This window comes from Homo sapiens, chromosome 4 (genome assembly GCF_000001405.40).
Source record: "Homo sapiens chromosome 4, GRCh38.p14 Primary Assembly".
Lineage (NCBI taxonomy): Eukaryota > Metazoa > Chordata > Mammalia > Primates > Hominidae > Homo > Homo sapiens.
Window position 1 is genome coordinate 77,423,144 of NC_000004.12, and position 288,358 is coordinate 77,711,501.

The following is a 288,358-nucleotide window of genomic DNA, read 5'->3' on the forward strand; positions in this document are numbered from 1 at the left end:
GGCTCCTAGGATAGGCAGTAGCAATGGCTAACTAGAGAAGCAGAAATATTTTATTGCAACTGCGATCTGGCTGAGCAACCTAAAGTCGTCTCTTTGCCTCTAGGGCCTTCTGTTGACTATGCTAGCACTAGACCCAGAGTGGGGAGGAGAGAACATGCTTAACTTCACCCCCCACCCCAGGCAAGTTCTTATGGCTAAACTCCTTCCCACATGTTTACTTCAAACATGACCTGAGGGCTCCAGTTTCAAATCGAATTGCATAGTCAGGTCACTTTCAGTTATTAATATTACAAAGTTATAGAATCATCTAGGGAAAGATTTGACCAAATGATTGAGGTTAGGGAATAGAGAAGAGTAGCAACCTTGTATTTTTTACTCTAAAGTTCAGAACAGTTCAGTAAAGTGGTTATGAATCACTTATTTTTTTCTTTACTAACCTCAGCAATCGCTGTCAACTTTCTCCAATTGCCATGTCCCTTGCTCGACTTCCATGCCCATTCTCCCCCACTTGACTCCTGACATCTACTTTTCGTTATCTCAGGATATCTTGTGTTGAAGGCCAAGTTTTCCCGTGTACTCAACACCAACACCTACCACTTGACTCTACCAGTTATGCCTCCTTAGGTTTTCAAGCTGTTCCCCTTGCTTCTCCTGCCTCTTTGTCAGCCCATAATTAAGTCGGTGTTTTAGTCCATTTGTGCTTTTATAATAATACTACATATAGACTGGGTAACTTAAAAACAAATTTATTTTCTCACAGTTGTTGAGGGTGTGAAGTTCAAGATCAAGGTGCTGACTAGTGAGGGATCTGCTCTCTGTTTCCAAAATGGCTCCTTGTTGCTGATCTTCTGGAGGGAGGAATGCTCTGTCCTCCCATGGTGGAAGGGCAAAAAGCCTAATGCTCCAAGGAAGCCCCTTTATAACAGCCTTAACTCCATTCATGAGGCAGGAGCTCTCATGGCTTATTCATCTCTCAAATGCCCTACCATTTGAGAGATGAATCATTTACCATTGGTAAACGATTACACTGGCCATTAAGTTTCAGCATGTGAATTTCGGAGGGAACATACTCAAACTGTAGTATTCTACCCCTGGTCCCCAAAAGTTATGTCCCCTCCCTACATACAAAATACATTCATTTATCTCAATGGCCCCCAAAGTCTTAACTCTTGCTAGTATCATCTGTAAAGTCTAGAATTTCATCTAGATATCACGTAAATCAGATATGATAAGACTCAAAGGTGTGTTTCATCCTGAGAAAAATTCCAGCTATAAATCTGTGAAACAAAGTTATTACATGCTTCTAAAACACAATGGGAAATATCCAGGACAGATATTTCTATTCTAAAAGGGAGAAATAGGTAAGAAAGGGTTTTTAACAGGTCCCAAGTAAGTCTAAAACTCAACAAGTAAGAACGGAACATCAACAGGACATAAAATCTTTTTTTTTTTGAGGTCACAGTCATTCATTTATTTCACATTTATTCTCATCACACTGGGTGAGGAGAGGAAGGAGTCATGTACCAACACACACAGATTGTGCTATTTTTCATCTTTCTGATAGAGTCAGGATCCAGATTCTAATTGTATTCAAGATCTGGATTAGTCAGCAGAGATGGACCACTGTGGTGGGGGGCCCAGGGCTGCTGAAAGGCAGGATACACATATGGAACTGACCATGGCGGGTTCATGTTCCAGGGCTCCCATCTGGATACCTGAGGATTTTCCACATAGATCACAGGTATTGGGGTCCACTTTGGCTCCTGAAAGGCTATAGGAATGCCACAGGCCTTAGGCTGGTGCTGGGGAGGTGTGAGGTCAGCCACATCTGCACAGGGAGGACCAGAGAAGATGCTGATCTTCCATCTGTATCCCAGAATCCTGTGCAGAGCCTCTGAAGGAGATCAGTCAGGGTGGTGGGAAAAGTTGTAAGTTATAGGGAAAGACACAAACCTTCTTGACAGGTCAGGAGGTTTTGCAAAGCTTTGGGAGAGAATAAAAGCTGAAGGCAGCTAATTCTCTTACTCTGAGGCAGAGGGCAAGAAGTAGGTGCAAGGGAATGTAGGGAAGTTTATCTAGATAAGTTTATTCATGTTGTCGGGAAACCAACCTTTGGTCATCCATGCGCAAGACTGCTCCCTGCAAGGGGGGAACGACAATGTTAATTATCCACAGGTTGTGTTGGCTCCAGGCCTTTGTCATTAAATCTGTACTGAATAAATACAAGCTTCTCCAGCTTATCCACACTGCTAACTCTTTGGCCCCTAGTGCCGGCAGTCCCCTAGCCCACTCTTTCACTGGATACTTGTGTCTGAGTACTCCTTTCAGCTGTTGCTCGGCCAGAGTCCGCAGGATGGGCCCGGCAGCCCTCTCCATGAGGACATGGCAAGGGTTGGCACCTTGGCCTCTGGTTGGCCTCATGAATAGTGAAGTATAAGTCCTGCAAGCTTATCAGCATCTGGAGACATTCCTGCTAGCTCTTCTTCATACCCCTCTGCTTGAGACGCCGGGTAATTGTTTTTGATACTATGTGATACCCTGTATACTTCATGCTCAAGAAATTCCCATTCTTGCAGGAAACTCTGGATTTCCTGGTCATTCCATGGTTTAATTAACTGAACTGAGGGCTTTTCTGGTCCCTGGGCTGCTTTCTTCTCCTTCATTCTGGATGTTTCTGGTAGTTTCAGTCTGAAGTGTCACTTTCTCCATTTTTATTCCTGAGTTTTCTCCTGGGATTCTTCTCACTGCACCTGCAGGGCCTGTTCCTGGGTTGGCAGAACACTGGCACTTATTCTGCTCTGATGGAACCTAGGAGAGTCGGGAAGAACCCAAGTGTGGAAATGTGTGTGCTTCTCTCTGCTTCTGGAGGTCTTTCAGGACATAAAATCCTAAACGTTTTTTATGGAATACCTTAATAACCCTTGTTGACTTTGCCATAGTCTTTTTCTTTCTCTGACTCTTATGTCATGACTTCCAGACACACTGGATATGGAGTGGGGACGATGGCCCCATGGCTTTTCTGGGTTCAGCCCATGCAGCAGCTCCCTGGTTAAAGTCAAGTGCCTGCAGGTCTCCCAGGCTGTAGTTGCATACAGAGTGTGCAGTTCTGGGGTCTCTGGGACTGCCTCACCCCCGTGACTCCAGTAGGCACTCTCCTAGTTAGGGTGTTCTGTAATAACCTTGGAGATCCTTAAAGGTGGGACCACTGCCAAGAGTCCCCATGGCTCCACTAAGCATTGTTCTCATGAGGACACTTGGTGGTGGTCCCACCTTCGAGGTTTTTTTGAGGCATCCTTGGAAATCCAGGTGGAGGTAGCTATGCCTCCACAGCTCCTACACTCCATATAGAGTTAGCACCACATGGATACTGCCAAATTTCACTGCTTGTGCTACAGCTGAAATGGTCAAGGAGCACTGCCCTGGAATACAGGGGGCAGACTTGACACAGCCCTGGACAACGAGCTCTGAGGTCTCACAGGTCCTCTGGGTACCTCTCTTAACCATTCTGCCCTCAAGGCCCTGGTACCCTGGGAGCCTGTGATGGGCATGGCAGCACAAATCTCCAAAATGCCTTCGGGGTCATTCTCCCATTATCTTGATGAACAGCACGTAGTTTTTATCCATACTAATCTCCTTATCAAACAATTGCTTGGCCCCACCCTTTTTTTCTCTCCTAACCAGTCTCTAAATATTTCACATGGCCAGGATGAAACTTTCCTAATCTTTATTTTCTGCTTTCTTTTAAATCATGAATTCCATCTTTCTAGATTTCTCCATAAGCAGGTAAGAGAAGCCATGCAGCACCTTCAAGACTTTACTGCTTAGAGTTCTTCCATCAAATACTTTAGTTTATTGCTCTAATTTCTGCCTTCCACAAAGTCTTGGGGCATGGACAAAATTCAGCCAACTTCCTGGCTACATGATATAACAAGGATGAGCTTTCCTCCAGTTTCCAGTACTTTCTCATTTGAGACATCAAAATAGTAATCACTATCCATATTTCTACCAACATTCCATTCATAACCACTTAGATCACCTCTGAGATGAAAGCTGTCTTCTTTCCTGTGAGCTGCCACCAGAATCTCCCCTTACTTCTCTGTTCATGGCAATGCAGGCCTTTTCCAGCACTCAAGCTGTTTCAGCTGCTACCCATTACCCAGTTCCAAAGCTGTGTCTGTATTTTTAAGTGTTTGTTATAACATGCTACTTGTCTGGTATCAATTTTGGACTATTCAGAATGCTATAACAATATCACAGACTGAGTAATTTATGAAGAACATAGGTAACCTATAAAGAACAAACAGTGGTTTATGCCTGTAATCTTAGTAGTTTGGGAGGCTGAGGTGGGAGAATTGCTTAAAATTGGGAGTTCAAGACCAGCCTGGGCAACAAAGACCCCAGCGCTACAAAAAAAAGAAATATCCAGGTGCAGTGGTATGTGCTACTTGGGAGGCTGAAGCTGGAGGATCGCTAGAGCCCAGGAGGTAAAGGCCATGTACCATGATCACCCCACTACATTTTAGCCTGGGCAAAAACAAGATGCCATCTCAATTTTTTTCCTTAGTTCTGGAGGCTGGGAAGTCAAAGATAGAGGCACCAGCAGATTTGGTGTCTAGGGAGGAGGAAGGCAGTGTCTCTCCTTCCAACGTGGCACCTTTTTGCTACATCTTCTGAAGGGGAGGAATGTTGTAGCCTCACATGGCAGAAGGTAGAGGGGAAAGGAGGTACTAGATGCTAAGTAAAGCCTCCTTTAGAGGTGCCTTTATTCCATTCGTGAAGGAGAAGCCTTTGTGATCTAGTCACTTCTTAAAGTCCCCACCCCTTAGTATCACATTGGTCATGAAGTTTCAACATGTGAACTTTGGAGGAGACATACTCAAGCCATAGTAGCCTGTCTCCCATCTTAGAAGCACCACCCTTGATCTCATGCTGCCCTCTAGCCACTGCCCTTTTCCTCTTCTCTGACTCAAACCCTAAAGTGGTTTCTCTACTTCTCTACTTTTCTACTTCTCATCCTCTACTACCCGGCTCCACACCAAACTATGGACCTTCAATATGTGCAATGATAAATGGATGCATTTCATTCAGTAGTATTCTATAGTATTGGAAAAAGTGATTACCCTGACTTGTATGATGGTATTTGATGTATTAGTGTGTCTAGGCTGTAGTTTCCAGTCAATTTGTGTTGCTGTAAAAGTAATTTGTAGATGTGATTAAAGCCTATAATCAGTTGACTTTAAGTTAGGGAGATTATCCTGTACAATATGCTGGGCCTGGGTCAACTAGATGGAAGGCCTTAAGAGCTGAGCAGAGGCTTCCCTACTGAAGAGATTCTGGCTGATGACAGCAGGTTAATCTGCAAATGAGTTCAAGCCTGCGCTTCCTGAAAGCCTGCCCTACAGACTTCAAACTTGTCTAACCAGCCCCCAGAATTGCAATGTAGCACCATTTGATAACCTATAGATAAAGTTATTTATCTGCTACCTTAGAACCTTTTAAACAAAATAAGTGCAGTGGGATTGGCTGAATGCTTATAACAGCCTTGGAGAAAGTTGGGAAAGAAAAGGCTGAGCTTAAGCCTTCAAATTCTAAGCTTAATCTCTGTATAAATAACCTGAACTTTCATATCTGTCCTGAAATGACCCTTTATCTGCTATAGCTGCAGGGTCAAGATTTCCAAAAGTCAAACCCAGAGTATCACATCCAGTGAGTGATTGAATTCCGATGTGAATTGGATTCCCAGCCTCATCAGATGACTTCTGTTTAAGTGAGAGCATTGATTGAAAAGAAATAGGATTCTGAATAGAGAAATTTGGGCAGATTCCAATGAAGCTGGGGACATCAGATTCCTAAATTCTGTGGATTTTCCTTGGCTGGTAAAAACAGCACTTCTACCCCTGCCCAGGGTGGTTAGCTCTCCATTGTCTGAGGTTGTTGCTTTGCAAGGCACCACTGATTCTCCTTAGGGTATATTCCTGGCATCTGTTTCCAGACTTAGACTCATGTTCCAAAAGCTCCTAAAGGGTGAAGTACAAAGTATGACCCATGAGGAGATGCACAATCTCAAAATAGCTGCATGACTTTTCCTTATTTTTATACAGAAATACAGGGAATATGTAGGAATGAATCTTCAGAGAGGGGTCATGATGAAAAGAATATAAAGTTGGATCAAGCTAAATTTATTCATGTGTCCATTAAGCACAGATTCTAGGTTTATTTTAGCTTTAGGGGTTATAAAGTGTTCTGTCTGTTTAAAATGTGGACCCAAAGGTGGCCTACACTAAATGAAGTTGAAATGCTAGACATGTGTGGGCCTCCTCTAGAGGAAGGGTATCAGAAGGCTTAGGGAGGTAGGAATCCTGTAATGGATTTGTCACATAAGACCCTTTTACCTACCCCAGGAGGGTCTAGAGGACCTGCTTTTTATTACTTTGAGAAATTTGAGTGTCCCAGCACCCTTCTAAGAGCTTGGTTGTCATTCTCTGTAGGTCAGAAATTACACTGGGAACTGCTACCATGAAACTGCCACCCTTAAATACAATAGGGATAATGGAATCTTAGGGTAGGAGAAGCTAGGTGGTAGTACTTAAACACCAGAGACAGGCAGGAATAATTAGTGTAAAACCAAAGCAGTAATCAGAATAGACTGACTCGGAGACCCATGCTATTCACTGATTGAACACGATATCCCTAGAAAAGTAATAGAAAAGTAAATTCTTGAACAGCATAAGTAAGAGTTCTAGTAAATGGTCTAACTTGAATCAGCAAAAGTCACAGCCCCTCAATCAATTCCCAAACATCAACTAGTTCAGACCAAGAATCGTTTGAAGGGGAGACTTGGTCTCTTTGAGGAATGATATTGCTGTATGACTAAAAGTTCATACTGTTAATATTTTTTCCAGCCTTCCCCAAAAGGGCTTATCAGTGTGACGATGCACTAGGGAAAGGAAGATAATCAGGCTTCTCAGGGATAACTAGACACTATGAACTGACAGTAACTCCTGTAAACCCAAAATATCACTGCAGTACAGAAGGGAGAGGCTTATGAAGGTCAGGTCATAGAATTTTAGCTAAGGGTCAATTCACAGTGTGGGTCAAGTGGGTCCCCAAACTCATCCTGTGGTTATTCCCCCAGTCTGGAATGTATATTTATAACAGACATACCCAGCAACTAATAGAATCCCCTTGTGTGTTCCCTGACCTGTAGAATGAAGACTTTTTGGTAGCAAAGGCTAAGTGGAAGTCATTAGTACTACCTCTACCTACAAAAACAGTGAACCAAAAGCAGTACCATATTCTAGAGAACAGTGCCAATATCAAGGACTTGAAAGTTGCAGGGATACTGCTTCTTGCCACATTCTTAACTTGCCTATTTGGCTTATGCAGAAGACAGATTCTGGAGAATGACAGTTCAGGATTGTCAAACTTAGTCAAGTGGTGACTCTAGTTACTGTTGAAGATGTGATTTGTTATTCGAGAAAATTAATACAACCTTTTGGTACCTGGTATGCAGCTATTGATTTGGCAAATACATTTTCTATACCTGTTAGTAAAAACCATCAAAAGCAATTTGCTTTCAGCTAGCATGACAATATGTTTTCACGATTCTACCTTAGGGTATCAACTCTATCCCTATGTCATAGTCCACAGATCTTGATTACATTTCCTTTCCATAATATATGCTGGTTAATCATATTAATGATATGCTGATTGGGCCTTGTGATCAGGAAGTAGTAACTAATCTAGACATAGGATTAAGACATTTGCATGACACTAGAAAATAAATGCCACCGAAAATCAAAGGGCATTCACTTAAGTGAAATTTCCAAAGGCCCAGTGGTATGGGGCACCTTAGGTACATCTAAGGCAAAAGTTTATTGCAAATGGCTCCTCCTACTGCCCAAAGAGGCACAATGCCTAATTGGCCTTCTCGGATCTTCGCAGAAACATATCTTACTGAGGTATGCTACTCCAGCTCACTTACCAAGTTACTCAAAGCTATAAGCTTTGAATAGGTCCCAGAACAAGAGAAGGCTCTGCTACCATTCAAGGTGCTTTGCCACTGGCCATATGGCTTAGCAGATCCTGTGGCGATGAAAGTATCAGTGGCAGATAGGGATGCTGTTTGAAGCCTTGAGGAGACCTCCCATAGATAAATCACTGAGTCAGGATTTTAAGCAAGCCCTGCTATTGCCTGTGGATAACTTATTTTTAGAAACAACTTTTCGCTTGCTACAGGACCTTGTAGAGACTGAATGCTTAATCGTGTGTCACCAAGTTGTTGTGTGACCTGAGATGCCCATGAGGAACTGGGTAGTGTATGCCCCACAGTTACAAAGTTGGATATACACAGCAGCACTTCATTAATAAATGGGAGCAGTATATTTGAGATTGTGTCTTCAAGGTCTGCACAAGCCCAATTTGCATGAGGAATTGATCCAAATGTTCAGAGCTTCTGTTCCCATCCTACATTACCTTCTCCCAGCTCATAACTATGGGCTCATGAAGATTTTTATATGAGCAGTTGACTGTAGAAGAGAGAACTCCGGCTCAGTTTACAAATGACTCTCCATGATATACAGGCATCACAAGTAGACAGCTGCAGCACTACAGCCTATTTCTGGGACATCCTTAAAGAATGCTGATGAAGGAAAATCCTTTCTGCAGCCAGAACTTTGAACAGTAAACCTGATTGTTCATTTTGCCTGGAAGGGGAAAGGGCCTGAGGTAAGAATCTGTAATAGTTCCTAAGCTGTGGCCAATGTTTTGGCTGAATGGTCAGGGGTGTAGAAGGAATACAAGTGTAGAAGGAATAAAATTAGAAAACTGGATACAATAAGGTATCAGGGAGAGGTATGTGGACTGGCCTGAAAGGTGGAAATGGCCTTTTGAAAACTAAATTACGGCGTCAGCTATTGGCAATACCTTGCAGGGCTCAAGCTAAGGCTTCTAGGATTCTATGTAGTCTTTAAATCACTGTCCAATATAACTGTTTCTCCCATAACCAGGTTTCAAGGGTGTAAGAATTAAGGGGTGAAAATACAAATAACTTTACTATTATCCCCTAGTGATCTACTAAATTGTTTTATTCCCAAGGAGTTTGGAACTAAGACCCCTAGACAGCAGAGCCTAAGGGAGGAATGACTCTACCAGGAGACAAAATAATGACTCTGTTAAAGTTGAGATGGCCGGCTGCCTCATACCTCTGATTCAAAAGTAAAGGAGTTGCTGTACTGGTTAGGGCGATTGTTCCTGACAACCAAGGGGAAACTGGACTGCTACACAAGGAGGTAAGGTCTAATATGCCTGGAATACCCAAGATCCCTTAGGGTGTCTCTTGGCACCACCATGTCTTGTGATCAGTCAAGTGAATACCATACCCACTCCATTCAGAAGGGATTGCTAATGGTCCACACCTTTCAGGAATGAAAGGTTGGGTTACCCAATACGGCAAAGAACCACAGCCTGCTGAAGTACTTACTGGAGGTAAAGGAAATATGGAAGGGGGGGTTGGCAGAAGGTGGTTATAAATACTAGCTCTGACCATCTGACTAGTTGTAGAAACAAAGACACTGACAGTTACAAATATTTGTTAGGAATGTTTGCATATAGAGTAACTATTTGTGTCTCATCTTCTTACAGTCTAATATAAATGTTAATACTAGTTGACCTAGTATTTGTTATGGTAGTATTCAAGCTATCACATATTAAAGAAGAGTAAACTGTACCCAAGTAAACTTGCGCCCTCTTTTGGGGAAAGGGTTACTGTGTTTTCAGTTGTACACGGGACAGCTGTATTATATTAGGCAGAATTGACTATCTATTTGGAGATTAACTGTGTCTTAATGTGAGGCCTAAGGGTGCCAAGTTGATAAGGGTAGACTGTAATGATTTTTTGATATGCCTACGTTGCCAGACCACTGTCCCCAGTTCTAAAAACACTAATGTAGGTGTTGCTTTAGAAGTGTCATGTAGGTATGATTAAACTTCACAATTAGTTGACTTGAAGTGTAAGGGATATTCTCCCAGAAAAGTTTATGGGCCTAATCCAATCATTTGAAAGGACTGAACAGAGCTGAGGCTTCCCTAATGAAGACATTCTGCTGTGGTCAGAAGTTTCAGCAGCCCCTGAGTTCCTGCCTGTTCCTCCTGAAAGCCTTCCCTATCTGTGGATAATGGGCTTGCCTTGCCAACTTCCACAATTGCATAAAACAAGTCCTTGCAATGAATCTCAACATGTATTAATATGTATCTCCTGGTTCTGTTTCTCTGGTTAAACCTTGCATGATACACCCTCTTAATATCTGATACCACTTCTAAGGTTCAAGAATGCCAAGAGCAGCAGTTCCAGCCTTGCAGAGGAAAATGAAAGTGACTTCTGTAAGTCTGAGCCTTTAGTGTCAGCTGTCCCATAATTTATCCACCTTTGCCCTCTTCTGGTGATACAAGGAAATTCACAGTGATGTCGGCTAAAGAAACGCCCCTCATGATTCTCAGGCAATTCTGCTGAGGTCTCATGGAAAAATAGGCATTATGCCAAGGGTACAACCAGATAAATCATAGTTTTCTATTTTTCCATTATTTGGAGTTGACTTCCTAGCTGAAAATAACTTTAGAATGTGAACATTCATGGCAGCCATCAGAATGTTTGTTGCTTTTTAAAAGTTTAGAAATAGAAAAGCAGTTTTTTGGTAGAAAGTCTTACATATTCCTCTTGAGATTCAAAGTCCTTTTCTCACTACCCACCTCTCCATCCCACTTGCTTGTTAAAAGATTACTTAAAAATACTTTAAGTAGAAGAACAAGCTTTCACAAAAGTGCTGATAACTTATGTTTTTATGCAATTTCCTATCTATACTTGATGTATCTTGGCAATTTATCAATAAAGATCCACTCATTCCTAATATGTGCACAGTATTCTATAGTATGAATGAACTGGAACTTAGTGTTTGCCTTACGGACAGACATTTAGGTTGTCCATCTCCTTGGCAATTAAAAATGATGCAGTGAAGAAACATAACATACCCTTGCTTCTCTGTGCTCCTATTTCTGTAGGGTAGATTCTTAGGCAAAACCCCTTTGATACTCATGCTGGGTAACACATCCAAGAACAGAGGTAACAAATCTAGCATAGGATTGTCCTTCCATATTGTTTGTTATTATCCCTATGTACCTTTCAATTCGTGCAGTCACTAAAGATGTGGCCATAGAAAATGCTACATGGATCTCCCTTCATAGAAAAACTTCTTATTCAGCTATTATGAGCGCAGATGGTGGAAAGCCTCCAGCTGTCCTTCCGGATCCACTTGGGCTTTCAAGCCAAGGTCATGGTCTTCGTGGGCAGCTTCCAGCCAACGACTGAGTCTGGTAGTTATAATTAGAGACTATTTCTGCCAAAATACATGACTCTGCTGATTTTTAACTGGTGGAGACTTTGTCAGATCGGCCTCAGAACTGAAGTCTCTATGCCTAGTCCTCCTCCCCACTTTAGATCTGCACAGCCACCTGAAGGCTTTCCTCACTATGATGGGTGGAATAATGCCCCCAAAATGTTCATTCCAATCCCATGAACTTGCGAGTATTCTATACATGGTAAAAGGAACTGTCATCTGTGATTAAGTTGAAGACTTTCAGATGAGATTATTCTGGATTATCTGGGTGGGTCTAATGGCATCACAGGGGTACTTGAAAAGGAGAGGAGATAGGATAATCAGTCAGAATGAGAGGAAGCAGAGGTTAGAATGATTCAAGGTCACAAACCAAGGGGTACAGGCAGCCCCTAGAAGCTGGAAAGTGAGTAGGTGGATTTTCCCCTAGAACTTTCAGGAGGAACGCAGGCTGCCGCCAAGACCTTGACTTTTTAAGCTCAGAGAAACCTGTTTATTTCGGACATCCAGAACCATAAGATGATAAACTAGTGTCTTAAGCCAGTAAGTGTGGTAACTTGCTATGGCAGCAAGAGGAAACTAATGCACTGGCTTGACCTTGTGTTCACCCTTCACTGTTCACAGGCAGTACCCCCAGGAAACCTCTCACTCCAAAACCTTTCTCCCAGCCTCTGCTTTTCAGAGAACCTGACAAATTGGAAAGGATTGAATGTTACCAACTTCTGACCAACACCTTGCTGCAGCAAAATTCATGAGAGCCTGCTGATCATTGTCATGACTCAAGTTTAAGAGCTGCATTAAAATGATGAAAGGAAAATCTTGGGAGAAGGATGTAGAACAATCACAAATGACAACCAGCTTCTCAGAAACATCTTGGTTCTCAGAATCAACTTATCTAGCGGCTTCTAAAGCAGGGAATTGAACCAGGATGACAGGATTCACTTGTCAGCAGCCTCTGTGGCTGGTGTTCAGAACCATGTGACCCCTCTATCATTGCTCACGATTGCAGTACCTTCATTTTGGGGTACTATTTCACTAAATTAGGAGGCACAGCTTGGGAATTCCATGTAACAGGAGACATAGATGACAAAACATTCTATAAAGAGGCCAAACATATGTATACTATGTACCATGTATATAAGCTCATTTACTCTTCACGAAAATCCAATGAAGTAGACGTCATCTCACCATATAGAAACAGGCTACCATCTCAATGCCATCACAGGTTGGAATAAACTGAGACTCAGATGGATGTCAAGTGCATGTAGGGGAGAGCAGTTAGTAGGATTAGCTCTACCTCTTACTGCTGCACTTGGTCCTGAGGCCATACATGGCTTTCTTCTTTCTCTACTGCCTACTCAGGATTATCCTCACCCTTGCCTTAGTACTTCTCCTGGGCTAGAGAGCTTGCCTGGTGTCCCAGACCTTTATCTATGGGAAGTCTGAGTCCTTGACTCCTAGGGAAGGCCATAGCCCATGTGGATATACATGAGCCTAGCCCTGGTCTGCAGAGGAGAGCCAACGCTGGCCCTGAAACAAGATCATATTGCAACAGATAGAACTTCTGAGTGGTACTGGTGCCCCATGCTCAGTGCATTCCTGCAGGCCTTGGTGACATAGGCCTTTACTGGGAAGTGCTAGCACTTACTAGGGAAGAGTAAGCCGCCTCTGTAAACTGAGGGTTCAGGGGGTCTGTAGAGCCAAGACTCTCAGGCATCCATCCAGATGTCCCCATCCCCCAGTTTTCCCCATCAAGGTCCTGACCTGAACATAACAGACACGAGCTGGCTGGGCACATTCATTTCCCACCGAAGCTCTGTTTTTCTCACTTCTTTGTTGAGCTGTGTTTACTCTTTTATTGTAGGAGATGAGGGCCTCTTGATAAGCTGCCAAAGAGGCCCTCTGGTTCTTACACTTAAGGATTTTTAATTTTTGCTTTACAAGTTTTTAGATTTATTTTTAATCGAAAATATGTTTATGGGTTGCAATGTGATGTTTTATACCTGTATACTTTGTACAATGGCTAAATCAATCTAAAATATCTATTATCTCTCTTTTTTGTGGTAAGGATATTTAAAATTAGCAATTTTGAAATATACAATATATTAACTATAGTTGCCATGCTATGCAATAGATCTCTTGAACTTACCCTTCCTGTCTAGCTGAAACTTCTTACCTTTGACTAGCATATATTTGGTAATCCCCACCTCAGCCCCTAGTAACCACTATTCTACTCTCTGCTTCTGAGTTCAACTCTTTAAGTTTCCACATATGAGATCACATGGTATTTATCTTTCTGTGTCTGGCTTATTTCACTTAGTGTTTTCCAGGTTCATCCACATTGTTGTATATAATACAATTTCCTTCTTTTTGTAAGGCTGAATAATATTGCATTGTGTATACTTACTACATTTTCTTTATTCATTCATTAATGGACACTTAGGTTGATTCCATATCTTAGTTACTATGAATAATGCTGCAAGGAACCTGGGAGTGTAGATATCGCTTCAACATACTGATTTTCTGTGGATAAATACTCAATAGTGGGATGGCTGGATCATATGGTAGTTCTACTTTTAACTTTTTTAGGATCCTCCATACCTTTTTCCATTGTGACGGTTAATATGAGATGTCAACTTGACTGGATTGAGGGATGCCTAGATGGCAGGTAGAGTATTTTGGGGTGTGTCTGTAAGGGTGTTGCCATCAGAGATTGACATCTGAGTCAGTGAACTGAGAGGAAGACCCACCCTTAGTGTGGGGGGTGGGGCACCATCCAATCCGCTGCCAGGGCAGCCAGAACAAAGCAGGCGGAAAAGGGACAAGCAGCTTGTTGGATCTTCTGGCTTTTTTTGTGCTGGACACTTGCCTTCTCTCATCTTGCCCTTGGACATCAGACTGCAGGTTTTTCGGCCTCTGGACTTGCACCAGCTGCCTCCTGGGGGCTCTTGGGCCTTTGGCCTCAGACTGAGGGTTGCATTGTTGGTTTCCCTGGTTCTGAGGCTTTCGGATTTGGACTGAGCCATACTACTGGCTTCTGTTTCCCCAGCTTTCATGCCTTCTCTCTTCCCCAGCCTGTCATGGGATTTGCCATGTAATCGAGCCAATTCTCCCCAGTAAACCCCCTCATATGTATACACATGCGTGTATCCTACCAGTTCTGTCTCTTTGGAGAACATGAGTATTAATTTATCCATAATGGCTGTACTACAGCCATTTTGCAGTTTACAATCCCCACTAGCAGTACACAAAGATTCCCTTTTCTCCACATCTTTCCCCATACTTATGTTCTGTCTTTTTGATAATAGTCATTCTAATACAAGCATGAAGTGACATCTCATTGTGGTTTTAATTTGTATTTCCCTGATAATTAGTGATGTTGATTTTTTAAATATATATGTATCTGCTGGCTATTTGTATGTCATCTTTTAAAATGTCTGTTCAGGTCCTTTGCCCATGTTGTAACCTGGTGGTTTTCTTACTACTGAGTTTAAGTTCTTTATATACTTTGTATGTTAACCCCTTATCAGATATACAATTTACAAATATTTTCTCCCATTCCATTCGGAGAAAAAAGGCAGAGGAAAGGTGAATTATTTCTCTTTCACACACACACACACACACACACACACACACGCTCTCGTTCACACTCACATGCTCTCATTCACACTCTCTTTCACACTCTTGTTCACACACTCTCTCTTGTTCACACACTCTTTCTCTCACTCTTTCACACATTCTTTCACACTCTTTTTTTTTTTTTTTTGAGGTGGGGTCTTACTCTGTCACCCAGGCTGGAATGCAGTGGCATGATCTAGGCTCACTGCAACCTCTGCCTCCCGTGTTCAAGTGCTTCTCCTGCCTCAGCCTCGCAGGTAGCTGGGATTACAGGCGCCCACCACTACACCTGGCTAATTTTTGCATTTTTAGTACAGACAGGGTTTCGCCACATTGACCAGACTGGTCTCAAACTCCTGACCTCAAGTGATCCGCCCACCTCGGCCTCCCAACGTGCTGGGGTTACAGGTGTAAGCCACCATGCCTGGCCTCTTTGACAGTCTTTGACACTCCCTCTCACACTCCCTCACACTCGCTCTCACACTCGCTCTCACACTCGCTCTCACACTCCCTCACACTCTCACTCTGTCTCACACTCTTTCACACACACACTCTGTCTTTCACACACTATCTCTTTCACATTCACACACGCACTGTTTCACGCGTGCACTCTTTCACTCTGTCTTTCACACACTGTCTTTCACACACATTGTCTTTCACTCGCTCTCACACACTCGCTCTCTCACATACTCGCTTTCTCATACACTCTGCCTTTCACACTGTCTTTCACACACTGTCTTTCACACACTCTGTCTTTCACACACTCTCTGTCTTTCACACACACTTTCTCAGCTGGGACACCCTATTTCTGTTCCTAGATGTCAGAACTCCAGGCACTCTGCCATTTGGACTCTGGGACTTAGACCAATGGCCCTACAAGTTCTTGGGTCTCCAATTTCAAACTGAGAATGACACCATTTTCCCTGGTTCTGAGGCTTTTTGACTTGGATCAAGCAGCACTACCAGCATCCCAGGGTCTCCACCTTGCAGATGGCCTGTTATGGGACTTCTCCGCTTCCATAATCGTGTGAACTGATAAATCTTATGTACGGTTATGTGCCACCTGACAATTTTTTGGTCGATGATGGACCACGTATATGGTGGTGGTCCCATAAAACTATACTATATTTTTACTGTAACTTTTCTATGTTTAAACGTTTAAATATATAATTACTATCATGTTATAATTGCTTACAGTATTCAGTACAGTAACAAGTGATACAGGTTTGTAACCTAGGAGCAATAGATGATACCATATACCCTACTTAGATTTTTGGAGGCAGCACATTCCTCATTCATTGTATTAAAATTGCCCATCTACCAAGTGACCTGAAAAGCTGCTCATTTTGTGTGGAGCCCAGAACAGCAAAAGACTCTACAGCAGGTTCAAGCTGCTCTGCCATTTGGCATATGATCCAAAAAATTGAATGGTACTCAAGGTGTCAGTGGCAGATAGTGATGCTGTTTGGAGCTGTTGTAAGGCCCCTGTAAGTGAATCATAGCAGAGGCCCTTAGGCTTTTAGAGCATGGCCCTACTGTCATCCACAGATAACCACTTTCCTTTGGAGAAAACTCTTGGCCTGCCATTGGGCCTTAGTAGGAATTGAACAATTGACCAAAGGCCACTAATGTCCTTTGTCTATTTCTTAACCATGCAAACTGAATTGGGTGTTACTTGACCCACTAAACCATAAAGTTGGGTATGTGCAGCAGCACTCAATAAAATAGTGGTGTAAATGTGGTCAGGCCTGAGTAGGTCCTGAAGGCACAAGTAAGTTACTTGAATTGGCCCAAACGTCCATTGCTTCTACTCTTGCTACACTGCCTTCTCTCCCCCAACCTATACCTGTGCCTCATGAGGAGTACCCTATGATCAGTTGACAGAGGAAGGGACGACTGGAGCCTGATTTACAGATGGTTCTGCACAATATGCAGGCACTATCCACAAGTGGACAGCTTCAGCATGATAGCCCTTTCTGGGACATTCCTGTAGATAACGGGGAAAGAAAATCTGAATAGGCAGAATTTCAGAGAGTATACTGGTCATGCATTTTGCTTGCAAGGAAAAATGGCAATATTTGATGAAACATTATTATGTGGTACACGATTGTATAAACAGTGGACCACATATATAACCATGAACCCATAAGACTGTAATGAAGCTGAAAAATTCCTGTCGCCTGGTGATATCATAGCCATCATAGAACACTGCATTACTCGCATGCTTGTGATGCTGGTGTAAACACACCTACTGTACTGCCAGTCAAGTGAAAGTATTGCACATAAAGTTACGTACAGTACATAATACCTGATAATAACTGTTACTGGTTTATATATTTACTGTATCATTTTAGTGTATTCCTTCTTAAAATTGTAAAACAGCTTCAGGTAGGTCTTTCAGGAGGTATTACAGGAGAAGGCATTGTTATCATAGATGACAGCTCCATGCACATTACTGTCTGTGATGACCTTCCAGTGGGGCAAGATGTGGAGGTGGAAGACAGTGATATTGATGATCCTGACCCTGTGTAGGCTTAGGTTAATGTGTGTGCTTGTGTCCAAAAAGTTTAAAAGTAAAACACTTAATAGAAAAAAGCTTAAGAATATAAAGAAAATGTTTGTGCAGATAAAATGTTTTAAACAAAGTGTTATAAGAGTCAGACTTAAAAAACTTACATTTATAAAGTAAAAATTATGAGCAAAGGTTAATTAAAGGAAAAATATTTTTTATAAACTTAGCCTAAGTGTACAGTGTTTATAAAGCCTACAGTAGTATGTAGTATGTAGTAATGTCCTAGGCCTTCACATTTACTTACCACTCACTAATTCACCCAGAGCAACTTCTAGTCCTATAAGCTCCATTCATGGTAAGTACCCATTACAAGCATACCATTTTTTCTGTTTTACCATATTTTTACTATACCTTTTCTATGTTTGGTATGTTGAAATACCACAAATACATACCATTGTGTTACAATTGCCTATAGTATTCAGTATAGTAACATGCTGTACAGGTTTGTAGCTTAGGAGCAATGGGCTATACCCTCTAGGTTTGTGAAAGTATACTCTGCGGTCGTACAAAACAAAATTGCCTAAAGCACTTATCAGAAGGTATACCTGTTAAGTGATGCATGACTATACTGACATGGGCTGTGGCCAGTGATTTAGCTGGATGGTCAGGGACTTAGAAGGAACATGACTGGAAAACTGAAAAATTTGGGAATAGGTACATGGATAGATCTGAGTGGGCAAAGGATGAGAAGATAGTTACATCCCATGTGCATGTTCAAAGAGTAAGCAGAGGAGGATCTTAAGTAGATAGGATGACATGTTTTTTGGATTCTAATCAGCCTCTTTCCAGCCACCCTTGTCATCACCCAATGGGCTCATGAACAAAGTGACCATGGTGGCAGGGATGGAGGTTATGCATGGATTCAGCAACATGGACTCTGAGTCACTAAGGCTGACCTAGCTATGGCCACCACTGAGTGCCCAATCTGTCAGCAGTACAGACCAACACATATCCCGCACCTGGCAAAATTCCTGGGGTGATCAGCTACCTGATGACAGGTTGATTGCATTGAAACACTTGCATCATGGAAGGGGTGGAGTTTTGTCCTTACTGGAATAGATATTTACTCTTGATCTGTCTTCCTGTATACAATATTTCTGCCAAAACTACCATCCATAGACATACTGAATGCCTTATCCTTCCACAGAGCATCGCTTCTGACTAAGGCACTCATTTCACAGCCAAAGAAATAGAGCAATGGACTCATGCTCATGGAATTCACTGGTCTTACCATGTTTGCCATCATTCAGTGACATCTGGCTTGATAAAATGGTGGAATAGCCTTTTGAAGTCAGTTGTGGTACCAACTAGGTAACAGTACTTTGCAGGGCTGGGGAAGGGTCTTCCAGAAGGCTGTATATGCTCTGAATCAGCATCCAGTGTGTGGTACTGTTTCTCCTATAGCCAGAACTCACAGGCCCAGGGATCAAGGGGTAGAAACGGGAGTGACATTTGCACCATCACCCCTAATGACCCATTAGCAAAATGTTTGCTTTTTGTTCTTATGACTTAAGCTCTGCTGGCTTAGAGGTCATGGTTCCAGAGGCAGGAATGGTCCACCAGGAGACACAATGACTCAATTGAGCTGGAAGTTAAGACTGCCACCTGGTCACACTGGACTCCTCATGCCTCTGACTTAGCAGGCTGAGAGGGGAGTAATGGTGTTGGCTGGGGTGATATATGTAGACGGCTACTCTGCAGTTGAGGTAAGGAAGAATAGTTCTGGAATACAGGATATCTCTTAGAAAGTCATAGTATTACCATGCCCTATGATTAAGTTCAATGGGAAATTACAACAACCCTAGCCAGGCAGGACTAGGAATGGCTCAGAACTTTCAGGAATGAAGATTTGGGTCACCTTACCAGGTAAAGAACCATAATCAGATGAAATACTTGCTGAAGGCAAGGGGAATATAGAATGTGTCCTGGAAAGATCATTAAAAATACCACCTATGACCACATGACCAGTTATATAGCGGTAGACTGTCATGAGTATTTCTAAAGAATGTATATACCCATTAATATATTAAGCAAATTTTTATTTTCATTCTTATTCCTTTATTATGTAATACAGGACTTACTGATTTATTTTGAGATGGAATCTCTCTCTGTTGCCCAGGCTGGAGTGCAGTGGCATGATCTCAGCTCACTGCAACCTCTGCCTCCCAGGTTCAAGCAATTCTTCTGCCTCAGCCTCTTGAGTAGTGGGGACTACAGGTGCGTGCCACTGCACCCAGCTAATTTTTGTATTTTTAGTAAAGACGGGATTTCACCATGTTGGCCAGGCTGGTCTTGAACTGCTGACCTCAGGTGATCCAACCGCCTTGGCCTCCCAAAGTGCTGGGATTACAGGCACGAGCCACCACGCCAAGCCAGACTTACTCATTTTATATGAGTATTTTACTGCGTAGTATTTAAGTTGTGGACTATCAGTGGAAGAGTAAAGCTCACCCAAGGACTTTACATTTTCTGCCGAAGAAATTAAGGTGTTTTATTTGTAGGATAGTTGCATTATGCTAGGTAAGGAGATGCAAATGGGTGCCAAGTTGACAAGAAGTGGACTTGTGATGGCTAATTTTAGATGTCAGCTTGACTTGATTAAGGAACACCTGGAGAGCTGGTAAAGCATTATTTCTGTGTGTGGGTGAGGTGTTTCCAGAGGAGACTGTCATGTAGGTTGGTGGACTGAGTGAGTGAGTGGGGAAGATCCACCCTCAAGGTGGGTAGGTACCAATCAATTGGCTAGGGACCCAGATAGAACAAAAAGGCAGAGGAAAAAAGTCTCTCTCCCAGAGTTGGGACATCCTCCTCCTCCACCTCCTGCTCTTAGATGTCAGAACTTCAAGTGCTCTGGTGTTTGGACCAGGGACATACACCAGTGACCACCCCCACCCCACCCCCAGTTCTCAGGCCTTTAGCCTCAGACTGAGAGTCACACCCTTAGCTTCCCTGGTTCTGAGGCTTTTGGACTTGAACAGAGCAGTGTTCCCAGCATCCCAAGTTCTCCAGTTTGCAGATAGCCTGATATGGGACTTTTCAGCCTCCATTAACACATGAGTCAGTACCCCTAGTTAATCCCCTTCCATATATTTGTTTCCTATTGTTTCTGTCTCTGGAGGACCCTGACAAATCCAACATCCCTCAGTTCACTATGCTCCTGCAGAGCATCGGTAAAACTTAGTACAAATAAGGAGGTGGCTCTAAAGGGTGCCTAGTAATCATTGTGTTCTTCACCTCCATGACCTTGCAGTAAAATTAAAATTTGAAAAGCCAGAGAATGTCCATGATGGAGCAGTTAAAATTAATTTTATTGCATCTTTTAAGTACATGTCTGATGTTCTGCATGATGAAATGGGAAGTACACATAAAGCTCTTTGCTTATGAAAGTATGATGGCTGTCTTAAAGCCAAGAACTTGTGCAATTGTCATTCTTCCAAGTAGAAATGGTATTCCATGAAGAATGTAGTTCAGCTCACTACTCAAATTACTGTGGCTCAGACTTGGATTTTGGACCGACATTTTCTTAAATGAATAAAGTGAGCTAGTCACTTCAAGAAAACCAGCTGATGGTATTGGTTAGCACTGGTAAAAATTTGTGTTCAGGTAAAATTTAGATTTTTGGAATCTGCCTCCTTGAGCTTGACAACTTCTGATTAAAGACTTTTGTAATGAGAATAGTCATATTAAGAATGTGAATTTTTGCTATTTTATAATGAAAATACCAACATGTAGAAGGTCTGCATAACTCCACCAACAAACTTTCCAGATGACCAGTGTATGATAGTACAAAATCACATGAGATAAATCCATTTAAAAAATAAATCAATGGACTTGAAGAGAGCATGATGTTCATTGATACAGCTACTAATTCCAAATTGCAACTCATCTTTACCAGTTGAGTTTTGGTATAGCATTAAACAAATATCCACAGTTACCTAAAAAGGCATTAAAAATATTTCCTTGTGAGGTTAGATTTTATTTATAAGCTTCAAAGTAACATTGCAACAGATGGAATACAGAAATAGGTATGGGAATTCAACTGTCTTCTAATCCACCAGGTACTTGCAAATACATAAAACAATGTTGCTATTCTATTTTTTGTTTAAGAAATTTTTTCATAAAATGACATTTTGATGAGATTAACATTTTTAAGTTAAATGTTCTCAAACTTTAAAAAAATCTTAGTATTGTGTATGTCAATAGATAAAATCCACCCAAAAGCTAATTGGGCTTTTCATTTTAATAGCATAAAAGGGTCCCAAGACCAAAAAGTTTGAGAACTGCTCTACAAGTTCTGATCACTTATTTCTGTCATGCTGAGAATAGATCTTGAAGTTGCCAGAGGCCAGTACTTCAGTAGTTTGATCCTTCTGTTTGCCACAGCTTTCAGTTGCCTATTTATCCTTTTCTACCATCGTCTGGTAGTACTTGGAAATATCAAAGAAATATCAGAGAATAAACCACTATCCAAGAAGAGGATAGTTGCAATCTGAAGAGTCATTGGCCTTCAAGGAAAAAATCGACTAGAGAGTACATGTAGTTGGACTGCATATATACCTTGGCAATATTTGTCTTCAGTTCTGTTGGAAGTTAACCTCCTGTGTTATCCTCCTACCTTCCTGGGGGCAATAGCCTACTTCAGGATGTGAGATCCGTAGGTGTAAGAACCTGTCCACGTCACTCATAAGAAATAATTCTTTCAATATAGGTTTAAAGTTTATGTTTTTAAATGTGTTCTTAAGAGGATTTCAATCATAACAGCTACTTGTTAATTCTTTTTATGTCTCTCCCTCACACCAACTTACATCATATATTACAAACTTTGGCTTTGGTGAGTGTTTCCCTAATCATTATTTTGCACAAGTATGTACATACTTGTGTAGATACATGTTTTCATAATGTTCATTTCGATTATATTACATGTTCAGCATGTTTCCATGACCACAGAATAGATCATGAACAGATTTCTAAGGACAAATGGTTCAATATTTTCAAATGTTGCATAGAATTGGATGGTTATGGACTTTGTATAATTTTTAACCCTTCCCATATAGTTTGTTGTACCCAAATTTTAGTTCTTGTAGCTGTTCAAATGAACAGGCATATACATCTATCCTTACACAGTTTTAGAAGTACTTCCATAAGATTCATAGGAGTGCAGTACAATCCTTTTAATTCAAGGAAGTGGGATCCAGAGGGCAAGAAATCTATCTAAGGCCAGATTCAAACCATAACTGTCATCAGGGATCATAAAATTTCCATGATGCCCTGTCAGCTGCTGTTCAGCTTACATGGTTAACAAGGAAGAAAGGGCTCTTCCTTTATTAGTGTGATGGATAGACTACTTGAGTAATGGTTGAAAGCCTAGGCAGTAATTGTCATGTTTTTGTCATTCTTTTTCTAAGTATGGCTCTTAAATGTCAGGGACATTTTTCTTGGCAGAATGAACACAATTTTTGTGTGCAGGGGACAGAGTTGACCTCCTGGGACTGCAGGATTTTTGTTTTGCTCCTCCAAGGTAGTCCATAGATATAATTTGAGTACTCTAGTATAGTAGCCTATGCCATAGGGATAGAAAATAACTCTGAACAAAAGAAGGAAATCAATGCCCTGTGATGGAGAATGGGGTTAAATAGATACAGCTGCAAGAGGCGAATTATCAACTCTACTTGGAGATTCACAGTGAGTGATGCTTAAGTTGAGATTTGAAGGGTGAGTAGACGTTTATCTTGGAGGGCATTCAAATCATAGAGAACAGCACATGCGGGGGCTCGGTGTTCTGAAAGTCACTGATATATTCAGGCAAATATCTTTTTTCCTACCCTGGGATTGGTAGAAGTTGCAATGGGAGGTAAGCAGGATCACATCACAGAAGGCTGATCCCCTGTTATAAATTTGGTCTCTCTGACTTCAATATTCGCTTGAGTTACTGTAATGACCTGGATGAGAAATGAGGGCATGAATGATGGAATAAGACATGATGGATTTGAGAAATTTAAAGACTGAACAGATGCCAGCTGAAACTTATCCAGGGTCCTAGTTCTGTTGAGCCTCAAACTAATTGGGAGACAACTGGCTGCCCAGGGATAGGAAAGTTGGTAGTTATCCAATTTGATTCGAGATTTCCTGAGTTGAGATCCAAGTTCACGTCACTCAGGGGCAATAGAAGGCATTTAGCCACACTGCTAATATTTGATTCTGAACTTCTTTACAAGACAGTGTGAGAGCGGTCAAACTTAACAAACCACAAATCTAAGAATGTAATAGGTTATGAGCACAATTCAAAGCTTTAATGCTGGTCACTCCTAATGTAAAAGGTTGGTGAAACTCCAGTTTTCATACAATTGATGTCCAGTGCCAAGGTCCATACTAGATGATACTTTCTAATTTGATTATACTAATATGGTAATTGAGATGTGCTGAGCTAATAATCTAATGATTGAAAGGCAAATAGTTGCACATTTATACTATTCTCACTCCTAAAATTCTCCCCCATTTGCTTTCCCTGTAACTTCTCTACACTAATGTGGCAGTTTGGACTGCCCATACCGGCAGATCCCTGGCTAATCAGTTTGAAAGAGTTTCAAATGAATGACATTCGATTTTAAAACAAAAAGCCCCCTGGCTCTTGTAAACAGAAATAAATGTAATGAGAGGTGAGAGGATATTGGGTAGCTCATGCAATTATCAGGAACAGGGAATCAAGCTCAGAAAATGTTAGGGGGATAGTTGACAACACAGCCCAAGAATCAACTGAAGGCATCAGTGCTAGGATCTCATGCAGCTGGCAATGCTGTCATCAGTCAGTCTGGCGCAAACAACACCAAGAAACAAAGACACTGGAGACTTGACACTTTCATTAATAGATGCAGCAGCACTCAAAGTCTCATAGGTAAGCATTTGATTAACTCATTCTAGGTCATGCCCAGCTCCCAAGAGGATAAGGGAACGTTGAGACTACATTTGGACTGCTAGGTTTGTAGCAGGAAACAGGCTTTGTCATGTGCAAGATCCATGTAGGAACCCATATAGTAAGGGGTTCTATTGCCACACTAATGTAAAAACACTCCAAAACTTAGTGGCTTAAAACAAACATCTACTATGCTCACAAGATCATAGGTCTGCTTAGTGATTCTTCTGGTCATAGCTGGGCTCACTCTGGTGGTTGGCTGGCTGGTAGCTAATTTAAGATGGCCTTAACTGGGACCACTGGCCCTATTCTATGTGTCTCATCTTCTAACTAGATTCTGGACACAATTCTCATGTCAATCACAGATCTCTAATATCTAGGCCCAGACCTGTCATATTGTCAGTTCTACATTCAATTTGCCAAAGTCAAGATTCAAAGGAAAGGGAAATTGTGGTTCCTTCTAGTCATCAAGAAGTAGAACCTAAGATTGGATGCAATAATAGCTTCAGTTCTCCACCTCTCTTTCATCTGCACTTTTTTTACTCTTACAATGAGGGACAAAGTCTCTTGTCCACCTTTTCACTGGGAAGCTCAGTTGATCTTTCTATTCTTTCAGCTATTAACGGCATCTATAACTAAATATGTCTGATTCGTTCTTGTACAAATTGCATATTTCACACAATTCTGGGTCTTTTTTTTTTTTTTTTTTGGAGAGTCTCACTCTGTCACCCAGGCTGGAGTGCAGTTGCACTATCTCAGCTCACTGTAACCTCTGCCTCCCGGGTTCAGGCAATTCTCCTGCCTCAGCTTCCCAAGTAGCTGGGATTACAGGCATGTGCCACAGTGCCTGGCTAATCTTTGTATTTTTTAGTAGAGAAGGGGTTTCACCATGTTGGCCAGGCTGGTCTTGTAATCCTGACCTCAGGTGATCCACCTACCCTGGCCTCCCAAAGTGCTGAGATTACAGGAATGAGCCTTATTTTCATTTCATCTAACTTAGAGATTATCTCACTTATAGACATGTCAGTAGCATAAATTTCTGGAAGTATAATTACTGGGTTGAAGGATATGTGCATTTTAAAACTCGATAGATATTGACAGCCTATCATGAGAAACAGTACACATATACCACCCCACCCAGAAATCTGTGATTACTTGCTTTTTCACCCCCTTGCCAAAATGACAATGATAAAACCATTTTATAAACACACTTTTTCAAAGGTATCTCAGTGAATTGTTAAAACTCATTTTGAAATTTTAAAATTACAGGAAAGTTACAAGAACAGTAAGGAGCTACTATCTCTCTTTTGCACAGACTCTCCAATTATTGACTTCAGGTATTTGCTCCATCACTCTTTATAAATATCCATTGTCATTTTCTGAACCACTTGAAATCAAGTTGCTAACATGATACTCCTTCACCCCTAAATACTTCAGTGTGTGTTTCTGGAAAACAGGGACTTCTCTTATAAAACTGCAGTGTAATCGTCAAAATCAGGATAAGCATCCCTGAAGGAACCCTGCCATTCAGAAGTGATGCTGTTCTCTTATTAGTGGATCACATCAGGACCTGCCCCACCACTGATGTTAACCTTGATCACCTGCCAAACTTACAGATAGAGAAACCTGCCATTTTCCCCTTTGTAATTGAGAAATATTTTGTGGGAAGTACTCTGATAAATGGGATATTGGCCTAGTCTCAAACTTCCACTCACCAGCCTTAGCATCCATTGACTCCCACTTGAATCATCACTACAGTCGTTGCCAAATGGTGTGTTTATTTCCGTTATTCTACATTTGTTGGCATTCAATTGTGAGGAAAGTAATTTCCTTCTCATGTTTATTACTATATAATCATACAATTTAATTCAGTGGGTTATAATCCATTACTCTCCTCTATTTTGATGCTAAAATTGTCTCAGATTTGGCCAGTAGAAGCCCCTTAAAGCTAGATCCTATGTCCTCTGAGCATTTTGTTTCTGGCATGAGATGTCCCAGACTCATCTTGTGCTTTCCCTGACCTAGCCCAGGAGTCAGCCATTTCTCCAAGGAGCCCTGGTTTCTCCTAGTCAAAGGTCAGCAAACCTTTTCTGGAAAGGGCCTGATAGTAAATATATTAGGCACTGTGGCCCTTGGGCTCAGCATTGACTGCTTAATTCTGCTATTACAGTGCAAAAGCCACAGGTAATATATAAATGGGCATGGCTGTGTTTCAGCAAAAGTGTTCATAAAATCAGGAAGTGGGCTGGATTTGGCCCACAAGCTGTAGATTCCCAAGCCCTCTTTTTAGTGACAAAGCTGTTAAGAAACCAAGATCTGGGCATTTAGTATACTCATTGCTATTGGGATGTCTTATTTCCGGATTCTTGCAAGAAACAGAACTAGAGATATAAGTACACACCTGTATTTATGGTATATAACTTCCACACTGTTGCCTGCAATTTCAGTCCCACATCTCAGGGTTCCTGCTAGCCTTCTTTCTTTCCGTATTTGTAAATTCCTTCTCTGGCTCTCATTATTCCTCAGACTCTGGCTGCAGCAAATCTGACCGTGCTGGACAGCTTCTTGGCTCCATGCTGTGTCTCAAGCCCCGCTGCTGCCACCACCTCATCCCCACCACCTCCAGGGAAAGGAAGGAAAAGAGCTCAGCATAGTTTTAACTTGAATATATCTTATAAGTGAGGGCGACCATCTTTTTTTTCTTTTTTCATTAAAAACAACAACTTAGGGATGGAATCTTGCTCTATCACCAAGGCTGGAATGCAGTGGCACAGCCATAGCACATTGCAGCCTTGAACTTCTGAGCTCTTCTCATATATTTAAGAGTTTTTCCTTTTTTTTTTTTTCTTAGAGACAGATTCTTGCTCTGTCACCCAGGCTGGAGTACAGTGGTGCAATCTTGGTTCGCCACAACCTCCATCTCCCAGAGATGCCACTTTTCATTTTCACCTCATTCCAAAATATTGCTATAGTACAAATGTTAAAATTCATGAATACTAATAACCATATCAGAGCTTAAAGGATGGCCCTAAGAATAAACATTCTTTACTTGATTTCATGAGTGATTCTCCTGCCTCAGCCTCCCGAGTAGCTGGGACTACCAGTGTGCACCACCACACACAGCTAATTTTTGTATTTTTAGTAGAGACGGGGGGTTTCACTATGTTGGCCAGGCTGGTCTCGAACTCCTGACCTCGTGATCTGCTCACCTTGGCCTCCCAAAGTGCTGGGATTACAGGAATGAGCCACTGCACCTGGCCTCCTTTTCTGAATTATATGTTCATTTACTCTTTGCCTAGAATCTTTTTCGTCTTCCACTTCTGTTACCCCGAGATAGCAAGACAAACTTCCCCCTCTTCCTCTTCTTCCTTGTCATCCTACTCAAGGTGAAGACAAGGATGAAGACCTTTATGATGATCTACTTCCACTTAATGAGTAGTAAGTATATTCTCCCTTCGTAAGACTACAGTTATAATACACAGAAAATACACAATATGTTAACTGGCTGTTTATGTTATCGGGTAAGACTTCTGGTTAATAGTAAGCTATTAAGTTATGGGGGGAGTCAAAAGTTAAACATAGATTTTTGAATACATGGGGGTGGGGGGTCAGCAACCCTAACATTGCTCAAGGGTTAACTGTTACATGTATATATATATAAAATAAAAAAACTCATAGGAAACAAAAGGCTGTGGAAAACGCAAAGAAAAATATAAATTATAGGATAACATATTGAGTCATTAACTGCACTGAAAATGGCACTCAAATTTGTAATGATCAAATTCCAAACTCCTAGCTTTCTTGAAATTTTTCACTTTGCAATGAGCTTTCCTCTGTCAACAAAATTCAAATGTGGTAGAGGGTAACAGGTCCTGAGAGGTTAAGTAATTATACCACTCCTTATATGGGGAAATTAGCCCTTCAGAAGTCTATTTTGATGTAATCAAATTTGTAAGCTGAATCTCCTCCTTTTGCCAGCAAGCTAGATGTGTTAGGTGTGCTGTATATTCTCAATACCCATGAAAACCAATTTTACTGGTGTTGATTATGACAAATGGCCTGGCCCTGTAGCCAGGAGTTGCATGACCACTTCACAAGTCAGCAGGCAACATCTGAGTTGCAGCTTTCTGATAATAAAGCAGCTTCCTTGGCTACTCAGTTCTGTGGTGTGGCTCTGGGAGCCATGCCTGGACACATGCTGGAGGCTTTTTCTTCCCTCAGTTCTGTAAACCATTTGACAGGCTTTTAAGTTTCTTCCTACTTTTATGAGCGGGAGTAGACTCTGTGCTGGAACTCTGAATGGATACAGTATTGTTATTGTTATTGTTATTGTTGGACTAAGATGCCACTTTTCATTTTCACCTTACATACTCCAAAATATTGCTATAGTACAAATGTTAAAATTTATGAGTACTAATAACCATATTGGAGCTTAAAGGATGGCCCTAGGAATAAACATTCTTTACTTGATTTCAAGACAAATTGGGACATAGAGGTAGTAGTTGGTGAGCGGGAGATCAAAAGACCCCCCTTTGGTAGTTGATAAATAGGTTGGAAGAAATGTAATTTAGATTGTTCGTCAAAAAGACTTGTGACTAATGCACCCCAAATTAAACTCGGCACACACAGACCTGGACATTGTCAGGCCTCCCTAACAAGGTCCAGCTCCTGAAAAGTTATGCATGGAGTAGAACAACAGATGAGCACACGTGCTCCTCTGCAGAGAGGGGGAGGAGCTGAAGCATCTTCCACCTCCTTCCCTAAAGCTTGCCAATGAGGCCAGACTGTAAGCTGCCTGCCTCCAGTTCTCAGGTTGAAGCTTCCACTTGCAGTAAGTGTTCCCTCCACTTTCCAAAGCGTGTGTCTCAAAACTTCAGTCACCTCATCCTACTAAGATTATTTTCAAGGGCTCTCATCCTTTTTTTTCTCTGATTTATCTTTCTGAAAATGAAAATGATGGCTTATATGAAATATCTTTTATGAAAATTAACTTGGTCTTGATCAATGGATATGTGCAGTGGAGTATACATCCAGAATTAGGCATGAGTGGGACTCATGCAGGCCACACTCAGCAACACAGGTAGTGCTGACTCCAGGTTACTTGTCACTATGTCCTTCCCCCATGTTACACCTAAGGCAGAATCAGGGTCCCTTATGACCAGATGATGGAAAGGATGTCAACCTTAGAGTTCCAGCTAGCCTAAACTGCTCTGGAGGATGGCATGGAAGAGACACCATTCTACCAAAGCAATGAGTAATGTGCAGCCAAGAGGGGCATCAGCATCACTGAGCAGTTCAGTGAGGGCTGCCCTCTGTAGCCAGAGCTGCCGTTACAGGACTGGGACCCCAGTAGCAAATGGGATGGATGACTGGATTCTGAACAGTGGAGGCCTGGTGATCATGCATGACCACCAGAAGCCAAGTGCATAGAATCACTAGAGTCAGCATCAAGGTCTGAGTGGCAGCCATGGCATTGCAACCTGGCTTGAAGAGACCTGAACCATGAGAACATCCTGTGGAATAGACCGTGGGTCCATTAAATAGGTGACATCATAGTAATTTGACCAGATGAACAAGAAGTGGCTAAAATGTTGAAGTCCTTGACAAGGCACATGCATACAGGTGAGGGTAAGAGAAAATGAGGATTCACAGGCCCAAAGCATCAGTACAATTTTTCGACTAATTCACTGGTATCAGGTATTCCAGCAAGCCCACTTTCCTTAGCTTCTCTATTTTCTCTCTGCTCTGGCTGGGCAACTCAAGCTTTTCCACTTCCCTGGATTTTGGACGTCACCTTTTTCAGGCTCCCAATTTCCATCTCAGCAGTGGGTTTATTCCATCCCTGGGGTCCATGCCAGTGTATTAAACCCAGTGTCTTGAGAGCATCGCCAAGCCAGCGAATTCTTAGTTTTGCAGGCTTATCTTTTGGCCTCTCTTGACTGGGCACCCTCAGTCCAAACCCAGGTACTCCCCTGACTCCTGATGGCACATGCTAGCTCATTCTTGTAACAGATGTGTGGTTCCCCTCCCTTATCAGGCCCAGCACATCCCCAGCTGGGTTATGCTAAGATTTAACTCTAGTTATTGTCTAGAAGCCAAGGAAGGCGGGGTTGTACCTATCAGGGAGTGGGGAAGTTATTGTCTAGTGAAGGAGAAATCTCTGCAGCATCTTCAAGCACAAAGTGCTAGCTCTTCCTAGGGAAGGTGGGCCACCTCTGCAAATCCAAAGGATCTTGCAGACTCAACATCTTTAGAGGCATCTATCCAGATGTCTGGATCTAAGTTACAAGGTCTCAGGTCTCCCTAGTAGGGCCTTGAACTTCACATAACAAAATAACTTGGCTGAGCATTTCAATGTTTCTGGAGCTCTGTGGCCAACAGCTTAGGTTTATAAACTGTTTGCCCTTCCACTGCAGGAGGGATGAGCCTCCTTGCAAGCTACCACACAAGCCCTGTGACTCACATTTACCCATTAACTGCTTGATATCTCTCAGCCTGTCATTATTCTGCTGCAGGGCATCAGTATAACTTCCCGTTAAGTAATCAACTCTACTGTCTTCACAGGCTTTGTCCCCCTTGTATTTTTCAAAAGGCTGCATCATTGCACTTGCAGGATTCTGCTTCACAAGGACATTTTTCAGGCTTCCTTTAGTGAAATCTTCATTCATTAAGCCAACATTTTGTCACAGATTCTATTTGTGCCCCTCTACCAAGGATGGGGTCACCTTTGCCCACTGGGCAGGGTGTGAGCCAGTCCCAAATCCCTATATTATAACACTTTTGTCAGACCACTTCTGGTATCACATGATAAACAGGCCAAGACAGACAGCATTAAACATGCAGGAAACTTATTAACTCCCCTGCTTTTCCTGCTAGAGAGTCCAATGTGAAGAACAGCAAGGGTTATTTCTCCTAGATAGTGGAAACAAGATGGCCAGCTCCACTATTGAGTTGGCTTCTGGGAAATTCCAATTCTATGCCCATTTATTTTGAGGGCAAATTAACCTGGTTGTGGAATTCATTAGACAGTATAGGTTGCTTTTAATTACCACTTGACACCTTTAACTCTAGTGACCTATTTGGGACTTAATCAAGTGATAACAAAATGTTGATCAAAATCACATTCCAAGTTATTGTTTTATATCACACAATTTGAGACATCAGAGTGATCCCAGATGAATTTCAGTTGGGCAGCATTCTTATGTTGGATGAACTGGGAATCAAATATACTTTGTAATTGTTTATTTGATCATCAAGTCCTGAGGGTAAGTTAAAGAACATTGTAATTTTCTGGGAAATGTATGGCAAAGCATGAAATAAGGAAGATTGCTGTAAAGGGCAAAGGATATCTAAAATAATGGTGCTACCACAGCTGGCTAGTTTGTAAATAATACTTGTATGATTTTATAGGCCAGTCATCTCCTGGCTGGTTGCCAAAAGCTATATCAGTTACGGCTGCTAAGGAAATATCTCATTGCAAGATATTAAAGTTAGATCTTACTGCAGAACATCTGTAAATTTTATCATAAAGTCACAGGATCTTAATAAAATGCAATCAAATTATATAGATATGAGACATGAGATATATTTGAAAGAATACATTTTGTGGGGGGAAAGTGCCATTAAGACTATGAAGGAAATTGGTACTACTTATGTTAGAATTTATTTACTATGTCAGTATATTACAAGTTATGATCAAAATCAAAGCTATGGGTCACAGTTGGTACAATTATCACTTCTAAATCACATAGCACTTTCATACTGTGATATACTTACCACAGGTAGTATTAGCTTGGATTTACATACAAGTATATTTACAGACTAAAGATTCTTTTGTTGAAACCCTGACCTGTTTCTTGGAGACATTTTTTTTTTACATTTCAGCCACTTCATTTATTTAAATTTTTTAAAAAATTTTAATTATAGTTCTGGGATACATGTGCAGAATATACAGGTTTGTTACATAGGTATACACATGCCATGGTGGTTTGCTGCACCCATCAACCCGTCATCTACATCAGGTATTTCTCCTAATGCTATCCCTCCCCTAGCCCCCGACTCCTGGACAGGCCCCAGTGTGTGGTATTTCCCTCCCTGTGTCCATGTGTTCTCATTGTTCAACTCCCACTTATGAGAACATGTGGTGTTTGGTTTTCTGTACTTGTGTTAGTTTGCTGAGAATGATGGTTTCCAGCTTTATCCATGTCCCTGCAAAGGACATGAATTCATCCTTTTTTATGGCTGAATAGTATTCCACGGTATATATGTGCCACAGTTTCTTTATCCAGCCTATCATTGACGGGCATTTGGGTTGGTTCCAAGTCTTTGTTATTGTGAACAGTGCCACAGTAAATATACATGTGCATGTGTCTTTATAGTAGAATGACTTATAATCCTTTGGATATATACCCAGTAATGGAATTGCTGGGTCAAATGGTATTTCTGGTTCTAGATCCTCGAGGATTCACCACACTGAGGAGACCCCTTCTAGGATAATGACCTGAACATATGAAATGTGAAATGACCCAGGTTTTGGGAAACATACCAACATATCCCATAGGTCCCCCAGTAAGTCTAAGGATTGGGGTAAGACATGAGATACATTTTTGGGCAAGGAGAGTGAGCAGTAGTTTTGATGGTTAGGGTGAACTCCATGTGGTAACAAGAGTGAGAACACACAATCTCCCTTTATTGACAACAACGACATTGTGGAGCCACCTTGTCTTAGTCTGTTCATGTTGCTATAACAAAATACCACAGAATGGATAATTTACAAACAATAGAAATGTATTTCACACAGTTCTGGAGGCTGGGATGTTCAAGATCAGTGTGCTGGGAGATTCAGTGTCTGAGGGCTACTCTTTGCTTCCAAGATAGTGCCATGTTGCTGCAACCTCCAGAGAAGATGAACAACTGTCCCCACATGGCAAAAAGGATGGAAGAGCAAAAGGGACCATGGCACTGCTTTCAACCTCTATTATAAGAGCACTATTTCTTTCATGAGGATGAAGCACTCGTGATTTAACCACTTCCCCAGAGGTCCCACCCCTTAATACTATCACATTGGATATTAGGTTCCAACATAAAAATTTTGGAAAGACTCAATACACTTAAATAATAGCATACCCCTTCCTGAGCAGCTGGGATCTGGGGTGGCAGCCTGTAGCATGGGCTTCAAATTCAAGGGAGCAGGTCTGAGTTCTGGCCCTGCTACACAGGGGCAAGACCAACATGTTGGATGCAGTTATCAGTCTTGCCTTCCTGAATCTGATGGAGATGTCAGTGTGGGTCACCATGAAAGAGCTATGTCCAACAGAGTGACAAGTGATAAGCTCATCAGGATCAGTACCAGAAAGAAACAGCTTACAATAGTCAGGTGAGAAGGTTGAAGCAGAAAAATCTGATAGTCATTCCAGAGTGCATGCGACATGGTACCTTTGTAGATAGCTAGACATCTCTGTTCCATCCCCTACTCTATTTGACAAAAAAAAATCTGCAGGGAATAGGCCAATAATTTGGCCTCTAAAGGAAGTGTAACTTAGTACTCAAGTTAGGACTCCCAATGGATTACCCTGTGTAAGGCCCTAAGTTCAGTAACTTCACAGGCTGGCAGGGAAAGCATCATCCAAAAAAAAAAAAAAAAATCTATTGGTCATTTAGCTCAGAAGCTCCATAAACTGAGATTTCTTTCTGGCCAGCCCTGAGCAGGATATTTGGCCTCATGGATCTGGGGTCTCCTCTCCACTCTAGAAACCAACTCTGTTAGTGCTAGATGAGCCATGTCCCCCAACTGGAGACTGAATCTTTGACCTTTAAATAAGGCTCTAAGTTCCTGTTAGGCAAAGTACCAAGAGAGAGAGTTACTCTAGTCTTATCAACCGAGAAAAAAATTTTGCCTGTTACTCAAGGGATGCAAAGCCTTCCTAGCAGGCCACTTTGTTGGAAATTTTCACGAGAGGCTTTCTAGAGCGAGAGCTGTGGGATGTAGTGGGCAATATCTTCCGCGTTCCTAGAACAAAGAATAATGGATTTCATTAGCCTGTTTTTTCATAGCATCCCTTGATGAAAGCTGAAGGCATAACCCCAAGATATAGCCCAGCAAACGTGATCATGTGTGAGGCCAAGAAAACTTTGTCCTAGTACATGAGGGTCCCATTCAACCTGAGGGTGCAATGTGGAATAACAAGAGTTGGATGTGCTGCCTGACCTCCAATCAATTTTTCATAAACATCACTCCTCTCAATTAGTCTTTTGGAAAGAGGCAGCAGATGATTTGAAATGAATTTCTAGGAAGGGTGTATAAAAGAATTGTTTGTTCAGAGTTGATCCAATCCCTGAAAAAATAAGGATGAAGTCAAGTTATATCCAATATCCAGCAGCTTAACCAAGACCTCTGATTTATGTGAGTCTCCATCCCTCTTTTGTTTGGAGTAGCCTTGGTCCACATAGGCAAAGCTAGAAGTTTTAATATTGCAAGTTTTAATATTGCAAGTCAACTAAATATTTAAGCTATGGAAATTTATTTTCTCACAGTTCTGGAGGCTGAACATCTGAGGTCAAGGTGCCAGCATAGTTAGTTTCTGGTGAGGCCTCTCACTGCTGTGTAGATTGCCACTGCCTTAAGGCCGATCCTCTGTGCATGAGCAGAGAGAGCTCTCTAGTGTCTCTTCCCTCTCTTATTGAGGACATCAGCCCTATTGGATTAGGGCCTCACTCTTAAGACCTCACTTAATGTTAATTGCTTTCCTAAAGGCCCCATCTTTAAATATCACCATATCGGAGGTTAGGGATTCAATATATGTAAGGGGAGTGGTGCACAATGAGTCTATAATCTTTTTGTCCACATCTAGAAATCTACCTCTGGCAATTTCATTGAAATTGTAAAGGCCTAGCCTTGGTTTTAGGGACTATACCTGTCCTCTGGTACCTTAGTATTTTGGGCCAGGGGAAATCCCCTTAGCAATCCTGAGGGAATTCTTTTATATATTTATTTATTATACTTTTAAGTTCTAGGTTACATGTGCACAACATGCAGACTTGTTACATAGGTATACATGTGCCATGCTGGCCTGCTGCACCCATCAACCCGTCATTTACATTAGATATTTCCTCACCCTGCCCCCATGCCATGACAGGCCCCAGTGTATGATGTTCCCCACCCTGTGTCCAAGGGTTCTTATTGTTCAGTTCCCACCTATGAGTGAGAATATGTGTTGTTTGGTTTTCTGTCCTTGTAATAGTTTGCTGAGAATGATGGTTTCCAGCTTCATCCATGTCCCTGCAAAAGACATGAACTCATCCTTTTTTATGGCTGCATAGTATTCCATGGTGTATATCTGCCACAATTTATTAATCCAGTCTATCATTGATGGACATTGGGTTGGTTCCAAATCTTTGTTATTGTGAATAGTGCTGCAATAAACATACGTGTACATGTCTCTTTATAGTAGCATGATTTATAATCCCTTGGGTATATACTCAGTAACGGGATTGCTGGGTCAAATGGTATTTATAGCTCTAGATCCATGAGGAATTGCCACACTGTCCTCCACAATGATTGAACTAGTTTACACTTCCACCAACAGTGTAATAGCATTCCTATTTCTCCACATCCTCTCCAGCACCTGTTGTTTCCTGACTTTTTTAATGATCGCCATTCTAACTGGTGTGAGATGGTATCTCATTGTGGTTTGATTTGCATTTCTCTGATGACCAGTGATGATGAGCATTTTTTCACGTGTCTATTGGCTGCATAAATGTCTTCTTTTGAGAAGTGTCTGTTCATATCCTTTGCCCACTTTTTGATGGGGTTGTTTGATTTTTTTTCTTGTAAATTTGTTTGAGTTCTTTGTAGATTCTGGATATTAGCCCTTTGTCAGATGGGTAGATTGCAAAAATTTTCTCCCACTTTGTAGGTTGCCTGTTCACTCTGATGGTAGTTTCTTTTGCTGTGCAGAAGCTCTTTAGTTTAATTAGATCCCATTTGTCTATTTTGGCTTTTGTTGCCATTGCCTTTGGTGTTTTAGTCATGAAGTTCTTGCCCATGCCTATGTCCTGAATGGTATTGCCTAGGTTTTCTTCTAGGATTTTTATGGTTTTAGGTCTAACATGTAAGTCTTTAATTCATCTTGAATTAATTTTGGTATAAGATGTAAGGAAAGGATCCAGTTTCAACTTTCTATATATGACTAGCCAGTTTTCTCAGCACCATTTATTAAACAGGATATCCTTTCCTTATTTCTTGTTTTTGTCAGGTTTGTCAAAGATCAGATAGTTGTAGATGTGTGGTATCATTTCTGAGGGCTCTGTTCTGTTCCATTGGCCTATATATCTGTTTTGATACCAGTACCATGCTGTTTTGGTTACTGTAGCCTTGTAGTATAGTTTGAAGTCAGGTAACGTGATGCCTCCAGCTTCGTTCTTTTGGCTTAGGAATGTCTTGGCAATTTGGGCTCTTTTTTGGTTCTATATGAACTTTAAAGTAGTTTTTTCCAATTCTGTGAAGAAAGTCATTGGTAGCTTGATGGGGATGGCATTGAATCTATAAATTGCCTTGGGTAGTATGGCCATTTTCACAATATTGATTCTTCCTATCCATGAGCATGGAATGTTCTTCCATTTGTTTGTGTACTATTTTATTTTGTTGAGCAGTGGTTTGTAGTTCTCCTTGAAGAGGTCCTTCACATCCCTTGTAAGTTGGATTCCTAGGTATTTTATTCTCTTTGTAGCAATTGTGAATGGGAGTTCACCCATGATTTGGCTCTCTGTTTGTCTGTTATTGGTGTATAGGAATGCTTGTGATTTTTGCACATTGATTTTGTATCCTGAGACTTTGCTGAAGTTGCTTATCAGCTTAGGGAGATTTTGGGCTGAGACAGTGGGGTTTTCTAAATATACAATCATGTCATTTCCAAACAGGGACAATTTGACTTCCTCTTTTCCCAACTGAATACCCTTTATTTCTTTCTCTTGCCTGATTTCCCTGGCCAGAACTTCCAACACTGTGTTGAATAGGAGAGGTGAGAGAGGGCATCCCTGTCTTGCACCAGTTTTCCAAGGGAATCTTCCAGGTTTTGCCCATTCAGTATGATATTGGCTGTGGGTTTGTCATAAATAGCTCTTATTATTTTGAGATACATTCCATCAATACCTAGTTTATTGAGAGTTTTTAGCATGAAGAGCTCTTGAATTTTGTCGAAGGCCTTTTCTGCATCTATTGAGATAATCATGTGGTTTTTGTCATTGGTTCTGTGTATGTGATGGATTATGTTTATTGATTTTTGTATGTTGAATCAGCCTTGCATCCCAGGGATGAAGCCCAATTGATCATGGTGGATAAGCTTTTTGATGTGCTGCTGGATTTGGGTTGCCAGTATTTTATTGAGGATATTCACATTGATATTCATCAGGGATATTGGTCTAAAATTCTCTTTTTTTGTTGTGTCTCTGCCAGGCTTTGGTATCAGGATGATGCTGGCCTCATAAAATGAGTTAGGGAGGACTCCCTCTTTTTCTATTGTTGGAATAGTTTCAGAAGGAATGGTACCAGCTCCTCTTTGTACCTCTGGTAGAATTCAGCTGTGAATCCATCTGGTCCTGGACTTTTTTTGGTTGGTAGACTATTAATTATTGCCTCAATTTCAGAGCCTATTATTCAGAGATTCAACTTCTTCCTGGTTTAGTCTTGGGAGGGTGTATGTGTCGAGGAATTTATCCATTTCTTCTAGATTTTCTAGTTTATTTGTGTACAGGTGATTATAGTATTCTCTGATGGCAGTTTGTATTTCTGTGGGATCGGTGGTGATATCCCCTTTATCGTTTTTTATTATGTCTATTTGATTCTTGTCTATTTTATCCTTTACTAGTCTTGCTAGTGGTCTATCAATTTTGTTGATCTTTTCAAAAAACCAGCTATTTTTTGAAGGGTTTTTTTTGAGTCTCTGTCTCCTTCAGTTCTGCTCTGATCTTAGTTATTTCTTGCCTTCTGCTAGCTTTTGAATTTGTTTGTTCTTGCTTCTCTAGTTCTTTTAATTGTGATGTTAGGATGTCAATTTTAGATCTTTCAAGCTTTCTCTTGTGGGCATTTAGTGCTATAAATTTCCCTCTACACACTGCTTTAAATGTGTCCCAGATATTCTGGTACATTGTGTGTTTGTTCTCATTAGTTTCAAAGAACATCTTTATTTCTGCCTTCATTTCGTTATTTAACCAGTAGTCATTTAGGAGCAGGTTGTTCAGTTTCCATGTGGTTGTGCAGTTTTGAGTGAGTTTCTTAATCCTGAGTTCTAATTTGATTGCACTTGGTCTGAGAGACAGTTCGTTGTGATTTCGTTCTTTCACATTTGCTGAGGAGTGCTTTACTTCCAAATATGTGGTCAATTTTGGAATAAGCATGATGTGGTACTGAGAAGAATGTATATTCTCGTGATTTGGGGTGGAGAGTTCTGTAGATGTCTATTAAGTCTGCTTGGTGCAGAGCTGAGTTCAAGTCCTGGATAACCTTGTTAACCTTCTGTCTCATTGATCTGTCTAATATTGACCATGGGGTGTTAAAGTCTCCCATTATTATTGTGTGGGAGTCTAAGTCTCTTTGTAGGTCTCATAGGACTTGCTTTATGAATCTGGGTGCTCCTGTATTGGGTGCATATATATTTAGGATAGTTAGATCTTCTTGTTGAATTGATCCCTTTACCATTATGTAATGGCCTTCTTTGTCTCTTTTGCTCTTTTTTTGTTTAAAGTCCGTTTTATCAGAGACTAGGATTGCAACCCCTGCTTTTGTTTCGTTTTGTTTTGTTTTTTTGCTTTCCATTTACTTGGTAGATCTTCCTCCAATCCTTTATTTTGAGCCTCTGTGTGTCTGTGCACATGAGATGGGTCTCCTGAATACAGCACACAGATGGGTCTTGACTCTATCCAATTTACCAGTCTATGTCTTTTAATTGGGGCATTTAGCCCATTTACATTTAAGGTTAATATTGTTATGTGTGAATTTGATCCTCTCATTATGATGTTTGCTGGTTATTTTGCCCATTAGTTGATGCAGTTTCTTCCTAGCATCAATGGTCTTTACAATTTGGCATGTTTTTGCAGTGGCTGGTACCAGTTTTTCCTTTCCATGTTTAGTGCTTCCTTCAGGAGCTCTTGTAAGGCAAGACTGGTGGTGACAAAATCTCTCAGCATTTGCTTGTCTGTAAAGGATTTTATTTCTCCTGTACTTATGAAGCTTACTTTGCTGGATATGAAATTTTGGGTTGAAAATTCTTTTCTTTAAGAATGTTGAATATTGGCCCCCACTCTCTTCTGGCTTGTAGAGTTTCTGCCGAGAGAGCCGCTGTTAGTCATATGGGCTTCCCTTTGTGGATAACCCTTTCTCTCTGGCTGCCCTTAACATTTTTTCCTTCATTTCAAACTTCGTGAATCTGACAATTATGTTTCTTGGGGTTGCTCTTCTGGAGGAGTATCTCTGTGGTGTTCTCTATATTTCCTGAATTTGAATGTTGGCCTGCCTTGCTTGGTTGGGGAAGTTCTCCTGGATAATATCCTGAAGAGTGTTTTCCATCTTGGTTCCATTCTCCCTGTCACTTTCAGGTACACCAATCAGACGTAGATTTGGTCTTTTCACATAGTCCCATATTTCTTGTAGGCTTTGTTCATTTATTTTTACTCTTTTTTCTCTAAACTTCTCTTCTAACTTTATTTCATTAATTTGATCTTCAATCACTAATACCCTTACTTCCACTTCATCGAATTGGCTATTGAAGCTTGTGCATGTGTCATGTAGTTTGCGTGCCATGGTTTTAAGCTCCATCAGGTCATTTAAGGTCTTTTCTACACTGTTTACTGTAGTTAGCAATTCATGTAATCTTTTTTCAAGGTTTTTAGCTTCCTTGCCATGGGTTCGAACATCCTCGTTTAGCTCGGAGAAGTTTGTTATTACCAACCTTCTGAGGCCTACTTCTGTCAGCTCATCAAAGTCATTCTCTGTCCAGCTTTGTTCCATTGCTGGTGAGGAGGAGTGATCCTTTGGAGGAGAAGAGGCACTCTGGTTTTTAGAATTTTCAGCTTTTCTGCTCTGGTTTCTCCCCATCTTTGTGGTTTTATCTTCCTTTGGTCTTTGATGTTGGTGACCTACAGAAGGGGTTTTGATGTGGATGTCTTTTTTGTTGATGTTGATGCTATTTCTTTCTGTTTGTTAGTTTTCCTTCTAACAGTCAGGTCCCTCAGCTGCAGGTCTGTTGGAGTTTGCTGGAGGTCCACTCCAGACCCTGTTTGCCTGGGTATCACCAGCAGAGGCTGCAGAACAGCAAATATTGCTGCCTGGTCCTTTCTCTGGAAGCTTTGTCCCAGAGGGGCACCCATCTGTATGAGGTGTCAGAAGGCCCCTACTAGGAAGTGTCTCCCAGTTAGGCTACATGGGGGTCAGGGACCCACTTAAGGAGGCAGTCTGTCCGTTTTCAGAGCTCAAACACCTTGTTGGGAGAACCACTGTTCTCTTCAGAGCTGTCAGACAGGGACATTTAATTCTGCAGAAGTTTCTACTGCCTTTTGTTCAGCTATGCCCTGCCCCTAGAGGTGGAATCTACAGAGGCAACTGGCCTTTCTGAGCTGTAGTGGGCTCCGCCCAGTTCAAGCTTCCCTGGCCTGCTTTGTTTACCTACTCAAGGCTCAGCAATGGCAGATGCCCCTCCCCCCACCAGGCTGCTGCAATGCAGGTTGATCTCAGACTGCTGCACTAGCAGTGAGCAAGGGTCCGTTAGTGTGGGACCTGCCAAGCCAGGCATGGGATATAATCTCCTGGTGTGCCATTTGCTAAGACCATTGGAAAAGTGCAGTATTTGGGTGGGAGTGTCCCAATTTTCCAGGTACTGTCTGTCACAGCTTCCCTTGGCTAGGAAAGGGAAATCCCCCAACCCCTTGTGCTTCCTGAGTGAGACGATGCCCCGCCCTGTTTTGGCTCACCCTCTGTGGGCTGCATCCACTTTCCAACCAGTCCCAATGAGGTGAACCAGGTACCTCAGTTGGAAATGCAGAAATCCCATCTTCTGCATCAATCACACTGGGAGCTGCGGACCGGAGCTCTTCCTATTCAGCCATCTTGGAATGGAATCCCTCGCCTAAGGAAATTCTTAAAGTAGAGTTGGTATTCTACAGATCCTGGCAAATGTTGCTGGCAAGAGCCAGCTCCATTCATGAGCCATTAAGGTCTGGGAATGAAGAATAGGAGAGGATAACATCTAAAGGGTCAGCTGGCTTAGAACTTAGACTAGAATGGATAGTTAGCATGTTTGGTCTCTGCTGCTTAGCCTTGGTAGAAACATTGAATATGTCATTTGGGAAGGGAGGCTTTATGTATGCTGGAGTTCATCGACCAAATGGATTAGCAACTCAACAGAAGACTGTTTTTTACTCATGCAGTCATCCACTAGAAATTGAATTCCAAAGCTACTGTGTAGAAACCCAAGTTAATCCTGGTTACCAGGAGAGACTGTTGCTTAGAAGCCCAGTGAAGACAAGCACCCAAAATTAAGGCAGTACTTTTTAAATATCCCTTTCAGGTGATTTATTTGACCAGCTATGCTGAAGACAAAATGAGATCTAGGATTCCAGAGCTGATTTTCCTTTATGAGGGAGGTGTTTGGATTCTGAGGGAGGTGTGTTCTTTAGATGGGCCAACAGGACAATACTATCAGCTAATTCTCTAAATTCTTCTGTGCCTTATGAGCTGTGGGTAGTCATGAACATCTCTCTAATCCTAGCTGGCAGAGTGGATGGGGACAGCACATAATTAAAACCAAGGTCAAGCTGTGGGGCCAGACCCACTGGGCCCAAGTTCAGTGCTTTGGCCAGGAGATGGCAGCGTGTAATCATACAGTAGAACCCTGAGCTTTGCGGCAGCTTGGCTTGGATGGAGCCATACTGGGAAGCTTCTGGGAGGGCTTTCTGGGGAGACACAACAGCAGTGACTAAAGAAGTAGTAGAAGGACATCTGGGTTCTACAGATGTTGGTAAACATAGTTATTGAGAGGATAATGGCCAGGCTCAGCTAACTGGCATGATCAGAGACTGATGAGCAGAAATGAATTAGATGGGGAGGAGATGCTGAAAGGTAAAAGAGCAATGACAATCCAGAGGAGAAGCAAGACTTTGACCAACAGGTGCAGGTCTTAGAAGAGAACTAACCTCAAGGAGACCAGAGGAAAGACAAGTTCTGTCAGTGAGGAAATTGTAGAGATTGCCTTTCAGAACACCAGCAGTTATGGCTCTGTTGACCTTCACTACACAATTTATGCTCCAAAAACATGCTGAGATAACAAAGCTGGAAGCAGGTGAGCAATACACAGATGACCCCGACTTGCTTGAGTCTCTGCTTTCTGGTTAAGGCATCTGACCTCTTTAGCTGCCTTGGGAGAGGTGTTCCTGACAGTGGTAAATAGCTCCATGATCCACTGGATGGGTCCCACTTTGGACCCTGCTATCTTGCCAAAAGTATGATGATCCATGGCTTATATGAACTGCTTTGGGGTCCACTAGAATGGAAATGGGAGGAAGGGCTTTTATGAGATAAGATACTGAGAGGTGACAGCATGCTGGCAGCCCTCACAGCCCTTGCTTGGTCTCAGCACCTCCTCGGCCTTGGCGCCCACTCTGGCCATGCTTGAGGAGCCCTTCAGCCCACCACTGCACTGTGGGAGCCCCTTTCTGGGCTGGCCAAGGCCAGAGCCAGCTCCCTCAGCTTGCTGAGAGGTCTGGAGGGAGAGGTGCCGATGGGAACCAGGGCTGCACACGGTGCTTGCGGGCCAGCGCAAGTTCCAGGAGGGTGTGGGCTCGGCAGGCCCCACACTTGGAGTGGCTGGCCAGCCCACAAGCCCCTGGCAGTGAGGGGCTTAGCACCTGGGCCAGCAGCTGCTGTGCTCGATTTCTCACTGGGCCTTAGCTGTCTCCTCGCAGGGCAGGGCTTGGGACCTGCAGCCCACCATGCCTGAGCCTCCCCCTGCCCTGCTGTGGGCTCCTGTGCAGCCGGAGCCTCCCCGAGGAGTGCGGCTCCCTGCTCCATGGTGCCCAGTCCCATGGACCACCCAAGAGCTGAGGAGTGCAGGCAGATGGCATGGGACTGGCAGGCAGCTCCACCTGTGGCCCCGGGCAGGATCCACTGGGTGAAGCCAGCTGGGCTCCTGAGTCTGGTGGGGACTTGGAGAACCTTTATGTCTAGCTAAGGATTGTAAATACACCAATCAGCACTCTGTATCTAGCTCAAGGTTTGTAAACACACCAATCAGCACCCTGTGTCTAGCTCAGGGTTTGTGAATGCACCAATTGGCATTCTGTATCTAGTTAATCCTTTGGGGACTTGGAGAACCTTTATGTCTAGCTAAGGGATTGTGAATGCACCAATCAGCACTCTGTATCTAGCTCAAGGTTTGTAAATGCACCAATCAGCACTCTGTGTCTAGCTCAGGGTTTGTAAATACGCCAATCGACACTCTGTATCTAGCTAATCTAGTGGGGACGTGGAGAACTTTTGTGTCTAGCTCAGGGATTGTAAACGCACCAATCAGCACCCTGTCAAAATGGACCAATCAGCTCTCTGTAAAACAGACCAATTGGCTCTCTGTAAAATGGACCAATCAGCAGGATGTGGGTGGGGCCAGATAAGACAATAAAAGTAGGCTGCCTGAGCCAGCAGTGGCAACCCCCTCGGGTCCCCTTCCACACTGTGGGAGCTTTGTTCTTTCACTTTTTGCAATAAATCTTGCTGCTACTCACTCTTTGGATTCAACACTCACTGCGAAGGTCTGCAGCTTCACTCCTGGAGCCAGTGAGACCACGAACCCACTAGAAGGAAGAAACTCCAAACACATCTGAACATCAGAGGGAACAAACTCCGGACACGCCGCCTTTAAGAACTGTAACACTCACCACGAGGGTCTGCAGCTTCATTCTTGAAGTCAGTGAAACCAAGAACCCACCAATTCTGGACACAATACTATGTGACACAGAAGGAAAACCCGAGTCTGCATTTCCATAGCAACTTTGGTACTATTAATGGCACACACACACAGTGAACTTTGGTGATTTGCATAGAAGTGAAAACATCTAAGAAAATGACTTACTAGATAAGTGGTTTATACTTATTAATAGGTTTTTCTATAATTGCATTTGATAATCAATACCTAATAGGACATGTATCATTGCTGAGCTTCCCTAGAGCATACAAGTAAATTACTTGCCCAAGGTAACTCAGATCTGAGAGTTGGACCAGCTCTGGATTCTAGGAGTACTGATTTAGTCTAGTGAACTTTGTTCAGACACCACCACACAATCAAGTTTATGTAAGCAGAAATTACAACTGCATACTCTTTCAGGTCCTGTAGGCTCACACATTAAGCTATAGGAGTTTTAAAAATAAGTAAATCCTTTCTGGAAGACTCCTTTGTAAGAAGGTACCTGATGGTGATAAGGGCACCAAGGTGAACCAACCTGCCCTGTCACATCCATTCAGAACCTTGTACAGGGTGATGGGACTGAAGAAGGTGGCACTCCATCTCCCCTACTAGCTTGGTTGTTCTGTGTCAAGACCCTTCCAGACACCCAACTGCAGAACATGAATCATTTTTTGTCTATGCAAAATATTGCACTGTCTATTGTGGGCACTGATTTCTCCTAATGTCAAGGTTCAAGGCTAATGTTGGCCTTCTTAGATATCTTTGCTTCCGAGTCAGATGGATAGCAGGAAAACGGAAAAACGTCTAGGAGAGAAGCCAGCACTAAGGAGGGAACCAGATCGTGAGACAAAAGAATTGGAATCCAAGGCCATGAATAACTTTTCAGTTGTCATGGGATTAGTGGCTAACGAGGTCTTTGGGGGCATCCCAGTGGTAACCATGAAAAGTCCTATATATAGACGGGGTGTAGTGGCTCACATCTGTAATTCCAGCTCTGTGGGAGGATTGCTTGAGCCCAGGAGTTCGAGACCAGCCTGGGCAACCTAGTGAGACCTTGTCTCTTAAAAAAAATAAATAAGAAAGCCCTATGTATTCAATGGTGTCTAATGTTTTGCTTTCATAATACCATGTTCTCAGTTATCCCTTGACTCGCTAAACTATTGAACTTCCTCTGAATTTCTTAAGCTGTTGGAGCAGCTCATATCCAGATCAATGTGTTATCCCTTATGTGCACCATTGACCATAGTGTTTTATTTAAAGGCAATGGCTTTAACCCAAAGGAATGACATATTTTGAATACTTAGAGTTTAGGTCAAATTGACCCATTGTATGACCACATTGTATCCCCTCAGCCACCTGTGGCTTCAGCCAGGCCCGTAGTAGACATGTAGACATTTACCTCCCACTTCATCCTTGCAGTGTGCTCCCCAGGCTCACACTGGCTTTTCTGATGGGCTTGACTTTTACCAATCCATGCTCTTTTCTATGTGCAGCCTGGAAGAGCTGAGGAGTTACTATTTGTGAAAAGTCTGAGAAGCATACAGACCCCTCCTCAAGAGTGAAAAGCTGGAGTGCAGATTTCAATAATGTGCCTTACATTGACTCTTTCTCCTTCCCTGTTTCACTTCTTTTTCACTCCTGGTTCCTGGGCACAGGCAGTTTATGTAGGAGGCAATCCCAAATTCTTATCTTAGTCTCTGCTTTTAGGAGGCTGCTATGATCTGAATGTTTGTGTTTCTCCAGAATTTATGTTGAAATCCTAATCCTGAAGGTGATGATATAAGGAGGTGGGGCCTTTAGGAGATGATTAGGTCATGAAAGCAGAGCCCTCACGAATCGGATTAGTGCCCTTATGAAAGAAGCCCGAGGAAGCTCAGGCACCGCTTCCAACATGTGAGAACATGGTGAAAAGACAGCTATGCACCAGGACACAAGCCTTCACCAGACTCTGAGCCTATCAGCACTTTGATCTTAGACTTCCAGCCTCCAAAACTTAGACATAAATTTCTGTTGTCTGTAAACCACCCAGTTTATGGTATTTTGTTGCAGCCTAAACAGACTAAGATAGGGACCCAAACTAAGACACAGGCCCTAGGTTCAGGAGGTTTGAGTTACACAGAAAAAACTCCTATAATTCCAAAAAGTGAGTGAGAGAAAAGTACATAATCTACAAAGCCATAGCAAAGCAGTGTTCAGTTGATGTGGAAAGAGAAGACCAGAGATGAAGATAATTGTTGACTTCAGGAACTTACATCCAGTGTTTTAAGTTTCCTCCACTAGTGAAGGAATAAGAAAATCAATCTCTAACATACCTTGCATTCTTTCTATTTGGGCCTTGTCATGATTCCTCCATTGATGGGGCTTTTTTCTAATCTTTGCGATCTTGTAGGAGACAATCCTGGTGCCTATGCTGTCGTTGCTGCTGTGTGCAACTGCACTTTTCTCATTCTTTTAAAGAGTGGCTTTTGCCTTGGTTGTAAGGAACATATAAGCTGATCTAGAGTTTGTCGGAACTCAGCTCTGATTCAGAGCCTGAGGGAGATTGCCTTAAGAAACTGGCACCCTGAGGCAACCATGGAGATACCTTGCTCAGATTCCCTTTCAAGAAAGGGCTTGCAGTGGAGCTATGAGGAGAGCTGTTGACGGACCTTCTCTCTGTGGTGCCCTGGGCAGCTCCCAGCCAGTGAGGTAGTATGGTTGGGATGCTAGGGCCTGCCTGGCCATTTTGACCAAGTAGGAACTCCTCTGGTGGGTAATCTTTGCTCCAGAGCTTTCTGAGGTTCACCAAGATACTATCAGGTATGTAGCATGGTCCAAAAGCTTTCCAAGCCACCCCATCCTGCTTTCTCCCCCTTTATTTTTTATAGATGTTATCCCCTAACAAGTCTCTTACACTACTAATTTCATCTCAGCATCTGTTTCCTGGAGTACCTGAACAGACATAACTGGTCCTAAGAGTGGTATGAGAAAGCAAGATAGGGTTTAGGGACTGAATTGCTTACTTCCAACCTGGCAATGAAGACCCTATCCTGGTTGTTACGTGATACACAGTAATCTGGGGGTAGGGGCTGTGCAGATGGGGATGGGTTAATAAACTGCAGCCTGAGGAACAGATCTCACCTGCCACCTGTTTTGTTTTAAAGTTTGTGTTAGAAAGGCTTTATTTTCCCTTTAGCTTTTAATTTATTTGAGGCATAATCTTGCTCTGTCACCCAGGCTGGAGTGCAGTGGCGTGATCTCAAATCACTGCAACCTCTGCCTCCCAGGTTCAAGCAATTCTTGTGCCTCAGCCCCCTGAGTAGCTGGGACTATAGGCGCCCGCTGCCATGCCTGGCTAATTTTTGTATTTTTAGTAGGGAAAGATTTCACCATGTTGGCCAGGCTGGTCTTGAACTCCTGACCTCAGGTGATCCATCTGCCTCGGCCTCCCAAAGTGCTGGGATTACAGGCATGAGCCACCATGCCTGGTCCCATTAGCTTTTTAGATGTCTTTATTTTTTAGTAACTTTAAGTTTTCATTTAAATTTAGGAGAAATTCCCTCATTCACCTCTCCTTCCTCAAGATTCCCCTATTGTTAACATCTTGGCTTACTATGGTACACTTGTTGCAATTGATGAGCTAATATTGGTAAAATGTTAATAAAAGTTCAGTTTTTTTCCCTAAGATGGCAGATGAGAGGCTCTTTGTGTGCCTAAATGACTTGGAAGGAGCAAAATAGTGCATAACGATCAACTTGATGAGCTTTAGTTCAAGAAGGAAAATGGGAATTCACCAAAATAGCAAAGGACATCCCAGATCCTGGAGAGAAGAAGGTGGGCAAACAGTGTCCAGCTGATAAAAGTGGGTGCAGCCCCAGTACACAAGAGGGGTAGAGAGCCTCCCTCTGTAACTCACCGATCCACTAGGGATCCATGCAACTCTGGCCAAGGGAGAGCATCTTGTTTCTCCCAAGCTCCAGAGCTAATTTGAGGACAGGCTTGGAGACACTGAGCAGGAAAGACACTAGGAAAAGCTGCAGGCATTTTCCCACACCCAAGACTGAGAAGAGGATGCCATTTTGAACCCAGGCTCATAGAAAGTCAGCCATTCTTCAGCAACCCAGCAGCATGGCCACACAGGCATTTTAGTCTCAGACCAAAGATTGGAGTGCTTTCTATGGAGCTGGGGAAGAGCCCCCACAGCCAGAATTGAGCAGCAGGTGTGGAAAGCACCCCAGCAGTAGGTGCTGGAATTGGGCTCTCCTTCATTGCAGGTCTGGAGTAGGAGAGTTGCTGAAGCTAGTTTCTCCTGGGCAGCAAGACTTGCTGCCAGGGCCAGTTTGCCAACCTGGAACCAGTCTGCGTGTATCATTGCTGGGTGCTCCAGCCTGCTTTTCTGAGATCGTGGTGCAGTGGGGCCCTCTCTACCCTATGCTGAGGCATGTCGCCAAGCACTTGCAATACCTGTTCCCCTGGATTAGCAGCCTGAGCTACCCCATCCTTCCTCTACAGAGATCTTGGTGCAGTGGTGCTCCCTTCACACCATGCATGGGCCTACCTCTAGGTGTTTGGCACACACTCTCACCTGGATTAGCTGCCTGAGCTGACCCCTTTCCTGAAAAGACTTTGTTGCACTCTGTTACTCTGCTCCCTACTGGGGGACATATTTTCAGGCATTCAGCACACGTGCTCACCTGCCTGAGCTTCCCTCCTGTGCAGAGATCTTGGTGCAGTGGCACAGTCCCTGCTCCATGCCTGGACATGTCTCCAGGCCTTTGGCATACCTGCCCCTTTGGAATAGGAGCTTGAGCTTCCATCCCTTTCCCATGCAGTGAACTCGGTGCAGTGACACTTCCTCCACTCCACACCTGGACAGAACTCCAGGCATTTAGCACACTAGGTCTCACAGATTAGGAGCTTGAGCCACCTATCCCTTCCCATGCAAAGATCTTAATGTGGCAGTGATTTCTCTGCTTCTACCCCAGGCATATCATCTGGCATGAGGTACACCTGCTCTCTCGGAGTAGGAGACAGAGCCACCCTTCCCATCCCCTGCAAAGACCTTGTTGCAGCAGTAGTTTCTCCACTCCTTGCTGAGGCATATTTCCAGGCATTTGGCATACCTGCTTGCCTGGATTAGAAGCCTGAGCCACCCCCACCTTCAGGTGTGGAGATTGTGGTGCACTAGCTCACCCTCCTCTCAATGCCCAGACATATCTCTAGACATTCCAAGTACCAATTCATCTAGATTAGGAGTTTACACCTCTCCTCTTCCTTAGGCAGAGAACTTGGGGCAGAGGAAGTTTTCAAACTCCATAACTAGGCACACCTCTGGCCACTTGGTGGCCACCCACTGGGCCCCCCCACCTTGGAGCTAGTGCTCGTGCCTGTTATTGGGGGACCTGTAAGTGGACCTGCCTGGTCAGGCCCCATCCCTCTTAGTCTCCCACTCTGGAGCTGAACAGGAAGCTCAGACCACTGTGCACCCCACAGATTGCCAGAGGCAACAGAGCTTCTCCCAGTAAACAAAGATCAGGTATATGCACATCTGCATTGGCTGCAGCTGGCTTTTACCTGTATAAGATACCTACTGGCCTGGAGGTTGAATGGCACAACACAATAGAAAATCTGCAGACACAAGTGCTCAACAGTGGGGAATGAGAAAAGCTTCCTGAGACCTCTGCCACCCCAGCCACACAGGAGGCAGTGAGTCTGCCCACATGCTACAACCAGCATTTGGAAGAGCCGCTATACAAAGTTACCTATAACCAAGGAATGTATACAGACTCTGCCACCAAAGACACCCAGAACCAGAGAGAGCTAACCCCTGGCATGGTCTTCCCCTAAAGAAGTGGGGAGCACAGCCCACCAAAGCACCCCTCGGGCCAAAGGAAACATGAGTGCAGCACCAGCCCTTGAGACAGTACCACCAAAGCCCAGGGATGGACACGGAGAATGGGTAATCTCTCCCCTCCACACTACTGTGGACTTGGCAGCACCTCTTTCCATAAGAACCCAGGGAACGTGGGCTGAAACAGACCACTTATTAGGCAACTACAGTGGCTCCACCCCCCACTGAAGGTTGAACACTTGCTAGGGAAGGATACTTTTCACTTCTCCCTTGCCCCTGCTCCTACCTGTTGGCTCTTACTTTTCAGCACCACCTTCTGGACAGAAGATTGAATTACACCACCAAACAAAATGACATTGCTACAACAAGCAACACCTGAGAAGACCACCACAGGAACATATTTGCAATCAAGGAACCCAAACAGAGCCTTGGCTCCCTAAAAGCACCCAGAAACAAAGCCAATCTATTATACACAGTATACACTGCAGTCATACCCCCAAGGGAAAAAAGAATAGGAAATCAAGAAGCTCCAAACAATAGCAAATTCAAAAAAAGAAGCATTAATTATCTCACGTTAGAAGGAACCAGCACAAGAACTGTGACAATACAAAAAGCCAGAGTGTCTTGTCACCTCCACAGGATCTCGCTAGCTCCCAAGCAACGGATCCTAATCAGAATGAAATGTCTAGGATGACAGACATTCAATTCACAATATGGATGTCAAAGAAAATGAGATTTAAGAGAAAAAATCCAACATGAACAGAAAAACAATCCAAGATTTAAAAGATAACACAGCTGTATTAAGAAAGAAGCAAACAGAACTTCTGGAACTGAAAAATTCACTACAGGAATTTCAAAATACAATTGGAAGCCTTAACAGACTAGAACAAGCTAAGGAAAAAATTTCAGAGCTTGAAGAATGGTCCTTTGAATCAACCCAGTAGAAAAAGAAAAATTTAAAAATGAATAAAGCCTTTGAGAAATATGGGGCTATCTAAAGTGATCAGATATATGACTTATTGGCATTCTTGAGAGAAGAGAAAGTAAACAACTTGATAAATGTATTTTTGAGGATACAATTCTGGAAAATTTCCCCAATTTTGCTAGAGAGGACAACATGCAGATACAATAAATCTAGAGAAGTCCTACAAGTTACTATACAAGATTACCATCCCCAAAGCACATAGTCATTAGGCTATCCAAGGTCAATGTGAAAGAAAACATCTTAGAGGCAGCTAGAGAAAAGGGTCATGTTACCTATAAAGGGAAACACATCAGACTAATGGACTTCTCAGCAGAAACCTTAACAGTCAGAGATTGGGGCCCATTTTTAGCATTCTTAAAGAGAAATGTCAGCCAAAATTTCATATCTTACCAAACTAAGCTTCATAAACAAAGAAGAAAGTCTTTCCCAGACAAGCAATTGCTAAAGGACTTCATCACCCCAAGACCAGCCCTAAAAGAGATGCTTAAGGGAGGTCTAAACAGGGAAACAAAAGACTGATACTATCATGAAAGCACATAGCCCATGGACCCCATAAAGCAACCACATAATCAAGACAAACTAGCTAATAACACTATGACAGGAATAAAACCTCACATATCAACATTAGCGTTTAATGTAAATGCCCTAAATACCATACTTAAAAGATATAGGGTAGCAAATTTGATAAAAACACAGGACACAAGATCTGTCTGGTCTCTTCAAGAGACCCATCTCACAGGTAATGATAGCCATAGGCTCACAGTAAAGACATGGAAAGAAAGACTGATCATGCAAATGCTAAACAAACAAAAAAAAACAGGGGTTGCTATTCTTGTATAGGATAAAATAGACTTTAAACCAGAAACAATAAAAAAGGGCATTATATAATGATAAAGAGTTCAATTCAAGAAAATTTAACTACTCTAAATATATATGCACCCAACATTGGAGCACCCAGACTTATAAAGCACAGAATTCTATACCTAACAAAAGAAGTTAGCAGCCATACGATAATAGTGTGGGACATCAACACCGCATTGACATCTTCAGACAGATCATTCACACCCAGAAAAACTAAAAAAATTCCAGACTTTAATTCAACATTTAACCAATTGTACCTAATAGACATCTACAGAATACTCCATCCAACAACCACAGAATATACGTTCTTATCTGCAATCTTCTCATCTAAAATTGACCACACGCTCAGTCATAAAGCAAGTCTTAAAATCAAAAATATCAATATTAAGCATCTTCTCACACCACAGTGAAATAAAAATAGAAATTAATATCAAAAGGAACTCTCAAAATGACACAAATATATGGAAACAAAACAACTTCTGAATTACTTTTGGGTACATGATGAAATTAAGGCACAAATAAAATTCTTTAAAACAAATGAAAACAGAGGCATAACATACCATAACCTCTAGGATACAGCAAAAGCAGTGTTAAGAGGAAAGTTTATAGCATTAAACACCTGCATCAAGAAGATAGATACCACATTAAAAACCTAACCTTGCACCTAAAACTAGAAAAACAAGGACAAACCAAACCCAAAGCTAACAGAAGAAAAGAAATAACTAAAATCAGAGCAAAACTAAATGAAATTGAGGCCCCAGAAAATGATACAAAGGGTCAATGAAATTAAAAGGTGGTTCTTTGAAAGGATAAACAAGATTGATAGACCACTAGCTAGAATAATAAAGAGAAAATCTAAGCAAAATCAAAAATAACAAAGGTAATTTCACAACTGAACCCAGAGAAATACAGAAGGATCTCAGAAACGATTATGAACATTTCTATGCACACAGATTAGAAAATCTAGAAGAAAACACACAACTTCCCAAGATTGAGCCAAGGAGGAACAAATCTTGAACAAACCAATACTGAGTTCTGAAATTAGTAATAAAAAAAATCCTGCTGACCAAAAAAAAATCCCCAGACAAGATGGATTTGCAGCTGAATTCTACAAGACATGCAAAGAAGAGCTGATACCAATACTTCTGAAGCTATTTCAAAAAATCAAGGAGGAGGGACTCCTCTCTAACTCAGTCTATGAAAGCAGTAGCATCCTGATACCCAAATTTGGCAAAGATACAACATAAAAAGAAAACTATTGACCAACATCCCTGATAAACATAGATGCAAAAAATCTCAACAAAATACTAACATCAAAAAGGAGCACATCAAAAAGTTAATTCACGATCAAGTGGGCTTTATTCCTGTGATGGAAGGATGGTTCAATATATGCAAATCAACAAATGTGATTCATCATATAAATAGAATTAAAAACAAAAGCCATATGATCATCTCAATAGATGCAGAAAAAGTATTCAATAAAATCCAACACCCCTTCATGATAAAAACCCTCAACAGACTACATCTTAAGGAACATACCTCAAAATAATAAGAGCCATCTATAAGAAATCCACAGCCAACATCATGCTGAACAGGCAAAAGCTGGAAGTATTTTCCTTAAGAACTGGAATAAGACAAGGATGCCCACTCTCACCACTCCTATTCAACATAATACTGCAAATCCTATCCAGAGCAATCAGGCAAAAAGAAAAAAAAAGCATCCACATAGGAAAAGAGGAAGTCAAGTTATTTCTCTTCACTGACAATATAGCTCTACACCTAGAAAACCCTAAAGATTCTGCCAAAAGACTCAGACTTGATAAACAATTTCAGTAAATTCTCAAGATACAAAATCAATGTGCAAAAATCTGTATTTCTATACACCAATAACATTTAAGCTGATAGCCAAATCAAGAACACAATCCCATTTACAACAGCCACACACACACATACAAAATACCTAGAGATACACCTAACCATGCAGGTAAAAGATCTCTAAGGAGGACTACAAAACATTGCTGAAATAATCATAGATGACACAAAGAAATGGAAAACCATTCCACACTCCTGGGTTGGAAGAACCAATATAGTTAAAATGTCCATACTGCCCTAAGCAATCTACAGATCCAATGCGACTCCTATTAAATTACCAACATCATTTTTCATAGAGTTAGGAAAAACTAAAGTTCATATGGAACCATAAAAGAGCCTGAATAGCCAAGGCAACCCTAAGCAAAAGGAAGAAAGCTGCAGGCATCACATTCCCGACTTCAAATTATACTATAAGGCTACAGTCACCAAAACAGCATGGTACTGATGCAAAAATAAACACATAGGCTAATGAAATAGAATAGAGATCCCTGAAGTAAAGCTGCACACCTACAACCAACTGATGTTTGAAAAAATTGAAAAAAAAAAAACAATGGAGAAAGGACTGTATTCAATAAATGGTGCTGGGACAGCTGACTAGGCATATACAGAAGAATAAAGCTGGACCCCTACGTTTCACCATACAAATTTAACTCAACATGGATTAATGACTTAAATGTAAGACTTCAAACTAAAAAAATTCTAGAAGAAAACCTAGGAAATATTCTTCTAGACATTGGCCTAGGCAAATAATTTATGATGAAGACCCCAAAAGCAAATGCAACAAAATAAAAAAGAGATAAGTGAGACTTAATGAAACTAAAGAGCTTCTGCACAGCAAAGGAAACTATCAACAGAGTAAAGAGACAACCTACAGAATGGGAAAAAATATTTGCAAACTATGCATCTGACAAAGGACTAATATCTAGAATCTGTAAGGAACTTAAATGAACCAACAAGGAAAAAACAAACCCATTCAAAAGTGGGCAAAGGACATGAACAGATATTTTTCAAAAAAAGACATATATGTGGGCAAGAAACATATGAAAATATGTTCAGCATCACTAATCATCAGAGAAATGCTAATCAAAACCACAATGAGATACCATCTCACACCAGTCAGGATGGCTATTATTAAAAAGTAAAATAATGGGTAGCTGGCAAGGTTGCAGTGAAGAAGGAATGCTTATACACTGTTTGTGGGAGTGTAAATTAGTTCAACCATTGTGGAAAGCAGTGTGGTGATTCCTTGAAAAACCAAAAGCAGAACTACCATTCCACCCAGCAATCCCATTACTGAGTGTATATCCAAAAGAAAAATCATTTTACCAAGAAGACACATGCAATCGTATGTTCATCATAGCACCATTCGCAATAGCAAAGAGATGGAACCAAGCCAGGTGCTCGTCAATGGTGGATTGGATAAAGCAAGTGTGGTATATATACACCATGGAATACTATGCAGCCATAAAAAAAGAACAAAATCGTGTCCTTTTCAGGACATAGATGCAGCTGGAGGTTGTTATCCTAAGTAAATTAACACAGAAACAGAAAACCAAGTTTCACATGTTCTCACTTATAAGTGGAAGTTAAATTTGGGGTTCACATGGACATACAGATGGGAACCATAGACACTAGGGATTCCAAAAGGAGGGAGTAGGGCAAGGATTGAAAAACTTTCTATTAAATAATATGTTCACTACCATGGTGATAGGTTTAATAGAAGCCTAAACCTCAGCATCACACAATATACCCTTGTAACAAACCCTGCACAGGTACCCCCTGAAACTAAAAGAAAAATGGAAATTAAAAGCCTCATAAGTCCATAGTTTATGGTACATTTTTTTGTGTTGCATTCTATGAGCTTTGACAAATGTATAATATATCCTCTATTATAGTATCATACAGAATAGTTTCACTGCCTTAAAATGAACCTGAGTTCCATCTATTCATCCCTGAATCTATCAGTCACTAGTCTTTTTATTGTCTCCATAGTTTTGTCTTTCCCAGAAGGTCATACGTTTTGAATTATACAACCACTTGTTTTTTAAAAATTGTTGCAACACAGTCATATCCATTCATTTATGTATTGCCTATGGCTGCTTTTGCAGTACAAGGAAGTTGGGTAGTTGCTACAAAGACTGGTCCACAGAGCCAAAAAATACTATCTGGCCTCTGTCAGGAACTTTGCTCACCAGCAAACTTGTGAAAGTGGCAGCCCAATTGCTAAAATGTTCTCTAGGCTGATTTGAGAGAATGTTCTAGTAGAGGGGAACACCCTGGCAAGAACAATCATTTGGCCACTTGAAAAGCAGGTATGGGTTGGTTTGCAGGAAAATGCAGAGGAGGGCAATAGAGTTGGTTGGCTGGCACTAAATTGCATTGACCCACTAGAGAGAGATAATAAAAAAAAGATGAGGTTGTTAACAATTAAAAACTAAGTGTGAAGGCCAGAGGGCTTCTTTAGAAGCTTCCAAAAAGTCCGTATCTCCCAAAGTGAAAGAACAAAAGTGGAAGACCCAAACCTTGATTTAATAGAGTTGTCAAGATGCAAAGCTGATGGAATTCTTAACTGAGGAAGGTCTGTTGTACCAAGGTGAGAACCTCATTGGACAAACCTGGGATGCTTAATATGAGATGGAACTATGTGATTCTCCGTATTCCTCTAAACCCTTAAATACTACAGATGTGGCCCATCCTTCCCTCCCCTATTAGGAAATAGTCACCTCTTATTCCTTGTGATGGTTAATTTTAGGTGTGAACTGAATTAAAGGATACCAAGATAGCTGGTAAAGCATTATTTTTGGGTACATCTGTGAGGGTGTCTCTGAAAGAGATTGGCATTTGAATCAGTGGACTCAGGAAGACCCAGTCTCATCCATTGTGCATAGGCACCATTCAATCAGCTAACAGCCTGGATAGAACAAAAAGGCAGAGGAAAGATGAATTTACCCTCTTTTTTCTGAAGTTGGAACACCCTTCTTCTCCTGCCCTTGTACATCAGAACACTAGATTCTCTAGACTTTGGACTCCAGGTTCCCCAGTTCTCAGGCATTCAGATGTGGACTGAAAGTTACACCATCAGGGCTGGGAGCGGTGGCTCACGCCTGTAATCCCAGCACTTTGGGAGGCCGAGATGGGCAGATCATGAGGTCAGGAGATCGAGACCATCTTGGCTAGCACGGTGAAACCCCATCTCTACTAAAAATACAAAAACATTAGCCAGGCATGGTGGCAGGCACCTGTAGTCCCAGCTACTCAGGAGGCTGAGGCAGGAGAATGGCGTGAACCCAGGAGGCAGAGCTTGCAGTAAGCCAAGATTGTGCCACTGCACTCCAGCCTCCGTGACAGAGCAAGACTCCTTCTCAAAAAAAAAAAAAAAAAAAGAAAAGAAAGTTACACCATCACCATCAGCTTCCCTGGTTCTGAGCTCTTTACACTGGGACTGAGCAACACTACCAGCATCCTAGTATCTCCAGCTTGCAGATGGCCTGAATAGGACTTCCCAGCCACCATAACCATGTGAGCCTATTTTCCCAATAAATCTCCTATTTATCCATTTGTCCATCTATCCATCTACCCATTTATCCTATTGGCCTGTCTCTCTGGAGGACCCTAATACACTTCTGCTTCCCCCCTTCAGTGGCCTCTTCTCCATAAGGTAATAGGGGCTCTACCTCATGATCAGCCCCCTACCTGTTCTACTGATAGCCAGGCTGATAGCTGGTGTGAAGTCATAGCATAATCAGCCATGGACATATTGGGCCTGATCAGGTAAGACAGCTTACTCCCAAATAAACTGCAAGAATTGGTTAGCATGAAATGGCAGAGGCCAGGAGAATAACCATGGATTTGGATTTTGAATGTCTAGATTAAGGGGAGACAGCACATAAGACAAGTGGAGGGAGAGTTTGTTGATTTGAGGGTACCCCTTTAGCATACTGGATTTAACATGCTGGCAAAGACCTCAGGGTTTCAGGCAAACTTACCATTATAAGGGCCCCTAGAAGCCTAGAAAATGCAAGTGCCCATGCTGAACCAAGCTGAAACACCTTTGCAATGACAGGAGGGGAGAAACTAAATAGCCCAAGGATTCGGGCATACCAGATTAAATATATTTTGTGATGACTAAAGACGCACCATAGGATTATGTTCTGTGGGAAACACACAAGACAGCCATCTGCCAAGGCCATTAAGAATGCACTGGCATGCCAGGAATCAGCATCAAGAAGTTCAGCCATCACTCCCCCCAGCAGGCCAGTTACAGATAGTAGTAAGTGCAGTTACAGATCTTGCCGAATTGCTAACAATGTGGTGGTGGGGTCCCTGAAGCCAAAAAGGCAGGGTGGCAGCCCTCAATCACTGGAAGCCAGAGTGTCATGATTATCATAATGCCAGCTAAGGTTGGAATGGCAGCCAACCATCTGGCATACCTGCAGATAGTTATGGAGGGGTATAACAGAACACAGCATTTGTAGAAATGTATGAGAAATTGAGGTTATTGATTAATACTTTAATGAGAAAAAAGAATGTGCAAAAGGGCTGAGAGTAGTTACTCTAATAAAGTAATAATCCCTCACCCTATCTCCAGATTGAGCCAAATGTCTCTGCCAGTTATTGTTTGCTAACCTTTGTCATCTGCCACCCCAGAAATGGCATGTGTTGCATATAAAAAGAAGGACCACAGTGGCAGAGTTGGAGGCGATGCATGGGCCCAACAATGTGGACTCACACTTACCAAGAACAATCTAGTTACTGCTCCTTCTAGATATCCAACCTGTTAGCAACAGAGACCAATACTGAGTCCCTGATATTGTGCTACTTTTCTGAGCCACTTAGAACCAAATTAACTAAAACCCTTCCATTCCAGAAAGACTAGTGACTCATTCTCATAGGAGCAGACATTCCTGTCATGGGTTTGCCTTTTTTTGCCCTTAGCACGTCATTCAGCACCACTATTCAGGGGATTACAAAATGCCTAATTCATACAATACAGCATCTGACCAAGGCCTCTTATTACAGTGAAGGAGGCATGGTCATGGACCCCTGACCATGGGATCCCTTGATCATATCACAAACCACACCATTAAAAGCACTGGTCCCATAGAGCTTTGGAAAGGCCTGCTGAAGGCAGAGCTGAAGCTGAAGCTGCAGCTCATGTGGAGTGTCTTTCCCCCGAATGTACTGCATGAACTGTGGAGAGACCTATCAATGGTACTGTGACTCCAACAGGGAGCACATTTGGACCAAGAAGCAAGGATTGGAAGCAGGAGTGGCTTTACTCATCATCATCTCCAACATCCCACTAAGGGAACACTGTGCTTCTCATCCCCACAAATCTGGGCTCTGCAAGGTTAGAGGTCCTGGTCTCCAAACTAGAAACACTCTTGCTTGGTACTGGTACCACAGGGTCCTAGTGAACTGTAAACTATGATCACCACCAGAGCACAGACTGTCCTTGGAATGATGCTCCAGTTGCTGACAATGGTAGCTGGCTTGATAAAATGCACTTTATTGGCTACTTTGCTTCCCTGTCTCCCTTTCCCAGTCTCCTAACAGAGTTCCCTCTATCTCTCAGGTAAATTACTCGAGTTCTTGCCTTGGGTTCTCAGGGAATCCAAACTAAGGCACAGGTCTGGGAGGCATAAGAGATACAGCAATAATTCTTGTTCCCCTTTGGGAGTAGTTTTTGTCTGACTACAATCATTTCAAATACTAGCAAATCTAACAAATCTATACTCCATGAACCCTGAAACAAGAATTTCCCAGTTCTTTTTTTCTTTTCTTAAAAAATAGATTTAGGAAGTACAACTGCAGTTTTGTTACTTGGATATATTGTGCAGTGGTAAAGTCTGGGCTTTAAGTGCAGTCATCACCCACAGTATACATTGTATTTATTAAGTAGTTTCTCATCCCTTCCCCTGATCTTCCCACCCTTTCAAATATCCAATGTCTATTGTTCCATTCAAAAGTGGACAAATGGGACTTAATTAAAAAGCTGCTGCCTGGCAAAAGAAATAATAGAGTGAACAGAAACCTGAAGAATGGGAGAAAATATTTGCAAACTACACGTCTGACAAAGGACTAATATCGAGAATCTACAAGGAACCCTTGTAACTCCTGGAGCACAATGGCATGACGGTGGAACATTCTTGCAGCTCTGGGAAGTTGTACATTGAAATGCTTTCAAGTATGGTGGGCCTACATCTCCTTACAAGGGTCATAAGCACTCTGCCAAGAACAAGGATGAAAACAAAAATATATAATTATAAAACACAACATCACAATCCTATACCGTGCATATTCTTGGACTGATGAAAGGACTCATGGTCAGGCAGGATCCATCAGGCACCACTTCAGTGTTACCTTAATATGACATCCACATCCTGAGTGGTGACAGACTGTCCTCTCTGGATCTTCTCCAGTAGAATCTGATTGTCCCCTCACAGGTGATGAAACTTTCATCATCTTCTACCCCAGGGGTCCCAAACTCATACCTACCGGATCCCATCAAGTAATGTGAGTAAGTGACATCTCAGTGAGTGAGGCTGTGAGTTATGGGGACCATTGGGAACTGGAAGAAATATACTCCTTGGGGCAGCTGCTGTTTCTCACCATTGAATTTCTGCAATGAGGATTTTTTGAAATAAGTCAGAAAGCCACACTGTCTCTGAAATTTTCAGATTAAAAAAAGAAATTCTCTGTGGGCCAAACCCAACACATCTGTAGACCAGATCTGTCCCACTCATCACTGTTGTACAACCTTTCTGCTCCACAATTTATGAAATACATTTGTATTCTTCACCATTTGCAAAAAGCCCTGGGAGGCCTTTTCATTTTCCAGAATAGGAAATTAAGCCTCTGAATAAGTGGTCTCCTGATCATCACTTAGCTGTGAATGGGACAGCTAGAGCTCAAGCCTATCTTTCTGTCCTAACTGTTGTATAATTGAAGGTCCTTGTACTTTCAATTACACAAGTTTCCTTCCCTTCTACAGGGGTATGGACTATATGAGCCAAGAATAATGTGCTAAAGGTTTGGCACTGCTTTCAGAAAAGGTCTGTTTATCATGAGCAGTTGGTACTACTCCAGTTAGAAATGGCTGAAAGAAGCTGTAGGGCTTCTGTGTGGAGGAGAAAAGAAAGTTCAGATTCTAGTTAATCAGGTCTATAAAAATGGCTCAACATGGTAATTGCCCTGTTCAAGGCCTGATCAAAGTGGCTCTGGAGGTCCTTGGAAAGTGAGGGATGTAGGTCTTTAATTAAAACTCCTTAGTTTTTTCACAAAATGTACAATTATTACATGGAAAAGTCCTGCAACTAAGACATGAGTGCCAGGATTCTGTATCACTTTACAAATGAGCCATCCCAAGTGGGGTTCCAACACCCAGGAGAAAACCACACCCTGACACTCCTCCATTCTTCCTCTTTGGGCAGTTACTCTGTTGGTTCAGGTTCTCTAATGATCAGACACCAGGATGGAATAGACTGCATGGTTTGGGGAGATGCCTTTGAAATATAGAGGAGGAAGGAGCAGTTGCAGGCAGGGAGAGCCTTCAAACCATCATGCTGATCTGACACATGTGAAAGGACAGAGCAAAGGAAGAAGTTTTGGGCATGAAGAGCCTCATATTGCAGTGCAGTTCGACAAAGTCCTGACCAGGCTGATGAGGAGTCCCCGAGGCAAAGCTGCCTGTTGGATGAGACCTGCATCAGGCAGGCAGGATGGGTCTAGCTTTAGCAGTCCTGCTGTGCTCTGTCATTGCCTGGGCTCCCACTGATCAGTGAATGCCATGCTAGATCCAAAGGAGCAGCACTGAGGTTGCTGGTCAGCTATGCTCCCTGCAGCTGGTTTCTGGATGGGACATCTGAGTGGGACATTTCCATGACCACCACATTCTCCTTGCCTGATTACAACCCAGGTGACCTCACAACACAGCTAGAGCTTGCTTTCAAAGTGAGCAAGGAGGTTTGGTGGAACCTCGTAAATAATCATTTTCTTTCTTGCCTGAGTCCTTAAACAATAGAGCCACAGAACAAAAATCAGCAGATGGTGGCTAATATCGCCTCTTTCCTACTGATAAACCAGACATTGGAGAATGTGACTTATATCTGCAGACAAGTGGGCTTCTCAAAACTAAGCCACAGCACTAGACAGGTAGACAGCCAGTCCAGTAACACTAACCACTATAGGACTCTCTAACTCATGCATTGTCTATGGAAAACTGACAGCATGCAGAAATGGGGAAGAATATGTGATTCCTGTGTGCAGCCCCTCTCCTGAAAGCAGAGAGGAACAAGCTGGGCTACACATACCCAGTTTACTCTTTCAGGGAGGAGGGAATGAGTGGGGAGAGAAAAGCCAAGACTATTTTAGTTACTGGAGCTACCTCTACAAGGAAGGGAAAATTAGGAGTGAAAGAAGAACTGCTCTCTTTCTCATTTTCTAGTTTGAGTCCCTTCCAAAAAGTTGGAGTTGTGTGTAGGAGGTTGATATATGGTCCCAGTTGGCACAAGTGAGGGAGTTGGGAGAGTGAGATAGGAAAGTTGTTATAGATTGATTCTAGAAGCAGGTGCTATGCAGACTTTAGGGTGCAAGATGTTTTTTAGGGATTAACATCTGTGAAAGGAAGGAGGAAGAAGGAGGATTGGGCAGTCAAACCATGACATGGCCCTGACAAAACCTTGGCCAATCTGGCAGTGCACCCTGGAGCAAGTATTCCCCATCAGCACCATCCTGCATGGGACCAAAATGACTACACCTTTGTACCCTCATCTCATGTTGTCACCAGATGACGGCTGCCCAGGAAGGGCATTACCTTAGGTAAGGCAACTGTCAGACTCAGGCAGACCCTGAGGGAGCTGACAGCTGGGGCAGCTGGTCACATTCCTCAGATCTGTATGGTGCATCTCCTTGTCTACCATGGAATGAAAGACAATACAGTGCATGTTGAGAAGGATACTGCTGATGGCAACTAAAGTTTAATTCCCACTGGGACTCTCTAAGCATCTGCTGAGGATATCTCTCAGAATTGCCTTACCAAGAGATGGGGAAGCTGGACTCTTTCTCTACTTATTCCCATTCATTACTGGTTGAGGGTTACCTCTGGGTGCATTAAATCCCTGGCTCTTCCAATCTTCTCTGTATACAAATGAAGCAAGCATGTGTAGCACCAGAGGAAATCCTCAAGTGGAGAAGTTCAGATAGATGCTTAAAGTAGGAGGCTACCACTGTAGCTGAAGACCAGCTCAGAGGTGTCTCAGGAGCACATAGGGTAGAAATGACATCATCTCCATGCCCCTAACTATGCCTAGCAGTGTCATATGTCCCAAGATAAAATTAAGTAGAAATTCAGAGATTTTGCTACCTTTTGGGGTTGTTACCAGTGGGCATATGGTTCTGTGACTGGTCCAGTTCTAGAAAATGTGGGCTCTAATACTCATTTAAGAAGTAGAAGAATAGGTTGGGCATGGTGGCTCACTCCTGTAATCCCAACACTTTGGGAGGCCGAGGAGGGTGGATCACCTGAGTCAGGAGTTTGAGACAAGCATGGCCAATGTGGTGAAACCCCATCTCTACTAAAAATATAAAAATTAGCCGGGCATGTTGGCAGGTGTGTATAATCCCAGCTACTCAGGAGGCTGAGGCAGGAGAGTCACTTGAATCTGGGAGGCAGAGGTTGCAGTGAGCCGAGATCGTGCCATTGCACTCCAGCCTGGCCAACAAAAGTAAAACTCTATCTAAAAAAAAAAAAAGGAGGGGAAGAACAGAGTTATAATAATGACTGATAGTACTGTGAGCTATATCGCACATTAATCCCATTGGGGGCAGAAGTCAAGTTACATTTAAAGCAATCTGACTTTTATTATTATTATTATTATTATTATACTTTAAGTTTTAGGGTACATGTGCACAATGTGCAGGTTTGTTACATATGTACACATGTGCCATATTGGTGTGCTGCACCCATTAACTCCTCATTTAGCATTAGGTATATCTCCTAATGCTATCCCTCCCCCCTCCCCCCACCCCACAACAGTCCCCAGAGTGTGATGTTCCCCTTCCTGTGTCCATGTGTTCTCATTGTTCAATTCCCACCTATGAGTGAGAACATGTGGTGTTTGGTTTTTTGTCCTTGTGATAGTTTGCTGAGAATGATGGTTTCCAGTTTCATCCATGTCCCTACAGAGGATGTGAACTCATCATTTTTTATGGCTGCATAGTATTTCATGGTGTATGTGTGCCACATTTTCTTAATCCAGTCTATCGTTTTTGGACATTTGGGTTGGTTCCATGTCTTTGCTATTGTGAATAGTGCCACAATAAACATACGTGTGCATGTGTCTTTATAGCAGCATGATTTATAATCCTTTGGGAATGTACCTAGTAATGGGACGGGCGGGTCAAATGGTATTTCTAGTTCAAGATCCCTAAGGAATCACCATACTGACTTCCACAATGGTTGAACTAGTTTACAGTCCCACCAACAGTGTAAAAGTGTTCCTATTTCTCCACATCCTCTCCAGCACCTGTTGTTTTCTGACTTTTTAGTGATTGCCATTCTAACAGGTGTGAGATGGTATCTCATTGTGGTTTTGATTTGCATTTCTCTGATGGCCAGTGATGATGAGCATTTTTTCATGTGTTTTTTGGCTGCATAAATGTCTTCTTTTGAGAAGTGTCTGTTCATATCCTTTGCCCACTTTTTGATGGTGTTGTTTGTTTTTTTCTTGTAAATTTGTTTGAGTTCATTGTAGATTCTGGATATTAGCCCTTTGTCAGATGAGTAGGTTGCGAAAATTTTTTCCCATTTTGTAGGTTGCCTGTTCACTCCAATGGTAGTTTCTTTTGCTGTGCAGAAGCTCTTTAGTTTAATTAGATCCCATTTGTCAATTTTGGCTTTTGTTGCCATTGCTTTCGGTGTTTTAGACATGAAGTCCTTGCCCATGCCTATGTCCTGAATGGTATTGCCTAGGTTTTCTTCTAGGGTTTTTATGGTTTTAGGTCTAACATGTAAGTCTTTAATCCATCTTGAATTAATTTTTGTATAAGGTGTAAGGAAGGGATCCAGTTTCAGCTTTCTACATATGGCTAGCCAGTTTTCCCAGTACCATTTATTAAATAGGGAATCCTTTCCCCATTTCTTGTTTTTGTCAGGTTTGTCAAAGATCAGATGGTTGTAGATATGCGGCATTATTTCTGAGGGCTCTGTTCTGTTCCATTGATCTATATCTCTCTTTTGGTACCAGTACCATGCTGTTTTGGTTACTGTAGCCTCGTAGTATAGTTTGAAGTCAGGTAGCGTGATGCTTCCAGCTGTGTTCTTTTGGCTTAGGATTGACTTGGTGATGCGGGCTCTTTTTTGGTTCCATATGAACTTTAAAGTAGTTTTTTGAATCTGACTTTCAATAGGCATATAGAGTCTACTCTGTAAGAATAAATGTTTGGCTTTGGGAGATGATTGAGCTTCTTCCAAGTCATGCAGTAGTTCAATGTTAACCATTCTGCACCACACACAGTGAAGACACCTTGGAAAGGGACTATAATTGTACTGCCCTAGCTCACTAGGGGTTGTCCTGCTGAAGCTGACTCCTCTTTCAACCTTGTCATTTTTGATGTGATCTACAGAAATGAAAGTTACACTGTGAATGTCTATAGACAGTTTTCTATGAGCTAAACTACCTGTACGGCTCACAATTCCTAAGTCTAAGCCTTTAGAATTTCTACCCTTGTTTAATATAAGTATTTAGTGATTTCTGGCCTAGAGCTAATGCCAGCAGGACTGCTGTTTTCCCTAGTGTTTCAAAGGGAGCTATTCTTTCCTTGCGTGAAGTCAGGGCAGCATGGGTCCATGGAGTGGGAAGTTCCAAGAGCTGGCTTGGGAGGCAGACTCTGAAATGTTTCTGTGTTTTGTCTAGAAAGCAGTGTCTTCTGGACTGTTCTCAGTGTTCCCCTGCCCTGCAGTGTTAGTAATGCATAAACCATCTGTTCTCTCCCTCAGATAGCCTGTGCTTCCCAGGAAGCTGACCATTTCCTCTCCTGCATGAGGAGAACATGGCTCAATTTGGAATTACTTCTTCCTTTTTAGAATATGCACTTCCAGCAGCCTGTGTGATGTAATTTGGCTAGGAGTAAAGATACTTACAAATTGCAACTGAATGTTTTTGTCTTTAGAAAACCATATATTATATAATAAAATGAACCTGGGAAGGGCAATAGTGTTCTAGCTGTCATACCTAAAATATGAATATGACAGGAACAGAATTAAAATATATTCTGTTTTAAACAAATATAGCTAATTTGTTTTAGCAAATATAGCTTAAACAAAAAGACTGTTTCCAAACTGCTCAATCAAAAGAACATTTCAACTCTGTGAGATGAATGCAAAAATAACAAAAAAGTTCATCAAAAACCTTCTGTCTAGTTTTTATGTGACAGCCTATTTACCCCCACAACTTGTGAAAAGGATTTTATCAGTGTCCACAGAGGTCTTATATCCCACCTACCCAACCTGTCGAAAAGCACCTGGATCCTAGACCTTACAAGGCAGGAAGGATAAAAAATAAAGAAGAAATATTTTATTTGAAATTTGAAGCATGTCTGCATCCCATCCTTTCCATTTCAGAAAATGGCATCATAATTTTCCCTTGGTCCTCATAACCAATTTATTAGCAAGTCCTGTAGCCTCTAACTCAAATGTATCTGGAATTAGCCCATTCCTTTCTCTCACTGTAACCTTTATCACCTAAGCACCCTTATTACTCCCTAACTGTTCTCTTTGAATCCATTACTATTTCTCTCAAATAATTCTTTCAAAGTGGCCATGATAATATTTTCTTAGAAACTTAAATTTATTCATTCAATTTCTCTAATTAGGACACGTCATTGACTTCCCATTGCCTTTAGAATTAAATGCAAACTTATTGTATACTATAAAACCCCACATGATCTGATCCTTACCTGCTTCTCAACTTCCTGTCATTTCATTTCTCCCTCCCTCCCACAATTCCAGCCACGGTGAACCTTGTCTTAGATTGGGTTTCCCTGAAAGCAGACCATGAGACAAGAATTTGGATGCTCTAGTTTATTTTGGAGGTGATGTGGGCAGCAGAGGTTGCAGTGAACCTCTCTGTCTCACAGAGAGAGAGAAGAGAGCAAGACCAAAAAAAGTACTTTAATTAGTGGGTTACTACAATGGGTAAATGGGGCTCCGTCCCCCTGGAGACACTTAAAGGACCATATGGAACACACTGTATTATCGAGGTGCAAGGAAATGAGTATTTATTCATCAACTATGAGTCTTTGTTGGTTGAGTGTTACTCCTGAGAATATTGACTCCCTGATACTTCTAGTCTTCCCCATATTGGAAACAACCTTGCTCCCATGACAATAGAATGAAGGGCCATACCCTGAATTTGCTGTGGAGCCCTCTCTTTCTCTTGTTCCTTCCATGGAATGTAGATTTTTGGATCTCCCAACAAATGAATCAGAGTAATATTCCCAAACGTGGCTTCTTGGAAATCCACAGAGGCCTACCAAGTGCTCTGCATCTTTCTTGGTGGTATGAGGAGAGGATGTGCCAGCATGCTTCAGACCACTGGATCCCTAAAGACTTAATTGATGTGGTAGGGACTTGATCTCTTGTAGAGTTTCTCTCTCACCATCCTAGTTTGCCTGTTTCAGGCTGTCCTGGGTACTTGCCATTCCCTGCTCTTCAAGTCTAATTAACCTGATGTCATCAGTTTAGTGGATCAGTGTGATGTTATGGACTGACCAGATAATCAAGATTTCTTCAGATATATTGTGACAGAGAGTATGGGGCAAGATCATGAATGCACAATTCTTTTCATTCCAAGTGAATTCAAACTACCCTGATCCTCCTTTCTGTTAAGAATTGAAAAGCATGCAGTGAATCAATAAACACACACCTAGTGCCACATACTAGCTGGAACAATTGATCTGTTCTAGTAAGAATATCATATCTGGCACAATAGCTTGGTTAGGTTTACATTAGTCTACCATCATCCACCAGGATATAAATGGTTTTTTCAGGGTGTAAATGGTGATTTGATATAGGAATATGATAGAGACCTAACATACAGGTGGAAGTGGAAGCTCTAGTTGGTGCAGTGACCTGGGCACTTCAGGGGTGTTGGGGAAAGAATGACAAACATTCATTCCACAATAATTATAGCTGCTAAGTGCCACTGACTTATTAAAAAGAAAAGAAAATGACAGACTAGGATGTAATAACCAATGATTTAAAGAAAGATGCAAGAGCCACATGCCCTCTTTGACAACATTTGAACAGACCCATATGTCTGCAGCTGGAGGACAGACATAGCTGAATAGGATTAGAACTAGGCTGAGGCACCTAGGGCACAAAATTTTAGAAGGCACTTAGGCCCAGAGTTATGACAGTGCATGGTCAGTAACGTGTGTGACCGTGAGGATGGGCCCTTCCTTAAACTTTGTACCCTAGGTGGTTCATGTGCTGCATCCTTGTTCTGGACCTACAGCCAAAGATCAGGCACAGGAGTTAACTTGAATAGAAACAGAATTTCAGAGAAGGCTGGATTGCCAGCCTAGCTGAGAATTCTGCACTAAAGTTCTGATAATGGGAATATCTGGGGAGAGGGACTTGAGAACCTTGAATCTCCTGATCCCTCTAGTCCCTTTAAGCTTGCAAAAGTAGCTCACACCCCTTGTTCAAAGACAGAGCTCCCTTTATTCCTTGAAGACTATGCAGAAGCCTCACATGAGACACACATCTTATAAGACACTTCTCTTCCTCAGTGCAAGTGAGGCTAGGTGCACCCACCTCATCTCCTGTCCACCAGACCCATAGTTAGGGTCAAATCTCAGCAGAACCTTCTTAGGGAAGTGCCAGGCCTGTCGAGGCAGGTGAGGATGCCACAGGAGCTACAGAACCTGGCTAACATTCAGGCAGGAGCCAGGAGAGAGGACCTGGAAATGGATCTCAAGGATGCTGGGCCAGCTGGGGGAGGAATATAAATCTGGATGTGGGGGTGTTTGTTAAAATGAGAGCACTCCCCCGGACATAGGATTTAATGCCCTGGAAAAGACCCTAAGTGATAGTGCTGGGATGGCTTTTGGAAGCTTGGAAAAAGTGATATCCCATATTAAATGAAGTAGAGACTCCAGAGCTGCCTAGACAGGCTATTGAGCAGGGGATTGTGCTAATATGGATCTACCGCATACGACCTGAAACCACAACCAACTTTATACGAGCTGATCATGTTCCCCTGCAGGGCCTGGAGGACATTCTTTTTACCAAGGCAATAATGAATGTGCTGGTGACGGGACACCAGCATTGACAACAAGCTGTCCTCTGTGAGCTGGAACTGACAGTAGGAGATGTCATTATGGAATTGTGCTTTCTGAAAGAAATGTGGGTAATGATATCCCAGAAAAGCAGGGACCAAGAACCTTCAGAACAAGGTGGGCATAATGACCACGATGGGGAGTGAGGTCAGGTGACTCAGGGAGGCCTGACCCCTAGCGACTATGGAGATTGCTTAAAAAAAAAAATACGTGGTGTTTCTATGGGCAAGGGAGGACAAACACTGGATGCTCCTTAATATAGATAATAAAGAACAATCAGGAACACATGGGTAAAAATTTGATATCGGCTACCCCAGTAGGAAATCAGGATCTCTTTGCCACTCTTTTCATCATTTAATATTTTGGGGTCACTTGTACCCTGGTTAACTTAGGAGTTGGGTTTGTCTCCCCAAATAATAAGGGTTTTTTCCCTTGTATCAGGAATATGCAGTTGCTCCCAGATGAGCCCTCTTATGTTTCAATGGGTCCACATGCCAACAAGTGGGTCCTTTCCAGGTTGCCTTGGTGCTGCCAATCAACTTTCCTTTGTAGACTTTCCTACTCTATGAAACTAATTCTAATTATCCAATAGGTTAGAGGCACATTTGCTTATCTGCTGTTCTCCATAAGTCTTTGTGCATATAGACAATGCTTAGGGTGAAAATATATGGGGTAGAGACCATGGCTATGGAATATAAATGAAATCTTTAGTATTTAGTGATTTAAGCAAGGTTCCTTGTAGAAACTTTCAGTCTGACTGCATTACATCTGTTTTTTGGTGTTTAACATGTGTTCTTTTTGATGAGGATGTGGCCCCTGTGATTGGGGAAGGGGTGGCAATTATTGACGCACAAGGATGACTGTACAACCAGCAGTTGACAGACCATCATCTGAGCAGACTTGTATAATCCAAAATTTAGGGTCATTCCCTTTGTTTTTCTTACCAGAAAGTGAATTAGGCTTCCTGCTAACTGGTACCTTCAAGAGTCCCATTCCTGCTGGCAGACAGAAGGCATCCAAGGTCTGATTCAGCACATTTGTGGTCAGGACTTTGAATTAAATTAAGAACCTCCTTTTGAAATGGGGGTTAGAGGGGACTTCCAAATGCCTTGAAGTTGCTCAGTCTCCTAAGCTGATTATACTGTCCTCCCAAATATGTAAAAGAGGAACTAGGTTCATGCAAAAAGAGTGGGATTCCCCTTTTGGCTCATTGTGGATTTTTAAGTCTTTATTCTAAACATAATATCCTTTCTTCCCCAATTCTCCTCCTGTCTTAATCCTTCCTGCCTTTTTCCTCTTTTAAAATAAACAATGCAAGATTGCACTTATGGGCCTATCTCTGTCAAATAGTTAGATGACCCAAAACCATCCTGGTGTGGACAGTATCTTTCACTCATGTCCTTACCACTTGGTGTATTAGAAACAAGCTAAGGTGAAGGGTGAGAACATCCTAGAGTCCTGCTAGAAGTGCTCCATAGTCCTACAGAACTTGTTTTTGATAGATACTCTCAAAGAAGACTCTATTTCTGGCCAGTGGACTAGTCAGAAAACCACACTGAGAACCACAGAGAACAGTGCCCTTAGGCACTGTTGGCCTGAGGGCAGTTCAAGCTCTGACTCAACCATCTCCTCTTTTAAACAAGGATTCTGAGATCCTTGACCATAAATATAAAATGAAAGCTTAAGAAACATAGGTACCTTCATCCTGAGAGGGCTCAAAGAGTTTTCCTGAAGAAAGCCGCCTAGCTCCTGGAAAAGCTGAAAACTTGGCAGTAGATTTCCCTCTGCAAAGCTGTCTTGCAGGCTGCAAGCTTGTGTGTACTTGGATCTTCCTGTTGTGGCCCTGCTGACCTCTAGATCAAACAGATGTATGCCCAAACAAAAAGTCCCCAGCCACTCATTTCTAGGACATCATCCTCACCCAGAGGCTTCCGAGCACAACTGATCCAGGACATTGAGTAAGGACTTTTGTACCCTTCCCCAACACCCCTCCCCATGCCAACAAGTCCAATCTTTGGAAGAGAATTCTGTATACCCACACCAACAGGCTGCTCTGTAAGGTCCTTAGACTTTTAACCAAGTTGAGCCCCTATCTATATCACAAATATTTGCAAGTGTTTCTGTCTGGTTTTATGCCTCCAAAATTCCTGCAAAGAGGCCTACTTAATGATTTAGGAAGAGTTTTCTTTTCTTTTCTTTTTTTTGAGACAGAATCTCACTCTGTCGCCCAGCCTGGAGTGCAGTGGCACGATCTCGGTTCACTGCAAGGTCCACCTTCCAGATTCATGCCATTCTCCTGCCTCAGCCTCCCGAGTAGCTGGGACCACAGGCACCCGCCACCACACCTGGCTAGTTTTTTTGTATTTTTAGTAGAGACAGGGTTTCGTCATGTTGGCCAGGATGGTCTCGATCTCCCGACCTCGTGATCTGTCCTCCTTGGCTGCCCGAATTGCTGGGATTACAGGCGTGGGCCACCGCGCCCAGCCCAGGAAGAGCTTTCTCACAAGACAAAGTTTCCAAGCTGACACTTGGCCTGAAGAAGACTGCACGTTCAGTACTCACCGTCCAGTTCTATTCCCCCAGTCCCAAGGCATTCACTTGCTAAAAGAGTGACTATTTGCTAAAGTGAGAGTCTTCCCCTTTGATCTATTATATGAACATTTGTCCTCCAATTTCTGGATAATTACTAACATACATATTGAGCTCAGCTGTTTCCCATCTGCTATTTTTGCCAATTCAATGGATCCTCACAGTCTTGTAAAGTCCAGTCAAAAAAAAATTCTCAATCTCTCTGCAATTAGTTTCCTTATTCATTAAAAAAAGGAGTAAGTGCTTGCTCAAGGTAACAGCTGGAGTGTGCAGCCAGAATTCCAATTCTGGCTTTTCATTTCAATCCAGAATTCTTTCCACTGTTTCATGCTATTCTAACAGATCTGGATAACCAGCTCTTCTAAGGTATTTAATGTTTTAAAATGTAAAGTATTGAGGAAACATCTAAAAGATGGTATTTACAAGAAGATACCTTGAAATTATGAAGTCAGCTAATGGCCACTTCCCAATCACCATTTTCTTCCTGTAGCATATTTTGTGACCCTTGAAGTGAAATCTATACATTCTTTTTCTGCATAGCAGGACCACCTAACTGGAGATCCTTGTTGGAGAAGGAGCCAGTATCCTCTCTGTTCTTGATGTTTGTGTGTGTCTTCCCTTCCTTCCAACCTCTCCCCATCTCTCTCAGACAAACACCTTCTTCTACATGACATATGTGACAAACTCCTGGGAGCTGGCCTTGGCTTTCTATGATCTGCTTCTCCTTCCAGGGAATCCACTAGCAGGATAGGAGGAAATGTGAGATACAGTGTGAGGGTAGGATAAACTCAAGTCTTACTGTTGACCTTGGTTATCACCAGAGATTCCTGAAGACCAGAGTGGTACCAAGTCATCCTACACCAAATCCTTCTGTGTTCAGTGCTGTAATACAAGGGGCCCCAACTCCCAGGCAGCAGACCAGTACCAGTCCATGGCCTGTTAAGAACCAGGCTGCACAGGAGTAGATGAGCAGCAAGACAGTATTACTCCCTGAGCTCCGCCTCCTATCAGATCAGTGGAGGCATTAGATTCTCATAGGAGCTCAAACCCTATTGTGAACTGCACATGTGAGGCTCTAGGTTTTGTGCTCCTTATGAGAATCTAATGCCTGATGATCTGAGGTGAAACAATTTCATCCTGAAACCATTCCCCCATCCCTATCCATGGAAAAATGGTCTTCCATAAAACTGGCCCCTGGTGCCAAAAACGTTGGGGACTGCTGCCATAATATGTATACCTGAGATGTCTGCACAGCTTATAATAATACCATTTTTTCTTGGAACTGTCTTTTCTTCCCATTTTAGGGATGAACCCCTGGAAGCCATACTTATATTACACAATTGTGTGTCTTCCTGGCATTAGTTGAGGCTGGGTAGACCCCACCTAAACCGAAGAGGATCAATTAGATCCTCTACAAGGACTTGGAATTAAGTCAGTATGTTAGTGGATGGCTCAAAATATCTCATGGAAACTTAAGTGTGGGGTGGCTGTATTCCCTCAATAGCCTAGGAGAGCAGAGAAAAATAATCTGAATATGTAAAAACAGGAATGGGACAGCTCTGGCAGTTTACCAGGCTGCAATTCTTGTCACTTTCTGAGGCCCAGCTGCCTTAATCTTAGAGTCTGTTCAACATCTGTCCTCTTTTTAAAAAAATTTAAATTGGTTTACTTGACACTAGAGAGCCATAATTTATAGAGCCAGTTAAATCTAACCATAATCTTCCTCTTTATCTCTGATTTCCCATTCTCTTGAATTCCTGTCATCCTGCCAGCATCTGGAGTAGAAACCTTGCAGGAAATTGATTTTTGCCCATTTGTTCATCCCAGCTTCCTGCCTACCTGTTTCTTGCCCCACCCTCCAAGCCACATCTTTTTTTATATATTGCTCTCTCAACTGCTCCCACTGCCAACTGCAACTCTCATTTTTTCTATAAACATTCCTATATACTTCACAGCAAAATAGACCACTCCTAAACTTTCTTCTTCTGATTGAAAGCTGGAGATGCTAACTTCTTGATCACTCACTTGAAGGATCTGCCCATTCTCCCAGAAGACCTCAAAACTTGAGTGTAACTCAGTATCAATGTCTAGTTCTTCCCTGTCCACTGAGGAGTCATGGATCTTCAGCCATTCTTATAACCTTCCTTAGGTACTTGTTATACCTGTTATCATTGCTATCATCTTATGAAATCTCACCCAAATTCCCAAATGCGCATAGATTTATTGAGGATTTGGGAACCTGGATATGGTCATAGTCTGACTTAACTCCTGTCATTCTAAGCATGTTCACCATCTATGTTGCTCTTCAATCCTCTATTCTAGTTTTGTTTTTGACTTTCTATTCCCATTGCCTTTCCAAATAGCAATACTCCTCTGTGGCCTACACTGTAGGTTGCCTGCCCAGTGGGCATTCACCTCTCACACTGTTTCTTGCCTCAGTAGAAGCCGGCCATACCAGACACTCAGTTACCAGTTTCCCTGGCAGCTAGCTAGTGTTGGCTAAATGACCCAGTTATGGCCATGATTACGTAGAGAAAAATTTGAGAAATGTTTCCTTAACTAGTAAGAGAGATCCAATTATTTTCTGATTTTGGACTTTGTCATGTGAGGATATGATACTAGAGCTACTGCCATCATCTTGTAGCCCTGCGTGATAGCCTAATGCCTGACACCTAAGGATGGATGGCAAAGGGGTAGACATTGTTGAGCTTCTAGACCAACGCTGAAGCCAGTTACCTCTGGATTTCTTGTTTCTTTTTTTGGTTTTATTGCTATTTTAATTGACACATAATAAATGTACATGTTTATGGAGTACCGTGTGATATTTTGATGCATACAACGTGTAATGATCAAATCAGGGTAATTAGCATATCCATCACCTCAAACAGTTATTTCTTTGTGTTGAGGACATTCAAATTCTGCTTTTCTAGTATTTGAAAATACCCAATAAATTGTTGCTAATTATAATCACCCTATAATGTTATGGACACTAGAACTTATTTCTCCTACCTAGCTATACTTTTTCTTTTTTAAGAGACAAAGTCTCACTCCATCACACAGGCTGGAGTACAGTGGCACAATCCTAGCTCACTGCAGCCTCAAACTCATGGGCTCAAGTGATGTTTCTGCTTCAGCCTCCTGAGTAGCTAAGACAATTAGCATGTGCCACCATGCTTGGTAAATGTTTTAAATTTATTTTTTGTGGAGACGGGGTCTCATTATGTTTCCCAGGCTGATCTCAAACTCACGGCCTCAAGTGACCCTCCTACCTTGGCCTCCCAAAGTGCTAGGATTATAGGCATAAATCACTGTGCCCAGCCTATTCTGTTCTTTTGTATCCATTAACCAACCTTTAGCTTGAGAAAAGTACATCCCAACTGAGTGTCACTTTTAGATCAATACTCTGATACTTTTAGCTGAAAGCAATTTGACACAAACACTCTTAATATACCAAGAAGCTTACTGAGAAATAATGGAAAAGTGTGAGTCCCTTTCTGGAGACATTTACTTTAGTGAGGAGGTAGAGAGAGAGATCCCCAGTGACCAATTTCCATTGAATGAAAGTCTGTCTTTTTAGTTGTGATACAATTTTCCAATTGGTAATCAGGCCAGGTTGTAAGCTCATCTTATGAACTTACATGTTAGAAACATGACTATTTCCAGCATAAAACTTTGAATTAAATGAAAAACATTTTTGTGACAATTTCTATAAAATATAAAGCTAAATCATATTAATACCGTATATTCTTGGAGTCCTATATCTTAGCCAGATTTACATGCCAATGATTTCAGCATTTGGTACACCTCATTGCTATATAGTTTTAGTGCTATTTGACTTCACTTATACTAACGTATTAGATAAGTAAAGAAGAACATAAGAATTAGGTATTATTCATGTCAAACACTGAAGCACTATTCTTTTTACCTAAATCTTAGGGAGAAAAAAAATTATGGGGAAGATATCTAAGCTTTTAAAATTATACCCATAAATAGAATTGGAACCTCAAATTCCAATCCAAGTAATAGTTCTCTTCATTCTTCCCTAAACACTACATTTTCCACTGTAGATATAGGATATATGATCTTTAAGCTCAATGTGTCATGGAACACAAGTATGGTACATTTATGTCAGCAGCAATCTGGGAAGAAAAAGAAATAGCACCAAGGACAATGAAGTCTTATAGTAGAATAGACTAGAAATGCAAATATTGAAAAGCTAAGCTTTCAAAGTAATAATTTATGTGATTTATTAGCAAGAAGATATACCAACAGAGGAATATATGGTAACTCAGTAGATCTTTTTACCAGCTATTTGCAAATTGCGAACCGCCATAAAATGGTAGTTAGCTAAGCAAGGTCGGCTAATGAGCTATGACATGGGTACCAGAAGTGTCAGCTACAGGACTTTTTTTCTTTGTTCCAGATATTATACTAGGCCTAAAGAGATCTAGTAACTTATTGGTCTCAGGATTCCTTTACACGTATAAAATTACTGAAAGTTCCAAATAACTTGCTTATGTGGGTTGCATCTATTGATATTTACTGTACTGAAATTAAAACTGTACTTATTCACAAAGCACATACATTTAAGGAAGAAGGGCAAACAAGGTTTTACTTTATTCCATCAAAATTTATCAGCCTCCTACAGGGCATCCCTAGTTGGGGGCTTCTGCTCTTGGTATATAAGAGGAGAAAATCAATACCTACTGTATCTCAAAGAGAAGGCCCCACTTGCCAGCCAGAAAAGAACACCAAGCTTGTTTTCCCTCAAGTTACCACATCAGTTTCAGAATTTGACGTGCACTGCATACAGTGGTGCAATGGATTTAATGAAGATCTAAATACCCCTGGACTGACTTTCCTTTCACTAATACTATGGACTAGCTCTTTATTCCCATCTTGAGGAAATCTAGTGATTAAAAAGTAGATAACTAAAGGGAAAAACACATTGTATTTAGTTCAAAGTTAAAGTGAACACAGAAAGTATAAATGTCTTATCCCTAAAAACAGAATCTGAGGCAAAGCTTACATGTAAACACATTGTTAGAGTTGCAATTTCAGGGCAGCAAGAAAAGAGAAACAAAGGAAGCAGAGAAATAAAGCAAATACAGCCAGCCCCCCATATCCGTAGCTTCTGCATCTATGGATTCAACCAATTGCAATTGAAAATATTTGAGAAAAAAAAACAATAAAAAACAGAATAATTAAAATAATACAAATAAATATATATACCATAACACCTATTTACATAGCATTTACATTGTATTAAATATTACAAGTAATCTAGAGATGATTTTAAGTATATAGGAGACTGTACATACGTTATATGCAAATATTACACCATTTTTATAGAAAGGATTTGAGCATCCCTTGGATATTGGTAATCAAAGGAATTCCAAGAACCAATCCCCTGTGCATACCAAGGGATGATTATATGAGGCGATATATAACTAAGGTCACAGCTTTATTTAAAAAAAAAACAGAAAACAAAAAAACACCAAACGGGTTGCTCTGACACAGGCAACATCTCTTAAAAGGCCATATGTAAGGTGTCATTGGGTCTTGGAAACATCTAGTGGGTGATTAGGAAGAAGGGCATGGAATTAGCTTCCTTTTGTCTTCTGTTCCTCATTGGTCAAGCCTTTCTTATGGAAGAATAACTCACCCACAGGTATTATGTTGCCTGGCCAATCCAGACACCTGCCAGGTAAGCCAGAGCCTCATGGGTTTGGTTGGGTCAAACCTTGGCAATGGGGCTGCTGCAGCTGCTGCTACAAAGGCACCCTAGAATCTGTGCCACAAAAGAGGTTGGGACAAGTGGTGGTATTTGGAACTGAGACCACAATGGCAATGGCTACTGAGCAAAACCGGAAAGATGCACAAAAACGTCACTTGATTCAAAAAAGGTTTTACGCATACATTTGGTATTTAAAGAATGCAGTGGCCACATTTTGTACATTTTATATCTAGGCATTTTCCAGCTATTAGAAAACCACAGGGACCATCAGCCTAGGATGAACCAGTAGCATCATCTTTGCATCCCCCTTTAAAAGCCACCCTGCTTTACTTAATTCCTTAAGAGGAGACTTTGGTTATAAATTCTTGGAAACTTTCTCTTGTTGCCAAATAAGAGAAAAACTCATTATCATTTCCCTTTAGTTTCTTTTCTTGTTTTGGGGGGTCCTGTGATAACTGGTACTATTTGGACCATTGTTCAGTTTTTGAAAAGTTAAACAGAATAAATTCTAGCAACTACAATTAGTGCTCAAGAGACACTTCTCTGATTAGTTGGTGGTCCCTGGGGCATCTTTAGTTTGATGGATGATTCTTAGCAGTGCTGTGTTGTGTAACTTAGAAACAGAATTCAAAAATCCCCAAATGTCACAATACATCAGAATTTCAAGGCTTTTCCCATCTCTACTCCAGAACATGGCCCTTACATGAAACAGTAAGCTTTTAATGGATCTGAGATTCTAGGTGGCTGTGCATTTCCCTCACCTCAGACAGATATCAAACTTAAAAAAAAATAGCTAATCCTTCAAGATACAGTGATGTGCAAAGTTAGAACTCCTTCAAGAATGCCAGTTATCCACTATTCCATTTTTCTTTAGTACAGACCATCTTCAAAGATCTGAATTCTAAATATAGTCTAACCCCACCACTTACCATTCCACATTCCTGAATAGCAAATAAGAGAAGTAAATGCCCATTCCCATGAGGATATTTTTGTCAAAACCTTTGGTGGTGTATGTCATTTATCTTATTCTATATAGCCATTGTCTCCACATTTCCTGTCTGCCTACTGCTTGATCCAATTCTGGCGTCTTTTGGGTGCTTCAGGAAGACTCTTCATCAGGTCAATTGTTCATCATGTGTAGAAGCACATCATCTGGCATGTATGAATGCCTAAACAGCACTCTTTAGCACTTTGCTGGCTCAGAGCCTACTACTCATGCAAAGAGGATGGTCAGCAGGTCCAGAGGCTGCAGAAGGAAGAGCAATCATATGAATACATGAGCACTTGACAGCTCCAAGGCTGGAGGCTCAGGCTGGTGATGATTAACTCGGGTGATTTGTGGTTTCTCAAGGAAAGACCTCCCAGCTACCCTAATTCCACTCCTACAAAATAATATTTCCTGAGTAGGCAGCATTGGTGACTGGTAACCTAACTTCAGGGATGCCTTCTTTTTGAGTTAAGGGATTGCCTTTTTTAAAGTGGAGGTGTTCTGCAGGACAGGGACGGCTATTATTGCCTAGTGGGTTTGTTGGGATTGGAATCTTTCATTTTCTTTTTGAGGTGCAAGGAAATGAAAAACCTAAGTGAGAGAAGAAAGGAGAAAATTGAGAGCAGAGGTCAGTCCTGGTGGAATGAGGAGTAGGGTGAGATTTGTCAGTCACCCATGTTGAGTGATGGGAGAGGAAGACCCATGACCAGTTCCACCTTCACTGCCTTGCCCAGGATTGACCCAAAAAACACGAATTATAAGAGAGGTGAATACAGAACCACTCAAATCTTATCACTTCATTGCCCCATGAAATCCTTTAATGCCTTTCCACCAACCACATCTTAAATACACACTCATGGCCAATGCCATAAGTAATTATGCGATGTTACAAGTAATTTATTAATAGAAATAATTCAAGTCTTCCACATTTACTCTTGCTTGGTAAATAACTTTAATAAGAACTTTAAATGGGATCATGGCCTCCCTTGTTTTAGACACATTAGTGGATAAGAGAGAGAAGGTGAATAATAGCTAGCCTGCCTTATGCATAAACCTCAGCCTTTCTCACCTATTTATGGGATCACACCCAAACTCTATAACAGGACTTACAAGGCTTTTCTGGGTCTAAGCTTTGTGGCCTCTTCAGCATCACTGCTTGCCACATCTCAGCCATACCAAACTGCTGGATATTTTCCCAAATGTGCACTTGCTCTGCCTTTACACTACTTTTCCTCCAGTTCCTATTTTGGGATTTTCACTTAATGGTACTCTGATCAAGCATTATCTTTTTCAGTAAATAAGACTTTCCAAATAAGCTCTCCCCTGTTACATGGTCTTCACTTGTATAGGCCCTTCTTCTGGGATCTACTCACAAGTCAACTTCACTATTAGGTGAAGGCTAGAAACTGTCTTATTTTCTCTGTCCCCAGTGTCTGTGCCTTGGCCCGGCCTACATTAGATGCTTTCTATTTGCTGAATAAGAAGATAATGTATTCTGCCTCAAAATTTGTCGAAGTTGTTCAGCTTTTATCATCAAAATACATATTAAACAACAAATTGTAAATGGCAAAGTGCAAATAATTGCATGCCTAAACTATTCCTACTTTTATTTCTTCCAGTGTCTTTTCTTGGAATGGCAAACTTGGGAATTGATTCCAACCTAGTGAGTTGTTGGGATGTCTATACTCTTCACATCATAGGTACCATTCGGCTTCTCTGTACTTCGTAACTTAACACCAATCTCATTTGTAACAAGTGATGTGATTTGATATAATTATGGTGAGCTTTGTCTATTTTGTGTGTATAAATGAGGCTGTTCAACTTAGTTGGATGCTGTTGCATATCTAACAAGTTTTACATTATTTTTTCTTAGTGCCAAGTGAAGAAGTATTTCTGAGCAGAAAGGGAAATATTTTAGTTAAAAAGAAGTTTGCAAAATACATAATTATTTTATATCAATCAGTAAATGTAACTTTTTTTTTGAGAGAGTGTCTCTCTTGTCACCCAGGCTGGAATGCAGTGACACAGTCTCGGCTCACTGCAACTTCTGCGTCCTGGATTCAAGTGATCCTCCCACCTCAGCCTCCCTAGTAGCTGGGACTACAGGTGCATACCATCACACTGGCTAATTTTTGTATTTTTTATAGAGTTGAGGTCTTGCTATGTTGCCCAGACTAGTCCTGAACTCCTGGGCTCACGGGATCTGCCCACCTCGGCCTCCCAAGGTGCTGGGATTACAGGTGCAAGCCACCATGCCTAGTCAGTAAAAATAACTTTTTAAGAAAATTCAGTGTTTATTAGCCTGTAAAACATCAATAAATACAAGTACTGGCATTAGTCAAGGTTATCTGCTTTCCTTGTTAGGAAATAACTTTCCAATATTCTCTGAAGTGTTCTCATAATGAGTACAAGAAAATGCAAATTAAAATATTTTCAAATCTGTGTTTTTTCCTATGTAAAACTGTAATAGCAGAGCTTAGGTTGTTGTGTTTTTTTTTTAAAGCAATGATTGCTCCCAAAATGCATTGAATTACAGCTCATTTCCCATCTTTATAGGAAGGCTCCTTTTTCACTGTAGTGATTATAATGAATTATTTACATAATTAAGATAAGCAGTGGGATAACTTTTGTTAGAAAAGATTTCTAACCTAGAATTAGATTGATATTTAAGCCACAGGTTTGAAAAAGAAAGGCTATGGCCAAACAACAACCACAAAATAACCTATAAAAGCTATAGATTCACCCTTACAGATATATGAATGGGTGTTGAGTTGCACTCACAGTATGCAAATAGGAAATTATTTGGGTGTCTGTCGTCATAAGATTGAGAAGTCAAACGAGGCAAGTGTGTTAATTATTTGCACACAGTTTCCAGAACTGATGACATAAAGGTCCTTTACATTTTCATTTCCCCAAAGCCCACTTATGGAAATATGTTGAAAATGTCTTCCTCTCACAGCTGTGAAAGTGTTTCATTGATTGATAGCCTATCAAGCTTGACTGGAAGGTACCATCAAGAAATATTTTGAGCCACTAAGGTTTGCTAGTTTACCTGGAGGTGAATTGTTTTTAATATATAAATTCTGCCATGAATACCACTTGGCTGTTTGCTAGTAAATGAGACTGTGCTTTGTTGAGTTTTGCAGGTGAGGCTCGTGTAGTTAATCCACCAGGAAGATATATTGACTAAAAGAGAGCCTTCTTGAGCTGAGGAATAAGGAGAAGGCCAGAGGGGAAGGGGTCAGGTCAGGGTGCTTGGGTGGAAAGGGGAGTCAAGCTTTGTTCTGCATTCCCACCTCCATGGCCAAAGCTGTCATCTTGCAGCTGTTATTTAACCAATCAAATGGTTCCTTTACTTTTTGTTTCATGTTCCTTTGTCTATCTGTATATCTGGTCACTATCATAACTTCAACATCATAGTGTAAACTTAGATTTGGTAAGGAACATCACTGGTTACTGAAATATCAGCAATCCTGTGACATGTGGTAGATTTTAATTAAAAAGGTTTGTCCCCTCCTGATATTGAGATAGGCTGTTTCCTCTATATTTGGATTTAGACTAATTGTTTCCAAGAGTATTTGCTATTTCTCGGGCTACCTGGCCTTAGAAGAATGTGCTGTGGCCAACAGAGAGCCAGAAATATACTGCCGAGGAAACCTCAGCCTGGGTAAGGTATGTGCAGAGTAACTTGATCTAGTGCCAGACTTGGGCATCGTTAGCTCATTGGTTCAGTGAGTGTTTCCTGAAATGAATGATCTGAATATGTGTGACCACCATTCTTTTGTAGACAGGAGAGATTGTATTGAGGTCATTCCTTGGTTCTAAGCAAGTCCAGCTGGTATGATCATCCAAACACAGAAATTAACTTGAACACCTGGAGTGTATTCCAAAGTTTGGATGAAAATATGACACAAGGGTCTTTGAATTACAGGGCATTGTTGGGTAGCAATTGGTCAGACAATGTGATGTGGCTGACTCAAACTAATATTGCCTTGTGATTTTTGTGGGGAATGGGGATGGCTGGAGTAGTTCACAAAATGACAAATGTCAAGTCTTTTGCTTTCAAAAAGGTGTTTTGCTTTGAATCTCCTGACTGACGTAAGTGCCTGAGGTGATAGGTTTGTGATATGGGTAACAGAAAACTCCACCTCATGGTCTCTCAGCTGCTGCTGCCTCTATTTTCCCCTTCCTCTTGGTAATTCCTTGTTCAAATTCCTGAGAAGAGGAACTGGCTTATGACAGAGCTGGGTATGAAAAGATGTCCTGGCATTGGATTGATAGCCCTTTTATCAGGTGCCCAGTCACCTGGCCACGTGATGCCAAACATGATCACCTAGTGCTACCCCTTCAGCATGGGCTGTGGGTAGGCCGGGGACTGACTGACATGTCCAGGAGCAGTGAGCAAACCTGGAAAGTGGCTTGAATTTTTATTCTAATCCTAAGTTTAAAAGTCAAACTTGGAACATGGACTGAATGTTAAAAGCATACTTCTATTTGACTACAAACTATAGCCAAATTAAGCTAGTGGAAGATACCTTCAAATGAGAAAGATAGCATGTTTTAAAATATACCAACCATTATTCAATGAAAGGTGATGCTGGTAATGACCCCTCCCCCAGAATAGTATCAAAATAACTTAGAAGGTTGTAAGGGGGACATCCTTTATTGTTTGAATTCTGAGAAATGTAGAAAATTTTATTGAACTCATGGCACCCACAATACAAAGGGAAATAGGCAAACAGACTTTAGTTTCCCCTATCACAAAACATGCTATTAATGAAGGAAGGAAGGAATATTTTCTAATGCCCTATAATTAGGGCCAAAATTGATGATAAATGTTATCTAAAGTTCATATATCAGCTCCCAGAATCCTATTTACAAATCATAAGATGGGCCGGGTGTGGTTGCTCACACCTGTAATTCCAGCACTTTGGGAGGCTGAGGCAGGCAGATCGCTTGAGCCCAGGAGTTCAAGACCAGCCTGGGCAACATGGCAAAACTTGTCTCTACAAAAAATACAAAAATTAGCTGGGTGTGGTGGCACACACCTGTGATCCCAGCCACTTGGGAGGCAGATGTGGGAGGATAGCTTGAGCATGGGAGGTAGATGTTGCAGTAAGCTAAGATTATGCCACTCCACTCCAGCCTGGGTGACAGAGTGAGACACTGTCTCAAAAAATATATATACATATATATAGTCAAAGCAGAAAGCAGTAGGAAAGAGCAAAATAATATTCTAAAGCAACTGCCTGAACATAAATATGCAAATATATAGCAATGCAAAGCTCTTTTACCTTGAGGGAATAATGTCAGTTCCTAGGCAGAGAATGGGGAAAAGGGAAGACATAAAATTTCTGTTTTGAATTCATTCCAATTCTGCATAAATATTAGGGATCTTTAAGAATACTTTATAAGAGGTCTCTATAGCACTGGGCCTCTGCAACATTAAATCATTAATACTGCTTAGCAAATAATATTTATCTTTACAGTTTTTAGTCTTTCCCATTTTGGATATTTTTCACTTCACATAGCAAATATAGTTTAGCAAAGCTGGCTCTACAACAAATTCCATTTTCTTTTCTATAATAAATGATCCTAGAATGGTCAATCTTCATGTGTGGGTGGGGGAAACCTCCAAAGTTTGAACACAGCCTTTCTTGTGGTAAATGCAGAAATGAAGTGTGGCAGAAGGGACATGATAATCCTGGTAGTTCTTTTCTTCTAAATCAGGATCTTCCTTTAGCTACCTCATTGGTTTTTCTCTTCAGAGGCATTATTTTCCTATGCTATGGCTTCATTAGTCCACAAGTGCAGTGCTGGTAACACTGAGTGGATTCCAACAATAGGATCTTAATTTTCTCCTTCTCTGTTCTCACTATTTACTATCTCCAGGTTGAAACTCACCTGTTACTGCAGAGCCTCTGATTAATCTTTCTGCTGCTGACAGATGATCTAGCATGGCAGATAGGCCTTTTCATGGTGCAGGTCCTGGCACTTCACTATTCTTAGCTTCCCTCCAATTTGCTCCAGCTGCATTAAATGCCTGTAGTTCAAATGTGTCATTCATAGTCCCTCAGTGGCTGTGTCATATTCTTCCTAGATAGTGCTTCTCAATGTTGTCCAAGGACCCCTGTGTATCAGCCAGGGTTCCGGCACAAACAGATGGGAATTTGAGGAGAACGCAATAAAAGTACTCGTTGTGAGGGTGTGGGCAGGTGTAGAGAAGACACAATGGATAAAGCAGTATTGTAGGCCAGGTTTAGTGGCTCATGCCTGTAATCCCAGCACTCTGGGAGGCCAAGAAGGTGGATCACTTGAGTCCAGGAGTTTGAGACCAGCCTGGCCAACATGGTGAGACCCCCCATCTCTAGAAATAATAATGATAAATACATTTGAAATAAATTTTATAAAAACCAGTATTCTGAAGAGGCATTGGTATTGAGGGGGTGAGAGGAGGGAGCAGTTATCAGAACCTCAAGACACAAAGGGCTGTGGAGAGAGCCAGCAGAATGAGCTGTGAACCTCAGAGGAGCAAAGCCGCCACAAGGCGATCTAATGGGCTCTGGTGCTGGGGGTTGAGAGGCTTCTTTCCCTCTCAACCCTCCTCCTTTCCAGTCTCTGCTGATGCTTTCCATTGGTTGAACCCCACCAGAAGCCACTGGTCAAGGGAGTTCATAATGCAGACCAAGCAGGTCAGTCCCAGGGCATGGGCAGGGTAGGGAAAGGCTAGTGTGGCTCAGGCGGGTAAACATAAGGTACCATCATACCTGGCATCAGAGTCCCCTGCAGGAGTTGTGGAAGAAGCAGATTGTTGAGGCCCATCCCACCTGCTAAAAGAATCTCTGTCTCTGCTTGTGATAGAGGCAGTAAGCCACCACTGAAGAGCTTTGCTTCACTTTCATAGAGTAATTGCTGGAAGCTGCTCTACAGCCAGCGCCTACCCTGAATCTAGATGAAGCCATGGGATGAGCTTTGCTCACAGATGTCAGTGGAAGTAAGTATGTCGCTTCTGCACTACAGTCTTAAGAATGGGTGTACCTGATAGGGTTCTCTCCTTCCTACTGCCCATCTGGATGCAGAGAACTCAGAGGCCCTAGGGCACAGCAGAACCACAAGATAAGAGGATCAGGGTCCCTGGAGCATCACAAGGAGGAAAGCATCCCACCAACAAGGGCATCGCACACAAGCAAGAAAGAAACTTTGAAAAAAGTTATTAAAATGTTTAAGTATTAGCAAAATTAAAATAATGAGTCTCATTTACCCATTACCCAGATTCAACAATTACCAAAGATTTTCTCTATTGGCTTAACTGTCCCTTTTGTCTTTTCTTTGTTAAAGTATTTCAAAGTAAACACCAGGCATTGTGTCATTTCATCATTTCGTAATTCAGTATGTGGCCCTTAAAGAATATGTTCTTGACCAGAATGCCAGGTTATACTTAATAAAATCATTAATAATTCTTTGGCATCATCTACAAAGTCCATACATTTACATTGGATTGCTGTGTCTCTTACATGAAGTTGTCCCCTTTCCCAACTTTTTCTCCGGCCATTGTCATCTTACAGTAAATAAGTCAGTTCTGCAGAATGGTCCCCCATTCTGGATTTGTCTGCTTCCTTGTACTGATGTCATTTACTTGTTCTTCTATCCCTGTATCTTCTGTTAATAAAAGCTTGCTCTACAGACTCTAGGTTCAACTGTTCTTGGCAAGAATACTTCACAATATTCACAATATTAAACGCTGGTGTTTTGTTTGGTAAAAATGCAGAATATGAGAATAACACTATCTACTATAGCAAACAACCACAAGTGATCCAAATGGACCCTGCAATTGCAAACAAACTCACATGAAATGTCTTTTTTCCTCTTGTCCAACTTTTATGGCTTGGAACTCATCTCAGGTGCCAGCTTTATGGGAAACTTTTACTAACACCTCCCTTTCCTAGTATAGACTAGTAGTATTTGCTACAAAAGCTTTTGCATGTCTCTATCCTAGCATTCACTTGTCACATTCATGACATATTTGCTTGTATTACAAGATGGGACTCAGCCTTAGTTTTTGCCAAGGACCAAAAAGCAGCCAATCCCACAATCCAAAGTGAGGTGCTATATGCCTAGACAAAACTTGTAGAGAAGAAACAAGCTGGCTCCTGGCCATATCCAGGCCATTTTAGTGATGGTTAAGAATTCAGTCAATAAATTGGAATCTAGGAAAAATAATTTCTTTGGAGAGTGTTATTAGTATGCTGTGGGCCTTTCCTACCACACAGAAGAGAGGTAGAGGGTTCTTTCCCATTCCTCAAGCCTAGCAATCAGGGCTTTGATGAGCTAAGAGAGTCTGATCTATGCCTCTTGCAGTTCAGGGGACAGAGCAGCAAAAACTCCAGAAGGATTTAAGGGCCAGAAACTGTGACAATTAGCCAAAGACAGTAGAGCAAAGAGAGCTCAACCAGCTGCATTGGGAGCCAGCTGCGTTGCCTTGACAGTTCAGTGTTCTAGGTTTCTTTTCGTCTGAGACAGAGAGAGTTGCAGAGAGAGAGACAGAGAGACCATACCAGTTTAGAGCCATTTTAAATTCCACCCAAAAGGACTTTATGGAGGGGCAGTTATTCCAACTGAGAGATGGCCCATTCGACTGCCAGGCTTGGAGGTAGGAGATATAAGCAGCCACTGGAAAGAAAACGCATCACTCATGTCAGAGCAGTTTGCTTTGCATTCCTACGGGGAGCCTTCAAATAACCCACGTGACAGACTGTCAGTCAAACACTTGCCCTGGCCCAAGGGAGCCAACATGAGATTACCTGAAAGCCAGCCAAGCCCTTTCCTGCCTCTTAGAACTCCAGCCCTCACCTTCACCTTGGGCTCCAGCCTTAGAGGAACCAGATGCAGCCGGGTGAGTGGGAGAAGAGGGGCAGAGCTTCAGGACAGGGGCATGGAGAAGCTGTCTGTGCCTCGGGAGCAGGCTTAAGCTAGTAGAAGGGAAATCTTGATCTTTCAATGAAATCTGAAACAAGCCCTGTTGTCTCTGGAAGTGACCAGAAGGCATTATTTGGAATATACCAGAAAGATCACGAGACGTGTCCTAGATTTCTTCCAAAGGTCAGGAAGAACTTTTTTTCCCTTGAATATAAACTTGAAGAGTGAATTAGAACAGGTAATTGGGAATAAGAGGATAACATTTTCTAATCACAGCCTTGAGACCCCTTGTTTAACAATGCCTCATGTGTCCAATTTCTCTACCAGAATGAGCTCTCCTTAAGGTGAAGGACCGTCCTACCCAATTTTATATCCTAAAATATTCTTAGTGTATAGGCATACAATTAAGGTCTGAGAGTTGGAGTACATATAATGGAAATACACTATAGTTTATTTAACCCTTTAGGTCTCAAATGAATTAGCTCCCTACGTTATCAATTCCAAAGGACTGTAAAACAAGTACCTACATGTTGAAGAGAGAAGGTATATGCACGTTGAAGAAAGAAAATAATTTATCAAGAGTAAGTATTGAACATTGCTGGTGAGATTGAGTTACTTTTCATTTATAGTACAGCTTTCTCCAACTATTAATCTATTTATATCTTCCATATGTTCTACTGATAGGATTTTAACTTTTAGCCCAACTTTATAAGATAAGCAATTAATTTTGGAACATCCCTTAAATTTATTTTCCTCTGAGATATTAAACAAGGCCTATCAAGAGAATCCAAAGTTCTGTTCCTAGCATGAGAAATTTTAGACTTGGTATGTCTCTGAGGATTCTTTATCTCTAACTTCAGACTGAGGTAGACTGCTATAAATATTCTGCAGGCACACATGCACATATACATTACCCTGAGCATTTCAGGGTCCCAGTTGTCACCCTTGTAAAATGAGAGGATTGGACAAGTTGACGAAGGTCCCCAGGTCCCACAGATTTAATCTAATCATCTCTGACTACTCTTGGACCATTACATTTATTCAAGGGAGCGAAAGGAGAAGATGTTTGAAAAAACTGACTCTGCTAATGAGGTGAGAGGTTGAATATGTCAACCCTACCAATTCTCCAGTGGCTGGGTAACTTCCAGAGTTAATGTCTATCATTCTTTTTGAACTGGGGCAGCCCTCATCTGGAATTTGTTTCCAAGTTATACTAAGGAATGTGTATGTTCTATTTGTTCTGAGTCTCAAATCAAGGGTTTGGAAGCCCCCAGAATCATTGTTGGAGCACTGTGCCATGGAGCACCTTGAAGATCCACTTCCAGGTAATGGAGAGAGGCCTTGGTTGTATAGTCTGTTCAGAGGACTAACCGTTCAGAACATTTTTCTTTGATCGAAACTTTAAAGCTCATTCGACTTAAACTGTGAATCTGATTTTTACTTCCATATTATTCAATGAGAAACAGGGAAACTAATTAGCCTGCTTGCTGCCTCTTTAATTCTTGTTTTCTCATTAGATTCATCCTGACCATCTCTCAGTTTAGTGTAGTTACAGCATTAAATAAATTTAGTGGCAAAATTTGTAGTTAATTTTATAGAAGTCAGGAAATGCAGAGTATCAAAGAGTAAATTTATGTAATTCTATCATCACATGTTGCTGCTATTACTACTTCTATTAGTTTGCTAGAGCTTCCATAGCACAGTAACACATACTGAGTGGGTTGAATAATAAAGTAATTGTCTATCCATCCTGGAGGCTAGAAATCCAAGATCAGGATGTCAGCATGGTTGGTTTCTTCTGATGCTTCCCTCTTTGGCTTGTAAATGGCTGTCTTCTCCCTTGCTCTTCATAGGGCCTTTTCTCTGTGTGTCTGTGTCCAAATTTTCTCTTCTTATAAGGACACCAGTCATATTGGATTAGGGCCCATCCTGATGATCTCATTTTAACTTAATTGCCTCTTTAAAAACCCTGTCTCCAAATACAGTATTATTCTAAGATACTAGAGGTTAGGACTTGAACAGATGATTTGGGTGGTGGAAGGACACAATTTAACCCAGAACATTACTTTAGTGTATATTTTTTGTTATTGTTATTATTATACTTTAAGTTCTGGGGTACATGTGCACAATGTGCAGGTTTCATACATAGGTATACATGTGCCGTGTTGGTGTGCTGCACCCATTAACTCATCATTTACGTTAGGTATTTCTCCTAATGCTATACCTCACCACTCCCCCAACCCCACGACAGGCCCCAGTTTGTGATGTTCCCCATCCTGTGTCCAAGTGTTCTCATAGTTTAATTCCCACCTATGAGTGAGAACATGTGGTGTTTGGTTTTCTGTCCTCGTGATAGTTTGCTGAGAATGATGGTTTCCACCTTCACCCATGTCCCTGAAAAGGACATGAACTCATCCTTTTTTATGGCTATTCCATATACACCATGGTATTCCATGGTGTATATGTGCCACATTTTCTTAATTCAGTCTATCACTGATGGACATTTGGGTCGGTTCCAAGTCTTTGCTATTGTGAACAGTGCCACAATAAAGCATGTGTCTTTATAGTAGCCTGATTTATAATCCTTTGGGCATATACCCAGTGATGGGATCGCTGGGTCTAATGGTATTTCTAGTTCTAGATTCTTGAGGAATTGCCACACTGTCTTCCACAATGGTTGAACTAATTTACACTCCCACCAACAGTGTAAAAGCATTCCTATTTCTCCACATCCTCTCCAGCATCTGTTGTTTCCTGACTTTTTTTTTTTTTTGAGACGGAGTCTCACTCTATTGCCCAGGCTGGAGTGCAGTGGCACAATCTCAGCCCACTCCAAGCTCCGCCTCCTGGGTTCACAGGATTCTCCTGCCTCAGCCTCCTGAGTAGCTGGGACTACAGGTGCCCACCACCAGGCCAAGCTAATTTTATTGTCTTTTTAGTAGAGTCGGGGTTTTACCATGTTAGCCAGGATGGCCTCCATCTCCTGACCTTGTGATCCACCCAACTCAGCCTCCCAAAATGCTGGGATTACAGGCATGAGCCACCACACCTGGCCTGTTTCCTGACTTTTTAACTATTTCCATTCTAACTGGTGTGAGATGGTATCTCTTTTTTTTTTTTTTTTATACTTTAAGTTTTAGGGTACATGTGCACAATGTGCAGGTTAGTTACATATGTATACATGTGACATACTGGTGTGCTGCAACCACTAACTCGTCATCTAGCATTAGGTATATCTCCCAGTGCTATCGCTCCCCACTACCCCCACCCCACAACAGTCCCCAGAGTGTGATGTTCCCCTTCCTGTGTCCATGTGTTCTCATTGTTCAATTCCCACCTATGAGCGAGAATATGTGGTGTTTGGTTTTTTGTTCTTGCAATAGTTTACTGAGAATGATGATTTCCAATTTCATCCATGTCCCTACAAAGGACATGAACTCATCATTTTTTATGGCTGCATAGTATTCCATGGTGTATATGTGCCACATTTTCTTAATCCAGTCTGTCATTGTTGGACATTTGGGTTGGTTCCAAGTCTTTGCTATTGTGAATAGTGCTGCAATAAACATATGTGTGCATGTGTCTTTATAGCAGCATGATTTATAGTCCTTTGGGTATATACCCAGTAATGGGATGGCTGGGTCAAATGGTATTTCTAGTTCTAGATCCCTGAGGAATCACCACACTGACTTCCACAATGGTTGAACTAGTTTACAGTCCCACCAACAGTGTAAAAGTGTTCCTATTTCTCCACATCCTCTCCAGCACCTGTTGTTTCCTGACTTTTTAATGATTGCCATTCTAACTGGTGTGAGATGATATCTCATTGTGGTTTTGATTTGCATTTCTCTGATGGCCAGTGATGGTGAGCATTTTTTCATGTGTTTTTTGGCTGCATAAATGTCTTCTTTTGAGAAGTGTCTGTTCATGTCCTTCGCCCACTTTTTGATGGGGTTGTTTGTTTTTTTCTTGTAAATTTGTTTGAGTTCATTGTAGATTCTGGATATTAGCCCTTTGTCAGATGAGTAAGTTGCGAAAATTTTCTCCCATTTTGTGGGATGCCTGTTCACTCTGATGGTAGTTTCTTTTGCTGTGCAGAAGCTCTTTAGTTTAATTAGATCCCATTTGTCAATTTTGGCTTTTGTTGCCATTGCTTTTGGTGTTTTAGACATGAAGTCCTTACCCGTGCCTATGTCCTGAATGGTAATGTCTAGGTTTTCTTCTAGGATTTTTATGGTTTTAGGTCTAACGTTTAAGTCTTTAATCCATCTTGAATTGATTTTTGTATAAGGTGTAAGGAAGGGATCCAGTTTCAGCTTTCTACATATGGCTAGCCAGTTTTCCCAGCACCATTTATTAAATAGGGAATCCTTTCCCCATTGCTTGTTTTTGTCAGGTTTGTCAAAGATCAGATGGTTGTAGATATGCGGAGTTATTTCTGAGGGCTCTGTTCTGTTCCATTGATCTATATCTCTGTTTTAGTACCAGTGCCATGCTGTTTTGGTTACTGTAGCCTTGTAGTATAGTTTGAAGTCAGGTAGCGTGATGCCTCCAGCTTTGTTCTTTTGGCTTAGGATTGACATGGCGATGTGGGCTCTTTTTTGGTTCCATATGAACTTTAAAGTAGTTTTTTCCAATTCTGTGAAGAAAGTCATTGGTAGCTTGATGGGGATGGCATTGAATCTATAAATTACCTTGGGCAGTATGGCCATTTTCACGATATTGATTCTTCCTACCCATGAGCATGGAAGGTTCTTTCATTTGTTTGTATCCTCTTTTATTTCATTGAGCAGTGGTTTGTAGTTCTCCTTGAGGAGGTCCTTCACATCCCTTATAAGGTGGATTCCTAGGTATTTTATTCTCTTTGAAGCAATTGTGAATGGGAGTTCACTCATGATTTGGCTCTCTGTTTGTCTGTTATTGGTGTATAAGAATGCTTGTGATTTTTGCACATTGATTTTGTATCCTGAGACTTTGCTGAAGTTGCTTATCAGCTTAAGAAGATTTTGGGCTGAGACATTGGGATTTTCTAGATATACCATCATGTCATCTGCCAACAGGGACAATTTGACTTCCTCTTTTCCTAACTGAATACCCTTTATTTCCTTCTCCTGACTAATTGCCCTGGCCAGAACTTCCAACACTATGTTGAATGGGAGTGGTGAGAGAGGGCATCTCTGTCTTGCACCAGTTTTCAAAGGGAATGCTTCCAGTTTTTGCACATTCAGTATGATATTGACTGTGGGTTTGTCATAGATAGCTCTTATTGTTTTGAGATATGTCCCTTGAGTACCTAATTTATTGAGAGTTTTTAGCGTGAAGTGCTGTTGAATTTTGTCAAAGGCCTTTTCTGCATCTATTGAGATAATCATGTGGTTTTCGTCTTTGGTTCTGTTTATATGCTGGATTACATTTATTGATTTGCATATATCGAACCAGACTTGCATCCCAGAGATGAAGCCCACTTGATCATGGTGGATAAGCTTTTTGATGTGCTGCTGGATTCAGTTTGCCAGTTTTTTATTGAGGATTTTTGCATCAATGTTCATCAAGGATATTGGTCTAAAATTCTCTTTTTTGGTTGTGTCTCTGCCCGGCTTTGGTGTCAGGATGATGCTGGCCTCATAAATGAGTTAGGGAGGATTCCCTCTTTTTCTATTGATTGGAATAGTTTCAGAAGGAATGGTACCAGTTCCTCCTTGTACCTCTGGTAGAATTCGGCTGTGAATCCATCTGGTCCTGGACTCCTTTTAGTGGGTAAGCTATTGATTATTGCCACAATTTCAGCTCCTGTTATTGGTCTATTCAGAGATTCAACTTCTTCCTGGTTTAGTCTTGGGAGAGTGTATGTGTGGAGGAATTTATCCATTTCTTCTAGATTTTCTAGTTTATTTGCATAGAGGTGTTTGTAGTATTCTCTGATGGTAGTTTGTATTTCTGTGGGATCAGTGGTGATATCCCCTTTATCATTTTTTATTGTGTCTATTTGATTCTTCTCTCTTTTTTTTCTTTATTAGTCTAGCTAGTGGTCTATCAATTTTGTTGATCCATTCAAAAAACCAGCTCCTGGATTCATTAATTTTTTGAAGGGTTTTTGTGTCTCTATTTCCTTCAGTTCTGCTCTGATCTTAGTTATTTCTTACCTTCTGCTAGCTTTTGAATGTGTTTGCACTTGCTTTTCTACTTCTTTTAATTTGATGTTAGGGTGTCAATTTTGGATCTTTCCTGCTTTCTCTTGTGGGCATTTAGTGCTATAAATTTCCCTCTACACACTGCTTTGAATGTGTCCCAGAGATTCTGGTATCTTGTGTCTTTGTTCTCGTTGGTTTCAAAGAACATCTTTATTTCTGCCTTCATTTTGTTATGTACCCAGTAGTCATTCAGGAGCAGGTTGTTCATTTTCCATATAGTTGAGTGGTTTTGAGTGAGTTTCTTAATCCTGAGTTCTAGTTTGATTGCACTGTGGTCTGAGAGATAGTTTGTTATAATGTCTGTTCTTTTACATTTGCTGAGGAGAGCTTTACTTCCAACTATGTGGTCAATTTTGGAATAGGTGTGGTGTGGTGCTGAAAAAAATGTATATTCTGTTGATTTGAGGTGGAGAGTTCTGTAGATGTCTGTTAGGTCCACTTGGTGCAGAGCTGAGTTCAATTCCTGGGTATCCTTGTTGACTTTCTGTCTCATTGATCTGTCTAATGTTGACAGTGGGGTGTTAAAGTCTCCCATTATTAATGTGTGGGAGTCTAAGTCTCTTTGTAGGTCACTCAGGGCTTGCTTTATGAATCTGGGTGCTCCTGTATTGGGTGCATATATATTTAGGATAGTTAGTTCTTCTTGTTGAATTGATCCCTTTACCACTATGTAATGGCCTTCTTTGTCTCTTTTGATCTTTGTTGGTTTAAAGTCTGTTTTACCAGAGACTAGGATTGCAGCCCCTGCCTTTTTTTGTTTTCCATTTGCTTGGTAGATCTTCCTCCATCCCTTTATTTTGAGCCTATGTGTGTCTCTGCATGTGAGATGGGTTTCCCGAATACAACACACTGATGGGTCTTGACTCTTTATCCAATTTGCCAGTCTGTGTCTTTTAATTGGAGCATTGAGTCCATTTACATTTAAAGTTAATATTGTTATGTGTGAATTTGAACCAGTCATTATGATGTCAGCTGGTTATTTTGCTCGTCAGTTGATGCAGTTTCTTTTTAGTCTCAATGGTCTTTACATTTTGGCATGATTTTGCAGCGGCTGGTACCGGTTGTTCCTTTCCACGTTTAGTGCTTCCTTCAGGAGCTCTTTAAGGGCAGGCCTGGTGGTGACATTTGCTTGTCTGTAAAGGATTTTATTTCTCCTTCATTTATGAAGCTTAGTTTGGCTGGAGATGAAATTCTGGGTTGAAAATTCTTTTCTTTAAGAATGGTGAATATTGGCCCCCACTCTCTTCTGGCTTGTAGAGTTTCTGCTGAGAGATCCGCTGTTAGTCTGATGGGCTTCCCTTTGTGGGTAACCCGACCTTTCTCTCTGGCTGCCCTTAACATTTTTTCCTTCATTTCAACTTTGGTAAATCTGACAATTCTGTGTCTTGGAGTTGCTGTTCTGGAGGAGTATCTTTGTGGCGTTCTCTGTATTTCCCTAATCTGAATGTTGGCCTGCCTTGCTAGATTGGGGAAGTTCTCCTGGATAATATCCTGCAGAGTGTTTTCCAACTTGGTTCCATTCTCCCTGTCACTTTCAGGTACACCAATGAGATGTAGATTTGGTCTTTTCACATAGTCCCATATTTCTTGGAGGCTTTGTTCATTTCTTTTTATTCTTTTTTCTCTAAACTTCCCTTCTTGCTTCATTTCATTCATTTCATCTTCCATTGCTGATACCCTTTCTTCCAGTTGATCGCATCAGCTCCTGAGGCTTCTGCATTCTTCACGTCGTTCTCGAGCCTTGGCTTTCAGCTTCATCAGCTCCTTTAAGCACTTCTCTATATTGGTTATTCTAGTTATACATTCGTCTAAATTTTTTTCTAAGTTTTTAACTTCTTTGCCTTTGGTTTGAATTTCCTCCTGTAGCTCATAGTTTGATTGTCTGAAGCCTTCTTCTCTCAACTCTTCAAAGTCATTCTCCATCCAGCTTTGTTCCATTGCTGGTGAGGAACTGCGATCCTTTGGAGAAGGAGAGGTGCTCTGCTTTTTAGAGTTTCCAGTGTTTCTGCTCTGTTTTTTCCCCATCTTTGTGGTTTTATCTAGTTTTGGACTTTGATGATGGTGATGTACAGATAGGTTTTTGGTGTGGATGTCCTTTCTGTTTGTTAGTTTTCCTTCTAACAGAGAGGACCCTCAGCTGCAAGTCTGTTGGAGTTTGCTAGAGGTCCACTCCAGATCCTGTTTGCCTGGGTATCAGCAGCGGTGTCTGCAGAGCAGTGGTTTTTTGTGAACCGTGAATGCTGCTGTCTGATCGTTCCTCTGGAAGTTTTGTCTCAGAGGAGTACCTGGCCATGTGAGGTGTCAGTCTGCCCCTACTGGGGGATGCCTCCCAGTTAGGCTGCTCAGGGGTCAGGGGTCAGGGACCCACTTGAGGCAGTCTGCCCGTTCTCAGATCTCCAGCTGCGTGCTGGGAGAACCACTGTTCTCTTCAAAGCTCAGATGGAAATGCAGAAATCACCCGTCTTCTGCGTCACTCACGCTGGGAGCTGTAGACCGGAGCTGTTCCTATTCGGCCATCTTGGCTCCTCCCCCATGAGATGGTATCTCATTGTGGTTTGATGTGCATTTCTCTGATGACCAGTGATGATGAGCATTTTTTCATGTGTCTGTTGGCTGCATAAATGTCCTCTTTTGAGAAGTGTCTGTTCATATCCTTTGCCTACTTTTTGATGGGGTTGTTTTTTTCTCATGAATTTGTTTGAGTTCTTTGTAGATTCTGGATATTAGCCCTTTGTCAGATGGGTCAATTGCAAAAGTTTTCTCCCATTCTGTAGGTTGCCTGTTCACTGTGATGGTAGTTTCTTTTGCTGTGCAGAAGATCTTTAGTTTAATTAGATCTCATTTGTCAATTTTGGCTTTTGTTGTCATTGCTTTTGGTGTTTTAGACATCAAGTCCTTGCCCATGCCTATGTCCTGAATGGTATTGCCTAGGTTTTCTTCTAGGATTTTTATGATTTTAGGTCTAACATTTAAGTCTTTAATCCATCTTGAATTAATTTTCGTATAAGGTGTAAGGAAGGGATCCAGTTTCAGCTTTCTACATATGGCTAGCCAGTTTTCCCAGCACCATTTATTAAATAGGGAATGCTTTCTCCATTTCTTGTTTTTGTCAGGTTTGTCAAAGATCAGATGGTTGTAGATGTGTGGTGTTATTTCTGAGGGCTCTGTTCTGTTCCATTGGTCTATATCTCTGTTTTGGTACCAGTACCATGCTGTTTTGGATACTGTAGCCTTGTAGTATAGTTTGAGGTCAGGTAGCGTGATGCCTCCAGCTTCATTCTTTTGGCTTAGGATTGTCTTGGCAATGCGGGCTCTTTTTTGGTTCCATATGAACTTTAAAGTAGTTTTTTCCAATTCTGTGAAGAAAGTCATTGGTAGCTTGATGGGGATGGCATTGAACCTATAAATTACCTTGGGCAATATGACCATTTTCAAGATATTGATTCTTCCTACCCATGAGCATGGAATGTTCTTCCATTTGTTTGTGTCCTCTTTTATTTCCTTGAGCAGTGGTTTGTAGTTCTCCTTGAAGAGGTCCTTCACATCCCTTGTAAGTTGGATTCCTAGGTACTGTATTCTTTTTGCAGCAATTGTGAATGGGAGTTCACTCATCATTTGGCTCTCTGTTTGTCTGCTATTGGTGTATAGAAATGCTTGTGATTTTTGCACATTGATTTTGTATCCTGAGACTTTGCTGAAGTTGCTTATCAGCTTAAGGAGATTTTGGGCTGAGACAATGGGGTTTTCTAAATATACAATCATATCATCCTCAAACAGGGACAATGTGACTTCCTCTTTTCCTAATTGAATACACTTTATTTCTTTCTCTTGCCTGATTGTCCTGGCCAGAACTTCCAACATTATGTTGAATAGGAGTGGTGAGAGAGGGCATCTCTGTCTTGTGCCAGTTTTCAAAGAGAATGCTTCCAGTTTTTGCCCATTCAGTATGATATTGGTTGTGAGTTTGTCATAAATAGCTCTTATTATTTTGAGATGTGTTCCATCAATATCTAGTTTATTGAGAGTTTTTAAGAAAAAGTGCTGTCGAATTTTCTTGAAGGCCTTTTCTGCATCCATTGAGATAATCATGTGGTTTTTTGTCACTGGTTCTGTGTATGTGATGGATTATGTTTATTGATTTGCGTATGTTGAACCAGCCTTGCATCCCAGGGATGAAGCCAACTTGATCGTGTTGGGTAAGATTTTTGATGTGCTGCTGGATTTGGTTTGCCAGTATTTTATTGAGGATTTTCACACGGGTGTTCATCAGGGATATTGGACTAAAATTCTCTTTTTTTGTTGTGTCTCTGCCAGGCTTTGGTATCAGGATGATGCTGGCCTCATAAATGAGTTAGGGAGGACTCCCTCTTTTTCTATTGATTGTAATGATTCCAGAAGGAATGGTACCAGCTCCTCTTTGTACCTCTGGTAGAATTCAGCTGTGAATCCATCTGGTCCTGGACTTTTTTTGGTTGGTAGGCTATTAATTATTGCCTCAATTTCAGAGACTGTTATTGGTCTATTCAGAGATTCAACTTCTTCCTGGTTTAGTCTTGGGAGGGTGTATGTGTCCAGGAATTTATCCATTTCTTCTAAGTTTTCTGGTTTATTTGTGTAGAGGTGTTTATAGTATTCTCTGATGGTAGTTTGTATTTCTGTGGGATCGGTGGTGATATCCCCTTTATCATTTTTTATTGTGTCTATTTGTTTCTTCTTTCTTTTCTCTTTATTAGTCTTGCTAGTGGTTTCTCAATTTTGTTGATCTTTTAAAAAAAACAGCTCCTGGATTCATTGATTTTTTGAAGGGTATTTTTGTCTCTCTTTCAATTCTTCTCTGATCTTAGTTATTTCTTGCCTTCTGCTAGCTTTTGAATTTGTTTGCTCTTGCTTCTCTAGTTTTTTTAATTGTGATGTTAGGATGTCAATTTTAGATCTTTCCAGCTTTCTCTTGTGGGCATTTAGTGCTATAAATTTTCCTCTACACACTGCTTTAAATGTGTCCCAGAGATTCTGGTACATTTTGTCTTTGTTCTTATGGTTTCAAAGAACATCTTTATTTCTGCCTTCATTTTGTTATTTACCCAGTAGTCATTCAGGAACAGGTTGTTCAGTTTCCATGTAGTTGTGCAGTTTTGAGTGAATTTCTTAATCCTGAGTTCTAATTTGATTGCACTGTGGTCTGAGAGATGGTTTGTTGTGATTTCTGTTCTTTCACATTTGCTGAGGAGTGCTTTACTTCCAACTATGTGGTCAATTTTGGTATAAGGGCAATGTGGTGCTGAGAAGAAAGTGTTTTCTGTTGATTTGGGGTGGAGAGTTCTGTAGATGTCTATTAGGTCTGCTTGGTGCAGAGCCGAGTTCAATTCCTGGATATCTGTCTAATATTGACAGTGGGGTGTTAAAGTCTTCCATCATTATTTTGTGGGAGTCTAAGTCTCTTTGTAGGTCTCTAAGGACTTGCTTTATGAATCTGGGTGCTCCTGTATTGGGTGCATATATATATTTGGGATATTTAGCTCTTCTTGTTGAATTGATCCCTTATCCATTATGTAATGGCCTTCTTTGTCTCTTTTGCTCTTTATTTGTTTAAAGTCTGTTTTATCAGAGACTAGGACTGCAACCCCTGCTTTTTTTTTTTTTTTTTTTTTTTTTTTTTTGCTTTCCATTTGCTTGCTAGATCTTCCTCCAATCCTTTATTTTTGAGCTTATGTGTGTCTCTGCATGTGAGATGGGTCTGCTGAATACAGCACACTAATGGGTCTTGTTTCTTTATCCAATTTATCAGTTTGTGTGTTTTAATTGGGGCATTTAGCCCATTTAGATTTAAGGTTAATATTGTTATGTGTGAATTTGATCCTGTCATTATGATGTTAGCTGGCTATTTTGCCCGTTTATTGATACAATTTCTTCATAGCATCGATGGTCTTTACTATTTGGCATGATTTGCAGTGGCTTCTACCAGTTGTTTCTTTACATGTTTAGTGCTTCCTTCAGGAACTCTTGTAAGGCAGGCCTGGTGGTGACAAAATCTCTCAGCATTTGCTTATCTGTAAAGGATTTTATTTCTCCTTTGCTTATGAATCTTAGTTTGGCTGGATATTAAATTCTAGGTTGAAAATTCTTTTCTTTAAGAATGTTGAATATTGGCCCCCACTCTCTTCTGGCTTGTAGAGTTTCTGCTGAGAGATCAACTGTTAGTCTGATGGGCTTCCCTTTGTGGGTAACCCGACCTTTCTCTCTGGCTGCCCTTAACATTTTTTCCATCATTTCAACCTTGGTGAATCTGACAATTATTTGTCTTGGGGTTGCTTTTCTCAAGGAATATCTTTGTGGTGTTGTCTGTATTTCAGGAATTTGAATGTTGGCCTGCCTTGCTATGTTGGGGAAGTTCTCCTGGATAATATCCTGAAGAGTGTTTTCCAACTTGGTTCCATTCTCCCGATCACTTTCAGGTACACCAATCAAATGTAGATTTGGTCTTTTCATAGAGTCGCATATTTCTTGGAGGCTTCGTTCATTTCTTTTTACTCTTTTTTTCTCTAACCTTGTCTTCTCACTTTATTTCATTAATTTGATCTTCAGTGACTGATACTCTTTCTTCCACTTGATCAAATCAGCTACTGAAGCTTGTGCATGCATCACGAAGTTCTCGTGCCATGGTTTTCAGCTCCATCAGGTCATTTAATGTCTTCTCTACACTGTTTATTCTACTTAGCCATTTGTCTAACTTTTTTCACGGTTTTCAGCTTCCTTGTGATGGGTTAGAACATGCTCCTTTAGCTTGGAGAAGTTTGTTATTACCGATTTCTGAAGCCTACTTCTGTCAACTCATCAAAGTCATTCTCTGTCCAGCTTTGTTCCATTGCTGGCAAGGACCTGCAAACCTTTGGAGGAGAAGAGGTCCTCTGGTTTTTAGAATTTTCAGCTTTTCTGCTCTGGTTTCTCCCCATCTTTGTGGCTTTACCTACCTTGGTCTTTGATGTTGGTGACCTACAGATGGGGTTTTGGTGTAGATGTCCTTTTGTTGATGTTGATGCTATTCCTTTCTGTTTGTTAGTTTTCCTTCTAACAGTCAGGTCCCTCAGCTGCAGATCTGTTGGAGTTTGCTGGAGGTCCACTCCAGACCCTGTTTTCCTGGGTATCTCCAGTGGAGGCTGCAGAACAGCAAATATTGCAGAACAGCAAATATTGCTGCCTGATCCTTCCTCTGGAAGCTTTATCCCAGAGGGGCACCTGCCTATATGAGGTGTCAGTTGGCTCCTACTGGGAGATGTCTCCCAGTTAGGCTACATGGGGTTCAGGGACCCACTTGAGGAGGTAGTCTGTCCATTCTCAGAGCTCAAATGCCATGCTGGGAGAACCCCTTCTCTCTTCAGAGAAGGCAGACCAGGATGTTTAAGTCTGCAGAAGTTTCTGCTGCCTTTTGTTCAGCTATCCCCTGCCTACAGAGGTGGAGTCTATAGAGGCAGTAGGCCTTGCTGAGCTGTGGTGGGCTCCACCCAGGTCGAGCTTCCCAGCCACTTTGTTTACCTACTCAAGCCTCAGCAATGGCAGATGCCCCTCTCCCAGCCAGGCTGCCACCTCACAGTTCGATCTCAGGCTGTTGCACTTTCTCCATGGGCATGGGACCTGCCAAGCCAGGCATGGGAGAGAATCTTCTTGTCTGCCGGTGGCTAAGACCTCGGGAAAAGTTCAGTATTTGGGCTGGAGTGTCCTGTTATTCCAGGTACAGTCTGTTGCAGCTTCCCTTGGCTAGGAAAGGGAAATCCCCTGTCCCCTTGCACTTCCCGGGTGAGGCTATGTCCCACCCTGCTTCAGCTCACCCTCTGTGGGCTGCATCCACTGTCCAACCAGTCCCAGTGAGATGAACCAGGTACCTCAGTTGGAAATGCAGAAGTCCCCTGTCTTCTGCATTGATAGTGCTGGGAGCTGCAGACTGGAGCTGTTCCTATTCAGCCATCTTGGAACAGAGCACCACTTTAGTGTATATTCTTATATACCTCAATCATACACAAATATTTTTACTTTACAAAATTAGACCATGCATCAGATTATGCTATGGTTTGAATGTATATGACAAAATTCACATGTTGGAAGCTTAATCCCCAATGCAACAGTGTTGGGTGGTGAGGCCTAATAAGTGGTGAATGGATTAGTGTAGTTATCACAGGAGTGGGTCAGTTATCTCTAGAGCAGCACTCTCTCCCCCATGTGCTCTCTTCTGCCTTCCATTATAGGATGATGCAGCACAAAGGCTTTTCTCTGATGCTGGCCACATGTTCTTGGACTTCCCAGCCTCCAGAACAGTGAGCTAAATTTCCGTTCATTAAAAATTACTCAGTCTCTCTGTCTCAGAGCACACCGACTGACTGTTGATGTGTGTAACAAAGTGTTTATTTTCTTCAAATAACCAGCTCTATAATAATTCTTTATGTTTCCAGAAGTCTGTTTAGCTTTCTTCAAAGGAAGATTTTTCTCATTTGGGGGGTTTTCTTGATTTTAGGGTGGTAAGATTTCTTTCTTTTTTCCTTTTCTCCTAAAATCAATGCAGGTGAGAGTGGATGGGTAAAGGATTTTGTTTTTAAACAGCATGTTAGGTATACTTGTGTGGGTGGAAGTGTTGTTAGTATTTTTCTATGAATCTTGATTAATACTGTCTATTAGCTCTCATGGCTGGTCAGCAAAATGCGTGAATGTTTAGCTGTAGAACATATGACACAGTTGAGTCTTTTTTTTTTAAGAAAAGTGAACACAGAATTGAAGGAATTAACATGTACATGTTGCCTTTTGTTAGAATGACTAAGTTAAACCTCTTGATTTTTATTTGTCCAAGGCAAACATGACATAAGGATTATGCACTACCAAAATAACACTCATGGTCACAGAAACTATGCTGCAAGCACACCTGGGGTTCTTTTAAATGGTCATGGCCATGATGGTGTGAATTCCATCAATTCAGCAGATGGGTGGGGAAATGAAAATTTTCCTCTAAACTTTTAGGCAAAGGTAGGCTTTTTTTAAATTGTGGGTTTGTTTTTTTTTTATTATTTTTGCCTTCATTTTTAAATCTTAAATGCTACTACTGCAGGCCACAACATGACAAACAATGAGCAGCTAAAGAAACAATGAAAAAGCATTTAAAAAAACTCCTGTGTTAGCTAACAGGTTTCTAGAGGTATCACTGTGGTCCACAGAGAAGACTGCAGAAGGTAGCAGAAAGATGTTGTATTAACTACCACAGCCTTAAAACAAAGTTGGTATATCTTTGGATCATAAAATTGTTCCTAGGCAGCTTATTTTATTTTTTGGTTAATCAAATAAACAAGAGGTTTGTTTCATGGCAAATATTAAATAAACAATATCCTAGTCTCAGGTATTCTGTTATAGTAACAGAAAATAAAAGAGATAACATAAATTAATATATTAAATTTAAAATTTTAAATGTGAAACATTCATCTAATATGCTTAAAGGTTGAATGCCAACTCATTATATAAATAAAACCTTCATACTACAGAGTGCTTCACATTGTAAAATATGATGTATGTCTTAGTTTAATCCCAGGGAGGGTGATAATAACAATACTAGATAATATTAAAAGGCAAATGATGGAAAACACACTCAAAGGGGGAAAAGTCCATGGTAATTTCAAATCTACATGAAGCAACCCTGAAATATACTTCTTAACTCACCAAATCTGAGCATTTATTACATAATTGGCTCTTAGCCCAGGGGCCAGGGCTTCAAGTGAGGAAAGAAACAAGGTCCCTGGCCTCATGGAGCTTCCACACTATGGTGTAAGCAAAGACAGTGACAAGCAAGCAGATAAGTAAAATTGTAGACTAGGCTAAACATGAGGGAAGGGAAAACAGAGCCATCAAAGAGGAACACACAGGACTGGCTTAGGGAGGCCAGGGAGCCTTTCGTGAAGAAGAGGCCTTTGAGCTGAGACCCAAAGCCAAGAAGGGCCAGCCACTTGAACAGCCAAGCAGATTGGTCACAGGGCCACTCTTCTTCCTGGTTAAACAAGAAGAGTTGGACAGGCTCAAGCACTGATAGAAGGCAAGCGGGGCTGGAACATGGTAGGCAATTTGGTTTCCCTTTGTGAAAATCAGGGACTAGAACTTTGGTAAACAAGACCTCAAGTGTGGGTGAGAGAGTGGGAAAATAGACAATGCTCATATTAAACATTTCAAAATATATCACTGACATTTCACCGAAGAAGACCTACAGATGGCAAATAATCACATGAAAAGATGCCCAACACCATTAATCATTCGGAAAGTTCAAAATAAAACCACAAAATGTAGCACTGTACACCGATTGGAACAGCTTAAATTAAAAAATGCTGATGACACTAAGTGCTGTGGGAATGCTGAGAAACTAAACAACTCATACATTACTGATGGGGATGTAAAATGATACAGCCACTCTGGAAAACAGTTTTGCAGTTTCTTAAACATGCAACTGGGCACAGTGACTCATGCCTGTTTCCCAGCATTTTGGGAGGCTGAGGCGGGTGGATTAATTGAGCTCAAGAATTCAAGACCAGCCTGGGCAACATGGTGAAACCCCATCTCTACAGAAAATACAAAAATTAACCATGTGTGTTGGTTTGTGCCTGTGATCCCAGCTACTTGGGAGGCTGAGGTGGGAGGATCACTTAAGCCTGAGAGGTGGAGGTTGCAGTGAACCAAGATCATGCCACTGCTCTCTAGCCTGGGTGACAGAGTGAGACACAGTCTCAGATAAAAAAAAAAGAAAGAAAGAAAAGAAATGATAGACACTTGAATGAATGACATTCAAGTGAACGTGCTTTAGATAACTCCAGCTCCCAGATTTTGTAAAGCCACCTTCAAACTTGCAACAGTTTGGCAGTTTCTTTTTTTATTATTTTTTATTTTATTTTTATACTTTAAGTTTTATGGTAATGTGCATAACGTGCAGGTTAGTTACATATGTATACATGTGCCATGTTGGTGTGTTGTACCCATCAACTCGTCATTTAACATTAGGTATATCTCCTAATGCTATCCCTCCCCTATCCCCCCACCCCACAACAGGCCCTGGTGTGTGATGTTCCCCTTCCTGTGTCCATGTGTTCTCATTGTTCAATTCCCACCTATGAATGAGAACATGCGGTGTTTGGTTTTTTGTCCTTGCGATAGTTTGCTGAGAATGAAGGTTTCCAGCTTCATCCATGTCCCTATAAAGAACATGAACTCATCCTTTTTCATGGCTGCATAGTATTCCATGGTGTATATGTGCCACATTTTCTTAATCCAGTCTATCATTGTTGGACATTTGGTTTGTTCCAAGTCTTTGCTATTGTGAATAGTGCCGCAATAAACATATGTGTGCATGTGTCTTTATAGCAGCATGATTTATAACCCTTGGGTATATATCCAGTAATGGGATTGCTGGGTCAAATGGTATTTCTAGTTCTAGATCCCTGAGGAATCACCACACTGACTTCCACAATGGTTGAACTAGTTTACAATCCCACCAACAGTGTAAAAGTGTTCCTATTTCTCCACATCTTCTCCAGCACCTGTTGTTTCCTGACTTTTTAATGATTGCCATTCTAAGTGGTGTGAGATGGTATCTCATTGTGGTTTTGATTTGCATTTCTCTGATGGCCACTGATGATGAGCATTTTTTCATGTGGCTTTTGGCTGCATAAATGTCTTCTTTTGAGAAGTGTCTGTTCACATCCTTCGCCCACTTTTTGATGGGCCTGTTTGTTTTTTTCTTGTAAATTTGTTGGAGTTCATTGTAGATTCTGGATGTTAGCCCTTTGTCAGATGAGTAGATTGCAAAAATGTTCTCCCATTCTGTAGGTTGCCTGTTCACTCTAATGGTAGTTTCCTTTGCTGTGCAGAAGCTCTTCAGTTTAATTAGATCCCATTTGTCAATTTTGGCTTTTGTTGCCATTGCTTTTGGTGTTTTAGACATGAAGTCCTTGCCCATGCCTATGTCCTAAATGGTATTGCCTAGGTTTTCTTCTAGGGTTTAAATGGTTTCAGGTCTAACATTTAAGTCTTTAATCCATCTTGAATTAATTTTTGTATAAGGTGTAAGGAAGGGATCCAGTTTCAGCTTTCTACATATGGCTAGCCAGTTTTCCCAGCACCATTTATTAAATAGGGAATCCTTTCCTCATTTCTTGTTTTTGTCAGGTTTGTCAAAGATCAGATGGTTGTAGATATGTGGTATTATTTCTGAGGGCTCTGTTCTATTCCATTGGTCTATATCTCTGTTTTGGTAATAGTACCATGCTGTTTTGGTTACTGTAGCCTTGTAGCATAGTTTGAGGTCAGGTAGCGTGATGCCTCCAGCTTTGTTCTTTTGGCTTAGGATTGACTTGGCAATGCAGGCTCTTTTTTGGTTCCATATGAACTTTAAAGTAGATTTTTCTAATTCTGTGAAGAAAGTCATTGGTAGCTTGATGGGGATGGCATTGAATCTATAAATTACCTTGGGCAGAATGGCCATTTTCACAATATTGGTTCTTCCTACCCATGAGCATGGAATATTCTTCCATTTGTTTGTATCCTCTTTTATTTCCTTGAGCAGTGGTTTGTAGTTCTCCTTGAAGAGGTCCTTCACATCCCTTGTAAGTTGGATTGCTAGGTATTTTATTCTCTTTGAAGCAATTGTGAATGGGAGTTCCCTCATGATTTGGCTCTCTGTCTGTTATTGGTGTATAAGAATGCTTGTGATTTTTGCACATTGATTTTGTATCCTGAGACTTTGCTGAAGTTGCCTATCGGCTTAAGGAGATTTTGGGCAGCGACGATGGGGTTTTCTAGATATAGAATCATGTCATCTGCAAACAGGGACAATGTGACTTCCTCTTTTCCTAATTGAATACCCTTTATTTCCTTCTCCTGCCTGATTGCCCTGGCCAGAACTTCCAACACTATGTTGAATAGGAGTGGTGAGAGAGGGCATCCCTGTCTTGTGCCAGTTTTCAAAGGGAATGGTTCTAGTTTTCACCCATTCAGTATGATATTGGTTGTGAGTTTGTCATAAATAGCTCTCATTATTTTGAGATACGCTCCATCAATACCTAATTTATTGAGAGTTTTTAGCATGAAGCGTTGTTGAATTTTGTCAAAGGCCTTTCTTGCATCTATTGAGATAATCATATGGTTTTTGTCATTGGTTCTTTTTATATGCTGGATTACGTTTATTGATTTGCATATGTTGAACCAGCCTTGCATCCCAGGAATGAAGCCCACTTGATCATGGTGGATAAGCTTCTTGATGTGCTTCTGGATTCAGTTTGCCAGTATTTTATTGAGGATTTTTGCATCGATGTTCATCAGGGATATTGGTCTAAAATTCTCTTTTTTTGTTGTGTCTCTGCCAGGCTTTGGTGTCAGGATGATGCTGGCTTCATAAAATGAGTTAAGGAGGATTCCCTCTTTTTCTATTGATTGGAATAGTTTCGGAAGGAATGGTACCAGCTCCTCCTTGTACCTCTGGTAGAACTCGGCTGTGAATCCATCTGGTCCTGGACTTTTTTTGGTTGGTAAGCTATTAATTATTGCATCAATTTCAGAGCCTGTTATTGTCTATTCAGAGATTCAATTTCTTCCTGGTTTAGTCTTGTGAGGGTGTATGTGTTCAGGAATTTATCCATTTCGTCTAGATTTTCTAGTTTATTTCATAGAGGTGTTTATAGTATTCTCTGATGGTAGTTTGTATTTCTGTGGGATTGGTGGTGATATCCCCTTTAACATTTTTTATTGCATCTATTTGATTCTTCTCTCTTTTCTTCTTTATTAGTATTGCTAATGGTCTGTCAGTTTTGTTGATCTTTTCAAAAAACCAGCTCCTGGATTCATTGATTTTTTGAAGGGTTTTTTGTGTCTCTATTTCCTTCAGTTCTGCTCTGATCTTAGTTATTTCTTGCCTTCTGCTAGCTTTTGTATGTGTTTGTTCTTGCTTCTCTAGTTCTTTTAATTGTGATGTTAGGGTGTCAATTTTGGATCTTTCCTGCTTTCTCTTGTGGGCATTTAGTGCTATAAATTTCCCTCTACACACTGCTTTGAATGTGTCCCAGAGATTCTGGTATCTTGTGTCTTTGTTCTCGTTGGTTTCAAAGAACATCCTTATTTCTGCCTTCATTTCGTTATGTACCCAGTAGTCATTCAGGAGCAATTTGTTCAGTTTCCATGTATTTGAGTGTTTTTGAGTGAGTTTCTTTATTATTATTATTATTATTATTATTATTATTATCATTATTATACTTTAAGTTTTAGGGTACATGTGCACAACGTGCTGGTTTGTTACATATGTATACATGTGCCAAGTTGGTGTGCTGCACCCATTAACTCATCTTTTAGCATTAGGTATATCTCCTAATGCTATCCCTCCCCCCTCCCCCCACCCCACTACAGTCCCTGGTGTGTAGTGTTCCCCTTCCTGTGTCCATGTGTTCTCATTGTTCAATTCCTGTGAGTGAGAACATGCGGTGTTTGGTGGGTTCTAGTTTGATTGCACTGTGGTCTGAGAGACAGTTTGTTATAATTTCTGTTCTTCTACATTTGCTGAGGAGTGCTTTACTTCCAACTATATGCTCAATTTTGGAATAGGTGTGGTGTGATGCTGAAAAGAATGTATATTCTGTTGATTTGGGATGGAGAGTTCTGTAGGTGTCTATTAGGTCCACTTGGTGCAGAGCTGAGATCAATTCCTGGATATCCTTGTTAACTTTCTGTCTCATTGATCTGTCTAATGGTGACAGTGGGGTATTAAAGTCTCCCATTATTATTGTGTGGGAGTCTAAGTCTCTTTCTAGGTCTCTAAGGACTTGCTTTGTGAATCTGGGTGCTCCTGTATTGGGTGAATATATATTTAGGATAGTTAGCTCTTCTTGTTGAATTGATCCCTTTACCATTATGTAATGGCCTTCTTTGTCTCTTTTGATCTTTGTTGGTTTAAAGTCTGTTTTACCAGAGACTAGGATTGCAACCCCTGCCTTTTTTGTTTTCCATTTGCTTGGTAGATCTTCCTCCATCCCTTTATTTTGAGCCTATGTGTGTCTCTGGTACGTGAGATGGGTTTCCTGAATACAGCACACTGACGCGTCTTGACTCTTTATCCAATTTGCCAGTCTGTGTCTTTTAATTGGAGCATTTAGCCCATTTACATTTAAGGTTAATATTGTTATGTGTGAATTTGATGCTATCATTATGATGTTAGCTGGTTATTTTGCTTGTTAGTTGATGCAGTTTCTTCCTAGCCTCAATGGTCTTTACAATTTGGCATGTTTTTGCAGTGGCTGGTACCAGTTGTTCCTTTCCATGTTTAGTGCTTCCTTCAGTAGCTCTTTTAGGGCAGGCCTGGTGGTGACAAAATCTCTCAGCATTTGCTTGTCTGTAAAGTATTTTATTTCTCCTTCACTTATGAAGCTTAGTTTGGCTGGAGATGAAATTCTGAGTTGAAAATTCTTTTCTTTAAGAATGTTGAATATTGGCCCCACTCTCTTCTGGCTTATAGAATTTCTGCCGAGAAATCAGCTGTTAGTCTGATGGGCTTCCCTTTGTGGGTAACCTGACCTTTCTCTCTGGCTGCCCTTAACATTTTTTCCTTCATTTCAACTTTGGTGAATCTGACAATTCTGTATCTTGGAGTTGCTGTTCTCGAGGAGTATCTTTGTGGCGTTCTCCGTATTTCCTGAATTTGAATGTTGGCCTGCCTTGCTAGATTGGGGAAATTCTCCTGGATAATATCCTGTAGAGTGTTTTCCAACTTGGTTCCATTCTCCCCGTCACTTTCAGGTACACCAATCAGACGTAGATTTGATCTTTTCACGTAGTCCCATATTTCTTGGATGCTTTGTTCATTTCTTTTTATTCTTTTTTCTCTGAACTTCTCTTTTGGCTTCATTTCACTCATTTCATCTTCCATCACTGATACCCTTTCTTCCAGTCAATCAAGTCGGCTACTGAGGCTTGTGTATTCATCATGTAGTTCTCATGCCTTGGTTTTCAGCTCCTTTAAGGAGTTCTCTGCATTGATTATTCTAGTTTGCCATTCATCTAATTTTTTTTTAGGTTTTTAACTTCTTTGCCATGGGTTTGAACTTCCTCCTTTAGCTCAGAGTAGTTTGATCGTCTGAAGTCTTCTTCTCTCAAATCATCATGGTCATTCTCCATCCAGCTTTGCTCCATTTCTGGTGAGGAGCTGTGTTCCTTTGGAGGAGGAGAGGTGCTCTGATTTTTAGTTTCCAGTTTTTCTGCTCTGTTTTTTCCCCATCTTTGTGGTTTTATCTACCTTTGGTCTTTGATGATGGTGAAGTACAGATGGGGTTTTGGTGTGGATGTCCTTTGTGTTTGTTAGTTTTCCTTCTAACAGTCAGGACCCTCAGCTGCAGGTCTGTTGGAGTTTGCTGGAGGTCTACGCCAGACCCTGTTTGCCTGGGTATCAGCAGCAGAGGCTGCACAACAGCAGATATTGGTGAACAGCAGATGTTGCTGCCTGATCGTTCCTCTGGAAGTTTTGTCTCAGAGGAGTACCCGGCCATGTGAGGTGTCAGTCTGCCCCTACTGGGAGGTGCCTCCCAGTTAGGCTACTCAGGGGTCAGGGACCCACTTGAGGAGGCAGTCTGTCCATTCTCAGATGTCCAGCTCCATGCTGGGAGAACCACTACTGTCTTCAAGGCTATCAGACAGGGACATTTAAGTCTGTAGAGGATTCTGCTGCCTTTTGTTTGGCTGTGCCCTGCCCCCAGAGGTGGAGTCTATAGCGGTAGGCAGGCCTCCTTGAGCTGTGGTGGGCTCCACTCAGTTCGAGCTACCAGGCCGCTTTGTTTACCTACTCAAGCCTCAGCAATGGCGGGCACCCCTCCCCCAGCCTCGCTGCCACCTTGCAGTTTGATCTCAGACTGCTGTGCTAGCCATGAGCAAGGGCCCATGGGCATAGGACCCTCTGAGCCATGCACGGGATATAATCTCCTGGTGTGCCATTTGCTAAGACCTTTGGAAAAGTGCAGTATTAGGGTGAGAGTGACCCAATTTTCCAAGTGCCATCTGTCACCCCTTTCTTTGATTAGGAAAGGGAATTCCCTGACCCCTTGCACTTCCCAGGTGAGGCAATGTGCTGCCCTGCTTTGGCTCATGCTTGGTGCACTGCACCCTCTGTCCTGCACCCACTTTCCGACACTCCCCAGTGAGATGAACCTGGTACCTCAGTTGGAAATGCAGAAATCACCCGTCTTCTGCGTTGCTCATGCTGGGAGCTGTAGACTGGAGTTGTTCCTATTCGACCATCTTGGTTCCACCTGGCAGTTTCTTAAAAACAAAAACAAAAGACATGCAACTACCATATGACCTAGCAATTGCACTCCTGGGCATTCATCCCACATGAACACTATGTTCACACAAAAACCTGCACATGGATGTTTCTAATAGCTTCATTTGTAACAGTACAAACCTGGAAACAATCCAGTTGTTCTTTAACTGATGAATGGCTAAACAATGGCACATCATACATGAAATACTACCCAGAAATAAAACGACCAAATTATTGATATACTCAACAACCTGGATAAATCTCCAGAGAATTATGCTGAGTGAAATAAACAATTTAAACATCTTACATATTGTGTGATTCCACTTATGTGTCATTGGGAGAAACAGTGAAATGCACATGAGATCTCTTAATACTTTCTTAATAATTGTCAGATCTCTTTCTGGGTATTATTTCAGTTGAATATGAATCTACAATGATCTAAAAATAAAGTTTAATTTTAAAATACACCTCTGAGAACAGTGTTTGTGTTGGGATCAATTTCAAACAGGTGATACACAGCAGAAGTCCATTTAGTGCAGGCCTCAGGTGTGCCACTTAATCTCTCATCTCCTGCCTTCACACCTGCAAAATGTTGGGGTTGGACCATAAAGAAGCTTCAGGACCTCCTCTTTGCTTCTACAATTCCATGACCTTACTGAGCTATACACATTTGTGGAACCTTTGTTTTGGCCTTATATTTATCAGAGACCCTCTGAAAATCTTTATGGAAACAGCAGTAACTACCTTTCTGGCATTACAACAAAAGAAGTAAATTCTGCCTTCCACCCTCCTGAAAACTGCTTTGCATGCTACAGCAAGATTACTGGAATTACAAAAGGAGAAACACCAAGCATGGCTTTTTCATGGCTAAAATGATCCCCAAATTCACAGTGTCCTCACAATGTCCTCTTCCACAAAGAAGGAACTTCTTCCAGACACACACAATTTGATCAAGTTAATAGTTTCTTAAAAATATTCAGATCTCTTTTTTAGAAACTGGGGGAAGAACTGGGGGCCTTTAGGAACTCTGTTTTGCATTCAATATTCAATCATTCATTCATTCATTTATACTGTAAGCCCTGGAGGTGCCCTCAGTTGTGACATACTTCTTTCTTGACATTTTTATAAATTCTTCAATGTATTCCTTCCCTTATAGGCGTACCCTTTCCAGTTGAGCCATGCTTGTATATACAAACTTAGTCCTCAAATCTCAATCTTGCGACCCATTGTATTTTCCAAAGATGACTGCAAAATCATTCTCATCCCACATGCTGTTCTTACAATGCAACTTTGACATTCTTACCATGAAGTGATGGAGACTATGTTTCCTCCCCTTGAATCTGAGCAGAGCTAATAGCACATGTTGGAAGTGACATATGCAACTTCCAAAGATAGGGCATAAAAATTCCATGTGCATCCACCTGCTTCTTGGTGATACTCACTATTGGAACCCAGCTGCCATGCTACGAGGAAGCCCAAACTCACCCAATTTACCAAGGTAAGGAGGCTACATGGAGAGGCTAGCCATAGATGTTTTGACCAACCACTCAGCTGAAGTCTCAGCCAACAAATAACTAGATCAGCTGATAGACATTCAAGTGAATGTGCCTTTAGATAACTTCAGCTCCCAGATGTAAAGCCACCTTCAGCATTTGAGTGCCAGATAAGATTCTAAACATTGTAGAGACAAGCCATCCTCACTATGCTGTCTGAATTCCTGTCCCACAAAAGTTGGGTGTGGAATTGATCATAATAAAATTATTATTTTATACCACTAAATTTAGAATACTTTGTTGAGCAGTAATAGATAACTATGATTATACTTGATAGAATAAACACCCTAACCTCACTCCCCTCCCTCTCTCAATCTTCTGCTGGTGCTCCCCATTGGCCAAACCCAACTGGAATCCAGAAAGAAAGGAAGCCCAGTGATGTAACCCATATAAGTCAGCTTTTGGGGGCAGGAAATAGAGTGGAGTGTGGAGCTGGCAAAACTGGCAGATATCCAGTGTAGTTTACACTCTGCCTTATTTCATTGACGATGTAAAGTAGATGGCATGAAAGTTGAAATGCCTAAATTTTGATCATTATGGAATAAATAATAAATACCAATCATTTAATCATCCTTTTCAGATAAATCTGTGAAATGAGGTGTTCCGAAGCATAGTTAACTTTTAACTTCCCTTTTGGGTGTGGCTCCATCATGAAGAAGAAGCAGAGTTTAATCACTAAGAGTATAGGTTCTGGAGCCAGTCTGCCTGGGTTCAAATCCTGGCTCTGCTACCAACCAGCTGTATAAATTTGGGTAGCTCCCTTATCCTCTCTGTGTTTCACTTCCCTCATCTGTAAGGAGGGATAAAAATATTGCCTCCCTTATAAATTTGTTGTGGAGATCAAATTAGTTAATAAAGATAAAACATTTAGCATGGTGCTGGGTAAGAGTAAATACTCCATAAGCATTAGCCATTATTATAACACCTAGAAGAAGATTACAAGGTGCAAAGTGTGGCAAAGAAACAAGAGGAAAAGTGGCAAAATATCTTTCTTTTTGGCTTTATTTTCTTCTGAAAAATAGCAATAGCTGATTCAACTATCTCTGATGCTTAGAAATTCTTTAAAAAGAATGACTTTATCAGGATAGAAAAAGGTTCAAGAGTGAGTACAGTAGGTAAGAAGGAAAAAAAGCTATCTCATTTTTTTATGAACTAGAGGTGTGATCTGTTGAGTTCTCATGAACCAGTGAGACATTATTAGAGCATATTATCTTTGAAGTAGGTCTATTACTTTGGTCTTCTCTTCCCAGCTTCCATTCAAAAAATTAAAATCCAAGACAATGGTTCTATAAACAACCTCTAGATAAATACTATTAGTAGCAATGACATTCAAGGAGAAAATAAAAGACATATTCAAATTGTGTTATGAAGAGTTTATTAAACGGAATATTTATAAAAACATGAGCAAGGCATAAAGAAAGAAACTGCAAGGGATAGTTTATTACTCTGGGACTGGCAGCTATAAGAGTACTACTGCAACCCCTAGACCTGAAGGTACAAGAGTACAGAGTCATTGGCTAAACCTGGAGGGAAAGCTGTATGAACACGACTGCAGAGAGGAGCTGTGTGTGGCATTAGTTGTAGAGATGCAGCTGATTCACATAAGGAGCAAGCCAGGGGAAATCAATATCCCAACCTACCTCTCCATCACACCTCCAGCTTGTTGTCAGAGCTCCCTATTGGGGAAACCTAAAGAAGCCAGAGAGAACAAAAGTGGTTATTGAACTCCATACAGGGTACAGAGCAAAGCAGAGAATAGGTCTGGAGGGGCAATGGAAGATATAGTGAGGAGCATGCTTCAGTAATGTGTTGGATAACAGTCATCCATCCCCATGGGCTTGGTTAGAAGATTCCAAGTATTTAGCTAAGTTCTAAAATGTTTTCTATTACAGAGTGTGTAATGGATAGCAATTTTGTTTGGTTTTGTTTTACTGTGTTCCATGTCCCAGCATCCATTTGAGGTTTTTGTGCATGTGTGATAATAGCACTCCAGTTTTCCTTTGCATAATGACTCTTCCTCCATTCTTAACCCATGCAGTTGTTGTGGGTCTGACTCCACTCTATGGATCCTAGGGTAGACATGTGATTCAATTTGGCCAACCCAAGCATTTTCTCCTCTGTCTAGAGGGATGAACTCTTGATCCAAATCAACCCAGTGAGCTTCAGTCCTGAAGCTATTGCTTCAGAAAAGGGTATCTTTCTTTCTGTTGCAGTTTCTAAGCTTATAGAATCTAAGCCCAAAGTTAGAGCCATCTCTGCCCCCAGAGAGTAAGAATCTGAGAACACAGACAACAGAGAGGGAAGCAGAGATCAGTGATGGAGAAACTGAGTCCCAGAGTCCCAGTGGAATTGATGGAACACCTTGAACCCACTGTGCCTAAAACCAAGATACCTCTGGATATTTTAGTTGTCTTTTTCCTACCTCAGCAATGAGAAGTCTTTGGGTTGCAATGAGAGAGGAGGCAGGAAGGTGCCTCAGTTCATGACTACATAGGCTACTCTGGAAGCTTTCACAAAAAGAGACTGCCTCAGAGCTCTGTTTCTGCTCAGTCTCATGAAAGAGTTGTGGTTTTTTTTTGTTTGTTTTGGTTTGGTTTTTTTTTTAATCAGTGAAGAATGACTCATTATTTATCTTGAGGGTGTAACAATGAATTGTTGTAAGATTTATTCAATGTCTTGTCTTTTTTTTTTTTTTTTTCCTACAGCTGTGGACTCTTCCAGGAAAGAAGAAATCAGAAAACATCACCTTTTCTCCACACCCACCCTCAACTTCCACTTCTGTACTATAGAAGCAAAATTGATTAGGCTGGCTAATTTGAAGAGAAAAAGATGATAGGGGCTTTGTGCTTTAGAGGTAGAAGAGGGTAATAGTCAGGTTCACTCTGACAAAGCCCACTAGAGATGGTAGACCCACTGGTAGAAATGGCTACCTGGATACCCAAGGAGAGCATTAATCATCCCATCTCATATCTGAGCTCAGTACTGGGGGAGGGGATAATCAGGTCTCACCAAACCTGGCAGCCTTCCACTGTACGTGTGGGCAAAGACCAACAGCAGTGGTGTTGGTGGTGGAAGTTATCCAAGTCACATGGCAACAAGATATGTTATCGGCAGCCAATCCATTTGGGTCTGTAGCAACCTCAATTCTTGTCTCCTCAGAGGAATGAATTTGAGGGGCATAAGGCAGAAAGAGCTCTAGGCAAGTTTTAGAACAAGAGTGAAAGTTTATTAAGCTTTAGAGCAGGAATGAAAGTGTACTTGGAAGAGGGCCAAGTGGACAGCTTGAAAGACTAGTGCACAGTTTGACCTAATTTGACCTTTTTTTTTTTTTTTTCCTTTTGAAATGGAGTCTAGCTCTGTCGCCCAGGCTGGAGGGCAGTGGCGTGATCTCAGCTCACTGCAACCTCTGCCTCCTGGCTCAAGCATTTCTCCTGCCTTAGTCTACTGAGTAACTGGGATTACAGGCATGCACCCAGAGTTAGGGTATCCTGGCTCCCAGTGAAGGGACTGGCCAATTAATTTTAGTCATAAAAACTACACACCCAGCTAATTTTTTGTATTTTTAATAGAGACAGGGGTTTGCCACTTTGGCCAGGCTGGTCTCAAACTCCTGACCTCAAGTGATCCGCCCATCTTGGCCTCCCAAAGTGCTGGGATCACAAGCATGAGCCACTGCACCTGGCCCCAGTTTGACCTTTTGACTTGAGGTTTTATACATTAGTGTACTTCCAAGGTCCTGCATCCCTTCTCCTCTAATTCTTCCCTTGGGGTGGGCTGTCCGCATGGCAGTGGCCTGCTAGCACTTGGGAGAATGCACAGTGTGTTTACTGGAGTTGTACACATGCTCACTTGAGGCATTCTTCTTTTACCAGTTGAATGTCCCTGGAAGGTCATATGCCAGTTAAACTCCACCATTTTAATGTGCTTGCTTGAACCCGCTCACCCAATTCCTGAGATCTTTTTGGGAAGCTGCTGATCACCAGTTTCAGGTGTTTATATTTATTAGGGGATTGCCGTTCCCTGGTGCCAGCTGCAACCAATTATTATTTCAGCGAGACAGTTAACAACCGCCTTACCATCACCTGATGGCTGCCTGACATTCCTGGTGTGTGTGGTGGGGGTAGGGGGGGAATCCCTATCCTGCTCAGCTCCTATCTGACTAGCTACCTACTGTAATAGTGGCATCCAAAAGTGACTCAAAACCAAGAGTCTCTATTATTGTCCTTGACCATTGGGTCAGAAGGGCCATAAAAACAGGGAGATGCTGACAGTTGTATCAATCTTGATGAAGGAAGAAATTAACTTCATATAATTATTTTTAGAAAAATAGACACGATATTTTTTATGTTCAGTATTATAGATTGATTATCTCTGTTAACTTTATGTAATTTATATGCCAGATACCTAAGGTATCTAATAATAGTACAAGATAGAAAAAATTTTTATACACTTCATGAGGGTTCTGCAAGACCTAACTGTGGTATTTACAAGAAATATGCCATAAATACATTTTTTAATAATTTCAACTTTTATTTTGGATTCAGAGAGTACATGTGCAGGTTTGTTACCCTGGTATATGGCATGATGTTGAGTTTTGGGGTATGATTGATCCCATCATGCAGGTACTGAGCATAGTACCCAATAGTTAATTTTTCAACTGCTGCCTCCCTGCCTCCTTCCTCCTTCCTCTAGTACTCCCCAATGTCTGTTGTTTCCATCTTTACGTCCATGAGTACCCAGTGTTTAGCTCCCACTTGTAAGAAGTGACAGCATGTGGTATCTGGTTTGCTGTTCCTGTGTTAATCTACTTAGGATAATGGCCTCCAGCTCTATGCATGTTGCTGCAAAGGCCACAATGTCTTTCTTTTTATGGCTGTGTAGTACTCTATGGTGTATATATACCATATTTTCTTCATACATTCTGCCACTGATGGACACCTAGGCTGATTCTATGCCTGCTATTGTGAATAGTTCTGTGATGAACATGCAAGTGCGTGTGGTTTTTTGGTATAAAAATTTATTTTCTTTTGGAAGTAATAGGGTTGCTGGGTCAAACAGTAGTTCCTTTTTAAGTTCTTTGAGAAGTCTCTAAACTGCTTTCCACAGAGGCTGCACTAATTTACATTCCCACCAACAGTGTAGAAGCCTTCCCTTTTCTCCACAGCATCACCATCTGTTAGTTTTTGACTTTTAATAGCAGCCATTCTGACTGGTGTGAGATGGTATCTCAATGTGGTTTTGATTTGCATTTCTCTGATGATGTGATGTTGAACATTTTTTTCATACGTTTGTTGGCTGCTTGTATGTTGTCTTTTGAGAAGTGTCTGTTCGTGTCTTTTGCCCATTCTTAATGGGGTTATTTTCTTTTTGCTTGTTCAATTGTTTAAGTTCCTTATAGATTCTGTATATTAGACCTTTGTTGGATGCACAGTTTGTGAATATTTCTCTCATTCTGTAGGTTGTCTGTTTACTCTGTTGTTAGTTTCTTTTGCTGTGCAGAAGCTCTTTAGTTCATTTAGGTCCCAGTTGTCAATTTTTATTTTTGTTTCAATTGCCTTGGAGGACTTAGTCATAAGTTATTTCCCAAGGCTGATGTCCAGAATGGTGGTTCCTAGGTTTTCTTCCAGGATTCTTAATTTGGGGTCTTACATTTAAATCTTTAATCCATGTTTCTTTCTTATGCATATGGCTAGCCAGCTATCCCAGCACCATTTATTGAATAGGAAGTCCTTTCCACATTGCTTATTTTTGTCGACTTTGTTGAAGATCAGATGGCTGTAGGCGTATGGCTTTATTTCTGGGTTCTATATTCTGTTCCATTGGTCTATGTGTCTGTTTTTGTACCAGTACCATGTTGTTTTGGTTACTGTAGCCTTATTGTGTAGTTTGAAGTCAGGTAGTGTGATGGCTCTGGCTTTTTTCTTTTTGCTTAGGATTGCTTTGGCAATTCAGGCTTTTGTTATTGTTGTTCCAAATGAAGTTTAGAGTAGTTTTTTCTAGTTCTGTGAAAAATTAAATTGGTAGCTTAATATGAATACCATTGAATCTGTACATTGCTTTGTGTGGTATGGCCATTTTAATGATATTGATTCCAATCATGAGCATGGAATGTTTTTCCATTTGTTTATGACATCTATGATTACTTTCAGGCGGTGTTTTCTAGTTCTCCTTGTAGAGATCTTTCACCTACTTGGTTAGATTATTCCTAGGTGGGTTTTTTTGTGGCTATTGTGAATGGGATTGTGTTCTTGATTTGGTTCTCAGCTTGAATACTATTTGTGTATAGAAATGCCACAGATTTCTGTATATTGGCTTTTGTATCCTGAGATTTTACTGAGGTCATTTATCAGCTCCAGGAGCCTTTTGAAGGAGTCTTTAGGATTTTCTAGGTATAGAATCATATCATCAGAGAAGACAGATAGTTTGACTTCTTCTTTTCCTGTTTAGATGGCTTACATTTTTTCTCTTGTCTGATTGCTCTGGCTTAGACTTTTGGAACTATGTTGAATAGGTGTGATGAGAGTAGGTATACTTGTCTTATGCCAGTTCTCAAGGGGAATGCTTCCAGTTTTTGCTTTTTCAGTATAATGTTGGCTACGGGTTTGTCATAGATGACTCTTATTATTTTGAGGTATATTCCTTTGATACCAAGTTTGTTTAAGGTTTCTACTCTGAAGGGATTTTTGGTCTAATTGAGAGTTTTTTCTGTGTCTATTGAAATGAGTGCAAGGTGTCTTAGTCTGTTCTCATATTGCTATAGCAGTACCAAGGGGAAAATCCACTCTCATGATCCAATCACCTTCCACCAGGCCCCATCTCCAATACTGGGGATTACAATTCTACAAGAGATTTGGGTGGGGACACAGATGCAAACAATATCATGTGGTTTTTGCTTTTAATTCTGTTTACGTGGTGAATCACATTTATTGATTTGCATGTGTGGCACAAATCTTGCATCCCAGGAATGAAGCCTACTTGATCATGGTGAACTAACTTTTTTAAGTGCTACTGGATTCAGTTTGCTGGTATTTACTTGAGGATTTTTGCATCCATGTTAATCAGGGATATTGGCCTATAGTTTTCTTTCTTTGTTGTGCCTTTGCCAGGTTTTGGTATCAGGGTGATGCTAGCTTTGTAGAATTAGTTAGGAAGGAATCTCTCCTTAATTTTTTGGGAATAGTTTCAGTGGGATTGGTAGCAGCTTTTCTTTTTAGGTATGGTAGAATTTGGCCATGGACCCATTTGGTCTAGGGCTTTTCTCAGTTGGTAGGTTTTTTATTACTGATTGTATTTTGGAACTCAATATTAGTCTGTTCAGGGTTTCAATTTCTGCCTGATTCAATCTTGGGAGATTGTGTGTTTCTGGGAATTTACACATTTCTTCCATATTTTCTAGTCTGTATGCATAGAGGTGTTCATAATAGTCTCTAAGGGCTTTTTGTATTTCTGTGAGATTGGTTGTAAGGTCACTTTTGTCATTTCTGGTTGTGCTTATTTTTCCTGTTTTTTTCATTTTTTATTAATGTAGTCTAGTGTCTATCAATCTTGTTGATCCTTTCAAAAAAACTGCTTTTGGTTTCATTGATTCTTTGTATGGATTTTTGGATCTCAATCATTCAGTACTGCTCTGAGTTTAGTTCTTTTCTTCTGCTAGCTTTGGGGTTAGCTCATTCTTGTTTTTATTATTCTTATAGTGTGCTGTTAGATAGGTAATTTGAGATCTTTCCAACTTTTTGACATAGGCATTTAGCACTATTAACTTTCCTCTTAACATTGCTTTTGCTGTATCCCAGAGATTTTCATTGTGTCTCTGTCCATCTTTATTTATTTCAGAGAATTTTTGAATTTCTGTCTTACTTTTGTTGTTTACCCAAAAGTCATATAGGAGCAACTTGTTTAATTTTCATGTAATTGTGTGATTTGAAAAGATCATCTTGGTATTTATTTCTATTTTTATTCCAATATGGTCTGAGAAAATGGTTGTTATGATTTCCATTTTTTATTTTATTTTTTAAATTATTATACTTTAATTTCTAGGGCACATGTGCACAATGTGCAGGTTTGTTACATATGTATACATGTGCCATGTTGGTGTGCTGCACCCACTAACTCGTCATTTACATTAGGTATTTCTCCTAATGCTATACCTCACCACTCCCCCAACCCCATGACAGGTCCCGGTGTGTGATGTTCCCCACCCTGTGTCCAAATGTTCTCATTGTTTAATTCCCACCTATGAGTGAGAACATATGGTGTTTGGTTTTCTGTCCTTGCGATATTTTGCGAGAATGATGGTTTCCAGCTTCATCCATGTCCCTACAAAGGACATGAACTCATCCTTTTTTATGGCTGCATAGTATTCCATGGAGTACATGTGCAACATTTTCTTAATCCAGTCTATCATTGATAGACATTTGGGTTGGTTCCAAGTCTTTGCTATTGGGAATAGTGCCGCAATAAACGTATGTGTGCATGTGTCTTTATAGTAGCATGGTTTATAATCCTTTGGGCATATACCAAGTAATGGGATGGCTGGGTCAAATGGTATTTCTAGTTCTAGATTCTTGAGGAATCACCACACTGTCTTCCACAATGGTTGAACTAGTTTAGACTCCCACCAACAGTGTAAAAGTGTTCCTATTTCTCCACATCCTCTCCAGCACCTGCTGTTTCCTGACTTTTTAATGATCACTATTCTAACTGGTGTGAGATGGTATCTCATTGTGGTTTTGATTTGCATTTCTCTGATGACCAGTGATGATGAGCATTTTTTCTGTGTCTGTAGGCTGCATAAATGTGTTCTTCTGAGAAGTGTCTGTTCATATTCTTTGCCCACTTTTTGATGGGGTTGTTTGATTTTTTCTTGTAAATTTGTTTGAGTTCTTTGTAGATTCTGGATATTAGCCCTTTGTCAGATGGGTAGATTGCAAAAATTTTCTCCCATTCTGTAGGTTGCCTGTTCACTCTGATGGTAGTTTCTTTTGCTGTTCAGAAGCTCTTTAGTTTAATTAGATCTCATTTGTCAATTTTGGCTTTTGTTGCCATTGCTTTTGGTATTTTAGTCATGAAGTCCTTGTCCATGCCTATGTCCTGAATGGTATTGCCTAGGTTTTCTTCTAGGGTTTTTATGGTTTTAGGTCTAACATGCAAGTCTTTAATCCATCTTGAATTAATTTTTGTATAAGGGGTAAGGAAGGGATCCAGCTTCAGCTTTCTACATATGGCTAGGCAGTTTTTCCAGCACCATTTATTAAATAGGGAATCCTTTCCCCATTTCTTGTTTTTGTCAGATTTGTCAAAGATCTGATGGTTGTAGATGTGTGGTATTACTTCTGAGGGCTCTCTTCTGTTTCACTGGTCTATATCTCTGTTTTGGTAATAGTACTATGCTGTTTTGGTTACTGTAGCCTTGTAATATAGTTTGAAGTCAGGTAGGGTGATGCCTCCAGCTTTGTTCTTTTGGCTTAGGACTGTCTTGGCAATGCGGGCTCTTTTTTGGTTCCATATGAACTTTAAAGTAGTTTTTTCTAATTCTGTGAAGGAAGTCATTGGTAGCTTGATGGGGATGGCATTGAATCTGTAAATTACCTTGGACAGTATGGCCATTTTCATGATATTGATTCTTCCTACCCATGAGCATGGAATGTTCTTCCATTTGATTGTGTCCTCTTTTATTTCCTTGAGCAGTGGTTTGTAGTTCTCCTTGAAGAGGTCCTTCACATCCCTTATAAGGTGGATTCCTAGGTATTTTATTCTCTTTGAAGCAATTGTGAATGGGAGTTCACTCACGATTTGGCTCTCTGTTTGTCTGCTATTAGTGTATAGGAATGCTTGTGAGTTTTGCACATTGATTTTGTATCCTGAGACTTTGCTGAAGTTGCTTATCAGCTTAAGGAGATTTTGGGCTGAGATGACGGGGTTTTCTAAATATACAATCACATCATCTGCAAACAGAGACAATTTGACTTCCTCTTTTCCTAATTGAATACCCTTTATTTCTTTCTCCTGCCTGATTGCCCTGGCCAGAACTTCCAACACTATGTTGAATAGGAGTGGTGAGAGAGGGCATCCCTGTCTTGTGACAGTTTTCAAAGGGAATGCTTCCAGTTTTTGTCCATTCAGTATGATATTGGCTGTGCATTTGTCATAAATACCTCTTATTATTTTGAGATACATCCCATCAGTACCTAGTTTATTGAGAGTTTTTAGAGCGAAGGGCTGTTGAATTTTGTTGTAGGTCTTTTCTGCCTCTATTGAGATCATGATGTGGTTTTTGTCATTGGTTCTGTTTATATGATGGATTACATTTATTGATTTGCATATGTTAAACCAGCCTTGCATCCCAGGGATGAAGCCAACTTGATCGTGTTGGATAGGCTTTTTGATGTGCTGCTGGATTTGGCTTGCCACTATCTTACTGAGGATTTTTGCATCAATGTTCATCACTGATATTGGTCTAAAATTCTCTTTTTTTGTTGTGTCTCTGCCAGGCTTTGTTATCAGGATGATGCTGGCCTCATAAAATGAGTTAAGGAGGATGCCCTCTTTTTCTATTGATTGGAATAGTTTCAGAAGTAATGGTACCAGCTCTTCTTTGTACCTCTGGTAGAATTCGGCTGTGAATCTGCCTGGTCCTGGACTTTTTTGGTTGGTAGGCTATTAATTATCACCTCAATTTCACAGCCTGTTATTGGTCTATTCAGGGATTCAACTTCTTCCTGGTTTAGTCTTGGGAGGGTGTATGTGTCCAGGAATTTGTCCATTTCTTCCAGATTTTCTAGTTTATTTGTGTAGAGTTGTGTATAGTATTCTCTGATGGTAGTTTGTATTTCTGTGGGATCAGTGGTGATATCCCCTTTATCATTTTTATTGCATCTATTTGATTCTTCTCTATTTTCTTTATTAGTCTTGCTAGCGGTCTATTTTGTTGATCTTTTCAAAAAACCAGCTCCTGGATTCATTGATGTTTTGGAGAGATTTTGTGTCTCTTATCTCCTTCAGTTCTGCTCTGATCTTTGTTATTCCTTGCCTTCTGCTAGCTTTTGAATGTGTTTGCTCTTGCTTCTCTAGTTCTTTTAATTGTGATGTTAGGGTGTTGATTTTAGATCTTTCCTGCTTTCTCTTATGGGCATTTAGTGCTATAAATTTCCCTCTACATACTGCTTTACATGTGTCCCAGAGATTCTGGTGCATTGTGTGTTTGTTCTCATTAGTTTCAAAGAAGATCTTTATTTCTGCCTTCATTTCATTATGTACCCAGTAGTCATTCAGGAGCAGATTGTTCAGTTTCCATGTAGTTGTGCAGTTTTGAGTGAGTTTCTTAATCCCAAGTACTAATTTGATTGCACTGTGGTCTGAGAGACAGTTTGTTGTGATTGCTGTTCTTTTACATTTGCTGAGGAGTGCTTTACTTCCACCTATGTGGTCAATTTTGGTATAAGTGCACTGTGGTGCTGAGAAGAATGTATAATCTGTTGGAGCATTCTGTAGATGTCTGTTAGGTCTGCTTGGTGCAGAGCTGAGTTCAATTCCTGGATATCCTTGTTAATTTTCTGTCTCATTGATCTGTCTAATGTTGACAGTGGGGTGTTTACATATCACATTATTATTGTGTGGGAGTCTAAGTCTCTTTCTAGGTCTCTAAGGACTTGCTTTATGAATCTGGATGCTCCTGTATTGGGTGCATATATATAGTTAGGATAGTTAGCTCTTCTTGTTGAATTGGTCCCTTTACCATTATGTAATGACCTTCTTTGTCTCTTTTGATCTTTGTTGGTTTAAAGTCTGTTTTATCAGAGACTAGGATTGCAACCCCTGCTTTTTTTTTGTTTTCCATTTTCTTGGTAGATCTTCCTCCATCCCTTTATTTTGAGCTTATGTGTGTCTGTGCACTTGAGATGGGTTTCCTGAATACAGCACACTGATGGGTCTTGACTCTTTATCCAATTTGCCAGTCTGTGTGTTTAAATTGGGCATTTAGTCCATTTACATTTAAGATTAATATTATTATGTGTGAATTTGACCCTGTCATTATGATGTTAGCTGGTTATTTTGCTCATCAGTTGATGCAGTTTCTTCCTAGCATTGATGGTCTTTACAATTTGGTATGTTTTTGCAGTGGCTGGTACAGGTTTTTCCTTTCCATGGTTAGTGCTTCCTTCAGGAGCTCTTGTAAGGCAGGCCTGGTGGTGACAAAATTTCTCAGCATTTGCTTGTCTGTACAGGATTTTATATCTCATTTGTTTATGAAGCTTAGTTTGGCTGGATATGAAATTCTGGGTTGAAAAAAAATTTTTTTTAAGGACTAGAATAGTGTTTAATATCAATTTCTGAGAAATCACATTTATATAAAAGAAATAAAACAGGCCAGCAGAAGTCCAAAAAAGATTCAGCTTACATTATTGCACTTGGATGAAATATGCTATTTAGAGTAGCATAATATTCAGGCCAGGCCAGGAGGAGAAAGAGACAAATGGAGAGGACAAACCTCCAGGTAGTATTTATTCTGGATTCCAAACTCTCCTGCGGCCTAAACAGTATTTAGTCTATTGGAAACATTCAGCAAGGTCTTTACAAAAATGACTGCAGTATCTTCAACACATTTGAGTTGCACTCATACTTTGTTCCAGTCATGTGCAAGTTTAATGCACAGCTCTACCTCACAAAATGGGACATCTATGACACCAGAACTTCCCTGTGCCCAAGGTCATGGACAGGAGGGGAAGGCAGTGAATTTCTACTTTATGCATATTTTAGGGAGCAATACTGTGGCTATCATTTACCCTTTTGAGCAATCTTGATTTTGGTCATTTATAATTAGTACATGAGAAAAAGTGACAGTGAATACAAGTGAGTACTAACCGAATTCCTCGGCTGGTACTAGAAAATAATCTTTTCGTTAAGAATGTGGAATATTGGCCCCCATTCTCTTCTGGCTTGTAGAGCTTCTGCTGAGAGATCCACTGTTAATCTGATGGGCTTCCCTTTGTGGGTAACCCGACCTTTCTCTCTGGCTGCCCTTAACATTTTTTCCTTCATTTCAACCTTGGTGAATCTGACAATTATGTGTCTTGGAGTTGCCCTTCTCAAGGAGTATCTTTGTGGTGTTCTCTGTATTTCCTGAATTTGAATGTTAGCCTGCATTGCTAGGTTGGGGAAGGTCTCCTGGGTGATATCCTGAAGAGTGTTTTCCAACTTGGTTCCATTCTCCTCATCACTTTCAGGTATACCAATCAAATGTAGATTTGGTCTTTTCACATAGTCCCATATTTCTTGGATGCTTTGTTCATTTCTTTTTACTCTTTTTTTCTCTAAACTTCTCTTCTCACTTCATTTCATACATTTGATCTTCAATCACTGATATCCTTTCTTCCACTGGATCGAATCAGCTACTGAAGCTTGTGCATGTGTCACGTAGTTCTCGTGCCACGGTTTTCAGCTCCGTCAGGTCATTTAAGGTCTTCTCTATGCTGCTTATCCTAGTTAGCCATTCTTCTAATCTTTTTTCAAGGCCTTTAGCTTCCTTTCAATGAGTTAGAATATGTTCCTTTAGCTCGGAGAAGTTTATTACCAATCTTCTGAAGCCTAGTTCTGTCAACTCATCAAAGTCATCCTCCATCCAGCTTTGTTCCATTGCTGGCAAAGAGCTGCCATCCTTTGGAGGAGAAGAGGTGCTCTGGTTTTTAGAATTTTCAGCTTTTCTGTTCTGGTTTCTCCCCATCTTTGTGGTTTTATCTACCTTTGGTCTTTGATGATGGTGACCTACAGATGGGGTTTTGGTGTGGATGTTCTTTTGTTGATGTTGGTGCTATTCCTTTCTGTTTGTTAGTTTTACTTCTAACAGTCAGGACCCTCAGCTGCAGTTCTTTTGGAGTTTGCTGGAGGTCCACTTGAGCCCCTGTTTGCCTGGGTATCACCAGCAGAGGCTGCAGAACAGCAAATGTTACTGCCTGATCCTTCCTCTGGAAGCTTCATCTCAGAGGGGCACCCAGCTGTATGAGGTGTCAGTCAGTCCCTACTGGGAGATGTCTCCCAGTTAGGCTACTTGGGGGTCAGAAACCCACTTGAGGAGGCAGTCTGTCTGTTCTCAGATCTCAAACTCCATGCTGGGAGAACCACTGCTCTCTTCAAAGCTGTCAGACTGGGACGTTTAAGTCTGCAGAAGTTTCTGTTGCCTTTTATTCAGCTATGCCCTGCCCCCAGAGGTGGAGTCTACAGAGGCAGGCAGACCTCCTTGAGCTGTGGTGGGCTCCACCCAGTTCAAGCTTCCTAGCTGCTTTGTTTACTTAGTCAAGCCTCAGCAATGGCGGACACCCCTCTCCCAGCCTTGCTGCTGCCTCACAGTTCAATCTCAAACTGCTGTGCTAGCAGTGAGCAAGGCTCTGTTGGCATGGGATCTGCTGAGCCAGGCACAGGGTATAATCTCCTAGTGTGCCACTTGCTAAGACCATTGGAAAGGCATGTTATTAGGGCAGGAGTGTCCTGGTTTTCCAGGTATGGTCTGTCATGGCTTTCCTTGGCTAGGAAAGGGAATTCCCCAACCCCTTTTGCTTCTTGGGTGAGATGATGCCCCACCCTGCTTCATCTTACACTCAGTGGGCTGCTCCCACTGTCCAGCCAGTCCCAATGAGACGAACCCAGTATCCCAGTTGGAAATGCAGAAATCATCTGTCTTCTGCATCACTCCTGCTGGGAGCTGTAGACGGGAGCTGTAGACTGGAGCTGTTCCTATTCAGCCATCTGGGAACAATCCCAATTTCCCTTTTTTTAAACTTACTGAGCCTTGTTTTGTGGCCAAGCATGTGGTTGATTTAAGAATATGTTCTATTTGCAGATGAGAAAAATATATAATCTGTAGTTGATGGGAGGAGTATTCTGTAGATGTCCTAGGTCCAATTGATCAAATGTTGAAGTTCACAATTTCTCCGTTAGTTTTCTGCCTTGATGATTTGTCTGATGCTGTCAGTAGGGTGTTAAAATTCCCCAATATTATTGTGTCTATGTCTAAGTCTTTTCATAGGTCTAGAACTACTTGTTTTATGAATCTGGGTGCTCCAATGTTGGGTGTGTATATATTTAGGATAGTTAAGTCTTGTTGAATTGAATCTTTTATCATTATGTCATACCCTTCTTTGTCCTTTTTTACTGTTGTTGTTTTAAAGTGTTTATCTAATATCTAAAGTATTATCTAATATAAGAATAGTAACACTTGCCCTTTTTTGTTCTGTTTACATAACAAATCTTTCTCTGACATTTACTTTGAGCTTTGGGGTTTCCTTATGTGTGAGATAGATCTCTTGAAGACAGCAGACACTTGGGTCCTGTATTTTTATTCAACTTGCCACCCTGTGCCTTTTAAGTGGGGCATTTAGACCATTTACATTCAAAGTTAACATTGATATGTGAAGTTTTCATCCTATCATGAAGTTAGCTCGTTGCTTTGTAGTTTCCATTGTGTGGTTGGTTTATAGGTTCTGTGGGCTATGTACTTTAGTGTGTTTTGTGGCAGCAGGTATCATTATTTTGTTTCCATGTTTAAAATTCCTTTGAGGCTCTCTTGAAGGTTGGTCTAGTGGTAACAAATTCCCTTAATGCTTGCTTGTCTGGAAAAGGATTTTATTTCTCCTTCACTTATGAAGCTTAGTTTGGTGGGATAAGAAATTGTTGGCTGCAATTTCTTTTCTTTAAGAATCCTGAAAATAGGCCACCAATCTCTCCTGGCTTGTAAGGTTTCTGCTGGGAAGTCTGCTGTTAGCCTTTGTACATGATCTGAGCTTTTCCTCTAGCTGCCTTTAAGTCTTTTCTTTAGTATTGACCTTGGACAGTCTGGTGACTACATGCCTTGATGACACTCGTTTTGTATAGTATGTTGCAAGTGTTTTCTAGAATGTCTACCTCTCTAGCAAGATAAGGGAAATGTTCTTGAATTGTTCCCTGAAATACGTTTATTTTCTTTTTTTCCATTTCTCTCAGGAATGTCAATAATTCATAAGCTTGGTTGCTATACATAATCCCATGTTTCTCAAAGACTTTGTTTATTTTTTAAATTCTTTTTTCTGTATTTTTGTCTTACTGAGTTAGTTCAAAAGACTAGTCTTCAAGCTCTGAAATTTTTTCTTCTACTTGGTCCAGTCTATTGCTAAAGCTTTCCATTGTATTTTGAAATTCCTTAAGTGAGTTTTTCAATTCCAGAAGCTCTGGTTGATTTCTTTTTAAAATATTTATCTCTTCCTTCATTTCCTGGATTCCCTTTGAAGTTTCTTTGTGTTGATTTTCAACCTTATCTTGTATCTCATTGAACTTCCTAACAATCTATCCTTTGAATTATTTATCTGTCATTTCTGAGTTTCCATTTTGGTTAGGGTCCTTCGCTGGAGAGGTAGTGTGATACTTTGGTGTCACTACATTCAGATTTTTCATTGTGCCAGAATTCTTGTGTCAGTTCCTTCTTACCTAGAGATGCTAGCACTTCTAATATTTGTAATTATTTTCATGTGGGTAGGATTTTTTGTTTTTCTTTCTTTCCCTATAATAATAACATTTTTTTCCCTTTCCTTTCCCCGACTTCCTAGGGAATGTGACTGTAGAGAATCCTAGGTAGGGTCCTTTGGCTTTGCTTCTATAGTCCTGTGCATTTCTGTCAGCAGGTTTTATTTTACTCTGTGCAGTTCAAACTACAAGCCATAGATGGCACTTATGGGTAAGAGCCAGCTGTGGCCAGTACAGCTGGGTATATGTGTGATCCTTGTTTACTGAGAGAAGCTCTCTGTTGCCTCAGGAAATGGGCTTATTTATGGGGTTCACAGTGGTCTGAGCTCCCTCCTTACCCCTGGAGAGGCAGGGGGCAAGATGTGTGGGGCTGGACCAGGCAGGTCTGGACCTACAGGTCCCCTGATGGCAGACACAAGCACCAGCACTGAGGGGAGAATCCAGTGGCCAGCCACCAAGCCCTCAGAGATATGCCTAGGCATGAAGCTGGGAAGCCTCCTCAACCCCAAGTTCTCTGCATGGGGATGGCGATGGCCTAAACTTCTGATCCAACAGAGTGCATGCTGCAGGTGCCTGGAGATCTGCCTGGGGGTAAAACAGAGAGGGTCCCACTGCACCATAATCTACGTACAGGAAGCATGAGGTGGCTGAGGCTGTTGATCCAGGCCAGGGGGTACTCTGAATACCTAGGGATCTGCATGGGCGTGGAGCAGAGAAGGCCCCGCTGCACCACCATCTATGCCCATGAAGAGTGCGGCTGCTCAGGCTGCTGGTCCAGGCAAGGGGATGGTACTCTGATTGCCTGAATTTTGGCTTGGGGGTGGAGTGGAAAGGGGCCCTACTGCATCACGGTCTTAGGGTAGCAGATTGGTGTACCCAGCAATGACACATACACACCTATTCCAGGTCACCAGCTGGCCCTAGCTGTAAGATTCGTTGTCTGAGAGAAACTATAGCTGTAGCAGCTCTCTTCCTGCTCCAGGTCTGTGATGGGGGAGAGCAAAATTCCAGCACCTACTGCTGAGGTACTTTTCACAGTTCTGGCTGTGGAAGCTTCTACCCAACTCCAGAGCATGTGCTCCAATCTGTGGCCCAGGACTGAAGTTCCTGAGCAGCCATGCTGCTGGGTTGCCAAAGAATGGCAGACTTTGTATGTGCCTGGGTTAAAAATGGTGTCCTGCCCTCAGTTCCAGGTCTGGAAAAATGCTTACAGCTTTTCTCAGTGTCTTTCCCTCATAGCACCTTCAAGCCTTTCCCCAGTATAGCTCCAGGGCCTGGGAAAACAAAGTGCTCTCCCTTGGCCTGAATTGCTTGGATCCCCAGTGGAAAGGTGAGTCACAGAGATAGGCTCTCTGCCTCTCTTGTGTACTGGTGCTTCACTCACTTTAATCAGCCCCATGTCATCACAGGGGCTGTTTGCCCACCCCTTCTCCTCCCTGGGATCTGGGGTTTCCTTTGTGATTCTAGTGGATTCCCATTTTCCTTCTTGAAATGAAGCTCAAAGAGTTGATCTTTGTGTACTACCTCGCTGTTTCCGAGTGGATGAGGCATGCTGAAAGCCTCTAATCCACCATCTTGGAAAAAATAAATTTTTTTTTAAAAAGCAAAATCCAAATATGTAGGATAAACAAATTGAAATATCTAGTGTACAATGTAAGGACTATAGTTAATAGCGTATTGTATTTGGGATTTTGCTAAATGAGTAGACTATGGCTGATGCCACATGGAAGAGGAATAGGTAACTATGTGAGATGATAGAAATGTTCATTTGCTCCACTGTAGTAACCATTTTACAATATATATGTATTTTATAATATCGTGTTGTATACCTTAAATATACACAATAAAATTTATTTTTTTAAAGAAACCAACCAGAACAGTTCCCCAGATTTACTCATGAAGTTATTCTCTTTCTCCACCACCAACCAACAGCATTCCCTCATCAATTGTGTGCTCTATTTTTTTGGCAGCCAATGCATGAGTAGTGAGATTATTATTATATAATAAAATAATATGTTCAAATTTTTAAAAAACAGATAGTTTAAAGAAAAAGGGAAAATTATTATAGCTTGTAAACATTTACCTTAAGAAAACTAGAGTGATGTTTCAGGACAAGAAATAATACTAGAGATAAAGAGAAATGTCTTATGATGATAACAGAGTATTTAATCAAGAATGCCTCATAAATGTGCATGTATCTAATTACAGAGCTTCAAATATACATGAAGCAAAAGCTGACAAAAGAGAAATAAGCCCACAGTAATACTTGGGAATTTCAAATCTCTTCTCTCAGTAGTTGGTAAAACAGAAAACTCAGTAAGAATATAGAAGAATGGAATAGCAGTATCAACCAACTTGATCTAGATATTTACAGAACAACATTTCTAGGATGCTCCATGGAACAACAATAACATATACATTATTTTCAGATGCACATGGAACACTCATCAAGGCAACATATATGCAGGATTATAGTCTAAACAAATTTAAAGCACTAAAACAATATAGACTGTGTCCTCTGACTACAAAAGAATCAATTAGAAATTAATAACAGATATTGAAAAATCCACAAATGTTTGGAGATTAAACATCTCTAATCATGTATTATAGATCATATCACAAAGAATATGAGGATATATTTTTACCTAAATAATAATTAAAATACAATACATCATAATTTGTAGGATACAGCTGAAGCAGTGATTGGGGGAAATTTAGAGCTTTAAATGCTTACATTAGAAAGGAATAAAAGTCTAAAATTAATGATACAAAATTTTACATTAAGAAGCTAAAAAAACAGAAGAACAAATTGAACCCAAAGTAAGTAAGTAGAAGGTAAGAAATAAAAATATGAATAAAATAAATGAAATTTGAAAATATTTAATTAACAGGAAAAAAACCAATGAAACCAAAAGCAGATTCTTTGAAAAATTGTTGTTTCTAATTAGACCAAGAAAAAAAGGATATGAGTTACTAAATTCAGGAATGAAAGAGGAGACATCACTGCAGGCATTAAAAAGATAAAAGTGGACTATTATGAACAAATGCATGCAACAAATTGAATAACTTAGAGGAAATGGGCAAATTTATTGAAAGACATAAGCTACCAAAATTAACATAAAAAGAAACAGGGAAACCTAATAGCACTGTATTTATTAAAGAAATTTAATGTGCCAAAGTAATTAAAAGTAGAAAAGATTTTTCATTAAATAGTGCTTGAACCACTGGATGCCTATGTGAAAAAAGCATGAACTTCAACTCTTACCTCACAGTAAATGCAAGACTAATTATAAATAGAATAGAGACCTAAATGTAAAAATAAAAATTATAAAATGTTTACAACAAAACATAGGAAAATGTCTTCTTAAACCTGGAGCAGACAAAGATTTCTTAGATATCACATAAAATATGAAAGAATAATATTAAACATTCCATATTTCAAAAGTCACCTTTAAAAAATAAAACAAGCCCCAACAGATTTGTTGTTTGTGTTACTTTTATCTGATGAAAGACCTGTATCCAGAATATATAAAGAACATTTACAACTTGATAATGAAGACAACACAGTTTTAAAATTGGGTAAGTCATTTGACATTTTAAAAAGATGAGAATGATCAATATATGCATAGAAAGATGTTCAACATTTTCAGCCATAAAGTTAAAGCCACATTGATATATTTTTACATACCCATAGAATGGCTAAAAATAAAACCAAATAACTGAGAATGTCATGGGTGAGGTTATGGAGCCACTGAAACTCTCTCATATATTGCTGAGACAAATGTAGAATGGTACAACCACTTTAGAAAACAGTTGAACAGTTCCTTACTTATTTACACTGCCATGTATCTGTCAATTCTATTCCTACATATATACCAATGAGAAATAAAAACATACATCCATTCAGAGACTTATACACAAATGCTCATAGTAGCTTTATTCATAATATCCTAAAACTAGAAACAACCCAAATGTCCATAAACAAATGAATGGTTAAACAAATTGTGGTATATCATTACAATAGAAGACTATTTCATAATAAAAGACAACAGACTATTGATATACAGAGTGTGGATCTCAAAAACAATGCTGAGTGAAGGAAGCCAGACACAAAAGAATACATGCTGCATAATTCCTTTTATGTGATATTTTAGAAAAAGGAAAACTAACCCATAGTGACAGAAAATAGGTCAGTAGTTACTTGTGTCTGGTGGTTGGGGGTGGTATTGACAATAAAGAGGCCTAAAAGAACTTTTCAGGATAATGGAAATGTCCTATAGCTTGATCGGGGTGGTAGGTGCACAAATGTATACATGTGTCAAAACTCAAACTGTATATTTAAAATGTACACATTGTATGTATATTAAACCTCATTAAGATTGATTTATATATCATTGTGATAATCTTACAAAATACTAAAATATAAAGTTTAAGAAATGGTTTATATTTTCAAAATATAAAATATGAGAAAAATTCAAAGATGAATCCAGAATATTAGGTCCACAATCCAAGAAAATGGGAAACAAGATTGGGCACAGTGGCTCACACCTGTAATCCCAGCACAAGCCCCTGAAGTCCGGGGTTTATGCCCAGCCTGGGAAACATAGAGGAGCTTGTCCGTACAAAAAAAATTAAAATATCAGCCAGGCGTGGGGGCACACACCTGTATTCCCAGCCACTCAGGAGGCCGAGAGGAAGATCACTTAAGCCCAGGAGTTCGAGGCTGCAGTGATTTATGATCGTGCCACTGCCCTCCAGCCTGGGCTGCAGAGTGAGACCCAAAAGACTGTCTCTAAAAAATAAAAGAGAGAGAGAGAGAGAAAAGAAAAATGGGAAACAAGGAGAGAAAGGAAGAAACAAAACAAACAAAATCCCATTATTTTCCTGAGTATAAAGAAAACAGAAATCTTCAGTTTCAAATGTTGTTGATTTATTCATTGAATTCATTGATTACTTGGTTCTCTTATACTTCCATTGTATTAATAACAGGGCCACAACGATGTTTCAGGTCTCTAAGTACCAATTTTAACTCAGTCTCCTTTCCTTAGTTCACATTTGTTTGTGTAAATGGCCTGTGGAAAGGCTAGGGGAATCATCCCAGTGTACACTTGCAAGGCTGCTGCAGGGGGCCTGGAACCTGGCCTTTTCATCCATCTTTGGCCTCTGGAAACTGGACAATGGATCATGACTATATATTGAAGAAACTGCCGTCAACCTCCCAATCAGGCATCCTTGATTTATTTTACTCATGTAGATGGAATCATACCCTTCTTGGCTGCCCTTCTAGTTTTTCCTCAGGGACACTGTTTTCTATTAATCAGCTCCACAATTCTCTGCAAGTCAGATCCATTCATTACATTTTGTCCTTGCATTAAGATAATTGCCATTACCTGGCTTCTGATGAGTAAGAACCACCACCTGTTTTCTATTGTGTGCATTGAGCGGGGCAGGTCCTGTTATCAGTAAGCCCAGGTCTTTAGTGGCATTTTCTACTGACAGCCTGGCCTGCTGAGGAGTGCTGGCACTGAACTTCTTACTGATGCTGGAGCTTCTCACACCAGGAAAATTCTTATTGCTTCAGTAACACAGATGGCTAGTGGGCTTTCCAGCCTTACACAGCATACTCACCCTGGTATGTGTACTTCTCTGAGCCTTTTATTCTTTTCTACCATCTACCTTGGCAACTCTGGTATTTACCTTACTGAGTGTGAGCTATTGACCTTTCCATGCCTCTAAGAGCCATCTTAGGGGTGTGTTTGCACCATCTCTTTGTGTCCTTGCTAGAATTTCAAGTCGCATACCCTAGAAGAGTCTCCCAAACTGCTAAATTCTCTTTTCAAACAACATGCTCTGACACCTTGATCCAGAACCCTTAGAAACCAATACTATCTATACTCTTCTAGTTCTTGTTTATAAAAAATGGCTAGGTCCTGAAGTTCCTTTATCACTTCTAAGATGCCTCTGGCTGTTTTTGCAGCAACTTAACCCTAGGTATAGGCCCATGGCCAAGTATGTAGGTGGCCCTTGATCCTGAGATGGGCACCTGTTATCTTGAAAAGGAAAAGCTTCTGCATTGCCTTTGAGCAAGGGGAGAGGGCTAACCCTTACTAGGGAGGAGTGAACTACTTCTAATTTTTTTTTTTAAGGAGTCTCCCTGTGTCACCCAGATTGGACTACAGTGGAGCAATCTCAGCTCACTGCAACCTCTGCCTCCCAAATTCAAGCAATTCTCCCACTTCAGCCTCCCAAGTAACTGGGACTACAGGTGTAAGTCACCATACTTGGCTAGTTTTTGTATTTTTAGTAGAGATGAGGTTTCACCATGTTGGCCAGGCTGATTTCAAACTCCTGACCTCAGGTGATCTGCCCGCCTTGGCCTTCCAAAGTGCTGGAATTACAGGAATGCGCCACCGCACTCAGCTGGAGTAAACCACTTCTGTAGGAATCAGAGGAAAATGAAGATTCAAGATATGGGGGGCATCAACTGCAATGTTCCCATACCACGTGTCAGGGTCTTATTTTTACTCAACAAAGGCCCTGACCCTGGCATAGCAGGTCTGCCTATGTTATGAGTTGAACCTCCTTTGGGATTCATTACTCTTATTTTCTGGGCTTGATCCTCAACTTTTTTGGACCTTCTGTGAAGGAAACAAGAGCTTCTTCTTATGCTACTAAGGAGAACTCTGCCTTTCACCCCTAGCTTATCTTTTTATTCAAGGCCTTAATTGAGCTTGGTGAAGCCACCCGATTCTATTGCCTCTCTAGTTAGTATTTTCCTCATTATTTCTCCAATGTCAGATATCAGCATTTTCTTCCACCAGTATACCATCCAACTTCATCAACTGTGATTGTTTTAACAACTAAACAACCATCTCACGCTGGGATTGTATGTCCTCTGCCTACCACCAGCAGTACCTTCTGCCACAGATTGGACTCTCTAGGAAGCAGACTCTAGATAAAGACTATCATATAGAAGGTTTATCAGGAGGTTCCCTTGGCTCCAACACCTGGGGAAGAAAGGGGACTGAGGGGAGAGAGGGGAAAGAAGGAGACTGGGCAGAGGAAGAAATTGAGATATGATGCAGACTAAATAAAGCTTCAGTTGACCCTTTGGCCATTTCTGAAAATGGAATGACCCTTCAGAGATATTCCTAATTGGGGTGAGAAGGCTGAGCCTTTATACTCCCATGTTAAACAGTCATTGGATGTGGACGACCTTGAGAAGGGTGGCTGTCTTCACCTGGAGGCACTCCCAGTAGCTGGGGCAATAGCTTCTTCATTCTGGGGAGAGTTTGAACACATTACAGCTATCGCACAGCAACCATCCACCTCTTTCTTCCATTCAAGGACTAAATATGCCGTGTGTGTGTGTGTGTGTGTGATTGAAAGTAAAGTAAAACCTGACACTCTGGCCAGGCGCAGTGGCTCACACCTGTAATCCCAGTATTTTGGGAGGCCGAGGCAGGCAGATCACGAGGTCAGGAGATCGAGACCACCCTGGCTAACATTGTGAAACCCCGTCTCTACTAAAAATACAAAAAATTAGTCGGGCATGGTGGCGGGTGCCTGTAGTCCCAGCTACTCAGGAGGCTGAGGCAGGAGACTGGCGTGAACCTGGGACACGGAGCTTGCAGTGAGCAGAGATGGCACCAATGCACTCCAGCCTGGGTGAGAGAGCGAGACTCCATCACAAAAAAAAAAAAAAAAAAACCTGACGCTCAATGTGCTTTCCAAATATCTTGGAGCTCCAGTGACCCCTTCACTTCCTAGAACTTCCTAGTCATAAACACTTCTGTGACCACAGCAATGAGGTTGTTTTCTTTCTTTTTCTTTTTTTTGTTGGTCTTTCTTTTTTGTTTTGGATATGTTAATACTTACTATTTATCAAACATTTACTATGAGCCAGGCCCTGTGCAAGGGTATATATATGGATAATCTTTCATGAATGATCTCATTTAATCATCACTTCAATTCTATTTTGTAAACTTGAGTAAGCCTTTAGTAAGAAAATAGAGATTGAGGTTGAATTGTGTTTCCAAGTCACGCTACTAGTTCTTATTGGAATCTGTGTGGAACCCAGATCTGACTCCAAAGTCAATCTTAGTAATGACACTGCAATTGGCCACCTGCTTCTTTATCTCCAACTGCCTCAGCCAAAGGTCAACAGGTACACTGTAGGCCACTGTTCTTGATCAAGCCCTGTTCCCTGCAGCATACATTCCTAAACAATGCCTTTTGAGGTACAACTTATAGAATCATTTTATTAAAGTTCTGATCTTTTTTCTATACATTCCCACTGTGTTCAAACCTAAGACTCAGCTGTCCTCCCAGGCTCAATTGAAGTCTCCTTTCTAGCTGTACTTTTCTTAGGTATTCCAGACCAGAATAGCCTCCCAGTGCCTAACAAAGCTTTCCCACCAGTGAGAAGGATTTAGCCACATTTTTACTGCTTAGTATCTTCATATATGTTTCTGTTCCCTTCAACAGATTGTAAACATCACGCACGGTCTTTCACACCACTACCCTATATAATGTATTGTACATAGGAGACATTTAGAAGCAGATTACATTAATTTTGTATTAATGTCATGAATTACTTAGTGATATGCCCTTGGGCTCTCTTCTGTTTCCTCATTCTCTAATAATGATATAATTTTTATATTTTCTTAGGTTTCCCATGATGCTGAAATCCTTATCTATCCTATATATTTGTCACTCTGCACTTCCTCTCTTGCATAGCTCTGTCCTGGGAACCCCAGGCAGTTAAGTTTATTAGTGATGATTAACACAAGCTGGTTATGTTCCATTTAAGGCTAACAGTTCTCATGGTTATAATTAAACTTTTTCTGTTTTAGGTACAATTAAACCCACAGATTAAACCTTATATTTTCCAGGGAAAATATTGTATGATCTATTGTACCTAGTGACTAAAGTGAAATTTTAGAATGGTTTGAAACCTTGCTGCAAAAAGTGTGGTCCATGGACCAGGAACAGCAGTGTTACCTGGAGGCCTGTTAGAAATGTAGAAAATTGTCCCCCACCCAGATATGCAGGATCAGAATCTGCATTCTAACAAGATCTGCAGGTAATTCCTATCAATATTTAAGTTTGAGAAGTTCTACTTTAAAAAATAATTTAATGGCAGCTCTATATAAAAGTGGTTCTCCATTAGTGCCTACCATGGGCCAGCCACATGTTTGATGCTTCATACAGTTCTAATTATCCCAACAGTCCTGAAGGTGCTATTTCTGTTTACAGATGAAAAACCTGATACTTAGAGGCTAACTTAGCCAAGATCGTTCTGCTTATAATCAGTAGTGCTGATCTTGGAGTGTAGCACCATCTGCTTCGAAGACTATCTTTCAGGCTTTCTGTTGCAGATGCAGCAGATGCTCTCAGAGCCTGCCTATATGTCCCTGCCCCTTAGCATTCCAGAGTGCAGGGGCTGGACTGGTCCTTGCCTCCCCTGCAGCAGTGAGAGGTGATGGTGTGCTGGCAGCCCTTGCAGCCCTTGCCCACTCTCAGCACCTCCTTGGCCTCGGTGCACACTCTGGCAGCACTTGAAGAGCCCTTCAGCCCACCACTGCACTGTGGGAGCCCCTCTCTGGGCTGGCCGAGGCTGGAGCTGGCTCCCTCTGCTTGTGGGGTGATGTGGAGGGAAAGGCGCAGGTGGGAACCTGGGCTGCGCCCAGTGCTTGTGGGCCAGCACAAGTTCTGGGTGGGTGTGGGCTTGGTGGGCCCTGCACTTGGAGCGGCAAGCAGTGAGGAGCTTAGCACCTGGGCCAGCAGCTGCGGAGGGTGCGCCGGGTCCCCCAGCAGTGCTGGCCCACCAGGGCTGCGCTCGAATTCTCGCGGGGCCTCAGCTGCCTCCCTGTGGGGAAGGCCTCAGGACCTGCAGCCCTCCCGGCACAAGCCTTCCCACCCCCTGCCCACCGCTGCCCCCACCCCCCCATCACTGCAGCCCCCCGCCCCGCCTACAGCCACCCCAACCCCCACCCCACCATGGGCTCCTGCGAGGCCTGAGCCTCCCTGACGGGCAACGCCCCCTGCTCTGCTGCGCTGGGTCCCATCGACTGCCCAAGGGCTGAGGAGTGCGGGCACAAGGCACGGGATTGGCAGGAAGCTCCACCTGCACCGGGGTGCAGGATCCACCAGGTGAAGCCAGCTGGGCTCCTGAGTCTAGTGGGGACGTGGAGAACCTTTATGTCTAGCTAAGGGATTGTAGACACACCAATCAGTACTCTGTGTCTAGCTCAAGGTTTGTGAATGCACCAATCAGCATTCTGTATCTGGCTAATCTGGTGGGGACTTGAAGAACTTTTATTTCTAGCTAAGGGATTGTAAATACACCAATCAGCACTCTGTGTCTAGCTCAAGGTTTGTAAACACACCAATCAGCACTCTGTATCTAGCTAATCTGGTGGGGACTTGGAGAACCTTTATGTCTAGCTAAAGGATTGTAAACATACCAATCAGCACCCTGTGTCTAGCTCAAGGTTTGTAAATGCACCAATCAGTGATCCGTGTCTAGCTAATCTAGTGGGGATTTGGAGAACTTTTGTGTCTAGCTCAGGGATTGTAAACGCATCAATCAGCACTCTGTCAAAACGGACCAATCAGCTCTCTGTAAAACACACCAATCAGCTCTCTGTAAAATGGATCAATCAGCAGGATGTGGGTGGGGCCAGATAAGGGAATAAAAGCAGGCTGCCAGAGCCAGCAGTGGCAACCCCCATGGGTCCCCTTCCACACTGTGGAAGCTTTGTTCTTTCACTCTTTTCAATAAATCTTGCTGCTTCTCACTCTTTGGGTCCGCACTGCCTTTATGAGCTGTAACACTCACCACGAAGGTCTGTAGCTTCACTCCTGAGGCCAGTGAGACTAGAAACCCACCAGAAGGAAGAAGCTCCAAACACGTCAGAACATCAGAAGGAACAAACTCCGGACGCCCCTTTAAGAACTGTAACGCTCACCGGGAGGGTCCGCAGCCTCATTCTTGAAGTCAGTGAGACCAAGAACCCACCAATTCCAGACACAGCAGTTCTCAAGCAAAGACCGATGAGAGTTAGTGTCTAAATTCCCTGGCTCCCTTGGCGCTCAGGTGAGATAATTTTGTGCTGTGTTTACACTACAGCTTACAGTTTCCCTGCGAGATTAATGTCCAATGTACTAATCTGGAAGCTGGCTTAATAATGCACCTTTTATTAATCCCACCTCATCTCTACTTCCCTGCATTTCTTAGACACCATAATTAAATCCTTATCTCAGGCTCCACTTCTGGGGAGACCAGCATTAAGATAGCAGAAGAGTAACCTTGGCTGCTATGAGAAATTCCTCATACCACAAGAAAAGAAGCACTGAAAAGTGAACAATTAACTTCTCTTGAATACAATGAGTATAACACTCTCAAGAATAGTGGGATCTTCTTATGAGACTGCTGACAGATGAAAGATGAGATTCTATGACGTTTATTAAAATGAAGAATTACAGGGGAATATACAGAAAAACAGAGTTAACTTCTTCCTCATAGGAATTCTCCTCCTCATTGTTAGAATATATTGTCTTTTTTATATAACTGTCTTCTATGGGAGGAATGAACAGGTGTCTTTGGGACATACATACTTTCTATGCCTCAAATCTTCATGTATAAAAGTGAGGGAAAACTCGTTGTGTAAATGAAGTATCTCATCCTGTCTGTGGCATAAAGTTTTTCCATATGCTGATGTTTGTACTCAGGGCCAGTTTCGAGGGCATGTGACAGACGGCCCTGCACTTGGTTTGATACTCTGCTGTCACTACCTTGAAATTCTTAATAATTGTGAACAAGACACCCCACATTTTTATTTTGCACCAGATCCTGGAAATTATGAACCCGGTCCCATTTGTATTAATTAAAAACTCTTTGAAGTACGAATTTTCATGATACAAGCAAGAGAAGTCAGGTTAAAAGAATGGTAAGAGGAAGAGCAAAGTAGCTTTCAGGAAAACTAGATCCAACAAAAGCTGGAGTTTCTAGAAACTTCTGGCAGTTATGAAAGATTTGCTGCAGAGAGAGTGGGAGGAAAGCCGTGGTATCAGGACGTTCTGTACTACTTCTGAAATGTACATATGCAGAGGAGCAGGCACAGATGGGATGGCTAAGACAGCAAGTTTGACTTGGAGCCAGCAGGGAAAGTTCAAGTGACCCAGGAAATTAGAAGCAAAAAGAATGAGCCACTTGAACTAGCTGTTCTGCATTAGGCAAACAAACAGATTCTGTTCCTGATTGTTCCTGATGATATCCAGCATTTACCAAACATTTACTCTGTACCTGGAACTGTTAAAAAGGGACTTATAGTCATCTCATTTAATCTGACAACAACCCTTTAAGGCATGTGCTATTATTGTTCCTATACCACCAGTGAAGAAAGCTAGGACAAAATAAGATTAAATCATTGCCCAGGGCACCTAGCAAGTGCTGGAGCCTGGACTTTAACCCTGACAGACTGTGGAGCCCAAACTCTTAATTATGACATATAGCTCCCCTACCAAGTAAAATGGCTCTCCACTCTAAAAGGCATGATGGAGCAGATATTGTGCGGAAAGGACCCCAGTGGAGAAGTGAAAAGAGAAAGGCTGTGTCCCTGTGGTGCAATCCTTTGTGGAGCAAAGTTCCCCATTTCTTCAGGGGTAGGGGTTAGGGTGGGGGCAACCAAACATAAACATCCACAGACCTTGGGGAGCCCACACGGGGTTTTCCTGGACCCATTTTGCTTCACAAGCACATTTTCCATGGATTTTCATTAGGCTGTGTCAGAGTGTCAGTGGTCTTCAAACTGTTCTACTGATCCCTTGGTTCAACTTTTGTAGCTCAACTGTCTTCCACAATGAGAGGGAACTGAATGGAGGGGCTCAGGCTCCTGCTTCACTTGCACAGCTTCCCTTTCACTTATTTTCATCTGAATATAGGGATTATGGATAAAAATTTGTTTGCAAAAAGAAGATGAGGTTCTACAGCTAAAAATACACTATAAAAACCATTGCTCTGGGCAGTCACTTCAACTGGGAGAAGACGAATAAGCTGTAGGCAGATCACAGGGCTCTTGCACACACATTCCTCCCTCTCCTCCCCCAAACACAACTCAGATTCAACCTGGGTCAGTGAAGAAAGGCTAATACTGGTATTTGGTGTTTGTAGAATCTTGGGCAGAAAGTATTTGAATCTTCTCTATGCCACAGACTTGTTCACTAACTGTGAGTTTGTTTCTCACTTAAGAACAGTTTTTAAACATACAGTGTTTTCATCAGGAAAATATATATATATATTTGCAGGGTCAATTCAGACGCCTTTACAATAATAGTGGTTCTGACCTTCCTTTCAGGTAGGAGCCAGAATTAATTGTTCTTTCCTCTGCTTTCCTGCAGCAACCAACAATTATTTGAATATCTATCAAGTGTAAAACAGGGTGATCCTGCCCTCAAAGGACTCACCGTCTAGTAGTAAAAGGACCTAAATAATTCCTGTGCCTGTCATGACGATGGTCACTTTCTACCTCATGTTACAGAGGCAATAGGAAGTGCAGACAGCTGAAGGACATGGAAAAAAAAATTGATGGAAGAATGGCAGCCAGGTTTGGCCTTAAAGAAACTGCATTTCCCTAGGTGGATGTGTAATTAGTTTTCCAAGAGAAGATGATATAATAGCTACACAAAGGTAGCAATAGCATAAACAAATCCTACAAACCTTGAAAAGTCACCTTTGAGGATAGGAACCTGGTTTTCTAATATTTCCCTTGAGGCCTCTCTCATCTCACATGCTCTTCAAAATCTGGACCTATGCGTCAAGTTTCATAGACTAATGATTCAGATGATCCTCTGTATAATTCAGTTCAAGTTTGGTGATGAAGGCACACCTTCCTATACATATAATTCTAATAAAAGTATGTGTCAGCAGGAAGTGTTGGTGAACAGACAAATTTCTTCCGTCCCGCTTCAGCAAATGGCCTTATGGGATAAACTAAAGCCTAACTAGAAAATACACATTTAAAATTTTCTAAAACATCCAGGATTAGAAACGTGTGTTCCTACCTCTTGTTTACCAGTTCATTCAGGGGTTAAGAACATAACTGTTACTAAAGCAAACCATTGCACAAAACTTTGACTTGCTAATTGGCAACATTCCTTCAGATTATAGGAACTAGAAAAGAAACAAAGTGTAATTTAAGACATTTCAGCTCTAAAACTGTTGCTATGTTTTTATCTCTTGGACCATACATTTTTTTCTCCTTTTAAAAATTGGATTATAGCAATAAAATTTACATAACATAAACTTTACCATCAAACCTGTTTTAAATTTAAAAAAAAAAATCCTTGAGGTGCAAAATGTGAGTATTGAGGCTCTTGAAATTTCCTTTTCAATTTGTAGCTTTTGTTTCTCTTAGTAAGACATAAAATACTAGGCTATTTCAGAGCCTCCTGTCCCCTCACCCCCTAATATTAGAGTGCATTTCCTTGGCCCTTTTAATCCTAAATTACCCTCTTTATAGCAAGGAGTAAAACTTATTAACCAATCACTACAAAACGTAACAACACAACCTTAAGAATGGTTTTAGATATCCAACCAGTTGTACTTCTTGAGTTAGGTTACAAATTATGTTATTTAAGGTAATTTTGGGTGTCGGGCCTCTGAGCCCAAGCTAAGCCATCATATCCCCTGTGACCTGCACCTATACATCCAGATGGCCTGAAGCAACTGAAGATTCACAAATGAAGTGAAAATAGCCAGTTCCTGCCTTAACTGATGACATCCCACCATTGCGATTTGTTCCTGCCTCACCCTAACTGATCAATTGACTTTGTGACAATACACCCTCTCCACCCTTGAGAAGTTACTTTGTAAAATCCTCCCCACCCAATCAAGAAGGTACTTTGTAATATCCTCCCCACCCTTGAGAATGTACTTTGTAAGATCCACCCCCTGCCCACAAAAAAATTGCTCCTAACTCCACCGCCTATCCCAAACCTATAAGAACTAATGATAATCCCACCACCCTTTGCTGACTCTCTTTTCAGACTCAGCCCACTTGCACCCAGGTGATTAAAAAGTTTTACTGCTCACACAATGCCTATTTGGTGGTCTCTTCACATGGACGCGCACAACATTGGGATTCCAAGACATGTCCCAAATCTTCATTTAAAGTTAAGAGTGGCAACTCTCCACACAAATACTTACTGGCATTGTTCAAAGTCCAGTCAGAGACTTTTCACAAAGGGAAGGAAGATGTTGCCCCTACGTGAGGAACTCTGTTAACAACTAAAGCAGCATGAGGTCAAGACAGGAGTTTGGCAGGCTTGGTTTTACAAGGTACAGGTCAGAAAGAACCCTCTGATAAAACAAGATGCAGTAAAAAAAGCTGGCCAAAACCCACCAAAACCAAGATGGTGGCAAAAGTGACCTCTGGTCATCCTCACTGCTTATCTGCTAATTATAGTATATTACCATGCTAAAAGACACTCCCACCAGCACCATGACAGTGTATAAATGCCATGGGAATGTTCAGAAGCTACTCTGTATGGTCTAAAGAGGGGAGGAACCCTCAGTTCCTGGAATTCCCCACCCCTTTCCCAGAAAACTCATGAAAATCCACCCCTTGTTTAGCATATGTTCAAAAATAACCATAAAAATAGCCAACCAGCAGCCCTCAGGGCTACTCTGCCTATGGAGTAGCCATTCTTTTATTCCTTTACTTTCCTTTACTTTCTTAATAAACTTGTTTTCACTTTACTCTGTCCACTTGCCCTTGGCTCTTGAATTCCTTCCTTCATGAAGCCAATAACCCCAATGGACTCCCAGGCTGAACCCCAATTCTGGAGTTAACCCTGTGACATCATTTCTGGTAACACAAAGGGACAATGGAGACCTCCCCTTGGACTCCAAATTAAGACTGATCAGCACCATTCAGACCTGACAGATGGGCATGTCTCCTTTTGTCCAGATTCAACTCACTATCCTTTTTTATCTTCTATTTTGGCTCCTCTGTCCTTTCCTGTATTCTTTATTTTGGACAGATGGAGAAGTGGCCACGAGACTTCTAGCTTGATAGCCTGTTTGCAGTCTCCCATTGTCTGGGTGCCCCATAGCAGCACACCTGGCCAACCATGTTCTTTATAACCCCCTTTGTCACCTCTTCTCTCCAACCGTTTCTCTTTAGTTTCTAACAACCAGCCATTTTACTTTTCTCCTCTCAGTGCCAAAATGCTTGCTTATGCTCATGTCATTGTGGCATTTATTGTCTTCTTTTGCTATTTGGGCAATTGTTTAAGGAAGGATGCTTTCTTGTGAGAGGTCCCCCATTCTATTGACCCTAGGATGCGAGAGTCATGTTGTTCTGTGGCCCCAGTTGTGTTAGGTCTCGTGCCTCTGGTGTTTGCTGTTGGCCACCCTGGAGATGCTCTAGGGTTTTTGGCATTTGGTGTGAGGATCTTCACTGGCTGATACTTGGGTATTTTGGGCTTTTCGGCATTTGGTTCTGTTTACTGCCCCCGAAATGCTCTGTGGTGTTTGGCATTGGCATTCTCTCTAGGATTGTGGGTTACAGTCCCACCCTAGGGGAATCTTAGTTTTGCCTTTCCTTGTTTTCTACCCTAAAGTTTTCATTTTTCTGTAACAGTATTTTCTTTTCTTATTGTCTCTTTATTTAATGCTTTGCTATAGGAGGTGAAAATTTGCAGGGGAAAATAGCTGGGTTCTTGAAAGACTTAGAAAAACTTCTATATCTAGCAGAGATCCTTGTTAGACATGGGGACAATGGTGAATCCCAAAGGACTTGTCACTAAGGTGCCTTTTAAGCAATTGGAGCAAATTCAAATGAGAAACAAGTTTAGCTAGGTACTGAAGGAACATACCTCAAAATAATGAGACATCTATGACAAACCCACAGCCAACATTATACTGAATGGGTAAAAGCTGGAAGCATTCACCTTGAAAACCTGTACAAGACAAGGATACCTTCTCTCACCACTTCTATTTGACACAGTATTGGAAGTCTTGGCCAGAGCAATCAGGCAAGAGAGAGAAATAAAGGGCATCCAAATAGGAAGAGAGGAAGTCAAACTATCCCTGTTTGCAGATGACATGATCCTATACCTAGAAAACCACATAATCTCAGCCCAAAAGCTTCTTGAGCTGATAAACAACTTCAGGAAAGACACAGGTTACCAAATCAATGTGCAAAAATCACTAGCATTCCTATACTCCAACAACTGTCAAACCAAAAGCCAAATCAGGAATGTAATCCCATTCCCAACTGCCACACACACACATACTACACACACAGTACCTAGGAATACAGCTAACCAGGAAGGTGAAAGATTTCTACAAGGAGACCTACAAGATACTGCTCAGAGAAATCAGAGGTCACACAAACAAATGGAAACACATTTCAGGCTCACGGATAGGAAGAATCAATATCGTTAAAATGGTCATACTGCCCAAAGCAATTGATAGATTCAATGCTATTCCTATTAAACTACCAAGGACATTCTTCACAGAACTAGAAAAAACTTCTAAAATTCATATGGAACCAAAAAAAGAGTCCAAATAGCCAAGGCAATCCTAAACAAAGTGAAAAAACCTGGAGGCATCATGTTACCCAACTTCAAACTATACTACAGGGCTACAGTAACCAAAACAGCATGGTACTGGTACAAAAACAGACACATAGGCCAATGGAACAGAATAGAGAAGCAAGAAATAAGGCAGCATGCCTACAACTATCTGATCTTCAACAAAACTGACAAAAACAAGCAATGGAAAAAGGACTCCCTATTCAATAAATGGTACTGGGATAACTGGTAAGCCATATGCAGAAGACTGAAACTGGACCCCTTCCTTACACCTTATAAAAAAACTAATTCAACATGGATTAAAGACTTCAATGTAAAACTCAAAGCTATAAAAACCTGGAAGAAAATACAAGCAATACCATTCTGGAATGGACAAGGATTTCATGTTGAAGATGCCAAAAGCAATTGCAACAAAAGCAAAAATTGACAAGTGGGATCTAACTAAACTAAAGAGCTTCAGCACAGCAAAAGAAACTATCAACAGAGTAAACAGACAGCCTACATAATGGGAGAAAATTTTTGCAATCTATGCCTCTGACAAAGGTCTAATATCCAGCATCTATAATAAACTTACAAGAAAAAAACCAAACAATCCCACTAAAAAGTGGGCAAAGGGCTAGGCATGGTGGCTCATGCCTGTAATCCCAGTGAGAGGTGACAGCATGCTGGCAGTCCTCAGAGCCCTCACTTGCTCTCGGCGCCTCCTCTGCCTGGGTTCCCACTTTGGCAGCACTTGAGGAGCCCTTCAGCCCACTGCTGCACCGTGGGAGCCCCTTTCTGGGCTGGCCAAGGCCAGAGCCGGCTCCCTCAGTTTGCAGGGAGGTGTGGAGGGAGAGGCGCGAGCAGGAACTGGGGCTGCGCGCAGCGCTTGTGGGCCAGCTGGAGTTCTGGGTGGGCGTGGGCTTGGTGGTCCTATAGTCAGAGCGGTCGGCCGGCCCTGCCGGCCCTGGGCAGTGAGGGGCTTAGCACCCGGGCCAGCAGCTGCAGAGGGTGTACTGGATCCCCAAGCAGTGCCAGCCCACCGGTGCTGCGCTCGATTTCTCACCGGGCCTTAGCTGCCTTCCCATGGGGCAGGCCTCGGGACTGCAGCCCGCCATGCCTGGGCCTTCCTCTGCCTCCGTGGGTTCCTGTGCAGCCCGAGACTCCCTGACGAATGCCGCTCCCTGCTCCACGGTGCCCAGTCCCATCGGCCACCCAAGGCCTGAGGAGTGTGAGCGCATGGCGCGGGACTGGCAGGCAGCTCCATCTGCAGCCCCGGTGTGGGATCCACTGGGTGAAGCCAGCTGGGCTCCTGAGTCTGGTGGGGATGCGGAGAGTCTTTATATCTAGCTCAGGGATTGTAAACACACCAATCAGCACCCTGTGTTTAGCTCAAGATTTGTGAATGCGCCAGTCAACACTCTGTATCTAGCTGCTCTGGTGGGGACATGGAGAGTCTTTATGTCTAGCTCAGGGATTGTAAATACACCAATCAGCACCCTGTGTTTAGCTCAAGGTTTGTGAGTGCACCAATCGACACTCTGTATCTAGCTGCTCTGGTGGGGATGTGGAGAACCTTTATGTCTAGCTCAGGGATTGTAAATACACCAATCGGCACTCTGTATCTAGCTCAAGGTTTGTAAACACACCAATCAGCACCCTGTGTTTAGCTCAAGGTTTGTGAATGCACCAATCGACACTCTGTATCTAGCTGCTCTGGTGGGGCCTTGGAGAACCTGTGTGTCGAAACTGTGTATCTAACTAATCTGATGGGGACGTGGAGAACCTTTGTATCTAGCTCAGGGATTGTAAATGCACCAATCAGTGCCCCGACAAAACAAGCCACTGGGCTCTACCAATCAGCAGGATGTGGGTGGGGCCAGATAAGAGAATAAAAGCAGGCTGCCGGAGCCAGCAGTGGCAACCCGCTCCAGTCCCCTTCCACACTGTGGAAGCTTTGTTCTTTTGCTCTTTGCAATAAATCTTGCTACTGCTTAGTCTTTGGGTCCACGCTGCTTTTATGAGCTGTAACACTCACCGCGAAGATCTGCAGCTTCACTCCTGAGCCCTGCGAGCCCACGAGCCCACCAGGAGGAATGAACAACTCCAGATGTGCTGCCTTAAGAGCTGTAACACTCACTGCGAAGGTCTGCAGCTTCACTCCTGAGCCAGCAAGACCACGAACCCACCAGAAGAAAGAAACTCCGAACACATCTGAACATCAGAAGGGACAGACTCCAGACGCGCCACATTAAGAGCTGTAACACTCACCGCGAGGGTCCGCGGCTTCATTCTTGAAGTCAGTGAGACCAAGAACCCACCAATTCCGGACACACCAGCACTTTGGGAGGCTGAGGTGGGTGGATCACCTGAGGTCAGGAGTTCAAGACCAGTCTGGCCAACAAGGTGAAATTCCATCTCCCCTAAAAATGTAAAAATTAGCCAGGAGTGGTGGCACATGCCTGTAATCCCAGCTACTCAGGAAGCTGAGGCATGAGAAGCATTTGAACCTGGGAGGTGGAGGTTGCAGTGAGCCAAGACTTTGCCACTGCACTCCAGCCTGGGTGACAGAGTGAGACCCTGTCTCAAAAAGAAAAAAAATAGTGGACAAAGGACATGAACAGACACTTTTCAAAAGAAGACATACATGTGGTCAACAATCGTATGAAAAAAAGCTCAACATCACTGATCATTAGAGAACTGCAAATCAAAACCACAATGAGATAGCATCTCACACCAGTCAGAATGGCTATTATTAAGAAGTCAAAAAAAAATAGATGTTCGTGAGGTTGCAAAGAAAAAGGAATGTTTATAAAGTGTTGTTAGGATAAATTAGTTCAACCATTGTGGAAGACAGTGAAGTGATACCTTAAAGACTTAAAAACAGAGATACCATTTGACCCAGCAATTTCATTACTATGTGTATACCAAAGGGAATATAAATTGTTCTATTATAAAGACACATGCACACATATATTCATTGCAGCACTATTCACAATAGCAAAGGTAGGGAATCAACCTAAATGCTCATCAGTGGTAGATTGGATAAAGAAAATGTGGTAAATATACACCATGGAATACTATGCAGCCATAAAAAAGAATGAGAACATGTCCTTTGCAGGAACATGGATGAAGCTGGAGGTCATTATCCTCAGCAAACTAACACAGGAAAAAAAAACTGAATACCACATGTTCTCACTTATAAGTGGGAGCTAAATGATGAGAACACATGGACACGTAGAGGGAAACAACCGACACTAGTGCCTATCAGAGAATGGAGGGTGGGAGAAGGAAGACAATCAGGAAAAATAACTAATGGGTACTAGACTTAATACCTGGATGTTGAAATAATCTGTACAGCAAACCCCTATGACACAAGTTTACCTATGTAACAAACCTGCACATGTACCTCTGAACTTAAAATAAAAGTTAAATTTAAAAAAAAGAAATTTTCTAAGAGAAATAATTTGAATCCACTTATATTTTATGAAATAGTTTGTGTTACTATCTCAAGACTAGAGTTCCAAGAAAAAAAGCTATTGGGTCTTTTGTGTGTGTGTGTGTGTGTGTGTGTGTGTGTGTGTGTGTGTGTGTGTGTATGTCTAAATGTGTTTTATGTGTATTTACATTATGTCATATATTGTATCTACAGAGTGCCAAATTGGCTTATAAATAAGTGTTCCCAAAAATTAAAGAAGTCCAAGCATTTTTCAAGTTCACATGACTTAAGTTCACTAAAATTTAAGGTTACTAAAAATTCATTTGTAATTCTGTATATAAAATATGCCAAAGAAGATATTCTTTTATTTTAAAAAAAATTGGCCAATTCAGATGTTATTTAAAGTATGGTTTAAAATACGGATTTAGGAAAAACAACATGGCACTCACTTCATGCTATAGCTCAGTAGCTAAGGCTTTGCTTTTTCATGATGGTGGCCTGGGTTCAATTCCTGGCTTAGGGAATGAATTCTTTCTGGTTTGATACCTGTGGGACTTTTACAATTTATTTATTCTTTTCCCCTCCATGGATAGCTTCTGATTTCCTGACTTGAATTTTCTTTTCTTTGAGGGACATTAGGGGTGATTCTAGGTCTTGTGAAAACCATGTGCCATCTGTTTAGAGACACCTTGTGCATCCATGGTTAAGTCATAACCTTAAGGCTTATTGGCTTCAATTAGAAAAATATCTTTGAGGAAAACAAAGGGCTTGCTTAAAAGCCAGAGGTGTTGGCTGTTTGTCCTAGCTAGAGTCTGGTAATTAGAGATATAAAAGGATTTTTTTAAGAGGCGTATGGTTAAAAGTCATCTTAAAAATGGATAAAAAGTTTTATGCTTTTTCTCTTCTTGGCTCTTGTTTTTTGTTGTTTGTTTGTTTTTCTTTTCAGTCAACTGGATTATTTCCCCAATCTGTCTTCTTATCACCTTCAATGTCCCATGAGAGGACCTATTATAATTTCTGACAGCCTAGAACTCCTTGGGATAAACAGAGAAGGTGCCACAGACCCCATTTTGGGGAAAACCTGTTTTCTTCATGGAACCACAGTAATTGAAAGTGGACAGGTCTGTCTCAAAATCTACGGCCGTCCTATATTTTGTATCATGTTACCTCACCTTTTTGACTTTTGGGGGTATCAGAAATTACTTTGCATTATGAGACAACTTTTAGCCTTGGTGTGTAATAGCTAGGTAGAACATATACTTTCAGGGATGGCTAATAGCAGTTGCTTACAGTGAGTCATTATTACCACAGGCCAATATTTCTTTCTTCTTTTATTTAAATTTTTAAAAAGGTGCTATTGGGCACCTAAAAGACAGAAAATGGAGATGGGCTGATTATAGAATGAGCTGATTGGCTTTGGGTTGGCCACTAGTCTTGGAGGAACATTCTTGCAATGAAAAATCTGATGGCTACTGGGTTTTCTTCTGCCTGTCTGTGTAGTTAGATATCCGTTGTGTGTGTGATGTCTATAACAAGGAGCTCTAATTAATGGACTTAAAGAAGAATAAGTGCTTGGATCAAATATTTTTTAAAGGGAAGATAAAAGCTGTGGTACCCTTTAAGTTCATGTAACTTTAATCTTTGAGAAATAAAAACAGCCTTAAAGATTATTGGCAATGTAGATGTTGTCAAAATGTAAATATTTACCTAGGGCTAAAGGGTTGTTTTGAATTAGAAAAGATAATGCTGAAAGTTCAAACAAGTTGTGAAAATATTGTAAAAATTAGCTTGCAAAAGAAATTCTGTGTGTGAACATATTAACTAAATTCAAAAGGTTATTGTATAGTTTTCCTGTAAATTAAGCATTGAAATAAAAACACAGGGTACTCTTAAGGCACTAATCAGCTCTTAAGCAAAATTTGTAAAGGGTTATAAAATGTTTTTGCTTTTTTAAAATTTCTGAGTCATCATTTTGGCAAAGTAAATAATTTAAGGAAATCCGGAATTCTATCTAATAACATCAAGTGTTTTAAACCTCCAACTTTTTTATTTTTTTATTATAATACTTTAAGTTCTAGGTTACATGTACACAACATGCAGGTTTGCTACATAGGTATCTATCCCATGTTGATTTGCTGCACCCATCAACTCATCATTTACATTAGGTAGTTCTCCTAACGCTATCCCTCCCCCAGCCCCCTACCCCTCAACAGGCCCTGATGTGTGATGTTCCCCTCCCTGTGTCCATGTGTTCTCATTGTTCAACTCCCAGTTATGAGTGAGAACATGTGGTGTTTGGTTTTCTGTCCATGTGATATTTTGCTGAGAATGATGGTTTCCTGCTTCATCCATGTCCCTGCAAAGGACATGAATGCATCTTTTTTTATGGCTGCATAGTATTCCATGTAAACCTCCAACATTTAACAGGCTTCCCAGAATCAAACTTCAGTTTCAAAATTAGCTTTACTGACACCTAGCTTTTTAATGCTACAGAGGGCCCCTAGAGCATTCAGAAGAGAGGTAAACAGGATTACCTGGCATGTTTAGGTACATGGGATTGCCAAAATGATGTTCAATTTTCTTTAGGTTATATTTTAGTGAAAAATATTAACATATATTCCAAAATTGTATGGGGTTTCTAAAATTCTAATGTCTGAGTATATGCTATTGATCACAATTAAGGTTGTTATGTTAAGTTATTGTAAACCACAGAGATAACCAAATTTCTTTGTCAATTATGTTACTGGCTGTAACTACCCTGGACATTTTGCTACTCACAGAAAATTGTACTGTTTTGATCCTCTGCAAAAGATGGTTTATAATCAGCTACAGAACTTTGACAGGTACTCTCAAATGCAGGTTTCTGATAATTTTGGAGATTATGACGTTGGAATAAAGGAAAAATGTACAGGACTCATGAAGAGCTGAAATGTTTACAAATATCAAGCAAAACTAGAGTTAACTGGATGGACTGAACCAATAGAAAACTGAAGTAATGTTTTTTGCTTTTGCTTGGAACATTGCTGATCCTTGCTTTGTTCTTCAGAGTCAAGGAAACTTATTTTGAGCTATTTATGGCCTTTAATAATTGAGTAAGTTATACTCCTGTGACCAAAATTTGGGGCATATTTGTCTCTCTCTGCCTGGCTTCTCCAGAATTTGGAAACTACTTGCAAGTATTCTTAACTTATGGCAATATAATTGTTTGCATCAGTGCAACAAGAATCCACTTTCTTGCAAAGCTGATAAAAGCCCCTTGGGAAAATTGGCCTCATACCTTGTTTACACCATCCTTGTCCAGGGTTCCTGACCTGTGGTAAGTGAAAAATGTCACTTTCTGACAGGTCCAGGAGCTCCAGGTTTATCTTGGGACCTTAAGAGGAGAGGATTACCCAGCTCATAGGTATTTGATGGCAAAAACCCATGGATGGGCTCAGCTTTAAAAAGTCCTATCTGAGATTCCTTGTGAAACAGAGTTCCATCAAAGTCAATCTAAAAGGCTTATGTAAAAATAATTATTCTTGCTGCACTGTACACAAATAATCAGGCCAAGTATAAGACTTATAAGCCTAAAGTCTATTTTGCAAACAACTCCGTCCTATCATGATTTGTTTTTAGCAGAAATGAGGACTGGAGAGAGAGAAATTATGTTTCCAAACTTATCATACATTTGTCATTAAATTCCAGACTCATTAGTTGTTTTAAAGTTTTTGCCTACATCTTAGACTAACCCTGCTTATTCCCGTGAACAATCCAGTGACCTCTGACTGCAGCTCAGAAGGAACAAAAGCATAGATAGCTTTTATGGGTAATGTAAAAATCTGGATCAATATTCTAATTCTGAGCAATTATCCTGCAAATCTTGCCAGGTGATGGGAAAAAATAGGATGACCATCACCTGGAGGTTTTCTTTTTGGGAGGTAAGAGCAAGGAAGCTAACCAAAGCCAAGCATCATGCACCCAAATCTTAGCAAGCCTCCTTAACCATAGCCACCAGTTATCTGGGTGTGTCACAGGTTGTCCTTTAACCTGCCTTGTTGGAGGAGAACTCAATTCCATAGCTTCACCTTAGCATTTGGATTATAATAAGGAGTTCATCCAACCCCCACCAAGACACATTTTTGGTCCCAAACTCAATTCTAAGCTTTGAGTTGAAGCCCTAAGAAAGAAAACTAGATCTGAGGGGTCCGGAGGCAGACAATAATGGAAGTTAAAAGGCACAGTGCAGGTGAGTGTGACTAATTCCTGCCAATTAAGCCAAGCTTCCCATTTCATGGATAAAGGTCATGCTAGTATCCATGGCATAAATGAGGTCTAGGAAATGCAAATACTATTGACAGCAGTGGAGGTAGGACGTACATGGGTCAGAGTGGATATTCCCACCACCTAGGCCTTTCCATTAATATGAGTGAAAGCCACTTTGATGCCCATGAGTAGCAAGCACCCTGTAATGGTCACTGGGACTCAGGGATATAAGAACAGAAGAAAGAAAGAGGAATATCTCACTTTCTCTCCCTCATGTACCTCGGGTATTTGCTAGGAAGAGAAGGGAACCAGGGAGACCTGCTCCCTTCTTTCTAGATGAGTAGCTATTCACCTTCAGACTTTACCCCTTTCGGATGCATCCTGAACCCCTGGGACTCCTTTGAAAAAACCTCCTTTTTTCCTTCTTCCTCCTCTGTCCTCACTTCACTGATAGGTAATCATGTCTCCATACTATGCGACACTCCCCTCAGATGCATCCTCCAAACTGGGAAAACTCAATTTCCCAAACCTTAAACTGGTTGGCTTAGGATTGGGCCTGGGGAATGGAACCCAGAAGACTGACATCCTGGCAAAAGGGTAAAAGTCCTTTTTTACCAGTCAGGATTTTGGCCTCCCTCTCCCTGTGCAAACTGGTAAAAGGCCTCAGGATTCTTGAGCTGACTTTATCCACCCCCCTTGTTTTATTTTGATATATGTTTCCTAATAACCTGGTTTGTCTATTCTCACCTTTAGACTATCAAACTCCAAACAGTCATGCAACTGGAGCCACAGATGATGGCCCTGTTTGCCAGGGACCCTTAGATAGCCCTCTGAGGGAGCTCTGACTTCTGCCTTCCCAAAACAGCGCCCCCTGTCAGCAGGAAGCAGTTAAGATCAGCCTTCATTCTTATCCTTATCTTTGTTCTAATAGCAGTTAAGTGTACTTCTTTAGGCAGGGAATGATAGATGCAGGAGGCAGATAAGGGGAAGGGTCCCTGGAGAATCTCTGAGCCACCTGTGCACTGGGAGAATGGGGTGGAGCCACGAGAATTTCATGCCTTCTGTAGGGGGAAAGAGTCTGACCTCTTCAGGTCATGTGTGGTGGCCTGGAATCAATCTGTGAGGTGGGGGCCTGTTAGCAGGACACCCTCTCACTGTACTGAGAGTTTTTCTTTTTTCTTTTTCTCTCCTAATAAGTTCAACCCTACCCACCCTTCAATGTGTCCATGTGCCTAATCTTTCCTGGTTGTGTGACAAGAACCCAGTTTTAGCTGAACTAAGGAGCAAAAATTCTGCAACAGCATTCTTATTCTCTGGTCTCTGCAGCATAATCACACCCCCAAATTTTACCTGGTATAGAATCATGTAGAATAAAGCTGATGGTTTCCAACCTCTCCTGCAACTGAATATGGCTTGATAACTACATCTGGCCAGTAAGATGTAAGCAGAAGTGTCGCATAGCAGTTTCTGAGACCGAAGGTGCATTTTGAACTTCCTTCATCATCTTTTCTTTGATCCTGCCCCAGCAAATGAGAACTTGAGGCTGGAACTCCAGCCACTGCAAGGGCTACACTCTGAGGATGGCAGAGCAGTGAGGCCATAGGGCCTTGAGTGCCTGGATTGTGGAGAAGAGCTGCCATCAGCTGTGGATGGTCTCCAAACTGACATTTGTTGGGAAATGCCCCACTGTCTCACTGAAGGCACCCACATTTTGGCCCTCAGCTACTCATCCAATTCTAACTAATGTCAATTTATACAAACAAAATGCTTGCTTTCCCCCCAACCCCCAGAGGCTCTTAAGGAGTCAATCTCTGGGTGGAATTTTGGAAAGCTGAATAAGGACCATTTTCCTGATGAGGAAGTGTTGCTGCTGTTGCTCACCCCACTAAGGATGCAGGCCGTTTGCCTCCCAAAGGTTGTCCTTTAATTCAATTACAGCCTCAACACTTTGTGAAGTGACCCTCTCCAGACTGAATTATATTCTAATTAGAAAGTTAAGGTTTTCTCAATGTATTATGCTATTGGAGTCCCCAGAAGTCTAGTAATCCCTATTAGCTATGTGTCTGACTCATACTGCATATTTTACAGACACTCCTCTACTCTGTGGTTTTACTAAAAATTCCAAAGTTGTGTCTCCCTGGCATGCTGTTAAGGACCTTTTATTTTTTTTAATTCTGATGAGTGCCAAGCCCTAGAAATTAGACCTGCTACCCCTTTAAAAATGATGTACTCAGCTACCTGAAAATGCTCTGCTTCTTTGCAGAGAAGGTTTTAGATCAATCTCTTTAGTACAAGCAAATAACCCCAAATGTGTTAGCGCTAAGCACTCAGGGAGCCTTAGATTATTCTGCTTTTTTGCCTGTTATGAGCAATGCTGGTGACTAGAACCAACGACTTACTCAAGGGTAACATCCTGAAAAATAGCTATGCCAATCCAGGGTGATATTTATCATTCCTAACCACAGGCCAGGCATAGACACAGAGAGTCAGATCAGACCTTGGCTGTGTAAACCACTGATATAGCCAAACTGTACAAACCAGCTGACTATCAGCCAGGTGCAGGTTGATTATTAAAACTAAGGGCTCTTGACTTGGAATGGCAAGAAAGTGGGAAGGGGATGAATGGTGAGAAATTATTTAATGGGTACAATTACATTATTTGAGTGATAGATACACTAAAAGCCCTGACTTGACTGCCATGCAATCTATGCATGTAACAAAATTTCACTTTTAAACCTACAATTTTATACAAATAAATTTTAAAATAAAGAATATAGAATATATATTTTTTAAAAAGACAAGTTTTCTTTCTTTTTTTTTTTTTTTTTTTTTTTTTTTTTTTTTTTTTGAGATGGAGTCTCTCTCTTTCACCAGGCTGGAGTGCAGTGGTGCAATCTTGGCTCACTGCAACCTCTGCCTCCCGGGTTCAAGCAATTCTTCTGCCTCAGCCTCCCAAGTAGCTGGGACTACAGGCACCCACCACCACGCACAGCTAATTTTTGTATTTTTAGTAGAGACGGGGTTTCACCATGTTAGCCTGGATGGTTTCCATCTCTTGACCTCATGATCCGCCTCCATCAGCCCCTCAAAGTGCTGGGATTACAGGTGTGAGCCACCATGCCCAGCCGGGCTCTTATAAAGCCTTCAGGATTTATTTCTGGCTTTTCCTTTCCTTTATTTCTGGAGGATGGTTTTTAGCCTAGACACCCTCTCCTCCCCTCCCCTCCCCTCCCCCTCTCCTCCCCTGTCTTCCCCTCCCCTCCTCTCCCTCCTTCCCCTCTCCTGCCCTCCTCTCCCCTTCTCCTTCCCTCCCCTCTCCCTCTCTTCTCCTCCCCTCCTCCTTTCCCCTCTCCCTTTTCCTCTCCTCTTCTCCTGTGATGAGACCCCCTGGCCTTCCCTTTCACTGAGATTAAAATCCCTCCAAATTTTTCACATTCTCACTTCTTTACTTGAAAACAAAAACAAAAAAAAACCTATCCCCTAAGTGAAATATGCCAGTCACAGAAGACTACATTTTACACAATTTCATTCAAATAAAATACAGAATAAGCAAATGTATAGAGAACGTAGGTTAGTGGTTGCTTGGGGTTGGGGGAGTGAGGAAATAGGGGAGTGATAGCTAAAGAACCCCCAGGTTTCTTTTTGAGGTGATGAAAATTTTTTAAATGCTCTGTGGTGATGGTTACACATATCTGGAAATTTCTAAAAGCAGTTGAATTGTACACTTTAAATGGGTGAATTGTATTTGTAAATTATATATCAATAAAACTGTTAAATGCCATTCAAGCAAGTATGATCTAGAGAAATATGTGCTAAAATACAAGTTACCAAGTGGTTGCCAATTGACTGAATATTGGCTATTTTGTTGGATTAACGTTGTTTAAAACAGTTGTCAAAGTTTAAAAATAAAGAAATCTCCCACAAAAATCCAGCTTTTTGCCATCAGAATCTCTGGTATCAATGGCTCTATATTCCTGCATGGGGAGAAGTGCCTGGCTCAAGGGATCTTGGGATCCCTTCAAATGAGACCTGAGTTCTTCCAGGAACCACCTCTTGCTAAGATTTGACTTAATTATTATACTATTACTCCCCATAAGAGTTAGCATCCTCCAAACTAGATCCTTTTTAATTCAACAAATACGTATTGAGTATGTATTAGGTGCCATGTACCTTCTCTCTTTCCTCCTATCTGAGGACAAAAACCTCCCAAACCTCTACAATCTTTTCCCACTATCCTCTCCCCCATTAGCCTATAGACCTTTTCTGGTCTTTCTTATCATAAAAATTGTCAGCCAATTAAACAATCTTCTGTTGAATCCGCTGCTTTCTGAAGTCAGCTGTCTCATCTCTTGCATTCATTTCAAGCATAATCTATGTTCACTGGCATTTCTTTGCCTCCTACTCGTTGAACTGGTTGCAATTTTGGTTTCTATTACTCTACTGAAACTCTTCTATTAAAGTTCACTAAAGGAGAGTAGTGAGTCATCAAATCCAGTGCCCTTTTCCTCAGTTCTCACTTTCCTCAATGCTTTGCCTTTTTTCGGCCTGGAAAACATAGAAAAAAATGGAAAGAAAAAAAACATCATTCTATTCTCCTAATATAAAAATTTAAAAAGTCGGTGGAAAGTGGATTTTCTCTTGTTTTTCCCAGACAGAGCTCTTCTGATCTTTTGTAGATCTCCCTCAAGGATGAATACCCCCTCCCTCTATACATTGGAGCTGACCCACTCATTCAATAAAGCTGGGCCCTGTGGACAAACAAAGCCTCTGTCCTCATGGAGTCTATAGTCTGGTGGCATATTGGATGAATATATAATTACTAACTGGGCAGCACTCCAAGAGAGACAGTATGATTCTTAAGAGACCATGCAATAACAAAGGAAGGTGACCTAGATCGGGTAGGCAGTGGGATCAGGGGAGACATTCCTGGGGAATTTATGTTTGTCCAGTTCATTTCTACTCATCCTTTGCTTTTCTTCTCATAGAAAGTGAGGAGAGAGAGAGCAAGAGCAAGGGCAAGAGAGTAAATTCCAGGCAGAAAAATAAAACCAGCGTGGGGGAAGCTTGACGTAGGAACTAAGAGAATACAGAAGGGGAGAGTGGTGAAAGATGAGTCTAGATAAATCAGACGGGATCTTGCAGGTCATGGTAAGAGGTTTGTTATCCTAAAGCCAATAGTAAGACATGGAAAGTTAAAAGCAAGGGAGATAACATGATTACTTCAACATATTTTTTAAAAATGCTTCTGCTGCAATATGAAGAATTGGTGCAGGGGGCCAGGGAAGAGACAGGGATTCTAATTAGTAAGTTATTGACAGAGGGTAGGTAAGAGTTGGTGGTTGTTACCAGATTCCAACATATGTAGACAATGAAATCAACAGAAGGAATGTGGACTTTTGGAACACCAACCAAACTCAGAAAATTTCAAGGCTTTCCTCCATTCCCTCCAAATTCAAGAAGAAGGTACTCATAACTAGGTCATGGCTGAAGATGCCATTATAATAGTCATGCTGTTACTGGGGTTGAAGCTTTTAATGTAAGCAACAAAGCCTTGAAATGCTTCCTTCTAGACAAACTGAATAATCTAACTGTGACATGTGCCCTCCTCAGCTCTTCCTTAGGTCAGAGAGCCAAGGAAGAACCACAGTTAGATTAAGGTGGCCATTGGGAAAGCTTCTACTTTAATCCCTGGGCTAGAAATTGCTCTTAGGGCTTATTTTTTGTCCATCTGGACCACTTGAATAAATTTAGGCCCAACCTCTTTCCATGGGAATGAAACAGGGATCAATATAGCCAAGGTATGCAGCTTGGTAGGGATGCAAAATCCCTGAGTGATGCCTTCCATCCTTCATCTCCCAACACAGTTCTCTTCTTGCTCCCTTACTCCTGCCACTCTCATGTTTTGAAAGCCAGACTCAAGCATGACCACTGTGTAAGCCACTGCCTCCAATAGAGAAGGAAAGAAAGGAGAGTAAGGGTTGGAGAACAATTTTCCTGAACATACTCTTCAACCATTTCAGAATGTATCACTCCTTCCTCTTCACTTCCTTCTGCACGTCAATGTGGGCCTTCTTGTGCAGTGCCTTTTGTGCACCTCAGGGTACTGAGTTCTCCTTTCCCTTGATCCCAGAGGCAGCTGCAATAAGAATACAAATGGCTATGGGGCTTTGTTGTCACTTCACCAATGAAACAGCACACAAATTCTTATTTGCATTGACCGGGTCCTCTGACTGGCAGAGAAAGCTCTAGGTGCTTATCTCCATCAAGGTCCTTTCTAGGCCGTTATAAGTGGCACCTGTTAGCAATGAAGGATAACCATCGATCTATAAGGTACTCTTCATGGGCTAGGTGAGTTTGTTATTATTTGCTTTGTTTTCTTTGTTTGTTTTGTTGTTTGTTGCTGTTTGGGATTTCAGTGAGCCCATGCAGGGAACTACATGGGACACTCTTTCCCTCTAAATCCCACTTACTTCCCTTTAAAACTAAGAAAGTGGCAGACAGGCAAGGTAAGACCCAGTGGAAATGGGCTAAGGATGCCACTGAGATTGTTCTCAAAAATGAAGGGGCAACAGGAGTCTATGGTGGAGGTCCATTCCATGCCATTGATTTAGGACATTGCATTCAAGTGTAGGGCCAAAGCACAGACCAATAACATGATTCCATGGCCTAGATAGTCTTTAAATATCATTCCTCAAAGACTATGGTGGCCACAATAGATGGCTATTCAAGATTTGTATCCCAACCACTGATGAGCACGCACCTTCCCAACTCCTCTCACATCACAGTTCTGTTCTTATTGCCTTGGTCTATTCACCATTCCCCCAACATGCCCTAAGTCCATCAGCATGCCTTGTCTTCATTAGACAGTTGATGGGACTCATGTGGGTTGAGAACAGGGAAGAAGATCATTCAGGTAAAATATTTCATTGATGTTGTTCTAATATGCAAAAAATACAAAAAGTAACACTCTTTCCTCAGCTGCTACCAGAAATGAAAATAATCTCAACATTTGACAGAAAGTAAAATTAGATTGTTTCAAAGTCTTCTAAAAATCTGAGTTCTCCTTAGAAGAGACATTTTTAACAGTTTGGAGACACTGGATAGAAGCCATGGCTGAATTTGAGTTTCTAGGGCACAGGAAATGCTGAGGAGTGAGCTGAGTTGGGAGAAGGAGCATGATGATCAGCCCAGAAGATCCAGTGCCTTGACTGTTTGGGAAAGCTGGGGTCAGGAAGAAATTGCCTGGAAAAAAGCTGGAAAGTCCAGTCAAGGGCTTCTGCCCCTCAGGCGAGTGCTGGGAGAAAAGTTGGGAATGCCAATCTGCTTTTTCTCCTCTAGGTTTTTTTCACTAATGGCAAAAGGAAGGAGAAATACTAGGCATCACAATCCAAGAATATAAGATTCAATTACCCCAACCCTAAGGCCACTTTCATGACAAATATGACTTACACTTGTCTAGAGCCCAATATATGCTCTAAAGATTTTTTCTTCTTTAAAGACTTCAAATGAAGTGTGCTCATGGCTGGCTGAGCACATCATGTTGCCATGAGCTCATGACTACTTGCAAGCTTTCCTGAAGTAGAGCTCCAAATCACACACGTCTGGCCACCATCTTACAGCATGACTGCATCCTGGAATCCCATCAGGCCACTGGAAACAGGCTTTATCAAAGCTGTTTTCTGAAACCTGGCTTTAAAAATTGGGAGAAAGGCTTCTTTATTCAATAAAAATCTTGATCTTAGCATTCTGGTTATTTAAAACCTCTCTTCAGGTATGGATGCACAGGAGCAGGGGGACTTGGTTAATGTGAATCAGGAATTTTAATTTAATGAAAAATTATTGCAAACGATGTTTATTTAAATCATGATTAAATCTCAAGGTCTGCAGAGCAGGTTGCGGCTGATGTCATTGGCTGCCATTTACTGTCCAGAAAGCTGCACTACTGATTCCTAAACGTCCTCAGCCACATCGTGTGAGTCTTTCTCATAACATGCACAAAAACGAGAACTAGCAGTCTGGGTAACAAAGCCTTTGACCTGCTGATGGGTGAAAGCTGCCGTTAGCTCTGTGCTTGCTTCAGAGCTGCCACTCCTTTCCTTTCCTACACCAGTCTCAGAGAGACGCTGTGTCACCCAGTGGACACTAAAGTGATGGCTTTTTAAACCTAATCAATGACTAATGATAGGTCACCATAGTCTCTTGAAGAATATTTTCTTAGAACTAGACTTTTGTGGTAAAACACCTGGTTATCTATGCTTTGGGTACTTCAAAATATTTGAGAAGCTATAATAGGCCCCAAAGCAGCTGAGTGATCATCTTTCTGCTTCCATAGGGCACGCGGCAGGCCTCATCATGAGGGATGAAATCTACACTTGCTGGTTCTCCTGTGGACTTGGAATTTACCATCACAAAGATAATTCAGACCTAGCACTTCCCAGAGGTTGAGCCCCAGTACATTGATTGAGGAACTGTCAAAACAGGCTTGCAAAAATATAGTATATTTTGAGTGTTTACATTTAATAAATTAACACTTGTGAAACACTATAAACAATGCAACATAATTGTGTGATGACTTGTAAAAATTAATTCAGGCTGTGCAGTTTTATAATGGGGTAATTGTATAGTTGCATGAGAAAAAAGTCCTTTTCACATTTATCCTGAATCTCAGTGACCATATGCATAACCTCGTTTGAAGTTAAGGTGAAAGTCTAAATTTGACATATTTTGTGAATAAGAGGCCTGGACCAATGCCATCCTAGATAAGCTACTTGTTCTCCCTGTTCTCAAAGGGACACAATGAAATCACATGTAAAAAATATTTTTGAGTAACAAGATAATTGAATTTGGTGAGAGAGTGCTGTTCTTAAAATCGGTATGTTGGCAGGATGGTTCTTTCCATCTTTGCTGAAGTTTGCTATATCTCCGGTCCTAACGTTTTTGAGCAAAGTTTACTGCATATCTCTTGCCAGGTCAGCTGAATATGAACTTAAAGGGACCTAACAAAACAGGCAGTATGCATCGATGATTTAGAATTCCACTGTGCCCACGAGGACAAGTAAGAGCAAGCGCCTTGGGCAAAGGACATGGGTATTACCTCCATAACATGCTGTGCTAGGCTGCATATTCAGGACAGGATCTCTGACAGTGGAGAAATAACGACTTTCTGATGGACTGCTAGGGTGCCAGCATGGATTTTCCTGGCTTCAGTGGAATAACTCATTTTTCCATCTGTAAATAGAGTACTGAGACATTATCTTCATATATGCTTGATGTTAGTCAGGGGCACTTCGGGGTACAATTTTGAAGCTCTAGGGAAATTTTATAGCAAAGGTTAAAGTCCAGAGAGGAAAAGAGTCTAGATAGCAATTGAAAATTGGGCACAAATGAAGTATAGTTTGACCCCCACATCTCCTGCCTACAAACTGCAGACCCAGCTGCAGTAGGTGGTAGTGAAATAAGGGAAGTTCTAGGGGGGACTCCGTCCTCTTCAGCAAGTGACAGATGGTGTGAAACCACACGGTAGCTTGGCAGTATGGGGCGGCTGCTGCTTAGTCACTCCTAACTCAGGAACCTAGTATTGAAACTTGAACAGCCTTCCCTGTCTGGCTATAATGCAGCCCAGACATCCCTTGTCAACAAGTTAGTCAACAGTGCTCTGAACAATATCCGGTAAGTCTGATGTCTTACTTGCCGAACCAGTCAAAACAAGAAAAGTGGGCTCTGTTGGAACATTCCCTTTGGTTAACTGAAGATCTCTAGTTTCATTTCTCCCCACCACCATCCCCTTTGTTCATTCACTTGTGCATTCAGTCAGCAGAGGAGCCAGGGGGATATGACGAACTTTCACTGGTTATATACTATGTGCTGGTTACAGTTTAAGGAATACGAAGCTGTAAGGTTTGCTCTCTTTCTGCAGGAAGCTCACAGTCCAGCTAAGGAGACACGTGCAAAAATAAACAATGGTGATCCTTAGGGGTAGATACAATACTGGAGGTGGTACTTGGTACAATGGTGGCTCATAGGAGGGAGAGACAGAATTGCTTAATTGGATCCTTCACAAAAACTGATATTCATCATGATTCAACTTCCACTGTATGCCAGGTACAGTACCAAATATTTTACCTGTTTTATCTCATTTAATTCTCCATTGACTACCATTTCAAAGATTATTAAAACAAAGCTCCAGGAAAACAAGTAACATACCCAAGGCCATGAAACTAGTAAGAGGAAGAGCCAGGATTCAAGTCGAAGTCAGTCTGTCTTTTCAGTTCTCTGATGCTCCTCACCGAGTAATCCGTTGCAAGGATAACGAGCGTGAAACTGTCTGGTACGTTACCCTGCGAAGCAGGGTCATATAAGGGAATGGCGGCCATGGGGGCTGGCTTGAGCCAGAAACAACTCCTGCTCCTGGCTGCAGAGGGAACTGGATGGGGAGGCAGCCCTCACAAGTGACCAGCACTTGTCACTACCCTGTCCTTGCCTGCTTCTTTCAAGGGATGCAGGTTCCCACCTACTCAGCCTCATCCACACTCTTGAAGGGTGCTGATGTAGGGCACCAGTATCCATGGCCAAGGGGATTTTGATCTGGCTTCCTTTGCATATCTTGAATTTTTTTCTTTTCTGACCCTACAAAGGATTAAAAAAGGAAATGCCTCTTTCATTAAATATTATGACACCTACCTGAATTTTCCTGGAGGGCCATCCCCCCGTTCTCACCATTTAGTCTTCTTAGAAAAAGTTCTAGTGAACAATCAAATGTGATTGAGAATTTGGGTACATACTTTCTACCATTTCTTAACCCCATTACTGCCCCTGAGGCATAAGATAAACTATGACTAGAAAGAGTGGCCACGGTTGGGGTAGGCGGGGAAGTTGATTGGTCCTGACCCCCAGGGATTCAGGTGTGACACCTGTCCACCTTTGAGGATCACTATTCTGGCAGTTCAGTGTCATTGCTGCCTTCATATCTGTGTCAGCTTAGTTGTTCCTCTTTGTAGCACATCACTGACAATGCTTGGAGCCTGCTAAGAGAGCACAGCAGAAGAATTATTTTTAAATATGTAATTTTTTCTTATTTGTCCTTGGCATGTGTATTTGTCAACAGTGGAGCTTCTCTCCACAACTACCTACCTAGCTAATATTCTGTCTTTTGGATACTCAGTTCTCTCTAGCCTGAGACATGAATCTGGCTCTATCTTCATTCTCTTGATCCATCTCACAGATCCTCTTTCTCTGGTTCTTTTCCTGGATTAATTTCTTGGGCTCTGACCACTTCCAACCCTCCCTTCTCAAGCATAGATAAACGAGAACAAAGCTGAACTCTCCCATAGCAATCACTGCTCACTACTATTAAAACCACTACATGTAGTAATGGAGGTGAATCAAACTCAGGAAGACTAGGATAGAAAATTTCCTTTTATGACTACCAGAAATGAAAATTACCCCCATGGTTGAAGCAGTTTCCTCTTAGCCACTTCTATTTTCACTCTGTCTAGATTTCTATTTTAGGCCGATGTGGTTGGAAAGGCTTATAGAACATATACCTTTTGCAATTTATAGAAATGCTTACAAGAGCCTTCCTTTGATATTGGGCAGAGTTGAGGAAATTGTCCAGAGTTACAGTAGTCCACCCTTATCAACAGTTTCGCATTCCGCAGTTTGTTATCCACAGCCAATCACAGTCTGAAATTATTAAAAGGAAAATTACAGAAATAATTCATAAGTTTTAAATTGTGCACTGTTCTAAGTTGTGTGGTAAAATCTCATGCCATCCTGCTTCATCCCATCTGGGACACTAATCATCCCTTTGTCCAGCACATCCACACCATCTATGTATCCAGCCCTTTGTCACTTAGTAGCCTTCTTGGTTATTAGAGCTACTGTCTCGGTATCACAGTGCTTGTGTTCAAGTCACCCTTACTTTACTTAAAAATGGCCATAAAGCTCAAGAGTAGTGATGCTGGCATATTGTTATAATTGTTCTGTTTTGTTACTATTAATCTCTTACCGTGCCTAATTTATACATTAAACTTTATTGTAGGCAGGTATGTATGTATCAGAAAAAAAAAACCTAGTACATATAGGGTTCTGTATTATCCCCAGTTTTAGACATCCATTAGGAGTCTTGGAACATACACCCCACGAATAAGGTGGGGGGACTACTATCTACCAAAGTTCTACTTTCTGACCTCAGGGCTGAACACCAAGTGCTTGACACAGAGTTGGCATTTGTTAAGTGTTTGAGAGATATTATATGCTTTTCTGGAGACATGGACATTGACAGATACTCATGTTTTCAACTGGCCCAAGCTGTCTAGTGCTTCTTTCGCATCAATTAGACAGAGGAAATTAGGAAGAGGTTCATTCCATTCAACAGACAACACACTGAAACACTGCCTGTGTTACCATCAGAATAGTAATTCCACTTTTCTCTCCTTTTTTAATTATCCCAAACACCTACATATACATTCCCCATATTCGCATCTCCCATATGCCGCAAGTACGTGGCCCAGGTAAATGCTCTATAAATATTGATGATTGAAGCCTATTGATCATTTTTATTAACATAGGATTACAGCCTCTTGGAATATGTAGAGGAGTTCCAAGGTAGTCAGAGACGTTTGTACTGCGTGGCTCCGGGAAAAGGTAAGATATATTTTTAATTCAGAAGAGGATAATATCCTAAATTTATATATAAATTGCTAACCACCTACCACACATGTCAGAAATGTCATTTTAGGGAATGTCTCTTCTGTCTTTAGAAACCAGTTTCCATAGGAGGAAAAAGCAGCCTAAGGTAAAAGTCTTTCTCTTCCCAGCAGCGTAATAAGTGAGCCAAGGTCAAAAGTCACCATCCTACTTCAAAGAAGCTGACAGCTGTGGGGGATTCACAGAGGCAGTTTACAGGAAGTTTGATATTCCAGTTCTTTCAGCTAATGCAAGTATTATTTCTTTTTTAAAATAAATGATTTTCAACAGAATTGCATGTGGCATAATTCAGTAAAGTGAAACACAGTATCAAAATATGAATCATAAACTTACCTGGAAAAACGCTCAAGAACAGGTTTTCCATGGACATAAGTCACATGGCCATTCCTTCTTTTTCTGCTCCTGTATAGAAAACCGAATAGTCAACACAATGTCCATTGGCATGACAGTAGCCCATGAATTATTCGCTCTCCTGTGGAGATGTCACACACTCATTCTGTGAGCAGGATTACAATAGTCTTATAAATTCAAATGGGTTTGGCACATGTGTAGTTCTTTGCTCCAGGCCCCAGTACAGGGCCAGTATTTTTATTTTGTGACCAGAATGGGCATGTTAAATGCTATTTTATGCCATGCAAAGTTTATTAATAAGAAATGTTACCTGTCTCATACTATTTATTTGTTTATTTATTGAGATGGAGTCTCACTCTGTCACCCAGTCTGGAATGCAGTAGTGTTACCTTGGCTCACTGCAAGGTCTGCCTCCTGGGTTCAAGTGATTCTTGTGCCTCAGCCTCCTAAGTAGCTGGGATTACAGGCATGCACTCCACACCCAGATAATTTTTGTATTTTTAGTAGAGACAGGGTTTTGCCACGTTGGCTAGGCTGGTCTCAAACTCTAACCTCAAGTGATCTACCCGCCTGGGCGTACCATTTATTACATATACTGTACTATTATATTATACTATCATTATTGTTATACTATTATTATTTAGATATATATACATTCCTACTATATACACATACTAATTATGGCTGGTGTCACCATATTAAAAATGTTTCTCAGCCGGGCGCAGTGGCTCACGCCTGTAATCCCAGCACCTTGGGAGGCCAAGTGGGTGGATCACAAGGTTAGGAGATTGAGACCATCCTGGCTAACAAGGTGAAACCCCGTTTCTACTAAAAAATACAAAAAATTAGCCAGGCGTGGTGGCAGGCACCAGTAGTCCCAGCTACTCGGGAGGCTGAGGCAGGAGAATGGCCTGAACTCGGGAGGCGGAGCTTGCAGTGAGCCAAGATCACGCCACTGCACTCCAGTCTGGATGACAGAGCAAGACTCCATCTCAAAAAAAAAAAAAAAAAAAAAAAGTTTCTCAAATTTTAGCAACTATCATAATCACCTGGGAAGTGAATTAAACAGACACAGCTTCTCTAGTCCAATCCCCAGAAATTTTGATTCTGTAATTTGGACTCTGGAATCCACATGTGTACAAGTGCCCCAAATGACCCTGATCAGCCAACAGGACCCAGGCCACACTTGGCACAGCCCTGCCCCAGCTTCATATCCACGCCATTCACCACTGTGGCCCTGCTGCCAGCAAGTGCCTGTGCACAGTCACTGTGCAACTAACATCCACTGAATGACAGACTTTGGCATCAGGACATCTAGATTTGAGAACTTATTCTTCTTTAACTTCTTTAATTGATCACTTAAACTCTGAGCTCCAAATGTTCTTATCTGTAAAAAGGGAATAATGTCTGTCTACAGAGTTCTAGGTTGTCAGTGACAAAGAAGCAACACCAAAAACATTTCTGGCCACCTTGATCAGAAAAGAAATAATTGGATCATTATCACATGATCCAGCAATCCCACTTCTGGATATTTATCCAAAGGATTTGAAGTCAGTATGTCAAAGAGATATCTGCACCCCCATGTTTATTGTAGTTTTATTCACAATGGCCAAGATATGGAAATAATCTAAGTGTACATCAGCAGATAAATGAATAAAGAATATGTGGTGCTTATACACAATAGAGTACTATTCAGCCTTAAAAAGAAGAAAATCCTATGATTTGCAACAACATGGATACACTTAGTTATGCTAAGTGAAATAAGCCAGGCATAGAAAGACAAATACATGTTCTCACTTACATGTGGAATCTAAGAAAACATTGAAATCACAGAAGTAGAGAGTGGAATGGTGGTTGTCAGGGGTTGGGGGAAGGGGAATGGGGAGATATTGGTGAAAGGGTACAAAGTTTCAGTTTAACAGGAGGACTAAATGGTAAATATTTGACATGATGGATATATTAACTAGCTTGATACAATTATTCCACTATATATATCATAATATCATTGTGTGCCCCATAATTCTATACAATTATAGTTTGTCAATATATAATGAAATTAATTAAATAAATAATTGAAAGGACATTGGACAGCTCATGAAATCCCTGGCAAGGCTGAAGGACTGAGGAAACCAGGGGGAGCTGGGCAGCAAGGAACCATGCCAAGATCATGCCACAGGGGCAATCCAGTGAAGACATAGACTTTCATCACTCAAGATTCAGTTTTGAGTGAGAACACGAAGCTGGCCATCCTGGGTCTTGTGTACTGGCTGCCAGGGGCCTTTTCAGATTTCATAGTGGAAATGGGGCCTCATTGTCCCTCAAGATTTACACAAGATTTCTCCAAAACAGGAAGTTTTGAATGCTGGGCAGCTAAATGTGCATTATGAATTAACTCCAACTTAAGTTGGAAGAAATTCAGAGAGGTTAATAACGTATAAACAAGTGGCAGAGCTGTGGTTTTAACTCATATCTCTTTCCTCTCTTTGTACTTAGAACAGAGCCCTCTTGAAGGTCTGTTCTTTTGGCTTTCCTTTGAATTTCAGTGGTCTCAGGCAATTTTTTTCCCTCATCGATTCTTCCCACACCAACAAGGTAAGAAATGCTTGACCTTACAGAGGCGAGCAGAAAGTAGAAACTGAAAAGCACACTCTGTTTCCCTGATTATGCCTATGATTAATCACTTTCTGACAAAACGAAACTGTTTCTAACCTCAAATTAAACATTTTAAAAGCCAACAAGGCTTGAAAGAACAGAATCACTTCCAATTTATGGTAAGAAGGAGCAGTAATAATCATTGCATCACATCATCTCCCATATGTGCCCTGTATTAGGAATCATACCTAAGTTCGAGAGTCGTCACTGGTGCCATCACGATGAATGAGTGGACATCCCCGTGAGACTTGGCCTTCCAAAGCAAAGCTGGTCAACTCATGTGGCTTTGAGGAAGTCGACTCCAGAATAAAAGTTAATGGAAATGCATAAGCGGAGCAATGATGAGATAGAAAACTACCTTAAATTTGAAAATCATTTCACATTTTATTAAGCACTTTCGCATACCTTAACTTCTTGTAATATCCCTGCATATCCCTTTTTATAGATGAGAACATTTGGAACTCAAAATTTAAATGGTCAGTTTAAGAAGAATGAGCTGTTAAATCTAGGTCTCTTGATTCTGGTGAAAATCTTGGCATGCTTGAAGACAAGGGTGCTCTTGCAGAGAAGAACATATGTCACAGTGGTATCACCAGTTGGGCAAAAAGCTCTGTCATCAACCAGTCGAGGAGAGGTGAGGACGAGTGCTACCCCAGAGGTGGTAGCTTGAAAGTGAAAAGACAGGGGTATTTCTAACAGCTATTAAGGACAGAACACAGAGATTGGGCTGAGTTAGAGGATAAACTGGGGCAGTGCCTCTCTCTGAGCAGCAGCAAAAGGTCAGCATTGCTGCTGGCTGATGTGGAATTTATAATGAAAGCCATGCCGTAGTAGGCAAGGATGTTTTGCTTTAAAAAGTGACATTTGCCTCTTGGTAATACATGCTGCAGGTGTAAGTGTTTGGGGGCTCCACATTCCAGTGTGATGCAAAAAGCACTGGACTTTTAATCAAGGGAGCTGGCTTGAGTCATGCATGTCTATCTCTGGAGGCTGCCAGAGTCAGTCATGCAGAGGACGAGAGGAGTGAGCTCTTAGCCAACTTGCTTCAAGTCCATAGAGGTCCAGTTTCTCCTTCTGCCCTGAAAACCTGGGTCCACAGAGCCATCTTAAGTACCTCAAGCCCAGGGCAAAGGTCCTGGTAGCACCACTTATCTGGAGTACAGATCACTGGAGCCATTTGTCTCCTCTACAAACAGGGACAACAATTAAAATAATGAGACAATAGGCTGGTCAGGAAGTCCCCCAATACTTGCATCAAAATTACCCATTTTAGCAGCTTGTTATTAGAGCTATTGGGCATCAACATAGCTCAAAAGCTTCCCTCTGGCCATAATAAAACATTTCATGTCACAAATCCCAGGCACAGTGGCCTGGGCTCTGTTGACAGGCAGCTGGGCAGGTCCAGGGGCATACTGATGCCAGTGAGGGCCATGGGGCTCATCTTTCCCAGGTCCACATTCAACAACCTCATTTTGGTGGTTTGAAATTGGCCATAATCCACATGGACACTGGGAGGGGAACAACACACACTGTTCAGGCCTGTCGGGGTAGGAGGCTGGGGAAGGGAGAGCACCAGGATAAATAGCTAATGCATGTGAGGCTTAATACCTAGGTGATGGGTTGATAGGGGCAGCAAACCACCACAGCACCTGTTTACCTATGTAACAAACTTGCACGTCCTGCACATGTATCCCAGAACTTAAAATAAAATTTTAAAAAATAATAAAAATTAGAAAATAAAATACAGAAAAATAGAGGGAAAAAAATTGGCCACGGTAAGAGTATGTACATCACAGAAATAGACAAATGCCATGAGTCAGAACTTTATATTTTCCAGAAAGCTGGTTGTAAAGCATTTACCAGCAGCACATCATTTTTGGTTTTAGGTGATTTTTTTTTTTTTTTTTTACCAGTGACACAAAGTCCCTTTGCATATCAGGGAGGCAGCATGGCCCCCTAGTTTCCATTCACTTAATGTACTACGGGCAGCCGCTGTTTTTGAGTTATCTTCTAAGACCTCTTATGCTATAATCAAGAAAACATGTTGTCTTAGAAAATTTCCACCACTCTGAGACACCTTGAGTAAAAGTATCCCTAGTTTGTACTTTTAAACTCAGGGCCAGGATGTATTGAGTTTAGAAACCCAAGTACACACACTAAGGATGCTAAAATTTCGGTACCACAGACCACATCTTTTTTGTACATTGCTTATTGCCTGCAAGATAGTTTGCTCATCTGAAGGCAAGAACAGAGCAATGGCCATGATTTAGTTCACTTTTGGACCCTGAGTAAAATTGAACCATGCGGGAAGATCAAATAAGCCTTTCTTTGTTTGTGACACATAGGAGAGTATGGCATAAAAGTGTGAAAGCCACAGACTTTGAATATAAATGCAGTCATGTAGGTGTTAATACTCCACGTATATAACTTTGTCCTACTTGCCTATAGGGCCTCTGTCCTGCACCCCCAAAGAGCACCCTAATAATGAAACAATACTGTTGGCGATTTTTTGCTCTAGCCTTCTTATCAAAAGCATCACTGCTGTCCTGTGGAGGCTTCCTGTGAGGATGCTGTTCTGTCACCCTGAGCCTTCACAGTCTTGGAGCTATACTGTTGTCTGCAGAGCAGTTAGAGGGAAGGACTCTCTCCCCAGTTTTCTGTCCCACTTCCTAAGACAATGTCCCCTGGGCTCCAAACAAGCATGCTTGCATCCAGAGATGTGATCACATAGAGGCTCCTCAATTTGGCACTCAAACACCTCTCCCATGGGTCCAAACAGTCTTTCAGCTTGGGTACAAATGGGGAATTAACCACTCCCTCTGTTGACCTAATCATACTCAACAAATTGTTACTTTTTGCAAACAAAACAAAGTCCCTTTTCATATTACTGAGGCAGATAGAAGGCAGTATAACAAGAAATACAATGGAATTTTTCCTGTTGTCCCGGAAGGGAGCTAAGATCTAAAGCTGACAAGCAAAAACACTAACAGTGTGTGTCCATTAAGATGATTTTCTAAGTAACCAAAATTGCTAGGTATAGGTTTTGTCTTGAGTAAGACCATCTCTGTATCACCTCCCACTTGTTTGTATGGCTATTATCAAAAAGACAAGAGGTAACTGTTGGCAAGAGTGTAGCGAAAAGGGAACACGTACACTGTTGGTGGGAGTGTAAATTAGTACAGTCATTTTGGAAAATAGTATGGAGGTTACTCCAAAATTAAAAATAGAACTATCATACGCTCCAGCAATCCCTCTTCTGTGTATACACCCAAACAAAATGAAATCAATACCTTGGGCTGGGCACAGTGGCTCATGCCTGTAATCCCAGCACTTTGGGAGACTGAGGTGGGCGAATCACCTGAGGTCAGGAGTTAGAGACCAGCCTGGCCAACATGGTGAAACCCCATCTCTACTAAAAATACAAAAATTAGCTGGGTATGGTGGCGGGTGCCTCTAGTCCCAGCTACTGGGGAGGTTGAGGCAGGAGAATCATTGGAACCCGGGAGGCAGAGGTTGCAGTGAGCTGAGACCGCGCCATTGCACTCTAGCCTGGGCAACAAGAGTGAGACTCTGTCTCAAAAAAAAAAAAAAAAAAGAAAAGAAAAAGAAGAAAAGAAAGAAGTCAATACCCTGAAGAGATATCTGCATCCACACGTTCATTGCAGCATTACTCACGATAGCCAAGACGTGGGAATGACCTAAGTGTCTATTGATGGAAGAACGGGTAAAGAAAAATGTGATCTATACATGCGGTGGAGTATTATTCAGCCTTTAAAAAGATGAAAATGCTGCCATTTGCAAGAACACGAATGAACCTGGAGGACATTACACTAAGTAGTATAAGCCAGACACATAAAGAAGCATATTGCATAATCTCACTTATATGTGAAATCCAAAACAGTCAAACATATAGAAGCAGAGTAGTGGTTATCAAGGGTGAGGAGGTGGGGGAAATAGAGAAACATTTAAAAAATGATAGATTACTTAAAAACATTTTTAATTGATTCAGAGGGAATATTTTACTGATTATTAGATTGAAGCTCTGTAGACTTCCCAGCTAATTGTGTAAATCATATTTTTTTTAATGTATTGATACTTAGGTTTTCCCCTGGGGGCAAAAGGAATGCATTCATTTTGAATAGTATATTTTTTAATCTTTTTGCATAAACTAAAGCAATATGTCATTTTAAAAAAGATTTCCATTCTTTTGGCAAGGAGCTTCTCCATGTGTTGGTTTTGTTGAACCTGGATGTAACATCTGGAATTGATGCAGCCACTTTGTGCCATGAGTGAATCTAGCCTGAGGACAATTTCCTAAGGCAGGAAGGGGCCGCCTTTTACATTATCCCTGTTTTAAGAGCTAAAGTAAAAAAGTTCTTTCCCAGACCCCAATTCCTTAGAAAAGTGAAATTCTCATGGTTGGCTTAAGAAAATAAAGATTTCCCCACCAAGAGTCTTGGAATATGGAAGAAGTTGAATATTCAAATGAATAGGGTCTATTAGAATGGTGGAAGTGCACAAATGGCTCTTGGGTGGGCAACAGGATCTGCTCTGTGGCCACATTCTATGTCCAAAGCACCAGCAGCACCAAGGCTGACCACCCACAGGGACTACCAAGAGGCACCTGCCCACCACCAGCACCTAAGTCAATGAAATGAAAAGACTAGGAGAGGTGAGAGAGCTTTGGGAGACTGCCAGGTGTATAAGAGAATCCCTGCCCTCTCATTTCTCTTCGGAACTTTGGCAAGCCACTAAAGCAGCAGAGTGCTTGATGTCATTGGAGCTTGGAGAAGGGGAGACAGGAAGACAAGAAGCTGAGAAAAGGGAACCATTGAGTCAGCCTGTTTTTCTACTGTCTGGCAAAGCAAGTCTTCTGTGGGTCATGTGGACACTGCGGGAGATGACCAGGCTTGCCTGTCTTGACAGTATACTGCCTCCAAAGGACTGGCATGGAGCAAGGGGATCCCAGCAACAAGGGGCTGTGGAATATGCTCCTGTGGTAGCAGCTGAAGATTTGCGGAAGCCGTTGGTTCAGAATCGAGTCTGCCATATTAGTTTGCACTGTATTAGGGAGACTCTGCAGAGAGATTCAGCCACATCCATAGAGTTAACAGAGAGCAGTGGGGAGTAACAGGGCTGGATAGTGCCTGTCGTCTTGCCATGAAAGATAACCATTCCATCCCCAATCCCTTCGTCCCTTTCAGAGCCTGGAAGAGGGAAGGGGAAGTATAGAACAACCAGACTATGCTTTTCTCACCCACTCCAAGCCTCTATAGTCAAAGTTTTCATCTATGTTAGCTGGAAGAGAGAAGAGCTTTGAATCAAACATTGAAATTTATTCAACAAAGAAATAAGACTATTTGAATAACAAAAAGTGACAAAAAGATGTTATGGAATCTGGAAGATGCCTCATGAGAGATGCTACACCACCAGAAAGGGAGAGGCAATATAGTAGAGTGGCAGGTTATTGCGGAAAACTTTTCTTCGTTATACACTAACACATTGAGACTCCATAGTGAACACATTCTACAGAAGGAAGGTGAGGTGTCGCCCAACTCTAAGCTTTGAAAATATTCATGTCCCATTTTTGGCCTAGCCCCAACACAATGATTTTTTTTTTTCTTTGAGATGGAGTCTCACCCAGGCTGGAGTACAATGGCATGATCTCGGCTCCCTGCAACCTCTGCCTCCCGAGTTCAAGTGATTTTTCCTGCCTTAGCCTCCATAGTAACTGGGATTACAGGCACCTGCCACTATGCCCGACTAATTTTTGTATTTTTAGTAGAGCCAGGGTTTCACCATATTGGCCAGGCTGGTCTTGAACTCCTGACCTCAGGTGATCCACCTGCCTCAGCCTCCCAAAATGCAGAGATTACAGGCATGAGCCACCGCACCCGGCCAGCCCCAACACTATTACTGAAGGTAAATAAAAATGGAGTCTTAGGAGTAGAGCTAGAGGAAAAAAAACATTAACAATATCTAGGTACTGCCAATGAACCTTCCTTGGTATCCGTGAGGATTGGTTGCAAGACTCCCGTGTATACCAGAATCTATAGATGCTCAAGTCTCTGATATAAAATGGGGTAGTATTTGCATATAACCTGTGCACATCCTCCTGTATACTTTAAATCATCTCTAGATTACTTATAATACCTAATACAATGTAAACACTATGTAAATAGTTATATTGTTTAGGGAATAATGACAAGAAAAAAATCTGTACATGTTCAGAACAGACATGGTCCTTTTTAAAATATTTTTGATTCACAGTTGGTTGGATCCACAGATGTGAAACCCTATGGATAAGGAAGGCCGACTGTATTCATTTGGAACGTAAATTGGAGTACTTGGAGAAGATATTCAACCTGTGAACTTCAGGCCCCTAGTGGTGGTCAAAGTGATTGCAAAGAGTCCTCAACCCCATCTGTGAGAACTGGGGTGGACAGCAAAGGGATGAGGCAGCAGAGGAAGTTGGAGAGAGCACCAGGATCCACTAAGGACTTCTCCACACAGGGGATAGTGGGAAGCCTTTGCAGCACAGCAAAGACACAAACAGCTTTGTGTTTTGAGAAGATGGTTCTGGCTGCAGTGTGGAAAGTGGATTGGGATTGGGGATGGGAAAAGAGCAGTTAGCAAGCTATTGAAGTAGTTGGACAATGGTGGCTGGGAATAGTTTCTAGCAGTGAAACGGGAGGAAAGTGGAGAAAGTCAGGCTATTTTAAGATATACAAGTGCCAGCTCTTAGAGACCAAATAGATATGGGGATTAAAGGCGATGAAGGAGTTCAAGATAACTTCCCTGGTTTTTAAGCAAATTTTTGAGCAACTGGGTGAATGATGATACCATTTACTAAGACTTGGAATATTGGAGATAGAGCAGGTTTTGAGGACACTAAGTTCAGTTTGGGGATAATATGATTAGTGAGAAGTATCTAGGAGGCCTCTATGAAGAAATGACCAGTAATTAGGCTATTGAATAGATACCAATGTGAGAGGACTTACATGTAAACTTGAAGGACTGGGAAGAGACACACACCCCTAGGGAGAGAGTACACAGTGAGAGGAGCGGAATAGCTAGTTAGATGAAGAAGAGAAAAGAGCAAAGCAATATGACACTGAGAAGATTACTTGGGGGCACCTGAGGTTTGCAGATTAGCTGATATCAAGGGAACAAAGTGATATGCCAAAAACTTTCAAAATTGCATAAGGGTTCTCTTGCTGGAAAATGAAACTATTGACTTTTATTTATAATGTCCAGGTCTTCATTGATGGTTATAACATAAATATATGCCGAATGAGAAAAGTAGATGATGACTTATTATCTACATGACATATGATTATATATGATGACATATGATTACATTATAGCGTCAGTAGAGGAGAAACAAGATGAGTATTTTGCTAATGCTCACTGCATGCACTATGCTTTAAAAGCAAAAGCACAATTGCTTGATCACTTTGACATTGGTATGTGGTGGCCTCACTGTTCTCAGAAATCTTTCTAATCACAGAAGGTACAAGCCCAGCCACTGCTGAGGCCGAATGTGATCTCATGCCAGAGGACCAATATGCAATCTGATTTTGCAACCTCAGGAATAAGGAGTTGGATTTGGGCAAGAATTTGTTGGACTATTTCAGATTTTTAGGGGTTTTTCTCCCCTCCTTCATGAATATTTCAGCCTAATCAAAAAAATCTCAAACCTCACAATATTTTTAAAGCAATAAGTCAAATCAAATAAATGATTTGAATGTTGAAATAATGCAACACACCCCTTCTGGTCAGCACACAGGCAGGGTCTTCTTTACCTGAGGACAGACCTTTTCCTTCCCGCAAACTGTTTCTGTAAGTAATGCTGCCACCTAGCAGTCTCTTGGGGAATCACCACCCTACAAGGTAATAGCTTTCGGTACACACGTTTTAGGTTTGTGGTGGCTTCCCTGCATTTAAGTTGGGTTTAAACAACACTTGAAATATGAATTTAATTACCTTTGAAAAATGTCTTTTCTGCAGGTATAGGTCTTGAAATCATGGTGTGGCAAAAAATAGGCTGTTGAAAGCAGCTCGCTCAAGATGAAAATGATGGCAAAATGCACAGGATTTGCACTGTCCAAACTCATCCAATTGCAGACACTGAATATGTGCAGTTCTTTTTATATAAATTATTCCTCAATAAAGCTGTTTAAAAAATGGTAAAATAAAAAGAAAATGATGAAAAAAAATAAAACACCCCCTGTGTAAAACTTCAGTACATTTGTATGAAATAACAAACCTCTACAAGTAACTTGTGAGGAGAGTAGGTAAAAACAAAGTGTGGATGATCAGCGTCAAAGAAGAACAGCTCTTTAACCAGAGAACTCTGGAGTCATAATCTCAAAGTATCACCTATGTGCCTACTGGAAACCTAAATGCTGTGACATTTTAATTCACAGCAGGAGCTTCACTTGCAAACTAAGCAAAGTTACTTTTTCATGTACTTCACGTTTTTGTGTTTTCACAAAGGTTAAAAAGAAACAGCTAACAGTTATTGAAGTGTTTGCTATTTGCCCAACACTGAGTAAAACACTTTCCAAGCACTGTTATGTAACCTACACAATCCCCTGAGATGATGTTACTGATACTGGTGGCCTGGGGAAGTTAACAAGGCAAATAAGTGTTGGAGTCGGGATACAAACCGAGCCAGTCTGATTTCAGAGCCTGAGCTCTCACCTCCAAGGTTATAATACTTTTCTATTGTGCTGAAAGTTATGTGGGAGCAAACAGATGTCAGATGTTCAGCAGGTTAAAACATGTGTTAACAGGATACAGTAAGTTTCTGTTTTCTAGTTGAGTGGCATGAAAGAAAATGTTCTCAATTGTATCACAGTGACATTTGTCCTATCTCTTACTACAAACTACTTTATTTAATCACTGTGAAACTCTACCGTTAACTCTCTGTTTAATACCTGTTGACTACCTAGATTGTCAGATACTTTGTCCAATTATGCCATCTCACTGTTTTAGTGACATTTCACTTTTTGATATCTTGAGAGAGAGTTTCCTTCTTGTCACTGCTCTGCATTTAGATGTCAGTGAGTACTGACATCTACAGTGGATGTGTCCTGTCCACTTTTACTAAAATAAGGTATCTATGCATCATTTTCTGAGGAAATGTCTTGTCCAAACATATCTCTGAAGATAATTTGAATGTGCATAATATCTTTATCCAGAAATAGCATGCCACAGCAAACTATGCAGCTTATGTTAGACCAGGCCCATGCATTCAAACCACCTGAGAATCTCGTTGAATGCAGGACCTGAGATTCTACATTTTAAACTAGCTCTCGGGTGAAGTTAATGATGCCAGTCCTTGGATCACAATTTAAGTACCAAGGTTCTAAATTACCCAGTTATGCTTGGGTCTGGAAAGAAAATCTGATTCGATTCCAAAGTGAAGCAAAAAAAAAACTTCCCTATAATTTTCTCATTTTATGTATCTGATGATAAAAATCAGGTTTGATATAAACCAAGTTATGTATTTTTATGTTTCTAAACAAGGGTATCTATAAAATCTATTTTAAAAATAAATTGTTTCCATTTGAGTTTTAAATCTATTTGTTTAAATATTTTTTCTTCTTGTCATCAGAGTTTTTGAAATTTATACCTCTACCATAAGATATCATGTAGTGTTGGACTTGAAACTTCTAGAATCATCTGGCTATCAGAGAGCTGCCCAACCTCCAGCCCCATCTTAGGGCAGACATGAATAAGGCTTCTTTGGTCTAAATAAGCTAAATCCAGAGCTCTGGGCATTAAAGAAACTGAAGTCAGATTTTAGAATTGTTCTGCAATTAGTTCCTTGACCTGGTGGTCCTATTTTTAATAGCAGCCAATTTAGGAGTTTCCTAGGTTTATTCAGAGCTCTCTTTCAGGTAACTTTGTCCCTATACTCTTCCCGTTCTTGTCAGTATCACTCATTTTTTTGCTCTCACAAGAAAATATATAGTACTTAGAGGTAAATGTAAAACTTCTATACTTGGGTCTCAAGATCATATCACAAAAGAGTGAAATGAATTAGACACTGTAAGAAATTGACCATTCAAAAACAGGAATGTTATTGCCTACCAACTCAATATAAGTGACTAGAATAATGTTATTCAGTCTAGGAATCTATTAATAGAAGAATAGTGCTAGGACAAAGGAGGTAATGGGCTTCCTCTAGCTTGTACTGGCAAAGCCATAATTGAGGTAATACAATGTTCAGATGTATGCATTTAAGTGTATGCGTGTCTGTGGCTGTGAGTCAGAGAGTGTGATGGAGAGGCAAAAGGGAAGGTAGTTATAATTTATGAGGAACAATGGAAAAGATCAACAGGTTTCAAAAAGGTAAACCAAGATGGTGAGAGAGTTTCAAACTGTTATCAATTCAAAGAAATAGGAGTATTTACTTTTGAAGTGGGTTTTGGAGTGGAAGTTAGTAAGATCTTTTATGGATGGATGGACAGATGGATGGATGGGGGTGGTGGATGGATTGAAGAGTTAAATCCCTAAACACCTCACTTTGAGAAATGTAGAAGCAATGGAGCAGTTTTTTCCCAAACAGATTAGATAGTCAGACAGACAGGCAGGCTATTTATTGAATACATTCTACATGCCAGTATTTGGCCGAACCCTCTACATATACCAGGTGCTTTCTTCTCCAAACAACCCTTTGGAATTCCTATTATCCTCATGTGGAAAGTGGTAAATATGAGGCATAGAGAAATTAAGTGACCTGTCCAAAGTCATTGCCAGGCTGAGCTCAGACTTTGTGCTGTTAACCTCTAGTTTATAACCCTGAGTGACACTCAAAGGTGGCCTACTCAACTCTCTCTTAAAGAAATAACTTGCTGGCCAGCGGCAAGGAGTGCAGTTAGCTGACAGCCTCTACTGATAACCTCCTCGGGCTCTGCTTCAGCTTTCAACCAGAGACCATGTTGTTTCTGAGGAGGCCCAGCTAAGGACCGAGCACGGTTGGGGTAGAAGAGTCTGAACATTTCTGCCCACCATGGGCCCCTCTAATAAACAGTCTTTCCTCTGGAGCTCCCCACTGAGCTGTTGTAGACTTCACCAGATCAGCATTGCAATCTGAGGCTCCCCCTGCCCAATTCAGCCTCCTTCCTCCTTCTGTCTATCGCAGGAGTTGTTCTGAATAACCTTCTTTTACTCCAATGTCCATCTCAGCATCTGCTTTGCAGAGGACACAACTGGCACACCCTGCCTTCATATATTTGGATTGCCATCATATAGAAGACTGTTTAGAATTGTTTTGTGTTGTGATAAGGGGTTGAATTAGGACAAAATTCAACCCCTTATCACAACACAAGCATAAACAAACTGCTAGGGAAGCAGCTTTCACATATACATAAGGAAGAACATCGTAACAACTAGAAGTGCCAAACAATAGAATAACCTGCCTCAAGATCAATGAGTGCCCTGTCACTGCGTTCAGGCTGACTGGAGAACTGCTTTTGTGTGAAGGTTGTGTGGCATTACCACTCCTCCACTTCTACCCCCATGAATACTGAGGCACCTGGGATGCTAAACATCCACAATGCTAATTGATTAGCAAAAACCAAATTGTTTAGGAAATCGCGCCAGGAAGCCCAAACCTCTGATTTCTTAGCAGATCAGTGGGTCTGGTTTGATACATCATCCTTGTCCACTTCCAGGGCAGTTTAGTGGTACTCTAGGCCAGACTAGCCAGTCTACATACTTTTTTTTTAATCAAAGAGCTTCTAGAAAATGGGATAAGCTGTGGGCTGATTGTCCCCATGGACTAGTTGGTGGGATCAAAACCTAACTTCACATATGTTTATGTCAGACTGTAATATGGGGTTCACCCTCTAATGCAGTTCTAATGACTCCCTCCCCTGCCACATGGTTCTCAAGCTCATGGACTTGCACACGACAGCCAGAGAGATTCTCTTCCTCAAGGCTGTTGTCTCCCTCCCTTCATGCAGACACAGGCACACAAAGCAGGGGACTCCTACTGCCCCCTTCTAAGAATTCCATGATGGTCAGATTATATAAGTAATCATATATTTCAGATAGCAAAATAAGAGATGGAAAAGACTGGTAGGAAAATCAATAGCATAATCAGCGTTAGGATCTGTATATAAAGAGACATTCATTTGCTGTGCAAATATTTACTGAGCACCTACCAAAGGCCGGAATCCCTTCCACATGCTAGGGACGTGATGCGCTCGACGGAGTCCCCAATGTCATGGAGTATATATCTAATGCCACTGAGAAACCTGGCTCACCCTGCACTGAGAGAAGCACTCAAAACCACCATCACCAATAGCGCTACTAAAGACAGTGCTTTGGAGCTTCCAAGCTGATAGATTATCCTTTCTCCCCACCCTCAGATTTCTCCAGTGTCTCTGGCACTTATAGTCCATGTTTGCAAGAAATATTTTATTATAGTGCTCTGAAACAAATTTATAAAGTTTGCAAGAGAAGTTTTAAAAAAGCAAGCTCAGCAATATTTGGGGGCTTTTAAAGCTGATGATGCAGCTGACCTACTGGAGACAAAGGCAGTGGGAGGGCCCTTACTGGTATAAATAAATAGGAGTCTCTGGTACTGCAAACCCACAGCCTGGACTCAGAGCTCAAGTCTGAACTCTACCTCCAGACAGAATGAAGTTCATCTCGACATCTCTGCTTCTCATGCTGCTGGTCAGCAGCCTCTCTCCAGTCCAAGGTGAGAAATTTCATTTACATTTCACTGTTTGTTGAACAGAAATAGTCTTTAACCACTTCAATTTTCTTTCGATTAAAAACCGCAGGGAAGTCTGACTAAAGGGGGAAAAAACTGCTCTGTTCCTTCTAGATTTCTCAAAGTAAGGTGTTTAGGAATTTAACTCTTCAAAACTGGAAGTATTTATATTGTTAAGATTTTTATTTATAGCAAAAAGAGATACCACAAGTCCAATATTCATGTGAATTATATATTCCCAGCCTTTTTCTGATTCAGCTCCTGCTATATATAATTCTTTACATGTAGCTCTTCTTTGTTCTGCCTCTCAATGTTACCCACTCTGACCAAACCCTATACAGGGTTTAAAGATTATTGAACTCTACTGGTCTCTTGCAGTGAACATGCTTCATGTAACTCCAAATGGTTAGATCTGACATCAAGTACACCACTGTCAGTACACCAGGGGTATTTACACACATTCTGCAAAGAAGCAGACTTCCATGTCTAAGTGGGGCAGCTATCTTTGTGTCAATAGATAAATATCCAGTTGAAGTAGTAAGTTTTTATGTGGCCGAAGAAATGGATATGTGCAGAAAGAAGCCTTCTGCTCAGATTTAGAAGGCCAAATTTTTGTTCTTAAAACACAGAGGAGCTTTGTCCCCCAGTTTTAATTTTGCTTCACATGTTATTTTCACTCTTCAAAACCCTAATTTCTTGCATTCTCCACGGGGCTTTCCCATGGCTCCCGGCAGAGGTAGCTCTTAGTACATCTTCTGTTCTCAGCATGCATGTTAGATTTTGAGCGTAATACAACCTTCTGTGGTATTTTAGTTTTTGTTTGCTTGTTTCCCCTACTAACTTGTACACACCTTGAGAGGTGAGCCTTTTTATTTATAAATGTATGTCAAGCACAGTAGTAGGCTGGATAGAAAAGATCTGATAAATGTCTTTGGCTTAGATTTCATTAGATCCCATTAAAATTCATGAGATGGATACTAATGGTACCCATCCAGTATTAATTGCTTTTGTTAAATAAAAAGACTTTTGAATTTTTATGATTGCCTTTTGTTCTGTAATGATTTGCAACCCAGACAGAGGACCAACATATCAAACAAAAACGTCTGTGACATTTTCTGAGAGGAAAGGGGAGGATGGCAGAGAGTCTGATAGAGAAAACTCTGTTCCAGCATGTTATTGCTCCCAGGACTCTTGAGCCAGGTCATGTCCTCGGTTTTTATGTGTTGGGAGTGAAGATAATCCACTGGTTTTATATTGCATTAATTATAACTGAGTTGTAAGTCCCTACAGAGGCTGTTCTCAAATTTTATTATGTGGACTATCACCTGAGTACAAATATAACACTATCACAAATTTCAAAATTGCTGTGTTTTTTTGAAAGCTAATTTTTGTTTTGTTTTCTTTTTGCTTTGTTTGTTTGCTTTCTGAGATGGGGTCTCCGTTTGTTGCCCAGGCTGGTCTCAAACTCCTGGGTTCAACCAATCCTCCCACCTTGGCCTTCCAAAGTGCTGGGATTACAGGTGTAAGCCACTGTGCCTGGCCTAAAAGCTAACTTTATTTTTAAAGTTTTGGTAGAAAACATTTGAAAATACTCAAGCCAAGACAAGCAGAAATATACAAACTAAAGACATATGGGTGGAAGCACTGACTTGAAACTTTTAAGTCTTCAAATGCACGTTATGAAAGATTAGTAATTAAATTCTAGTTATGAATTACATGCCAATGGATTAAAATAACTGATTCTGTGTTTACTTACAGGTGTTCTGGAGGTCTATTACACAAGCTTGAGGTGTAGATGTGTCCAAGAGAGCTCAGTCTTTATCCCTAGACGCTTCATTGATCGAATTCAAATCTTGCCCCGTGGGAATGGTTGTCCAAGAAAAGAAATCATGTAAGTTTCAAGAGAAAAATAAATAAGATTTCCTTCTCCCAATGAAATCAGATCAAATGTTACCATACAGTAGTCTTACTCAAGAATGTCGAAGAGATTTACTTGAGTGTTGCTAAAAATTCTCAAACTAATAATGAAAATTGTTAATAATTAAGAGCTTAGTTTGCAGCAGCCCTGAGCTAAGTGCTTTACATGCACATACTCATTTTCTTTATTCAACCACTTTATTAAGGTAAGTCTATTGTTCCTTACAGTCTGAGGCTTAGGAAGGTTAACTAACTGCCTGAGACACACCATCAGAAAGGATTAGAAAGTGCATTAGTGGCCAGGCGTGGTGGCTCACGCCTGTAATCCCAGCACTTTAGGAGGCCGAGGAGGGCGGATCACCTGAGGTCAGGAGTTCGAGACCAGCCTGACCAACATGGAGAAACCCCGTCTCTACTAAAAATACAAAATTAGCCGGGTGTGGTGGTTCATGCCTATAATCCTAGCTACTTGGGAGGCTGAGGCAGGAGAACCGCTTGAACCTGGGAGGCGGAGGTTGCGGTGAGCCGAGATCACGCCATTGCACTCCAGCCTGGGCAACAAGAGCGAAACTCCATCTCAAAAAAAAAAAAAAGAAAGAAAGAAAGTGCATTAGCCAGGACTCCATTCACATTTTCCCCGTTGCAAAGCCTCTTCTTTGCGACACCTTGAAGTATTAGGCACAGCATCTTTCTCAGGGCATCCCTGACTTGGCATTCATGAGTGGCTTTTCCCATGGACTTCTTTAGATTTTTGCAATGTTTGTAAGCAGCTACTTCCTCTTTGTCACATTTTGTTACCAGTGCTTGGGGCCTTGGACCAGTTGAAATATGGGATATCAAAAGTGCATATGGTAGTTTTTCACTAGAAAGGCATTTCACTAACGTCTTTAACAATAATGTCTAACTAAACTACAATTATTGGCATCAAACTCAGAGATGTGAAGTCTAGCCATGACCTACTTGGGAGTAGTTCCCCTGGCTGTTTAGAAAACTGGGACCCCCTTCTTTTGATTCCATTTCCTCTGTCATGACTGGTCTCTTGCCTGTCAACCAAGGAAGGTAATGCACCTTAATTTTCTCTGCTTTAACTTTGATTGTTTTGAAATGACAAAAATCTGATTTTATATCTTTTCATCAAGTTCTGCATTTGTGAATTTTAACCAGATACAGAAATGAAAGTTTCAAATTATTGTGAGAAATTCATGCCAGTCACAGGTGAAAATACCGTGAGTCCAGATGATCAGAAATCTGTCTTTCCATCATGAACTCAGAAACCCAATTGGAAGTGTCTATCTGAAAACCCAACTGCTCCATGTCCTGTGACCTCTCTAAGATTTACGTGCAAAAGTGCAGTTTCAGAGTTAGATGGATGGATCCTTGCTGTTTGTCTTTATTGTTTTGGGGTTTTTGTGGTTTGTTTCTGTTTTTTGTGTTTTGGGTTTTTTTTTTGTTTTGTTTTGTTTTGTTTTGAGACAGGATCTCACTCTGCTGCCCAGGCTGGAGTGCAGTGGCACAGTCATGGCTCACTGCAGCCTCAACCTCCTGGGTTCAAGCAAGCCTCCCTCCTCAGCCTCCCGAGTAGCTGGGACAACAGGTGCACACCACCATGCCCAGCTAGTTTTTTTTATTATTATTTCTGTAGAGATGGGGTCTCATTAAGTTGCCCAGGCTCCTGGCCTCAAGCAATCCGCCCACCTCAGCCTCCCAAAGTGCTGGGATTACAGGCATGAGCTACCATGCTGCTGGCTGTTTGTCATTTTATAACTAAGATAAATGACATATAAGGAAATTGTGTTTTGTTTGAGTTCACACCAATAGAGGGTAGAGTCTCCCAGTTTTCTGCTGTCTGGCAGACCTCACTTTTCCACTTCAGATAAAGCATTTAACACTATATCTGGCACTTGGTAATCACTCAGGTCATGCTCATGAAAAACAGTGAAGAAAAGTGTGGGCTCTGGAGTCAGATAATCTTCATTTGAATCCTTCTGTATCATGTATTTGTTGTGCAATCTTGAACAAGTTATTTAAATTCACTGAGCCTAAGTTATCATCAGAAGGTAAGGAAGTAATAATTTCTCCAGCAAAGGATTTTTGTGAGATGAATTGAAATAATCCATGTTACCTGCTAAGCATAGTGCCTGGTGTGTTATAAGTACCTGATAAATATTAGCTATTAATTATTGCTGCCACTTTTGCTATTGCTTAATATCTTAGAGCAGGAAAAATCTTGCTAAGTGGTAATTCGACAAAATGCAGATGTCACTCCAAGCAATCTGCTCTGCAGCATGCGTCTCATGTGAAATTGCACTGAATTTTTTTTTTTCAGTGAAATTCAGGTTCTCAAGAGAGTGTTTTCTACAGCTTATTTTGTTCTCCCAAATGCAGTGCAACAGATAAGCACATTTTAAAGATATTGTGATATAACTTTAGAAGTGAGCCAATCTTGGAGTAAGTTATTTGGTTGTTCTCCAATGCACGTAAATGTTATCAACAAAACACTAACCTCTGACATGTGAGGCCCTCGCAGCTTTGGATTCAACCCCACCAGCTCACACATACTGTTCCACAAATGGTTGTTCTCTTATTCCTCTGACCCCATACTACAAATCACCTATTCCAGATCCCAAACTGCCCAGCTCCAATTTCACTTCATCTAGGAATAATTATTTTCATACCAAACTCTTTTCTTTATTAAAAGTATAGGATTGACTAAAATGTAAGACTGAATTATTTAATTTTTATTTTCCCCCAGAGTCTGGAAGAAGAACAAGTCAATTGTGTGTGTGGACCCTCAAGCTGAATGGATACAAAGAATGATGGAAGTATTGAGAAAGTAAGTTAGGCATAACAAGGGGTTTCAGATTCCAACTTGTACTGAAGAGTTTCCCTTTCCTGGGCAGTCAAAATAGGGACTAGCTTGAATTTATGAGAAGTTCCTAAGACAAATGTGTGTTTTTCACTGTTATTGCTTATCAGATGGAGTAGGGGTAGCTCATTCCAGCAGCTCAGTAAACCAAACTAGATGCCAGTATACATAAGAGTCCTTGCCCGGTATCTCCAGAGGAAAGCCACAGTTTCTTGTGTTTCTCTAAACATGACAATTTTGTTTTTGTTTCTGCTTCACAGAAGAAGTTCTTCAACTCTACCAGTTCCAGTGTTTAAGAGAAAGATTCCCTGATGCTGATATTTCCACTAAGAACACCTGCATTCTTCCCTTATCCCTGCTCTGGATTTTAGTTTTGTGCTTAGTTAAATCTTTTCCAGGAAAAAGAACTTCCCCATACAAATAAGCATGAGACTATGTAAAAATAACCTTGCAGAAGCTGATGGGGCAAACTCAAGCTTCTTCACTCACAGCACCCTATATACACTTGGAGTTTGCATTCTTATTCATCAGGGAGGAAAGTTTCTTTGAAAATAGTTATTCAGTTATAAGTAATACAGGATTATTTTGATTATATACTTGTTGTTTAATGTTTAAAATTTCTTAGAAAACAATGGAATGAGAATTTAAGCCTCAAATTTGAACATGTGGCTTGAATTAAGAAGAAAATTATGGCATATATTAAAAGCAGGCTTCTATGAAAGACTCAAAAAGCTGCCTGGGAGGCAGATGGAACTTGAGCCTGTCAAGAGGCAAAGGAATCCATGTAGTAGATATCCTCTGCTTAAAAACTCACTACGGAGGAGAATTAAGTCCTACTTTTAAAGAATTTCTTTATAAAATTTACTGTCTAAGATTAATAGCATTCGAAGATCCCCAGACTTCATAGAATACTCAGGGAAAGCATTTAAAGGGTGATGTACACATGTATCCTTTCACACATTTGCCTTGACAAACTTCTTTCACTCACATCTTTTTCACTGACTTTTTTTGTGGGGGGCGGGGCCGGGGGGACTCTGGTATCTAATTCTTTAATGATTCCTATAAATCTAATGACATTCAATAAAGTTGAGCAAACATTTTACTTAATTATGAGCAATTTCTTCTTCTTCTTCTTTTTTTTTTTTTTTTTTTTTGAGACAGAGTCTCACTATGTCGCTCAGGCTAGAGTGCACTGGCACAATCACAGCTCACTGCAGCCTCAACCTCCTGGGCTCAAGCAATTCTCCCACTTCAGGCTCCCCAGTAGTTGGGACTATAGGCACACACCACCACACCCAGCTAATTGTTGTATTCTTTTGTAGAGACGGAGTTTCACCATGTTGTCCAGGCTGTGAGCAATTCATTCTTAATATAGCATCTACTCAAATGTAGACATTCTCTGATTCTTAAAATAGGATTTTATGAGGTTAATTTTTCTTTGTATCTCATTTGCCTTTTACAGATGATCTAAAATCATTTGGCAAAGGATGAGTGAAGTTATTCCTGATATTAACACAGTGGGAAATATTTGGCTATGAGGGCCTCTTCCCCCTAGTGTTACCTACCGCATACTAACCGTGATTTCCTCCAGACTTCAAACACTTATCAAACCCATTTTCACTGTGTCATATTGACTCTTAAAGTCACTAATGTTTCATCTGACAGTTTTGCATTGAGTTTGACCAACAGACAAAGAAGACACTTGAACTCTGGTCCCTATCTGCCCCTGGCATCAGCCTGGATATCCTACCCACCACACCACTAAGCTCCACTGTGTGTTCCTCTCCCCACCCCACCCCGCTACTGCTTAACAACTGCTTTGGGGGGTCTGCTCCCAGTTCACCCAGGTTTTAAGCTATCTCTGACTCCCTCTTTCACTTTTCTTTTTATTTTTAAATTTATTTTTATGTTATTAAATTCTTTCTTGGGAGAAAATTAAAAGCACCCGTAATTACTATATTTTCTCTTGTCTACAATTCAATGTCTTTTAAATTACAAATACACACACGCACACATAGAGGGCTGATAAAATGTCATCAAGATCCTGCCTTGTAGCGTTTTTCAGATTCCAGTGTTTAGAGATCAGGAATCACTTCATTCTTTAATTCGATTTTGGTCTCCTTTGGTAGTTAGACAAATATTCAGAAGTCTCAAATAAGAAACACCACTATTTCTCGTGAAGTATCTACTATTATCACCCCTGCTTGGGACACAGTGGTTAAGTCATTTGCTCATGAGACTCCATCTCTACAGAAATAAAAACTAGCTGGGCATGGAGGTGTGCACCTGTAGTCCCAGCTACTCAGGAGGCTGAGGAGGGAGGCTTGCTTGAGCCCAGGAGGTCAAGGCTGCAGCTACTAAATGACAAGCCAGCATTCAAATTCAGCCAGTGCGGAACCAGAATCCATGTGCCTAACTATTGTACTGTGCTGACTCTATAGAAGGTTGGTATCATCAGTAGAAACTGAGGCATGTACTTGCCCCAAATCGTATAACTAGAAAAGACAAATCAGAACTCAAACCCAGGGCCATCTGACTCCTAAGCAAATGCTGTTAATCACTTCACTAGACTGCCTCAAGTTTTCCCTTCCCTAAACATATTTCTTACTTCAACTTCTTTGGCCACTATCCTTTTCAGGGCCAATCAAAGCCAGGGGAAGGGTGGGAGCTCCAGGACGTTCAGGCTTCCGCTGGATTGAGACGTTCATCCTGTGTTGTCCAATCCCAGGGGGATCTGGGCAGCTGGTGGGTGGCGTGAAGGCAGTGGGCCAATGTGGAAAGCGAAACAAAAGCAGGGCCAGTGAGGGTTTCTAAACTCGCTTTTCTTACCACACAGGCATGCATTCCTCAAAAGTCGGAGTGGATTTGGGGATGTTCAGCCTGGTCTGAGACAGAGAGCTGAACTCATAGATGCAGGAAACTTGTGAACCAGTTCCTGGAGTGTCTGAGGAAAGGCGGGCTATTGCAGATCTGAGTGGGTTTGGGTCTGGAAAGAAAGACTTGTGGAAGAGTAGGGCAGTGCAGTATTCATGCGATAAATGACTCTACACACACACACACACACACACACACACACACACACACACAAGTTAATCAAAAATCAAAGTAAAATAGAGTTGAATGGAAAATATAAGGTAATGCTGGCCAAAACAGGATGTTCAACACTGAGAAACTGAATGAAGGAGGTGCATGGGCCAAGCAGCACAGGGATCTCCTAGTAGCAGAATGCAGGGGACCTGTAACAAACCCATCAATAGTGCTGCTCAAACCCATCCACCCAACCAGCAGAGGCCCAGGAAGAAAAGATTCTGCTTCTCCAACAGAAGGGCTCAGCCTTGGCCTTACTTTGAGGGGGAAAAAAAAATCCACCAAAATAACAATACAATAATTTAAAAATATACATTCTAAAAATACAGCATAACAACTATTTACATAGAATTTATATTGTAATTTAAAGATGATTTAAAGTACAGTACACAGCAGAGTGTGCATAGGCCATATGCAAATACTGTTCTTTTATATAAGGGACTTGAGCATTCTCAGATGTTGGTGTCCTCTGGGGTTTTGGGGAAGGGGCTGGAACCAATCCCCTGAAGATACCAAGAGATAACTATATTTGGTCTTTGTCCCAGGTTCCTAGTACAGAGCTCCTAAAACCCTTGGAATTCCCTGAGTGATGCGAGTGTCTCGTTATTCACAATGAGCCCCTTTTAACCATATCTGAGTTTGTGGCAATGAGGTGACTATTGGCAGGCCCTGGGATAGCCTTAGGATGGGGGTTGGCAGGCAGAAGAACCAACCATGTGATTAGAGGGTTGGACCTTTTGTCCCACCCTCCCCACCACCTCTAGAGAGAGGAAAGGGGCTAGAAATTGAGTTTATTACCAATGGACAATAATTTAATCAATCATGCCTGTGTAATGAAAACTGATATAAAAACCCCCAAACAATAAGGTTCAGAGAAATTCCAGAACATCGAGGTAGGGGGGCGGTGGTGAGCTGGAGCAGGCATGGAAGGAAGCTCTGTGCCCCTCTCTCCTCACCCTGCCCTGTGCATCTCTTCCATTTGTTCCTGAGTTGTATCTTTTATAATACCCTGGAAATAGTACTACTTTCCTGGGTTCTGGGAGTCATTATAGCAAATTATCAAACCTGAGGAGGGTGACCTAGGAACCCTTAAGTTTGTGGTTGGCTGGGCAGAAAGGAAGATAGCCTGGGCACCCTATGTGCAGCTGGCATCTGTGGGACTGAGCCTTTAACCTGTGGGGTCTACACTAAGTACAGATAGTATTATAACTGAATTGAATTGCTGGATACCCAGTTGGTGTAAGAGAATCACAGAATTGGAGATTTGGTTGGTGTCAGTAAACACTTGAGGCAAAAAAAAAAAAAAGGGAAAAAACCTCTCCCAAAACCTCCAGGTGATTTCGGTGTTCTAAAATTGGAACGCATAGTTCAGCCAGCACAGAATATTAAAGTCATCAAGGGAGCTCGCTTTTCTTATGTCAGGTTAATTAAGTTATAGTTTACAGACAGTAAAATTGACCCTGTCTAAGTGTTCAATTCAGTGAGTTAGCAGGAACAGCCCCAGCCCCTGTTCTGTTATTATACTTCTGCCTTTTCCAGCCTGTCCTATAAATGGTACGGCCTTTTGTCTGGCTGCTTTCACTTTGCATAATGGTTTTGAGATTCATCATCTTGTTGAATGTATTACTAGCTTCTTCCTTGTTGTTACTATTATTTCATTGTATGGACATACAACAACTTGTTTATTCACTTACCAGTTGATGGACCGTTGAGTTGTTTCCAGTTTGGGGATATTATGATTAAAACTGCTGTTAACATTTACTACAAGTCTTTGTGGGAACATACGTTTTGGTTTCTCTTGGATTAATACCTGCAAGTGGACATGCTGGGTCATGTGGCAGGTGGATGTTTAACTTTATAAGAAGCTGCTAAACTGTTTTCCAAAGTAAATGTACCATTTTGCATTCCCATCAGCAATATGTGAGAGTTCCAGTTGCTTCACATCTTCACCAGCCCTTGGTATTATCGGTCTTTTAAATTTTAGACATTTTAGTGGGTGTTTAATCTCTTGTGGTCCTAATCTGTATTTCTCTAATGGTTAATGATGCTGAATAGTTTTCATGTGTTTGTTTAAGATCTTTGTATCTACATTACAAATCTGTCTTACTTGCCCCCACCTTCTGGGTGGGTGGGAAGGAGCTCTATCCCATTCCATCCAAATGACTCTGCTATATTTCCACTTTGGATTTTGCAAAGGTACCTCAAACTCAATGTCAAGGACCAAAATTCATGATCCAATTCCAATCTGGTCCAATTCCAGTATTTCCTACATCTGTGAAAGCTCCACAATTTGTTTCATTATGCAAGATGGAAAACTAGGACTCGTTTCAAAATTTATTTTCTATCACCACCAGTTCTGTATCCAATCCATAGCAAAACATCATTGATCCGTTTCCCTAAATATCTTCCTAATTCGTACACAACTCTCCATCTTTACTACCTCCCTATGCCAACCAAGATGCCATCAAGTCTCACCTGGACTGATTAAATAGCTTAAAAAGTAGCTACCCTCCCCCACCCCCCTGACTTCCCTCCATAAAGCAGCTAAGGTGATCCATTCAAAATGCAAGTCTGACAATGTCACACTTCTTCCAGTTCCAAGCTCAATGGTCCCTTCCTCAGGACAGCCTTCCGTGCCTAGGTTAATCTCCTTGTGATAAGCTGTCATGTAACTCTTTCTTTTCCTCGAAAGCACTTACCTCAGTCACTAATAATACCATTGTTAGCGTGACTATTGGTCGTCCGTCTCCAATTAGGATATTAACTTCATAAGGGCCAGAACTGTGCCTGGTTTTGCTCACCCTCAGATCCTTAGCATTGATTATGGCCTGGCACATGGTGGGAGTTCAAGTATTTTTTGGATAAATATATGAGTGAATAAATGAATATCTTATAACGGTCTCATTTGTTACTATTTAAGATACTTCAAGAAAATAACTTTTCATATTTGTCTTATTTTCATAACTGGATTGAAAATTTCTTGGAGACAGTAAGTCAGACTTTTATTTCTTTGCAACCCACATGGTGTCCCACATACTCAATAAGCAACTCTTGTGCAGAATGAAAAGCATCTTGTACAGCACGTAATTTGTTTGGAATATTTAGGAAATAATTTTTTTTACTATATTATCTAGAATACATGGCTAGGAAAGAGTAGGAGCTAACCACATTTTTATAACTATCATGTGCATCTGAACATGCTGGTGGGTTTGAATTAACTGATAATTGTCATTGAAATTTAATATAACATTGAGCTCCCCAAGCTAAACTCCACTAAAAGTATGTCATGACATTATGACACTAGCATATATTGCTGGAAAATGCTAAATCTATATGAATGCATTCTCAAGATAAATTTAAAGTGACTGATATTTATTAAATTCTTATATGCCATATCATTTAGGGTACCAATAGGAAATAGAAGGCATGCATAACTGGAACTTTGAAGAGAATGCAATGAAGGAAACTATTTCAAAGCTGTGGGCAGGGTTAATGGAATATTGAGGCACTTAGGGACCAGTAGCCACTCCGAGGCCTGAAGAAGAAAGGTGAGGAAATGGCGTTATGGAAGGCTGTTGTAGACCTGCAGTTTGGAAGACAGATTGCCCAACAGGAGCCATAGTCATTGAATGAGTCATCGGCCAAGATGCCATCAAGTCTCATCTGGACTGATTAAATAGCTTAAACACTGTAACAGCATGTAAGTTGTTTGGAATATTTAGGATTTTTTTTTTTTTTTTTTTTTTTTTTTTTTTTTGATACGGAGTCTCTCTCTGTCGCCCAGGCTGGAGTGCAGTGGCGCGATCTCGGCTCACTGCAAGCTCCGCCTCCCAGGTTCACGCCATTCTCCTGCCTCAGCCTCCTGAGTAGCTGGGACTACAGGCGCCCGCCACCACGGCCGGCTAATTTTTTTGTATTTTTTTGTAGAGACGGGATTTCACCGTGTTAGCCAGGATGGTCTTGATCTCCTGACCTCGTGATCCACTCGCCCAGGCCTCCCAAAGTGTTGGGATTACAGGCGTGAGCCACCGCGCCCGGCCGGAAATAATTTTTTTACCATATTATCTAGGAGAGAGTAGGACCTAACCACATTTTTATAACTACTATTGTGCATCCGAGAGTGCTGACATTATTAAATTCATTATCAAATCGAGCAAGTCATCAGCCATGAACAGAACTGAGTGTGAACAGGGCTTGGAGGAAATAAGTGTCTCTACCTCTACATCCTCCCACCTTACAATTTCCTATTCATGCTTTCCATCCCCCTGACTCCCATCATTGGCCAAATCCATTCAGAAGAGGTTAGATGAGGAAACTAAGGTTCAGAGAGGTAAATGAATTTGCCCAGTATCACCCAGCTAATGAATGTCAGTTCTGATATTTGAATCCCACAGACCGACTCCAAATACCATGATCTCATTTATTACTTTACATGTACAACTGATGGCTATGCCAAATATGAATTGTTATAATTTTTAATAAAAGTTAATGAAGGCTAAAGATGTGTATTTTTATCACATATTCTACTATTGAAAAAATTGCTTATCTTATGGCAGGCAATCAATTTTATTTTCAAGCATTTTTTTTTTAAATCTGGATAACAGCCTCTCCCTTTGAAATCTAAAGATCAAATAAATATCTCAATATATCCCTTAACTTGAGTGGGGCTGGAAGCCCCAGGGGAAAATCCCTGATCTAGCCCTTTCTCTCTATTAAGTGGACAACATCCTTAAGTATACTAACACCCTTTGCCCTCAAAGGGGGGCAAGAGGAATGAGGATCCCAAATGATGCCTCCTTGGCCTGATTCTTGTGCTTATCTCTGAGTGGTAGTCCCAGCGAGGGCCTCAGCTCTGTCTCTGACACAACCTGTGGTCTCGGGGCCCTTCTGTTCCTCATCCACTCCTGAACAAACTGTCCTCCCCACAAACCCCAAGACCAGCCCAGGACAGGTCTTGTGGAAACAGTCTGGTAACCTCACAGGGCTCTGCAGCCGTTTCAAGGAGGTTCTTTAGCACCCTCTGGTGGCTACTGCCAGAAATACCATGTTCAAATTGAAGAGGGCAGTGAGGGCGGTGACATTAACGTTGGACCGGATTCCCTGCTTCCTTTTCCATTCAGTCAGACCCTGAAGAGTGTCTCCCAGGGATTGCGGACAAGGAAATCAGGTGATTCTTTTCTATCGGTGCCCAGACTCGGGACTCCACGGTCTTCACTCTTAAAGTACGGCCTCCCAACCAGCAACATTGGAGAATCGGAATCAGAACCTACATTTCAACAAGAAACAGTGATTTATATGCAACTAACACTGAGAAGCTTTTTTCCCTTATATTTTGTCTTTTACATTTCTCCCTACCTCCTCACTGCCAAAAGACAATATACAATCAATTTTCACAGGTAAGCCCTCATTCTTCAAGTTAGGTCTTCCCCCAAGCTAAGGAGAAGGAAAAGAAGTAGAAGTTAGAAGATTTTGAATCAAAATTTGGTTCTGCTATGATTCACTAACATATTCAATTCTCTGAATCTCATTATTCTAAATGTTCAGATGAAAATAACATCTAGCCCTTATGGAACTAAGAATAAACTCATTTTCAAATCAGCTAACTTGGGGTCATTACTGGGATTCATAAATGCCAGGAAATTAGGATTGTTCAATTTCTGATGCCATTCCACTGGCCTTCTAGAAATGGTCATGTCCAACCCTTTGACTTCAAGCCGCAGTGCTCTGCTGGCATCCAGTGGTGAATGGTGTAATGTGGAAACATCAAACATGGTAATGCAGTGTACCCTAGAACTGACCCAGGAAGATGAAACCTAAAACCAGCAAACACAGCTTATCATATGACCTCCAGAACAGACCAAAGAGAGGAATAGAAGAAATGTGGCTACCAGCCCAATGTCAGCTGAAACTAGCAGCAGATAGAGACTTTATTGTTCTGAGCAAGACAATCTATACCAGTTCATTATCAGCTGCCAGGTGCCAAGCTAAAGTAATCTGTGCTCGATTTTCTTTTATGCATCATCCCAAATTAGATGTAAAATAATTGCCAAGAGTTCAGTCATGCTGAGACCCATTATTCAGTAATAAAATTGACATTTCTAAAGTACTTTATCACAAATGGCAGGTTAGTTCACACAGCGTTCTTGCCTGAATCACGAGCCCCAGCTTTGTGTCTTTCCATTTGCTTTATTTGCATGTTCTGCTCTTTCTACCTCCCACCTCCTAGAAATTAAAAATACCAGTAAGCAAAGAAAGGCACAGTGACTCTCGCTTTCAATTAAGGAGCTATTTCATATGCAGTGGTCACTTTTTATCAGTGCAGAATGGTGGACATCCCTGATAAGCAATCATGGTGTCCACAAGGACAGAGGACATTTTTAATTTTGCTGGGCATTTTGCTTAGCTTTGGAAATTCTTGTATGTTTTATCACTAATTTCAACTTATAAATTTCCTGCCTAGGAGCAACTTCAATGAATTCCGGTTTGGAAATATCCAGCAGATCTTTTTTTTTTTTTTTTTAATGAAAGCATCTCCCCACATTCGCCCACCTAAGATAACTCAGAGGCAGATGCACTTTTCACTGAAGTTAATGAGAATCTGAAAACTGCAATTGCAATGAGGTTGTAAACTGGGGTTAGCAGGATTCATGTTGCCGCAATTCATCTAACCTAGATTTAAGTCTCTGGAGTTATTATTTTTTCCCTCTTTGTTAAAAGCAAACATTTTTACAACCTCCTTATTTGTATACTGTTTTTATTATCCCACTACCCTTATGAAATTAATGAAAGAGAGACTTTTTTCTAAGTACTTCTTACGGAGACTCTTGAATGTGGACCTGCTGATTCCTCAGGGAGCCCACCCAGCCACTTGGGCCATGTCCCCCCGACTCGTGGTGCACATGTGAAAGGCAGGTAGGGCAGTTCCACTTTCTACAAAGGCCTGTGATTCCTGGAAACTCTGGCCAATTCTAAATCCCACTGACTGGAAGGGAACTTGAAGTCTCCTCCAAGTCTCTTTTTTCACAAAGTAAAGAACGAAGGTATTTTCCTAGCAAAAGCTAAAATTCCAAGGAAGATAAAAATTGAGGAAGTATCCCAACTCTTTGTTGGCACCCTCCATTGTCCACGTGCTCTGGCTTTGCACCCCGGAGTTTCCTCAAAACAGAACTGCAACCTCAGTGTGGACCTGGGACTAGTAAGATCATCCAGCCCATTTAATGTAAGTCATTTGTGTAACTGGGAAAGCCTTGGCCAAAATCTGAGGGGGTTTTTGGCAATGCTAAAGGCAACATCAATTAACAACAAAAATGCTTCCTTGTGTCCTGCCACCTTAGGACAAGCTTTACAATTTTGACATCTGGCCCCGTGCTCTTATCCAACCTGGGAAGTTGGTGGTGTGTTGGTGTGGCATCTTACTAAAGGCAAAATGATGACTTGTTTGTTGTTTATATTCTGTACCTGCTTGATTGATAAGCTTAGGTTTTGTTTTGTTTTGTTTTTTTTTTTTTAAGTCCTTTTCTTGTATCATCTCAGGTTGTGAGCAAAATCTTGGAAGCAATTTTTTTAGTTTGCTTTTTCTGTTTACTTCTCAGTGTTCCAGTACTGGCAGGTTTCTATTTGCTTTTCCTATTTGCTTTTTTGTGTTCTAGGACTGGCAAGACAAGGAGAATGATGTCTAGCAGGATCCCACTTCATCCTGTCCATTTCTGAGACAGAAATACTAAAAGGAAGTGAGTCTAGGAGAAACCTGGTGTCACTCTCTAGCTCTGTAACATCAAAGAAGCTTATTTTATTAAAAGGTTTCTTACTTAAAAAGAAATCACTCCATTTATGAGTCTCAACTCCCTTACCTTTGGGTGAGAAGTGATATAGACAATTGCTAAGGCACTATCTGGTCCTAAAACTCACATCCCTACCCTTCCCACAGCCTCCCCTCCCCTAAATACTCCCTGTCCAGGCAAATGTTGGTATTGCCATCCATTAAAATTAAGCTGTTGTGTCATCCTTGACCCCCCCACCAACAACAACCTCCCTTTTTAAATCATTCACCAAGAGTGATTTCATTTCCCCACCTCCTTAATATCTCTGGGATCCATCCACTTCATTTCCACCACTGCATCTGGCCACGTAAATGACTGCTCCTTACTTGGGGAAGTGACTTTACAAGCCAAGGTCATTCAGAATTAAATTTACAGATGATGGAATAAATCAAATTCATGTATTTATAAAGTGTAAAAGAATCTGGTCTCTCAGGAAAACATGACTTCAGTTTGAAGTGTATCACTAATTTAACTGTGAGTTTAAGCAAAAAAGTTTAATATAAATTTTAAGGATATTGGAATGTTTAAGAAAACTCAACATGAAAAATGTATGATATTATGTATTTGATTAACAAGATTTTCATACGTGGTCAGGAAGACTTGTTAGGGTTGTAATTTTGTCTTGCATAAGCATTTGAAATAACTAGCAAAAGTGAAATAAGATATTTATTCTAAAATCTTGAAAAGAATGTATTAAAGCAAATTTGTAAATTAGTCTGATTGTTTAAAGACAGTTATATTCGTTGGGTGGAGTTCATTAACATTGATTAAACAGCATGTAAAAGTGATTATTAATATTATATAAACATTAGAGTAAGATTAGTAGGCTGAGCTTGATGAAAATGTAAAATTGATAAACCTAAACTTTAAAACTAAACATTAATTCTGAACTCAAGCAAATATTAACAATCCTTTCTATACTCACGTTCCCTTCAGACCTTAAATTCACTGACAATTGTAAAAAGAGTTCTCTTTCAGTCATGGAAATGCTCACATTTAGGGACTTGGTCTGGAACATCTTAATATGCGTCTATTGTCTCTTAATTAAATACACAAGTGCAAAGTCAAACCAAGTTCTAGAGCATATCAAATCTCTGATTCCAATCTAACTTTTCATGATTTATTTTTTATGATTTATGATTTTGCAGGCCAAATGTATTCCAAAAACAGAGAAAATGTTTTAGCAACCTGATGTTCTCCAAACTATGATCTAGGCTTTACTAAAAATTTGTCTCTTGTTCTGCATAACTAGATCTACAATTACATAACTACATAACTACATCTTAGCACCCTTTTTATCCTGCTGGGATTTGTTACTGGTTGGGTGATCTTCCCTAAAACATAGACTTTACAGATTGATACGATCTGTAAAAACAAACTAAATTACCCTATGAGAAGGATGCTTGCCAGGTCTCAGAGCAGGATAGCGGCTTCTCTACACTCACTTCGCTGTCTTCACCCTCACCATCAATGTTTATTGTCCTTTCCAATTAATGTGCTTTATTATTTTAAACTCAAAATAAACAAGCAGTGAGAACTGAATAAAGGATTCTTCTACTTTACAGATTATCTCTTCGTTTGCCTTAAGAAATTTTGGAAGAAATACAATTTGCTACATTCTGACTCATAGCCATGCATAAGCTTATGGAGGGGGAAAGTTCACGGGGAGAGCCAAGTCTTCATAATGTCCTCTAATTATGTGTGGAACTAAATATGGAAAAACTAAGCATGTGTCTTGTCCACATATATAGACATCTACAATTTGGATTATCTCTAGTTTCTTTTTCTCCTCACACAACCTCCCTCAATAGATGATTTTATGTACCTATAATGCTTTTCCTTTATAGGAGGTGGAAAGTGGAAAGACTCAAGGAATAGCCTCTTGTGGCTTCTCAACAGGACACTGTGGGCATTTTTATTCCTGGCGCCTGACTCTCCTGCACATTAGGGGATGCTTCTCACATCTCTAGGCCAGAGCCACCAAATGCTGTCACTCATTGGAAATTTGTGGGGGCATTTTGTTTGTTACCAACACCCCGCCTGTAAGAGCAACTCCCTCACCTTCTGCAAAATTTGCAGGACCTCAGAAGAACAGGGAAGGCAGCGACCACTATTAACCCCTTAACCTTAGCACAGGGGCCCAGCTCTTCACCAGGTCTCTGCTTAAAAGAATGAGTGGCCTTTTAAATAAATAAAACAGCAAAGCTAATCTTTGTAAATATTTCCTACCCCATTCTTTGCCAATAGGCGCAGAGCCCCAGGAGAAATGAGAGGTGGGACCTTATGTTGTGAGTTAAGTTTGAACAGAAAAGGAGATTGTAGAACAACATTTGAGTTGGAAGGTATCTTAGTAGTCATCTAATCTAACACCCTCACTTAAGAGGTAAAGAAAATGAGGGTGTGAATCACTACCTGTAAAACATGCAGCAAGTGTCACCTATCACTGTGATAATTAGTAATTATTACACTTATTGCTATTACACCTGTCTACTTTAAAACTGCTTAGCCTCCTGGGAGGCTGTTTTAGTTCAGGCTTCTGTTGAAGCCAACTTTGATCCAAGGATGTGGGTGAAAGTACTTTATGCTAGAGGTGATCCAGGCAACACAGTGAAGGTGGGGGGAAGTGATACAGTGTGATGGAGGCTGTGCTGGGCCATCAGATCCACTTTAAGGAATGAAGCACTTTTCTTTCAGCTGCTATCCATGCAGCTGGCAGCAGCTGTGGAGCTCTGAAAATTGCCCTCGCTCAAGGTTATACACCCTTCCTGGGAGCAGCCCGCATCCAAAGCTGGTTGATGCAATGGTATAAATATTCTATCCCACCTTCTCACCTCGGGCCAAATCTGACAGCCATCCCAGCTTCAGAACTTCCTGCAGCCTCACTGAGGCCTTTGCTGTGGCTGTCTCATGTTCAACTTCTCCCTCTGCTTAATCCTGCTTCCTCCCCTTTACCGACAGGTATTAATCCTACAAACACTCCCAGATTAACTTTCTGTTTGCTAATCTCCCTATCGGTATGCTTACCAGGGAACCTGGCCTGCAATAGAAGTTGTTCAAGAAAGCAGATGTTAAAAAGGGATTCTGAATCTGAATCACCTGCCAGACAGCTGGCAATGAGAACCACATTACTAGTCCTACAAGGAGCATGCAGGGCCCCTGACACAGGTGGTAGTGCAATTGTTAATACTTTCACCTGTTGTGAACTGGGATGGATGGTAAATTGGTAAAAGAAAATGTGCCAGCAGGTGCAATTTATCAGGCATTTGAGAAATATGGGGGAATTGTAATTCTGAAAAAAATAGAATTGGAAAGCTGCTGCTGGAGGAGTTAGATAATATGGAAAAAGATAATAAAAGGCACAAAACGACTAATTAGTCATTAAAGACTAGGTGTGCTATGGTCTGAATGTTTGTGTCCCCTCAAAATTCCTATGTTGAAATCCCAATCCCCAAGGTGATGGTATTAGCAGGTGAGGCCTTTGGGAGGTGATTAGGTCATGAGGGCAGAACCCTTGTGAAGTGAATTAGTGCTCTTATAAAAGATCTCAGAGAGGACGTCAGCCCCTTCCACCCTGTGAGGCTGCGGTGACCGTCTATGAGGAAGTGGGCCCTCTCCAGACACCAAAACTGCCGGTACCTTGTTCATGGATTTCCCAGCCGCCAGAACCGTGAGAGATACATTTCTTTTGTTTATAAGCCACTCAGTCTGTGGTAGTTTGCTATTGCAGCCTGAAAAGACTAAGACAAGGTGTGAAGCCAGGGCCCTACTTGAGCACAGTCAGAGAATCTTCTCTCCTGCTGGTAAAGAGCAGGGACATCTGAGGACAGATTCAGGACTTAATCACAATCATAACATGGCTCCAGAGAAGGTTGAATTTTCAACCTACCCACGGCCACAGAGCAAGATCAGGGTCCTGATTGGAAAAGATTGGGACCCTGAAAATTGGGATGGGGACATCTATGCTAATGCACTTAAATAATGGATCCTCAGACCCTGGAGCCCCTGACCCTGCAGAAGTGAATAGCACTGTTGGAGCCAGCACTCTCCCTGGCCTTGCAAGAGAACACATTCCTTTGGGCTCTACCCCAGCACTCCTCTTAGACACAAGATCAGTAAGAAGAGTGAGCTCACGATACAAGTGCTGGGCCTGCCAAGGGAGGAAAGGGACCGTACCCCAAAGGACGTGCAGAACCTAGTTAACATGTGCCAGCAAGCCTACGAGAGAACATGTGAAAGCAAATGCTAAGAGTGCCAAATCAAGGGGGTGACAGGACATAATGTGAAATAAGGCAGAGTTTATTAATATGGGAAAAATTCCTGGGTGTACAGCATTTAACAACATGGCTAAGATCACAAGACTAACACATTTCTGGCATGGCTTTCAGTCTGGGCCATCACTTTCTCCAAGCTTCTTTTGATTTTATTTTTATTGACAAATAATAATTATATGTATTTCTGGGATACAATGATGCTTCAATACATGTATACATTGTGGGATGAGCAAATCAGGCAATTAAACTATTCACCTTAAATACTTATTTCTTTTTGGTGAAAACATTTAAAATTCACTCTTTTAGCAATTTTGAAGTTTACAATGCATTGTTATTAACTAAAGTTAATAGTCACCTTGCTGGGTAAGAGATCACCAGAACATTTTCCTTCTGTCTAATTGAAACTTTGTACCCTTTGACTAACCTCTCCCCTTTCCCCACCCAGTCTACCCCCCACCTCACCTCTGGTAACCACCATTCTATTCTCTACTTCTATGAGTTTGAATGTTTAGATTTCACAGATAAGTGAGATAATAAAATATTTGTATTTCTATGGGTGGCTTATTTCACTTAGCTTAATGTCCTCTAAATTCATCCATGTTGTCACAAATGACAGAATTTTGTTGTCTTCTAAGGCTAAACAGTATTCCATTGTGTATATGTATCACATTTTTAATCCACTCGTCTATTGGTGGGCGCTTAGTTTATTTCCAAATTTTGGCTATTATGAATAATGCTGAAATAAACATGGGAGTGCAGACATCTCGTCAATATACAGATTTCAATTGCTTTGGATATATACCCAGAAGTGGAATTGTTGGTGCATATGGTAATTCTATTTTTAGTTTTTTGAGGAACCTCCATACTGTTTTCCAAAATGGCTGTACTAATTTACATTCCCACCAACAATATACAAGGGTTTCTTTTTTTCCCGCATTCTCACCAACACTTGTTATCTTTCATCTATTTGATAAGAGCCATTCTAAGATAAGAGGTGTTATATATCTCATTGTGGTTTTAATGTGTATTCCCCTGATTATTAGTAATTTTTTTTTCATATGTCTACTGGCCTTTTGTATATCTTCTTTTGAAAAAGGATCTATTCATGTCCTTTGCCCCCTCCCCACCTTTTTTTGAGACAGGGTCTTGCTCTGTCACCCAGGCTGGAGTTACAGAGCAGTGACGTTATAGCTCAGTGTAGCCTCAACCTCCTGGGCTCAAGACATCCTCCCGCCTCAGCATCCCAACTAGCTGGTACTACAGGTGTGTGCCACCACATCTGGCAATTTTTTTTTTTCTTTTGGTAGAGACAGGGTCTCACTTCGTTGCCTGGGCTGTTCTTGAACTCCTAGCCTAAAGCCATCCTCCCACCTTGGCCTCCCAAACTGTTGGGATTACAGGCACAAGCCGCTATGCCCAGTCTTTGCCCATTTTTTAATAGTTTTTTTTTTTGTTTTTGGGTAGCTGGAGTTCCTTATATATTTTTGATATGAACCCTTTATCTGATGTATGATTTGCAAATATTTTCTCCCAGTTCATGGGTTGTCTTTTCACTGTTTTTTTAGAAGCTTTATAGTTTGATGCAATCCCATTTTTCTATTTTTGCTTTTGTTGCCTGTGCTTTTGGGGTCATATGCAAGAAATCATTGCACAGACCAATGTTATACAGTTTTTACACATGTTTTCTACTAGTAATTTTACAGAAGTCTTACATTTAATCTTTAAGCTATTTTTAGTTGATTATCGTATAAGGAGTGAGATAAGAGTCCAATTTCAATCTTCTACATGTGATGTCCTGATTTCTAAACATCATTTATTGAAAATACTGTCCTATCCTCATTGTGGTGAGTTATTGGCCTCTTTGTGGAAAATTAATTGACTATAGATGTGTGGGTTTATTTTGGGGCTTTCTATCATGTTCTATTGGTTAGTGTGTCTGTCTTTATGCCAATATCATTCTGTTTTAATTACTGTAGCTTTGTAATATACAGGCATACCTCAGAGATACTGCAAGTTTGGTTCCAGACCACTGCAAAAAGGCAAATATTACAATAAAAGCCAGTGACCCAATTTTTTTGGTTTCCCAGTGCATATAAAAATGTGTCTGTAAATATGTCTAAAAAAACTATGTACATACTTTAGCTTTAAAATGCTGATGATTGGCCGGGCATGGTGGCTCACGCCTGTAATCCCAGCACTTTGGGAGGCCGAGGCGGGCGGATCACGAGGTCAGGAGACGGAGACCATCCTGGCTAACACGGTGAAACCCCGTCTCTACTAAAAATAGAAAAAATTAGCCGGGCATGGTAGCGGGCGCCTGTAGTCCCAGCTACTCGGGAGGCTGAGGCAGGAGAATGGCGTGAACCTGGGAGGCGGAGCTTGCAGTGAGAAGAGATCGTGCCACTGCACTCCAGCCTGGGCGACAGAGCAAGTCTCCGACTCAAAAAAACAAAAAACAAAACAGAATGCTTATGATCATCTGAGCCTTCCTTGAGTCAACCTTTTTGCTGTTAGGGTCTTGCTTGCCTCAATGTTTATGGCTGCTAACTGATTAGGGTGGTGGTTGCTGAAAGCTGGGATGGCTGTGGCGATTTCTTAAAATGAGACAACCATGAAGGTGTCATTGTTGTCATGTGGCAACAATAATGTTGCTGCATCCATTGACCCTTCCTTTCATGAAAGATTTCTCTGTAGCCTGTGATGCAACATGATAACATTTTACCCACAGTAGAATTTTCAAAATTGGAGTCGGTCCTCACACACACTGCTGCTACTTTATCAAATAAATCTATGGAATATTCTAAATTCTTTGTTGTCATTTCAACTGTGTTCACCAAGAGTACATTCTATCTCAAGAATCCACTTTCTTTGCTCGTTTCTAAGAAGCAACTCTTCATCCATTCAAGTTTTATCAGGTGGTTGCAGCAATTCAGTTACATCTTCAAGCTGCATTTCTAGTTCTCTTATTTCTATCACCTCTGCAGTTACTTCCTCCACTGAAGTTTTGAACCCCTCAAAGACATCCTTGAGGGTTGGAGTCAACTTCTTCCAAACTCCTGTAAATGTTGATATTTTGGCCGTCTCCCATGAATCACAAATGGTCTTACTGGCATCTAGGATGCTGTAGCCTCGCCAGATTTTCAATTTACTTTGCCCAGATCCATCAGAAGAATCATTATCTATGGCTTCTGTAGCCTTACAAAATATATTTCTTAAATGATAAGACTTAAAAGTCAATTTCTCCTTAATCCATGGACTGCAGGATAGATGTTGTATTAGCAGGAGATAAAAACAGGAGATTAGCAGGAGATAAAAACAACTTTAATCTCCTTGTATACCTCCAGAGCTTTTGGGTGACTAGGTGCATTGTCAATCAGCAGTAATATGTTGAAAGGATTCTTTTTCTGTTTTTCTGAGCTTTCCTTTTACATCAACAGTGGGCTTAAAATATTCAGTAAATTATGCTGTAAACAGATGTGCTGTCATCCAGGCATTTATAGAGAACAGCCAGAGTAGATTCAGCGTAGTTCTAAGGGCCCTAGAATTTCCAGAATGGCAAATAAGCATTGGCTCCAACTTAAAGTCACCAGCTGCATTAGCCCCTAACAAGGAGGTGAGCTTGTCATTTGAAGCTTTGAAGTCAGGTATTGATTTATCCTCTCTAGCTATGAAAGTCCTAGATGGCATCTCCTTCCAATAGGAGACTGTTTTGTCTACCTTGAAAATCTGTTCTTTAGTTGTAGCCACCTTCATTGATTATCTTAGCTAGATCTTCTGGAAAACTTGCTGCAGCTTCTACATCAGCACTTGCTGCTTCACCTTGCACTTTTATGTTCCAGGGAAGGCTTCTTAAACCTCATGAACCAACATCTGCTAGCTTCCAACTTCTGCTGCTTCCTCACCTCTCTCTGCCATCATAGAATTGAAGAGAGTTGGGACCTTTCTCTGGATCAGGCTTTGGTTTAAGGGAATGTTGTAGGTGGTTTGATCTTCTATCCAGACCACTAATACTTTCTCCATTTCAATAAGGGAGTTTCACTTTCTTTTCATTCATCTGTTCATTGGAGTGGCACTTTAAATTTCCTTTGAGATCTTTTTCTTTGCATTCACAGCTTGGCTGTTTGGTGCAAGAGGCCTAGCTTTCGGCCTATCTTGGCTTTTGACATGTGTTCTTCACTAAGCTTAGTCATTTCTAGCTTTTGATTTAAAGTGAGAAACATGTGATTCTTCCTTTCAGTTAAACACTTAAAGACCATTGTTCGGTTATTACTTGGCCTAATTTCAATATTGTTCTGTCTCAGGGAGTAGAGATGCCCAAAGAGAGGGGAGAGATGAGGGAACAGCTGGTCATTGGGACAATCAGAACACACACAGCATTTATCAATTAAGTTTTCCATCTTATATGGGTACAGTTTGTGGCACCACAAAGTATTACAATAGTACCATCAAAAATCATTGATCACAGACCACTATAACAGATGTCATAATAATGACAAAAATTGAAATATTGCAAGAATTACCAAAATGTGACATACATGAAGTGAGGACAAAATGGCACCAATAGGCTTGCTCAACACAGGGTTGCCACAAAACTTTAATTTGGTTTTTTTTTTAAGTATCTGCAAAGTACAATAAAGCAAATGTCAGTTTCAAGCCCCAGCTGAGGTCAGAGGGGTGTGGGTAGATGGGGCGGGGGGCAGGGAGCTGGAAGAACACTCGAGAGAGAGCAGGTAGATGAGACATGGCTTTATTCAGCAGCTCTTTCACAGTGTCAGTGTTACATTTGTACACCTCACAAATGATAGTGGCTGAGAGCCAAATGATGAGCTTCTCTGTGTTATGTCTACCTAGCTGTGATTATATCAGGCACAGGATTGCGCGCGTGTGCTCTAATCCCACTGTGTCATGCAGGATTTTTACCTCGGCCTATGCCTGCCTGGCAGCAACACAGCCATGTTCCTTACACTCCGCCCCCTAGGCCAAGGGGGTCCTCTTAATGGGAACTCGTGCACATAGGGGAGCACCCTGGACCCAGAGGCCACAGCAACAATAAAGAGAGCAACAACCTACTACTAATATTCCTGCTATGCTACCTATGATTATAAGAGCCCAGTGTAGGCCAGAGCCCAGAGACACCCACCATCTCTGCAGGCGGTCATCAGTAAGGTATTCAATTGCCTTAATCTCCTATGACATGACACCCCCTGCAAAGCTGCCACTATGTTCTGGTGGTTGTCAGGGATGAATGTACAACACTCTGTCCCTACAAGGGCACAGGTGCCACCTTGAGCAGCTGTGACTATGTCTAAGGCCATCCGGTTTTGCATCACCACCTTCCTGATCTGATCAAACTCATCAATTAACAAAAGGAGGGCAGCTCAGGTGTAATTCATGGGCCCAATCTCTGTGTTCTGCAAGGGCTGTAACCTGCATTTCTACAGTGATGACACCTGTTCCAGGGACAGTTATTGCTAAGGGGTAGAACCACTAGGGGCTCAATGCACTCACAAAAACTGGGAACACAGCACCTCCCAGTTATGTGTGTGACTAAGCAATGTGGGAAGCACAGTGGCAGGCACAGAAGGCCACTCCCAGGTACAATGTCCAGTCTAGTTGGCTGGCAGATATGGCCATCCTATGTCCCCACAGACCTATAAACTCCCAGCAGGCACAAAGTCCATGGGGGCCCAGCCTTGGTAGGGCTGCTTGTTCCACCACATCCTTGGCATGGTGGCATGTGTTACGTTTGCACAGGTCTCAGCAGGCAACCATCCCACAGTGACCTTACCCCAGTGTTGCTCTATACATCGTGGTACTTGCAATGGGGCCACCATGTTTTCTCCCATTAGCCAGCCCCATTCATCATGGATGCTATGAGTCAGCCAGGGGGCAGGCTTGCCATGGGTTTTGTGACACCCCCATCCAAAGCTCACCATGTTGCATCCCGCCCATTGTCTGTGGGACCCCAAGTTTCTAGCCATGTCCAGTTCTTCACAAAAGCTGGATGCACATGCCAAGGCAAGCCATCCACAGCTGCTGCTGGAAGGGTGGTGCAGATCTAACAGTTGGAGACATTGGCCACCTCAGCATAGGTGTGAGCCCAGTCCACAATGTTGTTGGAGCATGCCAACCTGTGGCTGAAACAACAAAGCAGGCACAGGTACTAACAGGGGTAAATCACATCCTTCAGGCAGAATACAGGCTAACTTTTCATCCCTGGATAACAATGCAGCTACCAAGGGCTTCTGCCCTGGGCAATGATACAACACGTTCTCAGCTCCCCATGGTTCTTTTGGGTCTTGTATCCATGGCAAAGTCATAGGGGAGCTTATAATAGGCCACATAGACAGTACATATGTCCCCCAGAGGAGGGTCCCTTCTCTGGTCATTCCCCTACGAATGGTTAGTTTGGAGACCACACATTAAATACCCAAGGAGCAACATGTAAGTCATACTGCAGACCCTCCCCTGAGGGGGCTACGATAGCCAACCATCTGCAATGGGGGGCTTGGAGGGTTCATGGCCAATGTCAGGTTTTCTGTTCCCCTGCCTTCAGAGGCATTGGGGCAGGCAACAATAGATTACCATTCGTCCCCATACCTGGTCAGAGGAGGTCATCCTTGGTGTGTATCTGTAGTTGGATGGGGGCAGTGGCCTGGTGTAACAGTGCCTCCACCGGGGCCGGGCCACCTTTCCATGGCCACATTTTCAAGATTTGAAGCACCAGGTCCAACCTGGAACTCCAGCCCCACAAAGATGGGTGGGGAGGAGGGGTGGGGAACATGCAAATGTAACCCGTTCTTCAGGAGTCCATTATATTGCTCAATCATGCTAGCAGCTTGTGGGTTATAAGGAACATGGAACCCCCATTGTATGTCCATCTGCTGTGCCCACTGTTGTACCTGCTGTCCAGTAAAATGTGTTCCACTATCACTTTCAATGGCCAAGGGATGGCCATATAAGTCCTGCTGTCCAGTAAAATGTGTTCCACTATCACTTTCAATGGCCAGGGGATGGCCATATAAGTCACATAAGTGTTGCAGGGCTCAAATGGTGTGTTGCTGGCCAGCCACCCTGCAAGGGTAGGTGAACAATAAGCCAATGGCCGTGTCTACAGCCATCAGTGTATACGTGTAGCCCTGCGATTTTGGCAATGGCCCAATGTAATCTCATTGCCATCTGGTCAAGGGCACCTGCCCTACTGTCACTTGTTGTGTTACATTGGGCAGTTGTCTCCATCTGGAGACATACCTCTGGAGACACATCTCGTGTAGGTGCTGACTCTAATCATCGGACCTTTGTCAAGGAGTCTGTTTCATCATTACCAGGGGTAGCCAAAGGCATATGGCTTGACACATTCTGATTACCTGTTTCCCAGAGGTCTTGCCTCATGGTTGACCCCAAATGGGCTGATTTGGGGTCAAATAAGCCAATTCTGTAATTTCCAGGTAGTCAACCACAAGGTTAAACCTCAATAGACTGCCCAGCTATTGGTGCAAAGTACCATAGGTGACTCCTCCCTGGTTATCACCATCCCCACCACTCTGAGTTCAGCCCTTTGGCTGCTTTGTCCACACCTAGTATCAACCCACATGGTGTTGGTGCTGGGCTGGACTGCTATAGCAGTCCAGGCAGCAGCAGCACCTTGGCTGGACCCATCTGTATACCATGCCCCATCAGGAATGGCAGGATGCCCTTCCTTAAACTGGGATGGCTCAGGGTCTGGGGTGCCTCAGGCCCCATGGCCTTATCTTGCATTAGGACTACCTGCTGCTAAGGACAATCTGCTGCTAAGGGATTGTACTCTGCCGCTCCAAGTAGGCACCCCACTTCTGTAAAGCGAATGTCTGTAACATTCCAGTCCAGGGGGTCATTACCCATGAACATACCCACTCCTCTATTGGGTAAGTCATCCACACGATGGCTGTAGCCCGTCCCATCATGCTCTCACAGGCCTGAAGAGTAGCATATGCAGCAGCTAATTAGTTCTCTCTTAATGAATACTGGAGCTCAGCTCCCTTCCACAGCTGGGACCAAAAGCCTACTGGTGTTCTAAAGTGCTCCATGCACTGCCATGGGCCCCAACCAAAACCATCTGTGGTTCCATGTACATCAGGTTCAAGTGGGCGCCCCTGATCAATTACTTGTGAGGTCTGTGCTTGCCAAATGGCCCACTTGTGGCCAGAAAGTCTGTTTCAGCCTCATCATCCCAATCCCTAATAGCCCCCTTTTTTTGTTAACTGGTACAACGGTTTTATCGTTTGAGCCAAATGGGGCACAAATGCCTGTCAATACTCCAAGAGGCCCCCAAAAGTCTGCAGCTGCCTCACTGTGGTAGGTCGGAGGTATGCCTAGATCTTATCAATGATGGCCTCAGGTATGATCTTTGTCTTACCTGAGCAAATAACTCCCAAGAATTTGGCAGACAATTCCGGCCCTTGGACCTTGGATTTATTGATGGCCCAACTGCACACTGCCAAATGCTGTCACAAGAGGGGCACCACCACTTCTAAATCTGTGAGAGAATCAGAGGTTAACATATCATCAATGTAATGAAACAGGCAGACCCCTTTTGGGCATTTCCAGGCAGCTAAATCCATGGCAACAAGACCAGGACAAATGGTGGGGCTATGCACACAGCCCTGTGGCAGCATGGTGAAAGTCCATTGTCATCCTTCCCACGTGAAGACAAACTTCTCCTGGCTCTCTGGAGCAATGTCAATGGAGAAGACTGCATTAGCTAAGTCCACCACAAAGTGGTACTCTTCCAGTTCCATTGTCAAGCAGTCCATCAAATTCGTGATGAAGGGTACAGCTGCATGCAGAAGGGGTGTTACTTTATTCCATTCCCAATAATCCACTGTCATATCCACCAAGTCCCACTAGGCTTTCTGACTGGCCATACTGGGGAAGTGTAGGGGCTATGGGTGCCGTGCACTATTTGTACCCCCTCTAACTTCTTAATAGTTTCAGTTATCTCTGCATGTCCCCCTGGCAAACAATATTGATGAGTGGAGGTAATCCGTCGGGGTTGTGGCAGAACTTGGGCTGATGATGTGTATGTCCATGCAGCACCAGCTTTACTACCCAAACTTGGAGTCTGAATTATCTGGCCGTGGTGTGTAAGTCCAGACTATCCAAAATGTCCACCCCAAGAAAATTCAGATATAGGAGAGACATACACAGAGTATAGGTAGGGAGCCAAGGGGCCAGTGCCAAGATGCAGAGACACTGGTTTCACCTTCACTGACTGGCCCCCATAACTGTCAATGAACACAGCTTTGCCCGGAAACTTACCCAGGTTTCTATAAACTAGACTGCAATCTGCACCAGTATCTACCAGCGCTAGGACCTGCTGTACATTAGTGGGGAACCAGTGGATTGCCAACTCCGCATGTGGCCTCCCTCCACTCCCACCTCCTTCACCCCCTGCTGCCCCAAGTTGGGCACCTCGGCCATTTCCCTAATCAAACAAGAAAGGCTCCATATCTCCACCCAACTGCAAATAGTCCTTGAGCTCCAGCGCCTGGGCAGGATTAGATTGAACAACACTGTTTTGCCCCCTCTTGGTCATTTTCCAGAATTTTTGCTCTGGGGACAATTGACTCCACAGAGCCAAGGGCATTCCATTGGGTTGCCTGTCAATTTTCTCTCGAGCAACCCCAGCTGAAAGTAAATCAGACTGCATCTGCTTGCGAGTCACCCACTGGGGCCCCTTGTTATCTCGTGGAGTGGTTACCTGTGGAGGGGACACCTTCCCCTTCTTTATGGCATGGACTCCCCAGTCCTGCCAAAGGCCTTCTGCCTCCCCAAGGGCTGCCATAGCAGTAGTCACTTCATGTGTGTGGTACCCCACATATGGGGTGAGGACAGCAGCCAGGGGGCCAAAAGCATTTGGGGATGCTGAGCCCAGCAAAACATCCATTATGTGGGAGATAAAGTGTTCATTATCTGGACCCTGGGTATTAGGATCAAACATAGTCTGCCACATACCCATCTCCCAGAGTATCTGTACCAAATCAGTATATGATTGCCATTTACTCTGTTTCTGATATTTCTCCAGCATCATTCCAGACAGTCTGTATGGCCACCATCAGCCACTCAATTAAAGTGTGGTCACCTTGCCCCTGTGCTAACCACTGGCACGGCTGCAGCCACTGATGAAGGGAGGGGTGAGTTGTGATAGAAGCCAGCTTCTCCGTCTCGGAGGCAGAGCAGGAAATGTCAGCTCCTTCATCCCAGATATGGAGTAACTGGGCAGGGAGGGGCTCCCCCAGACACTGCCGGCACTGTTTACCTAACTCTTGCAACTCATTGGGAGTTGCACTATAAGAGGTGTGTTCCACCACTGTGAGGGGTCCCTGGGCTCTTCCCCTGAGTCCCATTGGCTGCCCATATTCGACCTTCTGACGGGATCACGGGACGAGCCCACGGTGGAGGAGCCGCTTCCTCCTCAGCATCAGACTGAACGGAAGTGTCCAGCCAGGAGGTTGTGCTGACAGGTGTTGCTAACTCCTGTTCCAGGCTGTTTATCTAGGCCTCTAAGTGCCCAGCTTGTACCTGGAGGTCCTTCACCTCCAGGTTTTGCCCCAAGCTGTGAATTTGAGCCCCTAGCTGCTCAGCTTGTGCCTGAAGGTCCCTTACCTGCACCGTGTCCTATAAGGACTGAGCATGTACTTCACGCAGTACAGTTGGAAAAGCCCCATTGGACTCTGCCAGCAAAGGTGCGTTCCTTCTTGGTGCTGTGTGCCTCCAGCTGCTTCAGTGCCTTCTCCACACTCACAGGAGACCCATCCACTGCCTCCCAAGTTTCCACTGGGGCCCATTCAAGCAGCACCTCTGCCACCAGGTACCACAGCCCATGCTGCAGTCACATAACCCACCTGGGAGCCTCAGGGGCTGAAGACCCACTCACCTCATCCTGATGACTACACCAATTATCAGGTTCAAGCCCCAGCTGAGGTCTGAGGAGAGTGGGTTGATGAGGGGCAGGGAGCTGGAAGAACACTTGGGAGACAGCAGGTAGATGAGACACGGCTTTATTCAGCAGCTCTTTCACAGTATCAGTGTTATATTTATACACCTCACAAACAATAGTGGCTGAGAGCCAGGTGATGAGCTGCTTTATGTTATGTCTACATAGCTATGATTATATAAGGCACTGGATTGTGTGCCTGTGCTCCAATCCTGCTGAGTCATGCAGGATGTTTACCTTGGCCTGTGCCTGCCTGGCTGCAGTGTGGCCATGTTCCTCACAGTGAAGCACAATAAAATGAGGTACGCCTGTAGTTTGAAGTCAGTGTGATGCCCTCATCTTTGTTCTTTTTGCTCAAGCTTGCTTTAGTTATTAGGAGTCTTTTGTGGTTACATATGAATTTTCGGAGTGTTTTTTCTTTTTTGTGAAGAATGACATAATTTTGATAGGGATTGCATTGACTCTGTAGATGTCTTTGTGTAGTATGAACATTTTAACAATATTAAGTCTTCCAATTTATGAACAGGGAATATTTTTCCATTTAGTTGAGTCTTTAATTTCCTTCATCAGTGTTTTATAGTTTTCAGCATACAGATCTTTTACCTCCTTGGTTAAATTTACTCCTGAGTATTTTTAAATTCTGTAAATGTAGATGTAAATGTCCTTTTCTTGATTTATTTTTCAGATAGTTTGTTATTAGTGTATAAATATTCTACAGATTTTTGTATGTTGATTTTGTTACCTGCAATTTTACTGAATTTATCAATTCTGGAAGCTTTTCTGGTAGGGTCTTTAGGGTTTTCTATATATAAGATCATATCATCAGCAGAGACAATTTTACTTCTTCCTTTCCTATTTGGATGCCTTTTATTTTTTTTTTCTAGCCCAATTGCTCTGGCTATGACTTCCAGTACTATGTTAAATACAGAGTGGTGAAAATGGGCACCCTTGTCTTGTTCTTGATTTTAGAAGAAAACCCTTCAACTTTTCACAATTGAGTATGATGTTAGCTCTGGAACTGTCATATATACCCTTTATTGTGTGGAGAAACATTCATTCTGCACCTATTTTGTTAAGAGTCTTCATCATGAAAGAATGTTAAATTTTTTCAAGTGCTTTTTCTGCGTCTACTGTGATGATCATATGATTTTTGTCATTCATTCTGTTAATATGGTGAACCACATTTATTGAGTTGCCTATGTTGAACCCTCCTTGCATTCCAGGAATAAATCCCACTTGATCATGATGAATGATCCTTTTAACGTGCAATCGAATGTGGCTGGCCAATATTTTTTTGAGGCTTTTACCTCTATATTAATCAGGGATATTGGCCTGTAGTTTTTTCTTGTAGTGTCTTTGTCTGGTTTTTGTATTAGGGTAATGGTGGCCTTATAAAATGAGTTTGGAAGTGTTCACTCCTCTTCAATTTTGTGGAAGAGTTTGAAAGAGTGGTGTTAGTTCTTCATCAAATGCTTGGTAAAATTCAGCGGTGAGGTCATCTGGCCCTGGACTTTTCTTTGATGGGAGACTTTTTATTCAATCTTCTTATTTTGGGGCTATTAAGATTTCCAATTTCTTCATGATTCAATCTTGGTGAGTTATGCTTCTAGGAATTCACCCACTTTTTTCCAGGTAATCCAATTTGTTGTATGCACTTGTTCATAGTAGTCTGTCATGATGTTTTGTACCTCTGTGTTATCAGTTGCAATGTCTCTTATTTCATTTCTGATTTTATTTCAGTCTTCTTTTAACTGGTTTAGCTTAGGGTTTGTCATTTTTTAAAATCTTTTCAAAAAAGTAACTCTTCATTTTGTTGGGTTTTTTTTCTGTTTCTTTGTTGTTGGGGGTTGTTTGTCTCTATTTTCCTTATTTCTGTTCTGGTCTTTATTAAGAAGATCTTTTATTAAAAATGTTCTTCCTTCCACTAACTTTGGGTTTAGTTTGTTCTTCTGTTGCTAGTTCCTTGAGGTATAACATTAAGTTGCTTATTTAAGATATTTCTTGTCATTTAGTGTAACAATTTATTGCCTCTTAAAACTGTTTTTGTTGCATCTCAGTAGTTTTGGAATGTTGTGTTTTCACTTTTGCTGGTCTCAAGATATTTAATTTCTTCTTTGACCCAATAGTTGTTCATGAGCATATGTTTAATTTCCACATGTTCATGAATTTATCATGATTCTTCCTCTAATTGATTTCTAGTTTCATACCATTATGGTCTGAGAAGATACTTGATATAATTTCCATCTTCTTGAATTTAAGATTTGTTTTGTAACCTAACATATTATCTATCCTGGATAATGTTCCATGTGTACTTGAGAACAATGTATGCTGTTGCTATTGAAATGCAATGAACTACATATGTCTGTTAACCCATTTGGTCTAAAGTGTTGTTCAAGTCTAATGTTTCCTTATTGATTTTTCTGTCTGGATGATCTATTGTTAAAAGTGGGGTATTAAAATTCCCTACCATTATTGTATTGCACTCTATTTCTCCCTTCTGATCTCTTAATGTTTGCTTTAGTTAGGGGCTCCAATTTTAGGTGCTTATATACTTACAATTATTATACTCTCTTGATGAATTGACACCTTTAGCATTATATAATGATTTTTATCAGCTCTTTTTACAGCTTTTTGACTTAAAGTTTATTTTGTTTGATATAAGTTTAGCTACTCATGTTTTCTTTTTGTTTCCATTGGCTTGAATTATCTTTTTCCATTTATTTATTTTCAGTCTATGAGTATTCTTTAAAGTGAAGTAAGTCTTTTGTAGGCAAGATATAGTTGAGGTTTTTGGTATTTTCTTTTTTTAATCCATTCAGCCACTCTATGCCTTTTGATTGGAGAATTTAACCATTTACATTCAAAGTAATTATTGATAAGGACTAATGTCATTTTGTTTATTGTTTTCTGATTGTTTTGTAAGTTATTTATTTTTTCTTCCTTTCTTATTTTCTCCCTTTGTGGTATGATGTATTCTGTAGCAGTATTCTTTGAAGCTTCTCCTTTTTATCTTTTATCTACTTTATAGGCTTTTGCTGTTTATAGGGTTTTGCTTTGTGGTTATCTTGAGGCTTACATAAAACTTTGTATACTTATAACAGGCTATTTTAAGCTGATAGCAACTTAATTTTGATTGCATACACAACACTATACTCTTTTACTTCCCCTCACCCCCCATATTTTTGTTTTTGATAGCATAAATTTTTTTTATTATTTGTATTTTTTGTATGGACAGGAAATACTTATTTTTTTATTTCAGTAATTTTTGGGGAACAGGTGGTTTTTTGTTACATGGATGAGTCTTTTAGTGGTGATTTCTGAGATTTTGGTGTATCCATCACCCAAGTAGTATACACTATACCCAGTGTGTAGTTTTTTATTCCTCACCCTCTTCCTATCCTTCCCCCGAGCCCTCAAAGTATTAGTATTTCTTAATAAATTTTTGTAGCTGTGGTTTTACTAGGTTTGCCTTTTAGCCTTTATACTAGAGATATGCTTAATTTGCCCATCAACATTACAGTATTATAGTGTTTTGAATTTCACAATGTAGTTGTTTTTACTAGTGAGTTTTATACTTTCCTATGTTTTCATGTTACTAATTAGCATCCTTTTCCTTCATCTTGAAGGAACTCCCCTTAGCATTTCTTGCAAAGCAGATTTAGTGCTGGTCCCCATCATATCTCCATTTAATTCACCAATATGCCTTATACAAAATCCAGATGGATCCTGAAAATAACCTATTGCAAACCTAACCAAATATTTGTACTAATTTTATCACTGGGGCAAGCGTGGCTTTTTTGATAGAGCAGTGGTATACAGTTATTAACCTGGCAAATATGTTCTTTCCCAATCCCATCAAAAAGTTTGCATTCACTTGGAACTGACTACAGCATGCTACAAATATTATATTTATAGTGTTGCCCCAGGACTAGGTTTACTTTCTTGTTCTGTTATAATCCAACATGCCCTTATAATTTCACATTGGTCCACTATATTGACGGCATCATGCTAATCTGACTGGTTGAGCAACAAGTGGCAAGTATGTTCATGACCTTAGGAAGACACATGTCCTCCAGAAAGGGTAAAATGAAAGCTATGAAGATTCAGGAGTCATCCCTATCCAGGAATTTTTTAGGAGCCAGTGGGCTGGAACATGCCAGATCATCCCCTTCAAAGGAAAGTTTAAATTATTGCATCATGCACTTCCTACCATGAAGAAGGGAGCACGATACCTGGTGGGCCTCTCAGGTTTCTGGAATAAGAGTATTCCTATCTGGGAATACAGCTCAGTCAATATAGCCAAGTGAATGCAAGGATGTAAGCTGAGCCATGGGTATGTTCAACCACAGGTCCCAGGTAGGCCCTGTGGTTTAGGTATATTGTTTCCAAAAAGAGAAATGTTTCTACCTGAGTATATAGTAAAAGTCCTCTTAAGCTTTAGGTTATGGCAACCCCTGGGAACTTTGGATACTCATTCCACAGAACAAGCAATCAATAAGAGTCACTATCTTGGTAGATCATCAAGGGGAAGTCAGACTACCTTTACACATGCAAAACGGCATATAGCAATACATTTGGCACCTAAGAAATTTGCTCATGCATCTCTTGATATTCCCTTGCCCAATTTTGCCTGTAAATGGACAAGTGCAGCAGTCACAGGTTGACCAGGCTAGGAGCACTTGAGTGAAATAAGCCACCAAGATCAGCAGAAGTGCTAGCTGAGGATGAGGGAAATCCACAATGGATAGCAAAGTAGGGAGATAATGGGTATCAGTTATACCCTTGAGATTAGCGCTAGCTGTATAGACTATAGTTTATCTCTCTGACTTTCCTTTTATAAGTTTACCACAGGAGAGGAGGCCCACCAGAATTCTAGAGGAGCTTCTCCAAAACTCAGATGAAGTGAATCTGAATGGAGCAAGGAGTGGACTTTAGTGGATGCCTTGATGCACTGCCTAGATCCCTCTTCGTGACTGAAGGGCTTATTCTCAAGCTGCTGGGGGTTCTGGCTAGCCCTCCTTAGTTGTTTGCCCTCTCCAAAAATTTCCCTCAGCTGAAGAGAACCACCTCACAAGGTTATTCATTTTCCTGGAGACAGACTGAATCTAAAAATCTGAAAATAAGTTGTCAATGCAGGTCATTATGGCCCGTCCCCTTTACCACAATTCAGACAATTTTAAAGGGACATCCTGGCTTCAGATCTCCCTATGTAGTCAAATGATGCTTCAAACATTGATACATTCAAACTTCTCCCTCATCCCAACCCTGCTTCCTTCCTTTTCCTACACAGGGATTAATCCTGAAAGTACTTTCCAGTAAATCTCTTGAACACTAATGCCCTTCTCAGAGTCAGCTGCCTGGGGATCCCAATCTTCAATAAATAGGGAAGAAAAGAAAGCCAATAAAAATTCCACTGATGAGAATGGCATCTGGGGCTTGATGCTCCTGGAACCCTCTCAGAGACTGCATTGAACATTTCTCAGAACTTTCCCACTGGAGGATGAGGTCAGAGTATTTATCCACCAATTTCTACACCTTCATTGGCTGAGCAGTCCCTCTGGGGGTTTTAACACTCTGGCACTTTCTTTCTGCTCTGTATATGGGCTGAGGAAGCTCCTGAGGATAGAGAACACTATCAAGTAGAAAGACTCAGGAAGCCATCAGCCTATATGGGGACTGTCCCCAAGGTGAGTATAGGGATTACAAGAGGAACATTGACATCGTCTGCAACAGGGGTCATATGGCACCATGTAGTATATTTCTACTGAGGAGAGAGAAAAGCTAAATTAAGTTTGGGGACAATAATAGGAATAGATTCAAGATGATTGCTGGAATAAAGTAGCATAAATCAGAGGCTAAGCGGAGGAGAAACAGCTAATGATGCTCTGTTATCATGTGTTTTCCACATGAAGTATATGAGATAGCACTAAGAGAGTGTGGATGGGTGTAGTAGCGTTGCTCTGGGGGAAAGATATATCATGAGCATATTTTACAAACCTATAAGCATTTCACTGGTTCCTGTCTTGAAGGAAAGACTACGCTCTTGAGGGCAGGAACTATCTTACTCATTTTTGATGTCTGGAATTTCATAGGGTTAGGGTCATTCTGCCTTCCCATGCAAGGTGTTGTGATTGAGGTGATAGAGAGAGAAATAGGCTCACATATCAGCTCTGCCATTTAATAGCACTAAGGGTTTTGCTATGTTATTAAAACCATTTAAATCTCAGTTTCCTTATAAAATGGGTACAAAAATACATATTAAATAATATTGTTAAGAGAAGTCAAAGAATGCACAACACCTGGCACATCTTGTTGAGCAGTGCTCAAGAGATATCATTGCCACTTCCTCAAAAAGTTTTGAGATGAATGAATTAACATATCTAGACTTACTTTAAAATGTCAGTAATACTACAGAAATCCAAAAGTTGTTATGGAGTTCATGATTATATTGTTCAGAGCCAAATTAATGTTACAAGTTTTGATTTCAGTGACATCATCAAAGAAGGCTTCTCAAAGGCTCCAACATGTTTAGTATTTAAATTTAGTTACTACAGTATGTTTGGATGGAAACAAAGTGACAGCCACAATGGTGATTGATTAGATCATTTGAAATCTGTTTATTATTAGTGTGTTTAAAATGCCTTTTTGGACCAATGCCACTGTACTCCACTTGATAATTATACAGCAGCTTGGGATTTAAACTTTACCCTAGAATAGCATATCTGGCAAAAATATCCTTCAAACATGAAGGATGAATAAATACTTTCCCAGACAGAAGCGGAGAAATTTCATCAATACCTGACCTGTCCTACAAAAAATGCAAAGGGAGTACTTCAATCAAAAAGAAAAGGACATTAATGAACAATAAATAATCACCCAAAGGTACAACTTACTGGTAATAGTAACTACCCAGAAAAACACAGAATATGTAACTGTGGTGTGTAAACTACTCTTGTCCTAAGTAGAAAGACTAAATGGTAAATGAATCAAAAACAATAACTATAACTTTTCAACACATAGTACAACAAGATAGAAACAACAAAAAATTAAAAATTGGGGCAACAGAGTTAAGGTGTAGAATTTGTATTTGTTTTCTTTTTGCTTGTTTGTTTATGCAAATAGTGTTATCAAGTTTAAATAATGGGTTATAAGATAGTATTTGCAAGCTTTGTGGTAACCTCAAACCAAAAAGTATACAATGGATAAACAAAAAATAAAACGAAACAAAATTATATCACCAGAGAAAATCACCTTCACTAGAATAAGACAGTAAGGAAAGAAAGAAGGAAGAGAAGACCATTAAACAAGCAGAAAACAAATAACAAAATGGCAGGAGTAAGTCCTTACTTATCAACAATAACATTGAATGTAAATGGGCAAAACTCTCCAATCAAAAGACCAAGATTAGTTGAATGGATGGAACAACAAGACCCATTGATCTGTTGCCTACAAGAAACACACTTCACCTATAAAGACACATAGACTGAAAATATCAGGGTGGAAAAAGATATTCCATGCCAATGGAAACCAAAAAAGAACAAGTCACTATACTTGTATCAGACAAAATAGATTTCAAGACAAAAACCATATGAGACAAAGAAGGTCACCATATAATTATAAATGAGTCAATTTAGCAAGAAGATAGAACAATTTTAAATATATATGCACCCAACACTGGATGACCCAGATATATAAAGAAAATATCATTAGAGCTAAAGAGGGAGATAGGCCCCAATATAATAATAGCTGGAGATGTCAACACCCTACTTTCAGCATTGGACAGATCTTCTAGGCAGAAAATCAACAAGGAAACATCAGACTCTATCTGCACTACAGACTAAATGGATCTAATATTTACAGAACATTTCATCCCAGAGCTGCAGAATACACATTCTTTCCCTCAGCACATGGATCATTCTCAAGGATAGATTATTTGTTAGGTCACAAAACTCGTCTTAACACATTCAAAAAAATGAAATAATATCAAGCATCTTCTGTGACCACAATGGAATAAAACTAGAAATTAATAACAAGAGGAATTTTGGAAACTATAAAAATACATAGTAATTAAACAATATGCTTCTGAATAACCAGTGGGTCAATGAATAAGAAGGAAATTGAAAATTTTCTTGAAACAATTGATAATGGAAACACAACATACAAAAACCTATGGGATACAGCAGAAGCAGTACTAAGAGGAACATTTATAGCTGTAAGTGCCTACATCAAAGAAGAGGAAAAACTTCCAGTGAACAATCTAACAATGTATCTTAAAGAACTAGAAAGGCAAGAGAAACCAAACCCAAAATTTGTAGAAGAAATAGCAAAGGTCAGAGCAAAAATAAATGAGTTTGAAATAAAAAAATACAAAAAGTCAATGAAATAAAATGTTGTTTTTTAAAAAGTTAAACAAAATTAACCTTTAGCTAGACTAAGAAAAAAGAGATGATCCAAATAAATAATATCAGAAATAAGGAGACATTACAACTAAGACTGGAGAAATTCAAAGGATCACTAGTGGCTACTACGACCAACTATATGCCAATAATTTGAAAATCTAGAAGAAGAACAAATTCCTAGATACATACAATCTACCAAGATTGAACCAGGAAGAAATCCAAAACCTTAACAGCCCAATAAGAAGTAACGAGATTGAAGCCCTAATAAAAGTTTCCCAGTAAAGAAAAACCTGGGACCTGATAGCTTCACTGCTGAATTCTACCAAACATTTAAAGAACTAATACTAAACCTACTCAAAGTACTCCAAAACATAGAATAGGAGAGAATACTACCAAACTCATTCTACAAGGCTAGTATTAACCTGAGAGCAAAACCAAAGACACATCAAAAAAATAAGGCCAATGTCTCTGATGAATATTGATACAAAAATCCTCAGCAAAATACTAGCAAATCAAATTCAACAATACGTTAGAATTATCATTCATTATGACCAAGTGGGATTTATTCCTGGGATGCAAGGATGGTTCAACATATGCAAATCAATCAATGTGATACATAATATCAACAGAATGAAGGATAAAAACCATATGATCATTTCAATTGATGCTGAAAAGCATTTGATAAAATTCAATATTGCTTCATGATAACCATCAAAAAACTGGGGACAGAAGGAGCATACCTCAACATAATAAAAGTCATATATAACAGACCCACAGCTAGTATCATACTGAATGGGAAAAAACTGAAAGTCTCTTTTCTAAGATTTGGAACATGACAAGAATGACTACTGTCACCACTGTTATTCAACATATTGCTGGAAGTCCTAGCTAGAGCAATCAGACAAGAGAAAGATATAAAGGCATCCAAATTGGAAAGGAAGAAGTCAAATTATCCTTGTTTGCAGCTGATATGATCTTATATTTGGAAAAACCTAAAGACTCCACAGAAAACTATTAGAACTGATAAACAAATTCAGTAAAGTTGCAGGATACAAAATCCAAATACAAAAATCAGTAGCATTTCTATATATCAACAGTAAACAATCTGAAAAAGAAATTTAAAAAGTAATTCCATTTACGATCACCACACATAAAATTAAATACATATAAATTAACCAAAGAAGTGAAAGATTTCTATAATGAAAGCTATAAAACACTGATGAAAGCAACTGAAAAGAACACCAAAAAATAACAAAATATTTCATGTTCATTGACTGGAAGAATCAATATTGTTAAAACATTCATACAACCCAAAGCAATATACAGATTTAATGCAATCCCTATCAAAATACCAATGACATTCTTCACAGAAATAGGAAAAACAATCCTGAAATTTATATGAAACCATGAAAGACCCAGAACAGCCAAAGTTATCCTAAGCAAAAAGAACAAAACTGGAGGAATCACATTACCTGACTTCAAATTATACTACAGAGCTATAGTAACCAAAACAGTATGGCAGTGGCATAAAATGGACACATGGACCAATGGAAGAGAATTGAGAACCCAGAAACAAATCCACACACCTACAGTGAATTCATTTTTGACAAAGATGCCAAGAACATACACTGGAGAAAAGACAGTCTCTTCAATAAATGGTGCTGGGAAAACTGGATATCCATATGCAGAAGAATGAAACTAGACTCCTATCATCACATACAAAAATCAAATCAAAACGGATTAAAAGACTTAAATGTAAGACCTCAAACTGTGAAACTACTATAAGAAGACATTAGGGAATATCTCCAGTACATTGGTCTGGGCAAAAAAATTATTGAGCAATACCCCCACAAGCACAAGCAACTAAAGCAAAAAAAAAAAAAAAAAAGGTGGACAAATGGGATCACATCAAGTGTAAAAGCTTCTGCACAGCAAAGTATACAATCAACAAAGTGAAGAGATAATCCATAGAACAGGAGAAAATATTTGCAAACTACCCATCTGACAAAGGATTAATAACCAGAAATATAAGGAGCTCCAACAATTCTATAAGAAAAAATCTAATAATCCAATCAAAAAAGGGGCAAAAGACTTGAACATACATTTCTCAAGAGAAAACATACAAATGGCAAACAGGCATATGAAAAAGTGCTCAACATCATTGATCATCAGAGAAAGGCAAATCAAAACTATAATGAGATATCATTTCACTCCAGTTAAAATGGTTTATATCCGAGAGACGGGCAATAACTCTGGCGAGGATGTGGAGGAAATGTAACCCTTTTACACTGTTGGTAGAAGTACAAATTAGTACAACCACTGTGGAGCAGTTAGAAGGTTCCTCAAAACTAACAATTGAGCTACCATATGATCCAGCAATGCTGCTGGGTATATACCCAAAAGAAAGAAAATCAGTATATCAAAGAGATATCTGCACTCCTATGTTTGTTGAAGCACTCTTTACAATAGCTAAGATTTGGAAGCAACCTAAGTGTCCATCAGCAGATGAATGGATAAAGAAAATGTGGTACATATACACAATGGAGTAGTATTCAGCCGTAAAAAAGAATAAGATCCAGTTATTTGCTACAACATGGATGGAACTGGAATGTTAATGAAATAAGCCAGGCACAGAAAGACAAACATTGCATGTTCTCAATTATTTGTGGAATCTAAAAATTAAAACAATTGAACTTGTTGACACAGAAAGTAGAAGAATGGTTACCAGAGGCTGGGAAGCATAGTAGGGGGCTAGGGGGGAGGTGGGGATGCTTCATGGGTACCAAAAACTATACTTAGAAAGAATAGATAAGACTTAGTATTTGATAGCACAATAGGGTGACTATAATCAAGAATAATTTAATTGTACATTTTAAAATAACTTAGAGTGTTTAATTGGATTGTTTGTAACTCAAATGATAAATGCTTGAGGGGATGGTTATCCCATTCTCCATAATGTACTTATTTCACATTGCATGCCTGTATCAAAACATCTCATGTACCTCATAAATACATACACATACTATGTACCCACAAAAAATTTAAAAATAAAATAAGAGGCCAGGCGCAGTGGCTCACACCTGTAATCCCAGTGCTTTGGGAGGCCAAGGCAGATGGATCACTTGAGGTCAAGAGTTTGACACCAGTCTGGGCATCATGTTGAAACCCCATATCTACTAAAAATACAAAAAAAAAAAATTAGCTGGGTGTGGTAGGGCGGGGGGCACCTGTAATCCTAGCTGATTGGGAGGCTGAAAATCACTTGAATCCAAGAGGCGGAGGTTGCAGTGAGCTGAGATCGTGCCACTGCACTCCAGCCTGGGCAACAGGGTGAGACTGCATCTCAAATAAAAAAAATAAATAAGAATAACGATAGTAAACGGGAAGAGCTGACCTTCTTTAGGGGCTGTGACCTTAAGAGCTTGAGAAACCTTCTGCACAAAATAGAAGTAACTACTTCCCTACTTTTGCTCAAGGCAGTGATACCTCAGCTTCAGTACGTAAGACAGAGTCATTGTAGTAGTTTCATCACCACTCTAGTTTAAACTTAGATCCCTCCTCGCACTCTCAACAGAAATATTGAAGGTAAGGGATGCATATGATTGCTAGCAGATCCTTTGCACTTGGAAAGTATGTTTTGATGATGATAACAACATCAAATTTCAACTAGGCAAAGAGTCATGTAACTTTCCTCAATAAACTTTTAAAGCAGTCCTGTGAAGTGGACAAGACAGATATTGGGAGCCCTGTTTATAGGTGGCTTTTAAGTGGCAAAGATGGAGTAAGACCTATTAAATCATCAATAATGTTACCCATGATTCTAATACTCATTAAATTCTTGAATCGCCTCTATTCTATCTCTCCCAAATGGCTGCTAGCCTATAGGTGAATACCACCAATGTTACAGAACCCACTATGAGAAAGAGAGGTATATTGAGGGCCCAACCTCAGAACAATGCTTAAACTGTATAAACCAGGGCACTTCAAAGAAACAGAAACAATAGTGTCTGTCTGTCTGTCTTTCTCTCTCTCTCTCAAAATCCATATATGTATAATATAAAGATTATGAGGAACTGACTCACATGATAATGGAGGCTGAGAAGGTTCATGATTCCCATCTGCAAGCTGGAGACCCAGGAAAGCTGGTGGTGTAATTTCAGTCCAAATCCAAAGGCCCGAATCCCTGTGTCCTCTGGGTTTCTGTTCTATTCAGGCCCCTCAGTGGATTTGATGATACCCACCCACATTGAGGAGGGCAATCTGTTTGACTGAGTCAACCAATTCAAATGCTAATCTCATCCAGAAATACCTTCACACGCACACCCCGAAACAGTGTTTAATTAATATGGGCACCCCATGGAGCAGTCAAGTTGATATATAAAATTAGCCATCACAGAAGCCATCTCAACTTTAGAACCCCATGGGGTTTCTAGGCCTTTGTTGTGACTGCATCCCAGCCCAACTTCTTCCACTACCTCAAGGCTATATGAAAGACTGTTAGCAGTTCATGTGGAGTTACCAGTGTACTGTGAATGCCTATCCCACCCTCTTAGTGGGAGTGAGTGTGATGATTAGTTTTATATGCCAATATGGCTAGGCTATAGTACCCAATTATTCCATTAAACACTAATCTGGATGTTGCTGTGAAGTTATTTTGTAGGTGCAGTTAACATCTGTCAGTTGACCTTAAGTATATAATAAAGATAATAATAAAGATATTATTGTCTTCAATAATCTGGGTGGCCTAGATTGAATCCAATCCATTGAAAGGCCTTATGAGCAAAATTGAGGTGTCTCTGAGGAAGAAGAAATTTTGCTTATGAATTATAGCATCAGCTCCTGCCTAGGAGTTTTGGGCCTGCCACCCTGTCCTACAGATTTCAGACCTGCAAACTCCCACAATCAATATAAGCCAATTTCTTGAAATCTCTTTAATATCTTGAAATAAACATAGTGGTGTGGTGGTGGGGCCAGATGGACAGGGTTGAAGAATGAAAGATAATAAGGAAATGGAAACAGAGGACAGAAGTTCACCTTTAAAAAAGTTTTAAATTTACTTTTGAGGGGTTTGGTTGTGATGGTAAGAGATTGGGGGTCAGCTGGAGATGGATGTGAGATCACTGGAGTTGGGGCGTGTGTGTGTGTGTGTGTGTGTGTGTAAGACTAATGGAATGCTATTGAAATGACCTAATGGAGAGGAAAACGTTGAAGACAGAAGATAAAAGAGACAAGACATGGCATAAAGTTCCAAAGTGGAGAGTGGGGGAGGTCCTGGGCACAGCAGGAGAGATTGGCCTTGGATGCAGAGGGAGGGCAGTTACTCTATAAGAAGAAAACTAGGAAGGAGGAAAGAATGAATGTAAATCTGACAGGGAATAGAGATCTGGAAATGGGAAAGTAAAATGGGTTTTCCAAAACAGCTGCAATTTTCTTTATGAAATTAGAAGTAATAGTAGAAAGTAAAATTCTGACTTATCTGCTCATTGATTAGCTTGTATACTACTTGCCAGCATATATTTGAGAATCCAATAAATGAATGAATGTTGACCTTTGTTGTGTTTTTATAATGGTTGATAAAGTTTTTAGTAAAATTGCTGAAAAGGTTTTAAAAATTCCAAATGATCACTTCCAGCTAGCTTTTGGGCCACCTATAAATAAATCATTTCACAGCTGCTAAAGTGGAGTTTGGAAATCCCCTACTCAAATGTAAACAGAAGACTCTCCCAATGTACTTTTCTTTTTCTTTTTTTTTTTTTTTTAAGCTCAGTCAGCAGGACTCAAAACTTCCTTCACTCTCTGTGAAAATTAAAGGGAAGCCGTGACTTTATGTGGTCTCCATAGATGGAAACCATTTTGCATTTATGCTCTCTGATCTTGATTGATCCCATAACACTGTTCTCAATCTTTTATCTTTGGAAGGAAAAAAAATGGTGATACAGAAGACATGGAGATTAAAATAATAAATTCCTATTTTCCCAGCTCCAGAATCAACAACTGCTAACATTTAGTCATATTTACTTCAAATCTCTTTTTTTCTTTTTACTAAAAGGCATGAAATGTAACCAGTAAAGTTGAAAAGTCCTTGAGTGTGGAAAAGTCAATAGAAAAAGCTTGGTGGCCAGGTGCAGTGGCTCACGCCTGTAATGCCAACAATTTGGGAGGCTGAGGCGGGCAGATCACTTGAGGTTAGGAGTTTGAGATCAGCCTGGCCAACATGGTGAAACCCCATCTCTACTAAAAATACAAAAATTAGCCGGGCTTGGTGGTGCACATCTGTAATCCCAGCTACTTGGGAGGCTAAGGCAGGAAAATCGCTTGAACCCAAGAGGCAGAGGTTGCAGTGAGCCAATATCACACCATTGCACTCCAGCCTGGGCAACAAGAGTGAGACTTTGTCTCAAAAAAGAAAGAAAGAGCTTAAAGATGTGGGGGATAATCAGTTGATCAAGGTCCTTAGAAGGTGATTGGTGGTTCATGACAGTTATGAGGAGAAAGTATGACAGAACACTGGGGAAAAGATTAGCCTAGGAAAGAGAGGAGTCCTCCTCTTCTCTTAGGAGAGGGCAGTAGAAAGATTCAAGTTGGTGGCAGAAAGTTGAGAAAGTTTTTGTCTTATTGTTGTTACTTTTTCTGTGAGGTAGAAACTCACTTAAGCCCATCCATTTGTTAAGCTTGAAGGGGAAGTTAGTGTGCTCAGGAGCTTGAAGAAAATGGAGATTTGAAGTGCAGGAGGCAAAAGGGACCTGATATGGTTCTGGCTCAGTAAGTTACTTCCTCTGGGACTTTAGTCAAATCTGAATATCCTCTGTTGCAGTATCTTCTGTCAAAGGATAGAATTACAACAAATGGTGTCTAAGGTCTTTTCAGAATGTGAATCACAGGGTCTACCTTCAAGTTAACCCAAACCATTGGAAAGGCTTCTCCCAGAATTCTCATTTTAGGAGTGCTTCAAGGCAGGGCCACCCTTTACAATGTGATTCTATTCAATGGTCTGGGAAGCTGGCTGGCTGAAAAATTTCAGTGTGTTTCCCTCATTGTGAGTTGTGACACAGCTCCTCTGTTTTAAAGATGGCACTTTGCCAGCATTAACTAACTTCGTTGTTCATGACAGTTTTGAGGAGGAAACGGTGACATGCAGTCCAAAGTCTTGAGTACTTTATGCCATGCCAAAATGCTATAAAATCATCAAGTATCACCACTTAAAAGAATTTTAGCAATCATTTTATTCAAACACTCAACCAGAGCACGGGGTCACATAGAAAGAACATTGCACAAATAGCATTGACTGATTTTTTTTTCCATCCTTTATGACTTTGGGGCACAGTATTATGTTCTTGTTCTATGCCAAAATAGACTTTACTATGACAAGTATAAGCTACCAGGAATATTGTGACAGCACAGACACTGTCAGTGATATTGTCAGTGACATTGTCAGAGTGACAGCAGACAGACTGTTAAGATGCACCTCAGAATAGTACTTAGTCCTCATGAACTCCTTTAGCAGCAGCAACGATAGGAAAAAAGCTGTCTTGACTTCTGGTGGTCCTGTTCCAGCTACCTCTTGGTTAGCTGAAGTTTGCTCTCCGATAGATTTCTTAAGAAGGGGCCTTCAGAGCAGTAATTCATGAGTTCTTGAATGTCCAAAACTTCCTTTTGCCTTTATCCTTGAATGGCAGTTTGTCTAGATTATCCCTAGCACAACTGACTAGTCATAGTTCTCTATCCTTTCCTCATTGCATCCTTTCTTGCTTTGAAGGAAGGTGCATAACCAATTTTTTTGTAAGAATAGTCACTAATATTACTTGAAGGGTTATAAGAGATTTTTAAGTTAACACTCAGTGCAGTTATACTGTTATATCCTTTATATTTATGCCTTTGGGGAAAGGGATGTCTGTTATCTGAGAAATGGTTATGTTAAAGAAAAAAACAAAATGGTCTTGGTTGAGACTTGGCTGGAAATTACATTTCTAAATTTGTTTACTGTTTAAGAAACAAGCTACTCTGAAAAGATTTGATCACCACATATTTAGTGTGTGTTCAAAAGTAATTATTAACACTCCACTCCTGCTTGCCAATGAATATTGATTGTATTGTCCCTACAGAGAGTAAAAGAAATCTCAGAAGTCCTCTACCACAGAGGAACTTGCATGACAATATAGCACTGTTCTCTGTTATTGAGACTATGGTAATACAGCTTTCTAATCAACCAGTAGGGACTTTTTCCTTTAAGTTTCAACATAATCCAAATGAGCAGCTAACATTGTTGGTTTAAGATAAGGATCTTTTTTACTGGAACCTTATATAGGAGAGAATAATGACAGTAAACAAAACCAGCGTGCTCAGAGATGTGTGACTTCAAATATGCTATTGTCGTTGGTCTTGGGCTCACCTTATCCTGAGGAATATTTCCTTCCTCTTATTAACCTTTATCATTAGAAACAGAAATATATCTAATCTTAAGTGAGGTGAAGAAAACACTACTTCACCTGAGTACAACTCTGAGATCATGAATTCCCAGAGTTGAAAAGGACAGCAGAAGTCACCTAACCAAATAACCTAATTGTCCAGATGAGGAAAAAGTAATCTAAGTTGACTAACAGCATTGCCAAGGTCACATAACTAGTAGATCTGAGAGTAAAGCCCGAGCCAAGATGGCTCATACTTCCTTATCCAATGTTCTTTTTGTCATGCAATCCTAATCTTGATATAGAAAAAAAGAGGAAGACACAGAATTCCAGACCTAATTGTATTAACAGAATACAATTTTCAAAGCAAAATGAACTAAGAGCCAAAGATACATACAAATGAAACATTCCCCTACTCAAAGACATTCTTGGCTTCCTGTAGTTTCAAAGTCTATTTGAAATCTTTGTCTCCTGCCCTTCACACCATTCCAATAGCTTGGAGACTGATGTCAAGATTTCAAATCTAAAACACAAAATGGCAAAATCAATTTGGTCTAATTCTTCATACTTAAGTCAATTAAATCTGTGATCTCATAGAAAAACAGTTTCTTAGATGATCGTCATGGAATAAATAAGTTTTGGACCCAAGTCTTTGTAGTGTCTATCATTCTGTTGCCCACTGGGATTCTGCTCATTACAAGAGAGTCATCAAAAAAGAAGTTCCAGAAGTTTAATTCAAAAAACAACATTAGGAGTGGCTGGCAAGATGGCCGAACAAGAACAGCTCCAGTCTGCAGCTTCCAGCAAGATCAATGCAGAAAGTGGGTGATTTCTGCATTTCCAACTGAGGTTCCCAGCTCATCTCACTGGGACTAGTTAGACAGTGTGTGCATCCCACGGAGGGCGAGCTGAAACAGGGTGGGGCATTGCCTCACCTGGGAAGCACAAGGGGTCAGGGAACTCCCTCCCCTAGCCAAGGGAAGCTGTGAGGGACTCTGCCATGATGAACAGTGCATTCCAGCCCAGATACTCCACTTTTCCCACAGTCTTCGCAACCCACTGACAAGGATATTCCCTCGGGTGCCTACACCACGAGGGCCCTGGGTTTCAATCACAAAACCGGGCAGCTGTTTGGGCAGACACCAAGCTAGCTGCAGGAGTTTTTTTTTTTTTTCAAACCCCAGTGGTGCCTGGAACACCAGTGAGACCTAACCATTCACTCCCCTGGAAAGCGGGCTGAAGCCAGGGAGCCAAGTGGTCCAGCTCAGCACATCCCACCCCCATGGAGCCCAGCAATCTAAGATCCACTGGCTTGAAATTCTCACTGCCAGCACAGCAGTCTGAAGTTGACCTGGGATGCTGGAGCTTGGTGGGGGGAGGGGCAGCTGCCATCACTGAGGCTTGGGTAGGCGGTTTTTCCCTCACAGTGTAAACGAAGCCGCCAGGAAGCTCAAACTCGGTGGAGCCCACCACAGCTCTGCAAAGCCGCTGTAGCCAGACTCTAGATTCCTCCTCTCTGGGCAGGGCATCTCTGAAAGAAAGTCAGCAGCCCCAGTCAGGGGTTTATAGATAAAACTCCCATCTCCCTGAGACAAAGCACCTCGGGGAAGGGGCAGCTGTGGGCACAGCTTCAGCAGACTTAAACGTTCCTGCCTGCCAGCTCTGAAGAGAGTAGCAGATCTCCCAGCACAATGCTCAAGCTCTGCTAAGGGACAGACTGCCTCCTCAAGGGGGTCCCTGACCCCATGCCACCTGACTGGGAGACACTTCATACAGAAGAGCTCTGGCTGGCATCTGGCGGGTGCCCCTCTGGGATGAAGCTTCCAGAGGAAGGAGCAGCAGCAATCTTTGCTCTTCTGCAGCTTCCACGGGTGATACCCAGGCAAAGAGAGTATGGAGTGGACCTCCAGCAAACTCCAGCAGACCTGCAGTGGAGGGGGCTGACTGTTAGAAGGAAAACAAACAGAAAGGAAGAGCATCAATATCAACAAAAAGGACGTCCACACAGAAACCCCTTCTGAAGGTCACCAACATCAAAGACCAAAGGTAGATAAATCCACGAAGATGAGGTAAAACCAGCACAAAAAGGCTGAAAATTCCAAAAACAAGAATGCCTCTTCTCCTCCAAAGGATCACAACTCCTTGCCAGCAAGGGAACAAAACTGGAGAGAGAATGAGTTTGTTAAATTGACAGAAGTAGGCTTTAGAAGGTGGGTAATAAACTCCTCTGAGCTAAAGGAACATGTTCTAACCCAATGCAAGGAAACTAAGAACCTTGTAAAAAGGTTAGACGAATTGCTAACTAGAATAACCAGCTTAGAGAAGAACATAAATGACCTGATGGACCTGAAAAACACAGCATGAGAACTTCGGGAAGCATACACATGTATCAATAGCTGAATTGATCAAGTGGAAGAAAGGATATCAGAGATTGAAGATCAACTTAAAGAAAGTGTAAAGACAAGATTAGACAAAAAAGTATGAAAAGGAATGAACAAATCATCCAAGAAATATGGGACCATGTGAAAAGACCAAACCTACATTTGATTGGTGTACCTCAAAGTGATGGGGAGAAGGGAACCAACTTGGAAGACACTCTTCAGAATATTATCCAGGAGAACTTCCCCAACCTAGCAAGACAGGCCAACATTCAAATTCAGGAAATACAGAGAACATCACAAAGATACTCCTCAAGAAGATCAACCCCAAGACACATAATCTTCAGATTCACCAAGGTTGAAATTAAGGAAAAAATGTTAAGGACGGCCAGAGAGAAAGGTTGGGTTACCCACAAAGGGAAGCCCATCAGACTAACATCAGATCTCTCAGCATAAATCCTACAAGCCAGAAGAGAGTGGGGGCCAATATTCCACATTCTTAAAGAAAAGAATTTTCAACTCAGAATTTCATATCCAGCCAAACTAAGTTTCATAAGTGAAGGAGAAATAAAATCCTTTACAGACAAGCAAATGCTGAGAGATTTTGTTACCACTAGGCCTGCCTTACAAGAGCTCCTGAAGGGAGTGCTAAATATGGAAAGGAAAAAACGGTACCAGCCACTGCAAAACCATACCAAATTGTAAAGACCATGGACACTATGAAGAAACTGCATCAACTAACAAGCAAAATAACCAGCTAGCATCATAATGACAGGATAAAATTCACACATAACAATATTAACCTTAAATGTAAACAGGCTAATTGCCAGAATTAAAAGACACAGACTGGCAAATTGGATAAAGGGTCAAGACCCGTTGGTGTGCTATGTTCAGGAGATCTGTCTGATGTGCAAAGATACACATAAGCTCAAAATAAAGGGATGGAGGAAGATTTACCAAGCAAATGGAAAGCAAAAAAAAGCAGGGGTTGCAATCCTGGTCTCTGATAAAACAGACTTTAAATCAACAAAGATCAAAAAAGACAAAGAAGAGCATTACATAATGGTAAAGGGATCAATGCAACAAGAAGAGCTAACTATCCTAAATATATATGCACCCAATACAGGAACACCCAGGTTCATAAAGCAAGTTCTTAGAGACCTACAAAGAGACTTAGACTCCCACACAATAAAGTAGGAGACTTTAATACCCCACTGTCAATATTAGACAGATCAATGAGACAGAAAATTAAAAAGGATATCCAGAACTTGAACTCAGCCCTGGACCAAGCAGGCCTAATAGACATCTACAGAGCTCTACACCTCAAATTAACAGAATATACATTCTTCTCAGTACCCCATCACACATATTCTAAAATTGATCACATAATTGGAAGTAAAACACTCCTCAGCAAATGCAGAAGAATGGAAATCATAACAAACAGTCTCTCAGACCACAGTGCAATTAAATTAGAACTCAGGATTAAGAAACTCACTTAAAACTGCTCCTACATGGAAACTGAACACTCTGCTCCTGAATTACTACTGGGTAAATAACTAAGGCAGAAATAAATAAATTCTTTGAAATCAAGGAGAAAAAAGACACAATGGACCGGAATCTTTGAGACACAGCTAAAGCAGTGTTTAGAGGGAAATTTATAGCACTAAATGCCCGCAGGAGAAAGCAGGAAAGATCTAAAATTGACACCCTAAGATCACAATTAAAAGAACTAGAGAAGCAAGAGCAAACAAATTCAAAAGCTAGCAGAAGACAAGAAATAACTAAGATCAGAGCAGAATTGAAAGAGATAGAGACACAAAAAACCCTTGAAAAAAATCAATGAATCCTGGAGCTGGTTTTTTGAAAAGATTAACAAAATAGATAGACTGATAGCCAGATTAGTAAATAAGAAAAGCGAGAAGAATCAAATAGACACAATACAAAAATGATAAAGGGGATATCACCACTGATCCCACAGAAATACAAACTACCATCAGAGAATACTATAAACACCTCTACGCAAATAAACTAGAAAATCTAGAAGAAATAGGTAAATTCCTGGACACATACACCCTCCCAAGACTAAACCAGGAAGAAGCTGAATCCCTGAATAGACCAATAACAAGTTCTGAAATTGAGGGAGTAATTAATAGCCTACCAACAAAAAAAGTCTAGAACCAGATGTATTCACAGCCGAATTCTACCAGAGGTACAGAAGAGCTGGTACGATTCCTTCTGAAATTATTCCAAACAACAGAAAAAGAGGGAGTCTTCCTTAACTCAATTTATGAGGCCAGCATCATCTGATACCAAAATCTGGCAGAGACACAACAAAAAAAGAAAATTTTAGGCCAATATCCCTGATGAACATCAATGCGAAAATCCTCAATAAAATACTGGCAAACCAAATCCAGCAGCACATCAAAAAGCTTATTCACCACAATCAGGTTGGCTTCATCCCTGGGATTGCAAGGCTGGTTCAACATATGCAAATCAATAAATGTAATCCATAAACAGAATCAAAGAAAAAAACCACATGATTATCTCAATAGATGCATAAAAGGCCTTTGATAAAATTCAACACTCCTTCATGCTAAAAACCATCAATAAACTAAGTATTGATGGAATGTGTCTTAATAAGAGCTATTTATGACAAACCCACAGCCAATATCATACTGAATGGGCAAAAGCTGGAAGCATTCCCCTTGAAAACTGGCACAAGACAAGGATGCTTTTTCTCACCACTCCTATTCAACATAGTATTGAAAGTTCTGGCCAGGGCAATCAGGCAAAAGAAAGAAATAAAGGGTATTCAAATAGGAAGAGAGGAAGTCAAATTGTCTCTGTTGCAGATGACATGATTGTATATTTAGAAAACCCCATCATCTCAGCCCAAAATCTCCTTAAGCTGATAAGCAACTTCAGCAAAGTCTCAGGATACAAAATCAATGTGCAAAAATTACAAGCACTCCTATACACCAATAATAGACAGAGAGACAAATCAAGAGTGAACTCCCATTCACAATTACTACAAAGAATATAAAATACTTAGGAATACATCTTACTAGGGATGTGAAGGACCTCTTCAAGGAGAACTATAAACCACTGCTCAAGGAAATAAGAGAGGACACAAACAAATGAAAAAACAATCCATGTTCATGGATAGGAAGAATCAATATCATGAAAATGGCCATATTGCCCAAAGTAATTTATAGATTCAATGCTATCCCCATCAAGCTACCAGTGACTTTCTTCACAGAATTAGAAAAAACTACTTTAAATTTCAATGGAACCAAAAAAGAGCCTGCATAGTCAAGACCTAAGCAAAAAGAACAAAGCTGGAGGCATCATGCTACCTGACTTCAAACTGTACTGCAAGGCTACAGTGACCAAAACAGCATGGTACTGGTACCAAAACAGATATATAGACCAATGGAACAGAACAGAGACCTCAGAAATAACACCACACATCTACAACCATCTGATATCTTTGACAAACCTGACAAAAACAAGCAAAGGGGAAAGGATTCCCTACTTAATAAATGGTGTTGGGAAAACTGGCTAGCCATACACAGAAAACTGAAACTGGACCCCTTCCTTACACCTTATACAAAAATTAACTCAAGATGGATTAAAGACTTAAACGTAGGACCTAAAACCATAAAAACCCTAGAAGAAAACATAGGCAATACCATTCAGGACATAGGCATGGGCAAAGACTTCATGACTAAAACACCAAAAGCAATGGCAACAAAAGCCAAGATGGACAAATGGGATCTAATTAAACTAAAGAGCTTCTGCACAGCAAAAGAAACTGTCATCAGAGTGAACAGGCAACCTACAGAATGGGAGAAAATTTTAGCAATCTATGCATCTGACATAGAGCTGATATCCAGTATCTACAAGGAACTTAAACAAATTTACAAGAAAAAAACAACCCCATCAAAAAGTGGGTGAAGGATATGAACAGACACTTCTCAAAAGAAGACATTTATGCAGTCAACAAATGTATGAATAAAAAGCTCATCATCACTGGTCATTACAGAAATGCAAATCAAAACCACAATGAGATGCTATCTCACACCAGTTAGAATGGCAATCATTAAAAAGTCAGGAAACAACAGATGCTGTAGAGATGTGGAGAAATAGAAGAGCTTTTACACTGTTGGTGGGAGTGTAAATTAGTTCAACCATTGTGGAAGACAGTGTGGTGATCCCTCAAGGATCTAGAACTAGAAATACCATTTGACCCAGCAATCCCATTACTGGGTATATACCCAAAGGATTATAAATCATGCTACTATAAAGACACATGCACACGTTTGATTACTGCGGCACTATTCACAATATCAAAGACTTGGAACCAACCCAAATGTCCATCAATGATAGACTGGATTAAGAAAATGTGGCATGTATACACCATGGAATACTATGCAGCCATAAAAAAGGGTGAGTTCAAGTCCTTTGCAGGGACATGGATGAAGCTGGAACCATCATTCTCAGCAAACTAACAGGAACAGAAAACCAAACATCGCATGTTCTCACTCATAATTGGGAGTTGAACAATGAGAACACATGGACACAGGTAGGGGAACATCACTCATCGGGCCTGTCGGGGGGTGGGGGGTCTAGGGGAGGGATAGCATTAGGAGGAATACCTAATGTAGATGACGGGTTGATGGGTGCAACAAACCACCATGGCACATGTATACCCATGTAACAAACCTGCATGTTCTGCACATGTATCCCAGAACTTAAAGTATAATAAAAAATTCAAAACAAAAATTAGAGACAATACAGAGCAAGTTAAATATTTCAGACACTACAATGAGTGCGCTCATTGCTAGGAGGCAGGGAAGTTAAGAAATCTTTTTGCATCCCATTTTACAGATTAGAATTAAGTCTCTAAAAAGCGAAACCCCACAGAATATTCTTGGCATGGTCAAAAGAAAGACCCCAGCCCTCTGACTACCAGCTATGCCATCTTAGGCAAGTCTCTTAACATCTCTGTACCTCAGCTTTCCAATCTGTAAAATGAGTGTGATAAGAGTACTACCTCATAAAAACTAAAAGAGTGGATACATACATCCAAAAGTAGGTGGGGCACAGTGGCTCACATCTGTAATCCTAACACTTTGGGGAGCTGAGGCAGGAGGATCACTTGGGGCCAGGAGTTTGAGTCCAGCCTGGAAAATAAAGCAACACTCCATCTCTTAAAAAAAAAAAAAAAAAAAAAAAAAAAACAGACAAGTTTGTGTTTGTAGTCCCAGCTACTTGAGAGGCTAAGGCAGGAGGATCACTCCAGGAATTGGAGGCTACAGTGAGCTATGATCATGCCACTGCACTCCTGCCTGGGTAACCAAGTGAGACCCTGTCTCAAAAAACAAAAACAGCACGTGGCACACAGTGAGACTAAATAGTTGTTTGCTACTCTTCTTGTTAATGTGTCCGAAAAGGTCTCATCCAACTTAACTCGATTTGGGGAATGAAAGCATGAAGGGGAAGTTTGAATTACTACTTAGATGGAATTAGGAAAAAAAATTCCCCTGTGGTACAGAATTGCACAATTGAGTGAGTCTGAGAGTAGAAAGAGGTTAACGGGGAAAGACTGGAGTGTGGTTGCAGAGAGGTTGAGGACAAAAACTTTGTCTCCCAAGATCAACCATGGCAGGCACTAATACTTCCAAGTGACACTATCACCGTTTGTCACAATGTTGGCCAAGCTGCAACTGAAATTCCTGGGGTGCCATTTCCATAGAGGGTAAATGAATATATTGAGCAAGATGCAATATGAGGTCTCCTTCTTATCTGAATTCTGTGTGACTTTATGAGACTTGACTGAGGCCACACAGCGGATTAGTGATAGAACCAGGGTTGAAACTCATGTTTCCTGACTCTTGGTCTCCTTTTCACATCTTCCCCATTCTTGCTCCTATTACACAACTGTTTTTCGTTTCTACTGGGTCACTCTTTGCTCTTTTTAAAATTGAATTTTATTAGATTGGATAATTGTTTTAGGCTAGTTCAAAAAAACCTACGCATTCAATTTCAGTCATTTACCTCATCAGTATTTGAGAGGCAACAGGCACTGAATTAAGAGTTAGACCTAGTTCAAATTCTAGTTCTGTCATTTAAGAGCCAAGTGACCTTGGGCCAGCCACTTACCTTGCGAATCCTGTTTCTTCATCTAGAAAATGGAATAAATAATACCTACTTCTGGGATTTGGAGGACTCAGATACCATTGCTAGTGGACCTGACACTCTGCATCTTTTCCCTTGTGCTAGTTAATACTCTTAGTTATAAGTAATAAAACTTTCTTAGCTTAAAGAGGGAATTTTATTTGTGTCATGTAACTTGAGGGTGGAAGGCAAAAGGTGCATGGTACAAGTGGAAAGAAGGCACTGTCAGATGGCTCCTGTGTGAGGTCAGTTGGAGGTCAAGCAGAACCAGAACCAAGCAAACAGGTGAGATTGAGAGGCTCTGAAGTGGTGCTTAAGAGGGGTGTGATCCAGGTGGTTCCCCAGAGAGAGAGATGTTGTATAAACAACATGTGTTCACTCTTTCCTTATTGCAGACAGGCATCATGAGCACTGAGCTGACTTGCGTCACAGGCAGCTTATTGTTAATATTTATATTAGACTAGGCGCACAGTATCCAAATTAATCCCAGTTCACTAAAGTAATGTATATTCCCAATATTCTGCTATACCACATCGATGGTCATCATCCTAGACTTCTTCTTGACTAGATATAGGCTGCTTCATTCATCTCCAACCGTTTTTCCCTTGTTCAGTCTTTTCTGTGTTTCTTCATTGATATGGAGTTCCATTTTGGTGATATAAACTATTTGATCTTGCCTCCAAAGTTTCATTGGCATAGAAAATGTAATTCCTCAGAGTTTTCACACATATATTTTTCACATATAGTTTTCACAGCTATATTTACACATAAACCTTTCAGTAAGTAAATATTAATAAATGCTCAAAAACACATCCCATCATTTGATTGAAGCACATAAAAGTAGTTATAAAAGATGTATTGTTTCTGAGCACCTATTTACTTAAAGCTCAGGGTAGAAGTCGCATGTTCCATTTAAGACCTGCATGGTAGCCAAACCTCAGGCAACACACTTGAACCTAGCTCCACCCGCTGTCTGCTTCTGACTCACTTTACTCTTCCCTTTATTCTTAGAACAATTAAAAAGAATTCTCGCCCGGTCTTGCACTGGGAAGCTATGCTTGCACTTGAGCCTTCTTCAAATCTGTTTCTATCCCAAGTGGCTTATCAAAAAAACTTCTGGCCGGGCGCGGTGGCTCACGCCTGTAATCCCAGCACTTTGGGAGGCCGAGGCGGGTGGATCATGAGGTCAGGAGATCGAGACCATCCTGGCTAACAAGGTGAAACCCCGTCTCTACTAAAAATACAAAAAATTAGCCGGGCGCGGTGGCGGGCGCCTGTAGTCCCAGCTACTCGGGAGGCTGAGGCAGGAGAATGGCGTGAACCCGGGAAGCGGAGCTTACAGTGAGCCGAGATTGCGCCACTGCAGTCCGCAGTCCGGCCTGGGCGACAGAGCGAGACTCCGTCTCAAAAAAAAAAAAACAAAAAAAAAAACTTCTGAACCAAATAAAGTGCTCTTGATGAAAGATTCCACGTAAGTTGTTCCACTTCATTCCAAAGCACTTTCAAATTAATAGAAAAATATAAAGTGTAAAGCTTTATCTTCCAGGTATTGAATATTAATATGTTATTACTAGATAACAATCTAAAATTTTAGGGCTTGATAAGAGGTGTAGGAAGACTTTTTGGGGGTCTCTCAAAATCACACCACTAAGTAAATTGTGCCTTGATGTAATTACTATTGGTCCAGAAGTTCCCCTTTATTGGTCTTTTCCTCAATGCAATGACTTAGCTTTTATCCTGAGTTTCAGATGATGACACTGTTAGAAAGTAAAATATATCTAATACTGAAGAGGTATAATGGTGACTCACAACTCTTTTAGGGTTTCATAGTTCCACCACGGCCAGGATTGAAAATTGGGGAATTTGATGTAATAGGGATGTGTGGTTTAAGCAACGTTAGCTTCTCCTCTACTTCTTCCAACCTCCAATGTCTCTGCTTCCTCCAAGATTTTGAAGGCATTATGCCCATGTGTTTGAAGGCACCCAGCCCATTTTTTTCTGCCATCTTTCCCCATTAAGGTGTAGGGAGCAAACCTGACTCACCTATATTGAGGCAGCTGAGAGCACATCCATGGGGGTTGAGAAAGACAGCAAATCACACTCAGGTATAACTCAGAGTTTCCTCAGCATACTCATAATTTCATCTGAAATCAACAACCTTGGAAATCATATCCAAGCATTACTGAGCTCCTACTTAAAGAACCATAGGGAAGCCATAAATTAATAAAACACAGTCCCTATTCATAAGTTGATTATCATCTCGCTGGGATGTAACTAGAATGCCAGGCAAAATGTAGTAAGAACTGTGACAGTAGGATCAAGAGAGAAGGGTGGACAGGGGGAAACCTGCTGTGCTTTAAAGATTATGTAATGTCCATACTTGCAAATATAAGGGAGAAAGACATTTCAAATAGAGGAAAGAACTTGAGGAAAAGCTTGGAGACATGAAAGTGTGTTATGTAGAGATAAAGCGCAGAGAGGAGAAAAGCCTGGGATAGAACGGCAACTCTCACATGTAACATGTGTATTGTAGAGCCACAAAATAGGCTTGGTCCCTGTTCATTTCTTCCCTGCACCTATTACAATTGGTAACTACATACTTATTTATTTATTTATTACCTAATTCTGTAGAAGTTTATGGATTTCTAACATAATTTAAGTATGTTCTTATGGAAATACATACATACATACACACATAAACAAACTGTGTGCTGTTGCCATCCCAGCCATCTGCTGTTCACATTGTCATTTCTAGTAAGTATTCTTACATTCAGTATCATAGGAGACAGGTATTTTAACTGTCATTACTAAATTTTAGTTGCACATCATCTTTCCAATTTTTCTATTTTAATACTCGAAATGATTGTCTTGAATATCATTGTTCCTGGTGAATCACTTCCCTCCAGCTCCCATCTTACACCTCTCAGAGCTTTTCAGCCAGTGAGCAGATGACCGCTTTTCATTGATTTCACTTGTGCCAGGAGAACATGGAGTCCACTCTTAACTTTGTTCATAAGAAAGGGGAAGTTGTACTTTTTTTTTTTTTTTTTTGAGACAGAGTCTTACTCTGTCACCCAAGCTAGAGTACAGTAGCACTATCCCTGCTAACTGCAACCTCCAATTCCCAGGTTCAAGTGATTCTCGTGCCTCAGCCATCCAAGTAGCTGGGATTACAAGTGTGCGCCACCATGCCTAGCAAATTTTTTGTATTTTTAGTAGAGAAGGGGTTTCGCCATATTGGCCAAGCTGGCCTCAAACTTCTGACTTCAGGTGATCCCCCCAACTTGGCCTCCCAAAGTGCTGGGATTACAGGTATGAGCCACCACGCCCAGCCAAGGTTGTGTTTTTGCTGTGAATTCCTTAGAAGTGAAGTGGCAGAGCAGGAATGATTCAATCCAGGACCATATGAGGCATTTAGAAATTTAGTTAAAAAGAAATTTCTTTCAAGTTCTTTTTAAAATTTCAAAAGATTTTTTTTTTTTTTTTTGTCCTCAGAGGTGTCTGACTCTGATTTAGTGACTGTACAATGACATTGCATTTGGGCTTTTCTGCCTTGATTTAAACCTCTAAAATTGGAGTCTTTTGTCCCTGCCTCTTTATCTGTGAAATGAGGACTATAATGCTGACCTCATGGAAAAATGGTTTAATGACTTGACTGAAATAGTGGCACAGAGAAAACATTTTGTACTCTGTCTCTTGAACTGAAGAAATATACTAACCATAGTAAAAATAGGAAATTCTCTAAAAGACCACTTTCCTAAGAAAATGTAGAATTATCACCTCAGATACCTGTTATTCATCTGTCCTGAATTATTTTGAACTGCTCAGTATTTGGAAAATCGTATCATCATTGAATAACATATGCACATTGAATAAATGTGTGATTAATTATGTAATATATTGTAAACAACATTTTTGTATTGCTTCTAAGTGTTCAGTTAAGAGTAAGGTTCTTCATCACACACTGGGGCCTGTTGAGGGGCGGGAGGGTGGAGGGCTGGGGGAGGGATAGCATTAGGAGAAATACCTAATGTAAATGATGAGTTGATGGGTGCAGCAAACAAACATGACACATGTTTACCTATGTAACAAACCTGCACGTTGTGCACATGTACCCTAGAACTTAAAGTATAATAAAATAAATAATAAAATATAAAATAAATAATAAAAATAAGTAAATTTTTTAAAAAAGAATAAAGTTCTTTAAGGAAAGTACTGATTATGCCTACCCGTGTGTAGCTTTTCAAAGTTGGGTAGAGGTTTGCAAGATCTGAAAGCGTCCACTTTTTTTTTTTTTTTTTTTTTGGAGATGGAGTCTCACTCTGTCGCCCAGGCTGGAGTGCAATGGCCCCTGATCTCGGCTCACTGAAAGCTCCTCCTCCCGGGTTCACACCATTCTCCTGCCTCAGCTTCCCAAGTAGCTGGGACTACAGGGGCCTGCCGCCATGCCCGGCTAATTTTTTTGTATTTTTAGTAGAGACGGGGTTTCACCGTGTTAGCCAGGATGGTCTCAATCCCCTGACCTTGTGATCCGCCTGCCTGGGCCTCCCAAAGTGCTGGGATTACAGGCGTGAGCCACCGCGCTGGGCCGAAAGCATCCACTTTTAAGAGAAAGAATGAACAAATATGTTGTATCATGAAAACATTTTCTACAATGTTAAGTAAGACAGAGGGTAGTTACTCAGTGCCAAGAAAGTCTGTTATTTCCAGATTTGAGCAGCAAATAGCCCAGGCAGTCTGAAGGAAATACAGATGAAGAATTCAGGCTAGTGGGCCCCTCTAGCTAAGAGGATAAAGAAGCCACATCCGGAAAGGTGAGTTCAGGTGGAGAGTTGACAGGCAGGGAGGCAAGTCAAAAAGATCAGCAGAGGACCAGGGATCCAGACCAGGAAACTCAGAACAAAGAGACCCAAGCCCAGACAAAGGATCTTAGTTGCTAGGAGTCAAGAGTCAGCCCAGGGTTTGGGTTAACAGGCACAGAGCCCTGCCAACTGGGTACTGAAACATCTTGTCAACTATAGTGCCAGTTCTCCAGCTTTGCCTAAAACTTGACATCTTCCAAGTTTTTCTTGGTCAAACAGTAAACCCCTAACTGTATGTAGTATCGATATTCCAGTGAGTGCCCTTCTTCCTTACTACGGGATGTGACATAGAAAATCCTTCCAGTCTCCACTCCTGCAGCCATGGATCATGAGCACTGAATTCAGGACTAGGCAACTGGATACTCTGCCCAGGACTGTGAATCTGATGAAAGACATAAAGATGAAGAGATGTTGACAACTGAGTGTTGGCATAGTCCTGTAGCAGCAGTGGTGACCTCCTGGCCAGTCTTCTTAATACAGTATCTCATACTTCCTACGTTGTGTACCTCTACAGCTTCTTTGACTGCTGCCTGTCCTCCAACTCTCGTTCCCCACCCTCCTATAGATTCTGCAAACCACCAAGGTTATTTTAGTAAATTTCTTATTGGTTTAAGAAAGACCCTGCATCTACTGCTTACAGCCAAGAACTCCATCTGTTATTCCTGGTAAAAGCCTATTCCAGATCTGAGTCTTGCACTGACTTTCCAGAGCCAATTAGTCCTCAGGTCTTATAGGATCTGCTCCCTAGCTTCTCATATCTGTACCTGTTCTTCCATTTCTACCACAACTGCCATATCACTTCTCACTGAAATGACTGCAAGATGACAGGAGACAAATGACACATCCATAATCTCTTCCAGACAAGCTCTTCTCTACATTGGGCTTCTGCTGAGAAGGCTGTGGAAGACAAAATTCCAAACTTTCCAGAGGCCATAATATTTGAGATCTATGAAATGCATCCTTACTCTCTTTAAAGGGCTCTTTGTAGACTAAGTAATCATCTAGTCCTTTGATCTTTCTGAGGTCTTAGCAAAATGTTGTACAATAACTTCCTTGGCTTTTTTCTACATCACCTATTCACCTATTCTTTTTTTTTTTTTTTTTTTTTTTTTTTTTTTGAGACAGGGTCTCACTCTGTCACCCAGGCTGGAGTGCAGTGGCACGACCTCGGTTCACTGCAACCTCCACCTCCTGAGTTCAAGCAATTCTCCTGCCTCAACCCCCCGAGTAGTTGGGAGTACAGGTGCATGCCACCATGCCCTGCTAATTTTTGTATTTTTAGTAGAGACAGGGTTTCACCATGTTGCCCAGGCCAGTCTCGAACTCCTGGCCTCAAGTGATCCACCCACCTCAGCCTCCAAAAGTGCTGGGATCATAGGCATGAGCCACCATGCCCGGCCTAGACCACCTATTCTTGACAGTACATGGAAACTATTTCTTTAGCAATTTTTTGCTGTCCGGAGAGGATAAGAATTTTTACAACCATCAAGTTCTGGCTCCTTTTTGTTTAACAATTATTCCTTCAATTTATGTCTATTGTGCTTTTTATAAGAAGGAAAAATAATCTAGGCAGCACCTTCAACACTCTTCTTAGAGATCATCTTAGCTAGATTGCCAGATTCATTAGGCACATTTTCTGCTTTCCACACAAGTACAGATGACAGTAGTCTGTTGATACATAACAAGGATTCTCTTTCCTCCCATTTTCTTTCTTTCCTCCCATTTTCAATAACATATTTTTCACTTCCTTTGTCTAAAAATTGTGGTGAAATACACATAGCATGTATCATCTTAATCATTTTTAAGTGAACAATTCATTGGTATTAAATACGTTCTTTTTTTTTTTTTGAGATGGAGTCTCTGTCGCCCAGGCTGGAATGCAGTGGCATGATCTCGACTCACTGCAACCTCCACTTCCTGGTTCAAGCCATTCTCCCTGCCTCAGCCTCCCGAGTAGCTGGGACTACAGGCGCCTGCCACCACACTCGGCTAATTTTTTGTATTTTTAGTAGAGACGGGGTTTCACCGTGTTAGCCAGGATGGTCTCGATCTCCTTGACCTCATGATCCACCTGCATCACCTCCCAAAGTGCTGGGATTACAGATGTGAGCCACCGCGCCCGGCCCAATACATTCTTAATGTTGTGCAACCATCATCACATCCATCTCCATAACACTTTTCATCTTGTAAAACTGGAACTCTGTATCAGTTTATAAAGAATAACTCCTCACTGCCCCCATCCCCAACCCATGGTATCCATTATGCTACTTTCCATCTCTAATTTTGACTATTCTGAGTACCTCATATAAATGGAATCATACCATATTTGTCTTTTTGTGACCAGCTTATTTCACTTAGCATTATGTCTTCAAGGTTTATCCATGTTTTAGCATATGTCAAAATTTCCTTTCTTTTTATGGCTGAATAACATTTCATTTTTGCATAAGTTTTGCGTATCTATTCATCTCTTGATGGACACTGGGTTGCTTCCATGTTTTAGCTATTGTGAATAATGCTGCTATGAATGGGGGTGTACAGATATTTCTTCAAGACCCCGCTTTTAGTTATTTTGCATATAAACCCAGTCTCACTTCCTTTTGAGCTCTCAGAGGCAGCATTTTCAAGGTCTAGAATTGTATTAACAGTTTTTTGAGGCAATTTAGGCTTTCTTTATCATGCTCCTTAAATTTTTTACAGCCTTGTTCTATGTCCTAAAGGAGCTCCAACATTTTTAGGTATTTTTAACAATAGCACCCAACTACTGGCACCAAAATATGTATTGGTTATATGTTACTGCATAACAAATTATTCAAAATGTAGTCAATTAAAATAACAAACATGTCACAGTTTCTGTGGAGCAGAAATCCACATGTGACTTAGCTGGATCGTCTAGCTTAGGGGTTCTCACAAGCTCTAATCAAGGTGTCAGAAGGGGCTGCAATCATCTCAGTGCTTGAAAGGGAAAAGTCCTCTTTCAAGCTCACTTTTATGATTGTTGGCAGGATTCCATTACTTGCAGGCTGTTGGACTGGAGGCACAGACTGGAGTTCAGAGAACTCCCATAGTTTCTTGCCATTGATACAGGAGATAGAAAGTATTCAGGCAGATAGTAAGGGCAACAGAGTCATCGGCAAAATTTCTCTTGTAATAAAAAGCAGCCCCCAAATCATTTATTTTCTAACAAAGATCAGCCTGAAAAATTCAGCAGCAAACATAGATAAGCAAGTTGGAAGCTTTCATGGGCGAATGCCAACAGCTGTGTCAATAGAAAAGGGCTACCTGGGAGCCAGGCATGTTCAACGTGAAGGCTCCATCTTCCCTTTTCTTTGTCACCACGTGTACAGTAAAGAGGCAGGCAACATGGCGCCTGCCAGGTAGAGAACCCATTTGCCTAATAAAAAAATAGGGTGGAGCCACCTGCATTTTTGAACATTATGCAAATTGCACACCTGGTCCGACCAATCTCTCATGCACTATGTAAATCAAACACTGCCTCCTCAAGCTCATCCATAAAATCGTCTGCATTTCACTGGGGAAGTGGCAACCCATTTCTCTGGGACCCCTCTCTGTAGCAAAAGAGCTTTTCTTTTTCTTTTGCCTATTAAACCTTGGCTCTTAACCTCACTCCGGTGTGTCCACATCCTAGTTTTTCCATCGCTGTGAGACAACGAATCTTGGATATTTACCCAGACAACAACGCCACTTCACCATGGCAAGGAACCCTCTCCAAGGGGCCCTCTTCATGGCAGCTCACAATATGGCAGCTTGCTTTATCAGAGAGCAAGCAAAAAGAGAGAGTACAAGCAAGATGGAAGTCGCCATTTTTTATAACCCAATCTCAGAAGTGACATCCTATCATTTTTTCCATAAGCTATTAATTATAAGCAAGTGTTAGGTCCAGCTCACACTAAGGAAACAGGATTAGACAAAGGTGTGAATACAAAGAGGCAGGAATCACTGGGTCCCATTTTAGAAGCTGCTTACACCAGCAAGTAATCACTAGAGTTTCATGAAGATGCATGAGTGTGCATCTATTCTTTTCAAGTTAATATTTATTCAAAGCTTAACAACGTGCCACTCTATTCTAGGTGCTTCGCATACATTAACCCATTTGATTTCCATAACAATGCAAAGAGGAAAGTACTATTATCACCCCTATGTTACATATGAGTGAGATTACAGGCGTGAGCCACTGCGCTGGGCCTAGAGCCTGAACTCTTAATTATCCAAATATATACCTTCTTATAAAAAGATAGGATACTAGAAAGTGTGGTGGCATCTGGACATTGTGGAGAGCCCATTAAGTAAAAAATTTTATAGCAACTTTCTTCCTTCTGAACTTTTCATGATGATATTATAAAAGAGGATAAACATCTCTATTCTAACTTTAAATTTTCATAGACATTCTTTTTCATGGGAAAAGTTATGACTGAAGAGACTTGAGACACTTGACCTGACTCCCTAGACTGTATGGTGCTTTTTTCATATTATATCATAAATATTTTCTCATATCATTCATCATTCTTTAAAAATAAAATTGATGTCTGTACTTCTTGAGCACTAATTCAATACTCACATCACATTGCTTCATTGACTGAGGTACTTTAAAAGCTAATTATTTTTATTTTTTCAAGATCAGAAGGCCACAGAGACATTCTGAGTGCTTGAAACATCTGGGTTATATCCACTAAAGTAGCAGTGTGTTGCTACATGGAACTGGAAATTCTGGAATAAAAATAAGATTTTAAAGCACACTGTCAGGCAATATGGCAGCTAGACACTCTTCTTTCCCACTTCCTTTGAATTCCCCATTGAAATGGAAGAAGGACTTACTATAAAATTAGAGGAACATAGCAAAAGCTCTGGAACTACTGTTCACATATGAATCTTTGAGGAATTTTTATTAGATACAATAAGATTAAAATGGATTTTTATAGCATTGATTATCTTTTTAAAATAATTATGCAATAACATTGAAAGTTTACCAGAAAAATACTTACTACCAGAATAATCTTTTAAAGATTTAACATTTTTTTTGGCACAGATTCAGTTTATTTTTTATTTTTGACTACTATTTAATTGAATGTATAAACTACAATTTGTTTATCTAGTCACTCTGTAGATAGACATGTGTTTCTAGTTCTTGGCTATTAGAAATAATGCCGCTATGAACATTAGTATACAAATCATTTTGTGGACATAGTTTTTATTGCTGCTGGATTAATGGAAACCTAGGAATGGATTCCTAGGTGATACGGTAAATGTATACTCAACTTTATAGGACACTGCCAAATTGTTTTTTCAAAGTTTTTATACCATTTACATTTCAACCAGGCATATTTTGAGAGTTCCAATTGTTCCACATGCCAACCCCCTGCCCTCACACTCCTTGCTTTATCAGTCCTCTTAGTTTTAGCCATTCGAGTGAGTTTGAAATAGTATCCCAATGTGGTTTTAACTTGCATTTCTCTGACAAATAATACTAAGTGGTTTTTTTTCACATGAAAATTGGCTATTGTACCTCTTTTTTTTGTGAAGTGTCTTTTTTTGAGAAATTTCTAAATAATGTAAAGACATCAGTACACTTTCTACTAAATACTTCAGCATGCATAAAATTGAGTTCACTATTTTTTAACTTTTTTTGTTTGTTTTGGGTATTGATAGATGATTGATATGTGGTAAGGCAAGTATAGTAAAATATTAATAGTAGCATCTACATGGTGAGTATACACATATATATTCACAGAAAATTTATTTAACTTCTTAGATGTCCAGAGAGAAACAGTCACTGCTTATGTAGCAGCTTAATGTTAATCAAAGATTCAGGCTCCTTCCAGCTGTTTCTTTGCCATTTCTAAGCTGTTGCCCTCATTCTCATATTCAAATATAGGGACAAATCTGCAGCCAATATATCCATGTTCCCAACATGAGGAAGGACAAAGTGGAAAAAAGCATTTGAACACTTTCTGGTGACTTACCAGAAATTCCATACAACATTTGCGCATATATATATATATATATCATAGGCCAGATTTTAGTCATTTCATCATAACTAGCTACAAATGAACGTTTTAGGTAAGTGGCTAGGTGATCAACTAAAAGTTGGGGCTCTATTGAGAAGGAAAGGTGAATGTATATGGGAGGCACTTAGCACTCTCCTCGATGGTACACAACACTGTGCCACTTTTGGAAAAGTGTCTAACCCATCATATCATTTCAATCAGAAATACTTCAATATATGCCACCAACAAATAAGGGTATCTTTAACATAACCACAAGACCCAACAAATCACACCAAATGAAATTAACAACTCCATAATATACATACAGGTCATGTTCAGTTTTCCTAGGTTGTCTCCTAAAATGTTTTCTTACAGCTTATTTGTAAAAATTGATAAACAACAAAAATCCAAATATTGTATTTAGTTGATAGGCCTAGGAGCACTTTCAGTGACAGAGCAGTCAACCCTCACACACTGGAGATTGCCATTCCCAGTATATTTTTTAATACATTAATCAAAATATGCTCCTATTGGAAGAGTAGACTAAGAGAGACAAAGGAGACATAACAACCAAAGTGTGGACATAGTTTAGTTCCGAGTCCCAATAGAGCAGATGTAAAAAGACGTTTTTGAGACAATTATGGAAATTTGACTAGGGTCTAAATACCAAAGATTTGTTCATTTTTTTGGGTGTGATGCTGCTGCTGGGGCATCATCCTGTAAGATGTCCCCACTGTTTAGAACTATAGAGTGAAATAGGGTACAATGACTTGATGACTGGGATTTGTTTAAAAATACTTCAGCGAAGGAAAAATAGATGAAACAAATGTGACAAAATGTTGGTAATTGTTGAATCTGGGTGATAACTTTTGGGAGGTTTGTTTTGGGGAGGTTTAAACCTTTTTTAAAAATGTTTAAATTTTTTTATAATGCAACTTTTGTATTAGAAGAAGTGCCTAACTTCATTTTGTTTTGTTTTTGTTTTTGAGGCAGAGTTTCACTCTTGTTGCCCAGGCTGGAGTGCAATGGCACGATCTTGGTTCACTGCAACCTCCACCTCCTGGGTTCAAGCAATTCTCCTGCCTCAGCCACCTGAGTAGCTAGGATTACAGGTATGTCCTACCACACCTGGCTAATTTTGTATTTTTAGTAGAGATGGGGTTTCTCCATGTTGGTCAGGCTGGTCTCGAACTCCCGACCTCAGGTGATCCACCCGCCTCAGCCTCCCAAAGTGCTGGGATTACAGGTGTGAGCCACCACGCCCGGCCAGAAGTGCCTAACTATAAATGAAACTGCCCATAAACTTTTCTTCCTGGAAAAGAAATCACATTTGTTTTTCTTTAATTTTCAATTAATATTTTCTATGTAAAGTCAATTAGAACAAAAGGTTATTTTCCTTATTTGGGCATTACTTCTGTCTTTCCTCAGCCTATTAGAAGTAGCTTTAGAAAAAGTTTGACAACTAAACAGCCCTGTGTGGAGAGATTCTATTTATTTAACACACAAAAAGAAATGACCCCAGTAAGAACTGAATCTAGGAAAGAAGGCATCTGAGATAATTTCCTATTCTCCATTTTCCCTAAAACAGAGTTTCACAAAATCTTGGAGGGATTAGTACCCTGAAGTTATATCGTACTCTAAAGAACCTTGTGATATACAAATATTCCTTATTTCACTTCATTGGGTTTTTTTTTCTTCTTCTTCTTCTTCTTGGACCCTGCTTTTAGAATCTCAGCTGCTACTTAAATCTGTTGTCAAAAATGATCAAAAAAACAACCTGTGGCAGGCCAGGTGCAGTGGCTCATGCCTGTGATCCCAGCACTTTGGGAGGCCAAGGCGAGTGGATGGCCTGCTTAGGAGTTTGAGACCAGACTCTGAGCAACATGGTGAAACCCTATCTCTACTAAAATACAAAAAACTTAGCCGGGCATGGTGGCGTGCACCTGTAGTCCCAGCTACTTGGAAGGCTGAGGCAGGAGAATCGCTTGAACCTGGGAGGCAGAGGTTGCAATGAGCCAAGATTGCGTCACTGCACTCCAGCCTGGGCAATAAGCAAGACTCTGTCTCCAAAAAGAAACAAAAACAACAACAACAAAACACCTGTGGCAGAGACAGTGATGCTTAATAAATAATGCATTCACTCCTTCCATGCTGAGTTCTCCAGTCCGTGGTTCATTCCATGCTTGGCCCCAGGCCTATTCACTCCCACTATGCTCAGTCCCCTTGCAGTTAGAGAGGGACAAAGCCTAGTCTGGGCAAACAGCCTGTGAAGAAAGTGAATGTGTGTTATTTCTAGGATATGGTGGTGAAAGCGCATGTGAATTTTCTAGCCCTCTTCCCCTACCTCTGTGATTATGGAGGAGATGGCTTATTCCGAGAAAAAAAAAACAACACAGGATCAGAGCAGCCTAGATAGCTGAGCCATTGCGTAGAGTACAGGTGCCCTGCAGAGCAACATAGATCTACAGATGACTTTGCACAAGCAAGAAATAAACCTTTGTCTCCTTAGCAACTTATATTTTGCAATTATTTGTTGCTGCAGCATAACTTAGCCTATCCTAACACATGACCGAATATAACAATATGAATAATAACAGGAGAATGATGAATTATTACAAAAACTATGTAACTGCATAGGAATGATTATGATATACTATCAGTTGAAAACAAGTAGAAAATGAAAATATGATTAGAAAGCTAGATGATAATTAAAGGCAGGGCTTTCCCAGTAAAATTTACATAATGGATACAATTGAATGCAAAAGTCTCCTTAAAATGTCTTCGGAAAAAAAATCAGCCAATCAGAATTTCATATTTACTAGACTCTCAACTGCTAAGATTGAGATGGGGAATAGGGTGGGCTCAGTGGAGCTTAGACCCATGTTCAGGCTTATTCAGATATATGTTGGGTTTTTCTTTCTTTTTAAAAATGTTATTACAAATGAATAGTATCCTGGAGACTCTCAGAAGGCAGGGCAAGAGATTTGCAATATGTCAGAGAGACTCTGCCAAGGAGGGCAAGATATATAAACACTGGGAGCCAAGGAAACATTGTTTATTGCTGTGATGACTCCCATTCTCCCCCCAGACTGTGCAGGTTAGGATATGCATTTTTCCAAAATGATGGATGATTTAACAGAAAAAAAAAGGATCAACCTAGAAACAGACAAATGAAAGTCAGGAGGGTCCAATTCCCAGAGCTTATTCCTCCAACGCTGCCCACAGGAGAGAAACTGAATCTGGGGGAGAGATGGCTTTAGGTCACTGGAGGTGTTAATAAGGCCTATGTGGAACCTGCCTCTATAAAGCTTCCCTTTGCTCTGACTCTGAACTCAACAAGCAACCCTCTGATACCCATTTAGATATCCTATGTTCCCTAATATTTGAAAGATGCTGTTCAAGATAGTAAACATGACTATTTCTATGTCTGTAAACTAATCCACTGATATGAGGAATGAATGGTCAATGATAGTACATAGTACATGGTCTCCTTCACAATCATTAGAAAATAGATAGTCTGGTTATTAGGTCAGTCTCTTGTTTAGAAAGAACCCGTCATTAAGAGGCTGATTGCTCTTGGGTGACACTAATGAGACCATTTTTGGACCTACAAAGCTAAGGATCATACTCTGGACTCTGGTGATGCCAAAGTATTGACACCATGAGAAATCTGATCACAGCTGCTGACTACATTACTGACATCATACTGGCATACCCGCCATCTGCAACAAAAATCGTATAAAGCAGGCAAAATTGTCAAAATATTACAGAGTTATTAAAACTCTTATAATAAAAATTAAAACCACAAATGTATATACAAATATATGACAACAAAGGAAAACAAGGACAAGAAGTATGCTGGATATTCTCTCATCTTCACCCTTCACCACCCTGTTCAATGCCCTTGGTGGATGACTTCCCCTGGCGACATCAACCATGCTCCCTAGTCCCCAGCTGCTGGTTGGGCACAGTCAATAAGGGGCAATCCAGAAGACTGGAGGACAGGAGGAGAGAAAGGTCAAGACATCCTATCCTCTCGTCCTCTCACTCTCCCCATGCTGGCCCATGGTTGGGTTTCAAGTATATTCCCCAACTATGGTAGCAAACCCTGTCAGCCATTTCTCTTCTAGCTACAAGCTTTCACAGGGTTTTCATAATAACTCCACCACTTTCCTAATGTAAGCCCAGAGGAACAACAGCTTGGCTTTCTGCTGTCAATGGTCCCTTTATTACACCTCTTTAATTACATCTTTGAAAATGCCATCTGTTTCCAACCAGAACCCTGTCTTGTACAAGAAGAGAGGATAACAATAAGGTTACTTTGTTCATATTATTTCAAGTATAAGAAATTCAGATATCACACTTACCAGTTTTAGGGGGTACATCTAGGAGACAATGAAAGCAACACAAGATTTGAGCTTTTGAGAGCAAGCCTGTGCCTTGTTTCTTTCCATTCCTGGAGAGTCAGCAGAGAGTAATGTCAATAGCATAGACTCTGGAACCAAGTAGACCAGGTTCAAGTCTTCGCTCTGCCACTGACCTTAGGCATGTTATTTAACCCAGTTTCCATGTCTGTAAAATGGAGATAATAATAGAATTGAAGGGGTTAATACATAATGCACTTTGAATAATGCTGTGGGTATGTTTGCTGTTGTTTTCCCCAGCACCAATACAGTATCTAGTCATAGGTGCTCCACAAATTCTTAGTTATCACTAAATTCTATTGGACATAAGGCACATGAAATAAAGATAATTAATTTCTTTATTATGCTTATCCCCAGAAACTCCTGAAAGTACTAAATATAGGAATAAAAGAAGCAATTGCTCTTTGGTTGGGGCCAGTAGACTTTTGGTTAATGAACTTGCAGAATGCAAGTCACATTGGCATTAGAAGAAAAATTTTTAAAGGAGAAAGTATGTCTTGCCATGAAAGTCTCTGTTTAATAGGAGTCTCTGGAGCATCTTAGCCAATTATGAGTTTTATACTGAAAAAAACAGATGTTTCCTTCCTTCCTGATCTATCATCCATAGCCCTACTGTGTCTTTTAGTTCACAGAAGTTAAAAGGAATTATCGTCTGTTGTCATGGTGTTTTTAAGAACTCGTGAAAATAGACTCCAGTCTTCTCCCCCTCTCTACCCTTTCCCTCTCATTTTTCCCCATCTGTATAGTCTAAGGTAACCCTAATTTCCAGTTTGTCTTTCCCAGGGGATTTGAACATACCACCTTTATAATTCTAATATCAAACAGAAAAAAACCCCTAATATTATCTATATGGACCCCCAATTCCATGTAAATCAAATATTTGGTTCAATTTATACCACAGAAATACTATATGAAAATATTGGGGGAGGAGGGGTTATAAAGCAAGTACAGAATGTCAATTTATTTTTGGAATGGAAAAATATACCTGAAATTCTATTAAAAATGGTCATCAAGTTTTAAAGCTTTACTTTTCTTTATTCAAGTACTCAAAATAATGAGAAAGATAAAGGGGGTTCTTAAGTGGAAATCATATACAAATAAAAATTACATAGAATTTGGCAGTGTAGGATATTTGTGTTGTATATAATCTCTATACACAAACTGTATAATCAAACTATTTAATCTTTTGTATTCCATGAAGCTAATCCTTCTCCAGGTGAAGTGCAGCCATCCAAGTGTGGACAATTTCCAGGCTGTAACTCTGCTAACAACCTTTCATGAAAATTGGCAAGATTTATACCCATCTAGTTCAGTGTCATCATCGACCTAATTCTTGCAGCCAGTAGCAATCATTCTTTAAATTTCATAATCTTATCTTATATATATATATGTATATCCATAGAACAACTTTTATTCAGTTTGCTGTTTGTCTATTAATGCTATTTACATGGTTTTATCAATCATTTCCACTGTAGTTGCTTCTTCTTATAATAACTTTGATCTTTTTTGGATCTGAGTACATAGTTGAGTGATATACTTCCAAGTTCACGGTATGCAATCATTATGATTCCCTGAAAGGACTGTCTCTTGTTTTATTTTATAGATCATTTTTCTCCTTGAAAACAAAAAATTTGTCCCATTCCCAATTTCTTTTCTCATAGGCACACTCTCTACTTTTAAAATATATTTTATAATGAGACATTTGTAAAAAAGAATATATGCTAATATTCTATATGTTTATGTGTTTTTAAATTCCATAAATGGCATTGGATTATAGGTCTCACTCAGCTCCATTCTTTATTTTTTCCTCCTTTGAGACAGAGTCTTTCTGTGTAGCCCAGACTGTGGTGCAGGGGCATGACCACAGCTCACTGCAGCCTCGACATCCCAAGCTCAAGTGATCCTCCCACTTCAGCCTCCCAAGTAGATGGGACCATAGGTGTGTGCACCATGCCTGATTAATTTTTGAATTTTTTTGTAGAAATAGGGTCCTACTATGTTGTTGGGGCTAGTCTCGAACTCCTGGGCTCAAGCAATCCTCCCACCTCAGCCTCCCAAAGTGCTTGGATTATGGACTTGAGCTACCATACCTGGCCCTTCTGTTCTTTTTTTCACTCAGTTTGGTTTTTAAGATCTACCTATGTAGCTATATATATACTTTATCATTTTTAACTGCTACCTCATATTTTTAGTATGCATCCACCCTATTTTACCTCTCCATTCTTCCTCCATTCTACAAAATGGACATGTACGTTGACTCTAATTCCCTGTATCATGGACAATTCTGTAATAAACATCCTCTATATATCCCCTTATGTATCTATGCAAGAGTTTCTCTTGGGTAGATCCGAGACCAGAATGTAGGATCACTATGCATATTTAATCTCACTAAGAAGTGCCAGAATGTTCTGTACTACTTTATATTCTCACAGGGAGTACCTGAAAGTTTCTGTTTCTCCACATTCTCACCAACGTTTGATGTTATCCTGCTTTCTACTTTTTGCAAATTTAATGAGTATAAAGTGATATCTTATTGTTTAATTTGCATTTCTCTGATCACTACTGAGGTTGTCTCTTTTACTTTTAGGGGACTTCAGAAAAGGAAAAAACCCAAATGGCTATTCAAATCCTTTTCCTGTTTTCTCTTTGGTTTTCTTGTCTTTGTTTTGTTAATTTTCTCTTCTTATATGTTTAGATATTAACTCCTTGAGAGTTTTGGATATTACAAATATCTTCACCCAATCAGTTGTCTATTAACTTTGTGATGTCCTTCATGGAACAGTTGATAAGTTCAATTCTATCAACATTTACCCTACAGTCTGTTTTTGAGCTCTTGTTTTAAAAGACTTGTATTCCAAAAAATACAAAAATATTATCCTATGCTTTCAACTATTAGCTCTGCACCAGGACTCAGCTACGTTTATTATTCTATCTTAATTTCTCAGCTTCATTGACTTCCCTTCTACTTCTGTGGCTTTTCTGGGGTTGGATTTAAGTAAGGAGGCAATTTTTCTGGTTATTTTGCTGTCTTTATTGAAATGGAAAGGGGAAATCTTTTGTAAGTTTAAATGCAGAATAAAACCTATTTTATAGATCTAAATCTGGCAAAAGTTTGTCCATATTCCTTGAGAATGGGCTGGTTATTAAACACAAGTCCAGCCACAAAGAGTCCTGTTAATACTATTTGCAAAAATAAAGCTACCTTCAGGGACATTCAATGTAATTAGGAATGCTCCCATTAATAGATATAGCAAACCCATTACTAAAAATGCCCTACTAAAGTCTCATAAGAAAACCTTTGAGAATGAACATGAGAAGAGGCTCCCCCTATGACCCTCCATGAAAAGCAAGAGAAACAAGGGAACTAGAGCTCCCGGGTTACACGGTTTCCCCACATAGTGTAGTGTAGGTAGCAAGTGGGAGCTGAATTGTGGTTAGTCATTAGCTGGAAGGTGGGTCAAAAAAGAGTGAGAGTGAAGAAGAAATTGAACAGGCCTCACCAGCAAGATGGTGAGCAAAACATGGATATAAAATAGAGCAGGAGAGAGATTTTAGTGGCTAAGCAGATGTAGACTTTCAGAGAATGGAAAGAATATTTAGAGAGACAAACTAGAAGGCCTGTATTTGGTATGCTGCATAAAATCCCACATTAAAGGTCTATATTATTCCTCAAGACACCTGGAGTCATATTTGTGTTTTCATTTCCTATGACTCTGTGCAGAGGCTAGGCCACTGGGCCTTGGCTTTTATTCAGAACATGGGTAAATAAATCCTCCGTCCAGGTGCAAATTAGTTTTATTCTCTCTGCTTTTCTTACTCATTGAGTCCTGAGTATCTCATGTGTATCCTTTAACATAGCATTTGTCAAAGTAGGGTTAGCAATTATAAGGGTGTTCTGTAGTCAAATAAGTTTGGGATATGCAGGATTGTACAGTTTTAACATGAGTTCTCTGCAGGATTTCTTGGAGCCTTTAATATGCAAATGTGTGCTATGATTCCTCAAGAAAGAGACATGGTATTGTCACCAGTGGCAAATCTGTATGGGCTGCAGCAATTGGATCCTTGCCTCCTTGGAGGAAAGAATTTGACCGAGGGGCAGAAGTTGGTTTAAGGCAGAGGGAGAGACTGAGGCAAGTTTTAGAACAGGAGTCAATGTTTATTAAGTTTTAGAACACGAACGAAAGGAAATAAAGTACACTTGGAAGAAGACCAAGTGGGCAACTTGAGAGATCCATGTGCCCTGTTCAGCCCTTGACTTGGGGTTTTTTATACATTGGAATGGTTTCCAGGTTTCCGTTTCTCCTCCCTTGATTTTTCCCTTGGGGAGGGTTGTCTTCATGTGCAGTGGCCTGCCAGCACTTGGGAGGGGCCGCATGCACAGTGTGTTTACCGAAGCTGTGCACATGCTCACTTGAGGCATTCTTCCCTTACCAGCGGGGCATTCCTAGAGGAAGGACGTATACTGGTTAAACTCCGCCATTTTGCCTCTTAGTGCGCATGCTTGAACCTGCTCGACCCTGCTCGCCCAACTCCTGAGATCTGATTATGAAGCTGCTAATCACCACCTTCAGGTATTTTCTATCTATTGGGCGACTGCCTTACCCCTGGAGCTGGCTGCAACCAATTATTATTTTAGAGAGACTGTTAATAACCGCCTGACCGTCACCTGATGGTCGCCTGACATTCCTGATGGGGGCCCTCTTCTGCTTTGCTCATGTGTGCCTAGCTACCTGCTCTAACAATATGCTACACTTCTCAAATTTGACCACAAAATCCTTTTACTTGGGGCATCTCAGGGTACTAATATTCCATGGAGCAAACTCTAGGAAATATCCTGATGGATTGCCTAGCTTTGAGTTAGAATGGGGACTTAACAGATATGGTCAAGGACAATATTTTTTGCAGTTTTTCTGAAACAGCATCTTGCAAGATGCATTCTTTATAATATTACAGCAATTGCTTTATTCATGAATGTATCTGTGTCATTTCTGTCAATATGCATGAGTAAATCCAACTAAGTAGTTTATTCTAAAACCTCTTGTATTGTTCTCCCTTTGTGACACTTCATGTGGTTAGTCTTGTTTTCCTAAGAGCATGTATCCTCCACAGGGTAAGAATCATGCCTATACCTTTCCTGAATAATGCCATGACACATGGTACAGTGCTAGATGCAAAATCAAGATCCAATAGTTGCCACTTGATTGGAAAAACACAGCAGAAGCAGACTTTTATAAACTTCCCTTATATTTGGATTTGATAACATGACGTCTAAGTATTTTTATGCTTTAATTATCACCCTGTGCCCTTTTTTCTCTTTCCTTTTTTAGCACTAATTATTCCCCAAAAGGAAAATGGGGAAAATAAATCCAAGCAAAGCAGCCCTGAAAACTTTTTTGTTTGTTCCAATTTTAAGGATATATCATTGACTAACGACTTAAAACTATGTCAACTAGTCTTTTGCTTGATTTCCACCCAGTTTATTCATTAGTTGACCAACATTTTTGCTCCTACTCTTTCATGGCTGTGTTTTTCTTAAATGCAAAACACAGTATTTTTTAGAACTTTTCTTTGCTTTTCAAGTCAGGAAAAATTTCCCTACCATCTCATTCCAAAAGCACTTGGCAGGTAAACTCTGTTATATCCTTATGTATGCAGGTCCTTAGCTAAGTATAATGGCATTTTGCCAAGTAAACAATTTACAGTCTATTATTTCCACTGGAAAGCCCCCTTTCAAATTGAAGAATTTCACAATAAAAAAAAAAGGCCACTGGTCAGAGAACCCCCAAGTTGTTCTTAGCATTGGTATTTGGGGTTTACAACTTAATGGGGTTGCATTCATATGGTCAGGTTGATACCAACACATCAAATTTACAATAGAAATTTTAGGACAAAGTAGTTCTGTCAACAGTACCATTGTTCCCCCTTCCCTTGTCTTCCCCATCTCCTTCATCTTTAAAATTATTTACCCCTCTGTATGGACCTCTCCAGACTCCACCCTTGCTATCCTCTCGGCTTTATCCACACCCCTGAACTTTTATCATTGCTTCTTCTTATCAACACTGCTTGCTGGCTTCTTTCAAGATTTCTTTCCAAACTCCATTAACTGCTACATACTTCTTCTTTCTTCTCAAATCTCTCCATTAGTGGATTTCCCTTCTCCCAACCTAAAACCAAGCCAAGAGATGTGGTTGGCATACTTTTCACTGAAGCTTCCAGACCTTAGTTCCAATACGTCTTATCAAGAATCCCATTTTCTCTGCCCATACAGAATTCTCTCGACATTTCTACAGTTGCCATCCATTAGCCTCCAGGGCCATTCCTCACCCTCCTAAGTGTCAAGCTTGCTGTTTTCATTTCTATCACATTCCCTTCCACCCTGTTGTTGGAGCACAATATCAAAGTTGGCCATCCATCTAACATCCTGTCGTCCCAACTTCAGACCTTCCCTCTTCTCTGACTTTCTAATCCACTTCCCCTGGATGCCTTCCCAACACACACACACACACACACACACACACACACACAGTCATGCCATACAAGATCTCAGACCTATTCAACACTCAATATAAAGCAGTATGTTTGTGTTTTGATTTGCCTTACCCCCAATGATATTTATGTTGAGCATATTGAATGCTTATCCTATATTGAGTGTTGAATAGGTCTAAGATCTTGTAATGATCAATCAAACAAAGTGGAGTGAGTAGGAGTGACACTATAAACTGGCTTAATGTTTAGTTTCATACAACTGCCTTTGACACCATTGAGCTTGTTCAGTCTTCCCCATCCATGAATAAAATTTCAGGCAGTTCTCATGGTTTTTCTAATTACTCTCAGGTGTTAATAAGTATTTAGCTTTGGTTTTGTAAACAGTTCACTTACATTAAATCAAAACTTCACTATCTCAGTCCATTCAAGCATTCGCTTCCCCCACAGTTTGGGCTACTTCTCCCTACCTCCCCCTCCTGTTACTGGCTAATTAGCCACTCATTCTGGCCCCCAGGGAAGGTGAAGGGCGTGAAAGGAGAAGATTCACAGAAAAGTAGAAGTCTCATAACACTAGTGCCAGTGAAATCTCTCTGTTGGATGCCCAAATTCTGGCTTTTCTTCTCTTTAGTTCTTCTGTGGGTTTGTAGGGGTTCTGTCAACATTCCTTTTGTGATGTCTTCTCCTGATGGCTATGAATGACACAGATCTCAGTCCCTGGCATCTGGTGGTCTCTGTCTGACCTCCTCACCCTTCCCAGCAGGCCTGTTTTGCAAAGTCCCTTTAAGACAACTAAAGAACAGCTACTATAACACAACAATAAAAAGATAACCCAATTTAAAAACAGACAAAGGGATTTGAATAAGTTTCTCCAAAGAATATATACAAATGGCCAATAAGCACATGAAAAGATGTTCAACATAAATATCACTGGGGTAATGCAAATCAAAAACACAGATACCACTTTATATCCACTAGGATGGCTATCATTTAAAAAAGGCAGTAACAAGTGTTGGCAAAGATATGGAGAACTTAGAACTTAGCTGCATTCCCATTGTTGGTGGAAGTGTGTAATAGTATGGTAGCTTTGGAAACCATCTGGCAGTTCCTCAAAAGGATAAAGATAGAGTTAGATATGACTATGTTTCATTCATCCCCAGCAATTTCACTCCCAGGTATATGCCCAAGAGAAATGAAACAGATGTTCAAACAACAATTTGTGACACATATGTTCGTAGCAGCATTATTTATAGTAGTCAGAAAGTAGAAACAACTCAAATGTCCCCTAGCTGGGTAAACAAAATGTGGTATAGCCATACAATTGTATATCCGATACAATGGAATGTTATTCAACTACAAAAAGTAGAGACACTGATTCATAACATGTACAAACTTTGGAAACATTATGCTATCTGAAAGAAGCCAGATCAAAAAAGGCAATATATTTTCAAATTCCATTTCTATGAAATGCTCAGAATAGGCAAATTTGTTGAGATAGAAAGTAGATTAGTGAAAATTTTCTCCCATTTTGTAGGTTGCCTGTTCACTCTGATGGTAGTTTCTTTTGCTGTGCAGAAGCTCCTTAGTTTAATTAGATCCCATTTGTCAATTTTGGCTTTTGTTGCCATTGCTTTTGGTGTTTTAGACATGAAGTCCTTGCCCATGCCTATGTCCTGAATGGTAATGCCTAGGTTTTCTTCTAGGGTTTTTATGGTTTTAGGTCTAACGTTTAAGTCTTTAATCCATCTTGAATTAATTTTTGTATAAGGTGTAAGGAAGGGATCCAGTTTCAGCTTTCTACATATGGCTAGCCAGTTTTCCCAGCACCATTTATTAAATAGGGAATCCTTTCCCCATTGCTTGTTTTTCTCAGGTTTGTCAAAGATCAGATAGTTGTAGATATGCAGCGTTATTTCTGAGGGCTCTGTTCTGTTCCATTGATCCATATCTCTGTTTTGGTACCAGTACTATGCTGTTTTGGTTACTGTAGCCTTGTAGTATAGTTTGAAGTCAGGTAGCGTGATGCCTCCAGCTTTGTTCTTTTGGCTTAGGATTGACTTGGCGATGCAGGCTCTTTTTTGGTTCCATATGAACTTTAAAGTAGTTTTTTCCAATTTGTGAAGAAAGTCATTGGTAGCTTGATGGGGATGGCATTGAATCTATAAATTACCTTGGGCAGTATGGCCATTTTCACGATATTGATTCTTCCTACCCATGAGCATGGAATGTTCTTCCATTTCTTTGTATCCTCTTTTATTTCATTGAGCAGTGGTTGGTAGTTCTCCTTGAAGAGGTCCTTCACGTCCCTTGTAAGTTGGATTCCTAGGTATTTTATTCTCTTTGAAGCAGTTGTGAATGGGAGTTCACTCATGATTTGGCTCTCTGTTTGTCTGTTATTGGTGTATAAGAAAATTTTTGCAACCTACTCATCTGACAAAGGGCTAATATCCAGAATCTACAATGAACTCAAACAAATTTACAAGAAAAAAACAACAACCCCATCAAAAAGTGGGCGAAGGACATGAACAGACACTTCCCAAAAGAAGACATTTATGCAGCCAAAAAACACATGAAAAAATGCTCACCATCACTGGCCATCAGAGAAATGCAAATCAAAACCACAATGAGATACCATCTCACACCAGTTAGAATGACAGTCATTAAAAAGTCAGGAAACAACAGGTGCTGGAGAGGATGTGGAGAAATAGGAACACTTTTACACTGTTGTTGGGACTATAAACTAGTTCAACCATTGTCAAAGTCAGTGTGGTGATTCCTCAGGGATCTAGAACTACAAATACCATTTGACCCAGCCATCCCATTACTGGGTATATACCCAAAGGACTATAAATCATGCTGCTATAAAGACACACGCACACGTATGTTTATTGCGGCACTATTCACAATAGCAAAGACTTGGAACCAACCCAAATGTCCATCAATGATAGACTGGATTAAGAAAATGTGGCACATATATACCATGGAATACTATGCAGCCATAAAAATGATGAGTTCATGGCCTTTGTAGGGACATGGAGGAAACTGGAAATCATCATTCTCAGTAAACTATCACAAGGACAAAAAACCAAACACCGCATGTTCTCACTCATAGGTGGGAATTGAACAATGAGAACACATGGACACAGGAAGGGGAACATCACACTCTGGGGACTGTTGTGGGGTGGGGGGGAGGGGGGAGGGATAGCATTAGGAGATATACCTAATGCTAAATGATGAGTTAATGGGTGCAGCACACCAGCATGGCACATGTATACATATGTAACTAACCTGCACATTGTGCACATGTACCCTAAAACTTAAAGTATAATAATAATAAAATAAAATAAAATAAAAAATAAAGTTTCTAACCAATAAAAAAAAAAAGAAGATTAGTGGTTACAGAGGGCTGATTAGTGAAAGAAGTAGGAAATGACTAATGGATACAGGGTCTCTTTGGGGGAGATGGAAAGCTCTACAATTAGATAATGATGATAGCCACACAACTCTGAGTCTACTAAAATCCACTGAGGTATGCACTTTCAAAGGGTGAATATCATGGTACATAAGTTATATCCCAATAAAGCTGTGAAGAATGAGGAGAGGAAGGAAGGCAAGGAGGAGGAGAACAGTTACTACATCAGGTCCATGTCACTGCCACTGTGGCCCTCTTTCCCTACTCTAACCAGCCACCGCTAAAGAGGCTTTATTTTTTTCAGGAACCAGTCCTTGTGTCATCCAAATTTCAGAAAAGCATGCAATATAAACTCAAAGTGATTCTTTTCAAGTCTTCCTCACTTGTCTTCAGTTTGGGGATGGGGAACACATCTCCCTACATTCCCCCACAGAGATGAACTACACTAATTCTCCAAAGGAATCCTTACTGTGTCTGAGAAATCATTTATTCTTAGCCTTCTCTTAAGCTGATGATGAATTCGTGGGAGAATTGGATTGGAACCACCCTCTTTACAAATCCTTCATAGATAGTGTAAAGCTTGGCTAAACCAGGGCTCAGTAAACTTTTTGTATAAAGAGGCAGATGGTAAAGATTTTAGTCTTTGTGGTCCATATAGTCTCTGCTGCAACTACTCAATTCTGCCATTGTAGTATGAAAGCAATTAGCGAGAAAACAAATGAATAAGCTCAGCTGTGGTCCAATAAAAGTTTAATTACTAAAACAAATGATAACTGAATTGGGTCCATGGGCCTCTTTAGCTTGCTTGCTCTAGAGTCACTTGGAGGAGTTTAGGCAGTGAAGGCGAGGGTACTTGGCACTTTTTGTTTCAACTGGAAGAGCCCCTTTTAACATTCTGTTAGAGTATCAGGTAATGAAAATCCTCTCTCCAACCAAACTCTCCCGTCCAGCACTCCCAAAGTTCTCACCAACCCGGAGCTTCTCCTTACTCTCATACCCTCCTGTTCACCTGATTAGTTAACTGTTTTAATTTCAGTCATTTCCTCACACCCTGGACCACAGCTCAGCTTGGCCATGCCTTTTTCCTAGATTCACTTACCTCCTGACCTTCTCCAGGCTTCCCAACAATCAGAAAATCTAGATATGTGGGACTTTTTCTGCTCCTGGACTGCCAGGAGGTACCAGGGCAATCTCACAATCATAGTAAGTTGTTTGACTGCACAGTTAACCCTCAGCAGGCTTTATTCATCCAGCATTGACTTCTTAGCCAACTTTGGCCAATCGAAAGCTTTTCATATCCAATCAAACCTCTAATTATTTTTCTGTAACTTTCAACCAGTACTCTTAACCTCTGTTTTGCAGAGATGGTAAAGACCACTTTAATAAACTCTCCAACTTAAAAGTGCTCTACATCTTAATCTATACTTGTACAATCTATTACAGTAGCCACCAGCTACATGTAGCTATTAAGAACTTGCAAAATGTCTAGTGTTAACTAAGGAAGTAAATTTTTAAAATTTTACTTAATTCTAGTTCATTTAAACGTAAAAACTTAAGCAGAATAAAACACTTTCTGCTAAACACAACTTTTTTGTTTTCCTTTGACTGCTTCTTCATCTTAATCATTAAAAATTTAGTATCCAAATTAAGATATGCTTTAAATGTAAAATATGCACTGAATTTCAAAGACTTAGAGAAAAAATATTTCATTAATATTTTTATATTGATTACCTGTCAAAATAATATTTTCAATATATTAACCTATATATTTGAAAATTAGTTTCACCTGTTTCCTCTTTTTCATGTGGCTACTAGAAAATTTAAAATTACATATATGGCTCACATTATATTTCTGTTGGACAGTGCTGGTCTATACTCTCCTCAATTCTTCCTGTATCAGAATAAGGAACCTTATTTTTTTTCTTCAGTGCCATCTCATACAGAATTTATGAATCCCGAGTCCATTTATCTTTTAGAATGCCAGATAAAATTTATTTTCCCAATTATCCCAAGCCATTCTCTTTCTAGTTCATTTTTTATTAACCAAATATCAGGGTAGAACAAAGGATGTGTGGTAGCAAGTCCTCCTAAGATTTCCAGGAGGCATGAAGAAAATGATTCAAAGTCACTTTAGGTATCTCAAATCTAAGGGGTGAAACCCCAAAAGGAATTTCTTCCTTACCCAGGAAATTAGAGACCAAGAATAGAATAGCCCATTCCCAGAGAAAAAATAGAGGATACTCAACAGATTTGCATTAGCACCGCTGCTAGTTATATAAGTAATATAAAGAGTTTGATCTGAAATTGGATACAGACTAGGTTCCTAAAAACAGTCTAAGAAAGTCTGCTAAGTCGGAATTTGGGAAATGAGGCTACATGAAATTTCAGTGAAGACAAACAACTATTCATGTTGTGGGGAGGAGGGAATTTTGCTCTTTGTTGTTGTTAATACTATTTTATTGATTCTGCATAATTGCTAACAATAAAAAGGAAAGGAGGAATTATAAGTGCGTCTCCTCCTTTAAAGAGTTAGCGTGAAAGGAAATTATGTTTCTCTCTTCCTGAGCCTCACTGGGAGCTAAACCCAGCTTCCAAGTGGAAGTGGAGGCCAACAGTTCAAATCCCTGGAATTTCCAGGAAAAAAACAAAACAAAAACAAAAAAACGCCAACCATTTCAGAGGCCCAGCTTGGTAATTGCGAGTTCTTTATTCCTTGACAAAGAAAGAATAGGTCTGAGGAATCCATATTTTACAATCATTATCCCCATGTTTTTTGAAAACAAGCACCAGCAACTTATTTCACCTCTGAGTTTCATCTTTTTCATCTTTGAATGTACTTCAGTGGGGAAAAATTCCTGTATTGATCTATGGTTTCAACCTATAGTTACTGATAAACTTTTTGTATGGGGAGAGCTTGTTGATAGCCTGTGTTTCGAATTTGAGATCTCTCTGTGTAGACCTTTTTTGGTATTTCTGAGTAGAGATGAGAGAGAAAGAAAGAGTTTGTGTGTGAACACTTGTGCATGTGTGCATACCTCTGTATGACTGGTGCAGAAAGTAATGCCGGAATAAAATTAAAACAAAACTGGAATTTCAGAGTAATTTGAGTTCCTCCCCAAAATGGATGAATCTGACTTTCTTCCAGTATGGAAAAGGAGGAAAGGGGTAACTTTACATGGGAAAAATCTGATAAGATCTGTTTGAGGCAGGTGGTCAAGGTCAATATCAATAGTGGTAAATAATGTTCAGAGTATGTACCCATGATGTGATGCGATGAAAACTGCCCTTTTCTTCTGTGATCTTCCTTCCAAAAACCCATAATGCCAGGATAATCATGAGAAAAACCCCAAATGAGGCACATTCTAAACATGCCTAACCCTATTCCTCAAAACTGTAAAGATCAAAAACAAAGTTTAATAAATTGTCACAGCCAAAAGGAGCCTAAGCAGATAAGACAACTACATATAACGTGGTGTCATGAATGGGATCCTGGACCAGAAAAACATGGCTTAGGTTTTTTAAAAAAAAAAAAAAACAAACAAAATCTGAATACATTATGGATTTCAGCTAATAATAATGCATGAATTTTGGTTCATTAATGAATATATCATACTAATATAACATATTTATAATAGGGAAACTTGTTATGGGGTATATGGGAACTATATGTACTAACATTGTCCTAAAACTAAAAGTTTATAAAAAATAAGAATATTGCTTGTTGCTCTAGTGCAGGCTCTTAATATTTTATTAAAGAAAATGATGATAAATGACTTGTTATTCACCTTGTAATAATATCCTTGAGTCCATGCCATGGAAGTAACTTATAAGTAAGATCATTTTAGGATAAGTTTCTTTTAGTACATTACATTTCTCTTAGTAAGTAAAGGCCCCAAATAGTATCCCTCTCCCCAGGGTTTCACAGTTGAGTGTGAAACCCTGGGACACACTGAACTGGATGGAACAGATAATAGCTTCATCCTGGCCCACTGTATTGCCTGCCCATTGTGGCACTGGCTGAACTCACTGTTATTTAATGCTGCTAACACTTGGATTTTCTCGGAAAAAAATCTTTCTCAACATAATGAAAATACCACAAAACTTCAAACCCTGAGTAGCAATAGTCAACTCAATAACCCAATCTGGTCCCAGTTGCAAAGTGAACCCATTTGAAGAGAAGCTTGTAGACATATAAAGTGCCTGCTTAATATGCTAACCACATTTTTCTCTTCATTTTTTTTCCTCAATGTGGGTAACAAAGTTATAAGTCAATTAATACTGGTTTCGAATTTGAAAGTAAAATCTCTAACTTGCTTCAATTACTTCTTTGATTTGAAAGCTAGCTGTTTCAAAAGATGTTGCAAATTGAATAATACGTTAATATGCTTTCACAGATGATTGCCTTCAGGGAGAGTTTATCATTAGGAGTGTGTGCAATTTTTTAGTTAGAACACAAAAATGTGGTAACAAGAAAAACAGATCATTCATGCTACCCATTTAATAAATATGGAACTAACATTTGTCATGTCCCAGGCCTTATGCTGAACACTGGGAATATAGTAGGAGACAAAATAGATAAAGGGTCTGTCCTCTTGGTGCAGGATTACATTAATTGAGTGAATTTATGTCAGATTATGTAACCGATTTGACTGAGCAGTCTCAACAACTTGGGAATAAACATAGAACTATTTTATTTTTCCAGTAAATGTTTTCAACTCTGCTCTGTTAATCCTCCATCTCACTGGATAGCAGGATCCCTAATGCGATCTCAGTCCTAGTCTATAACTTGCTGTCCCTTTCAGTTATTAAAACATAATGTCTGTGCTTAAAACTCAGTTCTGTTTATTTTAAAACTTGAATCAGTTGATCAAGGCTCCCCTTTCCTCCCATGCAATTAGACTTAGCTTAGGGGAGTACGAATGGAGTGTGGTGGCTCTTTCACACCACACCCTCCTTTCCTGCAGTTTTCATCCTCCTAATTCCAACTCAGAAGGGTGAGAAAAGAGGTTGTCTGGTTATGGGACAGTCCAGGCAATGCTGATGTTCCCTTTCTCGTGGTAATCGCCACTGATGAAGCCACGATAGACATAGTAATAGACATGGTGTGGGGAGCCAGTGCCCTAACCGGCTCATTAATGAGGTATTTATCCCAAGTAGCTTCCCTAGGATTTGGCAGTCTCTTGAGAGACTCAGCCACATCTTCCAGCTTGGTTCCTCGTACTATATTCCTCTGATGTGCATACCCTTTTTCTCCACACTGGAACAGCAAACCTACGACCCCAAATCTCAACTATGCTCTGTGGTTCCAATTCTGGAGTGTATGTATGAGCATAGGCTAGATCCATCTTCTGTACCTATTTGGAAACACACATTTCCTACCTGGCCTGGCATTGCCACACACTGTCTCAGACCACTTTCCTGATATTTCCCCTCCTCAGGTAAAAGCGAATCATCAAGCCCAGTGGCAGCAAGTATATCCCACTAGGAAAGGAGATAACTAGTCTCCAGACACATTCTTATTTACCAGTACCTATCTTGCTCACCACGCCCCACTTCTTTGGCTTACCCCTTCTCTGTAGAGAAATCAGAAGAGTGAACTATTTCATGATGCTGCCCTCAATGGCCACATGGTGTATTAGCCAATTATGCAGTGGCCCGTTCCCCAGCATGTGAGATGCCTGAAACTAGCAGGCCTCCAGAAAGGAGACCTGAGAAATTACAGGTGAAATGCGTGTGGGAAATAGACCTGGAGCAATCCAGATGCATAGTGTCTGTTTTGTAGGATCGATTAAAGTTGAACATAGGCCTACTCTATGACTCAGCAATTCTTTTTTCTAATTGTAAATTGACAATTTATAATTGTATAAATGTATGTAATTTGTATAATATAACCAATGGGACACAAAATGATGCAAAACAATGTAGAATAATTAATATAGTTAAATATTTATCATCTCAAATTCTTAATATTTTTTGTGGTGAGAACATTTCAAATTTACTCTTAGCAATTTCAAAATGTAAAATACTGTAACTATATTCATCATGCTGTGCAATAGATCTTCAAAAAGTAATTCCTCTTGTCTGAGATTTTGTACCCTTTGACCAACATCTCCCCATTCTCCCCATGCCCCAGCCTTTGTACCACAGAACCATATTATCATATTCTACTCTCTGCTTCTATTAGTTCAATTATTTTAGATTCTACCTATAACTAAGATCATGCAGTATATGTCTTTCTGTGCCTGAATTATTTCACTTAGAATAATGGCCTCCAATTACATTCATGTTGTCACAAATCACAGCATTTCTTTTCTTTTTTAAGACTGAATATTATTCCATTATGTATACAGGCGACAGTTTCTTTTCTATTTTTTTCTGAGATAAGGTCTCACTCTGTTGCCCAGACTGGAGTGCAGTGGCATGATTATAGCTCACTGCAGCCTCAAACTGCTGGGCTCAAGCAATTCTCTTGCCTTGGCTTCCTGAGTAGCTGGGACTTCAGATGCATGCCATGATGCTGAGCTAATTTTTTGTATTTTATATTTTACATAGACTGGGTCTCGCTTTGTTGCCCAGTCTGGTCTCAAACACCTGACTTCAAGTGATTCCCCCACCTTGGCCTCCCAAACTGCTGATTACAGGAATGAGCTGCCATGCCCAGCCTACCATGTTTTCTTTATTCATTCATCTGTTGGTAGACGTTTAGGTTGATTCCAAACTTGGCTATTGTAAATAGTACTGCAATGAACATGAGAGTGCAGATGTCTCTTTGACAAACTGATTTCAAACTTTTGGAGCAAATACTCAGAAGTGGGATTGCTGGATTATATGGTAATTTTGTTTTTAAATTTTTTAGGAACCTCCATACTTTTTTCCAAAATGGCTGTACTAATTTACATTCCCAAGAACAGGGTAAAAGGGTTCCCTTTCTCCAAGTCCTTGACAACACTTATCTTTCATGTTTTTGATGATAGCCATTCTAGCAGAAGTGAGATCATCTTATTGTGGTTTTAATTTGTATTTCTCTAATAATTAATGTTGAGCACTTTTTCATGAACAGTCATTCCTAGATATACTCAGGCTATTGGTTCCAGGACCTCCTTTAATACCAAAATGTGAGCATACTCAAGTCCCACAGTCAGCCCTGTGGAACCCACAAAATTCACATATAAGTAGAACTGCATAGTTCAAACCAGGATTGTTAAGGATCAACTGTATCCTGTTGGCCATTTGTATGTCTTCTTTTGAGAAACATATGACCCAACAATTCCACTTCTAGGCATATACTCAACAAAAATGAGTATATATGCACCCCCCAAATGGTACAACAGTATTCATAATGACATTTTTCATAATAGCCCAGAACTGGAAATAAATAGTAGAAATGTAGTAGAATGGCTACATACATTGTAGCATTCCCACAAAGGAATACTTTATAGCAAAGAAAAGAAATAAACTCCTGCCATATGCAACATGGGTGAATTTCACAAATATAATATTAAGGAAAAGGAGCCAGAAGCAAGAAAAATACATAATGTATGATTCCATTTATATGAAGTTCAAAAGTAGGCAGCACTACAAGATGGTGCCTGGTGCCAGGATAACAATTCCCCTTGGGGAGGGGGTGTATATAACAGTGGGAGAATGGGTGCTATCAATGTTCTATCTTTTGATCCAAGGTTGTTCATTGAGCTCTATACTTATAATTTATGCAGTTTTATGTGAAGTAGGTGAATTACACTTCAATAGGGTGTTTACTAAGAAATAAGACAAGGTACTTCCTTTAATAAAAAGAAAGTTAGTAGTTACTATATAAAGACTACACCCAAAGAAACCAACTTAAGATATGCAGCTTCAGAATTCAGGGCTAACATATCCCCCAGTGAAACATGACTTTTCATTTAGAGCAAACTTCTACATTATTTCGTTCATTTTCAATTCCAAGTGCTCTTTGCATGTACAAAAATGAAGTGAGAACTGTCGATGTGTTGGCTCCATTAGCAGAAGAACTTTTCAAAGTGTTAAATGATGCCAGTTTTATATCTAAGTCTTCAGATGCTTCAAAGAGAAAGTCAGTTAGGTTAAGTCCAATAATAGCTCATTGTTTTCATCTGCTGCAGCAAATTGAGGTTTGAAGTTCACTCTGACAAAAGTGAAATAGTTCTCATCATTGTGAATGCTATTGTAACTTCAGTTTAAAATGTCAATATTAAAGATAAATTTACTTGGTTTTTGTAGCTGTAATATTTTGAACTAATGTACATAAGTATATGATACTTTATTGCAAAGAGTTTTAAAATAGAACTATAAGATAGTTCTATTACAGACCAATGTAACAATGCCAATATGTTACACAGTTAATACATTCAAAAAATTACATAATTTTTATTATTTTAACCTCCCTCTTTCAAAGGTGTCCCAGTTAAGTTACATGTTAAATATAAGTTAAGTTATGTGGTCTCCCTATTCATGACAAATAGCTGAATCACCCTTCCTTTCTCTAGCAAGCCATCCCAACACTCCTCCCTTCCCTACTCCAGACAGAATGAATCACTCAAAGCCCTATGATGTGGTAAATCTGCCTGAGGTGGGGGGTGATGGAAAGAACATTCAAACTTCCACAGCTTTGCTTACGCTTTTTTCAGTTTGAAATGTACACAGCCTATGTGGGGAACTAGTCCATCAGTTGTGCAGGATAATGAAGCGTAAAAGAGTAGGAATGAGGTGAAGTTGGAGAGCAAAATCTTTCAAAATCTGGCCCCAACCAAAAAGTTGGAAGTTTATCCTCTAGTCGATGGAAAAGTCTAAAAAGTTTCCACCAAAGGGAGTGACAAGATCCCATTTACACCTTTAGGAAGATTGTTCTAAGACTGCAAGGGATAAATTGGCAAGGACAAAGACTAGAAGCAAGATCAGTTGGTTTAACTCAGCAAGTGTCATCTGTGTTTCTGCAAAAAATAAAATTCTTAAGGAAAGAGTAAAAGGGAAAAGAAGAGATTTTTCGAGGCAGAATTAAGAGGATTTGGTGACAGATAGGTAATGGGATTAATTAAAAAGCAAATGTAAATCACTTAGCTTAGGGCCCAGCCCATAGTAGACATCCAATAAATATTCATTTCCCTACCTCTTAAAAGTGCATATACTTTACAACGAGTGTGTTTTTCTGTTCTTTGGTTGCTGGAATAACTATGGCCCATATTCTTTTTTTAACTAAATAATATATTTTCATCTGGGAAAAAAAAACTTAAATACAATGAAAATTGGAACAACCACTTTGGAGAATTTTTGGTAATATTTGGCAAAAATTGGCAGTTTGAGTAAAGTCAAAGATACTAATACTCCAAGACCCTGCAAGTCCACTTGTGGCTATAACCCATACTGAAACTCTTACATGTATGAGAGTCTTATGCATAAGGATGCTCATTGCAGCATCGTTCATAATTACAGAAAACTGGAACCAATGAAAACATCTATGAAAAGGAAAATGAGTAAATGAGCTGCAGAATATTCATATAATGTAATAGTATACCACACTTACCAGCATGGATAAATCTCGATAACATATTAAGCAACACGAAAAAAAAGTTGCAGAGGGATATAGTATGACACCATTTAAATTAAGTTTAAAAACCTGTTAAAATATTATCTAATAAGGGAAAAGTCTATACAAGAGGGGTACATAGGAGGTCTTAATTGTATGTGACATTTAATTTCTATTTTTCCTTATTGAAACATTTTTATTGTATTCTCTTGTTGGAAGGGGAAGATAGGGACAGATAAGATGAATAGAATATGACATTGACATTTAATTTCTTTGAAAAAAAAGTATGGAGTAATGTTAGGATTTAATAGGGGTGCATTTTCTGGTGTTCATGACAAGGTTATTTTTATTCATACATAAAACATTTTGCAATAAAATGAAAAGAATAATGCAGTAGAATAGTCAGATGTCTATTCTCCTCTATGCTTCAGAATAATACTGTGCCCAGTATTTGCTAAAGGCTTCAGGATAGACATTGGGTCACATCTTTAACCTTGAATTATCTCCACAGAAACAGCAACCACCTTGGTGCACTAGACAGAGAGATGGGTGTGGGTGCTCTTTTTGGCTCTAACCTTGAGCAATTCAATAATTGTTTCTGTAACCTTGTGCAATTCATTTCACTCTTGCCCTCAACTCCCTCAAATCCAGAGATCCAATCAATACAGCTAAGGTGACAGCCTGAATCTTACAGCAAATCTTAAAAATAATACCAGGGGTAGCAACCATGTATCACTGTCCCAGAGCCTCATGTAAGCATTTTCACTAGGAGGATTAAATGAGACAGTGCATTCATGTTCTGTTGTCCCTAATCTATACATCAGGAAACAGGCTTAAAGAAGTTAACTAACTTGCCAATGACACACAGATAGAGCAGGGTTTTTAACCCAGATGTCACTTTCTGATTCCAAAGCCCATGCACGGTCTTAACCAGACCGACCAGAGGACTCTTGCTACGTCAGATCCTTACTGTTAGTGAGTATCCCTTTTAATGTTCTGACTAGGATGGCCATGTAACTTATCCTGAAAACTGAGATACTTTGAGTGTAAAAGAGGGCACTAATAATTACTCTGGGACCACAGGCATAAACCAGGACTGTCCCAGGCTAACTAGAATACATAGTCACCATAGTAATGAGACTCTGGCAAACACATTCCAGCAGGCTTTTCAGATATATCACACAAGCACAATGGTTTTCTAGTAGTAAACAAGCCGATTGATTTAGATTCCCAGTTTAAGGTTCTGTTAGCACGAGAAGTCCTCTTAACCCAGCTGGCAGAAATAGACGGCACAAGGAGTGCCTTCCAACAGCGTCTGCCCATAGCTGTTGCCCACAGAGGAACACAGCAGCTGCTCCAAAGTCTTTCCAGGGCTTAGCCCTTATCGCCCTATTCACATTCAGGAGCATGGAGTTTCTATTTCCTCCCTTGCTGAAGCATTTAAAAAAATCTGTCTGCAAAGAAGCATTCACTCCTGAAAAACTTTGATATAAGAATGGGACGATGTTGCCCTCTGGTGTTACCAAGGAAGTGGCAAGCAGCTACACAGACTCGGTCAGGGCAAGGGTGAAGGCAAGGGAAAGCAGAACACTAGCTCTTACCAAGCAAGTGTATGAACATGTCTTCCTCCTTAATCCTTACGACAACTTTGCAAAGTCCATCCTTATATTCCTCATTTTTATAGATAAGGAAACCGCTCAGAGAATGAGTACTGTGTTCAAGGTCACACAGCGAGAAAATGTATTGAAATTTGAACCCATATCTATCTAGCATTAAAGTCTATGGTCTTTCCTTATATCATTCTATAGGCCAATATAAAAACTGGGGTCTTCAAATATTCAAAATATATTTATTGAATACCCATTTATGCCAGAAATCGAATATGAGGAAAGACTGACTTATTCCATAAAGAAATTTCAGGTTAGGCTTGGCACGGTGGGTCACACCTGTAATCCCAGCTCTTTGGGAGGCCAAGGCTGGCAGATCACTTGAGGTCAGGAGTTCGAAACCAGCCTGGCCAACATGGCGAAACCCTGTCTCTACTAAAAATACAAAAATTATCCAGGCATGGTGGCGCACACTTGTAATCCCAGCTTCCTGGGAGGCTGAGACATGAGAATCGCTTGAACCCTGGAGGCAGAGGTTGCAGTGAGTGGAGATCGTGCCACCATACTCCAGCCTGGGCAACTCTGTCAAAAAAAAAAAAAAAAAAAGAAGGAAACCTCAGAGTACTTTAAAATGAACATGTATGAGGGATAGACTAGTCACTCAGTGCCTGTGATTATGTGATCACTTTCACGTGTAATGCCCTCCTACATCTTTGTAATATTTGCCTACATCCTTTGGAAACATTCACTGTTTTCTTCACCAGTCCTGGTCTCTCTCTTGTTTTTGACCCTCCTGCCACTTTCTCGGTAGCAGTTTTCTTAGTCACCTTGTATTACAGTCATGGGTTTATCTAATTCCTCTGTTCATCACCCTTGTATTATATAATAAACTACCTGAGAGCTGAGATGGGTGTTTCACATTTTTAAATTTCAAACCTCCGTAATACCCTTTCACAGTGCTTCACTAAGAATAGACCCTCAAGGTGTTTGCAGAATTTGGACTGCATTAGATATCAGCTACTTGATGAGATTTTAATTCCAAGAGGCTAATTTTTTTTTCCAACTTGGTAGCATCCCATTGTGTCCTCTTACAGGGCCAATTAGCCATGTTAAACGTCTAATAGCCTGGCAGGATCAGAGCTCTCCCAACTCACATCCCTATACTGGTGAAAGCATAAGACAACGAACCCTGGAACTGGGAAATGGGCTGGTGGTACGGCCTCTCTCTGCATCTCCAGAGTGGAGGCTGTAGGGGCAGTGTTCTGCTATGCTTGTTTCTGTCTCCTTTCATTCCCCCATTCCCCTCTATATTTGGTAGTTATTCTGTTCTACCCTAGCACTTTCTACCCTCTCATTCAACTGCTCCCTTAAATAGAACCTTTCTGCTTTTTCCTTTCCCTAAATGGCTTTCACTGATTCTGACTCTGGCGAGTCCTCTGTTTTCAGGGAAATGTGGCTAACCTCCTGACCTGTAATTCTGCTACACAACAGCTGTCTTCCCACAGGCCATATATTAACCCTGTTTAAGCAACTCTTTAAATTCCTGACATGCTCAGTCAGCAGCAGCATTAGCAGCAGCACCATCTGCTAGGAGTTTAACCCTCTTGCTCCCTGGACTTGAATGGTGGAGGTAGATTAGAAACTCAAGCTTCCACATGTAGCTTGGTAAGTCACACGTTACCTAAATGCTCCCCTGTAATTCCACTGATTCTAAACATTAGCAAAGTAAGTTTTGATATTAAAAAGGAAAAATTCTAGTACATTTATGTTTCAGTGATATACAATAGGAAAATATTAGAAACAACTTAAATATCCAATAAATACAAAATTAAGCCATATAATAGCACAACCAAATCATTTTGAATGGCTTCATAATATTCTGTGGTTTTGACATATATGTGTTAACCTGGAAAAATACTTAAGTGAGAAAAAAACAGAATATAAGAAATAATTTACAAGTAGTAACCTTCTTGATGTACTTTTATCCAAACATTTTTTTTCCTACGTATATATTTTTTAAAAGATAGGAAAACAACTGCTATTAGTTTAGAAGACATTTCCAGATATTTATAGTAGTAACAAGTCAATGCCAATATAATACTCTGCTCTAGGTACAGCATGTTAACAACATAAACCCACAGCCAACGGGTAGCCTAAACAATTTTATTGCTTCCACCAGCTCCTGTAACTCTTTCTTCTATTAGCAATTCTTCAATGCCACCCCCATAAAAAATCAACCCTTTTATTTCCCTCTCTTCTGCCCTCTCTTTCTTCCCAAAGTCATCTCAGACTCTTTTCTTGGCACCTCTTTGAGTCACAGATAAGGGGAATAGAACAGCAGAATAGAGCAAATACTTCTCCCATTTTATCTTTTCACCAGGGCTCTCCTCCCTATGTCCCTGAAAGTACACAGGTCACTGTCACTAAAGAAAAACTGGTGGCCCCTGAATACACAATTCCATTGGAAGGTGACAGTCCTACCACTGTAGTTTCAGACAGGCAAGATCATAATTTTGTATAATAATTGCCTAATTCCAGAAAATGGGCACAAAAATATTGTTTGCTTCCCAAAACCATAATGGAGGTTACTCTCAGGCCTTTGCCATACATGCTAAAAAAAAATTCTTATTTCTTTTTCTGGCATTTATTTTCAGCATATGGTGATAGTTGCTGAGAGCCCACGTGACCTAACACTTGTCCCACCAGACAGCTGAGTATTTTTACTGATGGACACTGGCATCTACTTGGAGGAGCCTCTTTAATATGTATTTAGGCAGCAGGTGTTCAAAACACAGTTCAGTCCTGTTATACAAAGAGCCATTTCCAGTCATTCCATTTGTATTCAGAACGTAATCAGATCAAGGAATAACTCTAGATAATATTAGAGAAAAAGGGAGGACAATTATAGGTTCATAACTCTGCCCATCCACTGTAGCTTGGAATTTGGGAAGAGTACAGAGGAGAGGTGCAGATTCAATTAATTTCTTGATAAGTTTTCCATTTTATGAGTTCCCACACTTGATTATATAGCAATACCCTATTCCCTTATAGCACAAACACACATGTATACCACCATGTCACCATGGATTAAGTTCCTGAATATCTACAAGATGAAAGAAGTTGAATTTGGGAAACTTAAGAGCCTAACGCATAAACAGGAATGAGAGACTGAGATTAGTGGTGAACTTATGTCAGTTCCATAAAATTAATAAAACTATAAAAGAGCACAGTAAATAGACTGTTGATAGCCTTTTGTGCAACTTAAATTAGTAATAATGGGTCTGTACTGAATAAAATGGAGAGGAGAAAGATAGGAGTTCTCAAGTCCTAGTGGTCTTGACTGATCTTTCTTTCCATGGCTCCTCAAACTTTAAACTAGTCTTGATTGGAATCTTTTACTCACCCCACCTAAGAAACACAAGAGGAGGAACAAGACTAATGATGAACGATTCATTTAGTTTCAAAGATAGTGAAATTAGGTGTGCCCAAGAATTTCCCAAGAGGCAGTTAGAAATAGAGAACTAAAAGAGATTAGGAGTGGAGACAGACATTAGGGAGTCATCTAAATAGGAATAATGGATGGAAAAAATGAAAAGGAAAGAAAGCAAGTAGGGCTGATGCTTGAAATAATTCAAGACCAGTGGACAGAGAAAATGAACAAGATATAAATTATTTTTCCTACATTATCTTCAAATCTTCTGAAGTTTCACAGAAGCCAAGAGAACAGAGACTTTTCAAAAGAAATGGATGCTTATCATGGCTGAGCATTATAGAAAGGTAGAGGAAAAAAAGGACCAAGATCATTAATTTGATATCTGGGAATAGACAGTCCATCTCTGGTTTCTGGATTCATTACTCCACTAAAATGCGTCTCTCCAGGTAAAGAGAGTTTAAAGACTAAGTGTATGATGAGGGAAACAAAGGACAAGGGTAGACTCCTCCCTTTCCTTCAGTATCAAACTATTTCCCTTCTTTCAAGGTGAGAGGGTAATGGAATCAAACTTTCTGCAGAATAAAAGAGGCTCAATTATGTTAAGAGTTGAGCTGTTGTTCAGTTATGCCAAATAAGTAAATTGGTCCAGATAAGAAAATTAGAAGTTACATTTCTTCTAGTCCTAGTTTATTTATATATATCATACACATACTTGATAAAAACATTTTTTAAACATTAAAACTTCAAAATAGAATTTCAGAAACCTTCTGTCCATTACTTTTAAACCATCACTGGCCTAACTTTTTTTTTCCTTAATGCTATATTATGACCATTTTTCTTGGTCCATAAACACATATTATGCCTGCTTAGGTTTTCCAACATACAGGTATACCTTAATTTACTAAAACAGCCCTGGAGACAGGTCTGTCTCCAAATTCCTTCAGTTATAATTTAACTCTTTGAAACTTTGAAGACATTTTTGATTAATGAATACGAACATAAGTATCTGAATGAAAATGAAAACTGAAGATCCTATAATTCTAAACGGCAGAGTTGGGAGGCTAATTAGTGGTCGTCTAGCCTGATCATCAACAGAAAGCATATTTTCTTCTGTGGTTGTCCAGAAGTAATAGCAAAAAAGTCTCTACGTGGTCAATTTTTAAACAATTCCAATAATTTAGAAACTCTCCCATTTATTATTCTGTGTGACTTTAAGGGAATAAAAGTAAGAACAAAAAGTGGCTATTACAGAAAGACTTATTAATGCCTCTCCCATATAACAATATTAAGTATTTGAAGGGCTGTCATATTTGTCTCCTTTAATTAATTCAATAAACTTTTATTGAGGACTCTGTGCAAAGATGAACCAAAAAACTGCTCCACCCTCCAAAAATGGGTAGTTGCAAAAACCTTCAGTATCCTCTCACCTCCCTAACTTACCCTGTGAATTTCCCAATGGCTCTCTGTCTTTTTTTTTTGTACCCCCTTCTCCCCCCAGAAAAAGTATGCCTGGAGACTGGCCTGCATTAGGATAGTAGAGGAAACATTCATCTTTTGCCTTATTCACATTTAATCTAGTATTCAGTGTCATATAGTTTGTAAGGGGTGAGTTTGCAGACTCAAATGTTTGCAGTAATTAACCAAAGACATCCCCTTAGTACTAATTTACATTATCATGTAAAATGGAGAAACTGGTCATGTGGATATCATTCAAGACTCTTCAGAAACAATTGCTTGGTCACTTGTGTTGGGGAGAAACCCAGTCTGGAGGGTTAAAAGTAGCAGCACATTCTCATGCTGTCAGCCCCTCTAGCAAATCTTTCTTCCTTCCACTGGGAAAAAAGTGGAAGATGTTCCAGGGATCATTGGATCAATGCCTGAATCTAACTTCCTGACCACAGGGTAGAGAATTCACATATTCAAAATATGAAGCCCTTTTTTTCCCCTGAAAGCGTGGTATAGGATGTAAAATATCTAAACTCAAGCTTTCTGAATTTACCTGACTTTCCATAGGTACAGCTCAAAACTATTAAGGGAATAAATAAAAAGTTGGGCAAGTGCATTTTTGGTTTAAAATGGGACTCTTAAAGCAGAAGGGAGTTTCCTTCCCCCTCCCCCACAAAGAATATTTTATAGATGTGAAAATACTAAGAGATTAAAGTTTCAGCAGAAATAAATATCTCAAAGGAGGCACCATACTATTTCCTTTCCATATGTTTAGTACCTCATTTTCACACATCGTTTGTAGTCTCCTAAGTTTAGACAAATCATCTTGGCTATGTAGTTGCAAATCACTAAAGAGAGCCAAGCTCATAGAAGGGAAAATGTATGTTGTTCTTTGGGTTTCTGAATAAGGAAAGTACTTAGGTAGAATCTTATTTAAAAGCTTGCTATTTTAAGTAATTTCATGCCTCTCATAAGATGGTATGTATAATAACTTCACCTATATACTGTATAAAAAATAGGTACTAACCCTAATCAGAACTAATGCTAGAACTACACAAGATTTCTCTAGCATTCATGCTGTTACTACTAACAACATACATAATATATATGATATGGCCATATATTTGCAAGCTTCTCTGAAGTACCATATCATCTCTAGGACTCTATCCACAGCACATAGTGTGTACGTAACTGAGAATGGGATATGCTTCTTGTGCTGGTCATTTGCCTGATTGTTCTCAGATTCATTCTCATCCTTCCCTAATTCTCCTGTATCTGAAGGTGTACATTTCTCAGGCTCCTTTAACAACTGGCTTCTGAATAGGTTTGGCAAATGGGAAGCTTTAATGGATTACTTGAAGAAATACCCTGGAGAAGAGAAGCAGCCAGGGTATTTCTCCCTTTCTCTCTCTGCTTAGTGGCACCTCTGGCAGTGACTGTTTGGTGTTGGTTTTTGTTTTGTTTTGTTTTGTTTTTTTTGAGACAGAGTCTCGCTCTGTTGCCCAGGCTGGAGTGCAGTGGCATGATCTTGGCTCACTGCAAGCTCCACCTCCTGGGTTCATGCCATTCTCCTGCCTCAGCCTCCTGAACAGCTGGGACTACAGGTGCCCACCACCACACCCGGCTAATTTTTTGGATTTTTAGTAGAGATGGGGTTTCACCGTTTTAGCCAGGATGGTCTCGGTTTCCTGACCTCGTGATCCGCCTGCCTCGGCCTCCCAAAGTGCTGGGATTACAGGCATGAGCCACCGCGCCTGGCCTAGTGACTTTTTTCCATAACAGCAACTCCTTTGGGATAATTCTATGTATTTCCAGATCTCACAAGACAGCCACTGAGAAGTTCTAGCTCCTACTAGATGGTTCAGTTTCTGAGCTCTGAGAACACTATGTCTTCCCTTCTACCTCATCAGCCAAAATGGTGGTAGCACTTTCCTGCTTTTCCTAATTTCAGGATTCCTCAATATCTTCTCATTTGGCTTCACAACTCTTCTATTACCTGTGCAACAAGTCCCCTGCACTAAATGTCTTCTGTCTGCTATACACAGAGTGATTTCTGGTTTTCTGAGGGGCTTCTTACTGATACTCCACACAGAAGTCTAAGACTGTGTTGTCATTTTTGATCATGAATGCAGTGACGACCTCCTTACAGGCAAGAAATGGGACACTAGCAATTTGTGGTAGGCAGCGATATCATACTTAAACTATAAGCTGCAGTTTCTCAAGGCATGGTACAAGTTGAAGGCAAGACTTTGGTCAAGTAACTATTGCATTTGACTGTTATGATAGTAATAATAATAACAAGAATTATTACATAGGATGGATGTTTCTGACTGCCCTGAAGAGTATGCACAAAGAAAAAGATAAGCCTAAGGCCTTAAATTTTTTAACCCAAAAATCAAGCTATATAGCCACATTCCATACCTCCATCACCATAAGGCAGATGACTGAGTATCAGGCCCAAGGCTTGATAATGCATCATCAGTTACATGTGTAGTCCTATCAGGTATTTTATGCTGAGGTAAAGGACCTGGTTGGGAAGGAGTGGTACCCGAGACTTTGAAAGGGCAGACAGGGATGAGGTTCTGAATGCTGAATTCCCCTGAGCCTTCCTCTCCAGCAAAAGCAGCTTTCCTTTTGTCAGTTTTTCCATTTAACACCCGAACTGAGGCAAATAATCTTCACTTGCATAAAACCATTGCACGACTTCACTAGTGGCAGATGCCCTAGAAGAGGATGCTTATTCTTCCAGAGCCCATTCAAACCACCCATCGTTTCTAATCTCATAACAAGAGTTTGATCCAACATAGCCCAGATGAAAGTGAATGATCTGCTGCCATATGAAATAGCAAATACACCAAAGGAGCTGCAAAATGTTGTTAATTTATGTTAAATGTAGGGGACATGTATGAAAATATATTCTAAAGGACTATTCAAAAGGACGAAACAAAGGTTGGATCAGGCGGAATTTATTGAGATAGACATGTATACCTGGATTCAGGATTTCCTGTGGTGACTCACTCAAGCACCAGCGGTGGTATCAATCACCTGCTAGTTTAGTAGAATAAGGCCAGTAAGATATGAAGTAGAGATGTTGCTTGGCACACTGAAGAACAATGCTTTCAGACAGAAATAAAATACAAACCACAAATGTAATTTTAAATTTTCTAGCACCCACATTTTAATATGTTTTTAACAAATTATCTCAAGTGCTCAATAGCCGCTAACCATGAGGCTAGTGGCTGTAGTATTAGATAGCACAGTACAGGCAAAGGAGTCTGGAGAATTAGAAATCTGGAATGGATTCACAGCGTGCAAACTGCTTAACCACTGCCAACCATACCCTTGCTTTGAAGGATCCAGAGGACTCTCCTTTTACTAAGTTGTTAAGAAATGCACTGGTGAGGGAAGCATGCTCATATAAAGGACAGTTGCATCCTGTTATATAGCAGCATTAGCTTGTGGTTGTATCACAGTTTAAAATGGCTATAAGTGTGAGAATGGATGCTGAGTCGTAAAAACAGCATATGTACTAATCATTTGCTTGCTTTGTCTTGCATGCATTCCCCACTGTTCCTCTGTTCTGAATGTGTCAAGGAAGCAACGTTTTCTAGGCTTCTTTACCCATCACTTACGGTTAGGTTCAGCCAATGGGAGACCTGGAGGGAAACTGGAGGGAAGAGTGGAAGGAAAGCCAGGGAATTTCTTCTTTTCTTACTTCAGGTAGCATTTCCAGCAGAGCCTGAGCCTTCTCTGATCCCAGCCCTCAAAAGACAGCCCCTCCTTCTGTGATACCACCTCCTATGGACAGCCCTTGCCATGATTCTAACTCCTGACAGGCAAACCAGTTTCCTGTATCTGTTTGTTAGTGGCATCTCTTCCCAATATCTAGTGTCTTGAAGCTTACAGTGGCTTTTGGATGTTGCTAATTTCTGGTTTGCATCACCATCTACTATTTGACTTCATCTTTCCCTTGCCCATTTAACTGATTCACTGCATTATATTTATCTTGATTAACATAAGGTAGCTTCTGTTTATTCAATCAAACTCTGTTTAATGCAATCCCTTATTATAGACACCTCTAATCCATGGGAAAGAGATCACAAATCCCCACAAATTGATATACACTGATCTCTTAAATAAAGCCTACCTGTTTTTCCCTGATGTTTTACAGTTTTAAGTATTCAATACATCCTTATGATACACACACAAACATAGAACTTATATGCCAAGTATTACAGTTTTCTGTGGCAAGATTTTCTAAAATCTGGGAGCACTAATATTACCTGCCATGCGAAACCTGTTACTCTTTGCCACAGGATAGACGCTCCAGGAAACAGATTTTGAAGTAGAAACTAGAATTCAAGAAGTCCTTAAGACAGTTGTCAGGATCAAACTTGGGAAGTGAAAAAGCAATGTAGTCACAACAAAGGCCTTAGACATTTGCGTAAGGAGCTCTGGAGCTGGCCTGTCCCTTCAGAATTGCCAAATATTGATGCAAAGGGACTAAGCTTTAAGAACACCACCTTCACCAGTCACTGGCTGCAGACAGGAACCCTCCTCCCTGATGGGGCATGACCTTGGGCAAGACAGGGCTCCCTCCTCAGGGAAGACCTCAGCAGAAAGCCCCCAGCTTCCTGTATTGTTGAAAAAATATGAATGTTGGAGTCCTGAAGAGGACAATCAGAGCAATCACCATAGCTTCACCTTGGGACACTCAGAGCCACTTGTTTTGTATAATAGATTTCTCTCTTTTTTTTTTTTTTTTTTTTGAGACGGAGTCTCACTCTTGTTGCCCAGGCTGGAGTGCAATGGCGTGATCTTGGCTCACTGCAACTTCTGCCTCTCGGGTTCAAGCGAGTCTCCTGCCTCAGCCTCCTGAGTAGCTAGGATTGCAGGCACCCGCCATTATGCCCGGCTAATTTTTGTATTTCTGTAGAGATGGGGTTTCACCATGTTGGCCAGGCTGGTCGTGAACTCCTGACCTCAAGTGATCCGCCTGCCTCGGGCTCCCAAAGTGCTAGGATTACAGGTGTGAGCCACCACACCCCGCCTGTATAATTTCTGAAAGCACCTCCTCCCTCTTCCTGTGCCCCCACATCCCCCAGGGATACGTAGAAGGGAAAGGCTAGTGAGGTAACCTACAGCTTCTTCTGTTGTAGCTGTTCTGGGGCTACAACTGATATTCATCATCTCCTTCCATGACCCATTCACCTACGGCTTCTCTTCATCAATTAGCACCTCTGCTGGTCTTGTTGGTTGACCTAGTGGGCTAACCCAGAACCCAGTTACTGTGCTCTTTTCAAGCCATGATTCTTGTCCTTGTCAATTTAACAGCAAAATGGGACCAAAGAGTACCAAGAGTTGCCCATGCATACTGCTGGGTGCCAGATTTATTCCTCCCTGTCCCCACTGTATAACAGCAGCTCAACCTCTAACACCATAGGTCTGTAAGGTTCGACGGCCCAGTAGGAGGGGCTACTTTTCACTATAGTCTGGACATGCTGCAGAGCCCTTTCCTGTACCAACTCATGCCCAAGATTACATAGCTATTGAGTTACCAATCTTTCTGGGCCTCAGCTTCATCTGGAAAATTAAGAGAATCACAATACATATTTTATTATGTTGTTGTGACGATTAAATGAGTTTATATGAAGCATATAAACAGTGCCTGGCACATAACAAACCCTACAACAGCCAATTCTAAGTTTTATATTAACTTGCCATGATCTACAAATAAGGAATAAAAGTATATACAATGTGCTTAGAAAACACAGAACTATGCGTACATTTTTCTTTTTTTTTGAGACGGAGTCTCGCTCTGTCACCCAGGCTGGAGTGCAATGGTGCAATCTTGGCTCACTGCAACCTCCATCTCCCAGGTTCAAAAGATTCTCCTGCCTCAGCCTCCCAGTTAGCTGGAACTACAGAAATGCACCACCACGCTGGCTAATTTTTGTATTTTTAGTAGACAGGGTTTCGCCATGTTGGCCAGGCTAGTCTTGAACTCCTGACCTCAGGTGATCCAAATGCCTTGGCCTCCCAAAGTACTGGGATTACAGGCTTGAGCCATCATGCCCAGCCATTTAAATTTATTTCCATAAGAACTTTATCATTTGTAGTTAATTTTATGTATATTCCCTGGATTTGCTTCAAATGTTCAGAATCCTTCACTATTGTCATAAGAAAAGCTAAACTTGTATATGGGAGAGAGTTAACACCTAGGTAAGTGACCTTTGGCCAATAGGGTATTGGAGCCACTGGATATTCTCCTCTTTTACTCCTCCAGTGGACATTCTGAGGTGCATTTTATGTAGCTCCTCAGAAGGATCCTGCTAGGATCAAGCCTCAGTTGCCCACAGATGTGATCAGCTCAATAACTCACCACTAAATTGGCTTTCCTTTCCTATTTGACTCCTTGCAATCCCTATTCTTGTTTCTGAAGATCACATCCCAAAATAAATTACCTACAAGGAAGATCTCTCAGGCTCTGTCCTCCGGAGGAACTTAGTCTAGGACAATTAGTACCAGAAATAGCCCAAGGAAGCAAAGGCTTTAGATGGATTCTGGACCTGTATCACACTCTCTAGTCACTTCATTGCTGGTTGGTGAAGTGACTAGACAGTGCACTAGTGCACTTTCCTTAGTAGTGGGTTTGAAGTGCAAGTGGAAAGGAAACAGTGGCACTTAAACTGTTGGGGGCAACGATAAGTCTAAGGACTGTAAGGTTACCCAGTTTTCAAAATGGACTTTAGACACTTTGAAAAAAAGAAAATGACAGGCTCAAATTAGCTAACTATAAGTCAAGGCATACTGTGAAAGTCAGAATGCATCCATGGCAGTGTTTATAGACTATCATTTCAGCAGCCATGGGGCAAACAGTGCCAAAGGTCAGGCTCAGGATTTGCACAATAATAGCAGAGCCACAAAGAATACAGGCATCATCTTTGAGGTTGTGCATTCAAAGTGAGCCCTAAACCCTGGGCTGGGGATATTTGGGTAGAAAAGCTAGAGAAGATTGAATCCCCAGATATTCTTAGCCCTCAGACCCCTCTTCCTTGCTAGAGGAAAGAAACCTCTCTTTGCCTGCATAACTCACAAAGTTCTCACATGTAGCAGGTGCCTCACAAGATGATGCTCAACCTCCATTAGATCCACTCCTGCCTCCTCTCCTTGACTGTGACCAGTAACTATCATCACATTACAGTCTGAGCAAGGAATATAGTATAGTATCTACACCAGAAGAATATAGTGTACACACCCAAAGAATTCTAAGATCTGGGCTAACATGACTAGGAACTGAAGAAACATGTGAAAATAGATATTCAAAGTGTGAACCAGGGCACCAGAATAAGACTGCATTTTATTGACATGGTGGCACTCTCCAGTGGATCAAGCAAGGAGTCCTGGAGGCAGTCCTAATATACTGCTGGCATGCCTCCTTGGAGCTCAGTGTTGCAGGTTGTGTTCCCTGGGAAGAAACTCAGATGGAGATTAGCATGCAGGAAACTTATCAGTGAGTGCTCTCAGAATCAAACCCTGTAAAACAGAAGGAAAGGAATTAGGATTTGACTGAGAAAAGAGTTCAGGGGGACAAAGCAGAAAGGCGCCCTGGGAACTTTGAAGGTGGGAAGGCCCTTCAGAGTTGCTGAGGTGGGCTAAGACCCAGACTTTATACCACCCACACCCAGGCACGGGAAATATATTGGCTGCCCCCAGAAAGGGGTCATTTTGGGCTCACAATGCCGGCATACACAGACTCATCATATTGACGAGAAGGTGGAGTTGCTCCCACAATGGGAGGCAGAAAGAAGCATATCTGAAACCCAAGATTCACTGGGCATCTCTTGGTTCCTTTATGTCCAGGAAAGCAGCCGTCACCCAGCAAGTATAATTATATCTTGTTGGGATGAAGGTCTGGGCACACCACCTCAGAGAAGCAACCTAGACCCACTGACAGGTTGCTGCAAAGCTGTGTAAAATCTGAAATGTGTAATAGAATAGGGAAGATAAATATTAATCACAGCCTCAGAACCAGCTGCAGCAAGGGAC

General features: G+C 40.8%; 1 protein-coding gene, 2 long non-coding RNA genes and 1 pseudogene across 6 annotated transcripts, besides 1 other annotated feature; 1 reads left to right on the forward strand and 3 right to left on the reverse strand.

Moving 5' to 3' along the window:
- Positions 1-1,531: 1,531 nt before the first annotated feature.
- Positions 1,532-2,709, reverse strand: LOC124900720 (putative uncharacterized protein MSANTD5; annotated as a pseudogene).
- Positions 2,710-88,609: 85,900 nt separating this feature from the next.
- CXCL13 (C-X-C motif chemokine ligand 13) lies at positions 88,610-188,691 on the forward strand. Of its 2 annotated transcripts, NM_006419.3 has the most exons (5): positions 88,610-88,645; positions 182,681-182,786; positions 184,560-184,692; positions 187,471-187,551; positions 187,845-188,691. In NM_006419.3, the coding sequence occupies exons 2-5, from the start codon at positions 182,723-182,725 to the stop codon at positions 187,894-187,896; spliced, it is 330 nt and encodes a 109-aa protein (NP_006410.1). In that variant the 5' UTR covers positions 88,610-88,645; positions 182,681-182,722; the 3' UTR covers positions 187,897-188,691. The 2 variants fall into 2 exon arrangements, with proteins under 2 accessions (NP_006410.1, NP_001358487.1); NM_001371558.1 differs by lacking the exon at positions 88,610-88,645 and having other exon boundaries at positions 182,677-182,786.
- On the reverse strand, positions 157,743-170,462 carry LOC105377296 (uncharacterized). Of its 2 annotated transcripts, XR_007058151.1 has the most exons (9): positions 170,254-170,462; positions 167,396-167,464; positions 165,924-166,036; positions 165,265-165,378; positions 164,558-164,980; positions 163,449-163,582; positions 161,804-162,044; positions 160,359-160,490; positions 157,743-158,899 (listed from the first exon to the last, which is right to left on the reverse strand). It is a non-coding gene; the product is annotated as an uncharacterized LOC105377296 (long non-coding RNA). The 2 variants fall into 2 exon arrangements; XR_938912.3 differs by lacking the exon at positions 161,804-162,044 and having other exon boundaries at positions 164,558-165,378.
- Positions 195,628-195,727: a silencer, noted in NCBI's record as "silent region_15505". NCBI's record gives its function as "represses an Ori minimal core promoter by ATAC-STARR-seq in GM12878 lymphoblastoid cells {active_cell/tissue: GM12878}" and the evidence as "EXISTENCE:reporter gene assay evidence [ECO:0000049][PMID:35858748]".
- Positions 207,494-213,810, reverse strand: LOC105377297 (uncharacterized). Of its 2 annotated transcripts, none has more exons than XR_938915.3 (3): positions 213,678-213,810; positions 211,158-211,277; positions 207,494-208,899 (listed from the first exon to the last, which is right to left on the reverse strand). It is a non-coding gene; the product is annotated as an uncharacterized LOC105377297 (long non-coding RNA). The 2 variants fall into 2 exon arrangements; XR_938914.3 differs by having other exon boundaries at positions 211,158-211,577.
- Between the last annotated feature and the right edge of the window lie 74,548 nt (positions 213,811-288,358).

Coding starts and splice junctions, on each gene's coding strand:
- CXCL13 (NM_006419.3), top strand. CDS start 182,723: ATGAAGTTCATCTCGACATCTCTGCTTCTCATGCTGCTGGTCAGCAGC. Junction 182,787..184,559: donor CAGCCTCTCTCCAGTCCAAG/GTGAGAAATTTC, acceptor GTTTACTTACAG/GTGTTCTGGAGGTCTATTAC. Junction 187,552..187,844: donor ATGATGGAAGTATTGAGAAA/GTAAGTTAGGCA, acceptor TCTGCTTCACAG/AAGAAGTTCTTCAACTCTAC.